The 286,240-nt window shown below is 53.4% G+C and overlaps 1 protein-coding gene across 5 annotated transcripts; it reads right to left on the bottom strand.

Annotated features, from left to right (window-relative positions):
- Positions 1-65,036: 65,036 nt before the first annotated feature.
- Positions 65,037-285,155, bottom strand: LINGO1 (leucine rich repeat and Ig domain containing 1). 5 transcript variants are annotated; one of them, XM_044932817.2, is made up of 6 exons: positions 284,044-285,155; positions 259,071-259,173; positions 197,878-197,921; positions 149,426-149,593; positions 134,722-134,819; positions 65,037-67,922 (listed from the first exon to the last, which is right to left on the bottom strand). In XM_044932817.2, the coding sequence occupies exon 6, from the start codon at positions 67,908-67,910 to the stop codon at positions 66,066-66,068; it is 1,845 nt and encodes a 614-aa protein (XP_044788752.1). In that variant the 5' UTR covers positions 67,911-67,922; positions 134,722-134,819; positions 149,426-149,593; positions 197,878-197,921; positions 259,071-259,173; positions 284,044-285,155; the 3' UTR covers positions 65,037-66,065. The 5 variants fall into 5 exon arrangements, with proteins under 5 accessions (XP_044788752.1, XP_044788753.1, XP_044788754.1 ...); XM_044932818.2 differs by lacking the exons at positions 197,878-197,921; positions 259,071-259,173; positions 284,044-285,155 and adding an exon at positions 178,604-178,618; XM_044932819.2 differs by lacking the exons at positions 197,878-197,921; positions 259,071-259,173; positions 284,044-285,155 and adding an exon at positions 149,751-149,897.
- Between the last annotated feature and the right edge of the window lie 1,085 nt (positions 285,156-286,240).

The raw sequence follows: 286,240 nt of genomic DNA, 5'->3' as shown, positions 1-286,240 counted from the left end.
AAAGATTGAGGGCAGGAGAAGGGGGGTGACAAAGGATGAGATGGTTGGATGGCATCATCAGCTCAATGGACATGCATTTGAGCAAACTCTGGGATACAGTGAAGGACAGGGAAGCCTGATGTGCTGCAGTCCATGGGATTGCCAAGAGTCAGACATGACTTAGCGACTAAACACCAACAACCTTACAGAATCCCCCAGCAGTCCTATATATCACCATTTCACAAGTGAGAAAACAGGCTCGGAGAGGTCAAGCACCTTGCCCAAGGTCACATAGCAAGGAACTGACAGGGCTGGGATTTAAACTCAGGCTTGCTTGGTTCCAAGGTCTGTATGGCCTGGCCTTGTGGCTGATACTGGCTGTAAGGGATCGCATTCATCTGGGATTCAGACCAGCAGTAGGAACACCAGAGGACGTCCTGTGGCTCCTTAGGGTGAGCAGGGAACCCCGTAGGGAGTCTGTGTGGACTCAGGGGAGAGGAGCAGTATTCCTGTTTTCTCTGGGGTGGCTCCCAAGGTCAGGAGACATCATCACACCTCATTTAGAAGCAGGCGCAGAGCCACAAAGCACAGAGATTACCCAGGTAATCCAGCCTGATTACCAGACCTAGAGGAACTTCATTTGGATGCTAAAGGAGGCAGACCTGGGACCCAGGCCTGTGGCACAGTCAATGAACGCCATGCCCACTGACCTGGTATGGGCAGGAAATGCCCCCTCGGAGGCCCCTATTAAAGTGAAGAGGCATAGGCAGGCAAGGGAGTGGTGGGTGGGTGGGCACACAAGGGCCCACTGAGTATCCTCAGAGCAGGTGGGAAAGACGCCCCTGGATTCAGGGACAGGAACTTGGCAGAACCTTCCATCTGTACCCCTGTCTATGAGACCCTCGGTCTTGTTCACTGGCAGGAGGGACTTGTCGAAGAGTGGAATGGGAGGCTGAGGGTGCCCAGGGGGAGGATGGAGGGGCTGCTGTCGCCTGCAGCACCCCTGCTGCCAGGGTTTCTTGCTCTGACCCTGGGTCTGGCCAGGGCCGGGGGTGGGGCTAGGCATTCAGTCAGTGCCTGAAACATAAGAAGGTCTGTCTGGGGCCACAAATCCCATGAGCCCAGGCAAGCAGGCCCGCAAAGCTGTTGTGACAGCGGTGTTTAAATTACGTGGCTGCTGCGGAGCCGGGCGGGCTGGTTTCCCAAAAGGGGATTTGTGGCCTCCCTGCCTCATTTGCTGCCCAGTCGGCCTGGGCACTACCACCCCCCACCCCCACTACCTGCCTGTCTGCAGAGGCCGGTTCTCAGAGCCCAGGAGCTCCTGCCTCACGGGGGAGCCAGCACGGCCTGCCATGCAATCTGGGCCTCTAGAGCTGGAGTTCTAGGGCCACACCACTGCCTGCCTTATCCTCAGAAAAGGGGCCCAAGGCCCTGAGAGGGCATGAGGTCATGTGAGTCCTGGCCCAGACTCTGAGTGCCAGAGGACTCACCCACACCTCCTCCCTCAGGATTCAGCTCAGCCCTGCTGCCCTTTGCTGGCTGTAGCCGAGCCCCTTACCTTGCTCCTTCCACCTGCCTTGTTCACTGATCTCCTCCTAGGCCACTCCTTTCCGGGTCCTCCTCCTCTCCTGGAGTCTTTTATCAGCGAAGACATAGCACGAGTAGGGGGCTGGCCATGCCTTGCCTCCTTCTCACATACAGATGCCTGTACACACACACACGTGTCAATGTGTGTGTGGAGTAGCAACATAAATGTGTCAACAGTTCAACTCACTGTAGGATAAAATACTGTGCTTGGAGCATTTCATCTGCAGAATCCCCTGACCTGGACGTTGTCAGATGCTGACAAGGGGAACAAATAAAGCATCAATGATAACAATAAAGAAACGATATACAAACATAAAACATACAGGCTGGAGTCCCAAAGCATCCTCTGACCAACCTGTTCCTTGGAGTCGTCTGACTTAGGACCACCCCCGCCCCCCGCCCCAGCTGCTCAAGCGATCTCAGCCAATGAGGATCCAGAAGGGCCGACACACCCCTCCTGGACACCACCTTGGGTTCACAGCTAGTCTGTGGACAAGCCAGAGAGCCAGACCCATCTCATCTCCTGTGCTCATTCCAGGGACCCTCCTAAGTCACATTTGTCATTGAAAAAGTGAATTGTGGATGGCCAACGACCTAGCCTCAAATAATAAAATCAAACCCAGTTCATAGATGTCCCTGAGCAAAAGCATGTGGTAACTGGGAACTGCCACCCTTCTCAGGAGGGTCATCTACTTGGGCCACACCTGCAGGGCAACCGCAGGGTCCCAGACAGCACCTGGGAACATCCATCAGGAGCAGCCCAATCCGCCTCTGCTCTGAAAGGGCTCCTACTGCCTTGACTCTGAGGCCTTGGTGGTGGGGGGGCAAGAGTGGGGTTGTCAGGTTTTTAGCAGGATTCTCTCCTGAAGGCCTAGGATGTCAGGAAGGCCAGGAGGGCGTCCCTCTCCTCAGCTTGGTCCCAGGCGCCCAGGCCAGAGTTCCAGCCAGCCTTTCCAAACCTCTTCCCTCCACTGCGCGCGTGTGCAAGCTTAAGGCTTACAGCTGTCATTGTAACCTGCGCTTTCCCGCCTGCTAGCCTTGGCTCAAGCTGTTACCTCCTCCTGGAGGAGCCTCACTCTCCATCTCTGCCTTTTCCGATCCTCTCCAGCCCCCGAGGACTGCATCTGCACCCTGGAGAGGATCTGGATTCAGGGATCCTGGGTTTTCCCTTCAGTTGAAAGAAGCCTGGTCTGCGATGAGTACAAACAGAAGATCCATCTGCCTGGCTGGATCCTCACTGGTCTGTGAAATGGAAATAATATCCCTGTTCATCTCCCTGCCCCACCATCCCCCATGCTCTGCCCCTGTCCACTGTGCTTCTTGGGCCTTGAAAAGAGGAGTCAGCATAGGAGGGCAGGGTGGCCTGAAGCAGAGAGGTGCACTGGAATGGGAGGGGCTGCTGACTCAGGACCAGCTGGGGAGCAAACCAGAGGAGGTAGAGTGGAGCAGGGCGAGGGGTCTCTCTTGGCCTTACGGCTCATGAATGGGGAGGGGCTTGTAGGCAAAAGCGAGGAGGTGCAGGCCCTGCAGTTTGTACCTGAAGGGCAGCCAGGGCTGTGTGTGTATGTGGTGTGTGCGGTGTGTCTGTGTGTGTGTGCGAAGAGCGTGTGCTGCTGCTCTATGTGTGACATGCATATATGAGCATGCACGTGTGCCATGTGTATTTCTGCGTATATGTGTGAGCCTGCACACTTGTCTATATGCGTGTGGTATGTTCGTGTGGCCCTCGGGCCTGGACTGCATCCCAGGGGTCCCATCCTGAGCTGTCAGGGGTCCCATCCCCTTTCCTCCACCTGCTCCGGTAGCTTCTAAGACTTTGTAAGTTTCTTCACCAGTTATTCATTCACTGGCACCTGGCCCTGGCCTGCTTTGCCTGGTTCACAGCAAGAAGACAAACAAAGCCTTACACTGCAGGTACCCGGCTAAGGAGGAAGAAGAGCCAGGCCCTGACTTTGAGGGTCTCCCTGTCTTGGGGGTGGGAGGCCAGCAGATACTACATACACATTCATACACTCAAGCATGAGGTGGGGTCCAGTGGGGGTCTTGGGCAAGGGCAAGGGGCAGCCCTTGGGGCATGAGACCACAAGGCCAGAGCATGCTGGGAACCTCCATTCAGATCAAGAGGCCAGGCAGAGGTGGAGGTCTTGGGTCCAGGACTGAGGCGGGGGCAGAGCTGGGCAGATGCAGAGAGAAGGGAGATGGAGGAGCTCTGAGGAGAGAGAGGAGGTATGGGGGTGCGGGGAGTGGGGGGAGAGATGCTGGAAGGGCCCTGGGGCAGTGGAGCCAGGGAGGAGGGGCTGCTGCTGGCTTCTGCTGGCCTGGCCAAGTTGGCTGATCTGGACATCAAAGCCCAGAGTGTGTTCTGAGGATGCTGGTTGCTCCCTCCCACGGAGAGACAGATGTCCCTTTGATGGTGAGAAGAAAGGATGTTGTACAGAGAGGGTGGAGGAGGGGGACAGGGGTGAAAGAATCTCCTCCCTGTGGCCACGTCTCCTCCCTGTGGCCACCCAGGGAATGGGAGAGACCACACAGTGTCACATCCTCCATCTCCAGCGCCCTGCAAAGCCAACCCACCACTGGGGTCTTCATCTGTCCAGGGAATGGGCAGAGGTCCAGAGGGCAGGGTCTGATAACGAGTTGTTCTTGTTGCTGTTGTTCTTTTTCAGTCACTAAGTTGTGTCTGACTCTTTGTGACCCCATGGACTGCAGCACGCCAAGCTTCCCTGTCCTTCACTATCTCCCTGAGTTTGCTCAAACTCATGCCCATTGAGTCAGTGATGCCATCCAACCAAATAACGAGTTGACCACTGGCTGCTTCCTGGCACCTTAACCCCCATGAAGGGCTGAGTGGGAGTGGGCCAGTCTTGCAACAGAGGGACAGCTGTGTCCTGCAGGAGAAGGGCAGGCTCTGTGCCCACTGGCCACTTCACACCTCTCTGCAGCCACCTTAGACATCTCACCTGGGCCATCGTGTGTGTGCATGCATGTCTATTGGTCATGAGAGGTTCTGTGCTATGTGCAAGGCCTGCCCCTCCAGCCCCAGCTGGCCCTTTCATTCCAGGAAGAGCTAGGCACGCTCCCTTTACAGTCCCTGGACATCTCTGAGTCCCACCTCTGCTCTTGGCTCACCGTTTCCCAGCCTGGCATGCTGTCTGCACCACCGTTAGGTCATAGGATGCCTTTGTAAGAAATAGCAGCAGGCTCCCTTCATCCAGATGCTTTCTTGTCATCTGTCGGAATGTTGTCATAGTAAAGATACACATCTATGATGGACTGGAGCTGCAAGGTGAGGACCCTGAACATTCCCTGCCCTCCTCTTGGTGGCCCCAATGCACTATGTTCCTCCAGGAACCCCCAGGCCCCCAGAGCTTGTGGTGTGGAGCAGGTCTTGATGAGAGCAGTGGTGGCCTTGGGCATCCCTTCTGAGAGCCAGGTTTGGGGAACTCCTCCTGAGAGAGCCAGCCTTCTCCCCTCCACTGTCACATCCCAGAGAGGGCACACTTTAGGGGGCAGCCCCATCTCCACCAGTGCCTGACAGGCCCTGCGTTACAGGCGGCAAATGGAGCGCAGCTGGATCCAGGGTAGATTTCAGTCCAGGTGGGGAGCATATCCTCCTGGCCAGCATCTATCTGAACAAGAGGGCTTGGCTCATGGTCCCAGCTCCAGGACCATCAGGAAACATCTTCAATGTAGCAACTGGTTCTGAAGAACCCAAGGCTTCTCTATGTGTGCTCAGTCAGGTGTGACTCTTTGCCACCCTATGGGCTGCAATATGCCAGGCTCCTCTGTCCATGGGATTTCCCAGGCAAGAAGACTGTAGCTGGTTGCCATTTCCTCCTCCAGGGATCTTTCCAACCCAGGGATCAAATCCACATCTCCTGCATCTCCTGCATTGACAGGTGGATTCTTTACCACTGAGCCACTATGGGTTCTCTATGACTTCCTTAATCTAGATTCTCTAGAAAGGCCCCTTTAATATGGAACACCAGCTTCCCCAGTCACGCCACCCACCAGTCTGTGGGTGTTTGCCAGTCACCACAAAGGGAATAACTTTCCTCTGCCCAGGCAGGACCATAAGCTTGGACAGATTCTGGGGTTTCTCACCTGTACTCACAGTCCTCTTACATTCTTTGCTCAACACCATAGCCTACAACCCCCTAACTTCCCACCAAGGGGATGCCCACCACATCCTTCTGCCCACACCTCCCATGGGAAGGCACATCCTGTGCCCAGGGCCTGATCCTTATTGGTGCCAAGGTGCTACTGTGTGGGTCTATAGGGACCTACGGACCTCTTAACCCCAGCTGTGCCCAGCCTTGGTACTGGCTCCTGGGACTCCCGGCTTTGTGCCATTAGCGCCTCCAGCCTCTGCCCACAGCCTCTCCTCTCCATGCTTATAAGGCTGAGCTGTTCCAAAGACCCCTGGCTGCCCTCGCTCTTCCTCCTAGAAACAGATGCTTGCAGACTGCAGCGTCCACACCTGCTAACCAGACATGCCTGGACCCCCGGGGCAGAGACGCGGCAGTGCCTCTGTGTTCACATCTGGGGAGGTTCACGCCGTCTACTACTTGGGCCCAGGCTCCATCAGCAACCTGGTGGAAAAAACCCAGTCAGCCCCAGTGGACTTGGCTTTGACTCCTTGAGAAGGAAAATGGGAAATAAAACAGAGGTGAGGAAGATAACGGAAAAATAAATTTCCAAGCCTTGTATGTGACGGTGACATCCCAACAGCCGCTGTTGACGTGGAAAAATAAAAGTTGCCGGCTTGTTTTTTTGCCCTCTCTTTCTAAATGATTTGACGTTTTATTCCCCCCCACCACCCCACCATCAAACTCTCTATTCTCTGCTAATGGCAGAATAATAAAAAATTATACCTCATAGCATGTGAGTGAGAGGCCGAGATGGGAGCCCAGGAGAGGGAGGAAGGAGAGGAAGAAAAAGGTTATTATAAATGTGTCAGCCTTGTTTATGGCCCTTTATCAGCAAGGGAGAGACGAGGAGGGAGAGACACCGTCAGCGCACACTTTAAAGCGGCCTGCCAGCTTGGTTGGGGAGTGTAAATAATTTTTATTTTCAGCTGCATTTAGATATTTTAAAATATACACCCGCCAGCCAGCCATTGTGGGGAGCCAGCCGTGCTGCTGGGGAGAAGTGGGGTGGGGTGGCTTGCCTTTCAGCCCCTTTGATGGGCCCATGCTTGACAATTAGGGCTTTCAGAAGCAAGTGTTCACTGATAAGGACTCCCTTCCCAAGGAGCCAGCAGAGATAGTGAGGCCAGCCTCGGTGGCTGCCAAACTCCCCAGCTGGCTGGCTGGGGCCCATCTGATGGAGCAGGACTGGGGAAGCTCGCTCAGCCAGCTGGTGTCCTTCCCTAAAAGGTCAGCAAAGACACAGGCTGCCTGGGTCAGCGCCCCACCCTCCAGGCACCACTGGATGCCACATCTGCATTGCAGGCTTGAGACCACGTAGCTTCAGCCCTTCAGGTTTCATTCATGCTGTTTTTCACTGGTCAATATTTATTGAGCACCCACTGTATGCCAGGATCATAAGGGTTCAAGGACAGGGGGACTTGAAGATCATCTCACCTAATTGGTCCTCTTATCCCTCCTACTAGGTGGCCTCCCAGGAGCAGTCCTCATGACTGCTCATGCTGGCCCAGTGCATTCTGGGATTGAAATGGGCCGTGCCAAGGCGGTGTGGTCCAGGGTTGAGAACACAGACTCCATAACTGAGTCATGGCTGAGATCTTGGGCAGATGACTGCCAAGGGCTGAGCCTCCATTGCTTCTCCTGCAAAATGGAAATAATAGTGGTCCCAACCTCACATGGCACCCCACTCCAGTACTCTTGCCTGGAAAATCCCATGGACGGAGGAGCCTGGAGGGCTGCAGTCCATGGGGTCGCTGAGGGTCGGACACGACTGAGCGACTTCACTTTCACTTTTCACTTTCATGCACTGGAGAAGGAAATGGCAACCCACTCCAGTGTTCTTGCCTGGAGAATCCCAGGGACAGGGGAGCCTGGTGGGCTGCCGTCTATGGAGTCACACAGAGTTGGACACGACTGAAGTGACTGAGCAGAGCAACCTCACATGGTTATGGAGATAATGCACATAAAGACTTTTCTGTCTGACACACAGGGAGCACACTCTAAAATAAATACTGTCTCTCATCACTGGTTGTGCGAATTCAATCCCACCAATAACCCCTAAATGTCCAGGGTGCTAGCATAGAAGCCAGGATTGGGGGGAGGCTGCAAAGAGCTGAGCTCTGTCTTCCAGAATCTCATGGGCCGGGCCAGACAGAGGGCCTGTGTGTTTGGGGAAGGCTCATCAGGACAGGCTCTGGCAGAAGGGTCCTAGAAGTAGGAATAGGATTGAAGTGGGGAAGAATAGGGAAGAGCCTGGCCTGGCTGGAGAGGAAGGGATGGTCAATGCCCTGATGGCCTGATGTCCTCCCCAGGCTTGTTCCCAGGACTTCCCAGGTGGCGCTAGTGGTAAAGAACCTGCCTGCCAATGCAGGAGACATGAGAGACACGCGTTCAATCCTTGGGTAGGGAAGATCCCCTGGAGGAGGGCGTGGCAACCCACTCCAGTATTCTTGCCTGGAAAAATTCCATACAGAGGAGTCTGGCAGGCTACAGTCCATGGGGTTGCAAAGAGTCAGACACAAGTGAAGTGACAGCATGCACCAGGCTGGTTCCTAAACCAGCTCTGAGAGGGGATTTGGCACACATACCGCATGAGAGTTGTGTCCCAGGTATGTGGCCTGCACATTACTGTCCCCTGTGTCTTAGGGCTTCTAACTTCAGTGCCCACTGAACTCCACTTCTCTCTGGTGGACGTGGGAGATGCCTTCCATGCCCTCTGTGTCCCTCTAGACCCTTGGGCCTGGGCAGGCTCACAGAACCAAAGCCCCCAGGCCTGTGACTGCTAGACACAGGAGAGCAAGCCTCTTGAGCCCTCCCGGTTAAGTTCCTTCTTCTGGCTGGAAGGACAGGTGACATTCAGGTCAAATGGCAACTGGATGCTTAGCCTTGAGTATGGATTTAAACAAGAGGGCTGAACTGGGCAGGAGCAGACCCAGCTTTGTACTAGACCTGGAATGAGGGTTGAGAGGAAACCACAGAGCATGAGAGAGGGATCGGCAGAGGGACAGAATGGAGAGGGAGCAGACGGGGGCTCTATACTTGCCTCTCACCTCTTGTCATCCCTTCAGTCAACCTTTACATGTCATGAACACCCTACTGCCTGCTCTGAGCCTCAGGCTTAAAGCACTAAGAGCCCCAGAGGGAGAAAGATGTGTAAACAGGCAAGGACAAACCAGTATGAAATCGTGGTCTCTGGTGGTACAAAGGTGCGGAGAAGAGGTGGGCATGTAGGAAGGAGCAGGAGAGACTGAGTGGGCTTCAGAGGTAGACGCGGGAGTTTTCCAAGCAGACTAGTGGTGAGGGCACTGCATGTAGAGGGTGCAGCTTGAACAAAGGCCTGAGAACATACATTGCAGCCGCGTGGGTCACTGGGGAAAATACAAGGTAATTACGAAGGCCTGGGTTTATGTTTCCCAAAAGCGTCCTGAGGAATCTTAGTCCTGGGAGACTTTGATCAATGTTACTTGAAACAGGAGTTCCCCTGGTGGGTTGTATTTGGGAAATGTTAGACTAAACAATGAAGAGAACAGGGTATAAGATCAATATACAAAAACCAATTGTAGTCCTATACATAGCAGTGAAAAATGAAATTAAGAAAGCAGTTTCATTTACAATAGCATCAAAAAGAATAATATACTTAGGAATAAACTTAACCAAGGAGGTATGAGATTTGTACCCTCAAAACTACAACATATTTCTGAAAGAAATTAAAGACTGAAGTAAACAGGAAGACATCCAATGTTCATGGATTGGGAGCCTGAATATTATTCAGGTTGCAGTACTCCTTAAATTGATGTATAGATTCAATAAATCCGTATCAAAATCTCAGTTAGCTTTTTTTTTTTTTCTGCAGAAATTGGACCAACTGATCCTAAAATTTACATGAAAATGCCAAGGACTGCTGGTGGGAGTACAAAATCAGCCACTTCGGAAGACAGTTTGGCAGTTTCTTACAAAACTAAGCATAGTCTTACCATACGATCCAGCAACTATGTTCCCTGGTATTTACTCTGAGGAGCTGAAAATTTATACCCACATGGAAACTTTCCATGTGTTTATATGGTTTATATCATGTACGGTTTATATCAGCTTTATTCATAATTGCCAAAATTTGTAATCAACCAAGATGTTAGTCAGTAGGTAAATGGACGATAAACAAACCATGGTACATTCAGATAATGGAATATTATTCAAGGCTAAAAAAAAATGAGCTATCAAGCTATGAAAAGACATGGAGGAAATTAAAATGAATATTACTGGGTGAAAGAAGCCAATCTAAAAAAGCTACATACTGTATAACTCCAACTATATGACAGTTGTTGTTCAGTCGCCCAGTCACATCCGACTCTTCATGGACTGCAGCACGCCAGGCCTCCCTGTCCCTCACCATCTCCTGAAATTTGCCCAAGTTCATGTCCATTGCATCAGTGATGCCATCCAGCCATCTCATCCTCTGACGCCCTCTTCTCCTTCTGCCCTCAATCTTTCCCAGCATCAGGGACTTTTCCCATGAGCCAGTCCTAACATGGCAATTAGGAAAAGGCAAAAATATGGAGACAACAGGGCTTCCCTGGTGGCTCAGACAGTAAAGAATCTGCCTGCAATGTGGGAGACCTGGGTTCGATCCCTGGGTTGGGAAGATCCCCTGGAGGGGGACATGGCAACCCACTCTGCTATTCTTGCCTGGAGAATCCCCATGAACAGAGGAGCCTGGCGGGCTACAGTCCATGAGGTTGTCAAGAGTCATACCGAATGAATAAACACGTGGAGACAACAACAACAAATATCAATGAATTTTAGCGGTTGGAGGGAGGAAGGGATGAGTAGGTGAAGCACAGAGGATTTCAGAGTAGTGAACCTCTCTGTACGATGCTGTAATGGTGGATACAGGTCATTATACCTTTATCTAAACCTATAGAATGTAAAACAGCAAGAGTAAACCCTAATGTAAACTGTGGGCTCTGATTGATGATGATGCATCAGTGTAGGTTCCTCAGTTGTAGCAACTGTACTTCTCTGATGTGAGATGTTGATCACGGGGGGAGGCTGTGCATATGTGAGTGCAGGAGTTATATAGGAAATTTCTATTTTTCTGTGAATCTAAAATTGCTCTAAAATTTGTCTGTTAAAATACATCTATTTTCAAAATGCAAGGGACCTAGAATAGCTAAAATAATCTTGATAAAGAACAAAGTTGGCAGACTCATACATCCCAATGTCAAAATTCACTATAAAGCTAGAGTAATCAATACATTGGGGTGCTGTCATAAGAACAGATGTATAGATTAATGGAATAGAAATGAGAGCTCAAAAACAAAGCCTCGCACTTATAGTCAGTAGATTTTCAACAAAGGAACCAAGACAACTCAATGGGGGAAATAATAGTCTTTTTAAGAAATGATGCTGGGACAACTGAAATATCCATACACAAAAGAATGAAGTTGGACCTTTTACTTGTACTATACATAAAAATTACTCTCAATACAGATTAAAGACCTTAATATAAGGCTTGAGATTGGGAAAGGCCAGGCTGCTGGGGCTAGAGGCAGGGGAGTGGGATTACCACCTGGTCAGGCTCTGTTATAGAAGTCTTAGAAGACTTCTTAGTCTAAAGAAGTCTTAGAAGTCTATAGAAGTCTTAGAAGACTCAGAAGTCTTCTACAATAATCATTATTATTTATTTTGCCCTGAAATTCAGAGACTGACAAATGTCAGTAACAGACCTTGTAGTGAAGGGTCTGTAAATGTTCTCCATCTCTCTTCCAATTTATCTGCCTTGAAAGTTGGTGGGAGTAGACATTGGTAAAACCTTTTGGAGGGTAACTTTGCAGTTACTAATGCCCTCCCTGAAAAATGTGAGAACCCTACCACCATTTGGCATTTGCAGAAAATACCAGCCCGACGGAGCAGAGAGAAGGAGGTACAAAGGCGTCATCACAGAATTGCTTGTAACAGCCTCTTTGGTAGACCAATTACAAAAACGGCCCCAATGCCCCATACTTCCCTGTATCCTTTTCCAAAGTCACTTTGCAGCTCTTTCCAGCAAGAGATGGAATTGATTTCTCAACCCCTTGAATCTGGACTGGCCTCTGACTAGATTTGGCCAATGGAATATGGAGGAAGTGACCATGTGCCAGTTCCAAGTGCTGGCCTCAGGAGCCCTTGTGTGCTCCCACTTGTTCTCTTGGACATCTGCCTCCAACATGAGGACAAGTCTAGCCTAGTTTCCTGCAGGATGAGAGACCACATGGAAGAGAAGAAAATCATCTCAGACGAGGCCATCCTGGAGCAGCCAGCCCCCTCCAGCTGACTGCAGATGCCCGAGTGGACTCTTGGGAATCAGCCTAGCCTGGCCCAGACCAGGGCTGCCCAGCTGACTCAGACTCATGAGCACAGCTCAGCTTTGGGGTTGTCAGGAGGCCATTATTTACAGTACTAAAGAACAGATACAGCCCCAAACTGGAGGCCACCCAGATGCCCATTGATGCGAGGCTGGAAGTATAAATGGTGGTTTGGCCTTACAATGGACACCCTGTGGCCATTAAGAAATGAGGTCGATCCATACATACTGACCTGGATGATGTCCATGATATATTGGTGAGGGAAAAAAGCAAGTGACTGGTCAATATTTATGCCACGACCCCATTTTTGTTTTGTTTTGTTTTTAGTCTGTGTGTAAAATACATAGAATAGATTCACCTGGGGGAAAAATCAGCAGTGATACACAGCAAACTGTTCATAAGGGTTACCTCTAAGGGAGACAGGGAGGAGTTTTATATTTTTGTTTTCTTTCTTGCATTTTTTTTTTAAAGTGAAGATTACTTGGGGGAAAAAAAAATACACACCAAAAGTTGGTGTTTTCAGCGACTGAGTTTGTTGAAATTGAGGCCCAACTGTTTGTTGAAATTGAGGATTCTCCAGCTTCTCCTCTTCTGCCCCAGCCCAAGCCCACCCCCTCCTCCAGCAAACTCACACCCCTGCATATCCCTCCATCACTCGGTCACTCACCACTGACCTCTCACCCCCTAAGGTATTTACCTTCAGATAGGAGAGCAGGAAGATCCTTAGGGGATTAAGACCCACCTTTGTGATACAGAGGGGAACTTGGTACCATAGAGGCGGCTGGGACACAGGGGAGGCCTCCGAGGCAACAGCTGAGCTGAGGGAAGACACAGGTGTCCTGAGGGCCCGTCCACCTCAAGGAGCCTGGAGTAATCCCTAGCCCAGACCTCTGCTGGGTCCCAGTTCCCTCAGAGGAAGCCTCGAGGATCAGGGACAAGCTTCGTCCTTCTTGGGAGATGGAGGAGGACTGTGAGGGAGGGGAAAAGGGACAGAGCCCAAGAGAAGGAGGGATGGGTGGGGGTGGGCATGAGTGCCAGCCGCAGCCCAGAGCCTCCGGCAGGCAGCAGCCAGATAATAAGCAAGAATAATAGAGGAAAGAGAGCGAAATGTCACACAGGCTCTGGTGCCATTAGCCACCAGAGAAGGGAAATATCACATAATTAGGCCAGGCCTTTGTTTGCTTTTGTGCAGGGGGAATAAGAGGGGGCCCTGGTTATTGGGGGGGCACTGTGCCTCTGGGGATGGATCTGTTTACCTGGGGTGTGGGGTGGGGCAAGGGAAAGTGGATTCTGGGACCCTCAGGCTTCCCACTCCCTGGTCCCTGAGCCTGACATGCTCAGAGGGTATTTGGAAGGGGGCCAGGGAAGGGATAAGACTGGTTCCACCTCGAAACTGAAACATGGAGCTCAGAGGCTTCCTTGCTAAACTGTGTTTGCTGCTGTTTGTTTATATTTCCCTCGTTATTACCCAAGTCACAGAAACACCCGGGTAATAGCTGCAAAATTACACACTCGCAGCTAATTCGAGTACGACTCTTGGCATAGCAGCCACGTTTTAAGGAGAAATAAACAAGGCTTGAAATAAAAGTCAGCAGGAATACAAATCTGCAGCAACGAGGCCCACTCCCCCCCTTCCCATGCAACAACTACCACATATAGCCCTCTTTCCACACATGCACACACCTCTACCCAGGCCAGCCTTCCCCATTCCCTTCAGCATGACTTGAAGGGGCTCTTATCACTGCTCCCCCCACTCTAATCCAGGTTAGGCCAGGTCCTTCGTTCGTCAGACCCAGGCTCCTCCTCTGCCTGATTCCCTTCATTTGAGGGTGCCCACTCTCCTGCTTCCCTGGCTAAGGAGGTTCTAACCACCTGCTCACCATTTACTCATCCAACACATGTTTCTTGAGCATATACTTGTGCCAGGCATGGATGGTGCTCTAGTGGTGAGAAAATACAGATGCAGTGCATGGGACAGATATTAGACAACTCGATGCATGGATAAGTGTGTAGTAACAGGCTGGGCTAACCACTCTAAAGGAAAAGCACAGTGTGCAATGGGAGTGGAGACTTGCTTCAGATTGTGGGTTCAGGAAGGGTTTCTTTTAGGGAAAAGGAAAGGCCTGTTTGAATTGAGGCCCAGAAGTGAGAGTTTTCTGAGTACTGAGTGGGGAGGAGAGCATTCTAGGTGGAGGGAACAGCATGGGCAAAGGCCCTGAGGCAGGAAGCCAGTGTGGCTGGTGAGCAGGGAGCTGGGGGGATGTAATATGAACTGGCCTGGGCACAGGTGTCGCAGGCCACCTTAGGGACTTGGAAAGAGTTATAAGATTCTAAGGAAAGAGGAAATGAGCTTGCAATCTTGAAATATCTCCCTGCTTGGCTAGGGTGGGGAAGTAAGTTGGAGGGGTGGTTGAAGACTTCCTAGTAAGGGATGACGGTGGTTTGAGAAGGGGCTGTGGCATTAAGGACAGATAGGGAAGAAGGGGTTAAGGGGATCCCAAAGGCAGACAGTGCTTGGATTTCCAGGGGAAGGGAAAAGGAGTCAAAGGGAGCTGGTGGATGGAGTTCATTTCCCGAAATGAGGAGTCTGCAAGAGGCATGGGTCTGGGACGTGTCTGGAGTGCATAGAGATAACACTCAAGACCACTGGGGAGCCAAATGGTCCACGGAGAGAGAAAAGAGAGGAGAGAAGGTGTGTGCACACACGTGTGACTCTCAGCTCAGACTCTGCCAGACTGCCCCTCCCCCCATCACTAATAACAAGGATAAAAGTTCCAACCACAATTTGTGGAGAGAATTAAACAAGAAGGAGTCTCAGCCCAGCTGCATCAGAGGCAGCCCCACCTTACCCTCTACCTCCTTTAGGATCTGCTCCAACCAAGTGTCTGTGAGCTGGGAAATTTGTTGGGAGAGGGAGTGTAGGAACCCGGGAGAACCCATGGAGTTCAGCCCAGAGATGAGAGAGGTGACAGGTGAGAGCAGGAGGGTAGAGAGGGAGAAGGTGGTTGGCTGGGGTGGGCGAGGAGGACAGAAAAGACAGAAGGCAGGTCGGGACTGGGCCGGGCAGCAAGGGGGTCTCTATCTCTGCCAGGCAGGCCCAGGCTGCAGGAACTAAGTTGTGCAGAACGATGTCCTAAGGAGGCCCTCTGACTCCGGCTCACACCCACACGCTCACACCATGGAGTGTAAGGGAGTGTGAGCATATGACTGTGCTGGAGGCAATGTCACCAGGCCCCTCCCCTCCCCTGTCCCCCTCTTCCTGAGAAACCTGGGGGGCAGGGCAGGGAACCCAAGTTGGGAGGTGGGAGACCCTGGCTTGCCAGAGCCCCCAACCCTGCCTGGTCTCTGGCCTCCCTGTGAGGGGTTGATGGAGGTCTGTCTGGCCGTTTAGCCTCAGACCACCCTGGGCCCAACCCCAGTCCCCTGTGACTCCAAGTTCTGCTGTCCCTCTCTGCTTGTCCATGTATGTGTGTGCGTGTGTGTGCGTGTGTGTGTGCGCATGTGTGTGGTGGGGGGACAAATACACTCAGGTGCACATATTTTGCTTGTCCCTGTGTGTACTTGTAAAACATGCTTGCACACCTGTGTGCACATGCGTGTGAATGTCCAGATGCATCAGTGTGAGGAAAGGGAGGGGACCCCAGCTGAAGTGGTGAGTGGCAGCTTCCTGAGGCCTGGCTCAGCCTTCCTCAGCAGCGAATTCTCCTCCACCCCACTGCCAGGCCCTCGGTCTTTGTGCTCCTGCAGCAGGAATTGTACTCACTGTACCCCTGGGGGCTTCTCTGGGGCCTCGGACTGACTGAGAACTGCCCTGAAAGAGGTGGGAACTCTCCTCATTTTTGTCAGGCTGGTGGGCTCTGCTGGGGCAGAGGCCTGAGGGTCTAGAATCTGCTGGGGGGAAGCAGCTGGCCTGAGGCTGCCGAGGGAACTCTCTGCTTCAGGAACACCTAGTTGGACTCAAGGGTCACTGGACAAGGTCTGTCTCCAGCCTCCTTGACTCTGGGCAGAACTCTGGGAAGGAGAAGCTATAGCCAGGTGACCACCCCCGCATAGCCAAGGATACAAGGGTAAAGGAGATTTTGCCATACATTGTTGAATAAAGTTTGGCTTACAGGCCATAAATTGTCTAGGTTTGAGGTCCATCCCTGTCACTGATGTGCCCTGTGACACTGGACAACACCCTCCTCTCGGGTCTCAGTTTGTGCATCTGTAAAATCAGTAGGAGTGGATGCTAGAGGACTGGATGGCCCTTGAGGGCCTGTTCAGCTCCCATGCTTTATTGCATGATTGAGGCAGCAACCCTTGGCCACTGAAGACCAGCTCAGGGGCGTGAGTTGGGGGTAGGAAGTCCAGAGAGCACGGCCCCAGGACGCTTTCGGTCACAAGTGCGCTTGTACCACCCTGTATTGCTCGCGTCTGCAGTACAGAGAGCGTCTCCCTAAACATTCAGGCTCATTTAAGAATTTCATCCTCACCTGAGCTCTGTGCCTTCTGGAGCTGGCTGGCCCACAGGGTGACAGAAGCTGAACAATCGCAAGCCTAGAGCTGATGGAGAAGCCCATGTGACAGCTGGTTCTCCCCCTGCCCCCAGCCAACTGCCCCTAGGGAGGTCCATGTTTGTACCTTCTGATCTTCTCTACCGGGCTTCCCTGGTGGCTCAGATGGTAAAGAATCTGCCTGCAATGCAGGAGGTCCAAGTTCCATCTCTAGGTTGGGAAGATACCCTGGAGAAGGGAATGACTACACACTCCAGTATTCTTGCCTGGAGAATTCCAAGGACAGAGGAGCCCAGAGGGCCACAGTCCATGGGGTCCCAAAGAGTTGGACACGACTGCACAATTACACTTTCATTTTCTTTACTGCATCTATTCAGGACTAGGGAAATAATGGCCCCAGGAGCAGCTTAACATTTTAATTTATTAATTTAAAAAAAAGCATTCATATGTTTCAAAAATAAAAAAGTAAAAGTTATAACATAGGGTAAAAACCTTCCCTCCCTCCTGCTGCTCGGCAGGCCTGGCTTTTAGTTTCCCGTGTGTCCTTTCAGGGTTTCATTTACTTTCAGAAGCAAATACAAACACAAGCATCTTCTGAATGGATGACTAAGAGATCCGGGGGGCTTTCGTGCAATGCCAAGAGCTGGGCCTCCCATCCCTGACCAGCCTCAGACCCGAGGATGCGACCATCCCAGGATGATAATCAATCGGACACTTTCAAATATTTATGAAACACTGATGGATTTTCTCAGTCTGGAGTTGTAGCTTTCATGGAATTGGGCTTTATTAGCCAGAAAGTCAATATTTTCCCTGGGCCATGGCCCAGCTGCATGTGCTCCTGTCGTGCCCCTGGTCCTATGGGTCTCGCTGCTTCTGCCGTGTCAGCTTCTTGCCGGGGGCTCTCAACTTCCCTGCCACTGAAAGCTGGTAGGGAAGGACATACAAAGGCCAAACCCCAGGGATGAGCCTCTGTGCAGAGACTGACTCTGGGGCTTGTGCTGGGCAAGAAATTTTCCCTCCCCGAGCCTCAGTTACCCTGTCTGAAAGGCGAGAAGACTGGTCAGTTATTGAGCTTCACGGCTGCTTGGTGCTCAAGGGGACCCTGCAGGGTTCCCCAGACAGGGGCTCCCTAAGTGCAGAGCTAGGTCTTCTCTTCCTGCTTTATCTCTCCCAGTGTCCCCAGGCACAGGACAAAGCTCAAGCTCGGGCTCTTTCCTTCTCAAAGTATGACAGACTCAAGGCTCCATTATTCTGCGAAGAGGATGTTTCCATGGGCTCTAAAGAGACCACAACTCTTGGGCCTCACCACAGCTTGTCCCGGGTTCATGACTTCCTCCCTGCGTGGCTGGAAAATGTAAAGCTGGTGGGATCTGAGTTGGATCAGTGGTGAGGGATGGCCACAGAGCAGGGCTGATGGGAAGTTGTGAAAAGACAGCTGATGTTTCTCAGACTCTGAGGTCAAAACCAGGGGCAGCAGAGAGAGCTAATGAGCTTGGCTGTGATGAGTGGGTGAGGGGAGCAGGACTGCTGGGGTGCCAGAGTGGAGCCAGGTAGGGGCCCATCTGGTGCCAGGGAAGCTAAGGCAGGGCCTCCTTACCCTGCCCAGCCTTTTGAAATATGTGTGTGTGTGTGTGTGTGTGTGTTAATTTTATAGTCTTGTGTTAGTCGCTCAGTCATGTCCCACTTTTTTTGACTGCATGGACTATAGCCCACCAGGCTCCTCTGTCTATGGAATTTTTTAGGTAAGAATACTGGAGGGGTAGCCATTCCCTTCTCCAGGGGACCTTCCTGACCTAGGGATCGAACCTGGGTCTCCCACATTGCAGGCAGATTCTTTACTTTCTGAGCCACTAGGGAAGCTGAAAGGGTTAGTCACTCAGTCATGCCCGACTCTTTGTGACCCCATGGGCTGCAGCCTGCCAGGTTCCCCTGTCCATGGAATTCTCCAGGCAAGAATACTGGAGTGGGTTGCCATGCCCTCCTCCAGGGAATCTTCCTGACCCAAGGGTCAAACCCAAGTCTCCTACATTACAGGCAGATTCTTTACCATCTGAGCCACCCCAGATGCTCTTATGATCTTAAAAATATTTAAACATGTATTCTAGTGATAGGAATACATGAATACATTTTCACCACAAAAACTCACAGTGTGCAAGCATATCACACAGGAGGCTTCTTTCCTACAGAGCGTCCTCTACTGTTCACCATTGGTAACAGTGTGACATGTAGCTTGCAGGCCTTCCCTTACATATTATACTTACACACAAAATACCTACATGTGCACAGATAAGAGGCTGTTTTACAACATAACTAGGATCCTACTAGATGCATCTTATCCTGGAATTTACCTTTTTCCCCCGTAAGCTTGGGAGATCTCAACTGCTTCCAGTATTTCTTACAAAGGATGGGTCTTAGCTGGCCTAGCAACTCCCCTATATATGGGCATTCGGGTTGTTTCTGATTTTTCACTATTACAAAGAGGGATGCTGGGAATATCCTTGATGATCCTGCTCTCGTGGCCTGGTTGAGACCTTCTCTCAGTCCCGAGGTACATGGGGTGCACTCAGCCAAAGGAAAATGTCTGATCCATAATGGCCCCTGAGTAGGAAGGGCCGAAGGCATGCTCCCTCTGCTGGGAGAAGCTCAATGCTGAGCCCAGGAACAGAGGCCTGTAGGATGGCATTTCAGGCAGTGAGACGGCAGTGGTGGGGTTAAGAATGCTGCCCGTTACAGAGTACCCATCCTCTCTTGTTCTCACCCAAGACAGTCCCAGAAGGGGAAACACGAAGACGCTGTGGGAGGAGGCTGGAGTGGAGAGGTCACTGATAGCTGCAAAGCAAAATTCTCAGAAGGGAGCTTGGGCTTGACCGGGACTTGATGAGACCACCATTCAAGGTCACGAGCCAGGGTACGGAGCTGGGAGTTTACTTTCTCTGAATGGTTGCTGTATGCGAGGCTCTGTGCTAGGAAATTTGGATGCTTGTTGCTGTTCAGTCAGTAAGTTGTGTCTGACACTTTGCGACCCCATGGACTGCAGCACACCAGGCTTCCCTGTCCTTCACTATCTCCTGGAGTTTGCTCACACTCATGCTTATTGAGTCAGTGATGCCATCCAGCCATCTCATCCTCTGTCACCCACTCCTCCTCCTTCCCTCAATCTTTCCCAGCATCAGGGTCTATTTTAGTTCACTCCTGTGTGGTAGCAGGGATTTCATTTACAGACACAGATACTGCAGCTCAGGTGAGGTGGCTTGCCCCAGGCCACACAGCCACTTTCCCTGACTGTACAGCACAAGTCCATCCATCTTCCCTGGCTGCCTCCCTTTGGCCTTTGGGCTCCCCCACCAGATGATGCCAGGTCTGGCCCCACAGGTCTCCGGCCACCTGGGCCTTGCAGGTAAGTGGTCAGTGGCGACAGATGGACTAGGGCCTCTCCTGAGAAGAGCAGGGTCACCAGAGGGCTCGCAAAGCTGCCTGGGCTCATCCCATCATGGCATCACGCGGCTGAGAAGCAGGCCCTAGAATCTGCACAGGCACCTGGGGAGTCAGGCAGAGCTCGGGTTTGCTCAGGCTGTGGGTCCGAGGCTAGGTTTGGGGTCAAAGGGCAAGCAGCATGGCTGGAGATTTGTTGGCTGGGGATGAAAAGCTAGGGCCTTCCTTACTTGTCCCTTCCTATCTCTGTGTTAGGGCAGGATTTAGAGCTTTCTTCAGATTCTCAGAAGCATCTGCAGTTCCCAAAGAGGTTCGAACTTTGTGGATTAAGACATAGTCTCTACAGAGCACCTGGAGCACAGGAAGAAGTCTGGGAATCCCAGTTAGGACCCCATCTCTACTGTGACTCAGCGTCCCCATCTGTCTTACCCTGAGCTGGACCTGAGCATCCCTAAGGGCCTTCCTGGCACCTCCAGCTGGACTCCACTCTCCATCCTGGAGAAAGCAAAGCATTCTGGGAGGCTTAAGTAGGGATGGTCTTTGAGAATCTCTGGGGTCCAGGGGACAAAGAACTGGAGAGCTGGCTCATGCCTTGGGGAGCAGGAGGTGAGGAGACAAATAAGAGAATACAAGGATAAATTTCTCTGTCTCTTTTTTTTTTTTCCTCCAGTGGTTCTGGGCAGGGAGGGAGGGTCCAACATGAAGAACTGGGTATCTGTGTGTTGAGTGCTGGAAAAGCTCTTCAGGCTGGGGGGGTGCCCATCTCTGTGCCTGACCACAGGGGGATGTGCCCTGGTGGGAACGGAAGAGGGGAGCCCTGCTGTCCCCCTCAGAGAGCTCTTACCAGCCCTGGCAGATACATTGCAGGCAGAGCCACAGAGTTTGGACTCTGGGGCTTCTGGGCTTCTGGAAGCAGCCCAAGGCCTGGATCCATCAATGAATGAGGCCCTGACATTGGCAGATGGCTTTAGCATCACACAAGCAGGGCAGACTTCCTGGAGGAGAAGGGAGACAGCATTGAGCAGGTCTCCTAAGTGTGCGTCCTGGAGCCAGACACACCTGGGTAACCCTCTTACCTCATCGTTTACCAGATGTACATCCATGAACAACTGACTTTGCCTTCATGCACCATAGTACCCTAATCTCTGAAATGGGAATAATAATAAATTCTAACCCAGAGAGTTGTTGCGAGGATCCCAATTTCTTATAACAATGCCTGACACAAAGCAACTGCTCAACAAAGATAAGTCATTTTTGTGATTATTTTCTCAATGTGATTAGAAGATAGGAAGAATAGGAAAAGATGAAGATGCAGGCAGTCCAGGCGGCTGCCAGGGTGGGGCTAGGAAACCCAGGTCTGGAATAATCTCCAAGGAGTTTCTGCCTCTCAGGGAATAAGGGGGCCCAGCACAGATTTACAAGCAGTTGGATCATCTAGTGTTTGAAGTCCAGCATCCCCACTGTGGGGACTTTGCCAGCTTCTAGCCCCAAGTTCTGTGATGACTGACCGCATCCCAAAGACCCAGAGCACAAACAGTAGAATCTTAGTACTGTGACAGTTAAGGAAAATATTTGAAGTCTGAGGTGGGGTAGGAAGTAAATAGACAGCTGCCTACCTTGACCGTGGCCAACCAACTCTTCTGGGAGGTGGTGGGTGCGTGGATCAGACTACTGAGTCAATCAATAGCTTCTCGAGGGACAGGGCAGGTCCCTTTCCTAGTCTGGACCTCTGTTTCCTCATCCGTATAACGGGAAGGGAGTGGCTGGACCAGGTGACCAGAAAGACCCAGCCACCATGGTTATCTCTGAGCTAACAGTCCAGGCCAGAAGCCAGATGCAGAGGGTAGGGTCGAGGGCCGACCCTGGGGGGGGTCCCCCAGAGGGGAAGTGGGCAGGAAGCTGGGGTAAGGCAGATCCTGTCCCCTCCCTTCTGGCTGCCTGGCAGGTGACAGCTCCTCTGCTCAGCTCCCTGAACGAGACTGAGGCTGACGGACCGAGAAGGCTCCAGAGCCAGGCTGTCAGCAAGTGCCCCTGCCACCTTTGTGTGGCTAATTTGCATAAAATTTGCACATATCTGCATAATTTAGGAAGCAGCCAGCACTCGTCTTGGGCAGTCCAACTCACTGTGATTTTATGAGCTTTGAAGTAGCCCTTTCTTCTCCTGCCCGCTCCCCCTTCTCCTTCCCTTTTCTCCGAGTCTGGGCTGTCAGATCCTGTTGCCTCTGCCCACTTTTCCAGGGCTGGAGGATGGGCCTCCCAGGCCGGCTTGGGTCTCCAGAGAGAGCCCCTCTGCAGCTGCTGAGTGTTGTCTGTAAGCCTGACACTGGCTCCAGCCCAACCCTCCAAGAAATCTTCACAAAGGATATTTAGGGACCTTGAAACAGCTCTAGGTCGTTCACAAAGAATAAGTCAGGGCAAGGTAACCAAATCTTTTTTCCTGACAGGGCACTAGGCACAGGGTGCCTATAGGTGCCTACAAAGCTCTGCACCTGATGTTGGTGAGGCCAAGATGGTACCCTGAGGCTGGAATACAGGGCATGGTCTACAACTGGCTGATCAAACAGTCAACCCTGACAGCTCCTGGATTACTGACTCAAGGATTGCTGTCAGCCCAGATGGATGTCACTACAGCTGTGCCACAGGGCTCTGTCCCTCTCCTTTCAACATTTTTATTCTTGAATTAGCCAAGACTCTTTTGCGTACAAATAACATTAACTCAGCTTTCCTGGTAGCTTAGCGGTTGAGAATCCACCTGGCAATGCAGGAGACACGAGTTCCATCCTGGGGTCAGGAAGATCCCCGGGAGTAGGAAATGGCAACCCATTCCAGTGTTCTTGCTTGGGAAATCCCACGGACAGAGGAGCCTGACAGACCGTAGTCCATGGGGTTGCAAAAGACTCCAACATGACTTAGCAACTAAACAACAACAACATTAACTCAATTCCAACTGGTTAAGCAAAAGAAAAAAAAATAGAGAAGGAATTTATTGGCTAATGTAACCAAGAAATTCAGGGGTATGGACTTCAGGCATAGCTGGAGCCAGAAGCTCAAATACTATCATGAGAAAATTGTTTCTCTCTCCTTGGTGTTGGCTTAAACTGTCCGTTTTGCTTTTAAAGCTCCTGGAAGCTCCAGTGTGATAGATACCCTCCAAGCTCTAAGTTCCAGAGAATCAGAGTTTCTTCCTATCAGTTTCAATTAAAGTCTAGAATGCAGCCTCACTGGTTTAACTTGAGTCATGTGTCCAAGGCTGAACCAATCTCAGTGATCAGAAGCATGTGGCCCTCTCATTGGCCACACAAAGGTCATGTGGGCAACTGGGGCTGCAGAAGGGTCAGCCCTACTCTAAGGATTGAGAGTGGGAAGGGGGATGTTCCTCCAGGGAAAATCAGAGACCGTTTCCAGAAGATATGTGGGGTACTGGATATGATTCCAACTGGGCAACTAGCACTTTCTATGGATAAGTCTGTTTTTGCCAACCTGACATACAAGGAGCTGGAAACTGGGGAGGGGGAGGTTTGTGAAGACTCACTGAGACTATGGATGTAAGTTTCCTCACCTCTATGAGCTTAGGAAGAACTTGGGCAGGATTTGAACTGTGGTGTTGGACAAGACTCTTGAGAGTCCCTTGGACTGCAAGGAGATCCAACCAGTCCATCCTAAAGGAGATCAGTCCTGGGTGTTCTTTGGAAGGAATGATGCTAAAGCTGAAACTCCAGTACTTTGGCCACCTCATGCGAAGAGTTGACTCATTGGAAAAGACTCTGATGCTGGGAGGGATTGGAGGAAGGAGGAGAAGGGGATGACAGAGGATGAGATGGCTGGATGGCATCACCGACCCGATGGACATGAGTTTGGGTAGACTCCAGGAGTTGATGATGGACAGAGAGGCCTGGTGTGCTGCAAATCATGGGGTCTCAAAGAGTCGGACACGACTGAGCGACTGAACTGAACTGACTACTGGTTCCTGGGTACTTGGTGGGGAAGCCATGACACCCAGTGACTGCAGAGCCCTGAGTCACCTGGCCTCTGAAAAACAAAGACGTGCACTTTGTAGGGCAAAAGGGACCGCAGCAGCCATCTGGATAAGGAACAGGGAGGCGTCGCTATTTAGCTCTGATAGAAAGTGGGCGGGATGACCCTGGACTTCCTTTCCACAAATGCTAATGGAGCCTTGGCCCTTTAAAGCTAAGGAGGCTTTGAGGTAGGGAGTAATTACAGACACAAGAAATCTCCATTTTAAGGCAGTCCCTCATCAACTGCAGGCTGTTCATCCCATCCTGAGGCCAGAAATGCTGAATCTGCCCTCCACCTCAGACCAGCTCAGCACTTTGCCTGCTCACTTGGGTCCCAGGGCTGCCCAGTCCAGGGTGGAGGCTGGAGCTCAGACCTGCGGCTCTCAGCCCTACCTACACATTGTGCTGCCCGGGCCATTGCGGTGGGGTGGATGCTGCCAGCTTTGCCTGGGGCCTGGCAGAGCTCAGCCTCTTCCTCATGGGGCCGCTGCCCCAGGGAAAGGCCAACAACTGCCAAGCCCTCAAGAGGAGCCAGGCCCTGGATTAAGCGCTTTTACTCGTTTAATCCTCAACAACCCATGAGAAGGATATGGTTTATCACCATAAGCTTCCTCCTTGTTTTAGGACCAAGGAGCCTGAGATCCAGAGAAGTTAAAAACTTGCTTAAGGTGGTACATCCAGCAAACAGCAGTGGGATTTAAGCCTCAAAGACCTGGGTTCTCTAGGTTGTACTGTGTTCCTGCCTCTTTCTGTACAATGGGCACACAATCACATGTGTCCCATGCTGCCAGAAGTAGGCTGCTGCTGCTGCTGCTAAGTCGCTTCAGTCGTGTCTGACTCTGTGCGACCCAGAGTCAGCCCACCAGACGGCAGCCCACCAGGCTTCCCCGTCCCTGGGATTCTCCAGGCAAGAACACTGGAGTGGGTTGCCATTTCCTTCTCCAACGCATGAAAGTGAACAGTGAAAGTGAAGTCGCTCAGTCGTGTCCAACTGTAGCGACCCCATGGACTGCAGCCTACCAGGCTCCTCCGTCCATGGGATTTTCCAGGCAAGAGTACTGGCGTGGGGTGCCATAGGGAAGAACAAACCAGATTTTAATTTATTTATTATATTATTTTTTTTTATTGGAGTATAATTGGGCTTCCCTGGTGGCTCAGATGGTAAAGAATCTGCCTGCACTGTGGGACACCTGGGTTTGTTCGATGCCTGGGTTGGAAAGATCCCCTGGAGAAGGGAATGACTACCCACTCCAGTATTCTGGCCTGGAGAATTCCATGGACACAGGTGCCTGGTGGGCTACAGTCCATGGGGTCGCAAAGAGTCAGATACGATTAAAGGACTTTCACTCCACTTTTTGTAATTGCTTTACAATGTTGTATTAATTTCTGCTATACAGTGAAGTGAATCAGCTATATGTATACTTACATCCCCTCTCTCTTGGACCTTCCATTCCCCCATCCCCACCTCTAGGTCATCACAGAGCACCGGGCTGAGCTCCCTGTGCTACACGCTGCTTCCCGCTAGCTGTCTATTTTACACACAGCATGTGTCAATCCCAGTCTCCCAGTTCACCCTACCTACCCTTTCCCCCCATGTCCACATGCCCATTCTCTATGTCTGTGTCTCTGTTCCTACCCTGCAAATAGGTTCATATGTACCATCTTTCTAGATTCCACATATATGGATTAATATATGATATCTGTCTCTTTCTTTCTGACTTAACTTCAGTCTGTATAATAGGCTCTGGTTCCAGCCTCCTCTCTCCAAATGACCCAATTTCATTCCCTTATATGGCTGAGTAGTATTCCATTGTATATATGTACCACATCTTCTTTATCCATTCATCTGTCATTGGACGTTTAGGTTGTATCCATATCCTGGTTATTGTAAACAGTGCTGCAAAGAATATCAGGGTACATGTGTCATTTTGAATTATAGTTTTCTCAGGGTATACGCCCAGTAATGCGATTGCTGGGTCATATGGTACTTCTATTTTTTTTTTAAGGAATCTTCATACTGTTCTCCACAGTGGCTGTATGAATTTACATTCCCACCAGGAGTGCAAGAGGGTTTCCTTCCCCCCACAGCCTCTCCAGCATTTATTGTTTGTAGGGTTTTTTTTTGATGATTTCCATTCTGACCGGTGTGATGTTATACCTCATTGTAGTTTTGATTTGCATTTCTCTAATAATTAGTGATGTTCGGCATCTTTTCAAGTGCCTGTTTGACATACAAACAAGATTTTAGAAGACAGGGCTTGAGAAGCACCCTTCTAAGATAGATCTTTGTCCTCACTACCAAGGCAGAAGAGGGGGAGCTGGGCGGGGGAGCAGGCGGCTGCAGCCCCAGGACAACTGCATGGAAGGAATGTGTGGAGGAAGATGGCATCAGCTGTGTCTACCACTGTGAAGAGGAAGCGGCGGGGGAGGAGAGTCAGGATGAGGCTTTAGGGGTGGAGACTGGGGCCTTAGCTGAGCAGCGAAGGTGGGCGGAGGGCAGCTGGCCAGGCCTCAGGGAACTGGCTCACACAAACCACTTGTGGAGGATTTTATCAGCAAGTAGAGGAAGGAAGGAGGAGGATGGGAATAGAGCTAGGAGAGGGCTTTTGATGCAGAGGAAACAGGGCATGTCTGGGTCAGAGCCAGGGCATTGGGAGGGAGACAACCACCTCATCTCCCAGTTCCAGAGTCCCCTGCAGGACTGGTGTCATGCCCATTCTACAGAGGAGGAAAGAGGCTCAGAGAAGCAAGGCCACCGATGTTGCTCCCAGCTGGGGTGTTGGGACTGGAGTGCATACAGACTCAGCTGGCTGCTGCTCCCTGCCACACACCTACTTGCTATGGCTTGGGATGCATAGATGGATGCCTTGTTTTTTTTACATTGTCATACTGTTTTCCAGAGCTTGCACATCAGCCCACCTTTGGAAGTCTCAGGGGCTCCCAGGACAGGAGGGAAGATCACCTGGGATCATCATAGCCTCACATGTGAACAGCATTCTCTCCCATCAGCTCAGTTCAGTCACTCATTCGTGTCTGACTCTTCGCGACCCCATGAATCGCAGCACTCCAGGCCTCCCTGTCCATCACCAATTCCCAGAGTTCACTCAAACTCATGTCCGTTGAGTCGGTGATGCCATCCAGCCATCTCATCGTCTGTCGACCCCTTCTCCTCCTGCCCTCAATCCCTCCCAGCATCAGGGTCTTTTCCAATGAGTCAACTCTTCACATGAGGTGGCCAAAGTACTGGAGTTTCAGCTTTAGCATCAGTCCTTCCAACGAACACCCAGGACTGATCTCCTTTAGGATGGACTGGTTGGATCTCCTTGCAGTCCAAGGGACTCTCAAGAGTCTTCTCCAACACCACAGTTCAAAAGCATCAATTTTCGGCTCTCAGCTTTCTTCACAGTCCAACTCTCACATCCATACATGACCACTGGAAAAACCATAGCCTTGACTAGACAGACCTTTGTTGGCAAAGTAATCTCTCCCATAGCCTCTGCCTTTCCCCAGAGGAAGAGCCAGGCCCAGGTTCAGGAACTTTCAGTCACTGCTGTCTTCAAGATGACAAGCTGCTTCTTGAGGTGGTGAACTTCCCATTCCTCAGGGTGTGCAAGCCAGAGCTGGATGCTGTCTGGGCCTGGGCTATTACGGTTGAGATTGCTGCCCTGCATTAAGATATCCTGGCCCACCTCCAATGTCCTTCCCATCTCTTAGCGAGGAAAGTCCCCTACCTGATGGAGGAATTTCTGGCAGGCCAGAGGACAGAAGTGTGGGTGTTGGTGGGCCCTCCCAGAGCCCCTCCAACTTCACTGTAGAGGGAGTTGCCTCCTCTGTTTCTGTGTGTGCTTGTCTCTGGCTCAAGGGTCCCTGGACACAGGCTGGGCAGATCCCCATAGAAACAACTATTACACCTGTAGATGCCCATGGCAGCAACCCAGAGCAAGAGAGGGAGAAGCCAGGGCCAAGGGGCCGGGGCAGTGAGCCGGCCTCCCCCGTTTGTGCCCCACAGCAGAGCCACATGAGCTCATTTGTGAACTGCCTCATGTGGAGTGGGTCTCCCTGGGAAGCCACTAATCCCATCTCACGCCTCCTGTCTCCTGGGGGGCAGTTTCCTGAGGATCAGCGCTGCCCGCAGGAGACATGTGGGGCACTTCCTGACTTCACTGACGTTTCTGATTCCAGGCCCTGAGCGGCTGTGCGACTTTCCTTCCAAGTCCTCGGTTCCACAGATGCCAGCTTGCAGGGCCAACTGGTGGTTACCCGGCAACGCAACAAATATTTGGGCCAGCCAGCCTGGTCCGTGCCCCCCATCCTGGGTTTAGTGAGACCTTAGAAGGCAGGCAACCCCATGGGCTTTGCCTATTTTTTAAAATATCTGGGCACCAAGTAAAAATAACTCTGCTTGGCAAAGCCCTTTCTGCTGACCCCTTCTCCAGGGATTTCCATTTGGGGACCTGGGCAAGTAGGTGTGGGGACGGGCAGAGATAAGGAAGGGATGGGTGAGAAAGCAGCAGGCAGCCGTGGATAGAGGAAGCCAGGGCTTTGGGGCTGAGAAGGCCTGGGTTTACACCTGGCTCCAGAAATGTTGGCAGGTAGGAAAGACTGGACCCCTCCCCCTCAGATCTGCTCTGCTCCAGAGAGCTACCCATCTCATCCCTGGCCTACAGCACCCTCACCTGATCTGACCTGGCTCAATCTGGCTCCACCCAGTGGGTCTATACTGCACCCCCCTCAGGCACCCCATCTCTCTCTGGGATGCCTCATTAGTCCTCTTGGCCCCTCCCATTCAGCCTCCACCCAAGAGGCAGAGATTTGCACTAAAATAATCATCTGATTCCCTCATTAGGTCCTGCTGAGAACCTCTCCCGAGAGCCCCTTAGCTAGTACCCAGGAGAGCCCCTTAGCTGGTACCCAGGCCCTGCCTGGTTCCCCTGCCTCCCTTCCCTCCCCTGCAAACATTTCAGCTCTGGTCATTTGCCATTGTCTAAACCAGGCTTCCTTGGTCCTTCAGGCCCTGGTTGGGGCTGGTCTTGGGCACTACCCCACCCACACTTCCCCACCCTTCCCCACCCTCTGGGCGTCTGCCTTCTTGAGGATGTACAGACTGGATGAGCTCCCCTGGCATTCCTGGTCTGACACCTGTCAGTACACTCTGAGCAGAGGTTTCTTCTTTACTGACCTGTCTCACACCACCTCTGCACCCTGACCACCCCTCCGCCCCCACCGCCCAGCCCTGGTGCTGTCCACCCTGCATGGGGCAGGGACTTGGTTGAACCAAGGCAGGGTCCTTGGGGCAGGCCCCTGTGGGCCCATAAAGTGAATTTGTGCCCTAAAAAGAGACTTCCTTCCTCTGGTGGACACAACCCCACACGGAGCTGCTGGGCTCGACGAGCGGAACACAGGCTGGACTTCAGTCCTCCTTCCTCCCCGGCACTGCGACCCCGAACTCGACTTTGTCCAGGCCACCTCCCCCAGGGCTGGCACTGCCCCCAGCATAGCACTCAGAGGAAGCAGGCTGAGTTAAGCTGGAGCGGGCCTCGTCCCTCTCAGGGGGCCCCAGGTCTCCAGGCCTCTGCCCTGCGCTGGCCATGGCTCCCATAGGTGGGTTATGTCCTCTTCTCTGTCGTGGGTGCTTTCTGCTGCATCTGCTGTAGTGAGGCTCTCCCCTCGGTGGGGCTCCCAACCCGGCATCTTGCCAGCATCTGCCTGGCACTCTGGCCATTTGTGTAGATGTTCATTCTCATATATTGAATCCACGGCATTCCTCTTCTTGTTGATATCGTACAAACAAAAACCACAGTTTTAACTGACAGTCTGGGTGTCCAGGATACGAAGGGCGCTGGGAATGTGAAGCTAGAGCGCAAGGCAGGGAGAGGCGGCCCTGAGGCAGAGGGGCCTGCAGAGGGGCTGGGGCTCCCTCGGCCTCCCCCATCCCCATCTTTCCTTGTCATAGGCTGCACTTCCTTCTGGGCATTTTCTGAGGAGAGTCGGTGACTCTGGCTCATCTCTCTCTTGTGTGAGGAGCAGGTATCCCACCCACTGTGTCCAGGAAGAGAGATGACAAGCCCCCTACTCACCCCCTCACACATCTGACGTACTCACCATGGCTCCCACCACACCAGAGAGAAAGCCCATGTCTCCACGTGACCTACACGGGCTTACTGACTTGGCCCCATCCCCTCTCTGACCTCACATTTTCCTCTCTCCCCCTCAACTCACTCTGCCTCCACTGTGCTGGGTCCTTTGATGCCCCTCCCCTTGCCAGACACACTCCCACCTCAGGGCCTTTGTACTTACTGTTCCCTGGATCTCACAGTCTCCTAGCTCAGGACCCACATGACTCTCTCCCCCACCTCCTTTGCCTCTCTATCCAAGGGCCACCTTCTCAGCAAGGCCTTCCCTGACCACTTGTTTAAACCACAACCCCTCCCCAGAACCCCCAAGTTCCTGATTATTTTTCCCATAGCACCTATCATCATCGGAAATACAATATATTTTTCTTTCTTATTTTGTTGGGTGTGAGTCTCCCCTCTTGGAGAAGAAAATGGAAACCCACTCCAGTATTCTTGCCTGGAGAATTCCACGGACACAGGAGCCTGGTGGGCTGCAGTCATGGGGTCACAAAGAGTCAGACACAACTGAGTGGCTAAGACTAGACTAGTCTCCCCTCTAGAATGTAAACCCCAAAAGGTCAGTCACTTTTCACCGCTCCATCCCCGGTGCCTGTCAAAGGGTAATTAGCATGAATGAGAATTTGTAGAATGAATGAAAGAGTGAATAGACAACAGCAGCAATAAGGAGGAGCAGCTGCCTTGGCTGGGCAACCTCTTGGGCTGAACTTTCGCATCCATTCTCTCCTTGAATTCCCCCAGCACCCCTCCACCTCCTAAGTGAGAGAACTGAGTCTCAGGAGGTTAAGACTCCCCTGAGGTCACTCAGACAGTAGGTGACCAGGACAGGCTAAGGTGGACCCTGCAGGCCAGCATGTGCCCACTACACCAAGTAGGGGGCCGCCCCACACCTGCCATCTGGAAGCTCACTTGACTTTGGCCTTGGAATCCCAATGTCCCTGCAGACTCTGACATACCCAGCATTCCCAGGGCCAGAGCCTTGGGCTGGGGAGGTGGGGTAGGGGAGAGGGTGTGTGAGCATCCATCTTCTGTCCCTGCAGCCTGTGGTGTGGTCCTCTCCTCTCTGCCTCAGGCTGGGGAGGGGGGCTAGGGGAGAGGGTGTGTGAGCATCCATCTTCTGTCCCTGCAGCCTCCTTTCTGCCTGCCGCAAAGTCTCAGGCCATTGGACATCCTCCCATGGCTGGCCCACATCAATGTTCCCCCTTGCAGCTTCCCACGAGCACGGAAAAGGCACAGCTTTTAATATCCCTTTTGCCCCGCCTGACTCCCGCCGGTCATTTCAGCGGCACATGAAATATATTCCAACTCAGCCTCTTTCTAAATCTACTTGTCGCTCTCTCTTCTCATATTAGCACCCCCTCTCCTCCAGCCCCTCGTTCTCTGCCATCCTCTGCCATTGCCTCCTCCAGCAAAGCCCCCAGGGAATGTTGTATATGAAATTATTTTGTGAAATCCAATAAAAATTTTAATCAGGTCAACATCATTACAGGAAAAGGAAATGATGGATCTTCCCTGGTACAGAAAAAATGAAGAGAAGAAAAATATCCACCAAGCCACCCATACACCAATGCCTGCCTTTGTGTATACTCGCAACCGTGTGTGTGCACCCCCACCGATGTACGTGGCACCCTGTGCTTGCACACATGTGTGCATTCTCACAAGCCTTGTGTGCATCATTGGCAAGTCCTTGGCACCCTGTAGGCCTCAGTTTTGCCATCTGTACAATGGGGACTTGATTACTGAACTCAAATCTCTACCAGCTTGGGAACTCTGTAATCTGGTGCCTGCTCACAGCTATGCCCATGGTCACACCTCGGCCTGGAGGTGGAGGTGGCGGCCTCGGCCCACAGTGCTGATAGATGCCATCTCAGAGCGCAGAGAATTGAGTGGAATACCCCAGCCTCCAGCTCCAGGCCCACTCCTAACATTTGTGGGGTCTGAGGCAGTGGTAAAAATGGAAGCCCGTGTACTATATGTCTAGATATTTACATTATAAATCAAGCTAACTGTTAAATAAAACATGTTTTAGGCTCCTACCTTGACAAATACTCCTTCAGGGAACCTGAAAGGCCAGGTTCAAGTATAGAATTCTTGGGAGGAGCTGGCCCCCAGCCTCCGGCCCTGGCCTGCACCTCACTCTGCCCTCTGCCCTTGCCTCACATATGTGGGGACAGACATCCCAAGCTGCAAGGCCTAGCTTTGTTTGCACCCCATTCCCTGAACACAGCCCCCTGGACTTTCCTCAGGCCTTAAGCATGACCATCAGTGGCATGGTGCCCTCTTAGAAGGTGGGGGTCCCCGGAAGAAGCCCCTCATGATAGGAAGTTCAGGCCAGAGCACTCTAAGGTGCAAGGCTCACAACAGGAGTCCCTCTTACCTGGGTTTGGGGTGACGCTGACCCACCTCCCTGCCATGGGGAAGAACGTGTCAGGGGAAGCACACTGATTGAAACCGGCCACCCTGGCCAGGCGCCATAGTAACCATTTGCATGAGCTGTTTTACAGCAGGAGGTCCTGGTAAGGAACACGGAACTAATAAGCCTCCACCAATCAGAAGAGTTTGGGAAAGGTCAAAAGGAGACACCACATGTCCAACCACCTCCCAGAATCCTTCTCACTGGCATCCATCTTGGCTGAACAAGGCGTGCACCCCCAGGAAGGACTCTGAGTCAGAATGACTGGCTAAAGACAACCTGGGAACTAATTCCATCACCATAAAACCCGAGACTGCGAGCCATGTGACAGAGCTATTCTCCTGGGTTCCCTTACCCTGCTGCTCTCTACCCGGGTGCCCTTTCCCAATAAAATCTCTTGCTTTGTCAGCACATGTGTCTCCTCGGACAATTCATTTCCAAGTGTTAGACAAGAGCCCAGTGTCAGGCCCTGGAAGGGGTCCCCCTTCCTGCAACACATGGACAGAGCAGCAGGAGTCACTCCTTGCATCATGACAAGGCCTATGGGTTCAGCTGACAGTCCACCCTCAAGCCCCTCTCCCCACCCTTCTCTCTCGGGCTGGTCCACAGCATTTAAGGGGTGCTTGCCAGGGAGGCCCCAGGCACACAGATATGCCCCAGAGTCGGGCTGAAGGTTCTCTGCACCTGCCCCATGAGTGTGATGAGCTTCCTCACTCAGGGATGCGGGTGGGGACACCCAGCCGGGAGCACTCACCCTGGGGAGATGTCAGGCTTTCTGAGCGGGAGGGTCAGAGCAGATGCACATGTGGGAGGAGCCCTGGGGAGAGGCACTTTCGGAGCCCTGTTCCAAGGATGCCGCAAGCCGCCAGAAACTCTCAGTGTCTATGAGTCTGGAAGACAAGTCCATTAACCCACTGGTGCCCATGGTCCCACCGCAAGGAGGGGAGTCTGGATTCATTTTCCCTCACCCATAAAACAGGGAAGTGACCCTGGCCACTCTGGGGTTCCTGGAATAATTACAGGGGGCTGTGTCTCTGATGGGGATAGAGTAGGAACAAAGGAGACCCCCTCCCACCCCCACCATTCTCTCTCTGCCTTCTCCAGCCCTGCCCCCAACCGAATCCAGGAAGCTGCTCTGCCCTTCTGACATTTACAGACGACTGTCCCTCCTCTCCTTCCTGCTGACATCTGAGCCTCCACCTGGGCCAGCAGGCCGGGTTGGAGGCAGGGCTGGGAGGGAAGCTGCTTAGCCTCTCCTCAGGGGTTCCTAGGGACAGAAGTTTAGACCCTAGCCCTCCCCCAGGCCAATGGTGAGACAGAGCCAGAAAGACTGGGCGGAGGCTCCCCCTCCACGGAGCCTCTCTTCTCACCCATGGCCTCTCTTCTCCAGGAACTCCTCCCAGTGTCCCAGGCAGGAGGCACTGACCCTTGCAGATCCACCAGAATTTCTCTCGCTTCTTGCCGGATGTTTATTCTGTAATCAGGGGCCTAGGATTGCTCAATACGCTGCACAGCCAACTTCCCCCTCTTTCTTGGCCTTCCCCGGCCTGGCCCTGTGGGGGCGTGAGAGGTGGATAATATTCCAGCTCCTTATCTTCACAGGCTTCCCAGGTGGCGCTAGTGGTAAAGAACCCGTCTGTCAATGCAGGAGATGTTAGAGATGCGAGCTCGATCCCTGGGTAAAGAAGATTCCCTGGAGAAAGGCATGGCAACCCACCCCAGTATGCTTGCCTGGAGACTCCCACGGACAGAGGAGCCTGGCGGGCTACAGCCCATGGGGTCACACAGAGTCGGACACGACTGAAGCGACTTAGCGTGCACACCCTTACAATAAGGCATCACTGCAGTGTGCTTCTTGCAGTCCCTGTCAAGTCCCCAGGTCCCTAGGCAGACTACACTCCCCGATGCCCACATCAGTCCCCCACACTGGCACTGATCTCCTTCTCTGTTCCATCCCACTGCCCTTCTCTTCCTCCTCCCTTCCTGGGATCAGCTTGGACTCAAATGCCTGTCTCAGTGACTGCTTCTGGGGAAACCAGCCTATGACAGTCATGGATGCAGTGAGTGCCAGCTGGGACTGGATCCCCGGGGGAGAAAGGACAAAAGCAAAGCTCATGTTCTGATCTTACTCCTTACTGCAGGGCTCCCCACTTCCCCCAGGAGACAGTCTGTATTCCTGGGCGGGGGCCCCTCTGGCTTCCACGTCCTCCTCGGCCACATCAGTGGGCTCTCAAGGCTTCCAGTTCCCTCCTCAGTTGTCCACTAGGCCGTGAGTCCTGGGAGGGCAGGGACTGGGGCCTGGCACCAGTGTGGCATCCATAAGATGCTCAGGACCAGCTCTTGAGGGAGTGAGGGTGCTGGCCATGCTCTGGGAGCTCAGAACAAGGGCTTAGTCACTTCCTGGAGGATCTGGCTGGGATGGAGGGAACGTCTTCCCCACTACCAGCCCAAGGAAGCTGCTTCCTGCAGGCTGCCATGAGAACATGTGAATCATGGAAACAATGATGTCTGGCTTACCGTGATTATTGGGGCATTTGTGCAATTCGTCCTTTGCAATTTCGGGGAAGAGGACTTTGTGCCAGAAGGAAGCCACCTAGCTCCATAACGAGGCAGTCTTGGGGTCTGCCAGGTCATACCCTCCAAGTGGCAGGAGCCTTGGGAAGTGGATTCAGGTGTGGAGGACATGAGGCGCAGGCTGGGAGAGAAAGAATGTGGCCTGAAGGAGCTGCTAGGTGAGCAGGAAGAGGCCGGGGCCGGTGGGGCCAGGGCCAGTCACCATGCAGCCTCCACGTTGAGTCTGTGATTGTTTTCAGGTGTAGAAGTGAAGATGCCAGATATGTCCTATTATTAAGTCTGGTGTGACGCCAGGATAAGGTCTTGATCACTCGAATATGAGGGGCCTGAATGAAATGCCTGGGCTTCCCAGGTGGCGCTGGTGGTAAAGAACCTGCCTGTCAGTGCAGGAGACACAGGAAACATGGTTCAGTCCCTGGGTCTGGGAGATTCCCTCGAGGAGGACATGGCAACCCACTCCAGTTTTCTTGCCTGGAAAATTCCGCGGACAGAGGAGCCTGGTGGGCTACAGTCCACGGGGTCACAGAGAGTTGGACATGACTTAGCAACTGAGCACACAATAAAATACCATTTTGAAAGGAGCACAAAGTTTGAAGTGTGGCTTCAGAACCTGACTCTGCTACTTACTGGCTTGTGACCTTGGCCTTAGTTTTCTCATCTGTAAAATGGGACTAGTGAACATCCCATTCTCCTTTTCATGGCTGGTGAAAGGATAAGAGTCCTTTTTTCATTTGACAAAATTTACGGAGCCCTTTCTAGGAACTGAGGATACAATAGTGAACAAAATACAAAAATCCCTGCCTTGGGAATTTCCTAACAGTCCAGTGGTTAAGGCTATGCACTTCAGCTTCAGAGTCCATGGGTTCTATCCCTGATCAGGGAACTAAGAAAAAAAAGTCCCTTCCTTTATGAAGTTTGTGCTCTGAAGGGGGAGAGGCAAGAAAGGAGGGAACACAGTTGATAAACCAGAAAAAAAAAGAAAAGGAGACAGTCTGTGAGATACTGATAAATGCTAAGGAGAAAAATAAATCAGGGGAAAAGAACAGAAAGTATCAGCGGCTGTGTGGGTGGTGGGCCTACAATTTTGGGGTAGCCAGGGAGGACCATGCTGAGAAGGTGACATTGGAGCAAGATCTGAAGGAGGTAACAAGGCAGTCGTATACATTCTGGGAAAAGTAAATCAGACCTAGGGAAGAGTGAGTGCTCAAGCCTCCTAGGCAGCTGGGATGGAGGGAGCTGTTGGAGGGCTGGTTGGAGGAGTCGTGAAGGATCACATCATCATGGTAGGGTCTTGGTGGTCTGTGTGTGGGCTAGCAAAGAATTTCCAGACACAGAGTATTGCAGAGAGGAGTGAGTTAAGAACAAAGAGCAAAGATAACATGGCCGCTGCAAGCACAGTGGGCCGACCACCCAGCAGACCCAGGAGAGCCTTTGGTTAGAACAGCAGGCTGGCTCAAGGGAGAGCCGACCCCTTTCGTGGGTCAGTAGCCAATTTTTACAGTCTCAAGACAAAGAACAGTCCTGCTGGAAAGGTGGCATTAGGTGATTGGTTAGAGTGGGTACGTGTGTGCTTGGTCACTCAGTATGGTCAGAGCTACTAGACTGCATCCCCCGGACTGCAGCCCGCCAGGCTCCTCTGTCCATGGGATTTCCCAGGCAAGAACACTGGAGCGGGTTGCCATTTCCTCCTCCGGGGGATCTTCCCCACTCAAGGATCGAACCCGCATCTCCTGTGTCTCCTGCATTGACAGGGGGATTCTTTACCACTGAGCCACCTGGGAAGCCCTAGGGTGTGTATTTTTACCTAGTATGGGGTCAGGGAGCTGGCCAGTAAGAATCAGGGTGGGTCTTGGCAATGGTTACTATGGAGCTCAGTCAATTCCAGAGATGACCTTGGTTCTGGCTCCAGGTCTGTTGCCTTGGTACAGGCCTCGCACCTGTGACCTTGGTGTGGGACTCCAAGGTAGGAACCTCGGCTTTTGCTTGGGTAAAGGGGAAGGCTCTGGCGAGAGGAACGACAGGACCTGCCCCGTGTTTTAACAAATCCTGCTGTTGTGGGCGGGTCCCCTGGCTGCTGAGGGCAAAAGAGGCAAGAGTAGAAGCAGGGATTCCATCAGGAGACTGCTGAAATAGTCTCGGTCCAGGGTTCGGACCTGGTGAATCTATGCAGAGGGACCCGGTGATGACTGGTGGGGGGGAGAGGATTTTGTGTCACACAGGACATGTCATCGTGTCATCAAATTGTCGCTGGATAAGAAGGCCATTCTACTTTCAGTGAGTTTCAAAAGCCTTCTGGAAACACCTGGAAACCCTTCAGGTGGTACTGATATGCCTTCAACACCTCTAGCTTTTGGCAATCTCCTCCTTTTAAACCCAAAATGACAGGCCGCAGACTCAAGGACTCCTGCCTTTTATGTCTAGCTTTTTTTTCCCTCATCATTTTCGTTTTTATCATTTTCATGGCATTTGGTTTCACACTTACCTTCTGTTTATGAAAACTGAGACTGAATTTTCTCTTAAGTTACTAATAGAAAGGTTTCTTTTAAAACAAACTTATCCAAGTAAAATGTAAGTTGGCCTAAAGAATATTAGGACAATAGCAGAGATAGTATAAAAGTTCAGCAGCAGTTGTATGGTGAGTCTGAATGGCTGCCGCTGGGGAATCTCAGAGCTGGTAAAGAGCTGGTTTCCAGCTGTGAACTGATGTGCTAAGGCCCTAGGGTTCTGAGCAAAGCTTTGTACCTCCTGGTGTCTCCCAGACCTCTCCTGGCCCCCAAATCCCAACAGTGCGTCCACTGACCAGCCCTGTTCTCTCAACCCTTCTTCTACCATGTTTTGGTCAGGAAAGTGGAGCAAGGCCACAAGTTAAGAGCTGAGAGGCAGGGTGCCCCACGGGGCAGGGCTGGGTCAGAAAACAGGGGTGGAATCCTCCCATCGTCCCTTGGCAACCCCCTCCAAGGAGGGGTCCAGAGAGACTGAGGGGAAGGCATTGGTGTGAGCCTCACTGGCCCTGAGGGAGGAGGTTAGGGAAGACTTTAATCACCATGCCCGTCACGCCCCCGAGCCAGTCGCCAGCTCTCGCCTGTCCCCAGGGAGCTGAACCATCGTCACATTTTCTTAGCCTTCTCTTCAATCTCAACTTGCCCTTTCTCCACACGCGGCCTGTAGATCATCCTTAAAGGTTGGCAGCAACTGGCTTGGAGAGAGGAAGGAGGGGAGCAGCCTGTGGGGACGCCCCCAGGAAGGAGGTTTATTTTGGCCCCAGCGCAGCCGTCTTGTGGCTCCAATGAAGGAGGATGGGTCTGCACCATCATACACTCAGCCTTGGGGCTGGCTGAAACCTGCTCGCCTGCCCAGAAAAGGTATGGTCCAGGCCAGGCCAGCTTAGCGGGCGGCTGGTCATTTCAAGCGGTGTCGTAGTCACATCTGATCGCACAGCCCACTCGTCCATTCTGCACACGGTGCCCACCGGGCTCCCATCCTGCTCACAGATTTAACTTCATATCCAGCATACTGAGCACCTCCTATGCTCTGAGCAAGATTCTGGGTGCTTCCAAAGATAGCATCCTTTCCAAAATCTCTTCTATGATTTCAAGGCTGTTTTGGCATCTCCACTGGGGTTTTGGCTAGAGAAGCTCAAAGTGGCCTGGCCAGACCCTTCTGCCCACCTACCTTTGCTGTCCCAGCTGCAATTCCTGGGCACAGCCCCCAGCCGCCCTCATGGGCAAAGCTGTGTTCAGGCTGTGGTCCTGGGTCCCCTGACCGAGTCTACCAGGGATGTCCACGTCCAAGCAGGACCAGATGATACATCCAGCCTGTCCATCCATCTTTACTAGGAGCATAAGCCTCCCAGTTATCTGCCCAGGTCCATTCCCTTTGGCTCTTCTCCACCTGGGTGAGCTCCCTCCACACCTTTCCCTCCAGCCAGGACCCATTCTAGCCCTGGTTCTGCCACGAACTCACTACATTAATTGAGGGTGTGGAGGTGACACTGGACAGACATGCCAGCTCAGAAACCCCAGGGTTGGCTGGACTGGCCTCGCCCGCCTTGCTCCTTTATCTAAACTCTCCTCTGGCCTCAGTAGCCCCGCCTCTCTAAAGCCCCCCTGATGCTTCATCAGTTCGTAATGCTCCCTGTTACTCTGGAACTGGGGCCATCTCAGCTGGCTTAGTTCCAGATGGCTCCCTGCAGGGCTTCTTATCCAGCTTTTCAGGAGGAGGAAACAGTCCCTTCATGGACCCAGATTAGGAGCCTGGGTTGGTGGGGAGCAGAGGGTCAGAGAAGCTGTCCTGCCAGCCGTGCCCCCTTCTCTCTTAGGGAGCTGGGTGCCTGGGTTGCCAGTTTCTTCTGAGGCCCAATTGAAGGTCCTCACCGCCCCTAAGGCCTCTTCCTCTGGGAAAGCAGTGAGACAGTCTGTCCAGTTGCTGGGGTTAGGGTTAGGTTCTAACCCCCAGCAACTGGGGTTCTCTGGAGCGGCCCTGCCTGGATAAGAGGAATGGCAAGAACCACCCCCAGGGCCTTCCTAAGGAACGAGCGCACCAAGGACCTAAGATCAGAGGCCAGGAGGGTAGGCAGCGGGATGTAGGCTGGGGGCGGGGAGGCAGCCATCCCAGCTGAAGGAAGTCTGGGAGCTGGGTTACGAGCAGGAGCAGAGCTTTACCAGAACATTCCACATCTGCAGGGTCAAGGATCCAGACATTCACAGAAGTGTGTGTTAAAGACACGTGAAAGAAATAGGTCCCAGTTATGGTCCATCTAGAGGAAAACTCTGGGATGGCACACATATGTGCTTGAGTGCCGAGTCACTTCAGTCGTGTCCGACTCTTGGTGACCCTATAGATTGTAGCCCACCAGGCTCCTCTGTCCATGGGGTTCTCCAGGCAAGAATACTGGAGTGGGTTGCCATTTCCTCCTCCAGGGGATCTTCGCGACCCAGGGATCGAACCTGCACCTCTTACATGCCCTGCATTGGCAAGTGGTTTCTTTACCACTAGTGCCACCTGGGAAGCCTGGCATGGAGCAGGGCAAATTACCTCAGACAAATTCTGCCACACTTAGGGCAGGGTGAGGGCGGGGAGATAGACACAGGAAGCTCCTTAGTCCAACTCAGTTATGAGTTCTTCCAACAAGCCAATTCTAAGGGACCCATGTTCTTCTAGACTTTCATTCCAAGCATCTTTGCAACACCCAAACTGGAAGAATCTAAGATATATGACAATTCTAAGGAGTGAAAGATTCCAAGAACAGAGTCCAAGAGTCCAGGATGCGGAGCTCCCCAACTTTGGAGGCCTCGTTGACCCTTCCTCCCTGACACGTGCCTGGGAACCATTCTCCCTGGCTCAAGTGAGAAGTTGGGCTGTTACCACAGATGCTTACGGTGCTGGCTGTGAACTCCCAACACCTCTGAAGACCCAGCGCTGATTAGTTTGGACAATACAGCCTCCGCTTTCTCAGGCACAGGGCCACTGAGCTGGGCCTGGCCTGCTGGAGATGTGGCCATGGGCTGTCCTCTCTAAGGGGAACTATGGCAGTGGTGTAATTGCCACGGGGAATGAGGAGAGGCTCCACTGAGCAAGTGACGAGTCTCTTCCTGCCTGCCGAGGGGGAAGGGGCAGGAGAGAGAGGCTGGGCTCTAGGGAGCAGCTACTTTCTGCTGGCTGGCCCTGGGGCTCCCCACCTCTCTGGGGAGACAGACTCTGGTTTAGCTCTCTTTTGTCCACCCCCTGGGAGACCCCAGGTCTTGGAGTAGTAGCTGCTGAGGATACAGAAAGAGGAGGGAGCAAAGGATGGAGTTGTGGCTGGAGTCTGGCTTCTCTTGTCTAGTAACACTCCTCCACCTCCCTTACCTGCCTGGACTCCCAAGGTCCACTTTCCCAGGGTCTGACCCCTCTCTTTCCCCAGATAATCCCTAAAGGAGGGAGGATGTATTTGTTACCCAATATTCCTCCCTGAGGTTTTTCTCCCACAGCTCCCCTTGCTTGAGTGAGCTCAAGGTACCCTCAAAGTAGGAATCCCATCTTCCCTTTCTCATAGCATTTTTTTTTTTTTTTTTTGGCCGTGCTGCATGTTACATAGGATCCTAGTTCCCTGACCAGGGATCAAACCTGTGCCCCCTGCATTGGAAGCACAGAGCTTTAGCCACTGGATGGCCAGGAAAGTCCCTCTCATAGCATTTTACCAGGTCACAGGGTGTGACTGTCCATGGCGACACCATCTAGCCCAGGGGCCATCAGCCATGTGACCACTTCACCCTTGAGATGCAGCTGGTCTAAATTGAGTTGGGCTGTAAGCAGAAACTGCATATCAGATTTCAGAAACTTGGAACTGTAAAAGAGGGTAAAATAGCTCAATAATTTGTAATACTGATTGCACATTGAAATGATAATACATTAGACACACTGGGTTAAATATATTCTAAAATTCATTTCACCCAATTCTTGTTCTTTAATGTGGCTACTAGAAATTTTAAATTTCATATGTGCCTTAACTATGGCTCTTGACTATGGTGTTATATGTCTGTCGGCCAATGCTGGTCCAAGGACAGGTCTCTGGACGTCCCTGAACGCAGAGTAGTCTGTGCAAGAGGACTGGGGACTCCAAGGTGTTGAGTGTGACAGGCCCAGAAGGAGTTTCAGCCTCTCACCTAAGAGCAAACTCTGGGCTTGTGGAACAGCTGTTTCAGCAGGTGTGGGGTCTGCCCAGGAGGGGCCCAGAGGTCCTGCCACTGCTGGTGATGAGTCCGTGCTCCTCAAGGAAGCTCTTAGCAGCCAGGTCCCGACAACAAGGCCCTTAGTGCTTAAGGCTCTGGAGCGAGCGTTGTGGGTTCAAATCCTCTCTCTGCCACGAATTAGCTGCTGACACTGGTGCTCTGTGCCTGGAGTCCCTCACCTTAAAACGGAGGCGGGTTTCTGTTTCATTAACTTTTACTGAAGTATAGTATAGGCAAAAGGAGAAGAGGACGGCAGAGGATGAGATGGTTTGATAATACCACTGACTCAATGGACATGAACCTGGGGAGATAGTGAGGGATAGGGAGGCTTGGCGTGCTGCAGTCCATGGGATCACAGAGTCAGACACGACTTAGCAAGTGAACAACAACAGCAGAGTTGATCAACAATGTTGTGTTAGTTTCAGGTCTACAGCAAAATGAGTCAGTTATACATATGCATGCATCCACTCTTTCTTAAGATTCTTTTCCCATGTGTGTCATTACAGTGTATTGATTAGAGTTCCCGGCACTATATAGGAGGTTCTTATTATCGTGGGACTGTTTTGAGGATGAAATGGGCTGACGCACATAAGGACATCAGGATAGTATCCAGCACATAGTAGGTGCTCAGCACACAGCAGCCAAGGGTGTCAGAGCCCGGGTCTGGGTCACTCGGAAGACAGAGGAGACAGGAGATGGGTGGCTGGGGAAGGCCAAGCTTGAGACCCGGGTCTGTTAAGGCCTCCCCGTCCTCAGTCTCCCTGCTGTGAGGCGAGGGTAACCAGGACCCTGATGGCCCAGGGGGTGACAGAGGGCAGTGTTATGCAATCCCTTGCCCTTCAGATGTCCCACCATCTCTCCCGGAAAGCATGTGGGAAGGCTGCCGAGCGGCTGGGGAAGGTGACCTTGAGGCCTGGCAGGGTGGGAGCGGGCCAGGTTGGTAAGGGGCTCACAGCTGGAGGACTCAGGAGCCTCAGCTCCACCAGCCCCTCGGAAAGCCGGGCCTTAGCACCGCTGGAAATTCTTAAGCTGGGATTTCAGTTTAATTACATATTGATTAAATGGAACAAAGGCGCAGAGGCTCCAGGGACCAGGCTCAGTGAGTGCCTGATGGAATTTCAATCCTGCTTTCTTCCTGCCTCCCACTCTCTTAGAGGCTCAGAGCGCTCTCCGCTGAGGAGGCCTGGCCTTACATGAGCTCCGCGGGCATCAAAGATCCTGCCATGACAGAGGGCAGCAGGTGGCCCTCGGCTACCCTGCGCTTCCCTGCCCTAGCTCCCAACACTCCCATCTACCCACCACCCCCAAACCCAACTCAGGTCCCAAGAAGTCCTGTCCAAGGTCATGCCCAAGGTCTGAGGAAGCAGATCTGGCATTTGAACCTGGGTTTTTCCCTGGAAGGTCTTGGTGACATGCGGACCCACTCTGTAGCCAGGCTCACCACAGCTCTGCACTGAGAGGTGCCCAAAGACAGTCCTATTCAAGAATCACTCTCTGCAATTAGAGAAAGCCCACACACAGCAATGAAGACCCAGTACAGCCACAAATAAATAAATTATTCTTTAAAAAAAGAAGACGTATTTACTGAGCACCTTTGGCATAGTCTTCCCATAGACACGGCATCTGGCTGGAGGCTTAGAGGACAAGTAGCCAGATGAAGGTAGGGAGGCCAAGAATGGGAAAAGCATTCCAAGCAGAAGGAGCAGCCTATGTGAGGACTAATAGGCAAAAGTAGCACTTTGGTGGGCCAGAGCTGGCTGAACCACAGGGTGTGGGGTAGGGCATGGCGGGATAACCTGGAGGCTTGAGCTGGACCCATCTCGCGAGGCCTAGAGTAGATGATGGGGCCTGACAGCACCTTCCCCATTCTTGCGCTGGCAATGCGGTTTGAGACACTGAACTCAGCTCAAGGGAATGGAGTTGTCATTTGATTTACTTACCAATGATTGGCTCTGGGAGGACTGTGTGACCAGTTCTGGTCAATGAAGAGTTAAGGCAAGGCCCACCTACCCCTAGACTTCAGGTTTTGTGAGCCAGCACATTTCTTTATTGGAGAAGGAAATGGCAACCCGCTCCAATATTCTTGCCTGGGAAATCTCATGGACATAGGAGCCTGGTGGGCCAGTGGGCTACAGTCCATGGGATCACAAGAGTCAGACACGACTGAGTAATTAAACCATCACATTTCTTTATGTTTAAGTCAGTACTAGTTTGATATTTTGTCATTAATAGTAAAAAGCATATTTTGGTATAAACCACCATAAGGACTCTGGACTTTACCTTAAGAGTGATGGGGAGCCACTGAAGAATGTTAACATGGAAATATTTTCTTTTTAAAAATATCACTCAGGGTACAAAGTCAAGAAGAGGAGGAAGAGTGAAATCAGAGAACCCAGCTGGGAAGAACAGGCTGTTTAGGGCGCCAATGAGCTTCCCATCAGCATAGTGAGTGAGCAGGAGCTGGACTGCCATCTGTCGAGGCCAAGAGTTGGGCATGATGATACCTCTTAGTTCTTGTCTGCTGATAAGATTTGACAGTTCTACTGACGGCCTCCTACTTCCTGCTTCCCTGAGAATTACAAGAGCCTTGGTGTGAGTAAAATTTCCAGGCTTAGGAGCAGCCCAGTTACTTGAAGGACTCCTAACCTGCCCTTCCTCTCCAACTTCCCTGCTTTATTTTCCTCCATGGCACTTTTCACCTGTAAATATGTGGAGTATTTTCCTTATTTACCTAGTTCATTGTCTATTTCTCCTATAGAACTTCATGCTATCCAATCTGGTGGCCACACATGGCTGTTTAATCACTTGAGATGCAGGGTCTAAATTGAGATATGCTATCAGTATAAACTACAGACCAGAGGTTGAAAGCTTAGTATGAAAAAGAATGTAGAGTATCTAATCAATTAAACAAATATTAATTACTTATTGAAATTATAACGTTACGGATGTTGGTGTTGTTTAGTGACTAAATCAAGTCCCAACTCTTTTATGACCCTATGGACTGTGGCCCACCAGGCTCCTCTGTCCATGGGATTCTCCAGGCAAGAATACTCGAGTGGGTTGCCATTTCCTTCTCCAGGGGATCTTCCCAATCCAGGGATCGAATCTGAGTCTCCTGCATTGCAGGCAGTTTCTTTACCACTGAACCACCAGGGAAGTCTGATATAATGGATATATTTGCTTAAATAACTACACTATTAAAATAAATTTCACCTGTTTCATTTTTCTTTTTAAAATGCAGCTACTAAAAGTTTTTACTTACACATGTGATGCACATTATTTTTCTACTGGACAGTGTTACACCAGACCAAGGACTGGCAAACTATGGCCCGTGGGCCAAATTCAGGCAGTAACCTGTCTTTGTGTAGCTCATGAGCCAAGAATGTTACATTCTTAGAGGATTGTAAGAAAGCAAACAAAGACAAGTATGCAACAGAGGCTGTATGTGGCCCACAAAGCATAAAATATTTACTTCTAGCCGTTTACAGAAAATGTTTACACTAGACTATAAGATTGACATAGGCAGGAACTTCTATCAGCTTTGCTTCACTGTGTCCCCAGTGCCCACAACAATAGGAGCACTGCCTGGCACACGGTTGGTGTTCAACAAGCATTTGGTGAATGAATGAATGGATGAATGAATGAATCAATCAATATGTTGCCAAACCTTACACCACCGCCTTTTGTTCCTACCCTGGATGCTGCTCGCCAACTGGCCTGGCTGCCCCCAAGGGCAGAGATGTGCCTTTTCCTATATAACCCACTACACAGCTGAACATGGGGCCGTAGGTTGGGGGTGAGGGCAGGAAGGACACATGCGGAGCAGTGCGCTGCTTCGTCCACCCTTGTAGCGGTCAACACAACCCTGTCCACTCCTGCTGCCAAGAGTTTTGAGGGCGGGAGAGGTGGATGAGACTCCCCTACCTCTTAAATCAAAGAAGTCCAGATTCCTCTACGGGACAAGCTCTTGCAGGAGAGAGGGGATCAGCTTCGGCCTGGGGCGGCTGGGGTTGGGGTTATGCCTTCTTCCGGGTTCGATTCTTCTCCAGGGAGCCTGTCAGAGGCAGGCAAGGTGACCCAGAGCCCACAGAAGTAGGCCCAGCAGAAATGAGGTTCTGCCCGCCCCAGGCAGGATGCTGTGGCTTTGACAGATCAGAAACCAGAACCTGGCCATGAAAGGACTTTCATGCTTCAGATAAAACTGAGTTTGGATGGATTTGTTTTTGGCTCATTTGTGCTTACCTTTTATATTCCTTATGATAAAATTGCTCCTGACCATCTCCATCCACCCAGCACATGCAGTGAGAAAGGGGCAAGGATATTGGTGGCTCTCCTTGCCCATATATAACCCAGAGAGAAAAAAGAAAGTGGTGTGTGGCCCTTGCTGAGGCAGCAGAGACAGTGACCTGATGTCCCCAAGAGATGCTCAAGCCGTTCCTCAGAGCAGGTAGGCTCGCTTGTGCGGGAAATAGCACTGTTTCATGGAAAGTGTGGACTTTGAAATCAGACCCACTTCCCAGCAGGGCGTAGCTTCATTTTCCTGGGCCTCCGTTTCCCACTCTGTAGACTGGCTGATGGTGCAGGCTGCTGTGAGCACCAGAGGAGGGGTTGAACAGAGTGCCTGGCGTACAGAAGGCCCTCAGTGAACAGCAGTCACAACTGATCCTCCTCATTTAGGAAACAATTCCATCACCAGGAGCTGTTTAGACTGCTCTTACCTGCATGATGTGGCCAAGAAGGCCTCTGGCCTGGAGAGGCCCTAGTGCAGCTCATGTTGGAGCCAGGGGAGAGGAGGGGGTCAGTAACTACCAGAGTGAGAACCAGTCTCCCGTCTGCAGGCCTCCCCCCACCGCACCCTCTCTCCCACCCACAGCACCCTCTCTCCCACCCACCACCTTTGTCCAGGCTCAGAGCTCCTGGGATGTGGAAGCAAGAACTTGGCAGCTTCTGGCTTTCCTTCCTTCTCTCCCTCCCTCCTTCCTTTACTTGTTACATGGGCTGTAATTAAGGAGGGAAAATCTGTGAAATTTAAATGACTCTGAAGGGGCAGAATAGAGACTGGCAGGGGTGGGGGGTGGGGGGAAGGAATTGGAGGAAGGTTGTGCCCTTTCTGTTTCTTGAACGCCCTTTGAAGAAAGGATGCTGGAGGAAGTACTGGGAGCCACCCCTTGTTGCCTCTTCTGGAAAACCAACTGAAGGTGTACAAAGCCCTGGGCCAGACAGCGCTGACTAGGCCTTACTCAAGAGGATGGTAGCCTGGTGGAGGAGACAGACACCTACACAGATAACTATACCGCAGATGACAGCCGGAACCTGCACCCCCGTCCAGACCTCTGTTCTCTTCTTGACTTGCTGAGGAACAAGCCCTCTAGGACAATGCCTCATGGGGAAAGTGGGGCTCCTTTTAAATTTGTCCAAAATGTAACCTCCCTTTTGGGTGGTTCCTTTAGGTGGCCTCAGAGAGAGACCACCCAACGCAGCCCGGCGTGGGGATGGTCAGGTAAGACTTCCTGGAGGCAGTAACATTGGCACAGGGCTTTGAGGGCTGCTCAGGAGTTTAGCACCCTGGCACAGGGCTAGGGGGAAAGTAGAGTTGAATTTTTAGTCAGAGGGAGCAGCCTGTGTAAAGGCTGGTGACAGGTTGGTGCCCAGTGTGTGAAGAGAATAAGGGATGTGTGCCAGTTGTACATGCTCCCTTTGTGGCTCAGACAGTAAAGAATCTGCCTGCAATGCGGAAGACGAGGGTTCAGTCCCTGGGTTGGGAAGATCCCCTGGAGAAGGGGATGACTACCCACCCCAGTATTCTTGCCCGGAGAATCCCATGAACAGAGGAGCGTGGCAGGCTACAGTCCATGGGGTCGCAAAGAGTGAGACACAACTGGGCGACTCATACACACACACACACACACACACACAAATCGGGGCTGGAGGCAGGCAGGGAGTTCAGGCAGCCTCAAACGCTGTCCTCAGGAGCTTGGGAATCTTGGTCTGTGGTTGACAGAAGTCATCTGAGGGGGCATCTATGCCCCAATTTATGGGTGAAGGTCGTGACTGAAGCGCTGAGATGTGAAGACCTTGCCCAATGTCCCCAAACTGTGATCTGGACCTGGAGGGCAGGCGCCGACCTCTGCTTGCCTCTGATAACAGTGTTAATGACTCTAATTCACTTTAGTCCATTAACGAGTCTTTATTGAGCAGAAGCAGGCGCCAGGAGTGTGCGGGTGTGAGCTGCCACGTGGGCCTCAGAGCCCTGCTCCCAGAGAAGATGGCCATGTGAGCCTCCCTAGACAGCCATCTAGAAGGCCAAGAAGTCTCCTCCTGCCCCCTGTCACCACCCTGGGGCTGCAATGATCCTCCTGGCCAATGAAGCCTCCATTCAGGGAGTGGATGGTAGACAAGGAGGCAGGCTATCACTGTAATAGCTTGGGACCTAGCCTCAGCCTGCTCCTTCTTAGGCGCCAACCTAGAGCTTAAGAATGTGGTGGGGGTGCATGTGGTAGGACTGGGTCAGGTGAGGCAAGGGTTTCTTCCCACCTGACGGAAGGGTACAGAAGCAGCCACAGCAGCAGCCAGAGGAAGAAGGGAGTCATCGTGGCACCCAGAATGAGTCCCCTGGCCAGCTGCCCTCTTCAGCTCCCAGTGTGCGCTGGCAAGACGAAAGGTGGGGCTATTGGTGGGCTCCCTGAAAGAGGTCTAGGAACTCAGGCTGATGGCAGGGTCCTAGAGTACAGGAGGACCCTACCCTTTAGCTTAGCCTGTAATAGGAATGAATTATGCATATGCATGAGACCTCATGATTATGAATATTAGGAAGAAGCCTAAATGTTTCCAGGGACTGGCTCAGTTAGGCTTGGGACAAAGCAGAGGTCTCTGGTTTCCACCATCCCTGTAGAACTAGGGCCCTAGAATTAGGGCTGTGGCTGACAGCTGTCAGAGCAGCTGGAGCAAGAACCCCAGTTGCTGTCTTGGCTATACTCCTGTTTTTCCCTATGATGCAGAGCAAACCACTGCCCTGCCTTGGACCTCAGCTATCCCATCTGCAGAATGGGCATGCATGCTAAGTAGCTTCAGTCGTGTCCGACTCTTTGCAACCCTATGGACCTTAGCCCACCAGGCTCCTCTGCCCATGGGATTTTCCAGGCAAGAATACTGGAGTGGGTTGCCATTTCCTCCTCCAGGGGATCTTCCTGACTCAGGGATCGAACCATCTCCTGTATTGGCAGGCAAGTTCTTTGCCACTAGCGCCACCTGGGAAGCCCTGCAGAGTGGGAATAAGTCTCGATTCAAACTCCTCCAGGGGTTGTGCTGAAGGTCAAATCCAAGGAATAGCCATCATGTGGACTGGATTCCCTTGGAAGTTTAAGATGGGTCTTTAAGAGTCAGAGGATGCTCAAGACTCTCAGTCAAGATCCCAGAGAAGCAGTGCTGCATATTAACTCCTTTCACAGGCTTGAAAACAGTGGCCCAGAAAAGTGGAGAGATTTGACCAAGATTACACTTGTAGGTTTCTAAGCCCTGTGGCCTTGCCCTGGTCAACTTTAGGACCCTGCACAGGGCTGCTCTCCCCAGCCTAGGCACTTATGCTGTTTCCTGTCACTCCATCAGGGCTTTCTGAGCCATTTGTTTTTATTGTCTGTATGTTGGGTGGCCTGCAAGAAGGACTGGCGTCTGCCTGTGAGTATAAAACTGACAAGAGGCGCTGGCGGAGTGTGGAAACTGTCAGCAGAGCAGCCGCCTGTGAAATTAACATGATATCAAAAGCGTCAATGTTTATTTACTGGAAATATCTGGACAGGATGCAAAACAGGCCTGCAGCTGCTGCCTCAAGGGTGAGGATGAGGGTCACCCGGCTTGTCCCTTCTCGCCAGCTACCAGGCCCTGCTGGCAGAATCAGCTGACGCCCTGGTTGAAACTCCCATCCTCTTCTTGACTTGCTGAGGAGCACGCTCTCAGGGAGATGGTGCAGCTTCATTTAAGGTTATCCAAAAGTGATCTCCCTCCTGTCCCAGGATTCCAGAGATGGTGCGTCTTGGATCTGGTGAATGAGGGTGGGTCATTGTTCCCACAGCAACCTGCCCCAAGCCCCAGCTGATTGGGCCAGGTTGAGGTCACCTGACTAAAATGTGGCCAATCACAGCGTGTCTCATGGGAATTTGAAATCGGGGCACAGAGATTAGGTTAGCAGCAGGGAACTGAGACTGGAGATTGTGTTGGCTCCAGGCAAGGGCTACCATCACGGAGTGGGTGGTCAAGCTCAGCTAAGAGCAAGCTGATGAGTGAGGGGAAAGTTTGGTTACCGGGAATGAGGAAGAGAAAAGAGCAATATATGGAGGCGAACAGAGATGAGAGACCTCCTAGCTCCTGGTAGAGATAGACACAGACATGTGGTTTTCAGCTCAGAGTAGGGAAGCCTGTCATTTCATTGTGCATTTGTGCTTCTTCCCATTTCTCTGTAACCCGACATTCAAAGTATACTTTTGGGGGGAAAGGGCCGAAATCTACTGAAACAGGCCCTAAGACAAGATTGAGCCTTGGACTTGTGACAAGAAACACACCCTCAGGTAAAGTGTGGGATTAGCTAAGAAAGCATGAAGGGGAGATCAGTAGTCCACAGCATGTGGTAGCAAAGCTGCTAATTATTATAGTTATCGGGATCCAGACGTGGGGACCACTGAGAGCCAGGCTCAAGGGACCACAGAGAAAAGCAGAATCAAGAACACTCCCTCTAGCTTGCCTCTGCTTCTCTCGGCATCCTCTGTGTCTTGGACATATGGCTCCTGGTAGCTCCCAGCCTCACATTTCCGAGCCTCAACTCCAGAGAAAAACCAATATTGGCATTCTCTAGTTCTCAAATTCAAATATCCTAAGGAAGGGTTCTGATTAGCCACACTCGGGGCAAATGCCAAATTCTTGTCCACTCACACCAGCAAGGAGCTGTGGGTTGGGTACAGATTGGCCCAGCTTGTGTTGATACCCTCTGCTAAGCTGGGCCATGTCCAGGGTGTGGGTCCATAAGAAGACAGCAGTTCCTAGTCACACCACATGGTTGGGGGTGTAGGCACCTCACACAAAGCAGACAGAACAATTGAAATCCACTCCATTCTTTGAGCACAGAAATCTGGGGCATCAGTGTTAGCAGAGAGGTCTGGAGACCCCTCCTCCCATGGGCCTCAGTTCTTGGTAAGGACACAAAGAAGAATCTGAGGTCTTACCTGTTGCAAGAAAGTTTACTGAAGACAAGGAAAGAAAGAACAGAGAGAACACTTCAAGAGAGAGATGGGCCAGGCCAGGGGAGAAAATGGCCCTGGAGGGCCTGGGTATAGAGTTTTTTGGTCATTTGCATAATCCAGGGAGTCATTGATTGACAACTGCAGGTTATATAACAAGATGCTCTACTGTGCATGTCCTTCCCATAATTCAGTCTCAGATGTATGTATTCATGTAATATCTATGAGCAGTTAATGAGTTCAGTGGCCACCAAAGGTTACTTTAGTACACGATAGTGTGAAGTGTGAGCATGTGCTACAGGGAAAGTCCTGCCAGTCGGCCAGTGGGGAATTCTTGCAGCTCTCCATCTATTTTGGAGTACTGATGGGGGCACATTTGGGGCAAGGCTGGTAAATTGCTTGGCGGGATTAGGTGGCCATTGGATGTTTAGCTGAAGGGGCTCTCACTGCTGTCTTCTAACTTCCTGCCAAACATCAGGCCTGCTCCCATCACCTACTTCTCTCCAGGGGACACAGGTTGGCATCAACTGATGACAAATGTGCAGCGTGGGACTTAAAGCCTTTTTCTACTTCCCTTTTGCTACATGGAAGTTTTCATTGCACTTAAGCTGATTTCCATGCCCTCCCCCCACCATGATGACATGTCAGGAGCATGCATAGGTGGTATATTACCATTCAGCCCAGTGTTCCCAACTTGACTGGTGACAAGAATCAACAGAGCACCATCCCAGACATTTGGATTCAGTATGGCTTGACTGGGTCTGGGAATCAGAATTCTGACTTTGTCTTATCTGGAGGATGACTTGGGAAGCACTGATTTAGGCCATGCAGGGTAAACATCTCACCTGGTCTAAAATGAGACCAAAGTAGAGGGATAGATGACACCACGGTGTGGACCCACCCTGGGAAGTCTTGTGAGTGGTGGTCTGCACGCTGGCTGCACATGAGAATCCCCTGGGGAACTCGAGAATCATATTACTCAGGCAGCACCCAGACCAATGAAGTCAGGATCTCTGAGAGCAGGATGTGTTTCTTCTTTCTTTCTTTTTTTTTTTTTAAGTATTTATTTATTTATTTGGCTGCATTGGGACTTAGTCATGGCTCATGGGATTTTCACTTCAGTATACAGTCTTTTCTCCAGCTGGACGTGGGCTCCAGAGGATGTGGATATAGTCGCCCCTGTGGAACGTGGGATCTTAGTTCCCCGACCAGGGATTGAACACGTTGGAAGGCAAATTCTTAACCACTGGGCCGCCAAGGAAGTCCCTGAGAGTGGGAGTTAAATAGCAGTTTAGTTGCTTTTAGTTTTTAAAGGTCCCCTGGTGATTTCAGTGTGCAGCCAGGGTTGAGAACCACACTGATCTAGAGAAAGTCACCATTTCACTGCACTCACACTCTTACTTACAGACCCCACCCCGCCCATAGCCTAAAAGAGGTGGCCTTCCCTATCTTCTGGCCCCGCCTCAGCTGATTGGACCAATAGTGGACACCGCATGTAATCCTGGCCCATCATAGTTTCTCTTGGGAATTTAGAATTGAACACAAAGGCTGAGTGAGTGGCTGTGGAGAGCTGAGGTTGCCCTCTTAAGGGAGCTGTGCTCAGTCAGACACCCCCTGGTTGGGTAGCAGAGCAAGGAGCGGGTGACCTGAGCCACTGTGCAGCCTGAGGCTGAGCCAAGAGGAAAGAGAAGCGGTTTCCTGTGATGAATTTCCCTTACGGCAACTCCCTTATTAGACTCCCTTATGGCAATCCTGATGGCAACCCCCTTGTTAAAGAGCATCTTTAAATGGACTTCTGTTCATTGCACTCAAACTGGATACCCCAGCCCAAGAGCCCTCCACCCCACTGCAGCCCCCATGGATCCACCCTGGAGGCCCAGGGAGGGGCAGCAGCTGGCGCCTACTGGGCACATGCCACAAGCAGGTACTTTCCGCGGGTTTTGTCTCCAAGCTTCCCAGCACCCCTGTAAAGTGGGAATGATTATCATTGTTCTAAGGGGAAGTGGGTGTTGTGCCCCAGCCTACCTGACTGATTAGTGTGGAGAGGAGACATAAAACTGGGTGTGCCAAACCACTTCCAATGCATCTTGCCGGAAGCCAGTTACACAGAGCAGGGCAGAGTGGAGGTCTTGCTGCAATAGGGAGTGCGGGGGCTGCTACTTGCCCTCCACCAGAGCAGGGACAAAGCATGAGAGGAGGGGGGCTGACCACTTGGAAACAATGCCACTGGGCCTTAGGCGTGCAGGGACGCACAGAGGACACTCACGGTAGCTGAAGCTGTGGCTGCTCTCATCACCACTGTGGCTGTCACACAGGCTGCAGAGTGCTTTGTGAACCAGCTCACTCCTACCCCATCCCGTGTGAGTCCTCATAATGTCTGATCCCTGTTGCTCTGATCACAATTTTAAAATATGTATTATTTGAGTGATTGGCTGGCTGGAGTCTGCTCCCCCATCAGATTCTAAGCTAGGCAGGAACTTTCCTCCGAACATTCCTGGTGCCTAGCCCAGTGCCTGGTGAGAGGAGGTGCTCAATGAATATGTTAAGAATGCGGAAGAGAGACAGTGCTCAACAGCAAGAATTATGACTCCATTTTCTAGATGGGGTGTGTGAAACCCAGAGAGGGGAAACCAAGTGGTCAGGATCAGACAGGAAGCAATGGATGGCTAAGCTGGGCGAGGACCTGACCCAGAGCAGGGAGGGAGGCCCAAGAAGACACAGCAGAAGTGAGATTTCAGAATGGCTGTAGGCATGAACAATTCTGGACAAATGAGTGTGGGACAGATGCCAAGAAGGGCCCCTTGGGACTCCTGGGCACGAGACCTTTTTGTCCCCCATTCTTTGTAGGCAAGACTCCAGCAGCTTCCATGACCTTCTCTGAGTTCCAAAGGGAAGAGCAGTTGCTAATCAAGTGAGGAGCAGCAACAAAACCACCTGAAGCAGAGGCTCATCAACATTAGGTGACAGACTGTCCAGGATCCTTATTGTTGTCGTTCAGTTGCTCAGTCGTGTCCAACTCTCTGCAACCCCATGGACTGCAGCACACCAGGCTTCCCTGTCCTTCACCATCTCCTGGAGTTTGCTCAGACTCATGTCCATTGAGTCAGTGAGGCCATCCAACCATCTGTTGCCCCTTCTCCTCCTTCTTTCAATCTTGCCCAGCATCAGAGTCTTTTCCATTGAGTTGGCCCTTCACATCAGGGGCCAAAGGATTGGAACTTCAGCTTCAGCATCAGTCCTTCCAATGAATATTCAGGACTGATTCCCTTTAGGATTGATTGGTTTGATCTCCTTCCAGTCCAAGGGACTCTCAAGAGTCTTCTCCAGCATCACAGTTCAAAAGCATCAATTCTTTGGTGCTCAGTCTTCTTTATGGTCCAACTCTCATATCCATACATGACTACTGGAAAACCTGGGACCCTGCATACATCCTAATCCTATCAGCAACCCCACCCTATTGAAACTGCAGAAAAAAGAAGAATGCAAGACTGTTACTGCCTTGATCCTTATCACATACTCCTGCTTGACTATATAACTTTTCCTGACTCACCAAGGAGAGGGGTATAAGTCTTGAGGTGTGAGTCTACTGTGTTCCCCCTTTGCCTGTCAAAGTAATAAAGCTACTTTTTCCTTCTCCTCCATAATCTGTTCCCGTGTTCCTATTTGGCATCGGTGCACAGAGAGCCAAGATTTTGGCAACAAGATATAAAAGTGATGGTGGGGTCCTGAGTGAAGCCCCTTCCTTTGACAGAGACCTCTCTGATGGGGAACCACCCCTTCCAGCAGGTGGAATGAGCAGCTCTCTCCAAGGCTGAGAACCATAGGCCTGACCCAGAGCAAGCAGGAGGTGGGCCACAAGCTGGAGAAGGTGAAAGGCCTGCAGAACCTCACTACAAGGCCCATTAGAAAATGTGCTTTTTTTTTTTTTTAATGTGGACCATTTTAAAGTCTTTATTGAATTTGTTACAATATTGCTTCTGTTTTTTAATGCTTTTTGGTTTTTTGGCTGCATGTGATATCTAAGCTCCCCAACCAGGGATCAAACCCACCACCTCTGCACTGGAAGGCGAACTCTTAATCACTGGACCACCAGGGAAGTACCTATCCTTGTTTTTAATGTTCCTAAATAGAGAGAAAGAGGGAGAGAGTTGAGCTTGTCTGTACAACAGGGAAAGACAACTATGATTGGTTGTCACCATGGGCTCTTAATTTCTATCCTGATGGAACAAGTCTCCCTCTTGGGCAGGGCACCCAGTATTGGAATGGGTCTGGCTGTGTGTCAGGGACAAGCCCTGCATAGCTCACCACCTGTGAGTCTCCTGGTTCACGGCCCCATGCTTGTTCTGAATGTCCTGAATGAAGGTTGGGGGCTGGAAGCTGAGTCGAGAAGGTGCCAATATATATATTGGGGAGTCCATAAGAATAATAACAGTAGAAGCAAACACTCACTGGTCACTCGCTCCATGCCAGACACCATTTGAAGTGCTTTGCAGGCATGATCTAATTCAATCCTCACAAGTTACATGGGCAACCTGCCCAAAGGCACACAGCTGGTATGTGGCAGAGCCAAGATTTAGACCCAGGTCGTCTGGCGCCAGATCTCATGCTCTTAACATCCTACACTTGCCACTGTGACCAGCCTTCACCTCTAGGTATGCTTTGTGTTTCAATGTGATTCAAATATCCAAGGTATGATTTTGCCTAATCCCAGTGCTAGCAGGCCCTAGGCCAGGGGATTGATTCAGAACTGGGGATTCAGCAATGGTGATGAGCGAAGGACTGTTTGGGGAAGTGACCTATATGAGCCAAAGGTTGCCAGGAAAAAAAAAGTGGGCGTGTGTGTGTTTGTGCGGGCGCGAGCATACATGATTAGGGAAGGGTGGGGGGATAGGGAGCTTCTTAAGCAGTGGGAAGAACATTTGGGTAGGTCTGGAGGGGAAGGAACTTGTGCATTTCAGGAAAAGGAGGTCAATGCAAGCTTTTGGGAACCCTCTGGAGCGAGGAAACCATACTGGGTCCTAAAAGCTCCCCCAGAGTCTTTGAGCCAGGTCCCTTCACAAACCTCCCGGGCTGAGTCCCACAAGGCACTTCTGGCCAGGATGCCGGCCTGCCGCTCCTATCCAGGTGGCCAAGCACCACTGCGGTTTCTCTTGGGCTCAGTATCTGGGTGCCTCTGAGGAGCCCCTACCATTCCTGCCCTCAGTCGAGTCGTGCCTTCTAACCCTGTAACGAAGAGGGTCCGAAGAGGGTCCGGGCACAAGGGTCCGAAGTGGGGGGTGGGGATAAAGGGAGGGTCCCGCGGCCAAGCTCCTCGCGGACGGCCCCTCCCAGTCCTAAGCTGGTCGCCTAGGAGACAGCTCCCGGTGCGCTCTCATTGGCCGGCCCGGCTCCGAGGGTGGGAGCTAGGCTCTGGGCTGCTTTCCGCACGTGCACGTGTGTGCGCGGGCTCACGTGTGTGTGCAGGGTGCGGGAGCCTTGAGCACCGAGCGGGTCTGGGTGCCCTGTGATCCCAGGAAGGAGGGAAGCGGCGGGAGGGGGGCGTGGACCCTTGGGAGGACCCAGATGGTCAGAGCTTGGTTGGTGGAGGCTTGGCCAGGGTGCACCTGTGAGCTGCGGGAGGGGGCTGTCCTGTAGATCTGTGCGTTCGTGTGAGTGCCTGGGTGAGAGGAGCCAGTGTGGTATACCAGTGTGAACAGCTATTATCTGTACCAGAGTGTACACTGAGGGTGTCTGCTTGCTTCAGGGGAAAGGCTTGTGTGTGGACACGTAAATTGCTGCCTGTGTAGGACAGTGTATGGGTCTGTATAAATGTGAGCTCTGCCGTGTGCATGTGTGCCCACTGGAGTGCGTGTGCGTGTGTGCACGTGTGTGGCAGAGAAGTGTGCATCTCCCATGCCTCAAATCTTTCCTCCATAGGCTCTCAGACGTCGTGTCACTCTCGTGCTCAAGCGCCCACCGTAGCTCCCCACTGCCCCATGGCGCCCTACAGAACACCCACCGCAGCTTCCCCAGCCCGCACACTCAAGTCTGCCCTCCCTGCCCCAGGAACACGGAGAGTCACCAGGGTCAGGGCTTCTGTCCCTGGTGCAGGGAAGGCTTCAAGGGCAGCTGTGAAGTGTTCAAAGTAGATTTTTCTAAAACTAAGCCATGGGGGGCTGGAGCTGAGGGCCTTGGGACCCTCGAAAAGCTGGGACCTACCTTTTCTCTCCCCTGCTTGCTCTCTTTACAGGAATGGTAACCTTCCCTTACGTCCCCACTGCCTGTGGGACTCCGGACTCCACAGCTGTGGGGTGTTTACAGGTGTTATTCCCTCAGCCACCTCCCTGACCCATCCTCCCCTGCCTGCCAGTGTGTTTGGGAAACTTCCTTTTTTGGGAGGAGGGCTGGGGGCCAGCTAGGACCTGGGAGCCCATCATGGCCTCTTCAGCCTTCTGCCGCACCTCAGAACAACCTCCCATCTAGCCCACCCTTACAGCAGTCCTTTCTATCTCTGGGCAACTGCAGGAGCCCATCAACCTTGCCATGTCCCTATCCCTTCCAGCTGCCCTGCAGGACAAAGGAAACAGCTGTTCTCCTGGCTCCTGGCCAGCCAGGTGCCAGCCAGTGGCCGACCAGGCAGCCCTGCCTGGCACTTCGGGTGGCAGAGACTTCCACCAGTCCTTCTGTGGTCTGCCTATACTCTCTGGCAGAGGGTCTTGTCCCACTCCTCCTGGGCTGTCCTGCCTAGATGAGCTCTGGGGGCCCATCTGGTCCAACCCTAGCTGTGCAGAAAGGAAGGTGACGCAGAGGGACAGGGGCGCTCCCCAAGTGGCAAGAGACTGGTAAGCTCCCCAAGGAGGACTTAAGGTGATCTCCAGAGTATGTGTGGGGAATGGGTGCTCTGATGGCTGGGCCTCTGGGGACCTTGGCTGTCCCAGCTCCAGACTGAGAGGCACCTGAGGAAGGCTGGGGGGACTGGGTAAGTGGGCCTGAGGTGGCCAGGGTCAGGGCAAGTTGAGGGGCCGGCAGGCCCCATGGGCCTCTGTTCCAGGTGACTGCGCAGTCAGTATGGCGCATGGCCAGGGGGATTTATGGGCCCAGGCGCAGGGCTAGGCCATAAATGTCGTTGTGCTAGAGGGCTGTAACTCTGCTTCGCCTCAGCAGCAGTGTGGGGGCAGGGAAGTGAGACAGGGGACACCGCTGAGTTCTGGGGGGAACCCTGAAGCTGGAAAGGAGTGGGGAGACCCGGCTGGTATTGTCCTCTCTCAGGCACTTGGGAGGGTCGGCCCAGGGACCAGTGCAAGGCCACACCAAGCAGTGTCTTCCCCTCCTGGTGCTGGGCACTGGACAGAGCCCAGCAGACAGACACACAGAAAGCCTCACTCTAACCCGGCTCCATGCTGCTCGGGGCAGTCGCACACCCCTTCCCAGCTTGGGCTACTCCCTGTGCCCTTGGCATGACCCGAAAGAGGCTCCAGAGCTGGCAGGCGATGGAAAGGGAGAGGGTTTACTGTGCCTGTGTCTCTCCTCTTTACGACGCTGTATTTTTTTAATGAGCTATGTAAATCTCTGCTGGTTGGAGAGCGAAAGTTACGGCCTCCAGCTGCCCCCCTCCTCTGGTGCTGGGTGCCCCTGGGGCCAGCCTGACCTTGTGCTTCCCATGGGAAAGCTTTCTGGATGCTACGGTGGTTGCCACCCTCCAGCTCAGCTGAGTCAGAGCTGGTGCTACTACTGACTCATTTTGTGACCTTGGACCTGTCACTCCCCATCTCTGAACCTCAGTTTGCTCATCTGCAAAATGGGAGCACACACTGTGCCTTGTGAGGTGCCACGTCTTAGCTGTGCAACTCTGCACAATGGCTAAGGCTCTCTGAGACTCATGTTTCTCATCATCAAACAGGGAGATAGTCATGCTGATCACTGCTCTGGGCTCAGCTCTGGACACTAGGAGTGGAGGACCATTGAGAGGGTCAGCAGTCCTCTCGCCTGCCTGGCTTTCTCTTTCCTCTGCTTCCAGCTTTATCTCCAGCTTTTTCCCCCTCCTCTGTTCCCCCGGAGCACCCTGTCACTCCATCCCCAGGCCTGGCTGTCTCCATCGTGGTGTGTCTCAGCCCAGACTGGGAGTGAGGGGGTAGAGCCAGGGTGGAGCTGGTGGGAGGTAAAGGGACAGCCATGCTCTGTTCCGGCTGGGGTCACGTCCAGGGCATGACTTGGCACAGGGGTTGGGATGTGAAGGAACTGGGAGAGGAGGGGGCTCGGGCTGAGACCCTGGAGCATCCCTCAGTCTCCATGGCCCTCAAGTCCTCAGCCTAGCCTTCCCAGACCCAGAAATCACCTGGCCTGGGCTGGAGTATAGAATGAGCCATAATAGGTTTATGAGGAGTCTGTAAATCCCTTTAAAGGCTAAGCAATCAGTTCCCTGAGGCAGTCAGAGCCAGGGCTTAGCTACATGGCCACTGATCTCAGACTTCTGCCCTGTAGTCCCCAGTTGCCTGGCAGGTACCAGGGCCAAATTGCTGGGCCTTGTGTATCATGCTCTCATCTCAGGAGCCCACAGAGATGTCTAGCTGACTGGGAGCCAGGAGGCAGAACTGATCAGGAGAAGCTTTGATCGTGACCCCCACCCATGTACTCACCCACCTGTGCCAAAGCACACTCTCCCTCACAAATCATTCCTATCCCACAAAGGAAAGGGGCTGGAGGAGGCGATGGGACCATACCCACTTCACAGATGAGAAGCCTGAGTCTAGAGTGGCTCAAAGTAGAGACCTGCTTTCTTTTGCCATGAAGTACTTGTGCCCTTGAGTACTTGAGTATGAATCCCGGCTTTGTCACCTACCTGGTGGTAAACCCCAGGACCGCTTTTCCTCCTTGAGCCTCAGTGTTCTCATCCAAAAGGCAGCACATGGGAACATCCTCATGAAAGGATAAAATAAGAAATGTGGGTAAAGTGTCTGACCTGGTGCCTGGCACAAGCCTTGAGAAACAACAGCTCTTACTATGATTGCTGTATTACCACTGGTGTCCCCGCCACCTGCTTCTGTTTGAAAGCACAACGCACCAGGGGCAGCAAACGTAGGCTCAAGTCCTGGCTCCTACTTACCAGCTGTAGATCCATCTATAGGTCTGTAGCCATCACTAAGCCCCCTGTGCTCAGTTGCTTCAGTCCTGTCCGACTCTTTGTGATCCTATGGACTGTAGCACGCCAAGCTCCTCTGTCCATGGGATTCTCTATGGACACCGGAGTGGGTTGCCATGCCCTCTTCCAGGAGATCTTCCCGATCCAGCGATCAAACCTGCATCTCCTGTGTCTCCTGCCTTGCAGGCAGATTCTTTACTGCTGAACTACCCAGGGAAGCCCCCTAAGTCCCCTGCTCCTGGGTAAACTTGTAGAGAGATCTGTGCACTAGTGAGCGGTTCCTGAAAGGGAAAAGGCACCTTTTTCCATGGGAGGTTCCTGGGGAGGATGACTTCCATCGGTGGCTACATCGACCCTCGCATCCAGCATGCCCTTTCACCATGTGACTCTGCAGCACCTCCCACCCCTGAATCTAGGTGGGCCTTGCCTTAACCAATGGAATGCAGTAAAGGTGAAGCTGTGGGACTTCTGGCCTAGGCCTCAAGAGACCCGGCACCTTCCATTTAGCCCTCCTGGAGCACTGAGCTACCACAAGGAAGTCCGGCTAGCCTACTGGAGAGGCCGTGTGGAAAGAGAGAAGCCTGCCAGCCTCCGGTCCTCCTAGCCTCCCCAGCTGAGACAACAGACATGGCCAGAAACCACCCTGGATCTTTCAGCCCCAGTGGGGGTTTCCTAGCTAACACCAGGCAGAGCAGAGATGAGCGGTCCTGACCAAACCTGCCCAGCTTATGAAGCTGGGAACAAATGAATGGTTGCTTGGTTTTGGAGAGCAACAACAGATAACTGATACAGTCCTTTAGCGCTTTCTGTACAGTTTTTACCCAGATTCGGTCTGGATGGGTGGAGCTCCCTGGCAGCAGTTGATTGGACAGCAGATGAGCACCTGACTCAGAGGCCACTGAGGCATTGGCTGGCCACTGACCAATCAGATTTTTTTTCCTCTGGAGCCATGAATGAAGAGATCAGAGATTCTAGCAAGGAAGATTATGAAGGCAGCTGAAGCTGGATTTTGGAATGGGAGCTGAGGATGACTTTCAGCCCTGTGCAGGCTATCATGTCATCAGGGGACACCAAATGAGGGAGAGCTTCAGTAAAGCTGATAGACGGTGGAAGCAGGTTCTGTGAAGGCCCCAATAAATCACTTCACTCCAGTTGGTCTGCTCTGACCTTGTTCCTGGGACCTCGCGACCCATGACTTCAGGCCCTGAGTTCTGGGCTCAAGGTCCCCTGGGCCTCTTTAATAGCTGCCCAGGGTCTATACTGCTCCTCTGGCCACTCTTTTTCTATCCTGGGAAGTCAGGGGTGAGAGCTTAGAGTCTGCTACCACCCTCCTCACATGGGGCCCTAAGCCTCCAGTGGCAGATCAGAGGCTATGACCAGGTTTGGTTTCTACCCCAACCCCACTGGAGTTCCAGCTCTTTGGAATCCCCATTGTGTTCCCCACACAGTAGTTCAACCACCACTTCTCTGCCTGTCCATAATGACATCATGCTGATACAAGTGGTCACTACTGTAGACCACACAGGTGCCACACCTGAGATGGTGCTTGAACCAAGGTCTGCCTGACTCCAAAGTCCATGCCCCAAACACCACTCTGCCGCATGATTCTAGGCAGGTTATTTTCCATCTCTGAGGGGTACACTGGGGTTGGGATTGGTGGGGGGCATAGCGTTTGCTGCTCCCTCAAATACTCACCCTGCTTAATGCTCTCCTTGGCCCAGTCCACTTGCTTGTCCAAGGGGAGGCTCCCAGTCTTACCACCTCTTCTCTTTATGGTATGCTGTCTCTTGCTGGAAGCTGTCTCTGGTCTTGGTCTTCTGGGAAGCAGGCTAAACTCTCAGGATTCAGTATCTTCCCTTTTCCCCAGTAGCTTGGACCCAGGGTGAAACGTGAGGAGAGCAGTGAGTATCCTATAGGACTTGATGAGAAAGGACACTCTGAGCCCACAACCCCACTGGGTCTGAGGCAGACTAGGACCATGCAGTGAGTGGTATCCATTCCTACTCTTTCTCTGTTGGAGGCTGTCAGGTCATGGAGAAAGTAACCCCTCCAGCCTGACATTCCATGCTATTCCACCTAAAATCTCAGGATTTTCAGCAGTTGAGTTCAGTCTTCTTTAGGTGAAGGTCCCATGGTTCGGAGAGGGCCATGCCTAAACCTAGGTTGCCGAGCTCCCAGCGTGGACTTCTACCAGTGTCCAGGTTCCTTTGCTTGGACCAACCCAGTCCCTCAACCCAGGGTGCTCACATTCCCCTGAACTGACTCTCTCCCCCATCTGAAAACAACCTCACAATTTTCCCATGTCCTGAATTTCCTCAGGGGTCCGGTTCCTTCCCAATAGCCAAGACATTAGCCCTGCTCTTACCAGAACCTCATGAGGCCCCAGGGATCCCGGAACCCCAGATGGGTTAAGTAACCATCACCTGGCTGCCTTCTGCGTGAGGATAGTGTCTACCAGGGAATCAGGGCTGGGGTGACGGAGAGCCTGCACTCTGGTCTCTCTCTGGAGATGGATAAGGTTCCTGGGTTCTTGAGCCTCATGTGAGACCACTGGCCTCTTGTTGCATACATGCTGCCCACCACGTTCAACGACTCCTCTCCCTCCCCTTGGCCTCCCCAAAGTTGTCTCCTGCCAGATGGGGGTTGCCAGGCCTGGTCCTGAGAAGCCCTGAGCCAGGCTTAGAAGTCTGCAGCTCTAGAACTTCCAGCACTGGTCCTGTTACTGAGAAGCTGTGTGACTTTGGCCAAGCTCCCACTTTCTCTGGTCCTGGCTCATCAGCAGAGTTGGACTCAACAGTAATGATTATCCCCACCATTGGCAGCGGGTTTACTGAGTGCCAGGCACTACATAGGTGGCGCTAGTGGTAAAGAACCAACCAGCCAATGCAGGAGATGCAGGAGACCCAGGTTTGATCCCTGGGTTGGGAAGATCCCCTGGAGGAGGGCATGGCAACCCACTCCAGTAGTCTTGCCTGGAGATTTCCCATGGACAAATGAGCCTGGCAGGCTAGAGTCCATGGGGTTCCAAAGAGTTGGACACGACTGAAGCAACCTACCACAGCACAGGCACTACATCACTCAACAAATATACCTATGCTCCCTCATTTCACCTCCTAATGACCTGCATAAGATTGTCTTTATGCTACAGATGAGAAGACCAAGAGGCTCAGAGGGGTTAAGAAACAATCCAAACAGCTAGTAAGTGCTAGAATAGGACCTCAAACTCAGATCTGACCTCAAACCTCAGAGTCTTATCATCACTAGTCTAGGCTGCCCCAGGTCCCCCAAGAACCAGCCACCTTTTCCGCACCAACATCCTAGGATCCTATATATAGAGAGGATCCTATGTCTTCTCAGGGATAAAACCACAGTTCAGAGGGCTTGAGGCTTCCCCAGAGCCAGGGACAGTCTAGGGTGGTGGTTGGGAGATGTGGACAGTATACAAAGACCACACCGGCTGGGAGCCTGGAGCAGAGCCGGCTTTTGGGAATGTCTGTAAATTGAATGAATGAGTGACCAAGTGTTGACTCCATGCCAGACTCTGCTCACCCTGCCATCCCACCAGAGGCTTGGTTTACAAGTTGCTAGGCATGCCCTTGGGCTTCCCTGGTGGCTCAGATGATAAAGAATATGCCTGCAATGCAGGAGACCTGGGTTCAATCCCTGGGTTGGGAAGATGCCCTGGAGAAGGGAATGGCTACCCACTCCAGTGTTCTTGCCTGGAGAATTCCATGGACAGAGGAGCCTGACAGGCCCCAGTCCATGGGGTTGTAGAGTCGGACACGGCTGAACAACTTTCACCTTCACTTTCACCAGGCATGCTGCCACCTAGTTCATGCCAGCTTGGTGGTGGGGCGGGGGGTGAACCCAGGAGCTCTGACTGGAGGAGCTGCATTCTAGAAGTGTCTTGTTGTAGAAGGCTGACTTGTCTATTGCTTCCCCTCACCCCCAAGTTCAGCTAAGCCTGTGCCTATGGGTTCCTGCGTTGCTGGATTCTCCCCTAGTCCGAGGGTTAATCGGCAGCAGGGTCACCCTGAGCCTACCGTGGGGTGGAATCCAAGGAGTACCTGAGGAGAAAGGGGAAACTTGGAGGGACGAAGGCAATCATCTCTGAACCTGGGGCCCCTCCCTGTCCAACAGAGGTCAAGGGGTGAGCATGTGGTCTGCAGGAGGAGCTACTGCCCCAGATTCTCGAGCCCATGGATTCTGGGAAAGTTACAAGGTGACCTGCCTGGCTCTTCACACTTCTGTCTCCAAGAACATCCCTTTCCAGAGATGAGGTTGGAGCACCTTGGTTTGGTGTGAATGAACGGGGCAATTCTGACTCTCCTGGTCAGCTCACATGCAGGTGGATCCCAATCCCAAACTGGGAACCCTTCAAAGCCCAGGGTAAGCTCAGAGTAAAGCCTGGTGGAAGATGAGGCAAGACTTGGGTGGTGACCTGGGTCCAGGCAGTCCTTAGGACAGCCCTAGAACTGCCTTCTCCAGCCTCAAAGCCTGGGTGCTTTACACGGGAAGTGGTATAAGCAGGCATTTGATAAATGCTTATGGAAAGAAGGCTTGGAAAGAGATGGTGTTCCCAGTCCCTGGATAGGTCCAGGTCAGTTGCAAGGGGCTTCTGGGGACCCGACACCAGAGTGGGTGGAAGTGATGATGCTCATGGGCTTAGTACTCCCCTGGGGGTCTAGAGCCCCAGCCATCCAGGCAAAGCTTGTGGTCACTGCTGGGCAGCCGTCCTGGGAAAATCCTCTGGAAGTCCATGGAGGTGGCCCACCCCTGGCATGCCCCCAACCCTGACCCCATGGAGATTGCTTAGAAGCCCTGCCCCCCATAATAATGAGATAATAATAATGACCATAATGAGAACAGTCACCCACACATGTGCACAGCGCTTTACAGGTTACAAAGTGTTTCACATACATCATCTCATCAATTCCTCACAACAGCCCTGTGAGGTAGGCAGGGCGGGGAGTAGCGTTTCCATTTATACAGATGTGGAGGCTGAGGCCCAGAGAGGGTTGATGACCTGTTTGAGGCCACATAGCAAGTTGGCAATAGAGCTGGGACCAGAGTTAGGCCTCGGCGCCCGGCTCTCTCCACTGACTGTGCTATCCTCCAGAGGACCCCAGCCCCTGTCCAGAGTCTCAGCCACACCCGAGCCAGGCCCCCCTGCCCCCTGGCAGTAGTGCTGCCTGGCAGCTCAGCAGACAGGCCCTCATCCCCACTGGGCAGCCCTGTCCCCTCCATCCGCTCTCTGCAAACAGCCAGCCCAGAGCTGGGCCCAGATCCACCACCCAACCTGCTCCTGGTGACCGCCCTGGCAGGGTGGGCAGGCAGGCGGGTGGGGCTGGAACCTCCTTCCCTGTTTTCCTGAGTGATCCCTCCCCACAGGGGAAGAGAAGAGAAAGGAGGAAGAGGAGGAGGAGGAAGAGAAAAAACAAGAAAGTGAGTTGGAAGAGGGCCCTGGAGCAATCAGGACGTCAAAAGTTTGCATTCCGACTAGCTATAGGAAATAGCTTTTTTTTTCTCTTTTTATTATTTCAAGTTTTCATAAAAATCCATAATTATTGAAACCCAAGTTACAGAGGAAGTTCGTAACTTTTTTATTGAACTATTGACTGTGCCGCATGTTGGTTCGTCAGCTTCTGACTCCAGTCTGTCAACGAGTGCCCCTGTGTAGGTGGGGTCCCCAGGCCTGGAATTCTGAGGTCCTGGTAGGAAGAGGGCAGGCGGTGAGGGCCGGCGGGGGCAGCAGGGGACGGGGTGGGAGGGAGAAAAAGTGTGTGTGCAGAGGGGTCGGGAGGAGGTGGGACGGACTGGGGAGCCCGCGGAGGGCGGCCAGGCCCCTCCCCCTGCCCAGCGCGCCCGGGGGTCCCTGCCCCCCGCCCAGTCCTCAGATCATCTTCATGTTGAACTTGCGAGGCGCGTCGGCGGAGCTGATGCCTGCGTCCGACTTGCGGGGCACGTACTCAATCTCGATGTTGTGCTTTGTGTTGCCCTTGCCCCGGCTCCAGAGAAACAGCAGCACCAGACAGAAGAGGACGACGCCCAGGAAGGAGATGAAGCCCATGGTGGTGGCGATGATGAGGGTCTTGATGTCGAAGGGGAAAGGCACGGTGGCGCGGGTGCTGTTGGCCTCTCCCTCGCCCGGCTGGTTGGAGATGAAGGCGAAGGTCTTGTTGGGCTGATGGGGCCAATCCGGCGAGTAGCTGCGCACATGCAGGTGGGCAGGCATGGAGTCGTTGCCGCCCGCGTTGGCCGCGATGCACAGGTACGTGCCGTTGTCCTGTACCTGGGCGTAGCGCACCTCCAGCGTGCCGTCGGGGAAGACCGTGAGCCGCCCGTTGCTCTTGGCCGAGACCAGGTGCTTGCGTGGCGAGAGCCAGAGGATGGCGGGCGGCGGGTCCCCATCCGCCCGGCACACGAACTGCACCGTGTGGCCCTCGTCCACGAACACCTGCTGGGCCTTGCGGTCCCGGATGCGGGCGCGGCGGCAGGTGAAGTAATTGGGCAGGAGCACGTCGGGGAAGTCCTTGAACTCCTTGCCCTGGACGAACTCGGGCGTGGCACACGTAGGCTGCTGCCGGTTGAAGTTGAGCCGCCAGCGGCGCCGGAACACCCACAGGAGCCTGCAGTCGCAGGCCAGCGGGTTGGAGTCCAAGATGAGGGTCTCCAGGTTGCCCACCGAGTGGAAAGCCGACTCCTCCAGCGTGGTCAGCTGATTGCCGGAGACGTTGAGCACGCGCAGGTAGTTGAGGCCACGGAAGGCGTAGGGCTCCACCACGGCCAGCTGCCCGCCCACCAGCTGGATCTCCTGCAGCCTGAGCAGCTCATGCAACATGGAGCCCTCGATGGTGCTGATGGGGTTGTAGGAGAGGTTGAGGAAGCGGAGATAGACCAGGTGGCGCACGGCCAGGTAGGGCACAGCGGTCAGGTTGCAGTGCGTGATGGACAGGGACGTCAGGTTGAGGCCGTAGAGACAGTTGGGAGTCATGGTGTCCAGGTAGGGCCAGTGCGAGATCTCCAACACCTTGAGGCGGTACAGCCTCTTGAAGGAATAGTCCCTGATAGCATTGATGTTGAGGTGCCGCAGCCGCAGGACGATGAGACCGTGCAGGTGGGACAGCGCCTCGGTGGGGATGGAGGTCAGATTGCATTTCTCCAGCGTCAGCTGCTCCAGGCTATTGAGGCCGCTGAAGGCTCGGTGGGAGATGTAGACGAGGTCGTTGTCGCCAACCTCCAGCGACTTGAGGTTGTACAGGTCCTGGAACATGTAGTCCAGCAGGATGACGATCTTGTTCTCGCTGATGTCCAGCTTGGTCAGGTTACTGAGGCCGGTGAATACACCCAGGGGGATGAGCTTCAGGCGGTTGCTGCGGAGCCCCAGCGTCCGGAGGTTGAAGAGGTTGTTGAAGGCGCCGGGCTCCACGGCGCTCACGATGTTCTCGTTGAGCTCCAGCTCCTCCAAGTGCGGGAAGCTGGCAAACTCGTCCTGGTTGAGCGTTTTGATGCGGTTCTTGCCCAGGTCCAGCAGGCGGGTCTCGGTGGGGATGCCTTCCGGCACCGCCACGAAGCGCTTCCGGTGGCAGAGCACTGCGCGGTCCTGGGCGGAGCACTCGCAGCGGGGCGGGCAGCCCGTGGCCGAGCCTGACAGCACCGAGCCCAGCACCAGCAGGAGGATGGGCTGCCAGCAGGCCAGGAGGGGGCTGGGCATGCTCCTCGCGCCCCCCGCCAGCATCCTCTCGCTCACCTGCGGCCAGGAGCAAGCACAGGACAGAGGAGGTGGTTAGAGGACAGTGTTCGTTGGTCCCCTGCCCGGAGCCCTGTGTGCCCCTGTGCCCTCCTGCCCCGTCAGGATGTCCCTGACCCAGAGAGAGAGGCAGGGGTCCAGAGTGGCATATGACACCTGTCGGGGTTGTCAACACAGTGAGGTCCAGATACCCAGGCCAGGGGAACTCCTGCTGATTCCTCCTTGCCCCTTACCCTGCCCAGAGCCCTTCTAAAGGACTGTCCTACATCCCTGGGATCCAGTGGCTTCATGGAAGGGGTGAGGTCACTTCTGGTGATCCTGGAATTGGCACCCTAGGCTGTATCCACCTCCTTTTCATTTTACATTTATAGGCAATGGGACTCCCAGCGTGCATCCCACCCCCCACCTGGCACCCTGAGCTTCAGCTTCCCCTGGTGCTCATCAGGGATAAAGCTAGACCTGCTGAGCTGCCCTCAGGGCTCAGAGAGGGGATCAAAGGGCCTCTAAGAATGGCCAACAGAGCCGCACATCTGGGACCCAGTTGGGAAAGGGCTTTTGAGGTTACTGGGGTCCACCCTCTTGGCCTTCAGCCTGAGCATTTCCAGGCACAGAGACCATGACCCCCTCCCTATCAACAATGTGCTGACCCTGAAGCCAAGAACCCTGGGCAAACAGCATACCCAGTGGTTCCTGCCAGTGTCTACGAGTCTGCTCCCCATGGGGTTTCTGGATCAGTGGAGGGCACCCCCTTTCAGAAAGCCAGGGCCCAGCCCTGAGGCCTCCCCATGGAACCTCTGCAACTCTCACAGTCCTCCAGGTCCCCATGGTGACCCACCCAGGCTCCTGAGCTCAGAATCCTGCTCTTCTTTCCTCCAGGAATGCCCCTCCCCTCACCTGTGGAAACCCCATTTTCAAGGCCTAACTCAGAGTCCACTGCTCTGAGAAGCTTTTTCTGATGCCCAGTTGGAAGTGTACTTCCCTCCAAAGAACACCCCCCACCCCCAACCAGGCTTCATCTGTCTCTCTCTCCAGGTTCCAATCACTGTCTTCCGAGTACCAGGGTCCTGTCTGATGGGGGAGCAGTCAGACCCCCAGGGCCCAGAAAGGCACAGGCAGCCCCACATTGTAGCACTGGGGATGGGAGGCTTCTTACAGTTGGGTCCTGAGGAATGTGGGGACTTGGGTGGTAATGACTAGGGAGATCCGCTTGAGGACAGGCTGCAGGTGGTGTGAGTGAGGGGTGTGCGGGAACTCACCCCCCAGACACAATTACTCTCTCCTCGTGAGTTCAGAGGCCATTTGCTCCCACTTTTGCCCAAAATGCTCTTCCCTCCTCCAATGTTCCACCCCATGGGAAATTGGCCCAGTGGAGTACTTAGGGGGTTGGGAGGACTAGTCTGGACTCCCTGAACAATAGAGGTTAGACCAGATGGTCTCTGGGGTCCGAGCCGAAGCCCTTTTGTTCATGGGGTGAAGATCCATCCCACCCAGCCTGGCACCCTTGGGGCTCTGCTGGCATCCACACAGCCCACACCCATGACCCGGAGGGGGCCTCACTGCAGGAAGGGGATGCTCAGGCAGGGAGGATCCCATCGCTCTGCCCCAGCTCAGGGCCCTCTCCCGTCCCTCCAAGCTCCTCCCCACGCCTGCCCACAGCCTCCACTTCTAAAGCTATAGGTTCTGTCACCCACACTTCAACACTTAAGGCAGCTGGGGCTTGGAGAGCTTGCGGCTGCCCCAGGACACCCAGCCAGCTGAGGAGGTAGACTGGGGACCAGGACTCTGCTCTGTCAGACTTCAGTGACACCACCCACTTCCCAGTGCTCCAGGGTCTCCCAGGACTGACAGGAGCTCCCTGGTTGTTGATCGACTAAGTGACTGATTAGCCAGAGAGGGTTCCTGGTGTCACTGACATGTTATGAAATCTGCAAGGTTTTGTTATTCTCAAGGGCTTTGTCCACCACCCCCACTTCCCTCATCCCCTCTCATTCTCTCTCCAGAGTTTTCTGCGGTTTGGCCTCTCCCACCCACTCCCATCAGGCCATTTTCCACAGTCACACACGCTCCAATGACCCACCAGAAAAGCAAACATCCTGGCAGACGATCAATAAGTAATTGGGACGGCAGCTGGGGCTGGCGTGGTGTGAGCCTGGGGACCGGGAGAGGTAAATAGGACTTTTAGCACCCGGCTCAGGCTGGGCTGGTGGGTGGGGTGGGGGCTGCTGGAGAGGATGCCAAAGAATGAGAATTGGGGCAGTGAGTGCACAGGGTCCGTTGAGATGTTGGTAAGACCCTCATACAGACAAGAATCTGGCATTGAAGACCCCACCGCCTTGTCTCAACCTATGCATGTCCCTCTTCTTCCACTATTCCCCCCGGTGAAGCCACCCAGGCATCCCAGCTTCATCCTGTGCATTCCTGCCTCTAAGCCAGCTTCCTTTGGAGATCTCTCCCAGCCTCGCAGCCCCAGCAGCCTTTGTGACATCCACCCCCAAAGGCCACCTCCTCCATGAAGCCATCCTTGATCTACTCAATCAAAAATCATGTCTTGCCCACAACTCTGAAGCACCTTATATTTATTAGTAATGACATTATGTAACTGATGTATAACACATCTCATTCTAAAAATGATTTGAGCCAATGGCCAGCAAAATGATATTACATGATAAGAAGATAAAGCTAAAGGAGGCAAGCCAGTCAAGAAAGAATGCCACAAAATCCTGTGTAATGGTAAAAGGTTGGAGCTTCCTAGTGACCTGGGCAAAGAGGGAAATATGCTCCAAAGCTTCAGCACTTGACACCTCTCCTGTGTCATATGTTTAATTCTGGGTCAAACCCTCATGGGTGCATTTGTCCCACCTGCTAAGACAGTAAGGTGCGTGTGGGCAGATGGTGTGTCTGCAGCCTCAGGCCAAGGTGTGGCACAGAAAAGATTCCACTGAATGTTCTCTGGAAGGAAGTGTGTGTGCATGAGAGAGTTTTTGCAGGGGTTGAAGTCACTCTGATGAGGCTGACCCTGGAGTGAGTCCACTGAGCAAAGAGACACCTGGGGGATTCAAATATGTTGATAAAAAGCTGGTCAGCATTGCTCTGGGTGGCAGGCCCAGCAGTTACACCCACAAAGCAATGGACAGTTCCAGAAAGACAAATCCTCCGAATTGCCTCTTCCCTCACCTTTTATGTGTGACTGTCCTGGAAGATGGGGACACTGAGGCCTAGAGGGGCTAAGATGGCTTCCCACGCTGGCACAGCACACTGGGCCTGGTCTCCCCATCTAACACCCCTGAGGGGCCCCTGTCGTCAAGGGATGCTGACAGGCTGGTGTCTGAGGGGGTCACCAAACCTGCTGAGTGAGCAACACGCTGCTCCCGCCTGCCCTGGCACCATCAATCCCGCTGGTTATTCCTGCAGTGGCCCAGGAGAAGTGTTTTATACATTTTAATCAGTGTTTTATTTTGGATCCTTGCCCCCTGAAGGGCTTCCCACAAGGGTAAGAGTTTAAAAATTGGCCCAATAAATACAAAGGAAATGAACATGGAAGGCTGGCAGGTGGGCAGGCAGAGGAGAGCCGTGCCCGGGCCACAGCACACAGAGCCCACAGCAGCCTCTGTGTCCTCCCAACCCCAGAGCGGTAGCGGCGGCCGCGCCATCAGACCTGTGCTGCAGAGGGCCGCCTGCCACTCACGTCGGGGGCAGATGTGCCCCGGCTCTCTTGCTCCCCACACCAGCCACTCCACTGAGTGTCCTGGAGGACTCCTCCCCTCTCTGCCTTTTCCCCAGCTGTGCAGCACGGGGGTGGGGGGCGAGGGGTGGATGCCAGGGTTCCCTCACAGAAGTTGGATCTTCTCCAGCTAGAAAGTCAACAACATCTTCAAACCCATGTAGGGAATGAAGAGCGGTAGGGCCTCAGACCCCAAAATGCAGCTCTATAGGGGCTGGAAGGATCTATCTGAGGGTGGCATCCCTAGCTGGGGCCTCCCATTGGGGCTGTTCCCCTGGGGCTCCCTGCTAGCTCAGCTGGTAAAGAATCCACCTGCAGTGCAGGAGACCCCCGTTTGATTCCTGGGTGGGGAAGATCCCCTGGAGGAGGGCATGGCAACCCACTCTAGTATTCTTGCCTGGAGAATCTGCATGGACAAAGGAGACTGGCGGGCTACAGTCCATGGGGTCGCAGAGAGTCAAACACAAGTGAGCGACTAAGCACACATCCTGGGGCTTAGGGCTGGAGGGAGCAGCTGATGGAGACTGAAGAGGCATGGGATGACCCATGGGTGGGCTTGGAAAACCCCTGAGGGAGGTCAGGGGTCATTCTGTCTCCTAAGGCAGCATCTGAGGCCCCTGGGGGTGTGCGCATGCCACGACCACACACCCAGCCCGACCCATGGAAAATGATCAGACGCCAGCACTTAGGGAAGGGGTGGGACTAGCAGCTGCAGGCCATCTGCTACAGGCCAGGTTTAGGCTTTATCCACACCGTCTTAGAAACCCTCAACCAGCATTCAAAGAGATATTTCTTGTCCATTTTACAAATGAGAAAGGTGGAGGCTTCCAAAAGGGAATACATCTGACTCGAACTCGGCTCCAAAGCCAGGCGGCAGCAGAGCCTCCTGTTCCTGCGGGTCAGGCTGCCTGTGCCAAGTTACCATGTGAAACAGGACTTCTTTCAGACACACAGGCCAGGCCAGAGCCAGAGGAGGAGGGGCGTGTCCCAGCACTGCAAGGCTGAGGGAAGGCACTACAACTTAGATAGCTGATACAGGTCCATCTGTGTCCATGCGTCGTGTGCTTAGTCACTCAGTTGCGTTAGACCCTTTGCAACTCCATAGACTGTAGCCCGCCGGGCTCCTCTGGCCCTGGGATATCCCAGGCAAGAATACTGGAGTGGGGATCTTCCCGACCCAGGGATCGAATCTGGGTCTCCTGCATTTTACCCACTAACCCAGTGGGGTATGACCTTGTCCCTTAAATCAGACAACTTTCAGAAAATGGTATGTTGAACACACTGAATTTTTTCAGTGTTTCCCCACCATACCATTCTCCTTTGCCTGCTGCCACTGTCTATGCTAGAATCTCACCTAATTTGGGGTCGACTGCAGCACAGGAGGGAAGGTTCAGTTATTTTTGGTTTACGGTATCAATATTTCATGGTGTTCCCACTCAGTGTTCCTCAGGGACCGCAGGGAAATCCCCAGCACACACAGACATGAGAACCCTCACCATGGAAGCACCCACTGCCTCCCCAGGATGCGTGGCCCCCTGGGTCCTCAGCCTGGCTGTGTGACCCGGGGCAGCTGTGACAGGTTGCTCCCTCACTGCAGAATGAGGCTGTTTTGTACCATCTTGTCACCCTGCGTTTCTCAGGCTGGGTCTGCAGCGGGAGGGAGGAGGGAGACAGACCTGGGACAGGAGACTGAGGGCTTCAAAGAGTCTGCCTCAGGCCCCGCTCAGCTCTACTCCCCTTTCCTGCGTGCGTGCTAAGTCATGTCCGACTCAGTGCAACTTCATGGACTGTAGCCCACCAGGCTCCTCTGTCCACATATTGTCCAGACAAGAGTACTGGAATGGGTTGCCATGCCCTCCTCCAGGGGATCTTCCCCACCTGGGGATTGAACCTGCATTTCTTACATCTGCAACATTAGCAGGCAGGTTCTTCCCTGGTGGCTCAGACAGTAAAGCGTCTGCCTACAATGCGGGAGACCCAGGTTTGATCCCTGGATTGGGAAGATCTCCTGGAGAAGGAAATGGCAACCCACTCCAGTACTCTTGCCTGGAGAATTCCATGGACGGAGGAGCCTGGTAGGCTACAGTCCATGGGGTTGCAAAGAGTTGGACACGACTGAGCGACTTCAATGTCAATGTCAATGTCAATGTCTTTACCACTAGCGCCACGTGGTCAAAAGTCCTGGGCCATGAGCACATCCTGTTCCCACCACCACACCTTGAGGTGGGTCAGTTACTCAGAAAGGGACTTATGCAGGGTAACCGAAGGTTGGAGGCAGGTCAAGGTCTAGCTTCTTTGTGACTTGCCCTGTCCCCAAATCCCTGCCTCTCTGAAGTCCCTTCTTTGCTTTCAGCTCCAGGACAGAGTAGCTGGATCCATGTCATGAAATGATAGAGCATGTTTGTGGTAAGTGTGCCCGTTCAGAGGCAGCCATGACCACGTGGCGGAAAGTAGGGTAATGTGGGGCTGGAGTGAGGCCCGTCTGGAAAGCCCGTGAGGGCCGCACCATCCTGGAGCCTTGTCCCACAGCAGTGGTAAACCATCTGCCTATGCCTGGAGGTCTCCCGCTCAGCCTTCAGATTCCAGCTCAGGGGTGTTTCATGCCATGCCGCTCTTTGCAAGTCCCCAGGAAGAAGGGATCACCTCCAGGAGGAGGGGGTCCCTCTGGATCTTGGGTGCCCCCACACCAGACCCTGCTGGTGTGCTGACCTCTGTCCCTTTCTCCCTCTGCTGGAGCTTCTGCTGCCCCCCCCCCCCACTTCTGGGTCCCCCAGATGGACAGTCCACAGTGCTGGGCTGAGGCTGATACAGCTCAGGAGTGCCAGGCCCAGCTTCAAGGGACAGAGGGCCTCCTGCCCCCACCACAGCTGCTGGGCCAGCTTCCCAGGACAGCTCCCAACTCCTGGTCTCAGCTCTTTATAGAGGCCTCAGGGAGGAGGTGTCAGGCTGAAACCCAGACACATTTCCACCAGCCAAGTTGGGGGCAGAAAGGGTGGCATTTTCAGCCAAGAGAACGGTGAGGGCAAAGATGTGCAGGGTGGAGGCGACTGATGTCCTGGAAACTTTGAGAGCATCTGAGGGCTCCTAATTGCTTCTCTCCTACCCCAAATCCTGACCCAGGTCCCAGGACTCCTTTTAAAGATCCTCCATTCTGCCTTTCCAGGGCTAATCCCTGCTGAGGTGTGAATGGCTGATAATGGCTTAAGGTGTGAGCTGCTAATGGGAGGAACTTGGTCTTCCCTGGCCAGTCTAATCCTGCAGGGCTCTGCTGAGAGCCGGGGGAGAGCAAGGGTTGCCTCCCGGCACAGGGGGGTGGGGACACAGGAAACTCTGAGAGGAGGGGTGAGCACCCAGGCTGAGCTCTGGCAGGAGAAATCGGGACCGACTAAGGCTGGCAGGCAGGCAGGCAGCTGAACCTCAGCTGTGCATCCGTCCATCTGTCTCCTCTGGGGCTGGTCAGCCCACCCTTTCCCTCTCCCTCTCCTCTTTCAGCTGCCACCCCCCTGGGAGAGAAAAATCAACCTGAAAGAAAATTGAGGTCACGTCCTTTGTCATGTATAATTCTTTATTTTCCTCTAGCTGTTGGTTCCAGCAGAGTTGCTGGGCTCCCAGGATGTGTGTGTGTGTGCATGTGTGTGTGTGCGCGCGCACGCACGTGTGTGTGCGTGCGCGCGTGCGCATGTGTGTGTATGTGCTTGTGTGCGTGTGTGTGTGCGCACGCACATGTGTGTGTGTGCAGGCACCTGGATGGCCTGTGTGGGTGTCTGGGCCTCTAGTCCCTCCTCCCGCCACTGCCACCAGCCCCATCTCCCAGGTACGCTCCCAAAGGTGCTCACCTGGCCTCTCAGCCACGGCTGGGCTGGAGGGTGCTGCCTGGGCACAGTGTGGCTGCCCGCCCATTTGCTAGGGCAGCTGCCCCTGTATGGCCCTGGGCAAACATTGTGCCACCTAAGGGAGGGACGCTCCTGCCCACCCCATCGCCTACCCCTCCAAGCACAGCTGGTCTCGAGAGCTGCCAGCCTTCCGGCCAGCTCGCAACCCCAGGCCATTTGCGGGATAAATTATGAATTTTAATTGTCAGAGCATCTTAGTGTTTAAAGGCTTCTATATATAGGCTTTGCCATCCTGGAGCTGCTGGCTGGGTGGGGAGGATACAGGGTGAGGCAGGGCCACTTCTGGGTGGGCAAACAGTACTGGGCTCACAGGTCCCTAGCCGGGTCTCTGGCCAGGGCACCCTACCCTACCATGTGGTCTTGGGTGAGTCCTGGACCACTCCGGACTCTGCCTGTCCTTCCACAGGGTTGTTCCGAGGTGAGAGAGCTGGCCTGGGGGAGGCAGGAGGGAACCACTGATTCTGGGAAGCGTCCGTGTTGTCTGCTGCGGGCCTGCCTGAGTGGACAGCACTCCTGGTTGGCCCGGTGCTATCCCAGAATTGAGGAGGGGCAGGCAAGCACCCATGTGGCAGCCTGATGGGGCTCAAGGAAAGTGCAGGTCATGCACCCCCAAACCTCCCTTCCCATCTCTCTTCAGGCCTGGATGCCCACTCAGACCTTCAGGGACAGGAAGGTGCCCGAGAAGGACTTGGGCCCCCTCCACCGCCCAGGCCAGGGGCCCCTTGGGAGGTGCTTAGCAGACACGCCTGCCTCACCTCCCCTCAACGCCGCCCCTCTCCTCCAAGCCGGCTTTGTGGGGCACCCAGGGCCCTCTCCCAGTGCTCCAGTCTTGGAGGCTCTTCTACCTTGGGAACTTCTCAGGCTGGCGCATTTCAGGCATTGGAGGTCTGAAAATCAGCCAGTCCCTCCCCGGGAGGGTCACCAGCCTTGGGTTTGAGAGAGTGGGCAGGTCACAGCCTGAGAAACCCAGGGTGGAGACGGGGGAGTGGAGGGAAATGGTGGATCTAATTGTGGGGTCTAAGGTCATAGACCTCATAAAAATGATGATGATGATGATGATGACGACTAGAAAAACCCTAAGAGAGGGCTTGTGGTGTGCTGGGCGTTATTCCAAGTACTTTACCTATGAAAATTAATTTCCCCTCACCACAACCTGCTGAGGTAGGTCCTATTATTGTTCCCATTGCACAGATGGAAAAGACAGAAGCCCAAGGAAGCTGTGTAACTCGCTCAAGGTCACAAAGAGGTTCTGTTGGTCCTGACCATTCTCATATACTGCCTTTCTCCAAATCAGGTTCAGGGCTGCTGAGCTACACATTCGCAGGCAAGTGGCTTTATGTCTTGGGGCCCTAAACTCCTCATTTAGAAAAGGGAAGGGCAGTTTGAAACTGCTCTCACAGGGCTGGGGGCAGAAAATTTGAGAAGGAAGGGAAGAGACATTTATATGCAGCACATCAACTAAATGCTTTGCAGACTGACCCACCTACCCTCACCACATACCCTATGATGGAAGTACCATTAGCCCCATTTTACTGATGAGGAAACTGAGGCTCCAGGCCATTAATTCACCTGGCAAAGGTCTCTGAGCTTGTCTAACTCAAGAGGCATGACAACTCTAGAGACCATCACTCAAGTGAGGAAACTGAGGCCTGAGAGCATCAGTGACTTGTCCAAGGTCCCATAGCACCTCGGGGTTGGGATTAGGGAAGAGGCCCGGCATCCTGACAGCGGCCACCTTCTCTCCCCAACACCTTAGCCTCTCCATTCATGGTGTGGCCAGGTCAGGGACAGATGAAGGTTTGCGTTTATTCTGCCCTGGAAAAGACTTAAAAATCACCCCCCAGTACATCACAAACCAAGGTCCAGTGAGGTATTTATAACATGGGACAGGCAAACTATAAATAAAAACCCTTGCCTTGTCTTGGCACTGACTGTTCAAAGCCCTCTCTGTTCAAATGAATCTTGGCCAACCTCTTGCCAAAGTCTATTTTCCCAACCCAGTATACATACTAATTTCAGTATCAAGTTCTGCCCAGTCACAACTGATGCCATCACCTGGCTGTGTGTTCACGAGAAGCCCAAACTTGGGAGGGCCCGGGCATCTCTGCAAATCTCTCAGGTTGCAAAGCAGAGGGTGCAAAAGGCCCAGAGCAGGCCCATAAGGCGGAGCCAAGACCCCGCGTGGAGTCACAGAGGAGGCCCATTCAGTTCAGTGCGTGAGCACTAGGTTGCTTCAGTCATGTCTGACTCATTGTGACCCTATGGACTGTAGCCCACCAGGTTCCTCTGTCCATGGGGATTCTCCAGAAAAGAACACTGGAGTGGGTTGCCATGCCCTCGTCCAGGGGATCTTCCCAATCCAGAAATCGAACCCCTGTCTCCTGTGGCTTTTGCATCGCAGGCAGATTCTCTACCTCTGAGCCACCAGGGAAGCCGCATTCAGCTCAGTACAACGAATCAAATGGAAGATCAGAAGGCTCAGCCTGGAAGATGTGCCTCGAGAGATAATGAGTGAGCAGACTGTCATGAGAGGTATGCAAGCAGAGACTGTGGACCAGAGACACTGTAGGAAGTCTTCTCTGCTGGGCCCACAGCTCAGCAGCCCCTCTTAGCTCTGAGATACCCCCACCTTACACCCTAGTCAAGAGAGCTGACATGGCCAGGTCCCCAGCCTCATCTGCAGCCCCATGCTGGACCAGATAGAGGGAGCCTGCTGCCCGGGCCCCCACCCACTCCACTCCCAGAGCCATGAGCAGGTTCCCTGCAGAGGGAAGCAGAGGAGGTGGTAGAGAGAGATTAATTCCCCGAAATGGGAAAAAATAGAAAAACACACACACACCACACACCCTAATAACATGTAATAAGAGGTTGGAGATGAGGAACAATGCCCTGGTAATGTCACCCTGGCGGCAATCAATTTGGGTGTCACATGAAATAGGCATAATTATTCCGCCAGCCCCGTCGCTCGTCTCTAACCAGCTCCAGGGGCCCGGGCCCAGGCGGGGAAAGCGGTGCGGAATCAATTGTTGGTGCACCAGGCTGGTAGAGGGAGCCGCTCCAAATTAGCTTGCCGGACCGCGGGGCTCAGCCCCTGAGGGCAGGCAGGGGCTTGGGGGCCTTGCAAATGCCCAGGAGCCACCTTGTTCAGCCATCCCTCACTCGCTCAGTGGGCAGGGGCAATCAGGGAGGACTTTCCAAGGAGGTGGGAACGGAGGAACACAGATACATGAGTTCATTCCTTGGGTCACCAAACTCTTACTGAGCACTCAGCCAGGCCAAGCCCCACACCAGGTGCCAGGGGTTTATCAGGGGGCTCTGCATTGTTAAAATGATGAAGCAAACTCTCCCTCTACCTCCCAAGCTGGGACCACCCTGCCCATCCGGTGGGTGAACACAGTGCCGCTAGGATTCCTTTGGCTCTAAATCTGTAGGGACTTGAGCGCTCCCTGTTCCTCCTTCATTCTCACCCACTGGGGAGAACTCCCTGACTGTTCTTCCCCATCCCTGAGCTTGGGGTTTGTATGGACAACATCTCAATACCTGGGAAAACTGAGGTGCACAGGGAATGACTGCTTAGTGAGCATCCATTACACACTGGCGGTTGCCTATCTCAACCCCCATTTCATACACTAGAAACTGTGAATTTCAGAAATGCAAATCAAGGCCGCAACATAAAATCATTCTACACTCATTCAGTCAGTCAAATTCAAGATGTCTGGGACGTCCCTGTAAGAAGGCCTGTGCTCTGCAACAAGAGAAGCGCCACAGTGAGAAGCCCTCGCACCGCAACGAAGAGTAGCCCCCACTCACCACAACCAGAGAAAAGCCTGCACAAAAGCAATGAAGACCCGGCGCAGCCAAAAATAAATAAAAGATTTTTTTTAAGATGTCTGGCCATATCGAGTGTGGGTGAGTGTGGGGAATAATGGGGATACTCATCTCCTGCTGGGGGAGGCATTAATGGCCCAACCAATTTGGGAAGCACTGTGGCACATTTCCTAGTGAAGCTGACAGTGAACACGACGTATAGTCCAGCAATTCTGCTCCGAGCTGTGTGCCCCAAGAGATGCTCTGCATGTTGTCTCAGGGAAGGGACCAGAAAGTTCACCGTGGTATTGTTTGTAAGAGCAAAAAGGGAAACAGCCCACATGTCCGTTAATAGAAGAAGGATAATATACTGAAGAATAAATGCAAACAACAGAACATTATGCACCAGTGAAAATGAATGAACTACACCTATCATTATTTGCAACAATATAGATGAAGCTTAGGCCATACAACATTGAAGAAAAAAGCAAATTCCAGAGGATGGCACAGTTTCCTGTCCCTTTTACAGAGTTCAAAAATAACTAAAATGGAACAATTTCTCTATATTAAACTATGATTTTTAAAAGGCAAGGGAATACTAAATAGATCATTTAGGGTAGTGGTTGCCAAGGGATGAGGGAGAAGAAACACACAGTAGATGTATATTGCTATTAAAGTGGTAGTGTTCAGGTTGGGAGGAGGGTCATGATATTCATTATATTAGTAGTAGTAGTAATACTAAATATATTAACTAATTAACAGGCCATGCCTGCACCAGTGAGCAAGAGTCCCAGACCAGAGGTCAGGAAGAAGGCATTCTAGACTGAGCCCCATGCTTGTAAGCTGGGGATTTGGGGGAAAGTCATTCTGCCTCTCTGGCCCTCCGTTTTTCCTTAGCTATAAAATCAAATCTCTGTACCACCTACAAGGCTAAGACAGAGAGTACATCACTGATACTAGGAGTAACAGCAGTTCTGGAGAATTTACTGTGTACTCTTCTAAATGCTTTGCACATACGAACACACACAGTTTTCATAATGGCCCTCTGTTATCCTCACTTTATGGATAAGGAGGCCAAGGCCCAAAAGATGAAGTATCAATAACTTTCCCAGAGTCACAGAGGTAGGCAGTGGGAAAGCTGAGATTTGAACCCAGGCATCTGCTTCCAGGGACCAAACTCAACAGCCTCACTCATGATAAAATGACATTGAAGGAACTGAAGGCACACGAGGAGAGGACTGTTGTCAGAACAGCTCTACTGGGTCCACAGAGCCCAAGGATAGTCACTCAACACAGAAACAAAGGGCAGCATGCTTCAAATGCATTTGGAAATGAACTTGCCTTCCCACACTCTTTCTACCAAAAAACAGTCCCTGGTTCTAGAATCCTGCTCTTTATGTCTCTGCCAAATCTTCTATTGCCTCAAGAGATACCCAGCCCCTCTGTCTTCCTAGAGGACCCCTGACTGCCGCAGTCCCCCAGGAACAAATCCCATCCTTCTCTGAGTACCCATGTGTACTACTGAATACCCTGCCGGGGCCTCCCTGGCCATGCCTGGGGCACCCTTGACGTCCCCCACCTCTGCCATCACAGGCTGAAGATACTGTGTCTCCTCCAGGTGGTTTTGGCCACCAGAACCAGCTGCTCCCTGGTGCCTCCCAGAATCTTCCCTATCCTAGAGGCCAGGCAGGGGAGCCCTGGGGCTGGGTACAGGATTGCCTGGAGTGTTCAAGGCAATCCATGGGGGCCATGGGAGGGTCTAGTCCAGAGCAGAACAGGCATCTCAACCGGGATGTGCAGAATAAATGTATAGATGAATTGGTACAATATTAGATGCAAACCAAGTACTGTGGGTGACTGGGGGAAGAGGGTCAGTGATGGGGAGCAGTCAGGGAGGCTTCCTAGAGGAGGAGCCAGGAGAAGAGAAGACCTTCTAGGTAGAAATGCTGAAGCAAGCCAGGTGATGGGGGGATATGTAAAGGGACTGGTGAGAATGGGACAGAGAGCCATCAGTAGGTAGCCATCAGGAGGCGGGAGGTCCCTGAGGAGAGCTAAACTAAGAGACCCCAGCCAGCAAAACCAAGGCTCTGGCTCTGAAGCCACACACCTATGGCCTCCCTGGCCCTTCTCTAGCCCCGTAGGACCCACTTCCTCAACCCCATGTCTGACACACTGCCTCACACTTCCTCGGGACCCTGTGCAAATCACTGCACTGTCTCATTTCTCAGCAGGAATGAATTTCCCCACCCTCCAGACCCTGCTCACCATTTGCTTCGGTGGCACCCAGAGAGCAGACCAGATGAACCATCACTGGTACCAGGCATCCTGTCTGGCTTTATGCTGAACAATGACCCACCCTCAGAAGACTTTTTTTTTTTTTTGGTATCCCGCTGGAATTTGGGTCTTAGAAAATAATATCTAGTATAGGAAAAATGGGTGCTCAGAGGCAGGGGATGGAGAAACTGATCCCTAGGATCAAAGAAGATTACTGCAAGGGTAGGGTGGTCTCTCTATTGCCCTCGGCCCACAGACTATGATGCCTTGGCCCTGAGCACCCAGCCATCCCCCCAAACCTGGCCCCTTGCACTGGGAACCCACTCTAACTCCAGGCACGGGGGAGTACTGCCGCCTTGACCAAGCCCTACCCAAAGCCCACCTTACACTTAAACTGGCAGGGAGTGGGAGAGGGGGCGGAGACAACAAGAATACCACAAGGGGCCCGCCCTCGCCTTTGCTAAGCCTCCTTCCAGGAGGGGCCGCTGGGTGCTGCCCAGCGCCCCTCTCTGGGTTCCGAGGAGTTCCTGGCCTCTCCCTCCTGCTCCCTAATCCCTGTCTCCCACCTCAGGCCATGGGGAGAAGGCAGGAAGGGCAGGCAAGCTGTCCCAGCAGACTGGGTACTGGTGCCTTCCCAGAGGTGTGAGCACTCAGCCCCTCCTGGCCACACAAGGACAAAGGGTCTGGGAGCAGCTGACCCTCCCTTCCCGCACAGCACTCCTCGCTGGGTGTGGGGAAGCCTGGATGCCCGGGCTTATTGCTCCCTGGGCATGGGAGGCACCGGTGCTGAAGCCATCGGCATAATGACCAGCAGGGCTGAGCCGGAGCCATGGGCCAGGCAGGACTGCGCACCCTCCGGCCCCGAGAGCACAGGAGGGCTGAGGAAGGGCTGGCTGGCAGAGAAGGGGCTTGCCCAGATGGTACTGCCCCCACCTCAGGGCTTCCTGCCCTTCCACCCCTCCAAGGCAGAGCTGCTGCCAACCTCCCAGATGCCCCAACTCCCCTACCCCGACCCCAGGACCTCTGAGAACAAAGAGGAGATGCCGGTACAACCAGGGCTAGATGGAGCTGGGCTGAGACTCAGGGCAAGAGACAGGAGGGGACTGCCCACTGGGCCTGGCCCCACCCCTCCTCTACGCGGGATCCGCCTGGAGGTGCCAGGGGAGTAGGAAGCCCACAGCCCACCTTACAGAGGTGGGGGGAGAGAAGGAGGCCCCTTCCTTCTCAGCCGGGTCCTACCTGCCACCAGCTGTGCTTCAGAATGAAAAGTGGGGCAGGGGGGGAGTGAGAAGCTGGGGCTGAAGACAAAGGGGAGGCTCCTCAATGGTTCCTGGGTCCCCCTCAACCCCAACTCCCTCTTCTCCATTCCTCTAACCCCCGGTCTCCCCTCTCCTCCCCCTCACTGGGCAGGAGCTGGAAAGGGGCTGCTCCTAACCATTAGGGGAGAAGGAGGCGCCCAGCCCGGTACCCGTGAAGAAACCTGGTCCCTGACCTGCATCCACCGGCATCCACAGGGGTGCCTGGAGCAGGTTCGGGCTGCCTGGGGGTGTCTGGGGTCTATGGTAAGAGGCAGTCACCCAATGCTGAGCAGGGGGCTTACCTGCCAGGACGCCCAGTGCTCAGGATGGGAGGACGGTCAGAGGACGACCAGAACGGGGACCCCTCCCCGGCTCCGGGGTCCCAGCTAGCCAACCTGGAATCTGTTGCGGTGGGAGGAGCGGGAAAGCTTCATTTCTGAGGCTTCAGGGGGGCGGTCAGATTTGAGACCCCGAAGCGGGTCTGGGAGACGCCAGGGTGCCCCACAGACCCAAGAGGGCACAGCCCGGGCCGACGGCGGCCCCCAGGGGCGCTCGCCGCGGGGCTGTCTACTCGGGGCTGGGCCTCGGCCGCCGGGCTCACCTGCATTTCGGGCGCGCCGTCCGTCCGCTCGGCTCGGTCACCAATCGCATGTCTTCCTCGCCGGGCCCCAGCCCCTGCCCAGCCCCCTCCTCCGTCTCCTCCTCCTTGCCCGACACCTCCGCCCGGCAGTCCGCGCGCCCTCGCGGGGCTAGCCGTCCGTCTGTCTGCCCCACGCGGGCGGGAGCCAAGCCGGGGCCGGGCAAGGGCCCGGGAGTGGGGTGGCGGGAGGCCGCGGCCCCCGCGGGAGGAAGGGCGGGTGAGCTCAGAACGCGCGACGCGGGCTCTACGAGTCTAGTTCTGCACCCCGGGCTGGCCTGGAGCCGCCGCCGCCGCCGCCACCTCTGCCGCTGGGGCCGGGGTCGAGGCCGGGCGCGCTCCGCAGCGGGGCCGGGGCCAGGGCTGAGGCCGGCGGGCAGCGGCCGCGCATGCTGCTAGGAGCCCCGCGTCTGAAGAGGAGCCGGAGCGGCGCGGGTGGGGACTCCGCGCGCTCCGGGACCGGGACCACGACCCGCTGCCGCCGCCGCCTGCGCTGTCGCCGGCCGCCCGCTCCGGCTCCCGCGCCGGCTCCCGCCCGGGCTCCGCGCTCTGCCGCGGCGCGGGGAGGGAGCGCGAGCAGCGAGGAGCGAGCCAGGGAGGGAGGAGGGACCGAGGGAGGGAGAGAGAGAGCGAGCGGCGGGAGCCGGGCGGGGGAGGAGAAGGCGCGGCCGCAAAACCTAGGGAGGGGGGAGGTAAGGTGGGGAGCTCGGCTCCTTTCAGAGAAGGGGGCGGAGAGCGAGGAGCGCCCCGACCACCGCCCTGCTTGGATGGGGCAGCGAAACTGGCAAGGGGGAGCGAGCTAGGGACGCGTCAGCCTTGGGCTGGGGAACGGGGGTTGGGGGGGCGGGGGGGGGGCGGGAGCGGGCAGCGTCTCCGTGCTCCAGCCCAGCATACGGCCGCGCCCCTCCCGGTCCAGGCCAGCGGGGCCCCGGGGAGTCCCATCTGTGGTCCTCTTGGGTGTGTGTGCGCACCCTCGCGTGTGGCTACTTGCGTGTACTTGGGAGCGCGTGAGTGTGTTCACACGTGTTCACTGGGGTCATTGCACACTGCCATGGGGAACCGACCCACGCACGTGAACCCGCAAGGTTCCCCCCGACCAGGGTTGTTTGGAGGACGGCGTGGGAAGGGTCAGGCCAGGAGCCTCAGTCCTGCCTGCGCCTTGTCCCCTCTTCTCGGAATTGTCTGCGCATCCCCGGAGAGCCTACATCCTGGCGGCCGGGAAGCTCCGGGAGACCCGGGAGAAGGCGCGCTAGCCCCGCGGCTCTACCAGGAGCTAGGTCTCGCGCCCTCTTTTGCAGCCTGGGTCCCCGCCCAGCCTGTCTTCCTGTCCAGCAGAGGGCAGCAGACCGCTGGGCCGCGGGCACTGCACCCAGAGACCAGCAGAGGGCAACGCAGAGCCTCAGGCTTGTCTTGGCTGTTCCCCGTACTGCTCCCCAAAGGTCCAGGGGATCCTGAGTTGAGGCGCATTCTCGAATAGGCCCAAGGAATGGGACCACTCCTCAAAGATCCAGGTCCTCCTCGACCGGCAGATACAGAGAATCGGCTGGTGGAGGTGTCTAGGCAAAGCCTGTAGAGTGGGCTACGACCCTTGGGACCTCACCTCCTTCCCCATAGATCCTGACATTCACTGCAGTTACCTGTCTAGCACGGTAGGGCCACCAGTGTCCCCCTACTCCCAGCACCATCTTGCTTCTCCACTGTTCAGCCTCACACACAACCCAGAGAGTTGCACAGACCTGTTCTAGCTAAACAGAGTTTGGGTCCTTCTCAGGCTCACGGCCACACCACAGCTCTGAACAGTCCTGTCTGGAGAACGATCTGCTGTATTCCGTGTCCATCCACATCCTAGGCCTAGCTGAAGCCCCTCCTAGCAAGTGAGGACGCTGTGCTGTGCACTCTGCATTCATCCTCCAACAACCCTGGGAGGAGGCGCTGTGGTTCCCCCTGTGACATAAAGAAGGAAACCCAGGCTCAGAGAGGTTCTGTCATTTCCGTGCAGACGAACAGCTAGTAAAGCCCGGAAAGGGAATCTGAATCGCCTTCCGGGGCTCCGAGTAAACCAGCAGGGGGCAGGCTCGGCAGAGGGACCTACAAAAGGCGGGAGGGGAAGAGAGGAAGCGACACAGGAGTCGCCGCCTTCCCTTCAACAGCCCAGCAGGCGACTCCCCGGCCCCTCGACTCTGTGCCGCCTGGACCCCCGTCCCAGGCTCCCCAGTTCCCCCACCCCGGCTGTTTGTGAGTTACCCGCGAGCTCCCGCCTCCCGCGCCGCCTCCTCCCACCAGCCCGACAGGAATAGACGCGCTCTAGCTCCTGCGTAAAGGCTCTGCCAGGCACCCGGCGGGCGCTCAGACCCGCTGCGGGGCGGGGGCGGGGGCGGGGGCTATTCCTGGTGCGGCGACTGACGCAGACACCGCGCGGCCAAGGCTTCTATCCGCCCCCGACTCACCTGCTCCCCGCCTCAGTGATCTCGACGGGGAAATGGGGGAGAGCCCACCGCTCCCGCCCCCACCCCGCAGGTACTGGCTGAGGAAGTTGGTGTCCTGGGATGAGGTCTTCTGGGGCCCACAATTGTCCCTCTAAACCTTGGAGGCAGCAGGGACGAAGAAAGTGCTGTGTATCTCCGAGAAATTGCCCCCAGAGTCTTAGTTCTCCACGTGAACAGTATCCAAGCCATTTACCCCTCTGTTTCGCTCAAAGAACTGACCCCTCCTAGCACTCCTTATCTTACTTCACCAGTGGAAATGATGAGGAAGGGGAGGCTCTGTGGGGAAGTATTTAGAAAAAGACATTTTTGAAGGTCTAGCCTGGACCTGGTGAGAGTACACACCCCTGGCTTTGTCACCAGAGACCCTATGGGGTAGGGGGACTGTCACTGGGAACAGGTATCTTTCCACTCCTATCTCGTGGGGTGATCCCCAACACAGTCCTCTTAAGGACACCAAGACCAGGAAGAATGTGGATTAGGAAGGCCCAGTCCAAGGCCCAGAGACCATGCCCTGTAGCTTTAGCTGAACAGTGTTCACCCACACCTCCAAGCCTTGGTCCTTACTGGTCCACCTGCTTGGCATGTCCTATCCCTGGTTCCCACCTGCATTGCAAGACCAAACTAAGACCATTTGCTTCTATTCCTCTCCTCCTCTGGCTGAAATGCCCTTAGAGGCATGAGTCCAGTCTCCTCCCTCTCTGTCCTCAGACTAGGAGCTCCCAAGAGCAGGCCTGAGACAGCACATCTTACGGGTGGGCACACAGCAGATCTCAGCTTCGGGGTGAAAACTCACCAAGTCCAAGTCACGCAGGAATTGATGGCTGGAAGGGGTCAGCCTGCTGATGCCTGAGTGCTCCCAGCAAAGTGGAGAAGCTGGGGATTTGTCAGGGGACTCAGGAGGAGGGGCGGGGCCTCTAACATTTATAGAGCTCCTACTGTGACCCAGGGTCTGCTGTACTTCATCTCACTTCAAGATGGAGATTGCTATCCCCATTGTACAGATGAAAAAACAGGCTCTGGGAGGGCTAGTCACTTGACCAGGTTTATTCTGTATAAGAAGTAGAGCTGGGCTTTGAAGCTTTGTGTGTGTGATGTCAGAGCACAAGCTCTGCTCTCCCCACTCTGGGAAGCTGAGCAGACAGGACCTAGTCCCCCGTGGCACAGGCAGGAATGGGTGGCACATATTGGCCTGCCAGCACGCCTGCTTTGTGCTGGTCCTGCCCACTTGCATCCCAGCAGCTCTCAGGGTTTTACGATGATGATTATTTCTGAAGGCACTTGAAATTAATGACAGCTCTAAAATGGCTGGGACAGTGGAGTCATTGCTGAGACCTCTAATTAGTAAGAAAAACGGAGGAGACCAGGAGCTGGGGAGGCAGGTGGGGGCTGGGCAAGTGGCACTGGGCATGAAGCAGGGCTGGGGAAGTGGTTTGGAGCCAGCTCCTAGCCGGAGGTCCCTGTGGAGCAGGTGGACACTGTATCCCATTTGAGGCCACAAATTTGATTCTGAGCACTCATTCATTTGCTGTGTCACCTTGGAGGGAGTCATCGCCCTCTCTGGGTGCACGTCTCCCCAATTATGCAATAAGGAGTTGACCTGGGGGGGTCTCTTAAGTTTGAAGGGTTCTATGGGGAGAGTGGAATGAAGCCGTAAGAGGGGGCTCCTTGAAAGACGACCCTGAGTCCCTGGAAGGCTGAAGCCCAGAAGGTAGGGGGCCCTGTAGCCTCCAGGAGCCACCTAGAAAGCCTTCCATGTTGGGGTTGCCGAGGCTGCTGGTGTAATGAAGTCCTGAAGACTCAGGCTGGAGAGAAGTGGATCAGGAAGTGGCAGAAAATCCATAGGTCAGAGCCCTGTGCTGCCGCAGCTATGGAGGGGGTGAGGGATGGGGTGACACCTGAGGGGGCTGGCAGGAAAGTTCTCTTTAGGAGGTAGGCCCGGAGCTGGGCCCAGGGTTAAGACCTTCCTGCTCTCTCTTCAGCCCTTCCCTAAGAGCCAGAAGGAACTCGGGGACTCCAGGGTCCCACCTAGACACGTAACAGAAGGTCTGGCTGAGGTACCTAAAAGGGAAAGGACTTACTCAAGGTCACTTGTCCAGGTGCGCCCTAGCTCTCTGTCCTGCCTGGGGCAGCTGGCACACAGGGACTTATTTATACAGTGGCTGGCTCGGTTGGATGAGGAGATGTGCTGGCTGACACGGAGGGACACCCACCATGGGTAGAGGCTAGGGCCAAGACTCCAAGGGCAGGAATGTGAAAAGCCCACCCTCCCTTCCTTGGGGCATCCTCTTATTTATCATTAACAGCTTTCTTAGATCCTTAGACCTGAGACCCATTTCCTTGAATCCTTTCACCCACTCCCCTTCCAAGGCAGGGCACTATGTAGCCCCCTCCTTCCAGAAGCCTGCTCTGAGCCCTGCTGTCTCCTTCTCTGAGCTGGCCTTTGTATCCTTGGGCACCTCTCTAAGCCTCAGTCCCTCTTCTGTAAGACTGGGCGGATCAGTAGGACCATTTCATGGGCTGGTGTGAGGATCTCATGACAATATGCAGATACCCAAATCCGCAGATGTCCAAGTCCCTTACAGCTGGCCTTCTGAGTCTGTGGATGCAACCTGTGGATACGGAGGACTGAATGTACACCCTGTACTTGCCGCTGGGCCTGGCACTCAATAGGTGGTTGATAAACTTAGGTACTTTTGATAGTTATTATACATACTGTTATGGCTGTGCTTGCCTCCTGACCCTGCAGCACATCCTCTGTAAAGACAGGGGTCTACCTTCCTCCCGACCCTTCAGCCCATCCTCTGTAAAGACTGGTCTACCCTAAGGTTCCTTTCACATTCCCATCAGGAGAAGCCTGGGCCGAGTTCCTTATTCTCTGAGAATCAGGAACACCCTGAAAGCAGAGATTGATCTTGTGTCTCCTCCAGTTTCCTCAGAGAGCCTGAAGCCCAGATTCCAGAGAGTCTGGGGTGTGCAAATTACACTCAACTGAAATCCATTCATCAGGAAGAAGCCATGGGTTCCTCTGGAGAAGGGGGCCAAGGCATGGAGCCGGGTGGGCATGGATACTCTTGAATCCCCAATTCTCACCTCCCCTCATCTCAGGGGCCTCCATCACCCACGCCTCCTTTGGAAATATTCCAACATCGGCAACATTCACTTATCTAGAAACAATGTGGGCAGCAGCCTCCACTAGTTGGAATTGCACTGAGAATTGGGGGAGGCCAAAGCCTCTCGGGGAGCCCACAGCAGCCCACGGCAGGAGCCCACGGCAGAGATGAGGTCCTGGGACTGCCCCTCCTCAGTCTGCTGAGCTTGGCGCCTGGCTGCTGCATCCATAATGACTGAGATGCAGGAAATCTGTCTGGGGCCAGTCAGTGAAGGGGCTCGTCAGTCCACCCTGAAGTCCCTCCAGGGGAATAACTCATGTTCCTGACCTTGAAGTTAGCTCTCCTTGAGAACACAGGGAAGCCGTGCACTCCATTAAACACACACACACGATATCCAAATGATTAAATTGAGAGCAAAAACAAAAAGCAAATATAAAAAGTAGTTTGTATAAAGGGACACTCCCTGGCTCTTTGGGAATCTAGGCTCCAGGCTTGGCAAAGCGACTTTTCCCAAGAGCCTGGGCTTGGCTGTCCCTGCGGATCATGTCAGGGGGAACTCGAGCTAATGTGTGTAAACAGACAGCACTATTAGCAAATCCATTTATTAAGCACTTGTCTTGAGTTCTGTTGTGCAGGAGACTTGTTTATTAACTTAAGTCGGAACCTGTTATTAACTTAAGCCAAAGGCAGCATGGCAGCTCGGAAGACATCCAGCCCCAGAGCCAGGCAGCCTTGAGTTCTGGTCCTGGCTCTGTCTCTAATTGCTGTGTGATCCTGGGCAAGTCACTTCGCTTCTCTGAGCCTCAGCTGCCCTGTGATAGGCAGCTCCTAATGTCCCCCAGTGGTCCCTGTATTCTGGTATTCCCCAGTCCTTGTGCAGTCTCCTCCCCTTGATTGTGGGCTGGACTAACTGACCCACTTCTAGTGAACAGAATATGGCCGAAGGGATGGGATGTCACTTCTGAGATTAGGTTACAGAAAGACTGTGGCTTCCATCTTGGGTACCCTCTCTCCATCACTTGCTTATTCACTAAAAAAGGCCAGCTGCCATGTTATAGCCATCCTGCTGAGAAGTGTAAATGGAAAGAAACTGATGTCTCTAACCTAACACTCCAGGAGGGCCTGAGACTTGCCAATAGCCACACAAGTAAGCTTGAAAGCAGACCCTCCCCAAGTCCAACCTTGAGATGACTGATGCTCTGGCGGACACCTTGACTGTATCCTTGTGAGAGACCTTGAGCCAGAGGTGCCCAACTAAGGCTCACCTGGATTCTTGACCTACAGACACTGTGAGAAAATAAATTATTTGTTGTTTTAAACCTCTTTGTTTTGGAATGATTTGTTATGCAGCAAGTGGAGATAACTAATACATGCTTCATCTGTCAAGTGGGCATACAAATTCCTTCCTCCCAATATGGCTGGGGGCATTGAGATAATGCAAGAAAAGTGCCTGCTGCCAATCAAGGTGAAGGATGACACAGCAACTAGGTGGTTATCTAATACAGTTGAGGAGATGCACGTTCTGTGACCCAACAATCCCCTCCTGGGTATACAGCCTGGAGAAGCACTTCCACGGAAGACAAGCACAAGAATGATCCTAAGGGCAGTGTTTGTAATAGTGAAAAATCGGGACTCCCCTGAAGGCCCATTACAGGTAGCAGGCATGAACAGAGTGTGGTATACCATGAGTGGAATACTATGCAGCGTTCAAAGTGGACAAGCTAGAGCCACACGTGTCAGCATGGGTACTCTCACAAACACAATGTTGAGGAAAGAAATCAAAGATGGTACCACTTATAGAAGGTTTAAAAACAAGCCCCAAACCCTGTAAGTGATGTACGGATATCTATATATATTTTTAAAAGCATAAACACACACATAAGGATGATCAAGTCTGACTCCAGGGGAGTGTTACCTCCAGGGAGAAAGGCAGGGGAGGTGTAGAGTTGGCCTGAACCCCATACTGACCACTTACCATGAGCACAGTGGATCTAAGTCACTCACTGAATCCTTTCCACAACCCCATGGGGGTCCATTCTATTATTCTTTCATCTTACAGAGGGGAACACTGAGGCACAAGGTCCTCAGGGAGATTTTCCTGGAGTCCAGTGGGACACCAGGACTTGGTTCCTCACTTTGTCACTAAACGGAGGGAGGCCACATTACCTCTCAGGCCTCAGTCTGTTCTGTAGCTTGGGAGAGACTTGCCCTCTGCCTCCCCCTTCCTAGGTGTGGATTGAGATGCTGGGAAAGTCTTGATTAGTCAATCTGAAATATTTGCAGAAGCCCCCATGAACCAAGTCTGGGGCTGGCTAGGAGAGACTAAAAACAAGGAGGTGTGGATAAGATGGGGCTTCCCAGGTGGCACAGTGGTAAAGAAGCCACCTGCCAATGCAGGAGATGCAGGTTTGATTCCTGGGTCAGGAAGATTCCCTGGAGTATGAAATGGCAACCCACTCCAGTATCCTTGCCTGGAAAATTCCATAAGCAGAGGCCCCCCTAGCAGACCACAGTCCATGGAGTTGCAAAGAGTCGGATGTGACTAAGCACACATGTATGCACATGGACAAAAGGAGGTGTGAAGAATATGGTTCCATTCAACACAATTCAGTTCCGTTCAATTTTGCACAGACTTCATTCACAGACAATTGTTGAAGTTAAGGAATATTGCTTGAACACCTACAATATGCTGGGCCCTATATTAGGTGCTTTCCTAAATTAGCTCATGCACGCCTCAACCACAACCCAGGAAGGTAGGAACTATGGTAGGAACTATCATCCCCATATAATCAAGGGGGTGAGCAACTTCCCCAGATCACACAGTACAACTGGGATTGTCAGGATTTGCCCTCCCTCCACCCTTGACCTGCCCTCTGTTTGGTGTTAGGGGCATAGATGGGAAGGGTCCAGGCCTCATTGCCCTCTGGGGATCCTGGCCCCGACCAGGAAGGTCTGGAGGAGTTGGGAGGAGAGAGAGATGTGTGTGGCTGGAGCAATCAGGACAGGTTTCCTGGAGCAGAGGGGGGAGGGGCAGTTGCTTCAATGGGCTCATTAATGGTGAAGCAGGTGAAGGCATTCATCCGTCCATTCTCCCATTCATATCCTCAGTAGATGCCACAGCTTTCTCCGTGCACCAGAGCCCATGATCTCCCGCACAAGACGGCACAGTGCCATCTAGACTGAGGTGAGGGACGCATGGGGTGTCGTGCACACACAGAGCAGGGGCCAGGGAGGCAGGATAGATTAACCAGGAGGTGGTGATAGCTGAGCTGAATTCCAAAAAGTAAGGGGTCAACCAGCAGACAGAAGGTGGGGGATGGGACTCCAACAGAGAACACCAGGGGCAAAGGCAAGGCCCTGGGACAGTGGGGAGAGACAGCCGACCCCATGGAAGCCAACAATGACCAAGGCGGTTCCAGCTCAGCTGAGAAGGGGCTGGGGGGCTGAGGCCACCACCATCTCTCTACCAGGTAGGGACAGGGTCCGCGTGCTGGGTTCTCTAACCAGCCGGGTCCCCACACCAGCTCAGCCCTATTGGGCAGGCAGGGCCCCTCTCCAGAGGGATTAAGAGCAGGCGAGTACGAACCATAACGGCGCATGTAATTATGTGCAAAAATGAAGGAGAGCGTCTTAATAATTGATGGTGGGAGAGAGTAAATATCAGCAGAGGAACCCGGCTGTATCGCCACCCCGTCCCGTCTGGCTGGGACCCAGGACAGCGCCTGGCCGCTAATATGCCCATAAATTATTGAAGTTATAAAGAAGAAAGCAGGTGTCATGTCGCACCCATAAACAGCTTGTTAGCTAAGACTAACGAAGGGGCAGCCTGCCGCTTGGCATTGTGTGGGCTCCCCCCACGGCCTCCCTGATTGCAGAGGGAAGATGGATGGCGGTGGGTGTGGAGAGAGAGGAGGAGAGACTGGCCGCCCCCTCCCTGCCCCCATCCAGCATCGTGACCCACTGTGGAGTCAGGTGGTCCTGGGAAAGAGAGGAGGCCCACAGATGTAAAGAGCCCCAAATGGGCTGTGAACTCCCCTCACTGCAATATACAAGCAGAGGCTGGACCAAATGTCCAGAGGACACAGAGGAGCCAGAAGAACTCTGAGGTTCTGCCCAGTCGGACGCACTGAGGCTGACTGGGGTTACTGGGAAGAACCGGATGCTGGGGCCAGACACGCAGGGTGCACATCACAGGAGAGCCACTTGCCAGCTGTGTGACCTTGGACAAATCACCCACCCTCTCTGGGCCACTTCCCATTCACACTACCTGGGTCTAGCCACGCCTGTCTTGGAGGATTGTGGGGAGGATCCTAGGAGCATATGTATGTGATACTCTGGGTGTGCATAGGAGCCCCCTCTACCTCCCTCGTCCACCCCCACCCTCACAGGGGCTTCTAATTAGATCAGGCCTAATGAGGCTTCCCTCTGCCAGGCTCTGTTTATGCTTCATTTAAGGCCTGCAGGACATTAGGAGGAAGAGAGAGACAGCTGAGGAGGGGAAAGGAGTCCAGCTGCCAGGGCTTGGCCACCCCAGGCTCCACAACACACAGGGCATCCCCACCCCAGGGAACAGAGGAATAAGATGGGGGATACTCCAGGGCCAGAGAGAGAGAGACCTCGGTGGGGGGGAGGGCGGAGTGGGAGGGTAGGAGGGAGGTTGGGAAGGCAAGCATTTTGGCTCCTGGATGATAAAGAGCTTGAACCTCACTGTCTCTCAGGCTGGGAGGTCTGTGGTCTCTAGAATGCTTCCCTCCAGGGGGTGCAGCCAGTCAGCCTGAATGGGGCACTTGGGTGCCCACGTTGTGGTCAGCTCTGCGAAGGGCCACACAAGACAAGAGGGCCTCCTTCCTGGGCCTAGGGAGGGTGCCCAGGAGAGGCAGCCAGATCCCCCTCCATAACCTGTGTGAGACCACACAGGGAGCTAAGGGCAGGCCTGACACCTGGGCTTGGCTTCCAGCAGCAGAAATACCCCCAGGAGAGCATTCCTTCTGTCTGTGGTTTCCTTCTTCCGGGCGAAAGAAAGGAATCCTGAGAGTTTCTATCAGTTATGCTTTGGGCTGGGCCTCTCCTCCAGGGGTCCCCTCTGCACCCCTTATCTGGTACACGACTGCTCTGTCCCACCATGGCCTTCTTTGCAGATGCACAGAGAGGCATCGTCACTGCCCAAGGTCACACAGCAAGTCAATGCTGATGCCTAGAGCCAGGCCCTCCTGCCCCTTCCCACACCTGCTGGGCTCAGCCCTGGAGGAAATGGGAGGCTTGCACTGTCACACTGGGTGCTGGGCACTGTGCTGTGACTGTTGGGATGTGAACACTCTGACAGCCATTGTGGTGTGGGGTTCCCAGGAGCACTCCTCTGCCTGAGGACTCCCAGGCACCTGCTTATCTACCTACCACCTGCCCAGTGGGATGACAGCCAGTTGGCCTGGACAGAGAGGAATGGAGGCATTTTGGAGGGACGGCTCTTGGGGCTGGGTGCTCACTCAGAACCTAAGGACACCTCCCCCTACCCCTGCCCAAAGAGGGAACATCTTTTGTCCAGGATCACAAAAGTCAGATGTGGGGGAGCTGGAACATGTCTATCTGGTTTCAAAGTCTGCACCAAACTAAATAGGCAGAGCATATAGAAGGTGCATAGGGTGGTTACAGGCTGGTGTGCACTTATGTGGGGGGGTGGGTTGATCAGGTCAGCCCCTCATGGCTCCCGGAGATCCACACTGGTCCCTCCTTGACCGCTAGAGGGTCCATCACTCTATCTCTGTCTCTCCCTCCATCTCTCTGGCTTACTCTCCTTCTCTTAGAGGGTCAGGGAGAAAAAGGCAGGCCAGACTCCTGGGCCAGTGACAGGTGGACCTGACCATGCCCCCTGGATGGCGCTGGGAGCTGAGGAGTGGAGAGTAGGGAGGTTGCCTGGTCTGGATCGGTGGGGGAGAATAGGGCTGTCCAGGGGGTCAGGGGAAACACAGGGCCCTGGGGGTAGGACTGAGGGCTGGGCAACCCTTGAAGGTGAGAAGGACCCTCTCTCCTCCCTTAGCTAGGTCAGACCTTGATAAGGACTGCTGGACTATCAGCAATCGTCAGGTTACACGGAGGGGAAGAGAAGCTCATTGGGGAAGGCTGGAGGGTGGACACATAGGGAGGACAGGAGCCTCAGGTCCACGGCACCTCCTTGGGTCTCTCCTGGTGACGCAGCTGCACCCCCTTTCCTGCCATTCTTGAGTGTGCTGTCCACCAGTCATAGCACTGACGTCAGGGAGGCTGGGCCCATGGGAGGACGCACCCCAAGCTCCATGGTTGAGTGTTTCCATCCCAAGAGGAGCCACAGCTCTGGCCCGAGGCAGCTAGGACCAGAGGAAGATCACAGGTAGGGATGTGAGAAACCCAGGCATCCTTTCTGAGAGTCTGGACCACCCCCGGCAAGACCCCTGGGACTTTTGCCCTCTTGTCTCCTCTCCCTCTAGTATGAGATTGGGCAAGGGGATGATGTATCTGCAAACAGGGATATGGGTGAGTGTGATGAGTGGGATAACCTTCTGGAACAAGGAACCCTCTGGGCAGAGCACTTAGGCAAGTCCCTTCACCTGCTCCAAAGTATCGTGAGGATTAAATGACATAATGCATTCAGAGCCCTGGAATAGGACCCAGTGCCACAATTGGCCTTCAAGAGAGTGCACTGCTGTGATCATGAGTCTAGTTGGTGCGGCGATGTCTGCTCTGTGTGTGTATCCAGTTTTTTGTGCTATGGTCTTATCATCATCATTATTATAACAGTGCTGTGTTGCAAATCTGTTTGTGTCACTGTTGAATGTTCAGTCATGTATGTCAGGGTTAAGTGACCTGAACAGGACTTTTCTGCATCTCCCTATTTTCAAAGCCCCGTCAGTCCACAGATGGAAAACCCAGGTCCCCATTCAGGGTTTCCGGCTGTGCTGGAGAGGAGCAGAAACTGTGGTCTACACCTAGATCGTGCCCGCCCTCTCAGTCCCCTCTCTGCCCATGTTGTCCTAGAAGCCCACCTCCCCCAACTGGCTGACCAGAGCCTGAAGGGCGGGTGAGTGAGGGGCACACCCTGGTCCCAGGAGTTCCAAAGGCAGACCTAAGTATCTATCTGCCCCTTGCAGGCCTGCTACCTAATGTGGCATTTCTATAACCAGGGAAATGAGGGTGGCACTGATAGAAGTATGAACGACACCAGGAGGGCAAGAAAGAACCCAGCACAGGAGAGGGACCCCAAAGCACAGCTGAAGCCTGGTTGACTTCTCACTGGTCACTCCTGAAGCTGGTGGACACAATGCTGGACAGTACCCTCAATTCCTTCAGCAACGTGTACAGAGGGCACTACTGTGCCCATTTCACAGATGGGGAAACTGAGGCTCAGAAACAGGAAGTGACTTGTCCTAGTCAGTGGAGCCAGGAATAGCAGCCAGGTCTGGCCCTGCTGACAGTCACAGAGGTTTGGGAATGGAAGGAGGACACTCCAGTTGGAATCTTTTCCAAGGGGTAAATTATGTGGCTCAGGTGGCAGCCTGAGGTGGAGACATCTAGAAGGCCCCAGACAAAGGGGGGCCCCCACACTGAACCAAAGCATGGGCTCATACACTCAGATGCAGTGTGTTCACACCACGTGCTGGGGTGTGAAAACCAGCCATAAATACCTGCATTGTCGTGGTGCTCATCAAGCAAGTGGGAAGAGAGGCCTGGTGTGCCCTCAGGAAATTTCCCAGTGACTCACAGACTTGTGGACCCCCGCTCTTGGCACACCCAGACACTCCTTGCATAAGCACATCCCCTAAAACTGGCTAGTCGGGGAGCCTCCTTTCCCTCCCCCCACCCACTTCCCAACTCAGGGGACTGAGGGGTCCACAGTAGGCTGAGCAGAGGGCTGACCCCGAGGCCTGCTCTGTCTCACTGCCTCTCTCCCCAGAGGCAGCCCAAGCAGCAGGTGGGGGTGGTGCTCATCACCACGCATCCTGCCAGTGCCCAGCGCTCTCTCCCCACCCTTGAACTTGGCAGGGACAGCTCCACATTTAGTTAACATGCTGGAGGAGTGTGTTGGGGTGGAGGGGTACCTGCACAGCTCATGGCTAAAGATAAATGCCAGCGAGCGTCTGAAGTGTGGGAAGTGCTGTGAACAATTTCAGGCCCTCCCATCCCCCAGTAGGTTGGTCCCTCCAGCTGCCTCCCTGGCTTTGCCCACACCTGCACTCACTACACAGCTTCCCGGTCCCCCTAGAGAGCAGGCTCCAGACCCACTTTAGAAAGGCCAGCAGCCCTCCCTTAGCCATCAATTAGCTCTGGGAAATGGAGAGTGAAGAGAATAGTTCAACATTTTGCTGCTAACTCTCCCCTCGTGGTGGACATTATTCTGTTCTCCTCAGTGGATCCCAGGAGCACAGGATCCCAAAGGCCCCCCAGACACTTCCTCTGCTGCAGGAGCCAGGAGGCCCCAGAAGAGCCTCAGCATGGCTGATGCACGAGTGCCTGAGCAAGCCTCAGTTTCCCCATCTGCAGACTGGGGATACTGCCAAGCCTGCCTGCTTCATGGAGGGGACAGTGACACCAGAAGGGCCTTGGGGGTGTGACGGGGCAGACACCCACCTCCTGGAGGGGCAAACGCACCTACGCCCCACCCCCGTAGTCAGTTAAGGCACAGCTGGTTCCTGTCTCTGCTTTAGCTACACGTCAGGGAAGCATGTGTGAACTAGGGACCCCACCCAAACACACGGCCCCCACCACTATTCCAGCACATGCCAGTGTGCCGGCGGACCCAGGTGTGTACACGATGGCACGCCCCCACCTCCACCCCTGGCATACATGCTGGCAAACTCTGGTTCTGTCCCCATGAGTCGTCCTGCTTCCAGCGCCCTGCTGTCATGGCAACCAAGAGAGCTGAGTCGGGGGCAGGGATGAGGAAACAGGAGCCTGGGGGAGCAGACTGGGCTGCAACTCACAATCCACTGAGAGGTCAAGGACTCCTTCCCGCCTCTCACCTCTCTCTCGGTGCTCCCAATACAGGTCACACAGCTCTGAACACGTGGAGCCCAGGCAGGAACCTGCAGTTTCCCCCACACCGCGGTGGACCAGAGCAGAGTTCCCAATACAGGACACACAGCTGTGAGCACATGGAGCCCAGGCAGGAACCTGCAGTTTCCCCCACACCCTGGTGGACCAGAGCAGAGCCCAGCCGGCTGTCTCTTCTGGAAACAGACCAGTAAAACCCACATTCAGGGCAGGGTCTGAGGGTCAGCCCCTGGCTCAGATATCTCCCTATGCTGAGCCTGCCATGACCCTTCTCCGTCTCCATCCCCACTGCCTGCGGTTCAAGCATCGGGTGTCCTCCCTGGGGTCTCTGACTTGTCTCTGTCCTCAGGGGCACCCAGGAAGGGCAGGGACTTTGACAGTCACAAGAGATGGGGCTGGGATTGGCAGGCAGCCAGGTACGATGTGCTCCTCTAAATGAGGCCCCAAAGAGAGGCAGGCCCCACCACAGACGGTGGAGAAAAATAGAAATGCCTAATACTTCCTGAGCGTTTACTCTGTGCCAGGTACCAGGGCCCTCCTGTAATCTAGGCATTCACTTATTTCCCACTCTCAACAGCTCCATGAGGAAGGTGCTCCTAGAGTGTCTCCGTCTTACAGGTGAAGACACAGAGGCACAGAGAAGCACAGTAATTTACCCAAGGTCGTAGGGAAGGAAGTGGCACCCGGGCACATTCCAGCATAGAGTGTGAAGACTGGGGAAGGCTCTCAGCTGGTTGGGTATATGGTGGGGGACCTAGAATTCATTTGTCTAACTGCATATTTTACAGGTACTAATGCTGAAACTGGGAGGAAGGTTTCTCTTATAGCCTCCCTGGTGGGAGTCTAGGGCCAGGTGGGTGCCTGGCTGAGAATCAAAGCCCCTGGAGCCTCCCAGACCAGGCCTCTACTATGCCCCCTGTGCTGTCTTGCCCCTCACAGAAGGCACTAGGAAGCCAGAGCTGAAAGGGTCCCAGTTTGCTGCCAGGGCACAAGCCAGTGGAGAGGCAGGCCCAGCTCACAAGAGAGTCTGACACAAGATGAGCAGTGATCAGAGCAGGAAGGGATGAGAGAAGAACCCCAGGGAAGGGAGGAAATCCCAGGGGTCTCCCTGGAGGAGGCAGTCTTTCAGAAGTGGTAGGATCCTGAAATTCAGAGAATGGGACAGACATTCTAGGAGGAAGGAACAGTAGGTGCGAAGGCGTGAAGGTTGGACAGGGTGTACACAAGGCCCATGGAGTAGCCACAACTGCCCAGAATGGGGTCAGAGTCAGAATATGGTCAGAGGCTGAGTAGGAGCCTGGGAATTCTTCTCCAAGTCCTCCCTCCTCAGCACTGAGGGCAATGTTTAACTCATTGATGAGATGTGTCCTTTTCTAAAAGGCCAAGGGGCCCAAGGGGCTCCCTGAAATTGAGCAGGAAGACTGGCAAAAAAATCCCGGTGTTAAAGATCAGAGACGGCTTCTTCCATCAGAGCCTGTGCTGGGGCGATGACAGCCTCGCTGAAGGCCGTTCCAGGCAGCCTGAGACAGGCACTGGCCAAGCCTCGGTCCCCTCTCTGCTGCCATGCCCCAAGCCCTCTCTCCTTTGTCTGTTTCGCCTACCACTCCCTTCCATCCCCCCTCCCTCCCCTCTTTCCTTGTGTCTTTCTATCATTGTTCCTTTATTTTATTTTCAGCCCTCAGCACTTTTCCTGAAAAAGAACAGCTGGGCTGCTGGAGTCACAGAGGAAATATTTTTTTGACTACTTTGCAGATTCCCCTTCTCTATGAAAACTGACGCCACCATTGCTAACTGACAGGTGGACGCTGAGATATTTATTTCCTTGTCTCCTTCTTTCCTTTCCCTCTCTGGGCTCTGTTCCGGGGTATATGGGAAAGACAGGGCAGTCACACAGCAGTGGGAGGAAAAGGGTAGTAAGGGGTAGAACTTTGGCATCAGGTGGGCAACTGGGGCCCTCAGTAGCATCATTAATCCCATTTTACAGATGGGGAGACTGAGCCCCAGGACCACCCAGATACAACAGTAATTACAGTACTGACACTAAACACAGAGCTGGCATTTAAGGAGCACTTGCTGCGTGCCAGGTACTGTGGTAGACCTTTCGCATGCAATGAACCAATGAGGCAGATATATTACCGAGCCCATTTTACAGAGGGGAAAACTGAGGCTCACAGGGAAGTCACTAGGTCAAGGCCACAGAGCTGGATCGGTAGAGTGGACTATCCCCCCATACAACCATGCCCATGTTCATTCTGCCAGCTGCAACCCCCTGCTGCCCTCCAGATGGCTGGTAATGGGAGAATCAAGATTTGAAACCACATTTGTCTATGTTCTCATTCCAAAGCTGGACTCTACTCCATGCTGATTGCTGTTGCCAAGAAAACATTAGACAGCAGTTCTAATCAGAGAATGACCTGGCCTGATCCTGACCCCAATCTGATTCCTGAGGCTAAGGGGTACGGACCTCCAGACCAAGCCTGGCTCAGCCTCTGACCTGCCCTCTCTGGACCTCAGAGACCCTGCTAAGCGGGGGAGACTGGACAGGCTGAGCCCCAGGTAGCAACACAGGAACTAGGGCCGAGGGCCCCCAGGACCATGCTGAGCAATGCATGCCTCCTTCCCAAGGGTCCCTTTGCTCATCCTCTTCTCCAGGGCTGGAGAACACAGGCAGGACCCTGCTCCTCTGGGATTCTAAGCTGCTCCCTGTGGCCAAAAGACTCAAGGAAGGGACAACAGGAACCCTGGCCTGGGCCGCAAACCTGCTGGTACACACCCCAGTAGCCATCAGAATCTTGCACACACACACCCAGGGCACCCCTGTAAGGCCAGGAGGCCTTCAGCTCTGCATGTGTTATTGTGGGTCCTGATCTGTGTACCCTCAAGTCCAAACTTAGGGACAGTGCCTTTAAGACACATCCAAGGAATGACGATCAGTCCTGCAAGCTAAGAAAGGCTGTTTGGATCAGAGCTGGCAGTAATATAGGAGAGCAGCCTGTGTTATCTGCAAACCCGCAGCCCTCCTTGGCCGTCCAACATAAATGTGTTTAAATAGCAACACAGATGTACATGTCAATGGGAATGTTCTAAGCTAACGTGTGGCTGGTGTAAATGTTCATGACTTCAGAGTAAACATGATAGGTGGCAATGCTGTGTTCAATGTACACATCCAGTCTTTGGTAAGAGAGAGGGCTTCGTGAAAAAAATGTCTAGTTGACGTGAGATGCACGTGTGGGACTAATGGTAATGCATGTGTTCACATAGATGGAAAGTTAAGGCAGATGGGGCTGTCTATCAGAGATGGAAATCATGGTAAGAAAGGGTGGTACAGTGAGAGCAAAGCCCCAGGGGCACAATGTGGAAAGGAGAGAAGGATTCCAAGTGGGGACGAGGGTGCAGAGAGAGGCTGGGGCAATGGACTGTAGCCCTGGGGTCGGGGTGGACAGCCTGCTCAGCTGAGGTCCAGACTGGCCGGGGAGGGTCTCCAGCGGAAAAACAGAAGCCAAGGGAGCCAGAGTGCACTGAGGGGACCTTGGAATCCGTGTGCCCAGGTGGACCCTGGACCCGGCCTGGGCTCCCACAGGCTGCCCCTCAGAGAAGAGCAATTTCCAAGACTGCTCATGACCAGGCAAGCGAGACCCTACTAAACGGAGAGTGGGGAGGATAAAAGGGGGGCATCCTTCCACCACGACCCCAACTCTATCATCCCAGGGGGTCGATGACAGAAAAGTAAAACTAGACTGTCAAGAAGCCTTAGTTCCAGCCCTAGTCAACCGCCAGGTAACACTGGTCAATGGACCTACGATCCCAAGTCTCGGTCTTCTCACGTGAAAAATGGAGGTTGACAATTTATTTAAAATATCCAAAACAGGCAAATCTACAAAGCCAGAAATTAGATTAGCTATTGGTGAGAGACAGGGGTGTCAAGGGGAGTCAACGGATTTGTGGTTTCTTTTGGTGGGGGGGGCGTGGTCAAAGATGTTCTAAATTTAGTTTGTGGTGATGGTTGCCCAACTGTATGCAATTCTAAAAGATATTTAATTGTATACTTTAGATGGGTGAATTTTATAATATATGAATTATGTCTCCATAATTTACACCCAGTAATTCACACACGGTAGTAAAGAATCCGCCTGCCAATGCAGGAGATGCAAGAGACATGGGTTCAATCCCTGGGTCAGGAAGATCCCCTGAAGAAGGAAACGGCAACCCAGTTCAGTATTTTTCCCTGAAAAAATCCCATGGACAGTGGAGCCTGGTGGGCTACAGTCCATGGGGTGGTGAAGAGTCGAACATGACTGAACACACACACAAAGATAGTTTAAAATTGCATAAATAAATAAATGGACAAATTATTTCTAAAAACAATGTTATACATTGAAGATATTTTGTAATAAATATACTAAAGAAAAAGAAAAACAATGGAGAGTGTGATCATACCACCTGTGTGGTTCCCACATGAGATAGGATGAGAAAGGGCTTTGCCAACTGTAGAGTGATGCGCAATGTGAGGTGGAGGAGTCCTGGTCCCTGGGGCTTTCCTGTTGATTGACAAGCACCAGGGAGGCCAGTTTAATGTCTCCATGGTGTGTAAGCATGTGCACAGCATGTACATGCACGTGTGTTTGTACGTCTTTAAGGCCTGAGGCTCTCTGAGACTCTGCCACGGGGTTTTGAAGTGAGGGGGAAGAGAAGGAAGTGAAATTTCAGGATAATCTTAAAAGCGGAAAAAAAAAATTATTACGTGTCAAAAGGAGTGGAGAGGCTTAAATGGCTCCCAGGTGGGACACAGAATGAAACAGTCTTTGCTTTTATTTTTCAATTGTCTCCACGCAGGGAAGACAGGCAGAGGGTCGTCATAGCAACCCTGGGCATCCGGCAGGGGGCGGCCTGGACTCCGCAGGTTTGTCTGGGTTGAACAGGGTGAGTCAGCTCAGCAGACCCTGGAGGATGGGGCTGGGTCCAGCCCTGTACCTGTGTCCTGGAGGCCACCAGTTCCTCTTCTTCTGGGGTTGAGCACAATGGGAAAAGGACAGACAGGAGTTGCCTCATGGTGGGGCCAGTCCAGGTTCAGCCTGGGAGCTGAATCTGAAGGTGGAGAAGTCTCAGGATGGGGATGGGATGAGATGGGTGGCTGAAGGCTTGCCGGGGCAGTAAAGGAATCCTATGTGATAGTTACAGAGGGGAGAGGCCATGCATGGCCAACAGATGATTGAACAGGATTGGAATAAGTGTTGGAGGGTCCACCCTGGGTGCTGGAATGGACAGGGCATGGTGTGGAAGCTGGTGGCTCTCCCAACCACTCCTGAGCCTGTGTTAATGGAGAAGTTATCATTTTAGAGGCTACATCTAGAGTGAATTTGACTCCAAAGGTAAGGGTCAGACAAGAGAGAAATGGGGAGAAGAAAAATCCTGATTGGAGGGACTTCCCTGGTAGTCCAGTGGATAACTCTGAACTCCTAATGCAGGGGGCCTGGGTTTGATCCCTGGTCAGAGAACTAGATCCCACATATACAGCAACTAAGACCCAGTGCAGCTAGATAAATTTTTTTCATTAAAAATGAAAAAAAAAATCCTGATTGGAAAAATAAAGTAGCTATGGAAGATTCACGCATCTGGGTACATACAGAGGCCACTTTTAATGGAAATTTGAATTGGGGGAAAGAAAGAGTCCTACATTTGTGAAAAATAGCTGGGAGTTCACTGTCCCTTTCACTGTGTATTCCTAGCACTGACATTCAAGAAACACTTTTTGAATAAATGAATGAATGGCAGAGGTCTGACTGAATGGTGTTCAGAGCATTACATGCGAGCTCTAAGGAGGCAGCTGACACCTCCTCTCTGATCATTTGCAGGTTGGTATTGAAAGTTAAGCAGCAAAAGAAACCAAGCTGACCTAAAAATGCAAATGAGGAGGTTGCTGGCCCAGGAAACCAGAGGAATCTGAGCATCACGTGGCCCAGGGCACACCCAGAGCGTCTGGCAACCTAAACTGGGGAAAAGTGGTCACTGTTCCTCTTAACGCCAAATGATAAAAACCCGCATTTGTATCAAGTGTGATTGATAAGAGTCCATTCCTACCAAGAAAGTACCACATTGTGCCAGGTGTTCAGGCTTCCTTAGGTCCTGCTTGGACTTAATAAACCACGATTCTGATACACGTGCCAACCTCACAGTCTGACATCCTGGAAGTTACACTTGCCAAACAGCTTCAAATGAAGAGCAAACACATAGGCAGTGGGAAGTCTTTGATGGGTAAGTAACTCCAGCTGGTGAAATGTAGATTCTGGGGCATGGTCAGGGTGGACCCCTTCACCCATCGACTTTTGCTGCAGTCTTGTTTCAAAGGAAAGAGGCTTTGCAATAGTTTGGGGCTTGGGATCTTTGGATCTCTGGGTTTGGTCAAGCCCTCAGGGACTCTCGACTGAAGGCTGAGCAAGGGTAGCCTTGGGAGAGAGTCATTGGGAGACCAACAAGCCTTGAGAGACCTTTCAAGTCCAAGAAGTCAAGAAATGCCTCAGAACAAGACACCTAGAACCCATTTCCCATTCACGACAGAACCCTGCTCCCTCTACTCACCAAGGAACCATTCCCCTGGTGAAGGCCCACATGGCTTCTGAAAAGCAGGCAGTATATACATCGTGGGGTCAAAGGGCATGAGCACACCTCACGGACCAACCAGCTTTGGCCAAAACTTTTGTTTTCTCTGTGAATCAGGGAATCAGTGGGACAAACCATCCTTCAAAAAGCCACTGTGAGGACTGAATAGGACAATGAATACTCAAGAGCTTCATTCACAGTAATATGAACTAAAGAATTACTAGTATTCTTGTTGCTGTTATTGATTCACTGGGTAGAAGGGGGTCCCTTCCCACAGTCCCTGGAGATTCAGAAACCTGTCTGGGCCTTCCAGCAGCATCCCTGCTCTGAACTATGGAATCTTGGCTGACAGCTCTTCTGTCTTCCTGATCAGCCCCAACATCTCTTGCCTGTGGCAGCAGCTGGGGAAATTGTGTGTGTGTTTGTTGCTAGAACATGGGGAAATCACGTTTCTCCATGCAAATATATACTCCAGGTGACATCTGTCACTCACATCCACACCAGACGCACCCCACCTCTAAGCCATGTTCCTGCTGTTCTCTACTTAGAACCTGCTCCAGCTGAGTGATTTGAGGTCCAGCTCCCATGCCTCTTTCATCAGGGAGTCCTGGATTTCTCCCAGCCCAGCAGTGGTCAATGCCAGGATCTGGGAGGAGAGGACAAGAAATCAGGCTCAATCCATAGCCTGTCTGGTTTGTGCCATGACTGGTAACCAATGAGCCTCCCTGGGGGGAGTGTGCCTCTGTCACACCACCTGGTCTTTGCCCGCTTACCTGCCTGTCTCTCCCTCTGACTGTGAGCTGCTGCAGGGGAGGGCAGGGTCTGACTTGCTCGGTGAATATAGGGTGAGGAGAAGGGGAAGGAAAAGCCACCTGTTTCCCCAGTATAGGGGGAAATGCTGGTTGGTAGAGAAGCTCTCAGAAACCGGATGTCAGAGGTAGGGGTTGGGACCTAAGTCAATCCCTTCATTGGAGGAGACTGAGCCAAAATGAGAAAGGGACTTGCCTAAGGTCACACAGCCTTATGTGGCTGTGACTTATGTGACTTAGGACTCAAGCCCAAGTCCTAAGTCACTCTGTATGCATACTGTCCCCTCCTTGCCCCAGGCCTTGGACTCTAGGGCCTCCAGCCAGGGAGGGCGGCACCTTCCTGTGTAATGAGGGAAGGTGCTGAGTGAGAGGAGGGGTCCTTGGCTTGGTGGGCCACCCAGACCACCCCAGGCCTTCTCCATGTCAAATGCAACATTTGTTGAACAGAATTGAATTTACTGTTCGATTGTAGGAGATGTAATTTGATCTAGGTCCTATGAAGCCCTTAATAAAGTCAAGGTATTACTGTTATCTCCTGATTTTTTTTTTTTTAATGTGTTAAGAGGCACTGGACAACAGGTGCTCAGCTGGGAGCGAGGGAGTCTGTCTGCTTGTCCTGGATCTGGTGTCACCACGCCATATGCCCTGGAGAAGACACCCCTCTGCTCTGTCCCAGAAGCAAAGGTCTTCATCTTCAAGGCAGGGACTGTCCGTCAGCCCTGATGACATGAGAGGAGATGGCCAGGAAAGGAAAGGGGGTTGATTCCCTAGGAGTTGGAAGTGCAGAGGAAGACAGCTAACACTAACTAGGCACCTTCTGTTTGCCAGGGTCTCCATCCCCTGTAGCATATTGTATGCTCCTGGCATCTTTGGGGGGCAGGGTCATCAGTAAGGAATGTTTGCTAAGATCTCAGTTTTCTTCTTTCAGGCATGTAGTAAGGCATTGGACTTCCCTGTTGCCTTTGAAGTCGGACACGGCCATGTGACTTGCTTTGACCAATGAACTGTTAGTGGAAATTACCCATGTGGCTTTAGAGGGAGCGTCAGAGCCAGTGCCCCAACTGGGCCATGCCTCTTGCCATTGCTATGGTATCGTGGGCACACATGTTGAAATGGGGAAAGCTCCTTCAGCCTGGTGTCCTGAGTGACAGTTAAGAACGGACTCTCTCGCCCCCAGTTCCAGTTGCACAAGAAATGCAACTAAGATATCTTAAGTCTCTGAGATTTTTAAGGCTGTTTGTTATTGCAGCAAAACCTACCTAGCCTGACTGATACAGTGCTGCTCTGGACCAGTTTTCTAGATGAGGAAACAGAGGCTTAGTGAGGTTCAGTAACTTGCTGGGGAACCAGAGTGAGTAAGTAGTTCACTCAGTCTCTATATACCTGATGCCAAGACCACACTCTTCCTAAGCTGGGGTTCTGCGTCTGCCAGGCTGGCTAGGGATGGTCAGGCTCCAGTCAGTGGGGATGGAGGCCCACTGCTCAGCATCCACGTCTCCTCATTTTCCACTCCACTGAGTGTAGTGTCCCTGTAACCCCTCTGAGTGGCCCGTTGGAATGGCCAGATTAGGGTCTTTCAGTCTGTGAGGGCTGGTGGAGGTCAGAAGCAAGAAGTTTGGGGAGGTCATGGATACAGTCCAGAGTTAGGCAGACCTGGATTCTAATCCTGGTTCTGCTACCCTAGCTGGGCGAACTTGGGCAAGATATTCTCCTTCTCTGAGCCTCAATCTTCTCAAATGTCAAGTGGGAATAATGCTACTTCCCTAGATACTGTAAGAATGAAATGAGATGCAAAGATCTTGTCACGTGGTAGGACCTGCTCCTTGGGCTCCATTATTACTGGAGGCAACATACAGGGCTGAGGCCACTTCACCCTCTATCCCTGCCCTTCCTACCTCCTCAACAGGAATAAAGGCAGGCTTCCCTGCTCTGATTTCTCTTGTTATTGTTGTTGTTGTTCAGTCTCTCACTCGTGTCTGACTCCATGGACTGCAGCAGGCAGGCTTCCCTGTCCTTCACTATCTCCCAGAGTTTGCTTAAAGTCATGTCTATTGTCCTGTTTCCTCTAGACACATCCTAAAGGAAGTTTGCTCCATCATCTTACAGGGCCCTTCTCAGCCCCTGGGGGAGTGAAGGAGAACTCTGTGACTGCATTTACAAAGGGGAGAGGCTTTCCCAGCATCACACAGCAGAAGGTGCTGGTGGAGCTGGCGTCACTGTGCTGGCCTCCTTGTTCAGTAGCCCCATTTTCCAAAGGTCTGGAGGGGGCTTCCCAAGAAGGAAGCCTGGCTGCCCAGACATGCCAGGCAGGGCTTCCAGGAAGAGGAGTTGGGGGAGAGCTGCAGATTCAGTGGAGGCCGTGGTCCTACTTTAGAACTGCCCATGTGGCCCCGTTCTACCATAGCCCCAACCTCTTCTTCAAGTTGCCATCCCAGCCTCTTCTTTAAATGAATCAATTCTAAAGGAAATCAACCCTGAATATTCATTGGAAGGACTGATGCTGAAGCTCCAATACTTTGGCTCCCTGATGTGAAGAGCCGACTCATTGGAAAAGACCCTACTGCTGAGAAAGATTGAAGGAAGGAGGAGAATGGGATGACAGAGGATGAGATGCTTGGATGGCATCACCAACTCAATGGACATGAGCTTGAGCAAGCTCCAAGAGATAGTGAAGGACAGGGAAGCCTAGTGTGCTACAGTCCATGGGGTCACAAAGAGTTGGACATGACTGAGCGGCTGAACAACAACATAGCCTCTTCCTGCCAGCCCACTCTTCTTGATCCAGAGAGCCCCTCTATACAGTGCTGCTTCTCCACAGCATGGCCACATTGGGTCATGCCTCTGCTTGGGGCAGTCATTCCTCCAGGGTCGGGACCATATGAACTCATCCTTGTGTCCCCAGAGAATGCCAGGGATCATGTCCAGAATGACCACATTGGCAGCTGCCTTTAATGAGATCTGCTGTAGCCCCTGGGCTATGTGCACATCACACAAATCCTACAGGGGAGGGATTATGAGCCCATTTTACAGAATGAGGAAACTGAGGCTCAAGAAGGCTCACTCGGCAGAGGTACTACAGGTAAGAAGAGATGGATCTGGATTTACAGCCAGGTCCCCAAAGCCTGTATTAACACACTCACCCCTCACTCCCTGACCAGATGGGTGGGTGGAAACCATCCTCTCCTTTCAGCTCCCCCAACCCTCCCAAGCCTCATCTCCCACCTCCTGCCTCTGCACCATTTCCTGTTCTCCAGGCAGCCCTCCACACCTGCCCGGGCAGTGTGGAGTCCACCACCACCCAAGGAGTCTGTGATGCACTCAGGTTAGACGGATGCCTGCCCCTGACCAGGAGTGGGGCCCGAGTCTTCTGCCCGTGTCTGCCCCAGTGTACCTGTCCACAGGGGAAGGCTCAGCAGACAGGGATAAGGGTGAAGAACCCAGAAAGGGCCAAAGAGTTGACCTGAAACCTTGAGCCGGGCACAGGGTTGCATGTTTTAAGGACAAGGTTTACCCAAGGCCTGCACAGGGGGTCAGAGGGCACACAAGGCCTCCTGTGGCCCCGGGATGAGCTCTGCAGGACACAGACCCTGATCAACCATCCGCAGGAGCTCCCACCCTCTTGCTGCTGCCTCTGTCTTACTCCATCTCTCCCTCCTTGCCTTTCCCACCCCCTTCCCCTGCCCTTTTTCCCTTCCTAAAAAACACAGAAAAAAATGGGATTCAGAAGCCTACACCGCCTGCAAAGTATGGTTCAGCCTCCCCAAAAGAGGAAATGCCAGCGTGCGGGTTCTCATGGCAACCCCAGCTCCTCCCCGCCCAGCCGCCCTGTGCCCATATGGTGAGATGTGCACGGCGCTGACTCAGCCGGGCCTTGGGGTCCCGGGCCTAGGCCTCAGTGTGGTCAGTTTTGGTTTATTCGGCTGCCTTGGTCACAACCTACCCTCCTGAGCAAACAAGACCACCTCCTATAGGGACTCTTTGGGGGTACTAAGCCCTACCCAGGATGCAGGCAGGTGGGGGCAATGTTCAGGAGCTGCTTCGGCCCCGAGAATGGGAATTCTGTGATCTGATGCAGCCTTTGAATTCTGTCTTTCAACCTTCAAGGCAGAACAGAGTGGGCTGGTCAAACAGGGTCAGAGAGAGCTCCCCTGCCTCCCCTTCCCTCTGCCTTTGCTCCCCATGCCCTGGACGTTAGGATTTCCATGTCAGGTGTGGAGGGATGCAGGAAGCAGGATGACCTGGAGAGGGTTTCCTTGGTCCTAGCAGCCGTGCTCCAGCTACTTGCCCCCACCCCATCCCAAACCACAGCACGCCTGCTGGTCTCGGAGCTGTGGAATGAGGAACCAAGGCTTGGGCCCTTGCCATGGCTAAGCTGCCCCAGGGCGCTGTCTGCTCATGTGTCTAGCTGTTCCCCATGCCCAGAGCAGTCCTATCAGCCTCCTGTGTGGACTCCTAGTTTTCCAGGCCAGTTGGCATTTTCATGGCTAATGAAACGGAAGCTAGTGCCAGGCAGGCTTGGGGACAGCAGGGCTGGCGGCTGAGAAGCAAACCTTCCAGGGCCTGGCACCCACGCTGCTTCCTTTTCCAGGGCCCTGCAGGACTAGACAAGCACAGCAGGGCGGCGCAGGGATGTCTAGGTCCCTGGTACTGCCTGGATCCCCACCTGACTCGGAGCAGCTTTCCAGACCTCTGTCAGCCCTAGGTCACCTTCAAAGATCCACCCTGAGTGGGTTAGGTGCAGTGGGAGTCGAGTGGGGGACCCAGGCCCCAAACCTGAGGGGAGTGAAGATTGGGACCCGCTTAGTCTGGCTTCATGTATATGGTTCCCTCTGCCACTGTGCGGCCATCCTCCCGGAAGCTCTAAACCCAAAACTTGCCTGTCTTGGTCCTTCCTGCATCTTCTCATCTCTAATCTCTCTCCCTATGTCACACACATGTCTACGAGTGTCAGAGTCAGGACACCCAAAGGGGGCGCAGCTGACCCTCAGGCGCACACAGGTGGGGCCTAGAGAGGATCGGAAACCGCACAAGTTCACACAGCAAGTCTGAGGTCAAGTTAGCCCTGAAATAGGGCTCCTGGCTCCCTGCTCAGGGTCTCTTGGAGTATCAAGCTGCTTTCTCTGATTCTCCCACTCGGCTGATGGGAGCAAAGGGAGGAGGGAAGGATGGATGGATGGATGGATGGGTGGATGGATGGATAGATAGATGAGTAGATGGATGGGGGGGCTGTGGGGAGTCGGGAGCAGGGATCCAGGAACAGATGGGCTTTGAGGCTCCTCCGCAGGGGCTTGGGGGAGGGGGAGGAGGCCTAGAGAATCTGGAACTGTTACAAAGTTGCGAGTTAAAACATTCTTCACACTCCCGCCTCCTTTACTGTTCTGATGCACCAAGACGTGACAAAAATGTGTCAGATTTTTTAAAAACCACACACATACACAAATGCCAGTCCCCATCTCTGCCGCCCGCCCAAGCTTGGGCCATCTGTTCCCCGGGGGTGGGAGGGGAGTGGAGCTTGGCAGTCGGTGTCAGCATTCTGGTCACCCCCAACCCTGGGTCTGGACCAACAGCCTGGCCCAGAAATGGCCCTCCGGTAATGGCGGGACGTCTAGGAAGGTGAGGGCTCAGACACTTGGCTCGTCCCCAGCCATGCTGGCCCACCCTACTGCCAGACCACTGTCACCTCTGCCCACCCTGGGGTCCAGTGCACGCACAGCCCCTCACTGAGCTGGGCACTGCCCCTTCTCTCCAATTTGCTGTGTTTGTGTGTACAAGGTCTGGGAGACCCCCTCATGATGTATATAAGAAACTGAGGCCAGAGAGGAGGAGAAGCTTGCCCAGGTCCAAGTGCATCCCCTCATTCATTCATTCAACGAATGAGTGTCTTCCAACAGAAGGGTGGCGAGGACAAGAAAACAGGTGGGCTTCGTGGCAACGGCTGGAGGGGAATCAGTGAGATCAACCATCGTGATGTGTCTGGGACTGTCCTGCTTTTGGCACTAAAACTTCTGCATCCTGGAAATGCCTCGGTCCCAGGTAAACCGGGATGACTGGTCACCTGATGGGCACTTTAAGATGGGCATACGTGCATGCGTGCATGCTCAGTCATGTCTGACTCTTTGTGACCCCCATGGACTGGGGCTCCTCCGCCAGGCTCCTCTGTCCATGGGATTTCCCAGGCAAGAATACTAGAGTGGGTTGTCATTTCCATCTCTAGGGGATCTTCCCCACCCAGAGATCAAATCTGTGTCTCGTGTCTCTTGCAGTGGCAGGTAGATTCTTTACCACTAGCGCCACCTGGGAAGCGCTGGGCACGTATGCGCTGAGTCCAAACATGGGGACTCGATGTGAGGGTCTGAGACTCTGAGAAAGAAGGGGCAGGCTCTAGGGGTGGGGGAGTAAGTAGGCCCTGGAAGGGAGTAGGGGTTTTACTTGGTCACAGAGTCAAATTTTACTGTGGTCATAGAGTCAAATTAGGGAGCAGTTGGTGCACAGGTTATAGCCTGTACAGAATTTTTTTTTTTAATTCATCAAAGGAGACTTCCCTGGTGGTCTAATGGTTAAGAATCTGCCTGCCAATGCAGGGAACACGGGTTCAATCCCTGGTCCAGGAAGATCCCACATGTGAGGGGGGGGGAACTAAGCCTGTGCACCTAATGCCTGTGCTCTGCAACAAGAGAGGCCGCTGCAGTGACAAGCCTGCGCACCTCAACGAGGTGTAGCTCCCACCTAGAGAACGCCTGCGTGCTGCAACGAAGACCCAGCGCAGCCAAAAATAAATAAATGTTTAAAAAATTCATCAAAGCTGGAGACACCAGCTCGGGTATGTGAAGCTGGCAGAGACTAGATCTTGCCAGGCCTCTGAAGCTTCCCGAGGGAGTGGGGACTTTAGCCAAAGAGCATCAGGGAGCCACTGAAGGGAATGAAAAAGTGAAAAAATGTGTTAGTTGCTCAGTCGTGTCCGACTCTACGTGACCCCATGGACTGTACCAGGTTCCTCTGTCCATGGAATTCTCCAGGCAAGAATACTGACGTGGTTAGCTGTTCCCTTCTCCAGGGGATCTTCCTAACCCAGGGATCAAACTCAAGTCTCTTGCATTGCAAGGTGGATTCTTTACTGTCTGAGCCACCACAGAAGGGTATAATGTGGGCTTACTGTGGTCAGATTTCCAAGTAAGAAACCCAAAGGCCACAAGTTGGTCAAGCCTCTGTGGAGGGCCCCAGAACACCATCCATTGCTCTACCCACCCCCAAATATAGGAGAGTCTGGTCATCCTTCAGGGCCCAGCCCAAATGCCACCTCCTCTGAGAAGTCTTCCCTGATTGCTGAGAGAAGCAGGGGCAATCATGCCCTACTCTGGTCTCCTTCAACCTGAGGATCCGCAAGTCTGGGTCCCAAGGGAGCCCTCATCACAGTGGCTACCCTGCCAGCTCCCACACTTTGTCACACTGGATCCTCAAAGCCATCTGACCAGATCCATTTCCAGGTGTGGCCACGGAGGCTCAGAGAGGGGAAGTGGCTTGTTTAAGACCATACAGCATTTGATGGTTGAGGTCAGTTCAGAACCATGTCACTTCTGTCTAAATTCAGAGCCCCTGGGGCCCTGCCCACAGCAGTGTTGTTGGCAGGGGGCCGGGGGAGAGGAGGGAAACAGAGGATGATCGGCTGTCTTCCCCTGGAGGAAAACATGAGTGGTCATCACCAGGGTAAGCTGGATAGAATGGGCTGTGGGGCGTAGTAGCTGGGTATATGGGAAAACCTGGCCACGGCTGGGAGATTTATAATGGAAGTCTCCCAGATCAATTACTGAATTACCAGGCAATCTGACCTTGAAAGCTTGCAGGCAAGAAAGGCTGGAGTAAGGTGAGGAGGTAGCCTGGGAGTAAGAGCTCAGCCTCCTCCAATAGGGGAGGGCGTGCCTGGGAGAAACAGGAGACCGCCTGGTAGAGAGGGAGAGGGGTAAGGACTGAAATGCCACCACCATCTCACACTCGTCTGTTGTAAGTGGTGAGGTCCCTGTCAGAATGCGATCAGCTCTCCTCGCCCCTCACTGCAGAGCTCATCAGGGCATCCTTCTAGATAGGAGAAGTCCTCACAGTAAGTTTCTCTTCTCAGAGCCTCTGTCCCCCCACCTACAGAATGGGGATCCTGTCCCAGCTCCACTCACCTTATAGGGTTTGTCTGAAGCTCATGTTAAAAAGCCCAGCTTATAGATGGGCTCTGGGGCACGTGCAGCCTACAATAGGGTCAAGAGTGGAGCCATGGGAGACGTGGAGGGGTTCAGAGACCATAAAGGACATTGCATTTGGCTTCTCAGGGGGCCCATGTGATGATCCTAGGCACCAAGGGCCCTTCTAAGGGGTGCTCTGAGGTTCCTGGGGGAAGGCTGCCAATCCTGGAGCACCAGCCTCCCAGCATCTCCTGGGAGAACCCTGAGCCCCCAGGGAGCAACGGAGACTCTCTTGCCCTTGCAAGGTGACCCCAGGTGAATACCTGACACAGTTTGCAGGGCAGACAACTGGACTCTCTTCTGTGTACTGAGTGGGAGGTAATCCCTGTACAATGGAGATGCACTGGTACTTCTCTGTACAACTGGATGGGGGTTTGGAGGCGGGAGAGGTTTGCTCCCACTCCCTCATTCTCCTCCTCCCCTCAATACTGTTCCCTTATCTTCCTACCAACAAGAAATTCATTTGGGTCTGTAGATTAATTATTAATAAATGGCTTTATACTGCTTTTTAATACTCATACAGTGTTAACAATAGTGCCTGACCCACAGTAAAAGTTGAGTGTTAGTGATTATTATTGCTATTATTATTAATACAATTATTATAATGCTCTTCTGTTCAAATCCAAATACCATAAGCAGGATAAACTGCTATCAGTCACTCACACCTTAGTATGAATTAGTTAAAAAACCATCTTGCTTTCCTGCTCACCCATTTAAGATCAGCTTCTCTTGGGATGAGGGTAAATTTGAAGCTTGTTGGGAGGGGGGCACATAATAAGAAACACCTGGGCCTTGAGCATCAGATTTCAAGGTGAAGATGCCCAGGTCTTCCTAGCCTGGCTAGGGGGAAAAAATTGAGAGTGAGGGGTGAAAAGCCCTCAGGGGCTGAAGAGTCTGCCCCCTAGTTCTCAACTAAACAGGGCATCTGGTCTGGGAGCAGGAAGACTCGCAGAGGAAGGGGTGAAATGCTGCCCAGAGCACAAGTCTCTTCCCAAAACAGGCAGGGCGGAAGATGTGGGGCTCTGAGCTGTGCCCAAGCCTGGCTGCCTGCTTACCACCACTCTGGGCACTGCAGGGGGGGATTGGGGAGATGGGGATGGGTTGGGGGGGTGATTACAGGCAAACAGAGTGGAAAATGAAGCCCTTCAGATGGCAAATGAGTTGAATAGAAATGAGACGGGCAGAGGCTGTGATAAGAATGGCAATGCTGGGCAAAGGTGAGCTGATTCTCAAACAGGCCCGGCTAGGAAAACAGAGGGTGGGGGAGGTGATCAGCTTCACCCCTTGCCCTGAGGGGTGGCCAGGCTGCAGGGGCCAGGGTGCATACCCCAACACTCACCTAGAACCAAGAAGGCATAGGGACCCACAAGTGGTGGGGTGAAGTTAAAACATGAGTGACTGTGGTCAGACTTGCAGAGGAAGTTCTTGGCCAGCAAAAGGCACCAACTGGGGAGTCCAGTGTCCTAAAGACAAGTGTCTGCCTCTCTCAGAGGAGCTGGTCCCAGCTCTGCCTCAAGGCATGAAGCAAAGCCCGCTTTGCTGAGAGTGTTAACCTGTGGGAGACCCCTCACCACGGGCAGGTCTCTGTCCCCTATGGGCAGGCACTGCCCCTCCTTATCCATAGGTCTTGGGAAGGCTTCCTTTGGGCCTCAGTGTGTGCATCTGTGAAATGGGGATAGCAGTGTTCACCCTGCCAGGCCGTACGAGACTCCGAATGAGACACAGTGCAGGTCACTGTCCGTTCCCAGCTGGGCCTCCATCCCTGAGGGCAGGGTGGAGACAAGCCCTTCCCTGGCCCAGGGACTTAGACATCGTTTGCCAGGTGAGCTGCTGGTCACATCTTCACACCTCTCTAGATCCTGCACCCCCTCCCTGGCTGACTTCCCCACCCTCTGCTTCTTTCTTCCTCCTGCCCTTTCTGAAGTGGGCTGAGCAAGCTGGCACAGGGCAGCCCTCATCACACCCGGGCATGAGTTGGCCCTCTACCTTCACTGGGGCTCAATTTCCATCTGTACATGCTGACCCAGAGGTTCCTGTAGACACTCCAAGGGCTAATGGCTCTGGACAGGGAGAGGTTGTCCCAGATTCTGCCTCAGTCTTCATGGGTCATTTTGACCCGGGACACGGCACGCTGCCCAGCTCTCCTCCCAGCCGGATCCTGCTTGGGCCTCTGAATGGAGGTGAGAGGAAGAAGGCCACGGAGGACCAGGAGCTACTTCCAGCATGATAACTATTAACCAGGCTGGCAGATTGAATTATACCTTTTCCAGTTCCTTACCCTATTGATCCGAGAGGACTCACATGTGTGAGCAGGCGTGTGCACCTAGCTCGCGGGGCTCTGGGGGCTCCAGTGCACGCGCTGAGTCAGTCAGCTTTGCAAACAGATGGTGTGCTGCCAGCTCGGGCCCTCCAGGAGGGAGCTGAGCTTGCCCCCAGCGCCCCACCCTGAGGGGTCCTGAGCATGTGCTTGCGGCCTGGCCTGGCCAGGGCCACAGGGAGAAAGGGAAGGATGGGCTCTGGCGTGGAAAGAAAGGAAGAGAGATGGGACTGGCTGGGGCCCTTGGGAATGAAGGAGGAGGAAACTCCTCTCACAGTTTCTCAAGGAGGGAGCAAGTTGTCCAGGAGCCTAGATGAGGCCACAGGGACCCCAGTCTGAGAGAAAAAAAAAACAGTCCTGCTCTGGGGCCCATCTGAAGAGGCCGTGCATGACCCTGCTCTCACCTCTACCTCTCAACACCCCCTGCACTCCATCCTCTCTTTCCTGACCCTCCTTAACTCCTCTTACAGCCAGGCCAGTGTTCTCCTGAGTCCCCCTGCTTGGGGGTCTTCACTCCACAAGGGGCTGGTGAGTCAAGGGAGGCCGACCACCCTCTCCGTGGCCTCAAACACAACTCCTGGAGCTCCTAAAGATGGATGGTCTCTGGTTCCATATTTCAAAAGAGGTTCTAAGTCCATGAAGCAACTCCTGAGCCGTCCTGTGCACACACATCCAATACAACCACACCAGTGACACCGGCATTTCAACAGCCAGCCCCCACATGGCACACATGTGTGCATGTGCGCTCAATGGCTTCAGTCATGTCCGACTCTTTCAAACCCCATGGACTGTAGGTTCATTTGTCCATGGGATTCTCCAGGCAAGAATACTGCAGTGGGTTGCCATGCCCTCCTCCAGGGGATCTTTCCAACCCAGGGATGGAACCCGCATCTCTTATGTCTCCTGCATTGGCAGGTGGGTTCTTTAACACTAGCACCACCTGGGAAGCTCACATGGGACACACATGTACACTCTGAAAAAGACAAGCAGTGTAGCAGGCTCTGAGCCTGGAGGCTCTCGGATGAGCTGAAGCCCTTGCAGGCAGGCCGCTTGCTCTCTCCCCACACCTGGTAGGTTAGGAACTGGCCTCAGCGGGAAGCTGGGGGTGGCTGGGGTCCCTTCTTCCACCTGACAGCCCTTTCGAGTGTCTCACCTGTGTATGCATCACATCTGGAGGCTACGGCTGACTCAGTGGCATTAGGAAGTCCTTCCTCCATCTACCTAAATCAAATCAATTGTCTATCCTTTCACTCAACAGATATTCTTGGGCAGGCACTGAGGACCCAGTGGTCATGCCCTGGCAGAAGGAAGGAAAAATCTCCCGGGTCATCTGAGAACTGTGTGCTGGGTGCAGTAAGGAGGAAGTGGCCTTGGTGTCTCCAGGGGTGGAGCGGGGAGAAGGTGTCCCGAGTCCCTGGGTGACTTACACCACGGCAATTCCCCAGGATCCAGTTTTCCCAGCTGAACAGGAAATCCCCCTCCATCACTCTGCACTTAGTCCCAAGAATGTCTCTCTGAGCTCAAAGGGTGTGGCAACTTAGGTCCTGTCTCAGACATTGACTAGCTGAGTCCATCCTGAAATGGCAGTAATATTCTTGGCTGTTTCTCTGTCCACTTTCTCTTGGAAACTCCTTTCTACCCCTGAGGCATCCTACTCAGACTCCAGATCCTGCAGATTGCCCCAAATTCTACCACTAGGGTCCCTCCTGTGTCAGGCATTCTCTACATGGGGTTGCGTGCCCCCTCAGTTGTGTCTGACTCTTTGTGACACCCCGGACTGTAGCCTGCCAGGGTCCCCTGTCCATGGAATTCTCCATGCAAGACTCCATTGCGTGGTTGCCATTCCCTTCTCCAGGGGAGCTTCCCAACCCAGGGATTGAACCCAAGTTTCTTGTGTCTCCTGCACTGGCAGGTGGATTCTTTACCACTAGTTACCTCGGAAGCCCCCTACATGGAGTTGCTATTAGATGAGCCCCAGCTCCAGCCAGGCCTCCCCGAACCACTCCTCCCCTCATCCCCAGACCCCAGGGGCTGAAGCTGGAGAGTCAGTGGGAGATGGGAGAGCTTCTGCCACCCTCCATGCAATCAGCAGAGGCTGGCAAAAATGAACTGTGAGTCCCGGGGCCTGGCCGGGGAAACACGGAGGCTAGAACATGAGGTCACCTGGCAGGGAGGCTCAGGGAAGGCCCACAGGGCCTCTGGGGCAGGACTGAGACAGGCCTCGGCCTTCAGACCACAGTCTGAGTTTGCAGCGCTGAGCATCTGCTGGGGAAGGTGGGGAGATGACACGGAGCTCTCCCTAGGAGACTGACCCAGATTTCTCTCCCTCTCGCTCTGCCACACAGGAACACCGGGTATGAGCGTGTGTGTGTGTGTGTATGTGTGTGTGTGTGTGTGTGTGTGGTGTGTGTGTGTGTGTGTGTGTATTATTCTCAGCTCTGGCAGGTGGAGGGGTGGGAAGGGAGGAAGCTTGTTGAAAGCTCTGGGAAATAAGAGAGAAATCCTCCCCAAATCCCTTGCTCTGTCACTAATAGCTAAAATATGCTCTTGACAACAAGGTGAAAGGCCCAGAAGACACCGGCCTGACCTTCCCCAGGGAGCTGCTGGCGCCCCAGGCCCGGCTGTTGAGGGAGAGCCCAGGCCTTGGGTGGTCAGAGCTGAGCCTCCACGCCACCCTCTGGCCTTCCTTTCTGGGCGGTGTCCCACAGGTCCCACGGATGCTGCCCTGGAAGGCAGTGAGCTCCTCGTCATGGGGGCTGTACAAGCGGCAGCGGGCAGGTACCTACCTGTCAGGAGCCCATGACAGGCGCTTAGAGATGGGTGGGGAGGGAGCAAACACAAAAAAGAGCTGGATGGCCCCTCCCAGTCTGAGCTGTCCCCTTGATGCCACGCCTACCCACAGTGCCTGTCCCCAAGGGATTGGACCTTAGTATCTGGGGGCAAGCCTTGTGAGGGGGAGGGCCTTGTGAAGGGGCGGGCCTTGTGAGGGGAAGGGCCTTGTGAGGGGAAGGGCCTTGTGAGGGGGAGGGCCTTGTGAGGGGGAGGGCCTTGTGAAGGGGCGGGCCTTGTGAGGGGGAGGGCCTTGTGAAGGGGCGGGCCTTGTGAGGGGGAGGGCCTTGTGAAGGGGCGGGCCTTGTGAGGGGGAGGGCCTTGTGAAGGGGCGGGCCTTGTGAGGGGAAGGGCCTTGTGAGGGGGAGGGCCTTGTGAGGGGGAGGGCCTTGTGAGGGGGCGGGCCTTGTGAGGGGGAGGGCAGAGCTGCCCCCAGGCCCCCCAGACCCAGCCCCCGCGTGTTGGGGAGCTTTCTGGCTCGGGAATGAGGATGAGGGTCGTGGGGGGCTGCTGGTTGTGGCCAGGGGCACTGGTGCACACATACACAGAATTATCCTGCCAGTGTCACACTCCTTCAGACACACACACATGATGTACACAGAGACCTGAGTGTACACACAGAAGCAGGCTGTACACTCAAGCATGAGCTGGTAAGCCCGTAGACCCACCAAGGATATGTTTGGTTCCCTCCTGGCTATGCTGGGCCCCCTGAGGCCTGTGAGAGAAATTTCCCCCAGAGACTACTAGGGGCTCAAGCTAAATCCTTGAAACCCTTTCCATGGTAAGACTTGAGACAGAGGCCTCCTCCTTGGCCACATTCTAGGCTCCCTACCTGACCTCTGACCTCCACAGGCCCTGCATCACCTCCTCTCCAGCCAGGCCTTCTCTGTGCCAAACAAGGAGGCCACCCTGGCTCCATCCTGAACCCTGATAGCTGGGGTGTCTGTCCTCCTCTCCAGCCAGGCCTTCTCTGCACCAAACAAGGCTCCATCCTGAGGGCCACCCTGGCTCCATCCTGAACCCTGAGAGCTGGGGTGTCTGTCCTTGCCAAGAACCCCAACATCCCGCTGAAGCGTGTTGTTGCTGTTCAGTCGCTCAGTCATGTCCAATTCTTTGCCACCCCATAGACTGCAGCACTCCGTCCTTCACCATCTCCCAGAGTTTCCTCAAACTCATGTTCATTGAGTCAGTGATGCTGAAGGGTGAGAGAAACGCTATGCTCACCTACTGCTTGTTTGAAACCCTGGGTGTGGCCTGCCACTGTCGGGCCTCAGTCTCCCTTCTGCCCATTAGGACTGACCAGCCTGAAGGGGCTGCTGGGAGGACTGGAGATGTACAAGGGTGGATGCCTCCATGGTCATGGGCACCCTCCAGGCCAGCCGCAGCCCAGAGCACCTAGTTCCTGAGCCCGAGGCGACCTCCCAGCATGGTCAGGGGATCCTTTGTCCTCCTACACACCCTCCATCCCCTCACCACGCCTGTGTGTACCACCATCCCTGGATGCTGACCTGTCCACACCTCACCCTGCACCAGGAAGGAAAGGAGAAACGCTGAGCCTCCCTGAGGCTGGGACCATTTGCAGAAGCCCTGGCCTCCGTCCTCACATGCCCTGCCGTACATCTCCCCAGCATCTGCAGGGGGGACAGCGTGCACCCCTCCTTCCGACAGCGAGCCCTCCCTGTCTCCACAGCCAGGCCCACCGGGTATTTTGTAATTGAACTCCTCACCTTTTCCTGAATCTGCCCTGCTCTCTCAGACTCACAGCCTCCACACAGGCTGTTCCTTTGCTGTGATGACCTTCCCTCTCTGTCAGTCTGAAACACTTCCCTCTCCTTAATGAATCTTTTCAAATGTTTCCTCCTCTGTGCAGCCTTCATGCCTCAATGTTATACCCCCATGACACTCTGGCACTGCCTCCATGGGGCAAGTTTCACCTTGCACTGGTCAGATGTGCCTAAGCTCTTGTCCTGACCAGGCTGTGGGCACCCCAGGGCATGGCTGGGACCTGCACTCAGCATGTTTAAGGCCCTCCAAAGGGCCTGGCACTCAGGACCCAGGACCCAGCAATTATTTATTGAATAAATGAATGGACAATGCGAGCATGTGGACATCCTTGCCAAGGCCCAGCATAAGCTGAGACACAGCTTTGAAGGTCTCTTTCGAGGGGGGCAGATTACTTTAGAGAGTCTTGCAGTCAGACGCTGGTCTCTCATTCAGCAGACACCACCAGCAGGGCATACGATATAGGAAGCTCCATCCTCAGAGAGTGCACAGTGCCCTTGGGAGCACCAGAGAGCCTTGGAGGGGAGCCATCTGCACGACGCAGAGTTCAGAAGAGCATGTTGTTGCCACCACTACCCTCGTTTGCCGACTATGAGCACCTGCTGCAGGACCAAGGAAGCTATGGCCCCTGCCTGCCCTAGGAGCTCACGAAGTAGAGATGCAGGTAGAGGAAATGACTTGATGGGCTAAAACTCGAAGCAGGAGAGGGTGGCTTGGGAGCCACGCATCCTGGTTCACGCTGTCCACCACTTAGCAAGCCGTGATCTTGGGCAGCTAGCTTAATTGCCTTGCATCTCAGTTTTCCTCATCTGTAAAATGGGGATGCTATGTGTATTTATTCCATAGGGTTCCTATAAGGATCAAATGCTTACAAGCTGCTTTTAACAGTGCCTGGAACAGAATAAGTACCCAAGGAACAAGAACAGCCACTATTATTTGTTTCATCATTAGTTAGATGGCAACTCGCTCCAGTACTCTTGCCTGGAAAATCCCATGGACGGAGAAGCCTGGTAGGCTACAGTCCATGGGGTCGCAAAGAGACGGACACGACCGAGCAACTTCACTTTCCCTTTTCACTTTCATTAGTTAGAAGCAGCCCCAGACTAGGGCTTCCCAGGTAGCGCAGTAGCAAAGAATCTGCCTGCCAGTGCAAGAGACACATGACATGTGAGTTCAATCCCTGGGTCAGGAAGATCCCCTGGAATAGGAAATGGCAACCCACTCCAGTATTCTTGCCTGAAAACTGCCATGGACAGAGGAGCCTGGTGAGCTACAGTCCATGGGGTCACAAGAGTTGGACACGACTGAGCATGCATGCAGACTAGGCATGCAGAGAATGGGCAGGCTGGCAGCAATGGAGTTGGAGAGGTGTCTAGGGCTGAGGAAATCAATCTGTTCAGAGGATGTTTGGTGTGGCTTTTTCTGCTCAAGGAAGCAAAGGATCTAAAGAGATCTGGGCAGAGGGACCCTGAGGGAGGTAAAGAAGGGATGGTATCAGCGGATGGATAAGGAGGTTCCTAGGCGTCTGGGAGTCCTCATGTCAGCCCTTGTGTGACATACATAGATGAGAGGAAGTGTGCCAGGCCCTGCAGGAAGGGGTGGTGCACGCCTTGCCTAGGAGGCCAGCGTAAACAGGGAGATGCAGATCTGAGTGTGGCAAGACTCGGGGTTGTAGTAGGGGGCATTTTTCAACCTGGAAAAGGGCAGAGGGCTGAGGAGCTGGTCTCCCACCTCTGGCTACCTGGGAAGTCCTCCTGGAGGCTTCCTGAGCTGTGAAGACATTAGGCTGAAGCTACAGGTAAAGGGTTCACATACAGGGAGGAGAAGCTGGTGATCTTGCTTGAAGCCCAGGTTCACTGTGCAACTTCAGGCATGTTTTTTAGCCTCTCTGGACCTCAGTTTCCTCATCTGCCAAATGGATACATTAATTTCCCAGAAGGTGTAAGCCACTATATCCTCCTAGCCATCCTGGTAGGACAGGGAGGGGCGAGGGGCCATGGGGTGAAGGGGGCAACCTGGAAAATGAACTGTCTTGGGATACATAGGATAAGGAGTACTCTAACAGTCTGTGCTCAAGGAGAACAAGTGCCTGGGGAGGAGAGAAGAGCTGTCGACCTTCTGCTCAGCCCCTCCCTTCTCCTTCTCCCTACCTAAGACCCCCCACACAACATCAGCCATGTCAGTGTGACATTAACTGGCTGACATTAATAAGCCGGAGCTCCTCCACTTGCCTGCCAGACTGAGCCTCAGCCGTGGAAGAATTGCTAATTACAGCCACAATACGGAAATATCAATGTTGGACATCAATATTATTGCCTCTTGCATCCCTTCCTGTTGATTTGAGATATCCAGGGCTGACAACATTGAATGATGACAGAGGGGAGGAGAACTCCATGTGGAGAAGGGAACACCCTCCAGTTTGATTCATTCATGAAACCAGGGCCCGTTTCCTCTGAGCAGGGTCTCCTTTACCAAGGACCAGGGCCAAAGCTGCAGGTAAAGGGTTCATACAAAAGGAGGAGAAGCTAATGATCTTGCTTGAAGCCTGGGTTCACTAAGCAACTTTAGGTATGTCCTTTTGCCTCTCCAGACCTCAGTTCCTTCATCTGCCAAATGGGTACAATAATTCTAATCCTGCCTACCTTGTGCAATATGGAGGAGTGACTGAAGTGCAAAAGCAAGGCTTTAGAAGGGTGACCTTCAGTGCAAATACAGAGGCTTCACGGGCCAGAGGAGACAAGTGAGACAAGGGTTAGAGGCTCAGGGGCCCTAACAAAGAGACAGACGTGTCCCAGTTCAACGAACTCTCAGAAGCAAAGGTGCTCCCCTGTGGCCCCACTCAGAACTCCAAACAAACAATAAGCCAGAGAAAAGAGAGGCAAAGCTTGACTCATGTGCAGCACACCAGCTGCCACCTCTGAGCCTGAGCTTGGGAGGACTTCAATGCTTTCAGTGCAAACCCAAGAGCCTGAAGACTCCCAAGGTGGGTCACAGACAGAAGTCACACGCAGGGTGGACTTCCACCCACCAAGAGGGTCTCCTAGGTAGCCAGCCCGAGAAAACAGGGCACAGCAGAGAAGCACCTTCAGGAACAATCCAAACAGTGGTGTGAAACGCACTGTCCGTGCCAGGGTGCATCTCGGACACAGGCATGCGTAAGCACACACACTCAGAACACACATGCACGACCAGGTTCACCAATGAATGCACAGAGGCTAAACAAGCGAACACACTCCATGCACACCACAGACACACATGCACGCAGCCTGTCTTAGGCGCAACGCCAAGCTTCTTCCTAGTCCATGGAAACCTCTCCCTGTAGAGAAGGAAATAAAAAGCCCCATGCGGCCTTCCAGGCTCATGTGGCCTCTCAAGCTGTGGCCCAGCCAAGCAGCAGCAATTAGGTGGCTGGGAAGCGAAGCCCAGCATGGCCTGAATATTTCACGGGAGATTTTGCTTCAGAGAAAATCCCTTCTTTGCTCCATGCATGTCAGGGTATAATTACCCATTAGGTAGTGGAGCAGAAACCTGGGAAGATGTGCGTGCAGCTCTGAATCTGGGCCCCTCGCTCTGCCTTGCCTGCGGGCCTGGTTCCAGCCTGGTGGGGCCCAGCCCCACCTCTCACCGCCCCTGAGGAATGCCATTTGGGACACAGGGTGTCCTGGCTCAGGGTCACCTCTCTCCTAAGTTCTCAGCCTCTGTCCCTAGTTCAGAAAGGGACAGATCCTTTTGCCCACGCACTCCCCACCCCCGGCTCTCTCTGTAGGGGCTTAAGACTGTCTGGCTTATCTCACCCCCTCATCTTTCCCCTTCTCCTCTCAGTCCATCAAACTGTTTGCAGCTCCCTGAACAAACAGAAAAGACAGAAAGGAAAACGAAAACAGAGAAACAGAGAAGAATGAGAAAGAGAAGATGGAGGGGAGGTACACACTAGAGGAAGAAGAGAGGGCCCTTCCACTGCTCCCTTGGAGTTCTCATCCATCCCCTACCTCACTAAGGCTCAGCCAACAGAGTGGAGAAAGGGGAGGGGGCTTCAAAACTCCAGACTTTTGCTTCCCACAGGGAGCACTCTTCCTCACTCCTTTTCCCAAAAAAACAAAAGGTCCACTCAGCTTAAACTAAACTCAGGTGGCATCTCCTCCAGGAAGCCCTCCAGACTCCTCCCCAGGTGAGGAGGCTTCCCTGGCTCCTACAGCCCCCTGTGTCTCTCCATCACTGTCCTGTAGCAAGGGCTGGAAGCTTAGATGCCTACAGGGACCAGAGGGGAAATGACAGTGAGTAAAGGGGTGTAAGTCATGCAGTCAGGAGCTGGGTTAAGACTTGAGAAGGGGAGAGCACGCAGCCTGCCTAAGGCATCAACACCAGGTCACTTTATGGCCCAGTGATTCCACTCCTGACAGAAACCCAAGAGAATGGAAAACATGTTCCCACAAAGTCTATGACACAAATGTCCACAGTGCCCGTATTCCTAATTGCCCTCAGGTGGAAATATCTAAACGTCCATGAGCGAATGAATAAACAAAATACAGAATATCTGCAGACTGGAATATTATTGGGCCATAAAAAGGGTTGAAATACCGACACGCGCTACAACATGGATCAACTGAAAACATTCAGTTATGGGCAAGAAGCTAGTCACAGAAAGCCATCTCTTGTATGATTCTATTTATATCAAATGTCCAGAATAGGCAAATCCATAGAGACAGACAGAAGCTTAGTGGTTGCCAGGGCTTGCGGGGTGGAGACAGGAGGAGTGACTGCTAATGGGTACAGGGTTTCCTTTTGGGGTGAGGAAAATGCTCCGGAATTAGTGATGATGGTTGCATAATCTTGTGACTATACTAAAAAAGACTGAATTGTACACTTTAAAGTGGCCCGTTTTATGGTATGCGAATTATATCTCAATGAGAAAAAACAAATGTTTTAAAATGGAACAAAACCTATCCATCAGCCACATCCCTGGCTGGGGCCTCCAGTTTTCAACTTCTAGTTTATACATCTGTCTCCTCTGCAAGAATGGGGAGTCGGCCCTACCTGAGGCCAGCCCCTCAGTGGTCCCCAGAGCTGGAATCCCACAGGCAGGCACTTCAGCCACAACAGTGACCACGGCAGCATGTGAACGCAGGCCACATTCATATTTCGCACAACCTCCCTCAGAGGGCCCTGGTCCAGTCACTCAGGCAAGGACCACTGAGGCACAGGTTCAGGGTCGACTGAAGTAGGGTCACACGACAAGCTGGAGACAGAACTTTGAAGCCAAGCCTCCCAAGCCATTGCAGGATGACCAGGGCCGCTGGTAACCAGCCTCTGGTGGACAGAGGAAGTTGGACACAAAAGCATGGGCATTTCTGCCACTGCATCCTGCCCAGGCCTCAGATTCAAGTCTAGCCGCCAGATCTGGGCACTGTGGTGAGCCCTTTGCTCCTCTCTCCTCTGTCAGCACCACCCCCCAGGAGCCCACAGTTACTTCCCACAAGTCCTAGGCATGGCCAGCACCGTGACCTAGATGTCCAGCCCTCAGAGGCCTGGACACGTAGGTTCCCAGGGGCAGAAGCTGAGCCTCTTGTAGAATGGCCTTCTGGTGTAGGATGACCAACAATCCCCGGACTGAGAAGTGCTAAACTGGACAGTCCTGGGCAAAATGGGACGGATGGCCACAGTGCCTGAGAGGTCCATCTCCTTTCTTAGTCCCAGGGCGGGTCACAGAGCATAGGGGCTCCTTTCTTCAGAAGCCTTTCACCCCTTCCTCTCACGCTCACTTTCTCCTCATCTTGGCCATCCTCCCTTCCAGAACCATCCATCAGCAGAAAGGAGCCCTCTCTCTCAGCTTCCCCTTCAGGTCCCTCAAGGGCAGCAGGTTCCTGGCACTAGCCCCATGAGCCCCTGTGTTTGTGAAGACACCCTGGGAGCCACTGGGTGGACAAGAGGAGAGGCCGGGGTGAGACCGTTTACTCCTCCTTCAGTCACGGCCTCCCTGTAAATTGTCAGCTCCCAGAGGGCAGGAACCTACCTCTTGTTCAGTTCAGATGTGCCTAGTCTAGATGACTAGGTGCCCATTTGCTGAATGAACGACTGGGTCTATTTTCCATTCCAAGCATTCCTACAGTAGGTTTGAACTGCTAAAGAAGGCTTCAGGTGGCCATGAAGGCCTCCTCCCTCTGACCCCTCATACCTCCCAGCCACCCCTTAACTCACTGACAGTCCCCACGCCTGGCACCTCCAGAGACCCCCAGTCTTCGCTCCCATAGGGCACCATCCTGGAGTCTCTCTCAGGCCTGTTCTTGGGCACCAAGCTCAGTGAAGTCTGACTTCATCACTATCTGCCCCCTTCCGTGAGGCTCTCTCCCCAGCTGAGCCCTGGAACACCTTAGGGAGGGTGTGCAGGTGAGAAGGAGGGAAGAGCTAGGGATCAGCCCAACTGCAGGTTGCCCAGGACCTGGGTCATCCTCGAGATGGAAGGGTGTCCAGGTGTCTCAGGGTCTGTCTGGCAGCACCTGGGTGCGAGGCCAGGGCTAGCAGAGGAGAGGAGGGGAGGGGAGGGAGAGGAGGGGAGAGAAGGGACAAGACAGGGAGGAATAGGGAGGATGAGGGAGGAGCTACTCTCAGCCCCAGAGTCCCAGGAAGGTCGAGTCAAAGTCCAACACAGTGATGAACGGGTGGGACAGCTGGTCACACTTAGACACAAATATCCCCCAAAGATGCAGATCACCACCCCGCAGTTCAGAGTGAAGTAAAGGGGGAGAGAAGGTCCTCCTAACCCTGTTCAGACAGTGACCTTGAGCCTGGTCACACACCGTGTGCCCGCGCTGTTCACACAAGGAGCCCCAACCGTCCTCCCACACGAAGCCCAGGCCCTGGTCCCATAACTCTCCTCACGCTCTGAGCCTGAAGCCTGCTCACACGCTGAGCCTCAACGGCCCTCGCACACAGGGATCCCCCACCCTCCTCACACAAGGGGCACCAATCCTGGTCACACACTGAGCGTCAGCCCTCCTCTCACACTGAGCCCCGACATTCTTCAAGTGGAGAAACCAGACAATGGCCACAAATGGAGCCCTGACTCAGGTCACACACTGAACTGTGGCTTTCCTCATGCATGGAGTCCTGATCCTGGTCACACAGGGATCCCCCACCCTCCTCACACAAGGAGCACCAACCCTGGTCACACGCCGAGCACGGCCACTCACTACAAGCTAACCCCTGAGCCTCCTCACACATGGAGCCCTGACCTTGATCACAAACTGCACTCTGACCCTGGTCACACTCCAAGCTGACCATCATCACGTGCTGAAGCCTCTACACAAACGGAGTCCCAGCCCTCCTTACGCAAGGAGCACCAACCCTGGTCACACATGGAGCCCCGACACTAGTTACAAATTGAGCCCTGACCCTCCTTACACATGGAGCCCGGACCTTGTCACACATGGAGCCCTGACCCGCAGGGCAGACTGATGCTCAAAGATATGGAGGAGGTTCCAGCAGCATCAGCCTTTCACCTCCCCCATTCCTCAGGCCTGGGTGACAGACACGGTTTCTGGGTGTCTGAGACAGAGCTCAGCTCTGAGTGACTGTTGGCAGCTGGTGCCCAAGGTGGCTCATGGTGGCTGATTTCTTGATCTTCTCAAGACCAAGACTGAGCAGGTGACAAGCTCCTCTGTGTCCAGGACACAGCATGTGTCTAGAAGACACCAGGTCCTCTAGGAGCCCCAGCCCCAGGCTTCCATGGCGAAGCTGCCATGCCCATCCCTTCCCCTCCCCAGCCCAGCAGAGCTTGCTCCCTTGCTCCTCCCCATCCCTTCCCCTCTCCACAAGGATCCAGCTCTACCTCCCTCTCTTCCAGGAAAAAGCTGTGAATTTCTAGGTACCTGTCCCCTCTGCCTTCCCCCTCCCCCCTTCCCTCTCCCCCCTTCCCCCTTCCCCCTCCCCCCTTCCCCTCTCCTTAGTGAAGTTGCTCAGTCGTGTCCGACTCCTTGCAACCCCATGGACTGTAGCCTGCTAGGCTTCTCAGTCCATGGAATTTTCCAGGCAAGAGTACTGGAGTGGGTTGCCATTTCCTTCTCCAGGGGATCTTCCCAACCCAGGGATCGAACCCGGGTCTCTTGCACTGCAGGCAGACGCTTTACCATCTGAGCCACCTCTTCCAGGAAAAAGCTGTGAATTTCTAGGTACCTGTCCCCTCCGCCTTCCCCCTTCCCCTATCCTGGCCTTCCCCAGCCTACATACACATGCAACAGGCCCCCATTCAGTGTCCTCAGCTGACTGTCAGTTAATCCCTGCAGAGGTGTTAGCTGATAATTAAGACGTTAGCTGAGAACTTAACATGTGATTCCGTGCCAAGAGTATTTTGGTTTTAACAGGTTGCTCTTTGAAATGGGAAAACCTTCAAGACCCAGCCAAATGGCAGACGGGGGATGCCGAGGGGGTTGGGGGGGGAGGATATTTTGTGCCTGGAGCCCTTCCAGCCTTCCTGAAACCCACTCTGTCTCACCTCCCCTGTCATGGGGTGGACAGAACTCAGGCATTGGAGCTGCCTCCCAGGCTTTCTCCACCTCCTTCGAGTTGATGCCACTGGACACGTGATGAAACCTCACTGAACCTCAGTTGCCTCATCTATAGATGGGTTTATAGAATACCAGCCTTGCACACAGGAGGCCCTCCACCCTTCAGAGCTCCCACCATCTCCAACTTCCCTTCGCTTCTTCCTTCCACACCTCTCACCTCCTCACACTCTACCCCTAATCAACGGCCAAGTCTATTCTCTGAACCCCCTACCATCTTTCCCCAGGCCATGATCAATGGAATCAAACTGCAAGGCCTGGACAGACATGAGATTGTGGGGACATTTTTCAGATGATGGGAAAGGAGCTTCAGAGCAAGGAGAAAGGACAGCTCACTCAGTAAACAGTGTCCAAACAACCGGCTAGTCATTTGGAGGGAAACTGCTTAGATAGCTATCCTCAAACCACACCCATAGAAACATTCTGAATGAACCAGAAATTTAAATATTTTTAAATATTATGCGTGCTGCATGCTCAGTCGCTTCAGTCGTAACTGACTCTTTGCAACCCTGTGGACTGTAGCCTGCCATGAGAGCTCTGTCCATGAGATCCTCCAGGCAAGAATACTTGAGTGGGTTGCCATCTCCTCCTCCAGGGGATCTTCCCGACCCAGGGATCAAACATGCATCTCTTACATCTCCTGCATTGGCAGGTGGGTTCTTTACCACTAGCGCCACCTGAGAAGCCCCTTATATATCATAAAGAAGTAGAAAACAACATAAGACAACTTTTCAAAACTTTTTGGTGGGTAATGCCAGAAACTCTAAAGGAAAATAGTGATGGACTTGACCGCAGGACCATTTCAAACTTTTAAGGGGTTTTTAAAAAAGCTCTATAAATTGAAATGACCAAAAAACAGCCACAAAACTGTGAAAAAAAAATTGCAACATATGGCAGGTAAAGGGTTAAATCTCTCATCCTCTTATAAATCAATTTGCTCTTGCAGGTCAATAAGATGCATTTCACACACTCTCCCACCAAACAAGGTTGCCTGTGACCTCCCCACGGCTAATGCATGATCAATGCTCAGTCTGCATTGTACTTGACCTCATGCTTGAAACATGCCTTGCCCTTGGCTTCCAGGAGAGCATACCTGGCTTTCTTCCACCTCACTCATTGCACCTTCCCAGTCATCTTTTCGGTACCTCCTCAGCTCCCTCACTTCAGACCAAAGGAGGCTCCAGGACCTTCTCTGAGTCCTTCTCTTTTGTACCTCTGTGTTGTGTTTAGTCGCTCGGTTGTGTCCTACTCTTTGCGACCCCATGGACTGCAGCCTGCCAGGCTTCTCTGCCATGGGGATTCTCCAGGCAGGAATACCAGAGTGGGTTTCCATGCCCCCCTCCAAGGGATCTTCCCAACCCAGGGATCGAATCTGGTCTCCCACATTGCAGGTGGATTCTTTACCATCTGAGCCACCAGGGATGCCCAAGAATACTGGAGTGGGCAGTCTATCGCTTCTCCAGAGGATCTTCCCAACCCAGGAATCAAACCAGGGTCTCCTGCACTGCAGGCAGATTCTTTACCAGCTGAGCTACGAGGGAAGCCATTTGCACCTATACTTACTCCCTTCATGCTCTTATCCAATTTCATAGCTTTATGCTGACGACCATGTATTTGTATCTCCAGTTCAGACCTGGGCCCTGAACTTCACCCTCATGTCCGTTTCTACTTAGATGTCTACTAGCATCTCATACTCTACCTCTCCACAGCCAGGGCCCACCTGGGCGGTGTACCAAGCCCCACACTCAGCAAGGTCCCAGGCTTAGTTTAATGCTCTACTCTCAGAACTTTGAAATTCTTAATATTATTTTTTAAACAAAAAGCCATACACTTCATTTAGCTCTGGCTCCCATACATCATGTAGCCGGTCCCGTCCATAGCCGAGCTCCTCTCCTCCCCTACATCAAACCCACTGTTAATCAACTCACTCTGCTCTGTGGATGGCAGCAGTCCCATCCTTCTCCTACTTGGGCCAAAACCTTTGGAATCACTGTTATGGATTCAATGTTTGTGTCTCCCAAAATTCGTATGTTGGAACCCCAACTCCGAATGTGATGGCGTTTGGAGGTGGGATGTGACGTGGGTTAGATGAGGTCATGAAGGTGGGGCCCTCATGATGGGATTGGTAACCTTATAAGAAGAGGAAGAGACACCAGGGCTCAGTCTCTCCGTGTGCACACAAAAAAGTCACATGAGCATACAGCGAGATGGTAGTCATCTACAAGCCAAGTAGAGGGTCCTCGCCAAGAACTGTGTCTGCCAGCACCTTGATCTTGGACTTCCCAGTCTAAAGAAGTGTGAGAAATAAATGTGTGTTGTTTAAGCCACCCAGCCTATGGTATTTGATTATGGCAGCTTAAAATGACTAAGACAGTAATCTTTGGCTCTCTCTCTCTCTCACATACACACACACCACCTCATCCAATCTGCCAGCAAATCCTATTGGCTCTACCATTAACATGTACTCAGAATCTTTTCACTTCTCCCCACTTCCATCAAGACCCCCTAGTCCAAACCCCACCATCTCTTCCCTGGATCATCACAACCGTCTACCACCTGATCTGCCTGCGACCATTCTGGCCCCCTTCAGTAGCTGGAGTGATCTGGCTAAAATGAAATTCAGATTGTGTCATACCATTATTCAGAACCTTCCATGTCTCCCTGCTTTCCCCACTTCATTCCGAGGAAAAGCCCAGGCCTTAGGGTGCCCACCAGGCCCTGTGAGGTCTGGCTCTTGATCCCTCTCTGGTCGCACACTCCACTCTCTCCCTCCCTCACCCTGTTCCAGCCACACTGGCCTTCTCCCCGAGCCCTGAACAGGTCAGGCCTACCCCTAACTCAGGGACCCAGACATCTGTGTGACTCATTCTCTTGCCTCCTACAGGTCTTTTCTTTACTGCCGTCTCCCAGCGAGGCCTTCCTGACTGCCATAACCAAGTGTCCCAACACTTCTCATCCCCACCCTGCTCGCTTTTCTTCTCATTAGCACTTAGCACTCATACACACACTAGATTTCACTTGATTATCTGTTTTTCCTTGGCTGTCTCTCCTTCACAAGAGCTTAAGTTCCACGGAGCAGGAATTTTGTTTTGTTAATTTCGTTCACTGTTAGGTCCCTAAACAAAACAGTATCCAACACGTGGTAGATGCTCAATTAATGCTTACTGAATAAAGGGACAGATGAATAGACGAATAAGCTGAGGATCTGACATGAATAAGCACTTGATAAACAGGCAAACAAACTGAAATGGCCAAAGAACACACATGAATATGCCCAATCTCACTGGTGATCAAAGAAATGTAAAATCAATCAGTTTTATCTACCAGGTTGGCCTGGATTTAAGGGAGTGATAATGTCAGGCTGGCAAGGGTGAAGGGACAAGGCCTCTTGTACGTGACAAGTCAGCACAAGTTTCTGGAGGTTGATCTGGCCTGTGGGTCAAACCTGGAAATGTGCGTGCCCTCTGACCCAGGCAGTCCACTTCCAGAAACACCCCTAAAGGACCCGTAGCACAAGTGCACACATATGTAGGAACTGGGAGGTTCCCTGAGTGAAGTTTATAAATAACCAAACACCAGAAACAATCTAAATGGCCCTGGACAGGATTAATAATTGATAACATAACTTAAAGACTATCCATACAATGGGCGTAAAAGGCAGGGAAGAACACTAGAATGATCTATACAATAATATTAAGTGAGAAATCAAGAGACAGGGCAGTATAACTAGTGTGATAGTTTTTCCTTTTAAAATATGTTTCTAAGCACATAGAAACAAATCTGGAAGGATATGATATATGGAACTAGTTAGCAGGGGCTAGCCTTGGCAAGGAAGAGATTTTGGGAAGAGCGTGAACTGCATGCTTTAGATACTTCTACAGGGACTTCCCTGGTGGTCCAGTGGCTAAGACTTTGCCTTCCAATTCAGGGGATGTGGGTTTGATCCCTGGTCAGGGAGCTAAGATCCCCATGCCTCACAGCCATAAAGTAGAAAGAATACTGTAACAAATTCAATAAAGACTTTAAAAATGGTCCACATTAAAAAAATCTTAAAAAATAATCTATCTACATTGTTAGATCAATAGGTAGATATAGGGAACATATGACCTTAATAGTTGGAAAAATTACTCCACCTGAGGAGAAAACACATCCCTTGTCTCCCCAGTGCTGAAGGATGCAGAAATAGGACATTCTAAGCCCTCATTATCTGGCCCTGCCTCATCCCTGTTATCCCACCCACCTCCATCCCCACACCCCAGCACTCTGGGTTCCAAGCTCACGAAACAATTTTCTATTCCTGGTTCCTCTCACAGCTCCACACCTGTCTCACAGCTCCATTCACAGGCACAAAGGCCCAGCCGACCCCACGCAGTGACCTCCTCAGCCTGAATTCTGCTGTCAGAGAGCCAGAAGGGGGAAAACAAGGACCCCAAGAGCACCCTTCAGAGCCAGCCCTGCAGCCTCTAGCGGGAACCCCAGGTCTCTGCCCCAGGGATGGCTTGCAGGATCTATTTACTGTGGCCTGAGCAGGCTTGACCGCCCCTGGCTCCAGGGCCCCCTCTGTAGGCCATGGACACAGCTGCTCTGGGGGTGCCAACATGGGCCCAGCAAAGTGGGGACTGAACAGAGGAAGAGGGGGCTGGGGTTTCAGCTCCCATTAACATTGCCACATTGAATCAATAGAATCATAGGTCCCATGCAATATTTGGGACATACTTATGCTGAAAAATGATCTGTTGTCTTTCTTAAGTTCACATTGAGCTGGACATCTTGTATTTTTTCTGGCAAGCCTAGCTCCCACCACATCCCAGCTCTTGACCCCAAGCAGAAAGCCTCTACTGGGACACCCAGGAGCAACCGAGAAATGTCCTCTCTCGGGCCCAACGCAGAGGGATTAAAAGTGAGCAGGGCTGTTCTCGGTGCCCGAAACAGCGCCTCTGCCCTGGGGGTGTCCTGTAGACAGCAGGGACCTTCCAGAGTAAGAGCCCCCACTCACAGAAGCACACACACCAGGCGAGTGAAGACGGCAGGTCCGGCAGGGAAAAGCCAGTGACAGCAATGGAGGAGAAACCTCATAGGCAAAAGCTCCCACCGCTGAAAGAACTTGGCAGGTGTGTACCACGAAGGATCCTTAACCAGCTGCAGACAGCGATATGTGGGAGCCACACGGGGGCCTCTCCGTGTCTCGGGGACGAGGCCTGGTTTGCAGGGGTTGCTGCTGAGGTGGCCCGCCTCTTGGAGGTCTGGAACTCCTCCCCAGGAGGCCCTGCGGGGGCCTGGGGGCTTCAAACCCCACGCCATGTGCCCACCCCTCCCCCCCCAATCGTCCAAACAGGGGCTCATCCACCCAGTGCCCGAGGACCCTACTCTTAGAGTCCTCCCACCCAGTGCAGAGACACAACGAGGGAGAGCCCACCTCCATCTCCCCCTACCTGGGTCAGACGGCTCCTGGGGGCAAACAGCCGGGCCTCTGGGGGCCGGAGGCGTGGCAGGGGGAGCGGCGGCCCGTCCGTCTCGGTCCCAGCATGCACTGCGGGAAAGAGCAGGGAGGTGAGCGCGGACAAAGCCTGGGCCTCTGCAACTCGGGGGTGCCCAGCTCAGCATGCGCCCCCCGCCCCCGAGCAGATCCTGACCCTCTGCCCCCGGGGGCTCAGCGCTGCCTCCCACTTCAGCGAGGGGCCTTCTGCCACCTGTCTCCCTGCTATCTCCTGGCTCCCTCGATTAGCCCCCCAGGTCTGGCATTTGAGGCCTTGTCCAAACCCCTCACTTCTCATCATCTCACACTGTCTTCGATAGGTCAGGCCCACCTCGGCAGGTTTTGTTCACCACACACACATACACACACACAGACAGTTCTACCTCATTCTCTCTGAGATTCCCTCTGCTGCCCACCAACCCTTTCCCCTGCCTGCTGGAAGCTTCAACTACGTGTCCCCACCCCCAGCACCTCACCCCAGCATGGCTGGCCTCTGTCCCACCACTGCACACAATACCCTCTGCCAGGATCCCCACTGCCCAGGCCAGTCCTCCTGCCCCAGCTGCTGGGCCTCTGGCCAACTGACCTCTCCCTCCTGTAGGAGGCTCCTGACCCACACTCCCCTCATTTTCACCACTCCTCCTCACACATGGCCCCCAGCTGCCATGTTCCCTCCTTCCCTCCTTTCTCCTCCCTGGACCACTTACCCACACCTGTGTTTCAGTAACCCTCTGTCCATGCCCCCCAGGGGATCCCATCATGCCTGGAGGAGAGTCGAGGCCCCTGACCTGTCTCCCGCCCTCTCCTCCCTCCCTCAGCTCCAGCTGCAAGGCCCGCCCTGCAGCACACCCCACTCCAGCTCCACACAGGCCTGGCTCCTCCTCAGCCAGGTTCAGCTCAAGGCACCTCCTCAGAGAGCCTTCCCTGACCACCCTGCACAGGAACCGCTCCTTCCCCGAGTCACACTACTCTGAGTGACTGACGTGTCATTCGGTGTTCCCTGTCTCAACAATCCCACGGCGAGCTTTATTTCCAGTCAGGTTAATTGAGGTATAATTTACTTGCAGTAAAATTTACCCTTTTTTAGATAAAGAATTCTAGTGAGGATGTGGAGAAAGGGGAATCCTTATGCACTGTTGGTGGGAATGGAAATTGGTGCAGCCGATGGAAAACATTACGGAGGGTCCTCAAAAAATTAAAAATAGAACTGCCATGTGATTCAGCAATTCCACTTCTGGGTATATAGCCAAAGGAAATGAAAACACTATCTCAAAAAGATAGACGCACTTCTGTGTTCACTGCAGCATTATTTACAGCAGCCAGCACGTGGAGACAACATAAGTGTCCATCAGTGAATGAATGAATGAAGACGGTATGAGATATATACATATACATCTATATGATAAAATTATTCAGTCAGAAAAAATAAGGAAATCCATTTGTGACAACACGGATGGACCTTGAAGGCATTATGCTAAGTGAAATAACTCAAAGACAAATACTGTATTGCAGAATCTAAAAAAATAGAAATAAAAAACTAAACTCTTAGGAAAAGAGATCAGACTTATGGTTACCAGAGTCAGAGGGTTGGTGGAGAAGGAATTGCAGGAAGGTGGTCAAAAGTGGTAAAGAGCTTGCCTGCCAATGGAAAAGACTTAAGAGACTCTGGCTCGATCCCTGGGTTGGGAAGATCCCCTGGAGGAAATGGCAACCCACTCCAGTATTCTTGCCTGGAGAACCCCATGGACAGGGGAGGCTGGTGGGCTACAGTCCATGGGGTCACACAAAGTCGGACACGCCTAAAGCAACTTAGCATGGCACAGCAGGGTCAAAAGGTACAAATGTCCAGTTACAAGATAAGTACGTGCCAGGGATAAGCACAGCATGATGACTATAGTTAGCAGTCTGTTACACACGAAAGTTACTAAGAAAGTAGATCCTCAGAGTTCTTATTACAAGAAGAAAACCTTTTTTATTCTTTCTTTTCTTTCTATATATCTATATGACATGATGGATATTGGGTGGTAATCATTTCACAATATATGTAAAGTAAACCATCATACCATACACCTTAAATGTCTACAGTGATGTATATTGATTATTTCTAAATAAAACTGGAACAAACTTTACACTTTTTAGTGCACAGTTCTGAGCTTTGATAGCTGTATATAGCACATAACCACTACTGCAATTAAGATAAAGAACAATTCTATTAACCATCCATATCTGAAAGTCTCCATGAGTTGTCCCCTTTGTAGTCAACTCCCCCTATCCCTGCCTCTCATAACCACTGACCTGTTTTCTGTCTCTATAGTTGTGCCTTTTCCAAAATCTCATACAAATGGAATCATCCATATGTAACCTTCTGAGTCTGGCCTTGTTCATTTATCAAATAATGCATTTGAGATTTACCTGTGTTGTTTCTTGTACCAGAATTTCATTCTTTTTTATTGCTGAGTAGTATTCAGTTGTTTATCCATTCACCAGCTGAAGGACATTTGGATTTTTTCCAATTTGGGGTGATTATGAATAAAACCACTATAAATATTCACATACAAGCGTTTCATGAACATAAGTTGTTATTTCTCTTGGGAAAATACCTAGCAGTAGGATTCCTCGGTCATACAGTAAGCATATTTTTAACTTTATAAAAAATAGCCAGACTTTTTTCCAAAGTGACTGTGCCATTTTTCATTCCCACTGGCAACATACGAGAGTGTCAGTCACTCTGTACCCTCACCAGCAGTTACCATTGTCAACTTTGTAAAAGTCAATGTTAGAGATAAGCAGTGGTATCTCATTTTTTTTGGGGGGGGGGTGGCTATCAAATCCAAGTTTATTGGGGGCATTTGTAGAATTGCTTTAACTCTCATTGTAATTTTGATTTGCATTTCCCTACTGACTCATGAAGATGAGTGATTTTTTTTTTAATGTACCTGACTTTTGTTTTAGTCCTATCACTATCTGAAAGTACATCTTGATTTAATTCTTTCTGTTTATTTTCCATTTCTCCCATCATATGTGAGAGCAGGGACTGTGAGATCTACTCCTGCAATACCTGGAACGGTACCTGGTACTGGATAATGGTGATGATGCTGATGCATTTACAAAGTCCTGATCATACACCCAGCACCATTCTGAATGCTTGACAAATACTAACTCATTTAATCCTGACAACCGCCCTAAGAGAGACAGATGCTATCCCCACTTTAAAGAGGAGAAAACAGAGGTAGACAGAAGTAATTAACTCAGAGCTAACAAGGCGCTGAGCAGAGCTTCAGTCTCCGGTGTGCTGGAGTCAAGAGTCTGGAGTCATGATCAATACAAGAACATGGCCCATAGCAGTCACATTTGCTGAAGGAATGAAAATGTGGAAGAAAGACAGCTCAGTCCAGCGTGCCATAGACTGAATATCTGTGTCCCTTTCAAAATTCATAGTTGAACCCTAATCCCCAATGTGATGGTGTCTGGAGGTGCAGCTTTGGGGAGGTGATTAGGTCATGAGAGTGGAGCTCTCATGAACAGGATTAGTGCCCTTATAGAAGAGACCCCCGAGAGGTCTCTCGCCCCTTGTGCCATATGGACACACGGTGAGAAGAGGGCATCTATGAGCCAGGAAGCTGGCCCTCACCAGACGCTGAGTCTGCCAGCACCTTGATCTTGGACTTCCAGCCTGCAGACTGTAAGACATCAACTACAGTTGTTTATAAGCCACCCAGTTTCTCTGGTATTTTGTTACGTAGCCCAAACAAAGACACATAGGCTTCTAGATGCTACCTCTCGGATATTTCCCCTCCAAAGCTGAATTCATTCTCACTGTCGATTCTACTTCTCCTCCTAAAAAATTCATTTTATGTTGGTATTGCAAGCAACCGATTGGGACAAGTGGGGTGAGGTTGAGTCAAACCTAGAGCCTGGTGGTGAAGGGCCCAGGCCTGCCAAGGGGGTGATTCCTTTACAGGGACTCTTCCTCAAAGCTTTTCCCACAGCTCCCTCCCACACACTCGGGGCCTCCCCAGGTGGAGAGAATGAACAGGAAGTCATGGCCTCGGCAATTCAGAAACCCTCGCTCTGAGAACATCCCATAACATAAAACCCTTTGTCCAGACTTCACTTCTCACTGCTCACTGAATGTCTGGCACATTTCCTCCATGCCCTCTCCTCAACAAAATGTCCCCACATTTCCTCAGCCCATTTGCAGGGAGTTGAGACCATATGGGAAGTTCCAGCCAGTGGGCTGCGAACAAAAATGATGCGTCACCTCTGCGCCAATGCATTTAGGAGCCTGTGTGCACCTCTACCATTTTCCCTCCTTTGCCACTGTGGCCAAAGAAGGCCGTGAGTTCCAGGGGGCATCTACCACACGGTTGAGCTTCAGCCTGGGTCCCCTTGTGACTAAATGGACCAGCTCCTGCCACCCTCTCCACTTCCCACATCGGTCATGTAATGTGAATTCATATGGTAAAAGAAGAAGGGAGCCTTGTCACATTGAATCAGGGGTCCCCAGCCTCCAGGATCTAATGCCTGGTGATCTGAGTTGGAGCTGATGGAATAGCAACAGAAAGAAAGTGCACAGTACGTGTAATGTGCTTGGATCATCCTCAAGCCTTCCTCCACCCTCACCCCGGTGGGAAAATTGTTTTCCATGAAACTGGTCCCTGGTGCCAGAAAGGTTGGGGACTATGGCATTAAATCACTGAGAGGTCAGAGAGAGCTTATTAGTGCAGCACTTCACCACCCTCCCTACATCCCCACCAGCCACATGGGGGCATATGGTTTAAGAACGGATTTGGATGACTTTCTGGGTGACAGAACAATAGGAGCCCCAAAATAACTAGGATTCCCGTGAGAGATATGACTTCAGTTCCCAAGTTGAAGGGTTCCCTGTGTTTACAAGGGAAAGGGGGGCAGTTCCTGGCCCTTCCACAGGATCCACTAGCAGGACAGTCCCCACCTGGAGAAGGGAGGTGGGAGCCGAGTCAGCTGGGAGCATCTTTACGACAGTGAGGGCCTTGGCCCACGTTCGAGGACTTAAACTTGACTTTAGAATAAAGGCTGGTACATCTTGAGTTTTATCACTAACTCAGGCCTGGGACCAGCTCCCAGAAAGGCCCCTGAACTCCAAGTTGATTTGTCCTGAATGGACAATTTGGGATGGGGGAGAGCGCAGGAAAACTCAACCAGGGCCTTGAAGCCACAAGCAACAATGCGCCGCAAGTTTAACTGTAGATTTATGTTTTGAACTTATTGGAACTCTACTTTGGCAATTATCACCTTAAATAGTGTGTACTCCTATGGGACAACACAGGGAACGGGGGAGGAGGCAGCCCTTCAGGATGACAGCAGGAGGCTGGTAGAGGACCTGGGGGGAAATCCCTTAGTTTATATAGGGTCCCTGTGACTTCTGGCCTTTTCCAAGAAGTGAGATTTGGCTGCCGTAAAATACACTGCCTCTGCTACTCACACTCACCCCAAACTGGTGCAATGCAGCTTCTCTAAGGCCAGTAAAAAGACTCTTCTTGAGAATGAGCGCTGGGTGCTGGTGTCAGTACTTGAATGTGTGCGTCCAAAGGCCCGTAGTTTTGACCTGACGCCAGGGTAGATGAAAACCGCAGCACCGCGTGGCACCTACGGAGATGCTGGGGTGGGCTGGGGGGCACTTGGGTCAGGGGCAGGGGTGGGGTTGTTTAAAGTGAAGAAGCCCCGGGAGCAAAGACAGGCTCTGTGGAACCTGGGGACCTGGGGACTGGGGGCTTCCAAAGGAGCGGTCGTGAAGAATCCTCTCTTGGAGGCTTTCGGGTTGGGGGCCTGCAGTTTTTGGTGTAGCTGGTCTCTGGGAAAAACTTAAGCGAGTTTTGCCATCCTTTTGGTTAAGAATAAAAGGGTGTGACTGATACAGTATAACTGAAAACTAAACCCTACAAAGAAACAGGCAAGAACTGCTCCATTCTTTACCACAAGCGTTTATTTACTTGGGGGCTTATTTTGATGATGAGAAATTCATAATGATAAGTTCGGTGATTTCGGTGAGCTTTTTGGCTTAGGAGAAAATTTAAATTGGGTGCAGACCCGAGGTTTTAACCCAGTTTGCATACTTTGCCCCCAGCCTGATGGCCACAGGATTTGCTTAGACATGCTAGCGCTAAGGAACCATGCCCAGAATGTGCTGTGCTTTCTCCTTTTGTTTCCTGGAGGCAAGTTTCCTGACCAATGATGCTGAGAATTACTCATCCTGGGGTCAGGGCTCCAGCAATGGCTTGTGGTGAGAGCAGAGATTTGGCTGACGCGGGGTCAGCTCAGCGCCCTGGCTCGAAAGTACACTCGGACATCCCCACTCAGGGACGAAGGGGTTTCAGGCTTGGACGTTATGGTCTGGTACCCAGGGACCCAGGCAATGTTGGGATGGATGCACTGGCTCATGGAAAATGCCTGACTAGAACTGCTTGGGGGAGGATTCCCTGAGCACAACATGAATCGTTTTCCCCTGAATGGTTTTTGCTGACTGACTGGGCTTTAATTCACTGTCTGCTAAGGGTTTGGGGGCTGAAAACAGAGGATGAAGTTTCAAAGGCAAATAAGAGACGTTCATGTGAGGGATGGAGGGACAGCTGGCACACAGGAGAGAGATGGCAGGCAGAGGGAGGGTGGGGCTGGGAGAGGGTAAAGGGCACGGACTCCCCATCTCGTCACCGTCGCCGCAGTCAGCCTCCCCGAGAGCTCAGCCCTCGCTGTGCTAGGTACTTCCCACTCGCTGACACATTCAGTGCCCACCAGCACCCCAGGAGATGCAGACTGTCACTGTCTGCGTTTCTTTTATTAATTTTAAAAAATATTTATTTATTTGGCTGCACCAGGTCTTAGTTGCAGCATGTGGGGTCTCCAATCTTTATTGTGACATGCGGTATCTTTAGTTGAAGCATGTGGGATCTAGTTCCCTGACCAGGGATCGAACCTGGGCCCCCCTGCATTGGGAGTATGGAGTCTTAGCCACTGGATCACCAGAAAGTCCCACTGCCTGCATCTTCAGGATGGGGAAACCAAGGCACAGAGAGGGGTAGTAACTTGCCTTATTTGGAATGGGGCTATGTTTCAAACCCAGGCAGTCAGGCTGTAGCACTCATCCTAAGAGTCCCTGATGAAGCTGGGTTGGTCAGGTTAGACTTGAATGAAAGGCTCCTCAGTGCCACTGACAGGAATTCTATCTGTGTGTGGTCAGATCCAAGTTGTCCAAAAAATCCACTTTCTGCCACTAGCTCTGTGACCTTAAGTGAATTACTTACACTGAGACTGGCTCCTTACCTATGAAGTGTATTTCATATGACAGTAGAGATTACACAGCACGTGTGAGTGTGTGTGTGTGTGTGTGTGTGTGTGTGTGTATACATTTTGCCTTGTACAGTACTTGGTAGAGAACAAAAACTCCACAAAAAGCAAACACCACCCCCCTACTGCCTGCCATGGAGCCAGAGCACAGATATGCCCATCTTCAGAGCTTCCAACCATGTACATGGGCATGCATGTACTCACATGTACACATGTATACATGTGTGTATACTCGTGTGCACATGTGTCCCTGTCGTGTGTATACTTGTGTGCACATGTGTCCCTGTCATGTGTGTACTCATTGCACATGTGCCCCTGTCATGTGTGTACTCGTGTGTACATGTGCCCATCATGTGTATACTCATGTGCCCATGTGCCCCTGTCATGTGTGTACTCGTGTGCACATGTCCCTGCCAAGGGGAGCACTCACGTGCATGTGCACACATTTCCCTTCCTCTCCCATCCTTAACTCAGGCTGGTGGTGGCATCAGCCACGTGTTCCCCAGCCAAATACCCAGACATCACTCGTGAGTCCCTTCTTCCCCTCTTCACCCTCACGTTCCCTCACCATGGTCAGCCAATGCCTGAATATCTCTCAATCGCATCTTCTCCCAGTTCTCCCTCACCCGCACCCCAGCAGCGTGCAGTCCCCACTCCACTCACCCTCCACACAGTGGCAACCAGAATGACCTTTCCCAGTCGCAAATTTTACCTCACCTGCACGCCACTTAAAACCCTCCCAGGAAGCCTAACCAAGCAGGATGTAAAACTGCTGCTGCTGCTGCTGCTGCTACTAAGTCGCTTCAGTCGTGTCCGACTCTGTGCGACCCCATAGGCGGCAGCCCACCAGGCTCCCCCGTCCCTGGGATTCTCCAGGCAAGAATACTGGAGTGGGTTGCCATTTCCTTCTCCAATGCATGAAAGTGAAAACTGAAAGTGCAGTCGCTCAGTCCTGTCTGATTCCTAGTGACCCCATGGACTGCAGCCTACCAGGCTCCTCTGTCCATGGGATTTTCCAGGCAAGAGTACTGGAGTGGGTTGCCATTGTCTTCTCTGAAAACTTCTGAGTTTCACATAAAGCCCTAAAGAGAAGCCTGACAGACTTGCCTGAATAAAGATCTAAAGCTTCTCTATGGTCGGAGATACCATAAACAAAGTTAAAAAGATAAATGGCAGACTAGGGGAAATATTTCTAACACACATAACAGACAAAAGTTTTAAAATCCCTAATATACTAAAAGCTCCTTCATACCCATAAGAAAAAGGCAAAAAGAAAAGAAAAATAGGCAGCGGATATGAACAGTCAATTCAAGAGAAGAAAATACAAATGGCCAATAACCACATGAAAAGCTGCTCAGCCTCGCTGGGGAGAAAGAAAGTGTGTTGAAACCACAGTGAGATGTTTTCCTGGACTGGCGAAAATTAAAAAGCTTGATAATGTTCAGTGCGGAGGGCAACTGGGGAAATGGCCCTCCGCAGATATCAAGGGTGGGAGCAAAAACTAGTCCAACCTTTTGGAAGAGCAATGTGACAGTACCTATTAAAATTTAATAAGCATACCCTGCACCAGGGCAACTCCGCGCCTAGAAGCCTATCCTACAGAAAGGCTTACACGTGTCAGCCAAGATATATATACGAGGATGTTCACTGAAGCATTATTTGCAAGAGTGAAAAATTGAAGGCAACCTAAATATCCATCAACCCAGGCCTAGTTACATAAATTTCGTTATGGCCAAACAATGGAATATTAGGCAACGATTAAAAAGAACACGGGAGATCTGTATTCCGTGACATTGACAGATGCCCACAGCACACTGGGAAATGAAAAATGGAAGTTGTAGAATAATGCATATAATATGATTCATTCCTTTTCTTTTTTTAAAGATAACACACAGTAAATATGTTTATAAAGGCACAGAAAAAGTTCTAGAAGGAAGCACACCAGATCAACAACAGTGGGACCTTGGCAGAATGAGATTTAAGGGCAAAGAAGGATATTTCTTAACAGGACGCACTTCTGTATTGTTTCAGTTTTTACATGAGCAGATATTGTTTCTGTGGTTAAGAAAGAAAAAGAAAAAAAATGCCCCATCCACAGGCACTCAGTGGCTGTGAGACAAAGTCCAAATTCCCCAGGTAGCAGCTGAAGTCCGGGACACCGCCCTTGTGCGCCGCCAGCCCCGGGTCTCCCACACTCCCTTTCAGGTCCCCAAACCAAGCCTTGGTCCCTGCAGTTCCGTCTTCCCGCAGCGTCCTTTCCTGCCTTCCACGTTTCATCTTTCAGGTGGCTCCTCACGTATCGCCACCTTCTGGAAACTCTCCCTGAACACTCCCCCACACCCTGCTTCCACTCTCCCGGCAACGGTGACAGCCAGCATCCAAGGAGCATGTGTGTGTCTATGTCAGGGCTGTGCTGTATGCTTTACTCCGTATCGACTCCTTCGATCCTCACAGCAACCCTAGGAAGGTCTGTCATCACCTTATTTAATGCATGAGGAATCTGAGGCACAGAGGGGTTAACCAACTTGCTCAAAGTCACACCGCCAGCAATCAACAGAGCCAGTGAGTGGCAGTGCCAGGCAGAGCATGCGTGAGGCCCTCTGCCAGCACTCAGCACCCAGGACCTATACCTTCCAGGCTCCCAGACTTGCCTAGGAGTCCCGAGTTGGTAGGTGGGTGAGGTGGGGGTTTGCCTTGTTCCTGCCCCCAGAACCTGGGTGGGTAAGCGTACACAGGGAAGTCTGCTGGGGCGACAAGCCAACTCCCAACATCAACCATCCAGTGCTAAAGGAAGCAGCTGGTCTCCCCAGTGGGGAGAGCTGGGACCAGCTCAGCTGGAGGCCAGCTGACCTGGGACTGCTGAGGAATGGCATGGTTTGTGGAGGTGCAGCCCCTCCCGGGGCAAGGACCCAAGCGACTCCCTGCATACCTACTGTGAGCCAGGCCCTTAGGGGTCACGGGCCAGGGAAGCCAGGGGCCAGGAGACTGCTATGCCCTCCACGTGCTGTGAGTCAGACACATGGAAGCCAGGAGCCAGAGAGGGGGACAGTGGGATGATGGTGCTCAGAGGAGCAGGGGCCTGGCTTCTGATCAGGACAAAGCAAACGGGGGTCTCTGTGAAGTGGCATCTGGGCCCAGCCCCAAAAGATGAAGGGGGATCTGGGCAGATGGAGCGGGGAAGGGAACTCCAGGGGGCTGGAACAGCTTAAGCAAGGGCTGGAGGTGGGCAAGTGTGGAGCGCTCTGGGGAAGAGTCACTGGTTTTGGCTGGAAAACAAGATAAGTAGGGAAGCAGCAGTGGATGTGGGGGTGCGAGATGCTGGGGCCCTTGGAGGGAGCAGCTGCCCACAGCAAGGAGGGGACAATCTGAAGCACGTGGACTGCCTAGGACCGGAACCTGTCAGGCAGATCCACCTCCACTGTCAGCTCGTGACAGTGGCCTAGTTCCCCACCTCGGTGCCCTCACCTATAGAAAATCATGCAACTTCCAGGACTGGTGAGAGAATTAAACTAGACAGTGGTTTGCAGCACCTTGAACCTGGGGAGGCAGGGGAACATGTCTGGTGGGGGCACCGTGCTGGAGGAGACAGAGCGGCTCGCTGGGGGCATCGGCCTTTGTGATGAGAACTGGTGTGGGCATATGCCCCTCAAGGCCCCCCAGCCCAGCAAAAGTACTCAAATACTAGCCTTGTGTTTAAAGCACAAACTCCAGACGATGTGATTTCAGACTCTCTTCTTTCTTAAAGACATGTGAGAGGCAGAGCCTCATGATGTTGAGCAGGTCTCTACCCATCTCGGGGCCTCAATCTCCCCATGTAGGGGGTAGGTGACAGGTTGGGTGGTTTCTCTAGGCCTGCTTATTCAGAAGGGGCTGAGCCGTGGAAGGAGGGAAATGGGCCAGGGGTGATGGCAAGGAGGTGTGGAAACCCAGAGAGATGGGATTCAGAGAGAGGAGGGTCAGGGATGAAGGAAGCAGAAGACGCTCCTTCCTGGGCTAGTCCCCTAACCAGCCAAGGGCCTCCTCACACCACCTACTCCAAGGCCCACAGCCCGTCAGAGCCCAGGGTGTATTCACTCAGTTGGGGGTGGAGAAGCTGGAAGAAGTGGAGCTCCATCCTCCCAGGGCAAGTTCACTCCTGGGAACAGCAGAAACAGCGATGGGTGGGCCAGGAGGCGGGTAAGACGGGGGGTCATGCCCCACTGGGCTACTTCAGGCTGAGTGCCACTAGGCAAGTCCCTGCATGGTTCCATTTCCTCTTCTATGAGATGAATAAATATGCTTTCCTTGCAAGTAACATTATTACCGGGGCCCAGTGCACCAGCAACCTGCCTTATAGGTGAGCCCTTTGGTTCACCAGGAGCTGAGCAGGACCTGGGGGAGTCTCAGCCAGCTCTGGGAGTGGGCGAGAATCACTCACCCCCAGGAACCCCCATGACCCCCATGGGTGCCATCCTCCTCATCGCTCACAGGGACCCCATCTTAGCCTCCCCACTGGCCCACCTACAGCACTGCCCCCGCCCACCTGCTGCCAGAAGAACTCTCTAAGTGAGGCCCACCTCGACTCTAATCACTCGGCTGCCACTGTTTGCTTGTCACTTCCCCCACCAGCCCCGTGGGCAGGAACTACATCTGATTCATCTTGGCCGTTGCAGAGTGTGGGGTCTGGCACGAGAGTCCTGCCCACAGGCAGCAGAGCTCGCAGTGGGGATGAACAAGCAGGACCATTCACCCCTCCCACCCCAGCACCTGTTGCTCTATTGAATATTCATGACAGTGCTGGGTTCCACGTGGGGCTGGGGGCAGAGCTCAGTCTTCTGGGATCAGGGCTCAGCACGGGGCTGGGATCAGGATTCAGTCTGTCCGGGATCAGGGCTCAGTGGGGCTGGGGTCAAAGTTCAGTCTTCTGGGATCAGGGCTCAGCACGGGGCTGGGATCAGGATTCAGTCTGTCCAGGATCAGGGCTCAGTGGGGCTGGGGTCAGTGTTCAGTCTTCTGGGATCAGGGCTCAGTGCGGGGCTGGGATCAGGGTACAGTGAAGGAACTTTTCTGCCCTCTACCATGAAGGGCTCAGGACTTCTCCCAGCCTTACCCCCTGCTTTGAAAATAACTTCTCCTGCCCCTGGAGTTCTGGGGCCTGTCTTGAGTCCCCACCCTGCCCACGCTCTACCCAGGCAAGGCCTGACCTATGCTCCACTCCAGGCAGCCATGGAGTGGAGGCAACCCATACTCACTGTGCCCAGCCACCACCTGACTCCTGCAGAAGGGGTTCAAGGCGGGAAGTGCTTCCTTGCATCCCTAACTGGCCCTCAGAAACACAGCAAGGACAGTCAGCCTTCTGGCCTGAATGCGTTCCCAAGCCAAGGAGAAGTTGTTTTGGGTTAGCTCAGGTTTTTCTATTAGCCACCCCACTGTCCCCACTCTATTAGCCTAGATGATCCAGTGCCAGTGGAGGTAAATCCAGGTCTGGCTGAACATGCAGGCAAAGGTGTTGGCTGGTACGTGGCAATGAGATGTGCCACCCAAACAGTTCCTCCTATCACAGTGCCTGAAATCCTCCGTTGTGGTCCTTGCTTGAAGTCAGTCTTGTTGACCCTCCTCTGAAACCTCCATCCAGAATCAGTTTTTAGCTGGGCGTGGGGACTGCCAGATCCCTCGGCCCAGGGTGACTCATGTCTAACCCAGGTTTGGCACTCACAGGGCTCAGAAATGGGAGCTGAATCAGGGACTGACCTGAGTGCATGTCAGAGTTTGGCAGGAGGCTGCCCGCGCCCCTCAGCACTCCCACCCACCCAGCCAAACCCTCCACTCCCTCTGCCTGCTACTCCCAAGCAGAGGGTCAAGTTGGTTTGCTGGAAAGACACATGGTTCTCATTTTAATTAATTAAAGAAAAATCTAATCACTGCATTAAACTTCTCATTACTCCACTTGAATACCCGTTAAGTAAATTTAATTACCAGAGGATTGGGTTTCCCAGCCTCTTTCATTAGCTTCTGATAAGATGGGGGAGTTGGGAGGGAAGGGGATGGGAAGCAGAACAATGCCATTCTCAACCCACAGAGGGCAAGGTGGACAGTATACTGGGGCTACTGTGGTCAGGCTTTGGTGTCTCCCTGAGGACAGGCTTGGCCCTGGGCGTGGGGAGACCCTCCTCCCAACTACCTCTAGAAAGGAAAAGGCCTAGAATTTGGATACAGTCAGTGCTGAATGCTTCATTTACAGCCACTCTTGGTTATTTATACCCCACCTCCTTCTAAAAGAGTTTGAGGTTGCTAAGAACAGCACAAGCTGAAAAATAACAGAAGAAATCAGAACAAGGGAAAGATGTGCAAGAGAAGAAGAGGAAGCCAAAGCCAAGGCTGCTGAGCAGCTACATGCCACAGCATGCCGAGCACTTATCAGAAAGGGGCCACAAACCAGCTATGAGCTTCCTAGCAGCCAAGACAAAGACAGCAACACATTTCGGCACTAAGGTCATAACCAACAGAGTATTCACAAGGAAATGCACACCAAACCTTGGTCTTTCCATCTATAAAAAGGGCGGAGCTTGAGCATGAACTAAAGGAAATGACCATTGGCGGAAGCAGTCAGCTAAGGTTTCCTAGAGCAGGAGAGATCTAAACTAGGCCTTGAAAAAGAGGATGGGACAGACTCCATCTTTAGTAATCATTTATTATTTGTCTTCCCCAGTCAGAGGCATCTCCTTTCTGCCAGCAGGACTCTGAACTTCCTTTGAGCTTCTCAAAGGAAGCTTCTCTCTCATTCCTGGTCACATGGTTAAGGAAGGACAGACCCTTACCCCAGCCCACCCTCATTTCCTGTGTATCCAATTAAAGGATCACGATTATCTTAACCCTGTCAATAGGGCCCAAGAGATTTACAGTCACCTGGGACTACAAATCCCAAGTCCCAACTCCAGGACTTTTATTTGTTCTGTCAGAAAAGCAGGTTTTGTCTCTAGCCGAGACCCCAGATTTCAGCCTGGTAGCCAGTAGCCCCGGAACCTGCTGGGACATCTTAGGATTACATCATGTGAAAAGCTACTAGGAGTGCAGCCATCGCCAAAAAAAGAGAAGCAGAGAATTACAGACAGAAAACAGTCCTGGTCACATTGTTGAAGCGACTGGATCAAGCCCTGCCTGAAGCCCAGCTTACCCCCAGACATTTCAGTTACATGAGTTGATAATCTCATTTTATTGGAATAAGATTTTTGTTACTTGCAACCAAAGGGATCCTCACAGACACAGTGTTCAGAAAGATATCCTTCCAGTTCCAGAGATGTAGAAGGCTCAAGCATTCCCAGGAGCCAGGGAATGGGCAGGGTGGGTATGACACCTACCGTGACTGCCACTGTGCCCCACTGAGTCCTGAAGCTTGAGGAGTCACTTCGGTGCAGGCTGGGGTGAGGAATAGGCTGGGGAGTGGGTCCAGGAGCTGGGCAGGGACAGAGCCCCGAAATGCTGGCAGGAGGCAGGCTCAGTGCAACCAGGACATGGCTGTGGAGTCCCTAGAAAAGAGGAAAAGCAAGAATGAGCAGTATGGTTCACATGGGGGACATCGGGGCACAGGGCATCAGGCAGACAGTGGTCACACCTTTACCAAGGTGAGGCCAGAGTCAGCCAAGTCTGTCTTCACTTCCTCACCCCTTGTATGTTGCCACTTACCCCTTTACTGCGCCCTCACCCGGAGTACCTCCAGGCTGCAGAAGCGCATCTGTAGGAGCCCTTCCCTCTGAAGAGAAGGGAGGGTGGGGGAGGGGCGTGCAGGCATGGCTGGAGTCCAGGTGCTGTTGCCAGAGTGTATGTGCCTGGTGGCAGGTGGAGGGCAGGGGAGCGTCCCCCTCAAGACTGTGGGCTCATTTCTCACAGTTCCTCTCCCAGTGAGTGACCAGAACCGGGCCCAGGGCCTGAGGCAGCCAGAACAGGACAAAGGTGAGTGAGGCAGCTATCTTCTTTGATCGCTGGTCTGGACTTCTAAGTGGCTTCCCTGGTGGCTCAGATGATAAAGAATCTGCCTGCAATGCAGGAGACCCAGGTTCAATCCCTGGGTCAGGAAGATCCCCTGGAGAAGGGAATGGTAACTTACTCCAGTATTCTATGGGCTTCCCAGGTAGCATTAGTGGTAAAAAACCCACCGGCCAATGCAGGAGACATAAGACACAAGGGTTCAATCCCTGGGTCAGGAAGATCCCCTGGAAGACGGCATGGCAATCTACTCCAGTATTCTTGCCTGGAGTATCCCATGGACAGAGGAGCCTGGTGGGCTACAGTCCATGGGGTCACAAAGAGTCAGACATTGCGAGTCTGATTGAAGAGTCAGATTGAAGCGACTTGGCACACGGGACTTCTAAAAGAATTCTAGAGAGGACAATGCTCAACCTAAGGGAATGAATACTGGTGTTCCAGGCATGGGCAGAGAACAATGTAGCGCCTCTGAGTGCCTTCCCATCTGAAGAAGCAGAAACCATCTACTCTGCCTTCACACCGGCCTCCTTTGGGCACTGATCCAGCTTGGGGGGGCCACCTCTCAAGGGGGTGATAAACACAGTCTTCTCCAGCTTCTCTGAGGCCAAGTGGCACCTTTGGGGAGGGACAAAGGGTGGAGATATTTCAGACTCAGGACACTGCCTGCAGTCCTGGCCGTTGGAAAGTCACTAAGCCCCTTTACCCCTTCATGAGTCCTCTGATCTAAGGGATACTGGCTTGTTTCTTGGCTCCATAAAAAAGGCACAACAACTGAGATCCTGTGTCACAGACACTCAGCTGGCTGGGTCTCCAGAAACGTCTCTAGGCCGGTGCAGTGGAATTGAGCTTTCTGCAACGATGGGTGTGTTCGATACCTGTGCTGCCTGATATGATAGCTGCCGGCCACACGTGCATGTTGAAATGTGGATACTGACACTAAGAATCTGAGTTTTCTTTCCTTTTATTCATTTATGCTATGCTATGCTAAGCGCCTTTGACTGTGTGGATCACAATAAACTGTGGAAAATTCTGAAAGAGATGGGAATACCAGACCACCTGATCTGCCTCTTGAGAAATTTGTATGCAGGTCAGGAAGCAACAGTTAGAACTGGACATGGAACAACAGACTGGTTCCAAATAGGAAAAGGAGTTCGTCAAGGCTGTATATTGTCACCCTGTTTAGTTAACTTATATGCAGAGTACATCATGAGAAACGCTGGACTGGAAGAAACACAAGCTGGAATCAAGATTGCCAGGAGAAATATCAATAACCTCAGATATGCAGATGACACCACCCTTATGGCAGAAAGTGAAGAGGAACTCAAAAGCCTCTTGATGAAAGTGAAAGTGGAGAGTGAAAAAGTTGGCTTAAAGCTCAACATTCAGAAAACAAAGATCATGGCATCCGGTCCCATCACTTCATGGGAAATAGATGGGGAAACAGTGGAAACAGTGTCAGACTTTATTTTTCTGGGCTCCAAAATCACTACAGATGGGGACTGCAGCCATGAAATTAAAAGACGCTTACTCCTTGGAAGGAAAGTTATGACCAACCTAGATAGCATATTCAAAAGCAGAGACATTACTTTGCCAACAAAGGTTCGTCTAGTCAAGGCTATGGTTTTTCCTGTGGTCATGTATGGATGTGAGAGTTGGACTGTGAAGAAGGCTGAGAGCCAAAGAATTGATGCTTGTGAACTGTGGTGTTGGAGAAGACTCTTGAGAGTCCCTTGGACTGCAAGGAGATCCAACCAGTCCATTCTGAAGGAGATCAGCCCTGGGATTTCTTTGGAAGGAATGATGCTAAAGCTGAAACTCCAGTACTTTGGCCACCTCATGCGAAGAGTTGACTCATTGGAAAAGACTCTGATGGTGGGAGGGATTGGGGGCAGGAGGAGAAGGGGACGACAGAGGATGAGATGGCTGGATGGCATCACTGACTCTATGGACGTGAGTCTGAGTGAACTCCGGGAGTTGGTGATGGACAGAGAGGCCTGGCGTGCTGCAATTCATGGGGTCGCAAAGAGTCAGACATGACTGAGCGACTGATCTGATCTGATGCTAAGTCACTTCAGTCGTGTCCGACTCTGTGTGACCCCATAGACGGTAGCCTACCAGGCTCCCCCGTCCCTGGGATTCTCTAGGCAAGAACACTGGAGTGGGTTGCCATTTCCTTCTCCAATGCATGAAAGTGAAAAATGAAAGTGAAGTCGCTCAGTCGTGTCCGACTCTTAGCGATCCCGTGGACTGTAGCCTACCAGGCTCCTCCGTCCATGGGATTTTCTAGGCAAGAGTACTGGAGTGGGGAGCCATTGCCTTCTCCGTTATTCATTTATATTTAAATCTAAATAGTCACACGTGGCTAGCTGCTACCATATTCGATAGTACATCTCTGGACCAACCCTTGCCTAGCCCCTGGCCCCAGTGCTATGCATGCTCAGTGGTGTTGGACTCTTTGTGACCCCGTGGACTATAGCCCACCCAGCTCTTCTGTCCATGGAATTTTCCAGGTAAGAATACAGGAGTGGGTTGCCATTTCCTAACCCAGGGGATCTTCCCAACCCAGGGGTAGAACCCGCGTCTCCTGCGGCTCCTGCATTGCAGGCAGAGTCTTTCCCTCTGAGCCATTGAGGAAGCCCCCCTGGTCACAGTACCCAGAGAAAACTGAGGTCCAGAGAGGAGACAGGATTTGCCCAAGGTCACATAGAGAGTGGCAAAGGCAAAATCTAGAACCTAACTCTTCGGACTCCTAGCCCCAACTCTCGATAGCGCCTACTGCCCTTCCCGTGTTGGGCTCATGTTCTCCCATCCTGATCAGCCCCATCACACAGAGTCTTGCTATCCCACAAACCATGCTACTGCTCCCAGGACAGGGAATCAGGCCACCTTTGAAGGGATCATCTCTCCCAGCCACTGCTGCTGGCCCATCCCTCAGGCCCCTAGTCAAGCAGCCCCAAAGGATATAGCTGGGGAAATCATTCATCAGAGAGGAAGTGCTCTGGGCACAGAGCTGTTCACTGCAGGGTTATTAATAACAGCAAAATGCTGGAGGCTGCCTAAACATCCCACAATAGAGATGTTGCAGTGCATCATGACACCGCTGTTTGATGGAATATTATACAACCACTAAAAATGATAAACACAGAGGCTAGTAGCCGCACAGAGCAATGTTTACCTAACAATATTGAACAAGAAACAGAAAATGGATGAGGGTGGGGTGGGGTTGCAGTGGTGTACAGCACCCTGTGCTCACTGAGCCCACTTATATCTGTTATCCCAGCCTGCACTGCAGCATAATGACATCCAGAGTTCATACCCATTCCAGAGATGGAGGAGATGAGGCTTCAATAAGCCAACCATAGCCCTGGTGACACGGGGAGGGAGGGCTCGAATAGGGCTTGAACTCTTGATTTCTGACTCTAAGGACAGACTTCCACAGCTGTTTCTTTGTGCCATGATGGGGACGTTAACTTTTGTCCTCTCCTTTTTATTTATTAACTCATCTTATTTAACAGATACATTCTAAGTGCCTTACAAACGTGGGCTCATGTGATCTCTACAATAGCTGTAAGAGGGAGCAGTTGATACTCATTTTTTTTGATCAGGAAACTAGGGCACAGAGGTCAAGGGTCACTTCTACTTCCCACATGTTCTACAACCCTTCAGCGTTGTCTTCACAGGAGGAGGGCAAGGTGACAGGGAGGGAAGAGCTGCTGACTTGGAGCAGCAGAAACACAGGTGTATGTGTGCAAGCACACGTGTGTATGTGCGTGTGTGGCCTCCCTTTCTAATTGCATGGAAATTCTTTCTTGTAGCAATTGAAAGAAAAACGTTCCAGAAATAAAATATTGTACCAAAAATTCTTTACAAAACAAGCACAAACACAAAGATGAAAACCTATTCAAAATTAAAGCTACTGATACATCCAAGAGACTGTGAATGCAATCCAGCCCCTGGCAGCCAAGCTCATGTCTCCAGGCTTTCCTGCCAGTTTCCTGACCCCGGACTCTTCCCTCCTGCCTGGGTGAGATCCTCAGCTCAGAGGGCAGCGAGGAGTGGCCCTGTGTGCGAGTGGACTTCAATAAACACCTCCGGAGCCCTCGGCACAACACAGCAGGCCAGCAGGCAGACTTCAGAGCCCGAGCTGCTGCGGCATACTGTCGCTGGCCAGGGCTGACCTCGAAAGGCCAAGTCATCCAGGCCTCTGCCTCCAGCCCCAGGCAGCCCCGCTCCACAAGTGGAACAACCGAGGCCACCCAAAGGTAAAAGACCTCATCAGAGGCCACACTGCTTCTGAACAGGGGCACGTGTGTGTCCACGTGCCTACGCGTGCATACAACCCACACGTACATGTGTCTCCCGTGTTTGCTAAGTCACTTCAGTCGTGTCCTACTCTTTGCGACCCTGTGGACTGTAGCCCTCCAGGCTTCTCTGCCCATGGATTCTCCAGGCAAGAACACTGGAGTGGGTTGCCATGCCCTCCTCCAGGGCATTTTCCCCACCCAGGGACCGAACCCTTTTCTCCTAAGTCTCCTGCATTGGCAGGCGGGTTCTTTACCACTAGCACCACCTGGGAAGCCCTGTGTGTCTCTCATGTGTGCGCATAATTAAAATATTCGCTGATATTCAGCTTATACACATACTACACACAATGATGATTATGTTACTAACTGCTACCATATCCACAGTGGTGTTTCTATTTCTCCTTTACATTTTTCTGTTATTTTTCATTCTGTCACCAGATACTTACGAGCACTTACTATGTACCAACTATATTATAGGTGCTGGAGATTAATTGGGGTGCCCCTCACAGGGATGGGGGTACAGACGATAAACAAATAAAGAAACAAGATAGTTCCAAAGAGTGACAAGTGCGATGAAGATAAGCCTGGGCACGTGAGAGAGAGCGCCTGGGATGGGGCTCAAGGGTCCCTCGAGTGGGACGATCCGAGGAGGCCTTTCTGCAGAGGCCACATCTGAATTTACATCTGGACAATAAGAACTCAGTCAACCTAGAGCAGCAAGAATGGGGGAGCCTGGTGGGCTTCCATCTATGGGGTTGCACAGAGTCGGACACGACTGAAGCGACTTAGCAGCAGCAACCTAGAGCAGCAGAAAAGGGCAATGAACAGAGTGGGGAAGGAGACTGGTGTTTCTGAGGAGCAACAAGCTGTTTGGCTCCTAGAATGAGACGGGCAGAGGTGGGGCAACTGTGGAAAGGAGGCCACAGAGGGAGGCTGGGCCCTGAAGGCCAAGGTAAAGCTTCGGCCTTCATCCCTAGCGCAATGAAGAGTCACCTGGGAAGTGCTGGGACGTCTTGCTAGTTGTGAAAAGTTCCTCTGGGCTGCCAACTAGAGACTGGATTGAAGGGGAGCGGGCCCAGGAGTAGGGGACCCGTGGGCTGGCTCTGGCAGTTGCCCAAGACAGGGAGATGTGCCTTGAGCCAGGGTGAGGGAGGGACTAGACAGATTGAGGCTATATGCTGCTGCAAACACGGCTCATCAGCAGTTGGTTGATGAGTTGGATGTGAGGAGGTGGGGGTAAGAAAAAGGAATCAAGGATGACTCCTAGATCTTCTACCACGGACACAAACTGCTTTTACCACCAGACCCCCCACGAAAAAATTTTAAATAACCGTTAAAAAATAACAGCAGATGAGCCACCATGAAGACCGCCACCCCACACACACTGAGTCTCACACACCCCAGGGTGCATCTTTCTTTCCAAACCCCTGCTGTGTTCTCTGGTCCTGCATGTGGCACACAGGTCAGGAAAGAGATTGGGTCCCACCCTCAGGCTGGCAGGAGACAAGATTATCCAAAAAGACAGGACAGGGCAGGACGGGGGAGGGTGTAGAGGGGCTGGTCCAGAGCAGGTTTTAAAGAACATGCTGACTGAACCTGAGAAGTTCTAGCATGGGGCATGGGACTGGGGAGGCAGGGCACAGCATCTGGGAAAAGCATGAGTTTGAGGGTAAGACCATCCTGGGTTTAAGTCTCCGCTTCACCCCCGGCCCACTATGGGACCCTGAGTTAGTTCCTTTGCTTCTCAAGTCTCAGATCCCACAATCCTCCCATTCAACGTTGTGATGAAGACTCAGTGAAGTGATATATGTCAAGAACTGACATTTATAAATATTAGCACCTTTCCCCTTTTGTTTAAAAAGGGGCTAAAAAAATCAATTTAAGCTTAGACAGGTAAACTTACATCTATCCCAATCAAGATTCTGGAAGTGCTGCCGAGAATGCAAGGAAAGACAATGGTAAGTGTCAGAATCTCATGACCAAAGAGTCTTGTGGGATAACTGCATGTCCTCTCTTGGCTGCTCAAAAGAGTGACACGCACTCCAGCCAGCCAAAAGTGAGGCCCTCATACATCCTTGTCGATGAGACAGAAAACCATGGGCTGGGCTTCTCAGCGGTTAGCTATATAACCACGTCCAAGAATGTGGGATAGTGAGGAGGACTGGCCCCTGGGATGGAATCTCACTGGCATCAGCAGGGTTGGTCCTTGGCCCTTCCTGGACCAACTTTTTTTGCCAGAGACTAGAGACTAGGATGTGGGCTTCCCCAGTGGCTCAGTTAGTAAAGAATCTGCCTGCAAGGCCGGAGACCCGGGTTTGAGCCCAGGGTCAGGAAGATCCTCTGGAGAAGCGCATGGCAACCCACTCCAGAATTCTTGTCTGGAGAATCCCATGAACAGAGGAGCCTGGTGGACTACAGTCCAACTCACAAAGAGCCGGACATGACTGAGCGACTTTCAACTTCAGAGACTAGGATGGAGCTTCGAAGGGTAGCCTGGAAGGGTCAATTAAGTAGTCAGGATCCCCTGTTCAAAGCCCTCCACTTAGCCAGGAAGGGGCCAAAGTGGACAAGAGAGGGTTACTAGGCCCTGGCTGAGTTCTGTGAGTAGCTCCAAGAACGGCCAGGGAGTTGTGGCCTCTGTGGATCCTGGTGGCCAGGACTCTCGGGGGCTGGGTAAGCCAATCACTCCAACTCTGGAGATGGTGCAGCCATGCTCCATCATCAGTGTACCTGTCGAGATGGTTTTGGATAAAGTGAGGTCTGTGCACAGGGGCTTGACAGGAAGAGGTGGGCCTGAACCCCATGTTCCCCGGGGAAGCCTCGAGCGCCTGGTCAGGACTTTAGGTCCCTGGCTTTGGCATTTATGGGCCCAAAGAGCAGTGCTAGGCCCAGTGAGAAAAGATTCCAGGAAGAGAGATCTCTCTTTAGCACGAAGAGTAGTGACCTCTCTGTCCCTGGGGGCATGCAAGCAGAGGTCTGGAGAACATATATGCTAGGTAGGGATTTGCACTAAATGTGGGGGTCGCTTTCAGCCATGGGGTTCTTTAATTCTATTCACATGTGAATCAGTACTAGATTATGTGGATCAAAGAAGGTGTTATAGAGAGTGAAGGGAAGGCAAGATAATGCCCAGAATAATAGTTATTATTATTATTACTACTACATTATGGATCACCAAACATTCCCATCTATTCTCGAACTCGATCTTCTGCCCATCCCAGAGGCACAAAGGATGATTAACCCCATTTAGCAGACGTGGAAACTGAGGCCCAGAGAGGGAATGGCACTAGCCTGAGGTCCAACAGCACGTCAGTCCAGACTGAGGGGCCTTCCCCTCCTGAATTCCAGTGGTCATCCCCCCACTCCTGCTGCAGAGGAGGGAGCAGGAATCTCCCTTCCAACCAGGGCTCCTCTCCATTTGCCAAGACTCCCCATCCCTGAAGGTTAGAGGCTCTCTTTGTGCACCCCCACAAAAGACCTTGGAATGGAGTCCCAGGCCAGAAGGTGTCTCCTCCCAGGTTACACGTGTCCTGCTCCCCGCCCCTTTCCTCTCACTCCCCTATGGTCCTGGCACAGCCCCTTAGGTTGGTTCCTTCAGACCAGATTGAGGACCAGACACTAGGCTTTGCCCAGGAAATGAACTCAAGGGGAACTGTCCCTCCTGCTCAGCCTTATTCTTCACCTCACACCTACACAGGCAGCTTGAGACGGGAGAACCAGAGCCCACCTTACCAGGTATCCCTCCAGAACACCTTCCCTTTTCCAAGCCAGAGGGTCAGAGAGAGGGCATCTGGGCAGGAGATGTGACAGTGTCAGTGAGTGGGGAGACTGGGACCACCGAGGCAGGAAAGCTGCCACCTTCTGTACCACCCCATGCCACATCATACATCGAACCCCAGGATACTCTTGTGAGCCAAGGAGTAGCATCTCACTTTACAGGTGATGGAATGAAGGCTCAGAGAGATTAAGAATTTGCTCAAATTCAAAATACTAAATTGAACAGAAACAGCCTGTAAGTTCTAGAGCCAGGATTTGAATCCAGGACTGGCTGATTCTAAATACCCTGTGCTTTACCAGGCTCCCTGCTGCCTCCACAGAAGTGCAAGGAAGCTCAAATAGGCAGCCTGGTGAGCAGATGAAAGGGGGGCAGTGGTGGCAGAGAGAGAAGACAAGACAAAGACAAGACAGAGATCAGCAGGGACAGACGAACTGACAAGCGGACCCTGCAGGGGCCAGAAGGAGGCAACTACAGAAGCCCCAATCTTGATCAATGAAAAGCCCCCAGGTGCCACCTCTGCAGCCATCTGCTGCTCCAATTTAGCTACTAGTCTTCCCTAGGTCCTCCGCAGGATGCCCAGGTCCAAGGAGCAGAAGAAAACTCCCATTCTGGGAGCACCCCATCAGTGAGGGTGTCAGGTCAGATCCCTGGGTCAAGGAGGTGGGCAGAGAAAGAAAGGGGCCAGTCTGTCCCTGGGCAAGGCCCTCAGCCCAGCTTCTGTTTGCCCATGCCAGGCTGGAGGGTCCACCTGCCCCGACCGCCCAGCAGGTACAGCATTCCTGCCGGCCCCACGTGTCTGGAGGAGCATTCTGGGCTAGCCAGGTGTTCCCAGGTCCCGCTGGCAGCCGAGCACAATTGGTCTGTCCCCAGAGCATGCAGGGTTTAGCAACAGTCTTTCAACTGAATATTTAAGAAGAAAATTACCCCTCCTGTTTTTCTTTTTCCTTAAGAGAGAGAGAAAGGGAGGGAGCAGGAAGCCAGCAAAGGAGGGAGAGGGAAGGAGGGTGGGAGAAACCTACCGCATCACTGCAGTCAAGGTCACAGGCATCGTTGTGGGGCAGTCGCGGGCAAGGAGCCTTTAATCTGGGAGTTCAGGCCAAGGAAACTAAACGCTGGAAGCTGGAGTACATTACTGCCCTGAATGATCTGTCGGCTTCTATTAGGCTAAATATCTCTGGATAATAGGGAATTATCCTCTGAAAAGGCAAACTGCCGGCCTCTCCAGGGAGGGGGGCGCGGTGGGAACCTCTCATCGTGAGGGCTCTCCCACGGCGGTGGGGGAAGGAAGGAACAGGCCCAGCTAGGAAAGCCGCCCCCACCCCACACCCCCTCCCGGGAAAGTCACAGTCACCAGCTATGCGAAGCTTGTGGCAGGTGCCAGCACCCCGCCCTCTCCTCCCCAGACTCTCCCTCCACTAAGGAGTCTGAAAAGATGCTAGACGTGGGGTCGAGGCCAGACAATGCCTCCATGACAGCAGGTGACCCTGGGTGAGTCCCTGAGTCCCTCTGAACCTCTGTTTCCCCGTCTGCTAGATGGAGCTAATAATACTCACCCGAAGGCTGTGCTGTGGGGAGGATGACTGGCGCCCAGCCCAGCACAAAATGGGCACCCAGGACAATTCTGCTCACGCCGTTCTGCCCACTGGTGAGGACCTCCTCTTCCTCCCCTCTGCCTCATCCTCACTGGCCCCCCCCGGGGCATCACCCCCTCCACCCCATTCTGTCCACTGTGAGGACCTCTTCATCCCCTCCCTCTCATCCTCACTGGCCCTCGCAGGGCATCACTCCCTCCGCCCCATTCTGCCCACTGTGAGGACCTCCTCTTCATCCCCTCCTTCTCATCCTCACTGCCCCCCGTGGGGCACCACTCCCTCCGCCCCATTCTGCCCACTGTGAGGACCTCCTCTTCATCCCCTCCTTCTCATCCTCACTGCCCACCGTGGGGCACCACTCCCTCCACCCCATTCTGCCCACTGTGAGGACCTCTTCATCCCCTCCTTCTCATCCTCACCGCCCACCGTGGGGCATCACCCCCTCTGCCCCATTCTGTCCACTGTGAGGACCTCTTCATCCCCTCCTTCTCATTCTCACTGGCCCCCGCAGGGCATCACCCCCTCCACCCCATTCTGCCCACTGTGAGGACTTCTTCATCCCCTCCTTCTCATCCTCACTGCCCCCCGTGGGGCACCACTCCCTCCGCCCCATTCTGCCCACTGTGAGGACCTCCTCTTCATCCCCTCCTTCTCATCCTCACTGCCCACCATGGGGCACCACTCCCTCCACCCCATTCTGCCCACTGTGAGGACCTCTTCATCCCCTCCTTCTCATCCTCACCGCCCACCGTGGGGCATCACCCCCTCTGCCCCATTCTGTCCACTGTGAGGACCTCTTCATCCCCTCCTTCTCATTCTCACTGGCCCCCGCAGGGCATCACCCCCTCCACCCCATTCTGCCCACTGTGAGGACTTCTTCATCCCCTCCTTCTCATCCTCACTGGCCCCCGCGGGACATCACTCCCTCCGCCAAGAAACCCTCCCTGACCCCCACCTTGGGTATCTCCTACAGCCAGAACCCCACCTCCTGGGGTTCTGGGCTGTGCCAGCTTCCAGTGGTGGTTAACATGAGAGCCCTTCACCTTCAGGGGTCCCTCTGAACTGGACAGTATTTCCGCCTTCCCATCCTCCCCAAGCCCTCTCACCCGCATGACTGGCACTCAGGACTCTGCTCAGATGTGCAGACTAGGGCTGTAGGAAGCCAGGACCAGGCATGGAATGGGTCCATGGAAGGGCATCACTCATGGAAACACATTCAGCACCAGGGAAGCTGAGCCAGGAAGCCAGAAATTCCAGAACATGAGTCTGCAATGGCAGCCAGACCATCTGTAGGCTGGCCAGGGCACAAGGCAGGGCTGGGCCAGGTCAGAGAAGCATAGCGGTGGGACTTAGTACTGGGTTCCTGGCACAGTACTGAGGCCCCGGAGGTGCTCAGGCCAGGAAGGGTCTTAGGTGTCAAGAGGGGTATGGCTGACCTGTGCGGGGAGAGGAAAGGGTCAAATGAGTAGCTGGGTGTGGAGCAGCGACATCCTTCTGAACATCATGGGTGCTCATGTCCAAACAACACTGTCCAACTTTGTCAGTTCAGTTCAGTTCAGTTGCTTAGTTGTGTCCGACTCTTTGTGACCCCATGGCCTGCAGCATGCCAGGCCCCCCTGTCCATCACCAACTCCCAGAGTTTATGAGTTGGTGAAACATGAGTTTCTGCCCATGAGTTTCACCAACTCATGTCCATTGAGTCGGTGATGCCATCCAACCATCTCATCCTCTGTCATCCCCTTCTCCTCTTGCCTTCAATCTTTCCCAGCATCCAACTTTGTAAAGTCCTTTAAATCCACTAGTTCCTTTGATCTGCACAGCCTTCAGGTGAGGGGACAGATTGTGCAAGCATGCTAAGTTGCATTGAACTCTTTGCGACACTGTGGACTGTAGCCCGCCAGGCTCCTCTGTCCATGGCATTCTCCAGGCAAGAATACTGGAGTGGGTTGCCATGCTCTCCTCCAGGGGATCTTCCCGACCCAGGGATTGAACCCACGTCTCTTACATCTCCTGCTCTGGCCGGCGGGTTCTTTATCACTAGTGCCACCTGGGAAGCCTGAGGGGACAGTTCAGGGATTACTGTTAGCAGTTCCTTAGTTCATTCATTCAACAAGAACTTGCGGAATGCCTGCTTTGTTCTAAGCATTGTTACGCCTCACTCAACAGAGGGGAAACTGAGGCCCAGAAGTGCTGCCCAGGAAGTTCCATGGCCCCATGGAGCGGGCGGAAGTCCAGGTTGCTGTCAGTCTCCATTAGTGAGAGGGGCCACAGGGCCTCTGCTATAGCCCCAGAGACTGCAGGAGTGATCGGGGATGCCCATGGGCTGGGAGACCCAGATAGCTTCCAGAGATGGGGAAGGAAGTGGGCCAGATGCCAGACAGGAGCTGTGGAGAGGGGAAGCCCAATGGTGGGTGAAGGGGGATCATGGGCGGGAGCAGGGAGGGGCCTCAGTCTGGAGTGAAAGCACCTCTTCCTTCGAGGCGGGGTGGGAAGCCAGAAAGTGTGAGGGGAAGAAGGGAAGTTCACGGTGGAGGGTGCTGATCTCTGTGGGTAAAGGCTGGGGACAAGGCGGCAGAGGCACAGGTCAGGAATGACCAGGCCATCAGCCCCACCCGAGGAGAGCAAGCAGCATGCAGGCAGGGCCAGAGGGTGGGGGTCAGGGGTCAGAGTGGGCCCATCAGGAGGACCTGGAGCCTGGCTGGGTCCCCTAAGATGTCTGAGCTCTAGGGGAGGGGCAGAGGGCAGGGAACCCCAGCAGGGAGAAGCAGGCCCCATGACCGCCCTAATGGGTGCCCCACCCAGTAGCCTCAGGCTGCCCTGTGCCCCTAGGGGACTGAGAACCTCCCTGGGTGTGGGCTCCCAAGGGCCCAGGCATGGGAAAAGACCAGAGCAGGCTACATGCCTCCGGATTCTCCCTGCCACTGAAGGGAGCCCCTGAGTCAGCTCAGGAATGGCTCTTCCCTCTCAGTTCCTCAAGCCAGCCCATCCACTCTGAGCTGTCGCCAGCAGGCTCCCCACTGCCCTGGGCCCTCCTCTCCTCATGGGTAAACTGAGGCGGACCTCACCTCTCAGTGACCAGTCAGGTCAGGAGAGCCCTGCCCAGTGCCCGGATGCACACACATAGGTGCGCACAGATGACTGGCCCTCCTGTCCCCGGCGGTGGAGCCTCTCTAGTCCTCACAGCATCCGCAGTGCCTTGCACGCACTTTTGCTCAGTTCACTTTTATTGCACTTTACAGCTAACCAGCTGGTAGCGGTGAAAGGAGGTCAGAATTCTGCCCACTGGACGCAGTGGGGAAGGGGCCGAGAGAAAGCAGGACAGCACGGGAGGACGTGGCAACGCCCCGCGGAGCAGATGTGAGGATGCCCCAGAGGCCGAGGTCGCTGGGGCGGCAGAGGCCCCTGCTCTCACCACACGCATTAGCACTCCTTAATAATTCAGCAGGCGGGGGCGGGGGGGGGGGGTGGCCAGGGGAGGGGAGTGAGGGCGGCGGGGAGGGGGTCCACCCAAGGGGAGGGTCCCAGGGCAAATGGGCCTCGCGGGCCCCAGGCCTCCTCATGGCCCCCAAGCCTTGTGAGCTGCTCCTCCAACTCACCCTGCCCACCTCAGAAGCCAGGCCCCGCCCAACCAACAAGAGCATTGGAGAGAAACTGACACAAGTCAGAAGGAAGGAAGAGCCACTTCTGGGAGGAGGGGCAGAACCTGGAAGGCTTCACAAAGGAAGTGGCTTTTCAACTGCTCCGGGTCTCACCTGGCTTTTCTGTGAAATAGGACTGTATACTCCTCCTCCTCTTCTTATTGCCATAACTACTACTACTAATAATAATGCCTTAAGTATCTGGGGTGCTCACTTGGTGCTAGGCCCAAGTGTGAACACTTTGTTCCCAGACAGATTGAGGTGGAGCTGAGGCCAAGCCCACCCCCTCCTAGCCTCCCTTTGGCTGGACCAGCTGGTGGAGGGTTGACTGAGGTCTGAGCCTTGCGCCAGCTGGAGGGAGGTTGGTAGGCAAGATGCCAAGGTCTGCGAGTTGCCCCATGTTGTCAGCGTAACTCCAAGTGAGTTGGGTGGGGGGAGGGGGTGGGGGAGGGAAACTTCCAGAGCCAGGTCAGATGCAGCAAGGTCAGAGGTTATGCAATGACCATGGTGGCAGCTGAGTTTGGCCCTCCCAGTGTTTAAAACACTGGTGATGAGTACGGCCTATACCTGCCACTTCAGCCTAACCATCTCCCACAGGACCAATCTCACCTACATGCCAGCTTCCAGAAGTTCTCTGTTCTGAAGAGGCAGGGCAGGTAAACTGCACAATGATGCTAGGCAGTAGGTATTATTGTTCCCACTTGATGAGGAAACAGGTTCCGGGAGATTATGTCCCTTGCCCAAGGTCACAGATGGGAATGGCCAAGCTGGTACTCACACCTAGGACTATTTCTAACAAACAAGGAGATGCCAAAGGCTAAAAGGCTCATGGGGCTGAAGTTGGAAGGTGTCTCAAGCACAATCAGTAGGCGTGGGAGAGGTCTTTGGGGGGTGAAGTCTTCCTGGCTCCCCTCCCAGTGGCTTCAAGCTGTCCACAACCAGGACTCAGATGGTCTGGCAGTTTGAGAAGATGAGGAGCTGAGAGGCAGGGGACGGTAAAGGAGACCTCTCATGGTGGCTTCCAGCAGCCCTCTGCCTCACCCCAACCCTGCCTGAAACATCCATCTCCCTGGTGACCTGATGTTGCCAAAAGGGCTTGAGAAGGACTTTTTTATGAGGCTGGGGTAGGGGGCAAAGGGTGTGGTTAAAGAGAGATGAAACTCAGCCCAAAGATAGAACAAGACCACCTGTGGACTAAAGCTAGTAGCAGAGGATGGGAAGGGATGGTCAGGAAGGCCCAAGGGAATAGGTCTCACAGTGCCTAGACTCCCACTATTAGAGCATAATTCCTTTGAGTTCCCAGAGGTGTTTGGTTTCCATAAGGCTTTGAACCATCTAAGAATACCGGCAGTGGGGGGTAGGGCTCTGAGGTTATGGCCCCCCTCCTCTATTGATATACTGTGTTTCTTGGCACACATGTCTTTCCCACTCTACTCCCCAGCTGCCCCATTTGTAAGATGCCCAGGCCTGAAGGCTGGGGGACACAGAAAGGGAGTGGAAACACCCTAGACCAGCAACCCCTCCCAATGCCTGTACCAACTAGACGCAGGCTTCATGCTCAACATAATCCTCTGTGGTCTTTCTTTAACCTCTCAACAAGGCTATGACATAGATATCGGTACTCCCATTGTCTAGGGGAGCAAACTGAGGCTCACACAAGAGAAAGGACCCTCCGAGCCTCCAGGAAGAGCTTCAGACAGGTCCTACGAGTGCTGTTTTGTTCAGCACGCTGGACAGCTCCTAGCCACTGCCTTCCTTCTGGGCCACCACCTGCCACCCCGACCTCTCACACACACACACACACTCTTAGATATGCCTGCTTTTCCCAACTCCCTCATCCTATATAAACTTCTCCTAGCTTTCCCTTACTGCTCCAGCTGCATTGATCTCTCCTGAGCTCCTGGCATGGCTGTGATCTGTGCACACAGCATTGGGCCCTAGGTCAGTAGTTCTTGCTCCCTTTTACTTCTCTGACTTAAATCTCATTCTCTCAGCAGCAACCTGAGGGCAAGGAACTATCTCCCTCTCTCCTTTCTCTACCACGGTCTGGGCACACAGGGTGGACTTGTGGAAATCCACTGACTTTGGATCGGATGTGGGTGAGAATTGGCTGGTAAACTCTAGGCTCATCATTTTACTTCATTTATTGAGTTTCAGGTTCCCCAGCTGAGAAAAGAGCTGATCCTGTCCATCTCACAAACCTACTGTGGTTTACACAGAGTGCAGAGAAGCCATGCGAGGAGCTGCTACCCCCCTGACAGTGTGACTACCTGCTGACACCCTCTTAAATAGCCTCCTGGGACCTCATTCAAGTTATGGACCACGTCCCCCCATGAAATATTCCAAGTGATTCACAAATACGTGGATTCGTATCACTGAGAAAAGTCTGAGCCTAGCAGACAGGTCAGGGAAGCCCAAAATCAAACAGCTGGTACCGTGCTTGGAGTTCCACTATTAGAACTGATGCCTTTGTGGGCTCATGAGTGTTCAATTGCCATAGTGGCTTTGAGCCTGAAAGCAGAAACACCTAGGAATATTGGCAGTGGAGGTGGGGTCCTGGGGTTCTGGTCCCTCTTCTCTACTAACATACTGTTACTTAGTACAAGTGTCTTCTCCTCTCTGGCTTGCAGCATGAAGTATCCAGGCATCCAGGAGGTGAGATGGCCCTCTCTGCACCACTTCCTGGAAGGACAGGAGAAAATGCCTGTAGGAGTGATGTCAGAGGTGCTGGGAAGGACCTTCTGAAGCTCTCAAATCCAGGACCATGATGCCCAAATGCCTCCACTGGGATTGCCACACTCCTTTATCCTCCAACAAAGACCAAAGTCAAACTCTTGGTCTTTAGGGGACCCAGCAGACAGATGCTACCCATTCCTAGGCCCAATGAGGACAGGCCTGCCAGCATGCCTTGGACCTTGGAGAAGGGTCCCCTCATTTATCCTCAGGCCCAACTGACTTATCCAGGGAGCTTCAACCTGAGAAAGGCTGAACTTACACCCCCAATCTAGATGGAAAAGAGAATAAGATTCCATGGGAGGCCTGGGCAGGAAGAGCTCTGCTGAGGCCCCTTCTCTGGACCAGGAAGGGATGCTGAGGGAAAGAGGGGAAAGAACAAAGAGTTCTATCCTGGCTCCACCACTTAACTAGCTGGCTGACTCCAGGATGTTGCTTTACCTCTTTGAGTTCCACTTTTCTAATCTACAAAGTGGCAGAATAATCACACCATATAGTGTCCAGTAGTGGCAAGTTCTGGAGGAACCGTGATCAGATTCCTGGCCAGGGTTTTGGGTTTTCTCATATCAAAGCCCAGAGTGGGTGACATCAGCTATGGACAAATAAATAACATGTCCCATGGGGAAGATGAGCACTGAAAGCTCAGAGGAAGTATGGATAAGGTGGGTACCAAACCCACCCCAGCAGGGTTCTTCCTAGAGAATCAATCTGAGTCCTGACCCTGGACACACGCTGGGCCCAACCCTGGTTACGCTGAACCTTGAACCAGAAACCAGCCACTGCAGGCAGTCACCACCAGAGACCAGTGTCATAGTTGGCCCTAGGGAGGGCTATCAGACTCCCATTTTCCTGTAGAAAAGCTGCTGATAATCTTCCATCGAATAAATTGGCTCATCCCCAGTGGGGAGGGGGCAGGGGCCTGTGGGCACAGTGTGTGTCCTTGGCCTTTTGCCCCTCTGTTCACACCCTCCTCACCCCTTTGCCCTATACCACTGGCTTCTGTCTAAAGATGCACCCCACACACCTCAGACCTGCTTCCATCACCCTGGCCATGTTTTCTAGGCCCCCTGACCAGTTTTGTCCCCTGACCATAGCCCCACAACCCAAGCCCTTGGTATGTTTTGCCACTCTGACCTCAGATGGTGGAGATCCTGGGATGGTTGTGGGGAAAGGCCCCTGGTCTTATCCACTCACTGGGCTCCCTGTCCAGGTGGGGAAGCTGAGGTCACTGGGGGTGAATGGCAACCCCGGGATTTCCATCCTGGTCCAGCACTTTTTTACCTGGCCTCTGGCTGCCAAAGGCCTTCCCTTCTCTCAGTGGCCCCCCACCCAGCCATCAGAGGAGGAGCCCCAGCAGATGGGGGTCAGGCAAACCCCAAGCCCCCTCCCACATCCAGGCGGGCAGCAGGAGGTGGCGAAGCATCACGGAGCCACCCTGTCCTGGGCTCCTCTGTCCTCAGAAAGCCCCAACTCAAGGTTAATTTTGGACATCTTCTCAGGCTGAACAATTGAAGAACTTTTCCAGATCCTCCCTGGCATAATGGGGCCACAGGGGTGAGTTGCCCCCACCCTTCCCAGGGCAGCTGAGGCCTCCTGGCCCACAAGACTACAGTGTGACACTAGACGGGAGTGTGCATCTGAACGCAGACCTGGCCCCGGGGGAAGACCAAGGTGGCAGTGCGGGAGACGACCTGCCCACCCAGGCTGACTCATCCTTTTGGGTAAAGCACTGCCCTTCTCAAACACAAGACTAGGCAAGGGTGGGGGTCCCTTCTAGAGGTGATGGCTCTGGGTTCCTATCCTGGCTCTGAGTACTACCAGCTGTGTGGCTTTCTGAGTTTCAGATCATTCATCTGTAAAATGGCGATGATAAGATGTCAGTCACCTGGCTGGTACCACGATGATCCTGACATCCTTGCCATCTCCCTCAGGGTGTCCCACAAACCCCTCATCCTTCATCTTCCTCCAAGTATGCTCCCCCTGCTCTTGAGCTATTGCTTCTGTGAATGTCTCCACCATCCACCCAGCTGTGCATTCCAGAAACGTGGGAGCCCCTGCAACTCCTCCCCGACTCTCACCCCATCCCAGCCAGCACGAGTGCTCAACGTATCTCCAGTCCAAACTCCTCTCTGCACCTCCATCCCAGGCAAGCCCATCACTGTCTGCTGGGCTTCACCCTTTGCCCTTGTGCCTCTCCCCTCTGCTCCCCATCTGCTGGCAGCCAGTAAATTAGATTATGTCCTTTTCCTGCTTAAAACCCTCCAGCAGCTTCCACTTTCTCTTAGAACAAAACCTGCCCACCCTCCTGGCCATGGTCCACAGACTCTGCCTGACCCACCCCTGCCCACCTGCCCTGACACACCTCCTCCAGCTTTCTTTTTCCTACCCCATAAGTTTCCTCCCAGCTTCTCAACACACCAAGGTGTGGGGCCCCAGCTCCCACCAGCATGGAATGCTCTTCCCCGCTCCTTGCACACAGCCCCCTCCTCTTCATCTGTCCAATTAAGGGATGAGACACCTCCTAAAGAAGCCCTCCCAGATTACCCTGTCTCAGGGAGCCTGGAGCCTTCCCCACCTCTGCATTCTCTATCATTCTCTTGTACCACTTGTCACAATTTGCAATTATACATCTATGTGTTTGTTTACTTGTTTATTATCTGTCCCCCCCCCCAACAAAAGCTGTGAGCTTCACAAGGGAAGGGGCCAGAGCTGCCTTGCTCAGCCCTGTATACCCAGAGTCTGGGCCTAGTTAGATGCCCGATAAATAGGAATCCCCCCTGAGGCCCATCACCCCAGAGCCAATCAGAGAGTCCACCCTCCCAGCTTCCTCAGCCAGTTCCAAAAGCCATATCTGGAGTCTCAGAAGAGGACTTGGCAGGCACAGACACCCAGAAAGGCAGGATTCTGCCTCCCTGGCTGGTGCCCATGGCTGCAGCTATGCCAAGACACCATGCAGATACCCTGCAGGGAACAGCGCAGTGAGGGACACAGCAGGGCAGGACCTGCGGCTGTTGAGACTGTGCCAGGGGCTGGGCATTCTCACGGCAAACCATCTCAGCAGGCAGCAAGCAGTGGGCGGGCATGTGCCCACATCTGATGCTCCAGGATAGACAGAGATGAAAAAATAATCCAAGCTCGCCCCTCTGACTGTGCCTTCTCAGTGTTGGGCTCTGGCAGGTCCCTGAGCCTGGCCCCACCCACAGCAGCCTCAGGCAGGTCAGCCCTCCACGGGGCACACAGCCCATAGCACCCAGGCTCAGGACAACTTGACCTGGGTTCAAGGAGAGCAGTGGCTACGTATGATTGGGTCTCACACACAGGGTTCTCAGAACTCAAATCATGGAATTAGATCAATGTGACCTCTCCTGGAAGTGCTGGCAGGGCAGGGGGTAAACGGCATCTGTGCCCAGCATCGGGGATCCAGGCATCTCCCTGATCCCTTCAACATCCTCCTACATGGGTCCTCCCCCAAATTCAGATTCCTGTCTTTCTGCCAGCAGGCCATCCAGTCACACTTTCGCATCTGCCTTCTTCATCATCTCTCTTTCCAGATCTCATCTTGATAAAGTCCCACTTCACAAAGGAAGCACTCCTGGACCCCCTGGGCCCAGGGAGCTCCTACAGAGGCAGCCCTCTGCTCCTATCACTGCTCCTGCAGGTGAAGGTCGGCACCCCTGGGAGACAGGGTGGAGACCTGGTGAGCAAGGTGGAGGGCCGGCAGCAAGCAGGGCCAAGCGTGTGCTGTGAGTCCAGCTCTTCCTGCTCCTTAGCCAGTTGTGCCCTTCTGAAAGGAGGGGGATGGGCAGGCAGGATCGCCCCCAGGATGCGCTGATCTGATGAAGGAGACTTGGCTACAAGGTCCAACCCTCCTGTCAGTCAATCATTGAGCAAACCTACACTAGGCTCTGGGCACTTCTTGGATGCTGGGGATATCAAAGTGAATAAACCCAGCTCTGGGTGACTACTGGCAGAGAGGACCACACAGTAACATTCCCGCACGCTTGCCTGTTCAGGGCCCCCGAGGTCCTGGGTGGTGCACCGGCGCGTGGAGGGAGCACTCCGTGGTTGGCAGTCCAGGATGCTGAGGGAGCCGCCTAGCCCAGACGGGGAGGGCTTAGGGATCCTGGAGACAGACTCCCTGGAGGAGAGTGTCTGTGCTGAGATGCAGAGTGTGACAGAGGCTAGGCAAGTGGTGCAGGAGGGGCTCGGGCAACTGTCACTAAACCCCAGGAGCCCTGTCCTGGCACTCAGGGGCCTCCACACACAGACTGCCCCCCAACTCCTGATTGCCAGGCCTATGGGGGGAGGGAATTTGGCCTCTTCAAAGCTATCCTAACACCGGCGCAGCAGCCCCCCTCCCCAGAGAACCACTGCGCCAGGCTCCACGGACGCCACTGACATTTCCGCATGCCGCCATCTCCCGGCCGTGGCCCACCTAACTAGTCAGTGGGGACCAAGGCGGTCCCAGGAGACTCCCAGAAAGCTGAGAACTGAAAAGTTCAGGCTGACACAAAAGCTCTATGTGGGTGGGCATCTCCAGTGAAGGGCACCCTGATGGTCTCTCCTCCCCTCCCACTGCAGCTCCTCCAACATGGTGCCGACCTCAGGGCAGGGTGAGGCTGGACGAGTGGCCTAGGCTGGGCCCAAAGCTCTGGCCTGGGCACGGCTGGAGCGGGGACCAGGAAAGGGGAAGAAAGCATCCCTGAAACAACCCCTCAACGTGCACACACACCTCCCGGGCTGGAGGTGTATGAGAGAGGAGAGCCACCCCCACCAGGACCACTGAGCGATGCGCAGAGCCACTCTTTAAGTCAGCAGGGCGGCCACTCTGTCTGGCATTAAGCAGAGGAGAGAGAGAAAAGTCCCCACGCAGCCTCTTCTGTGAAGGGAAGCAGTGAGGATTCACTCCCCACTACACACCAATGCCAGGCATCCACATGGGCAGCCATGCCCATCTCACCACACCCTTAAGCAGAAACAGTGCTGACCATTCTGCAGGTGAAGAAATTTAGCTCAGAAAGGTCATGTGACTTGCCCACCATCACACAGCCAGGAAGAGAGGGGCTTAAAATCAGGTCAACATCAGCAGAAGGGGTTTTAGCCAGACACAGAAGAAATCCCCCAAGGGCTGGAGAAAACTTCATCCCAGAAGGCTGGAGCCCCTTCTCAGGAGGCTGCTGAGGAGGACTGGGTGAATGGCTGAGGGCAGGGTCCTGCCCTGCTATTGACCCTGAGGGTCCCATTCCACTGTGATTTTCTTGGACCACCAGGAAGGTTCCATCAACCTCCTGGAGGGTAGGCTCGAGAAAAGCTGGGAAGCTCCTGAAAATGGCTGGGGGAGGCTCTGAGGACAAGGTACCTATCCAAAGCTGCTTCCCCCAGCCCTGGCCACTCTGCAGCTCTGCTCTCTCCATGGGAGGCTCTGACCCCCTGAGGCCACCAACGGAGACAAGGGTGCCCAGATCCCAGAAGAAAAGGGACCAGAAAGGATGAAACGGGGGAAAGGAAAAGCTCACCCCTAGTGGCCAAACCAGCCAGCGGTGAACCCTGCCGGGCGGTTCTGACAGCGCTGGGCACCAGCTCATCCAGAACCTCCTTCTTGTGTGACATAATTACAGTTCTCCCTGTGTAATGAGACGGTTTTTAAAGGCCATTCAAAAGAAATTTCCTATAATGAGGTGAAGGGGTTTATAGTATTATACATCAAAGCGGCTGCTAATTGGTGGGACCTGGGCTGTGTCCTGGAGTGCAGCAATGGGAGTTCCATGTCTAAAGACGAGGAGAGCAGGGGGAGGGATGCCAAACCCTGGGAGGCAAGACGGACCCTTTCCCAGAAACATGTCTGCAACACCAACAGGTGTCCTGGAAGAGCAGACAAGAGCCCGGAAGGCTGACAGAGCTGCGGCTGGACAGGGGAGAATCTCTGGGGTATGGTCACAGGGGTGGGTTCAGGAGAAGGAAAATGAAGGTCCTGGTTGAATTGTGTCCCAGATTCATGTCAACCTGGAACCTCAGAACATAGCTAAGATGAGGTCATGCTTTATTACGGTAGGATCTTGCCCACTGACTGGTGTCTTTATGAGAGGAGGGAATTTTGGACACAGACCCACAAACAGGAAGAATGCCCTGTGAAGATGGATGTAGAGAGTGGAATGATTTTTCTACAAGCCAAGCAATGCCAAACAACCATGAAAAGCTGGAAGAAACAAGAAATTTCCATCCCTAGAAACTCCAGAGGGAGCAGAGCCCTGCCAACACCTTGATTTCAGACTTCTAGCCTCTCAGTTCAGTTCAGTAGCTCAGTCATGTCCGACTCTTTGCGACCCCATGAACTGCAGCACGCCAGGCCTCTCTGTCCATCACCAACTCCCGGAGCCCACACAAACCCATGTCCATTGAGTCGGTGATGCCATCCAACCATCTCATCCTCTGTCGTCCCCTCCTCCTTCTGCCCTCAATCTTTCCCAGCACCAGAGTCTTTTCAAATGAGTCAGCTCTTCGCATCAGGTGGCCAAAGTATTGGAGTTTCAGCTTCAACATCAGTCCTTCCAATGAACACCCAGGACTGATCTGCTTTAGGATGGACTGGTTGGATCTCCTTGTAGTCCAAGGGACTCTCAAGAGTCTTCCCCAACACCACAGTTCAAAAGCATCAATTCTTTGGCACTCAGCTTTCTTTATAGTCCAATTCTCAGAACTCAGAAAATAAGTTTCTGTTGTTTTAATCCACTAGGTTTATGGTACTTTGTTATGGCAGCCCTAGGAAATTAATATAAATGACCATTCTAATAACTGCAACTATCCAGCGATTTAAAAGGCAGCCTCAAAAGGTGATGAGCACCCAGCCTCTAGATGTGTACAAGCAAAGCCAGGAGTATCCCCATCTCCCACTGCACTCTGAACAGATGCTGGGGCAGGTTCATACTTAGTCCCGCATCTGACTTCACTGTATGAAGTCCAGAGTGCTGGAGGAAAGAGCTATCATTCCCGTCCCTAGATTTGGAAACTGAGGCTGAGAGAAGGTAAACAACCTGCTCAAAAGCACAAGGTAGCCAGTCAGTGCCGACGACAGGTCTGGAATCCTGGAGTCCCCAGTGCCAGTCCTGGGCTCTTTCAGGCTCATGACCCTGAGTCTTCCTTCTGTGCCTCCCCTGCCTCTAGATTCAACTGCAGTTCAACATCCTGAAAGGCAGAGAAAAACCCATGGTTTCCCAGGACCCAGGTGTTCCAGACTGAAAATGGAACACTGCTGAAAGCCTAGCCCAACTCTAAACAGAGGCTTCCAAGCAACAGTGGCTGCCCACTGCGTCCTGGTACAGTCACCAGCCCCTCACAGCATCTGGCTCAAGGAGGTGCTACCCTGGCCCACAGACCCTTACTGAACACCTACTATATGCAAGGCCCTTGGCACAGTGTGGGGTGGGGGTGAAAACCAGGGAAGGCGGGATATTGCATCCCCTTGGGGACCCAGAGTTCATGCGGATCAGACCACCCAGCAAGATCTCACAGGGTGTCCCCAGACCAAGTGTGACCTCGGGGTAGACATCCTAGGCCCTCTCCTGGGGCCTCCGGAGAAGGCAGCTGAAGGATGGGAAGCGAGAGTGTGGCGTTCTCCAGCTCCTCCCAGGCTCCAAGCGCCTGCAGACTGCACCACACTCCCACCTGCGCCTGGCACTTGGCTTGGCTCCGTTACCCCAGGAGCTAGAGAACGGCGCGGAGGCCCCCAGCTCTGGCACCAAATGGAGCGTGAGCACAGCCAAGCTCACCAGCCTGGGTGGCCCGCTCTAAATGCTGGCTAATTGGCACTGCACGGCGGAGGGATGGAAGGAGTGGGCTTTGAAGTCACCTGGTGTGACTTGTCCAGCAGGAACAATGGGCCACCCAGCCCAGTGAAGAGTCTCGGCTCTTTCTAATTAGGCGTCGCTTTGAACACAGAGGCCTCAGATTAATGAGGTTTACGGTGCTCAGTTTCACGGCGTGGCGGGCTGCCGCTGTTCTCTGATCGCAGTTTGATGCCAAAACCTTGTTCTCTAAATCAAAGCTTCTCCCAAAACTCTGCTTTCTGACGTGCCTCGGGTTTCTGCAGGGTGTCTCTGCCAGGGAGCTAAGAGCCTTCACCTCCATCGCATCACTCCCAGCGCTGGCTTCTGTTTCGCTGAAGAAGACTTCACAGGGCCATGACACCCCCCACAGCCCACCCGGGAGGGTCAAGGAGTGGCCAAGGCTAGCCCCGTTTTGCACCGCTGGCTGGCCCAGCGCACCCCCAGGGGCCAAGAGCCCCCACTCTGGCCTGCAGGCCCCTCTGCCTCAGCTCTTGGCGGCTTCAGGCGTGCTGGGCCACAGAGAATCCACTGGCCAATTTCCCACTGTTGGCATCTGTTCACAAGCCTTAGGGACATCTGGTTCACCAGTCTTGGAGAAGATTGAGACATCGTGGGAGTCGGCCTGCAAGGCCTCACCCTCCGCCTCTTCTGCTCTAGCAGAAGCCTCCTCCCCACCCTTGCTCTGGGCTTTTGCTCACAGCTCCTCTCCTCTCTCTCCCTGGGAAGGCCCCCTCTCTCTAAACTCATAGCACCCTTCAAATCCCAGCCCTGCCCCTTGCTCCTCCTTCACCACCACAGTCACCAGACCTTTCTTTCCCCTTCTGAGATCCTCCAGCCCCACATCCCTGTCACCTGGAGCAAGCATTTCTTGCTGTGTATTCCATTGTTTAATGCTACTTCCTTGGCTCATGATTTTGTCCTGCCTCCCCTGTGACACTGTGGCATGGGGACTGGAACAGTGTCTATGTCACCTCGGTGTCCCTCCCACAGGAAAGACTGGCTGATAATACAGAGCCTACCCTCCCTGGGTGCTCCAGAATGCACCTAGAGAAAAGATGCCATCCTGCCTCAGTTTCCCCATCTGCCAAATGGGAACCAGGCCCTCACCCTGCTTCCTTCTAGGGCTGCTGGAGCATCCAGGCTGACCCTGACAGAACCATGTGTTTGGGGGAAGCGAGGCAGTGCAGTGGGTAGGGTATGCCTGGAGCAGGGGGGCAGGATCTGGCAGGGATGCTAGGGACCCCAAGGGTTCCCCTTGCTGGACAAGCAAGTTTCTCGCTCTGAGCCTCAGTTTCCCTAAATATTAACAAGGTTGGCTCCAGGACTCACAGGATGCACGTATGAACTCACTCAATCCTCATGACCACCTGTGGAATATATACTGTTATTAGCTCCATTTCACAAATGAAGCAAGGCCCAGGGAGGTTTAAAAAGCAGCTTATTGGTGGGAGGAGGCAGAAGAACTCAATTCTAGGCAGCATGCTAGCTCCTGAACCTGCCTTCTTCACCACCGCACTAACTTTCAAGGAGGCTTCAGCCAAGCTTCCACAGAACCCATCATTTCTGAACTTGCTTAACCTCTCAGGCCTCTGTTTTCCCATCTGGGGGATAGGTATACAGTGACATTTATAGATGGCTTCTGCTAGGCCGTCTATCTGCGGGCTGAAGTGCTCCCCACTCCTCTGAGCCCCTTCAAGACCTCAGCTCCAAACCTTTCCCACCTAGAATTTTCCTGCCCCTTGGATGCTTACCCTGTCAGACTGCCTCCACCATCTCCTCCTTCCACCTTCCTGGCCACTTCTCCTCATCCGCTGAGAGGCTCCCATCTTCCTCTGAGCCTCAGCCCTTGTTACCCTCTAGGTGACCTCCCCACGCTAGGGATGACCAACGCTGGGGTTCCCTGTTCCCAGATCTCCTGTCTCCAGTGACCTTTGGCCTCCACGTCTGCCAGCTCCCATCCTGGGCCACAGCCAGGCCCTTGTCTCCAACACAGTTTCCAGTCAAGCCTCCTTGCCCAGCCCACCTGTGCCTCTCCTTAGCCCTCTTGCCACCACTCTCTCATCACCCTGAGATCTTCACACCTCCCTCTTTCTCTCACTGCTCTTCTGTCCTCACCCTCTTTGTCTAGTTTGAGCTCCATGATCCATCAGTATAATAAATCCCTCAAACGCATTGCCTGCCTCTCTCCTTTGGCAGTACTTTCATGAAACCCGTATCTGGAGAAATCCAACTAGCACCTTCTGGGCACCTAACACTGAAAAGTCAAATGTGCTTGGAGAAAATGAGCCTGCCATGCACACCGTCCCCTCTGTGAGCTCAAAATCTCAGACCTCGAGTGGTCCCAGCACTGCCCAGCAGTCCCAGCTCGGTCATGGGCTGGCTCACTTCCTGCTCTCCAACATGACCATGTCTCCCCGTCCCTACTTGCCCCGTACCTCCCAGCTCTGTCTGACCTGTCATAAAGCACCAGATGTGAACTCCCTCCCTGCCCACTGCAGATTCCAGAAGCCCACTTTCTTCTGCCTGTATCCCCTCTTCCTGCCTGTGGAGGGGCCATGCTGCCTGTCAAGGGTCCATTGTTCCTCCTGGGCTCTGAGCCCATCACTTCTGGTCCCAGGGATTTGGCTCCCACCACTACAATGTCTCCTGGCATCACCCATCTTATCATCTATTGGATCCACCATCCTCCCCCATCAGCAGTCATGTTCTGCTATCTCTTGTCCTTTAAAAACCCCTTTCTTAATTATGCTGAGGTTTTTAAAAATTCAATCTCAGACGATTCTGTAGTGTATGATTCCATTTATATAACACTCACAAAGTAACAAAACTACAGAGACGGAGGATAAAGTAGTGGGAGCTGCAGGGGAGGGACCGTGGGGAGGGGTGGGGTAGCCTCATGGTGATGGAACAGTCTGAATCTTGACTGTGAGGGTGGCTATCAAACTACACATGCAGTGCAATTACACACTGAACTGTAATGTGTAACGTTACAACGTGTAACTGATCAGTTACACAATTAACATGTAACTGATGCACGCACGTACACTCACATACACATACGACTGGGAAATCTGAATGAGATCTATGACTTGACCAATGTCAGTGACCTGGTTTGATATTTGCTGTGTATTAGAGCTACACAGAACATTACCACTGAGGGCAGTCCGGTGGAGGGGTATCCGGGACTCACCTAAACATTCTTTGAATTTTCCTGTGACTCTCCCCTCTCCAGCCCCCACTCCATCCACTGTTTTTCCCTCTTCACAACATTTCTAGGAAGAGCCAACTACGCTCTTTCTCCCTTCTCCCTCCAGCCATCTTCAACCTACTTGAAGTTGGATGCATTCACCCCTTCATGACACTTCTCTCTTCCCATCCTGGCCTCCTATTGTCAAAAGCAATAGTGTCTCCATCTTACCCACCCTCACAGCATCCTCAACCATGGCTGTTTTCGTCCTTCTGTTTGGAACCCCCTCTTGGCTTCTGGGGCTTCCCTCGTGGCTCAGCTGGTAAAGAATTCTCCTGCAATGCGGGAGACCTGGGTTCAATCCCTGGGTTGGGAAGATCCCCTGGAAAAGGGAAAGGCTACCCACTCCAGTATCCTGGCCTGGAGAATTCCATGGACTAGATAGTCCATGGGGTCGCAAAGAGTTGGACACGACTGAGCGACTTTTATTTGGCTTCTGAGATGCCACCATCCTGGCTTTCCTTGCTCTCCCAGAATGTGCCCTGTCAGCCTCTTATGCTGACTCTTTCACCTCCACCCACTCTCCATGCAGGAGCCTAGGCCCCAGACCTGGGTCCTCTCTCTCCACCATCCAGATCTCTTCCTGGGCGATCTGTGCCTTTGTCCACAAACTCCACCTACAGCCATTGGCCCCCGATCTCCACCCCCTGCTCAGTCTCTCCCTGATCTCCAGCCCTGTGGACCCAGCTATCAGTGGACATTTCTGCTTCTGGAGGTAATCAAAACGAAACTCCCATCTGACTCCCGATCTCAAACCTCATCTGGTCCTCCCCATCTCAGAAAATGGCCACAGTGGCTCAAGTCACGAATCAAGGAGACCCCTTGCTTCCATCATGTCTTTCTCCCAGTTATATTTTTTTTTTGGGGGGGGGCACCACATGTTTTGTCAGATCTTAGTTCCCCAACCAGGGATTGAACTGGGGTCCTCTGCAGTGAGAGTATGGAGTCCTTAACCACTGGACCAGGGAATTCTCCCAACTCTTAGTTCTGCCTCCACGATGAGTCTAAAATCATCTTCCTCTCTCCATCTAAACGGCTACCACCTTGGCCCAAGCCTCCATCACTTCTCTGCCTTACCCTCCTACAGCAGCCAGAAAGCTCTTTAAAAATCATAAATCAGATCTGTCACTCTCCGGCTTAACCCATCAGGAGCTAGCTGGTCATCACCCCTTGGAAAACATCGCAGTTCCTCCGCATAGCCAGGGTACCAGGCCAACACCCTCATGTGAGATCCCCTCCCTCCTACCACACAGATGCCTCTTTCATACTCGGGGCCTCACACAGGTGCAGCCTCACCTGAGAGGGGCCTGGGCCCCACCCCACAGGTGTCCCTATTCACCCCATCACTGCACCATCAGCGATTTCAGATCCCCCGTGTGCTGTTATATTGTTCGTGTCTTCTTTTCCCGCCAGCCAGAGGGAGTTTGTGCATCAGTACCTGGTGCATAGTAGGCACTCAGTCGTGCTTGTCAAGTGAATGAGCGAGAGCTCCCCGGTCTCTGCGCCCCCGGCAGCATCCTCTCTCCCCTGATGAGGCTGGCTCGCCTGTGCATGGGGGAAGGTGCACGTGCCTATAAATATCCACATGATCCACTCTCCCCAAAACAGTAACTGACACCCCGATGACTCGACGACAGGATAATTCCCCCACATCTTGCTGGAAGCTGCTTCCAGCGGTAAAAGTTTGCTGTTTTATGGCCCTGAGAAGACATCAGCTATAATGGGCTAAAATTATAACCCGGTACACTCATCTGTTTAAATACTCTTGGAAACTGAACACTCCAGCCTGAGCACTATTCCAGGTTGCCCTGGATGCCACTGAGGGGCCTGGCTGTGTGGGACACACAACGCCCAGGGCGGGGTACAAGCCTGTTCTACAGGGCGACCGTGGCCACAGGTGGAAGGCCGTGGTGCCGTGTACCACATCCGGTACGCTGCAGGCACTCACTGAAGGGCACTTCCCATTACTTTCCCACGTCCGTGGGACACAGGGAGGAAATGGTGCAGCCTGCTCTGCGTGGGCCCACCAGGCAGGGCGGGGCTCAAGGGGTGCAGGGTGCATGAGGGATGACGTAGAGCAACTGGAGTTGGGCTGAGGCTGAACACCGCGGTTAACACCGCGGTTAGAGTGAGTGGAACCCTGTGACGAGGGCATGAACTGTCCTGAAAGGCAGTGACCTCCTGTCACCGCCGGTGTCCAGCGGAGTAGGACATTGTAGGGAGATGGTGTGGACCGGCTGCTTTTCTCCAGTCTTGCAGCGTTGGAACTGGGGCCACAAGTGGACTAGCGCTTCAGGATTAAACAGACACCTATTCAAATCCCACCTCTGCCGCAGTTCGGGTGACCTGGGGCGAGTCACATTTCAGGGCTCAGACGCAGTTTCCTCATCTCCACAGAGAGATAACATGTACAAGATCTCTGCAGGTCGTTGGTGCCTACTAAATGTCCTTCCCTGCCTGGCCTCCCTAGAATCAATGTAAGCACAGCCATCTGGGCCCTGGGACTCTCCAAATATTCTTCCTGCCCTGGCCCAATAGGTGCTCAGGTCCACCCATGTATCTGGACCCCTAGTATCTACCTGGACCCCAGCACTGGCACCACCTCCTCCAGGAAGCCGCCCCAGGCTGCTTTGATAGGTGCCGGGCTCCTCCCCCCTTGCAGGCTGTGGTACACACTGGGTGGTGGAGGCGGGTGGGTCTGGGCACATGTGCCTACTGCATCGCTGGTATCTCATGGTCAGTGGGTTGGGGGAGGAGAGTGTGTTCTGTGTGTGTGTGTTCAACAATTATGACAGCAAACATTTATCAATACACTGCACTTAGTATGTACCAGGCACTTTATAGGCAACTAACCCATTTAATCTGTACAACAAAGTTATGAGGGAAGCACTATTTTATCTCTGTTTTACAGATTGGGGAACTGAAGCTCAGAGAGGTTCAGTGACCTATCCAAGGTCACACAGCACTAAATGACAAAGCCAGAATTGCACCCAGGCAGAGTCGGTGTGCCTAACCTCCGCCTGTACCATTCAGCCTCGCAATGCAGATGTGGGGTCCCCGCTGTAGGTGCTCTCACAAGTCCTGAGAGGGTCAGAAGCCATCCCAGGTGAACAGTGGTGGGGCCTCATGACCCTGGAGGCCAGGACACATACATAAATACTCTCACACAGACTTCCATACGGATGCAGGCATTAGTGAACACGTGCACACTCATGCACACAAAGGCGTGAAGAGCCATCCCTACCAGTCCCATTGCCCAGGAGTCTCTCATCTCTCCTCTCCCCAAGTCACCATGGGTGGGGCAGTCACAGGGGGAGTCGCAGACACTGCCCACCCCTGGTGTCAAGTCTATCCTAGATATTAAAACCAAATCCTGCTTGGTCCCTATGGTGGGATTTATTTATATTGGTGGAACCTGGGGACTCACAGAGGGTTGACACTCCTTTTAGGTCACACAGCAAGTCAGGACAAAACTAGACTAGTGCCCAAGCCTAGAAAGCTCCCAACGAATGCTTTTTCACACCATCCCGGGGTCCCCTCCACAATCTCTGATTCCAGACATCTCTGTTTCTGCTTGCTTTGAACAGGACAGAAATAATAGAAATGAAGAGAAGACAGAAGAGAAAGAGAGGAAACAGAGGCCAGAAGCAGACCTGGGAGAGGAGAGGAGAGGAGGGGAGCAGCAGGAATGGCTGAGCAGCGAGCTGCAGGGGGCCAGGCTCAGCTCGCCACCCTCCTCGCCCGCCTGCCTGAAGCTGCCTGCTTCCAAGAGGAGCGCAGCGAGGCGGGGGTTAACTCTCTGCTGTGGAGCAGAAAATGAGGTTCCAGTTATTAGTTGATTTATTGCTCTGTCCTCAATCTGCGCTCAGGTCCTGGAAGGAAATGTTCCACTCGAAAGCATTAAGCGTCTTCAAAGAGCAGAGGCATTAAAAATTGAAATCATAAAATAGACACGTAAATACAGTGGAGGTGAGAGGGGGGCAGCCCCCTAGGCAGGCTGAGGTGGGGGTTGCAGGCCCAGGTCCCAGCAGGCCTGTGGGGCCACCACACTCAGGCAGGAGCCAGCTGTGTCTACAGAGGCGAGGGGGTGTTCCTGCCCAGAAGGGGCACCCCCCCATGGCTCACAGTGCCTGAGACCCCTCCATTAGCATACCACATCCTGGGTGGGGGGCAGAGAAATCATCCTATCTTTGAAAACACATTCCCTCTTGGGAAGGGGACAGCCCCAGGATAATAGGGGGAGAGACAGGAGAGGGGAGGCAGGACTGAGCTGATTTCTACCATAGCCAGTGTGTTGGCAAAGGCAGGGGCAGCCCTGGGAGGCTGGGGCAATCGCAGCTCCTCTGACAGCAGGCTGCCCTGTGGGAAGGGAACCCCAGCAGACAGGCCCCCAGACAGGCCCTCTTCAGTGTCGCTCAGACCCCACTGCACATCCAGGGCTTGGCTGGGCCATGTGGGGACCAGCCTACCCCAGTCATGGCTGGGTCTCGGCGGGAATGGCCACGGAGGGTCCCTACTCTGTCCTCAGCCCTCCTCTGGGCAGCGGAGTCACGGGCCAGGTTATATAGCCCATGCTCTTTTCACAGAAGGGCAAGGGGGCCGGAGAGCTGCCAGCAGGGTCTGAGCCCCGCCTAGAAGGACAGTATCTCCAGTGTCCCCAGTGGGCTGGCTCCCGGCGCGGTCCACAAACACGTGTACACATGGGCCACTGGGGCGGATTCTGCCACTGACAGCCTTTGTGATCCTGCTCACAGAGGAATGAGAGGGGGCCTTTGATGGCAGAAATCTGAGTTCTGGGCTGGGGTCCTCCACAGACGTGCTATGTGACTCTGAGCCTGGCCTTGCTGTCTCTCAGCCTTGATTCCTCACCTCTGCTCTCCTGGTCCCATCTCACTCCCTTCCAGCTCAGCTCCCCTGGGGGTGAGAGGCAGGTGTCACCCCCACCTCCCCCTCTTCCTTCTCGTCCTCTGTCCCTTCTTCACTTCACCTCTCATCCTTGCACATCAACAGCCACCGCCATCTCATTCGGGACCCTCCCCCTGCCCCTTACCCTCCAGCTCACCCCCCTTCCATACTCTCCCCACTCCCACCCACCAAGGCCAGGATGGGGGTCACCCCTCAGCTCACCCTCAATTCTAGAACCACTCCTGGTCCAAGCACCTCTTTCCCCAATATGTAATTTTTCTTAATTGGGAGCTCATCAATTATCCCTATGTTTTCCAGAGGAAATAAACAGCAATTAGAGAAATAAGTGGTGTTTTTATTCTCCGGGATACTCAGCAGCACGGGCCCCCCATCATCCCCACCTAATGGCCAGCCCAGCCGCCTGCAAGGTCCACTCTCCCGCCCTCTCCCCACATCCATCCCCACATGTGTGTGAGCAAAGGGCCTGCCACCGGGCCACCCGGCAGCAGGTTGCCTCTTGGAATCTGCGTGAAGAACCATAAATCGCTGAGAAAGGGCCTCTTTCCCCGTGCAACAGAAGGTTAGAGTGTTTAAAGAGAGCAGTGGAACTGTTTTTATTAATCAGAACTGCTATAAAGAAAGCATTTTAATTAACATAATTATCCCGATTGAGAAAAGCAGTCCTTACTCCATAGATACTTTTCAGACTAAAGATGCAAGCTGTCACAATCAGTCATAATTAAGTAAAGCGAGCCTTTTTTTTTTCTTTCCCTCTCGCTCCCTTCCCCTCTTGGGCAACCGCTCCTCCCTAGGTTAGATCTCAAAGTAGAGACAAGGCAGATGTCACGCCTTCCACGGGTTCATACTCTCACATCCCGGCTGCCTCTGGAGTTGCATTTCAGAGAGGGTGCGCCCCTGGTCAATGGGCCCTGCACCATGACCCCCTCTCATGCCTGACCTCAGAAGGTTCTCCCCACCTCCTCGGGAAGGAAGGAGACAGACCCATCTCCAGAGGCATCCACCTCAACTCCCTGCTGGATGACAAGTCCTAGAGCACTGTTCCTCCCTGACACTTGCGGGGACTTTCCTGGGCCAGCTGACCCAGAAGGAATAATGGAGGAGGACAGCCAGCCAGTGGGCACCCCTGGTCCAAGCCACCTGGATGCTCAACCTTCACCTCCTACCTCTCCCATCTATTCTTGACTCAAATTCAGGCCATTTAGCCACATAACAGCTAGAAATCTGTTCATACCACAAGTCTAAGTGTATAACTCTCCTCATTCCAACTTAAACCCCTTCTTGGGGACTTCCCTGGTGGTCAGTGGCTAAGATTTCAAGCTCCCAATGCAGGGGGCCCAGGTTTGATTCCTGGTCAGGGGAACTAGATCCAGCATGCCACACAAAGAACTAAGATCTAAGACCCAGTGCAGCCAAATAAATAAACTATAAATATTTTTTAAAAAATCTTCGTGGACCTCACAGAGGCCTGGCCCAGCCCGCTTCAGCCACACCTCCCACCATGCCTCCCCAGTGTTTCCTCATCCTTCTCAGTTCACATGCCATGCCCTCTGCTTGTTGCCCTCATCCCTCCAGCCACCACCGCCCACGCTCTCAGCTTTCCTGTTCATCCCGCAGTGCCTAGCTCATGCATCACCCCCTCGGTGAAGCCCTCCTTGACCTCCAGACCTGATCCATCCCCTCTTAAACCCTCTCACATCACTGCATCCCCGCCCCTTGCTAGTGTGTGCACGGTGGCCTTACAACAGTGCTGTGATTCTTTATTTAACTTTAGTTTCCTCCGTTCAACTATAAAGTTCAGAAAGCAGCCAGACACTTTATTGTTTTGCTTTGTTTGACAGTATTCCTGTTTGTTCACTGTTGTGTCCCCAGTGCCCATGACGGTGCTTGGCTTGTGGTAGGTACTTAAGAAATACTCATGGAAGGAAAGAAGGAAGAGAAGGAGGAGGGAGGAGAAGAAAGTCCTGGCTCAGGGCACGCTCCGGTAGACCGTCACAGCCCCTGTGTCAGATGAGGGCATTTCACGGAGGAGGTAAGGACTGCTGAGGGCATTTTGAGGAGGTAAGGGGTCACCCCAACAAACTATGAAATGTCCTACTTCCCTCATCCCATCTCAGCATCATTGCCACGCTGTGCTGTGTGCTAGTCACTCAGTCGTGTCTAATTCTTTGTGACCCCATGGACTGTAGCCTGCCAGGTTCTTCTGTCCATGGGATTCTCCAGGTAAGAATACCAGAGTGGGTTGCCATGCCCTCCTCCAGGGGATCTTCCAAATCCAGGGTCGAACCCAGGTCTCCCTCATTGCAGGTGGATTCTTTACCATCTAAGCCACCAGGGAAGCCCTTCAATACTGGAGTGGGTAGCCTGTCCCTTTTCCAGGGGAATCGTCCTGACCCAGGAATTGAACTGGGGTCTCCAACATTACAGGAGGATTCTTTACCAGTTGAGCTACCAGGGAAGCCCGTCAGCATCATTACTCTCCCCATTTTACAGAACTCGACACTAAGGCCTAGAGAGGCAGGATCAAGGTTGTAGTGAACCAGTGCAAGAGTCTGGGCCTGTCTCGGGCTCTGAGAATGTCTGTTTTGAGGTGGGACAACAAGGGAGGAGAGAAATACAGAAGTACCCACTGTGGGTATAGTATTCTCCTTGGGCTTGGGGGATTGAGAACTGCTAGGAGCACGTCTTAGGATGTGTGACTTTGGACTTCTCAGCCCATCTGAGCCTTAGCTTCTCCATCTGTGAAATGGGCAGTCTGGAGCAGGTACCATCCTCTGCCTTCTACCCATGACCCCTACTCCCACTCAGCTGACATCTAACACCCTCAAAGCTTCAGACCCACCCTCCCCCTTCCCCTGAAGAGCCGGAGATACTGACAAACACACCTGCTCACCCAGGACGTGCCACCCTCCGTGGCCACCCAGGGAGGGTGACGCTGGGAGCCTGCTGCTACCCGAACCAACACCTGCAGTGTGACACGTGCGTAGGTGACACCACGGGCATATCTTACCCAGACATGCTGCCGTTTTCTCCCTGAAAAGGTGCTTATTTTTTAGTACCTCTTAAATAGGAGACGCAAAGTGTATTGTCAGCGCTTTTTAAATGGCTCGTTAATGCCCCCGTAAAGCTCAGCGCTGGCCAGAGGAAACAGCTCACTCCTGGCCCTGGTGTGGCCTGAACTCCCTTGCAGTCTGTGCTCTGAGTAGCACCCATGCTGAGCCCTGCGCTGGACTCTGGCATTGCCAGGAACTAGACAGTTCCCAACAAAAATATGCCCAGATCCCTACTAGGGCCACAAGATTCAGTAACCCTTTGGGAATGGCTGGGAGCAGACTTGGGCCCTGCCTGGTAGAAAAACAGTGGAATGAGCATGGGCTTTGTAGTCAGGTGTCCTGGGTTCAAGTTCCTTCTTGGTCACTTACCAGCTGTGTGACCTAAATCCAGTTACCAAATCTCTCTGAGCCCCAAGTTTCCTCACCTATAAAATGGCAATGCTAACTCCTGCCTCAGGGCTTTTTTGAAGAGCAAATCAGGTAATAAAAACCAAGTGCCGACTAACATTAGATTTTCAAGGTATGGTAATGGCTTCCCTGGTGGCTCAGATGGTAAGGAATCTGCCTGCAATGCGGGAGACCCGGGCTTGATTCCTGGGTGGAGAAGATCCCCTGGAGAAAAGAACAGCTACCCACTCCAGTATTCTTGCCTGGAAAATCCCACGGACAGAGGAGCCTGGCAGGCTACAGTCCATGGGGTCGCAGAGTCAGACACGACTAAGTGACTAATACTTTCACTTTCTTTCAATGGCATTATGGTTATGTTTTTTAAAGAGTCCTTACCTTTTAGAGATATACCCTGAAACATTTATGGATAAAATTATACGATGTCAAAATAACCCAGTGGTGGCGGGGAGTGGGTGGGTACAGAGGAAACCAGTCTGGTCCTGAGTCCCCACTCCCTGATGAGTATGTGGGGTTCAGTAGTCCCTCCACTTTCAGATAGGCTGACATTTTCACACCAAACCATCACATAGGCATCCAGCCAGCACGTGTTCATTAAACCCAGGGGCATGCTCTCCCAGCCACTGAAGCCTTGGACCCCTTGCACAGCAAGGACCAGCAAGACAACATAAAACACCAGGAAGGAGCGTGGGGTGGGAGCTGAACCTTCATAGGGGTACCCCCAGAGGCTCCTGCCATCCACAGAAGGGGAGACAGGGAGGTGAGGGGCCCCAGTAATCCAGAGACTTGGGATACCCTGGGAGTCAAGCAGCCTCTGTTTAAGGGACCCAGGGACCATGGCTTTCCCCCTCTGAGCTCCAGATTCCTATCATCATAAGGGGGTGGTAATACCCCACCCCACTTGACCTGTCTGACCTGCCCAGGGTAGCAGGAGCCCAGCTTGAGGCAGGCGCTTAATCTCCCTTGGACTGGCCCCGCCTTCCTCAGTAAATTTAAATAAGGCCGCCTTCAGCTCCTGAAGCCTGGGGTGGGCAGGCCAGCTTCCTACTGGGCACAGGGATGCAGACCTGATAAGAACCATCCCGCTCTCAGGAAGCACCCAGGGATAATGTCATTTTGTAAACTACACAGTACGCAGCAAAGCCTCAGGAAATGGGGCTGAGATGACTCTAGGACTGGGGGAAAAAGGGACTTGGCGCAGGAAAAAGGCAATAGTAATACAGTAGGCATGTACCTATGTGAGAGTTGGATCATAAAGAAGGCTGAGTGCTAAAGAATTGATGCTTTCAAACTGTGGTGCTGGAGAAGACTCTTGAGAGTCCCTTGGACTGCAAGAAGAGCAAACCAACCTGATTTCCTAAAGGAAATCAACCCTAAATGTTCATTGGAAGGACTGATGCTGAGGCTGAAGCTCCAATACTTCTGCCACCTGACCTGAAGAGCCGACTCATTGAAAAAGACCCTGACGCTGGGAAAGATTGAAAGCAGGAAGAGAAGGGGATGACAGAGGATGAGATGGTTGGATGGCATCACCCGCTCCATGAACATGAGTTTGAGCAAACTAGGAGATTGTGAAGGACAAGGAAACCTGGTGGGCTGCAGTCCATGGGGTGGCAAACAGTCCCACAGGACTTAGCGACTGAACAACTCCAACAAGAACAACAGCAGCAACAACAACAATAGGGCCTGACTCACTGCACCGGGTCACAGGCTTCACCTGCGCCTCTCCCCACCCCCGCCCAGGTTCCCGGTACCATGGTACCATTCTCCCCGCTGGAGCTGAGGACATCGAGGTGCGGAAGGAGATGTTACAGCAAGAGAGGGCCGAGCCAGGCCCAGACCTGCCACCCAAGCCCAAGGGCCAACAGGGCGAGAAGCCGCTGGGGACACGCGATCACCCCAAGGGGCCATCAGCGGAAAGTGCCCAGGCCGGGAGCCTGTGGCCCCACTGAAGCCAGCCCGCTCCAGGCCTCCGTCTCTTCACCTGTGAAATGGGGGCAGGTGCCCAGCCCCACCTAGCGTGCACGAGGGGAAGGCGGCACGGGTTGGAGAGGAGGCCGTATCTCGAAGGTTCCTGAGGGAGCCGAGGCGGCTGTGAGGTAAGTCGGGGCGCGGGGGTGGGAGGCGAGAGAACGAGACGGATCTCTCTCAGGCTCGGGCGCTGTGATATTTTCCCCGGGTTATATTTTTAGATGGACTACTTTCTGGCCCCTCCCCCTGCCTCAGTAGGAGGAAGAACACCGAAATAGCTGGGTGTGCGTGTCTGAGCAGCTATATATAGTGGGCACACACCCTCACCCAGGGCTTCTCCCACTCACTGCCCCCAGAGCCGGAGCCAGGCGGGGACGGTGCCCTCCTCTTACCCAGGGGCCACGGAGTCTGCTCGACTGCCCTGGCTCCCTCCAGGCACACCCCTCACCCCAATACATGCCTGTGCACACATACACACAGCCAGACACACGTCCCCAGTGGCTGCTGGCTTGGACCCGTCTCAGGGGGTCGTTGGAGAAGGCCCAGAGCAACCGGCAAGCCCCCTCCCAGGTAGGGTGGGTTGGGTGAGGAGAGTAAGGAGATGATTTCCAAAAACCTAATTCTAATTCTCTCGGCCTGGGGTTTGCTGGTCTACACACTGCCATCAGGCTCCTTTCTTGGACTTGTCAAATCTTCAGACTCTGTCACTTAGCATCCTTAGTAGAAGATATATCTGAAGTCAAACATTCCCCCAAACACGCCCATCTAAGTTCTCAAGTTTGGATGGGGAAACTGAGAGCTGAAGCTGACCAGCCAGTCAGAGCCACTTGCAAGCTTCAAGCTCACCTCTCTGAACTCAGCTGCACCATCAGTGAAGTGGGGCTGAGGCAGGCTGGCTCCCACCTCATGGGCTACTGTGAGGAGTGAATGGAGTGAGGCATATGAAGCCACCGTTCTATAATGAGAAAGGGCCATGAGCGCCCAAGGGCCGGGAAGAAACCCACAGTCTCCCTTGGCCAGAGGCCCAGTGGGCCAGGCTCCAGCCTCATGACCAGGGACTGGTCCATTTCCACCCCACATCCTAGCCTGGCAGGTCTCCACCCAGCCCACAGCAGGTGCTTCCCAGATGGCATGTGGACCCACTTACCACCTACCCTAGGAGAGCCTGAGATGGCACTCTGGCCTCCTCTCTGTCCTCCCACTGGTCACATAAGCCATGGTAGAGGGTCAGGGTAGGAAGACTCACCCTCATGACCACCCCCCTCCAGATAGTGGGGCTCCTCCCCAGTGTCTGAAGCTGATTTGGGTGCACCCAGTCCAGAGGCAGGCCTCACTGGACTTAACTGATTTCTTGTGCCAGGACCTAAGCAGGACAAAGAGCCCTGGATGGGGAATTCAGTGACTGGAGTCTGAGTCCTGGATCAGCCCTGTGATCTTGGGGGTATCAGATTCCCCATCTACACAGGGCAGGGAGTGGACTCGTGGTCTTTGGGAACCTTGGGATCACAGTCCACTCTGAGCACAACTGACTCCCCACAGAGAGACTTGCAGCCATCATCTTGCTGAACCCTCAAAATTCCCCTAAGGGAAGGAAACAACGGTCATTTTTCAGATAAAGAAACCGAGGCCCAGGGAGGGGAAAAGGCCTGCCTGGGTCACACAGAAAGCTGGTGGCTCCATGGGCGGCCTTATCAGAGGTGGAGCCTGCATCACCAAGCCTGGGGAGGCCAGGACACCTGGGATGCCTGTGCTGAACCACTGGCTAGCAAAATTCCCGACCATGTGCCAACGAGAGGCGGTGTGTGAGCCGGCTCCAGCAGGATGGCACTGCTACAATGTGTGTGAAACCCTGTCCCCTTTCTATACCCATCCTCTAGTCATTGTGCCCAGGTTCAGAACTTCATTCTTCTATCTCTAAGATTCCATTTGGTTTGGTGGGTTTTTAGCCCAGAGCTTCCATCAGCTGAGGATCCAAAGTGAGAACTGCCTCTTGCTGGCAAATGTGGGACTGTGTGCCTTCATCTAAGTCATCAGAGGATTGGGGCAGAATGAGGCCAAGGCCCTAAATGCCCCCCCCACCCGGGGACCTTCTTCCCACAAACCAATATCTGCTGTGGACTCCTTGTGTCTCTGATCCTGTCCATTTCTCCTGAGTATACTGCACCCATATCTGTCCCATCACAGAGCCCCAGAATTCAACCAGAGGCCCCAGCAGCCCTGGAGATGGGTGGGGAAGAAGCCTGCATCCCTGAAGGGACCCACACCACCCCAGTGGGGCCGTGGGTACCTGCCCTGCCTAACTGGGCCTGGGTACAGCAGAGCCCAAAGAGGTGAGGAGGAGGGACTCATGGCCAGGGCAACAGCCATCCCCCAGGTAGAAAGGACGTGGGTCTGATGGACCTGGATATATAGATATTGCACAAGAAAGAATTAGCTTGCAGAAACTTAATTCATCCTGCATTAAGTTTCTGGATGGAAAGTGAAAGTGTTAGTTGCTCAGTCATGTCCAACACTTTGTGACTCCACAGAACATAGCCCATCAGGCTCCTCTGTCCATGGGATTCTCCAGGCAAGAATACTGAAGTGGGTAGCCATTCCCTTCTCCAGGGGGAATGACCCAAGGACCAAGCCCAGGACTCCTGCATTTCAGGTGATTCTTTACCACCTGAGCCACCTGGATATCCACATACCAAAAAAAAAAAAAAATGAGGTTGGACCCTTAAGGTACACCATATACAAAAATTAACTCAAAATGAATTAAAAATCTAAATGTAAGCCCTGAAACTATGAAACTCTAAGAGGAAAACATAAGGGGAAAGCTGTATGACATTGGACCTGGCAATGATTTCTTGAATATAACACCAAATGCACAGGCAACAGAAGCGAAAATAGACATATGATGCTACATCAAACTTAAAAACTTCTGCATGTCAAAGGAAGCAAAGTGAAAGGGCAGCCTACTGAACAGGAGAAAACACTTGCATATTACATATCTGGTAAGGGGTTAATATCTAAAGAATTCCCAGAACTCAACATCAAAAACCAAATAATCCAATCAAAAAGTGAGCAAAGGACTTGAATAGACATTTCTCCAAAGAAGATGCACAAATGGGGGGAAAATGAGGGGGCCCTTCAGACTGAGCCTCTTCAGAGATGACTCCTGGGGTCAAGGCTGTTTCTCCTCCCTCAGACTAGGCCCACTGCCCCTCTACCCCTGGCTGCCCCATCCCATCCCAGTCCAGCCAGGCCTGGTGGGGATAGATTCTACCACAGTGCAAGCGTTTCAGGCAGCTGCCTTGTCCCGCCACCAGCAGTATGATTAATGCTCAACCTGCCGGGAGCCCATTCATCACAGCCACGCCACAGCCCCACAAGCCCAGGCCAGGTGGGCTGCACTGGGGCCTGCCTGAGTCCTGACCCTCAGAGTCTTCCTAGCTTCCTGCCAGGCCAGAGACCAAAGCCTCACTGAGGGCCAGGGCCTGAGCGATGGCCATGTCTGGAGCTGGGCTTTCTACAGCCCTCACCACCTCACTCCTGCCCCTTCCTTTCAGCCTCCAGGGAGGCACGTCCAGCGGTGGCTCTAGGGGATCAGACGGAGCTAATAGGAGCCTATCTTGTCTACTCCCTCCCAGCTACGTGGCCTTGCAGGCCTCATCTTCTCTGAGGCCCTGTTTCTTCATGGGTAATATGAGTGTCACGTTACTCTACCAGTCCACTGGCTGGGTCAAATGCTTGGAACATAATGGAAGTGTAATAAACAGTGGGCCCCACCCCTTTCTCTTGAATCCAGAGCGCCTGAGTTCAAATCCCCATTTGGCCACTTATGAGTAGTGTTACATTGGGCAAGTTACTTAACCTTTCTGTTTTCATTTCTTCTTCTGTGAAACGGCCTCATGGGTTGTGGTGAGGATTAAATAAATAAAGATTTGTAAAATGCCTAGAACAGCGCCAGGCACATAGCGGGCACTTAGAAAGCATCACTCTGTAATTGGTATGCTGATGGTGTCCTATTTCACAGGCTGCCTCACGGGGCTGGACGTGGCTGAGTATAAGCAAGATTCTGCAAACTGGAGATCCCATCTTCTGTGACTGCTGAACATCCCTTCCCTTTAAACTTCCTTCCCTGCCCCACTTTATGGAGACTTCCATCCCTTAGGAGCCCAGGAAGCACTGGGAAGGTGGCAGGGAAGACTCCGTCCTGCCTCTGAGCAGCTCAGGAGCCACTGATGAGGTGGGCATAGGGCAACCCCAAAAGGCTGAGCTGGGCTCAGGGCTGAGAGCCAGGAATCCAGGCACAGGGAACTGTGGCTGGTACTCAGGCGAGGGGGAGACACTGGAAGTTCTTGAGGCAGGCAGGCACAGGTGGCCTCAGACCCAGTGTGTCCACTATCTAATGCGCCCAGAGCCTTTTCTTCCTATTGCATCCTATTTTTCCTGCCCTGGATTATGTCTCTTAGTATGCTTGGAAGCCTTCTCAAATATTTGATAGAATAAAGTAGGTATAAATATATAATAGGTAACACGTAAATTGGGGAAAAAAAAAAACCACCTTTCTCCCACCACACCCACAGCTCCTCCTCAGGTCATGGGAAACTCAGGGCCTGAAGTTTGGGGGTGGGGACTGGGGGTGGAAGTTGTGGCAGGCTCCAGCCCTGCCCCTCTTACCTCTGGTCTCTAGTTGCACACAGGAGCTGGGAGGGTCCTGTTCTCATCCTAGAACATTCCACAGCCCTGCTAATAACAACATTGATATCTATGAGTGGAATTTGTTGAGTGCCTACTATGTGAAAAGCCTCACTCTTGGTGGGCCCATGAACACTCCAGCTGATCCTCCAACAGCTCGGCACGGTGGGTTGTAGTATCATTCTCCCTTCTCCAGCTGAGATAACTGAGGTGCAGGGGGCTCAGGTAACATGTCAACAGTCACACAGCTGGTAAATACCAGAGCTGGGATGCACAGCAGGCTTTCTGATGCCACAGCCCAGGTTCTTAACAATTACCCATACTAAAAAGGACGTGTCACTGCAGCGCTATTTACAATAGCCAGAACATAGAAGCAGCCTAAATGTCCATCGATAGAGGAATGGATAAAGATGTGGTGCATATACAGCTGAATATTACTCAGCCAGGAAAAAAAAAAAAATGAAACCGTCATTTGCAGAGATGTGGATGGGCCTCGAGTCTGTCATACATAGTGAAGTAAGTCAGAAAGAGAAAAACAAACATTACATATTAACACATATAGGTGGAATCTAGACAAATGGTATAGATGATCTTATTTGCAAAGCAGAAATAGAGACACAGACATAGAGAACGAATGTATAGACACCAAGGGGGAAGGGATGGTGGGATGAATTGGGAGACTGGGATTGACATAGATACACGGTTATGTGTAAAATAGATAACTAATGGGAACCTACTGTATAGCACAGGGAGCTCAACTGAGTGCTCTGTGACCTAAATGGAAAGGAAGTCCAAAAACAAGGGGATGTATACATTGTCGTTGTTCAGTCGCTCAGCTGTGTCTGCCTCTTTGTGACCCCATGGACGGTATACATATAGATCGCATACAAATCCCTTATGACCCCATGGATACATGTATACATATGGCTGATTCACTTTGTTGTACAGCAGAAACTGACGCAGAGTGTAAAGCAACTGTACTCCAAAAAATATTTTAAAAATAAAATGGGATAAATGAATAATAAAAAGGATTTGTGAATTCCCTGGTTGCCTAGTGGTTACGATTCAGTGTTTTCACTGCCATGGCCCAGGTTAAATTCCTGGTTGGGAAACTGAAATCCCACAAACCATGCAGTGGGGCAAAAAAAAAAAAAAAAGGCTGAAAAAGGACATGAGACTGGGTGGGGTGCCGGGGGCTCAGCAAGACATTCCTGAGACCAGGAGTCCAGCCCCAGCCCCCATCCACCCGTGCAGGGGCTGACCCTGCATCGCTGACTTTCTGTGTCTGCACGGAACCAGGCTCTCTCCTCCCCTCCAGCTGTGTTAACAGGCATGAGCCTGGGGAGGGCGGCTAGGTTAGGATGCATTCACTCCACAAGTAGCAGGGCAGGAAGTGAGCAGGCACTGTGAGGTAGCAAGCCGGGAGATAAAGGCCTGACTTTTCACCAGAGTGGCCTGAGCCCCTTCTGAGCCTCAGCTTCCACATCTATAAGAACAGTCAGAACCTGCTGGCAGGCTAGTTGAGGTGGTGCATATCAGAGGCCTCCCTGGCGCCTGGCCCACAGGGCTGGGCAGGATCCTGACTCCCTAAGCTTTACAGGCTCTCCCAGGACTGCCCACTGAGATAAACCAGAGCTGGGCCCCACCAGGTCAGAACCCTACCCCACAACTGCCTAGTCACTACACCTTCTTTGCCTCAATTTCTTAAGCAGTAGAATGGGTATAATAGAATTATCACTAACCCGAGCCTGGCATACAACATCTCAGCCAGTAATTATTTTAATTATCCTGGGGCACCTCTAGTCCATGCTAGAAATCTCCCTCTTTCTGGTTGGGGGATTGGACAGAGTCATGTGCAGAACATGATTAGGTGCCAGGCACCAGGCTCCAGTGTGGAAGCCACCCCCCGGATGCCAATTCCGCAGGAGGTGGCAGAGGGCCACCCGGCTGCCCCAGTCTCCCAGGAGCATCCAGCTGAACAGGGAGGACATGGACACATAGTCACACATGCACACCCAGGACCACGCATGACCACGGCCCAGAACAGCCAGAGCCTGGCACTGCAACCCCACTGGTTCCTGGTGCCCTGCAGGCCCCCCAGGACATAGGCCACAGTGGGGTTCAACCCCACCTCTGCCTCTTCTGTGACTTGGATCAACTCGCCCTCCCTATATGGGCCTCCGTTTTGCATATGGAAACAGAGCTGGTGATAGCCCTCTCCTCTATGAGGGCTGAACGAGGTTAGTGTGTGAAAACTGTGCTAGATGCCCGGCAGGTGGCATGCGCCAGTTCTTTCTCTTCCCCTCTCTCCTCCCTGCCTCCCACCTCCACCTGCCCTGCCTTTCAGGCCAGCCCCAGCATTATAGCCGCTGCCTCCCTGCACCCCGTTTAAAGCAGCCTCTCTATCTCCTCGCAACTCGATGTCACCCCTCTGTGCCCCACCTCCACCCTAGCGGCTGAAAGCACCAATCACCAAAGCAGGGACAAGCTCCCTTAAACCCAGCAGTGCCCCCGGCAGCCTTCAGTAATTGATACCCAGAGGAGGACAGCAGAGCCGCCTTCCCACCCCCACAACTGCAGGGGCCGGAGCACAGAGACCCAAATACCACTGGCTTCAGCTGCAGCTGACTCAGCTGCCCACCCACGCGTAAGAGTAACCAGCCACCAATCCTGGCAATCACAGTAGCTCCATGGATGGGGCCCTTGCCACGTGCCAGGCCATGTTTAAAAGCTTCTCACGCATCATCTTATCCAACATCCTCACGAGGAAGTGGCTGTTGCGCCCGTGGTACAGATGAGGAAACTGAAGAACAGAGAAATTAGGAAACTTGCTCAAAGTCACACAGCTCACAAATGGTGACACTATGAACCCAGATGATCTGGCTTCGAACTTGGGCTCTTACTTTTCTGCTAAGTCCATCCCCAAGCACCATAGAAATGCCCACGACTGAAGGCCTGGTGGGGAGAGGGCCATGGGGTCTCCCTTCTGTGCTGAGCTAACAGAGGTGAAAACGAAGGAAACAGAGACACTCTGACTTCTTAAAGCTGAAAATTACATCCCCAGGAATAGGATGTCAATTAGGGCACAGGCCTGACCCCCAGCCCCATCAGTCCCCTGTTTTAGAAATGAGGGCAGTCACAGCTTGGGTCCACATCTTGGACCCACACCAAAAGTCAAGCCAGTGAATTCTGGCAGGTGTGATGGAGAGGGGGTGGGTGTATGGCAAGCCCACCTAGCCAGGCCAGAGCCTTTCCCTAGGCCTCCTGGGTTCTGCTGGGTGGACCCAGGCCCCTTCTGGAGCAGCCCTCACCTTTCTGGTCCCCTCCGATGCCCACGTGTGGCTTCACGTGGGGCAGAGCACTGACTAAGGCTGGCCACCACCCATGCCCAGCCTTGAGTGCAGATGGAGCCCATGCCCTGGTGTGACCCGTGGCTACCCCTTCTGCCCCTGGACAGATGCTGCTGTAACCGTGGCTCCCAGATTTGCATAATGCCTCTCTGCCAGGCTCCCCATGCGCCCCTCCCCATGTGGGCACTGTTCCAGCACAGGTTTCTTCTCTTCCAAAATTCCTCAGGCCATCCCATGAGTCATAAATAATCAAACGTGCATCAACTGCCAGTTCCAGGTGTGCTGATGACATCCCTTCAGACTTCTGTGGTCAGCCCTGTGGATCTGAACCTGCCCCTTCCCAGTTCTACCCCTAAGCAGCATCCCTGTAGCTGAAGCCCTTGTCTGAAACAAGCGCCTGGCTTGCTCTCACTCAACCGAGTGGGGTTGGAGCCCACTCAGCCACCCAGGGGATAGCGAACTGCAGAGAGCAGCTAAGGGCAGGGACTGTGAGGTAGCTTGTAAGAGGGGCACACTCTGAGCAGCGGGGCTTCGTGTGCAGACACAGAGGAGAGGAAAGGGGTGTGCCACAGAGAGGCAGCCCAAGAGACCAGTCAAGTGGCTTCATTGTTGCAGCCCTGCTGATTGTGACCCCCTGGTCCAGACGGGAGTTCAGCTCCCACGCCACATGTCATGGCTTCTCTGGAGGGCAGGCCCCAGCTCCTGGGGACCTGGCCAGGAGGCATGGGGGCCAAGAGTGTGGGCTCCAACCATTCCTCTCCCCTTGGGAGGCCCCAAACTGGGAGGCAATGTGTGGAGTAGTTGGGGGTGATGTGCAGACTGTAGAACTTGGAGAGAGAACCTGAGCCAGATCCTATCTTGGCCAACAGGGCCCCGTCCCCACCTCCTAGCCTTGGCATTTCCACCTCTAGGAAGGGAACAAACTGCTCCTGCTCACAAGTTGTTGTTAAGATTAATGAGCTAATTAAAGTGTGAAAAATGTTTCTTGTAGACTTGAAAGAGGTGGCCAATCATGGCAAATTAATAACAATTAACACCCCTCCTCCAGGCAGTCTGCCTGGACTGGGTTCACTGGGCCGAGTTTTTCCTCACAAGAATGGCAGGAAGTCTGTGCTGGCCTTTGCAGGGGTGTCCGAGTTCTCCTCTGTTCCCCAGAGTCCTGCAGACTCTTCCCAATAACCAGACCCACCCCTTGCCTGACCCTAGGCTCTGTGCTCACAGAACTCAATCCATGAGGCAAGAATAACTGATGTGACTTTTAACATTTCCTGAGCATCAAGTGTGTTCTAGGCTCTGTAGCAAGCCTTCTCTATACAATACAATGCCCTGAAGGATGCGCTGTGAGGGGCCCCTTTCACAGATGGGGAAATGCCGAAGAGTCACAGAGACAAGGGGGGAAGCCAGGATTCCAAATGGTTATCCCAGTGAACCCCCGCCCTGTGCGTGCAGCAAGGCTAGACTGTCAGATGAGGGTGGAAGACCAGGGAACCCTACCCTCAAGCCCCTCACTGCTCCCCACTGGTTGCTGCTATTGCTGTGAAAGGCTTGGGGGGGGATGGTGCCACCTCCCCCACTTCACACTCCTCCACTCCCTCCCTTGCATGGAGGCGAGACTGACTCAGCAGACACCCTGGGGCCCCTGACACCAAATTAGAGCCAGAGCCCTCCTAGAAATCGTCCACTCAGCAAAGCCTCCTTGGAGCTGAAGTCTGAGGAGACACGAGAAACTGGAGGGAGGGGAGGGAAAGTGTCTGCCCTGCCTGGAGACCTGCTGGGGCCTGTCCATGCAGCCCCTCATCAAACAGCATTCTCCAGGCCCCAGAATACTGTCCCCCAAGTGCCTATTCATTGCAGAGCACAGCCAGGCCCCCAAAGCCTGAGCTTGACCACCCAGAGCACCCACAGCCTAACTCATGCCCTGGCTTGTCCCCCACAGGCAGGCCCACAGCTCTGCCCCCTGCTCAGTGAGGGACCTCCAGGGTCCCTGAGCCCCAGTCCTGACTGGTTCCTAGGCCAGAAGCTCCCAAACCCCAGCAGCTGCTCCCCAGCATCAGTAAGCCTCACCCCATCCGACCTAGGAACCACTCTCCTCTTTTCTTCCCTGAGAGCTGATCCCAAACCCCTTCTGCATTCTGCAACTCAGAAGTACCCCCAGGGTCATGGCTGGAGGAGGGCAGGGGCTCTGGGAGACGGAAGAGGAGAAAGAAAGAAAGAAAAGATGGCAGAGAGCGCCAAGCAGAGGGAGATGAGGCCCCTGGAACCTGCCCCGCACACATTTCACCCTCCGGTCTTCTCCTCACCCACCACCCCAGACGTCCACTGCTTACCTCTAGGGGGTGCAAGCAGGCTCAGGGACTCTTCAGAGGGACACCTGCAGAGAGACAGCAGAGAAGGGGTGAGAGCACAGTCAGATGGAGACCTGCAGACTCTTCACCCATAGGACCCATCTGGCGATCAACCCCACCAAGCCTCTGCCCACAGCCCAGGACAGAGGGAGCAGGAGACTGGGCACCCCAGGGGTGCCAGACTCACCTCACAGAGTTAAGAACACCCTTTTCCGTAAGTCAAGCACCCTGCTGCAGCCCTGGGGAGGGGCCTCAGGAGAGACGGAGTTATCCCAGGGGGTTCCTGCTGCAGGCCCGAGCTGCATGTGGGCCCTGAGGGACGCGCACATAAGCAGAGAGCGGCTGTCCCCTCCTACCTGTACCTGTGGGTTCTCTGGCCCCTGGACACACAGGATTGAGCCTCAGATTCTCCCTCCTGGGGTCAGATGTGGTGGCCAGAGGGAGCACCCAAGCCCTTTCTTTCACCTCTAAGTGGGACCTTGACCTGGTCATCTCAGCTTTGTCACCCCACAACCCTGGGCAGGCCCACTCCCCTCACTGGGCCTTGACTTCCCCATCAATACCAGTCGGTGAATCAGAGTTGCCTGGAGGGCTTGTCAAAACGCAATGTGCTGGGCCCCACCCCCAGAGTTTCTGATTTCAGCAGGTCCAGGATGGGGCCCGAGAATCAGCATTTCCAAGAAGCTCCCAGATGATGCTGATGCTGCCATTTGGGGATCACACTTTGAAAACTGCTCGTCTAGTTGTGTTTGGCCTGCAAAGTGCAGAGTGCACACCCTCAAGGAGTTCACAGGCTAACCGAGGAGACCACACGTATGTGTACACACCGCTGACTCAAGGAATGTGGAAATGTAGCTTATAGATCACAGCAGGAAATGTGGCTTATGGATCTACTAGGTTTGGGCTATGGGCCAGTGCAGTCATGTAAGGCTCCCTGGAGGAGAGAAAGGCCTAATTTACCTTTTGTTACATATTGTAGTCTTATTCCTATACAAGTAATACAAGCATACCTGGTTTTTTTGCACTTCATAATTATTGTTTTTACAAATTAAAGGTTTGTGCCAACCCTGCATTGAGTGAGTCTATCAGCACCATTTTTCCAACAGCATTTGCTTGCTTCATGCCTCTGTGTCACTTTTTGGTAATTCTTGCAATAGTTGAAACCCTCCACTAGCAAAAAAAGATTATGACTCACTGAAGGCTCAGATGATGGTTAAAAATTTTTTAGCAATGAACTATTTTTTAATTAAGGTATGTACCTGGTTTTTTTCAGCCATAATGCTATTACTTAATAGACTGTAATATAGTGTAAACATAACTTTTATGTACACTGGGAGACCAAAAACTTCATGTGACTCACTTTTCTGCAATATTAATTTTATCGTGGGGGTCTAGAACCAAACCCACAGTATCTCTGAGGTGTGCCTGCATGAAAGCTTTCTCTTGTTAAAGAGCTTCAGATACAGATGCTGCTGTTGTTTAGTCGCTCAGTCATGTCCGACTCTTTGCTACCCCATGGACTGTAGCCCACCAGGCTCCTCTGTCCATGGGATTTCCCAGGCAAGAATACTGGAGTGGGTTACCATTTCCTTCTCTAGGGGATCTTCCCTACCCAGGGATTGAACCTACATCTCATGCATTGCAGGAGGATTCTTTACCGCTGAGCCACCAAGGAAGCCCTTCAAATACAGATACCTATGGGGTAAACATATTCTCACTCACAACCACATCTCCAGAGGTCCTGACTGCCCATCTGGTGTGAAATTTTCACTAAGCATTTGCACAGACATACTGAGAGGTGCACAAGTGTTTATATATAGAACAAACCCGCAGTTACACACCAGGAAAGGCTCTGTGCTGGTGTATAATCAGGTTCCTCACTTAATAGATTTTGGAGAACTTTCCCCATCTATATATAAAGATAATAATAATGATCACTGCTTGTATTCACTGAGCACCTACTATGGGCCAGATACTGGGTTGAGCAATATATGTATTAACCCATTTAATTATCCTAACACTCCCCTCCCCAAGATGGGTGCTGCCGCTGCTGCTGCTGCCGCTGCCGCCAAGTCGCTTCAGTCATGTCCGACTCCGTGCAACCCCATAGATGGCAGCCCACCAGGCGCCCCAGTCCCTGGGATTCTCCAGGCAAGAACACTGGAGTGGGTTGCCATTGCCTTCTCCAATGCATGAAAGTGAAAAGTGAAAGTGAAGTCGCTCAGCCTTGTCCGACTCTTAGCGACCCCATGGACTGCAGCCCACCAGGCTCCTCCGTTCGTGGGATTTTCCAGGCAAGAGTACTGGAGTGGGGTGCCATTGCCTTCTCCGAGATGGGTGCTACTGTTAGCCTAATTTGTAGAGGAGAAAACCAAACTGCAGAGTAACCTGCCCAAGAACGTCCAGCCTAGGGAGTGGCTGAGCACACGAACACCAGTGTCCGTGCTCCAAACGGAGCCCCACCCCACCCTCCATGTTCAGTGCTACATGGAGGAACTCCACTCAGGGGCAAACTCTCACCTACTTAATCAGACCTCCCAGGATGAGTGATTAGGGGGTTCCAATCTTTTATTTCCATAGCTAGGAAAAAGCCTGTCTCTTTATACACATGCATTCCTAAAAAGTAGGTCAAAAGGTGTACACATCTTACTTTTTTCTTGTTGGGGGAGCATTTCTTAGTTCCCCAATCAGGGATCAAATCCGCGCTCCCTGCAGTGGAAGTGTGGAGTCTTAACCCCTGGACCACAGGGGTGAGATCTCAGGGTATACACATTTTAAATTTGGATACACTGCCAAATTGTCCTCCAAAAATGTCTATGCCAACGCCAGGCTGACTGTTTCCCCAGGGGAGTGCCTACTGAAGAACAATTCCCATTTATTGAGTACACACTAGTTGCCAGATCCAGTGACATCTGGGTTGTCATTTCTATTTTGCAGATGTGGAACAGAGGCTCTGAGAGGTTAACTTTCTTGCCAAAGGTCACACATCTGATAAAGAACATATCGATTTTCTTTGATATAATGGAGGAAGAGAGAGAGGGAGGAAAAAAAAGAGGGCAAGAGGGAGAGAGGTTCCTCAACCCACATGACCCACAAGCCCTTCCATCTTTCTGCTCCCTTTTATAGCAAAGGTCTCGAGCAGTCCCTACTCAGCATCTCAGCCTCCACTCCCTCACTTCCAGCTCTCCCTCACTCTCCTCCAGTTGTGCTTCCACTCTGTCACTCCACAAAACTGCTCTTCTCAAGGTCCCCAGAAACCTCCGTTTTTCCAAACCCGGCTGTCACCCTGATGCAGCTAACTGCTTCCTCCGACAGGAAACACTTTATCTCTGAGCTCCCAGGATTCAGCCTCTCCTGGTTGTGCTCCCAGGCTTTCCTCCCTTCTCACCCAAACTGCCTCCAAACATCCAAAGCCCCGGGGCTGGCAGGGCTCTCTGCTCTCTCCTGTCTACATTCCCTGCTCTCACCTGGTCTCTGTAGCTTTAAATCCAGCCACGCCCCCAGTCTCTCCAGCCCCAGCTCTCTCCTGAGCACCAGCTGCGTGTATCCACAGGCCTATTTGTCATCTCCACTTGCTCATCTAAGAGACCTGTCCAAAACAGAACTCTTAATTTTTATCCCCAAAATTACATCTCCCTCAAGCCTTGACTCCTCTCTGCCTCACCCCACACCCAAGCCATCAACACACCAGGTCAGTACAACCCCGGAAACACATCCCAAACCTACCTGCTTCCCCTGTTCCTCTGCTCTTGCCCTCATCAGCCCTTGCCTGGATAACTGCAGCAGCCTCTTGCCTCTCTGGGCTCCCTGATCCCACCCTGGTCCCAAACTATCACAGCAACCACATAATGGTACAGACAGAATCCTTCGCTCTCCAGCCATAGGCAAGGGGTTTCCATGGCAGAGAGAATCAAGTCCAGAATGTTCAAAGTCTGCCCACCACGGCTCAGAATTCACCTTGAACCACAATCTGGCCCCCTCCCACACCAGCCAGCTTCGGGGACTCTGTCATCGCTGCTCCTTCTGCCCAGAATGCTATTTCCCCAGACCTTCTTATCATTCTGTTCAAATGGGACCTCCTTTATCTTCCCTGGTCACCTCCAGCCACCCCAACCTCTCCCATCATTCATGGACTTTATCCCTGCTGCTGCTGTTTAGTCGCTTCAGTCATGTCTGACTCTTTGCAACCCCATGGACTGCAGCCTGCCAGGCTCCTCTGTCCATGGGATTCTCCAGGCAAGAATACTGCAGTGGGTTGCCATGCCCTCCTCCAGGGGATCTTCCCAACCCAGGGATCAAACTGAGGTTTCCTGCATTGCAGGCAGATTCTTTACCGCTGAGCCTCCAGGGAAGCCCCAGACTTTATCCCTATCTAACATTATCTTGTGATTTACTCCTTGTTGTTCATGCATCTCCTCATCATAAGATGAACCCAGTAAGGCAGGAAGGGACCATATCCATCTTACTCACCTCTACATCCACCTCTTACCATGTGCGGTACTCGACACAGAGCACTCAGTAGATATCTGATGAATGAATGAATGAGTGGGCAGAGGCAGCTCTATCTGACTCCAAAGCCTGTGCTTCTGTTTCCTACACAGCCTGCTCCCATATGAAGCAGGAAGGAGCCAGAAGGTAGACCCGGCAGGGCAGGACCCTCTGAGCAAAGGCAGGGAGGTGGGCGCAAAGCTGAGACAAAGCCAGCTGGAGTGGCGGATGCACGCTGGAGAGCAGCAGGGCCTGGGGCCTCCCTGGCATGCCAAGCCCAGCAGCCCCTGCCCCCGGGGGGAACTGAGGCCCTCACACCTGCCAACCTGTCCCATTCAGGAGGGAGCCTTGGGGGGGCGGCCGGCAACCGAGCGCGACTGGTGGGGGGCCAGGATGGCTGCCAACAGCTGGCGCTGCTGCCAGGCAGCCAAGTAATCGTGTTAGCCAGCGGAAATTGGTCCAGGGAGTTTTTTTCCTTCGCCTCCCGTTTTCTTTCTCTTCTCTTCCCCCTCGGAGCTGCAAGACTCGGAAGATTGATCTTTGCCTGAAACGGAGGAGATAACTCGATATAATGAACTCCACTGTCCCTCTTGCTGTTTGGAGCTTTTAAAAAATTTAAAAGGGCTGGGGACAAAAAAGCTCATCCTCAGGGTTCTCTGGGGCTGCTCATCCTCCCCTGGAAGCCCCTGCCTCTGTTCATGCCCCTCTCCCAATTCTCCATCTGCCTCCTTCCCCCTTCTTTTTCCCTTGGGATGCCTTGATGGAACAAAGGTTAAAAATATCCCCTTTCTCTCGCAGGTTTTAAAAATAATTTCTTTGAGGTCAGGACTGGATTGGCCAATGGCCCTGCCTCCCACAGCCCCACCCCCATGGCCGCCCCCACTCCCCAGAGTCACCAGCCAGCCTGGGGGTGACAAGTTGGCTCAGACCACCTCTTCGCAAAGCATTTCCAAAGGGAGCCTCGAGGCCCAGACCTCCCACTGAGGCGCTGCCAGAGACGACTTTTGTTCCAGCAAAGGGCTCTTTAAAGAGCCGCCTAAAGACGCACAAAAGAAGCCCAGCTCCAGCTGGGACCCAGGTTTTGCCCCACCTCACTGGAGGTCCATGGCTCTGCATCCCCAGTCAACCCCACCCTCCTGCCTGGGAGTCTTGGCTCTGTGCTGCAACATATGTCCACACAGTCAATCAACATTTATTGAGCACCTACTCTGTGCCGAGCATTGGACTGGCAGCTGGGGACCCGAGGGACAACCAATCCCTTCTGATTCCTGCCCTCAGTGGCCCGAAAGCCTGGTGAGCAATCAGTGGTCACACTGGTTGGGGCGGGGCAGGGCGGGGGCACTCTGAGAGCATAGACAGAGGTCAGGGGAGGCTTGCCTGAGATAGCATCCTTAGAGCAGAAATCTAAGGACAAGTAGAAGACCACAGAGCAGAGGGTGTGGGTGGAGGGTTCCAGGCATTATCAGGAGGGTCTGCTCTCAGACCCAATGTTGGGGGTGGGGGGTGGCTTCTTCCCTGGGCTCTCTACCTGCAAAGGGAGGCCAGATCCCATAATTCCTTACCTGACATTCAAGTCCCTTTCTAAACTGGACTCTGACCCCAAGACTCCCCTCATCTCCAGCCTCCTCCTTCAAAGTGAAAGTGAAGTCGCTCAGTCGTGTCCGACTCTTTGCGACCCCATGGACTGTAGCCTACCAGGCTCCTCTGTCCATGGGATTTTCCAGGCAACAGTCCTGGAGTGGATTGCCATTTCTTTCTCCAGGGGATCTTCCCAACCCAGGGATCGAACCCGGGTCTCCCACATTGTAGACAGACGCTTTACCATTTGAGCCACCAGGGAAGTCCAAATATTTATTTGAGTCGCTGTTTGGGGGGCAGGGTGGGGATGGCGGGAAGAATACTGGAGTGGGTTGCCATTCCCTTCTCCAGGAGATCTCCCCGACCCAGGGATTGAACCTGGGTCTCCCACATTGTAGGCAGACGCTTTACCATCTGAACCACCAGGGAAGTACTCAAATGTTGCCTCATCAGCCCCTGGGCAGGAATTTCTGCTCCCTCAGAGCTCCTACACCAGTGCCTCCCCACCCTGCCTACTGGATTCTGCAGGCCCCCTGTTCACATGAGTCATGCTGAGCAGTCTCTGTGTAGCCAGAGCCCCATACATAGCCGGCAGTGTGTGGCCAGTAGAAGGGAGCAACTGGGACACCATCAGAAGGTTCCGGCTCAGATCAGTGATGGCGGAAGGCATCAGAGAGAGCTTCCTGAAGAGGTGGATCAGGGCTCTGAATAAAGAAGGATGTGGACAATAGAAGCTGGGGCATGGCGGGTGGCAAGGATCCAGGGCAGCAGAGACAGAGCAGCTCAGGAAAGGCCCGAGGAGGCAGGCACCCCAAAGCCTAGGCTGATCACTAAGCTGTAGCCCGTAAGAAGTCACAATGGAAAAGGGGAAACTGAGGCTCAGAGAGCAGCTGCTTCTACAAAGCAACAGAGGCAGGTGGGATGCTGTCCAAAGGTCCTTAAGCAGTCATGGTCCACCAGCACCCATTTCTAGTACTGTGCGTGCTAAGTCGCTTCAGTCATGTCCGACTCTTTGAGACTCTATGAGCTGCATCCCAGCAGGCTCCTCTGGCCATGGGCTCCTCCAGGCAAGAATACTGGAGTGGGTTGCCATTTCCTTCTTCAGGGGATCTTCCCGACCCAGGGATCGAACCCATGTCTCTTAAGTCTCCTGCATTGACAGGTGGGTTCCTTACCACTAGCGCCACCTGAGATGCCTCAACCCCTATTAGAAGAGCTCACAGACCAGTAGGCAGGCAGGTACCACACCACGTGGCCCGTGGATGGGGGATGGGAGCCTGGAGAGTCCAAACCTGAGCTAGGGAGGAAAGAGACAGCCGAAGTGGTTCTCTGAGGAGATGTTAGCTGGGTCAGGAAAGGCACTGCAGGCAGCAGGTCATCCCGGGCGAGGGAAGAATCTCCAGCAGGTCTGTTTGACCCACCCAGGGTTTCTGGCTTGGCCAGGCTCCTGGGAACACAGTCAGCCCACTCCAGCCTGAACCTTGGAAAAAACATCCCCTTCCCCACCTACCATATTGCCCTGAGAGGCTGTTCTGAAAAAACCCTGGCCAGTCTCAGGCTTTCTGTCCTTCACTTTGGGGCCCTGAGATCCCAGCCTCCTGGGCCCAGGGACACAGTAGAGGTGAAGAGCTCTTACCCAAGAAGGCCCCTGAAACTGCATGCTCCTCCCGCATCTCCCAGGCGGCCCCGGAAACCAAGCCTGGCCACCCAAGAGGGGCAGGCCACAGCTCCCACAGATGGTAGTGTGGCCAGCCTCTCTCCCCAGGGCCCACCCTTGCCAGGAAGAAACGGAACAGCCCAGCCTGACCTTGTGGTTCTGCAGGCAAGTGGCTTCCCGCCTCAGCTTCTCCAGCACAGCCCCCTGGGGCTGCGGGCTCTGCGGGCATCAGGGCCGGCTGGAGGCATAGGAAGCTCGGTGTAACCAGCCCAGCCTGCTGCTAGGACCTGAAGCCTGGTCTCCACACAGACCAGGGAAGCCTCGCCCAGAACGTCCAAACACAAGGCTTCAAGACCTCAGCTGAACCCAGAGAGGAGCAGGGCTGAGAGGAATCAGGGTTCAGACAGAGGGGGAGAGAGTCTGGTGGGAGGAAGGGGAGAGAGAGGCTTGGGCCATACTCAGTGGGCAGAGCCTGAATGCCAGGTGGATGGAAATACTGGGCATCACCATCTGTGCCCAGTAGCTCATAGGCTGATCCAAGCAGAGGAGTGGGGCTCAGCCAGTTACTGGCAAATGTGAGGCCAAAACAGAGAGGCTGCTCCAGGGATGCTGACTGACCTGTCTGAGCCTCCCAGGCCCAGCTCTGGTCAGGCCAGAAAACCTGCCGTTGGGCATGTGTGGAGCTGAACATTTTTTCCTAAGCCTCTGAGGGGTGAGAAGGCCCAGGCTGGTCCCCCGACCACAGGCTCCCGGCCAGTCCAGCCAGAGTTGCCCCTGCCCATCACTGCACCCACTCCCCGGGGCCCCTGGGGAACAGAGTCACAGCAAACAGGCTTGAGGAGGCACCATGGGGTAGGGGGCCGGGGCCTGACATAGCAGCTCACCTTCCCTCTCAGCAGCCCTCCGAGGCGGGTGTGGGCATCCCCATTTCAGAGAGAAGAACAAGGCTGAGTTGAGGACACAGCATCTTGCTCCCAGTCCAACAATGAGAGACAACCAGGTGATGCACAGAATCATAACTTTTATCCAGCCCATCAGAGAGCTGAGGTCACGAGGCAAGCAGGGGAACCAAACTGCAGAGGTTGACAGGTCGCTCCAAGGAGCGTGAGACACACACACGGTTTCACCCGGGGCAGAGAGGGGAGGAAAGGACGCTGCCAATACAGCAGGTGAGCAGAAGACAGCTACAGGTGGGCGAAGTCTCAGGGGCTGAGTGTGGGTCAGTATATGACCATGCAGATCCCACAGTCCCAGGCACAACGGAGGTTGGCCTTCCCCACCAGCCTGTTTTCATGGGCTCCCACAACACTCATGAGAAGGGCGGGCCACAGTGGGAGATGGAAGAAAGACCCCTCAGTGCACAGACAGGACACCTAGGCCACCTCTCCTTGGTGACCTGGCTGTCCCTGGAACCTCCCCAACCTCTCTGCCAGCCTCCCTGGCTAGGAGGGGTCTCATTGGGGAATTTGGGCAACCCCTAATCCTCTCTGGGCTCCTTCTCTCATCATTTGCACCCACGACCATCACCTTCACCAGGGCCCACAGGGTAGTGAGAGAGGGCTAGTGGGGAGCCCAGGAACTGGGGAGCAGACAGACAGCACCTTTCACATCTTCTCTGTGAAAGGGGGCACATGACCCCAATACCCCAAGGTGGAGTTGAGGGGCTGAAAGGGCACAGATGACGGGGTGCGGGCAGAGCCGAGGCTTCCTGGGTCAGGCCTGTGCCCTGTGCCCTGCCTAAGGAGCCCCAGCCTAAAATGTGTTGGCAGGGTCTTCTCCAATCCTTCTGCAGACAGGCTACTCCAGGCACAGGGTGGGAGATGATTCTCTTTTCTCTCTCCCTTCAGATAGCCAAATTATAGTTCAATATAAAAGCAGAGGCAAAGGCATCAACTTCAGGAGTTACTCTCTTTGTAACAAGTAAGTGGGGAGGACAGAGGGAGGCAGGAGGGAGACTGAAGATTTGCGGTGACTGTAGGTGGGGGGCAGAGTAGAAGAAAAAAAACCCCAGGCTGCTGCTGGGGGAGGGAAGCAGCAAGGCAGGGGGCCAGCTGGAGGGGGTGCTTCTGTGAGCCTGGGGGTGGGGGTCGTTCCCTCCCAACCAAGCAGGAAAGGTGGGATCTGAGGAGCTCAGGCGGTGAGCACTGTAGGCTCCAGGAGCAGGTGGGGGCCCACTCTGCTTCTATTTATGCAGCCAGACAATCAGCAAGTATTTCTTGAGCACCTGTTATGCACCAGGCCCTGAGGGTCCTCAGTGAGTAAGACAGACAATGTCCTTGAAAGGGAAGTGAATGTGTTGTCGACTGGCTGGTCCAACACCTCCTGGGAGATCTCAACACTGGGTGCACACCAGACACGTCTGTGAGACACCAGGAAAGCCCAGAGTAGAGTGAGAGCAGAGGTTTGGAATTAAACAGGCCTTGGTCTGAATCCTGGACCTTCATCATGAGCCATGTCCACGGGCAAGTCCCCCACTCTCTCTGAGCCTCAGTAACAAAAACAATGGCAGCTAACTTTTATTTAAGTTACAACGTGCTCAGGTTTGTTCTATGACTTTACACGCATGCGTGCATGTGTATGCTCAGTCGTTTCAGTCGTGTCTGACTCTTTGTGACACAATGGACCAGTAGCCCACCAGGCTCCTCTGTCCATGGGGATTCTCCATGCAAGAATACTGCTGTGGGTTGCCATGCCTTCCTCAAGGGGATCTTCCTAGAGATTAAACCTGCATCTCTTATGTCTTGTGCATTGGCAGGTGGGTTCTTTACCACTAGCGCCACCTGGGAAGCCCCTTTACATGTATAAACTCATTTAATCAGTACAATAACACTACGAAGTAGGTACTGTCATTATCCCCCTTTTCTTGGAGGAAACTAAGACACAGAGAAGTTGTGCAGATACTGTGTGAATGGAGACCAATGTAGGGTCACCTAATGGTTCCTGAGACACCTGAGGACATAGGGTACCTGAGTTTGAAAGAGCAGATTATAAGAACTGGGTCAGGATAAGTCAGTCAGTAACTCTCCTGGGGATCCTTCATAAGGAACATGAGTGTGAGTGAGGGACCTCCTCCACTTCATGCCGTGGTCTCCCATCCCTCACCCAACCCCAAGGCTGAAAGCACCTACTTGTCTCTCCACCTATCCAACTCCTGCTCAGCTCTTTTCTCCCGTCCAGAGTCAGTACTGCTACCGCCTCCAAGAAGCCAGCCCAGATTGCCCAGCATCCTTTGGAGCACCTTGAACCTGCAGTCTAGTTGAGGACTAAAGCAGACCTAGAGGGTAGAACTGCCCCTGGGCCATGAGGAAAGGGCCATCAGGTGTAGCAGCACGGCCGGTGGGGAGGCGAGCCCTGCCTGGAGGATAACAAGGCACCCTACCCTGCAGGAAACTCAGGCAAGACGCCGCGCTCGCTGGCAGCAAAGCCAACGTGATGGATGACACCATTCAGTAAGAAATAAATCCTGAGACCCGCGCGCCAGGTGAACTGGGGGGTGTATCCGTCTTAGAGATGCTTAATGAATGTGCCAGCCGCAGTGGATGGCAGCACATACATCTGCCTCCCACCCCTCTCCAGCTCCTTGTGCTCTGGGACCACCCTCATCCCCAACCCTCAGGCTCAGCCCTTTCCCTAAGCTCTCCTAGAATCAGGGATGGAGGGTACAGGAGAGGTGCAGAGATTAGCTGGTCCAGACCAAAACTCCCATTGCACAGACTGAAAAACTGAGGCTCAGAGAGAGCAGCAACTCACCCAAGATCACATATGAAGCCAAATGCAGAACCTAGACTAGAACCCAGGCCTCCAGCCAAAGCCCATGTGGCCACTCCCTTAGACTCTACTCTCCAGGGGCCTCTCCAAACCCTCCCTGCCTTTAAGTTCTGCTGAGTTTGCCCCCATCCCCAGGCGCAGGGCTCCTCCAGAACACTAATCCTGGATCCTTCTGTTCCTCTGTTCCCCTCTCTAGCTGCAACAAGATGGCCACACCGTGGCAGGCGCCCAGGGCTCGTGATCGCTCCCAGTGGGACTGAGTGGTTCACAGTGAGTCCAGGTCGGAGAACAGGCAGGTCCTAAAGGTCCGGATTCATGACCAGGTAAGATCCATCCCTGGAGACTCCTCCCAAGCACCAGACCTTCAGGTTCCCTCCCCAGGTTAATCACTCCTGCTGTGCGCCTGTTAATTATTCTTGGGCTGGTGACCCCTTACTTCCTAGAAGAACAGAGGTCAGCCTGGCCCTGGCTGCAGCAGAATGTCTGCTAATTCCCAGGCCGGGCTTTCACCAAACTGATGGGCAAGTGTGCTCGGAACAAATCCCTCAATCAAATTAACGAGATGCTGACCTGCCATGAACAGAGCAGAGGGAACCTCAGGGAAGCGGGTGGGGGCAGAGAAGGGCCGGAGAACGAGCTGCATGCGATGACACAGGAACCAGGCAAGCCCCCACCCCAGCATCTTCCCGCAGCTGCCACCACGCCTGAATGTCACCATTAAAGGGAAACATCGTTCCTTTGGGGTTCAGAGGCATAAAAGTCTCCTATTAAAGTGAAAATATCTTGGAGAGAAATCACACCCTCAGTCATTATCCACCTCCACGCGTCAGCGCAGAAAGTGGGCAGAAGGAGGGGGAAGCATGGGGGAACCTACTGTGTGCCTGATGTTGGAGATGACCCTGAGACTCGGGGGCCAAGTGGCTGGTCAGAGGTCACTCAGCCTATGGGTGAGGGTTTGAACCCAGAGCCAAGCTTCCTCCTTCCATATGATCCAGAGAGGGGCTGTGGTTGCCTCCCTGAGCCTCCCCCTCGCAAGATGAGCTGCTGCCCAGCACCATCAGCCCTGTGGGGCTTCAGGGCAGAGCTCCACTGGGCCCCTGGGGGTGGGAAAACTCGGAATCAAATCCTAGGACAGGCACTCTGAGTTCTCCTAGTGAGGCAGTACTTTCCACAGTATCCCACCCTCTGGACATCCCCTCCCCTCACCCCTGGGGCCACCAGTTTGCCACTGAGGAAAAGGAACTGTCCTTGGAATCAGATGACCTAAATGCTAATCATATCTCTTAACCTTCCTGGACCTCAGTCTCCCTATCCATAAAATGGAGCGAGTCACACCCTCTTTGCAACATCACTGTAGGGATTCCCTGGAAGAAGATCTGAAAGAAGCCCAGGCCCTAGGGGGAGCCCCTCTGCCTCCACGTGGAGCCACCCACCTGGATTCCTGCAGAGCCCTGGAAGTCCTGGAACCCTGAAATGGCTGCCTCTAGAGGAGGGCTCAGGCCCAGTCAGCAGAGCCAGGAGGGCTGGGACCCTGCCACAGCCGCAGTCCAATTCCTGCAGTGGTCCTGGAGGGAGGTCTGGGCCCACCATCACCTGCCTGGCCCAGTACAGGGTTCTTCTGAGGCCCCTGCCTTTCCTGACCACAGGAAGCCCTGCCAAGAAACAAGCATAACACCATCCCCTGGGTGAGGCTCCGGTGAGCACCCCTCCACAACCCTGTCGCTCTCTGGTCAAGTCTCCCTGCAGCTCTTCCTCCCACCCAGTTCTCCCACACCTGGCCTCACGGCCCAGAGGCAAAAAAAGGCTCAGTGACGGCTGCTGGCTGCAGCTGAACAGGGCCCGCAGCAGGGAAGGGTCTCTAACTCCAGACATATGCCAGCCAGGCAGGGGTCCCTCCTTAGGAATGGCTCGTCTCTGTCCCTTCCCACAGTCACTTCATAGGCCTCCTTGTTGCTGCCTAGTGAGGCCACTTCAGTGCCCCGGAGGTTCTCCCACAAGACCACCATCAACCCACCCCATTTCCCAGGCCTCCCCGCCATCACCAAGGGGTCTTCTGAAAAAAAGGGGCAGGACCCCAGCCACTTATTGGCTCTTGAGTTAATTAATCACTTTCTCTCTGCTAATGAGTTGAGGGCTGTCTGGGAGCAGTCAGAGAGGTTGAAACACAGAAAAATAACTAGCTTGGGGGTTGTTGAGGAGAGTAAGGAAGAGACAGGAACAGCATTAAGTAAGCACCAAGCTGTGGGGCAGGCTTGCTCTATTTCATTTAATCCTCCAAATAGCCCCTCGTATTATGCCGTCTTTACAGATGGAGAAAGTGAGTCTCTCTGAGCTGAAGGTGCATGGCTTAACTTTGATTTGAACCTGGATCTATTGATACCTGACTCTCCATTGCTCCTTGACCCTCACCCACCCCAGGTGCTGAATTGACATCATCAGATGGACTAACTGCCCTGGTGACAGAGTTGGTGCTGTTTCCCAGATCCTCCTTGGGACAACCTTGCTAGTCACCCCTTCCTCCCTGCCCTCAGGGTCAACAGCTGGCCTAGCCAACCTGTGGTGGGAGGACGCCTGCTGCCTCCTGTGCGGCAGACTCCCTCTCCCCTCTCTCTGCAGTCTCACTGGCAAATGAGTAAGAAGAATAGAATTACAGTTGGGCTACATGAGACACAGAATTAGCGGGATTAAATAAAAATAGCTATTAAAAGTGCCTTATAATTAAATTCATTTTCCAGTTATTTGTTTTACACACACACACCCGCCAACACTCGTGCACACACGCACATTCTCCAGGCCGCAGCTCCACACTGAGTGGGTGTCAGGTCCCCAGCTGCCAACCAGCCTCCTCCTCACTGCCGCCTCTTCTTTGGAGTTCCGGGGCTTGCCCCTCTTCCTCACCCGTCTCCCTGGCCCTGCTTCCAGTCCATCCAAGGAAACTACCGCTTACCACTATTCCCACGTGCTGAGCCTACTATGAGCCAGACACCTAACACCATTCGCCTCCTTTGTTCCAGCCAAAGACATATTTTTCATTCAATAAATACCTGTTGAAAGCCAAGTACTTAACATGCATGATCTCACTTAATCCAAACAATGACACTCATTCCTTCATTAATCAAATATTAGTTGAACACCTACTACATGGCAGGACTGGGTAAGTGCTGGTAATATTTCAGCCAACAAGACCAGACCCTCTGTTCTTGTGGAGCCCATCCTGAAGAAAGCCCAGAGCCAGAGACCAGGCCAGGTGATGGGGAAGGGGCAGATGCCACCTGAGTCGGGCCAGGAGGAGGTTAGGTGGGATGGGGATGCACCGAGAGGGGCGATTCTTCCCACTGAGAACTCCTCGAGGGTGGGAGGGTGTCCCACCATCCTGTGTCCAGGGAAAGAGGCAGAGCACAAAGTGGGAACATCATTATGATTGTCAGCCTGAACTGACTTACCAGGTGTGAGCTCGTCTGTACCACTTCTCAAGTTATACTTCTAAGTGCTTTTAGGATTACCATTATTACTACGAGTACTGCTGTTAGGGCTCTCATCACACCTGTGGAGCTGATCAGTCATGAATATGTAAGAACTTAGAGAAAGCCTCATAGAGATGGGACAAATTATAAGACCTCTAATAGTAGGGGTGGTGAAGATGCCCTGGGAGAAGTACAGTGAAAGTCTATGTACAGAGGATCACACAGGGAAGGAAGATTTCCAGCTGATCCCTGGAGGACTTCTAGGGGGAGGGAGCAATTCTTTTGGCCTCCCCATCCCAGACCCCTCCCCTCTGCCCACTTGGTCTGATCTTTAACTCCTTCCCCTGGGGCTGTGGGAGGACCCCAGCCCCAGGCCTGGACTCTAAATGTGTTATTGCTATTTAGCTGCAAAGTCATTTCCAACTCTGTGACCCCATGAACTATATATAGCCTTCCAGGCTCCTTTGTCCATGGGGTTTCCCAGGCAACAATACTGGAGTGGGTTGCCATTTCCTTCTCCAGGGCATCTTCCCGACCCAGGAATCGAACCCGCATCTCCTGCATTGGCAGGCAGATTCTTTACCTCTGAGACACTGGGGAAGCCCACTCTAAGGGAGAGGGCACTTCAAAACCTTCAGCCTTTGAATTCAGCCAGTTAACCAGCACCACTGTCTCCTAAGCCCTGGGAAAAGTACAAGAAGACCTCATCTTTCAAGCAATCAGATAGCTGGGAGGAGGGTACACATGTCCAGGATGAACAAGGTCTAAGACAACACCAAAGCAAGGGCATGGCCCCAGGCGGTGAACTGTGAGGCCACCAACACTCCCTAAGTCCCTGCTGTGCATCCAGTATTCTCCATCTTTTCCCTGAGGCGGAACAGCCACCCTCTCACACCACGGCGCAACCCTGGGCCCTTCTTCAGAGGAATCGACTCAAAACCCAGAGAGGTCAGCAGTGACTTGCCCAAGGTCACAAGACCTGCAAGTGGCAGAGCTGGGGTTGGATGGACCCCAGATCCATCTGATCCAAGGCCTTTCCTTCCCCGACACTGACCCTGACCAGGAAGGCCCTGCTGGGGGACCCAAAGGCCAAAGAGACAGCATTCCTGGAAAATGTCCTCTGTGTGGGCCCTGCCTGCCTGGCCCCTCTTGTCCTACCCTCTGTCCTCAAGGTAGACAGCCCACCCTCCTGACCCCCCGCAGAGCCCCCACACTCAGTCAGCCCCAGGAGCCCAACAGTAAAGAATTTGTCCTCGAAGGAGGCAGCTGAGCTAATTAGCAGACTCCATCCTTTCCTCAGCGAGAACATTACTTCATTATCCGAAGCCAAACACAGCCCCACGGTGTCCGGCAAACACGTTCAGGCAGCTGGCAGAAGCAGTGCGAATCGATGGGCAGCAAGAGGCCTGCTCTGGCCCAGCCTCCCCACAGGGCTCTGGGACTCTGTCCCATCTTTCTGACAAATGCCAGGGAAGAGAAAGGCGCCTGTGTTGGATGGGAAAGATTACAGCTGAGCAGTAAGGCACAAAGACCCCACAGACAACCTGGGTCTATTGTCACTTCCAGATGAAATCGGCCAACCCCAGGTGAAGGAGGGGAGGACGGGGGCGGGGTGGGATGCTGGGAGCAGGCCAGGCACTGGAGAGCCAAATGGCAATCCCACAGTGTCCATGGTGATGGACAGCCTTCCCTTGTGTCCACAGGACAGAGACCAGCCCCCCAGTGGGGGCACAGCCTACTTTCCTAGACTCATCGCTGCCCCCGCCCTACTCCATTGCATGGGCACCTCACCACCCCCCCCCCCCCACACACACACACAGGTGGCCTCAGGCCTGCCTCCTGTTCAGTAACCACACTGTTTCCCCCTCTTTTCTGCCTCTCCAGACTTGGTGCCATCTCTTTCAGGGGCCTTTCTGACTGTTCCACCCTGCAGGGACCTGGTCTGCCTCATGTCTAGAGCACTTTTCATAGGCCCCATAATCAGGCACCTGATTCTTTGCCTGCCGTGCCCAGCTCTCATTGTTGTGGTCGTCATTGGTGATTTGTGGGTCCTCTTGTGGAGAGAACAGAGATCCGGCTGCCTCCAGCTCTCCTCCGTCATTGAACTTGCTATAGAGACAGGCACACAGTTTCTGCTTGATAAGTGTTTGTTGACTGAGTACTGGGAAGGCCTTCTAAAGCCTCTAATGTGCTGCAACTGGGAACATGTGGAGAGTTCAGAGACCAGCGTTGTAGTCAGCTCTCATGCTAAGCTTCTGTCTGCTCTTGGAGAAGTCACTGGCATTCTCTTGGCCTTAGTGCCCTGACCTGACAAAGCAGGTTTTTGTCAGAACGACCAGTGGGATGAGTTCAGCTGGGAGGAGATGGTGGGCCCCAAGGATGAGCTGGGTGCTGTTTGTGGTGCTGAATCTGGGCAAGGCCCTCTCTGAAGCTGGTGGGTACAAAAACTGAACAAAGCCAGAGAGACAGAGGACTGGAGGTGGCGATAGGAGGGTGGGGGTGGGGGTGTGGAGAAGGAAGGCACAGCTGAGAGACAATTTATTTGGACTGCTGGTTCTGGGCATTGCCCGGGTCTGTCAGCATGGGGGCCACATGCTCAGGCTGGGGGAGGAGATTCAGCTTCAGCCACTGGGGGACCAGCTGTCTAGCCAAGGACCCAGAGTCACACTGAGAACACAGTCTGATGGAGGAGAGGCTGGAAGCACACACACACCACGTGTGCATGCAGCAGCACACACATCACAGCCTGTGTGAACAACGCAAGCTTCACGGGCATGAAATTCCCAGCCCAGAGTGCCCTCCCAGGCCCTGCCACACTTGGTCCTCCCACAGCCAAGGAGGCCCAGGGCACCCTTGTGGACCCATTTAAAGGAAGAGGCAAGTCAGGCTCGGCTCCTGGATCCTTCTCACTTCCAGAGAGTGAGAGGCTACTCCTGGGTCCCCTCCTCCTCCAACTGTGCCAGGTGCCTCTCTTCGTGAGGGATGAGACAAAGAAGGCATTTGCTGTGGAAGAGCAGGCAGCAGGCCCGGAGCTGGGGGAGAACACGCGAGCAGGGAGGGAGGGAGGAAGGGAGGGAGGCAGGGAAGGAAGATAGATTCCACTGCTGTTGAGGAGCAGATCTTGGCAGGGCTCTGTGCTGGCCCAGCCACCGTCCGCTTTGGAATAATTTCTCCGGCAGAAACTCCATAATTATGGGTAATAACAATCACTCTGATTTGCGTGTATTGAACACCTTTCAGCCCAAGATCTCCAAGTGCTTTGCCAACACTAATTAATTCATTAGGCATGCCCGCCTCCCTGGGACAGGGCGACATGACGCCCCACCCAGTGCAGCACAGCTGGCTCGGGTACTCAGCCGGTGGGTGGCAGTCCCAGCAGGGGCACATGTTGGGTATCCTGCGGGGAGAGGCTCTGAGGAGGAGGAGATGGAAGAACAGCCCATCTGGCCCCATATCCTGGCTCAGTTGCCCCCTTAGAGGTTGGATCCACACCCCGAGACAGAGTCTCCCTGCCCCCAGCCTCCCTGCCCCCAGCCTGTTAGAGGGCCAGGTGCAGAGAGTGGGCGGAGCCTCACCTGAGCCCTCACTCCCTGGGGACCTTAGGAAACTCACAAGCTTCCAGGAAACAGTTTCTTCACCTGTAAGAAAGGGGCCCGGGGTCTCCAGCTCCCAAGGTGGCTGTGGAGCTCACAGCATGTAGGTGGAAAGAATTTAGACCTGAGCAGGGCTTTGCAAATGAAGGGTGCTGTTTCTCCCTCCGTCAGCCCACTCTATGGAAAATGGGACCAGCTGGCCAAAGATGGATGTATAAACCCTCCTTACTGGCTCAGACCCTCCTAGGACTATACGTGGGCACTCAGTCCCTTTCAGAAGCAAGTAGATGCCCCTCTCTCCAAGGGGCGCCCAGTCCTACCCCCAGTCCCACACTGGTCTCAGTGCCAGAGGCCCATGGATCTGACTGGGAAGGAAGTGGTTCCCTGAAGGCCAGGCTCAGAATTGGGGCCAAAAGAGAACTCAAGGGTCAGCAGGCTATAGCCCTGAAGCAAGGCACTCCCCAAATTCAAAGAGAGTGGCCAGATCAAGTCATCTCCTCCAGGTTCTGACAGTGTAGACAAGAAAACCGAGGCACAGAAAGGGGAGGAATACAAGCTTTGAAGTCCCACCTGGAATCGAAGCCTTGCACCACCAATTCTTGAGCAAGTCCCTACCTCCCTGAGCCTCCATCTCCTTATCTGGAAGATAAAATGTAAAATACCCTTGGCTAACAGTGCTGCCTACACTGTAGGTATTAATACTTAGCAAATGGAGCCAATGTCATTAATTACACTGCACTTATGTTGTCTATTTAACAGCTTCCCTGAGGTCACAAAGGAAAGTCCATGACTGGATCCCTGGTTTCATGTCACAACTCTTTACAGAGCACCTACTATGTGCCAGGCACCCTGCCATTTACCTCTCCAGCTCCCTTCCTTTGTAAGCACCCTCTGCCCAGCTGGTTGGCTTCCTCCCTGGGGAGGCAAAGTCTCAACTACAAGGAACACGCACGTCCACATTCGTGCAGAAGAGCTAGGACAGACCATTCGCTCTTCCTGCTACTGGCCGCCCCCTGCCCAGCTAAGCCCACTTTCTTCCTTGATGGGTTCTGATCTCTACCTGGTTGTTGTTGTTCAATTTCTCAGTCATGTCTGACTCTTTGTGATCCCATGAACTGCAACACACCAGGCTTCCCCGTCCTTCCCCATCTCCCAGAGCTTGCTCACGCTCATGTCCATTGAGTTGATGGTGCCATCCAGCCATCTCATCCTCTGTCATCCCCTTCTCCTCCTGCCTTCAATCTTTCCCAGCATCAGGGTCTTTTCCAATGAGGCAGCTCTTCACATCAGGTGGCCAAAGTATTGGAGCTTCAGCTTCCACATCAGTCCTTCTAATGAATATGCAGGGTTGATTTCCTTTAGGATTGACTGGTTGGATCTCCTTGCAGACCAAGGGACTCTCAAGAGTCCCCCAGCACCACAGTTCAAAAGCATCAGTTCTTCAGCGCTCAACCTCGTTTATGGTCCAGCTCTCACATCCATGCATGACTACTGGAAAAACCATAGCTTTGACTAGATGGATCTTTGTTGGCAAAGTGATGTCTCTGCTTTTTAATATGCTATGTAGGTTGGTCATAGCTTTTCTTCCAAGGAGCAAGCATCTTTTAATTTCATGGCTGCAGTCACCATCTGCAGTGATTTTGGAGCCCAAGAAAATAAAATCTGTCTGTTTCCACTTTTTTCCTCATCTATTTGCCACGAAGTGATGGGACCAGATGCCATGATCTTAGTTTTTTGAATGCTGAGTTTTAAACCAGATTTTTCACTCTCTTCTTTCACTTTCATCAAGAGGCTCTTTAGTTCCTCTTCAATTTCTGCCATTAGGGTGGTATATCATCTGCATATTTAAGGTTATTGATATTTCTCCCAGCCATCTTGATTCCACCTTGAGCTTCATCCAGCCCAGCATTTCACATGATGTACTCTGCATATAAGTTAAATAAGCAGGGTGACGATATACAGTTTTGACATACTCCTTTCTCGATTTGGAACCAGTCTGTTGTTTCATGTCTGGTTCTAACTGTTGCTTCTTAACCTGCATACAGGTTTCTCAGGAGGCAGGTAAGGTGGTCTGGTGTTCCCATCTCTTTAAGAATTTCCCACAGTTTGTTGTGATCCACACAATCAAAGGCTTTAGCATAGTCAGTGAAGCAGATGTTTTTCCAGAATTCCCTCACGTTTTTTGTGATCCAATGGATGTTGGCAATTTGATCTCTGATTCCTTTGCCTTTTCTAAGTCAGGCTTATATATCTGGAAGTTCTAGGTTCACTTACTGTTGAAGCCTAGCTTGAAGGATTTTGAGCATGACCTTGCTAGCGTGTGAAATGACTGCATTTGTGGGGTAGTTTGAACATTCTTTGGCATTGCCCTTCTTTGGGATAGGAATGGAAACTGACCTTTTCCAGTCCTGTGACCACTGCTGAGTTTTCCAAATTTGCTGGCATATTGAGTGCAGCACTTTAACAGCATCATCTTTTAGGATTTGAAATAGCTCAGCTGAAATTCCATCACCTCCACTAGCTTTGTTTGTAGTGATGCTTCCTAAGGCCCACTTGACTTCACAGTCCAGGATGTCTGGCTCTAGGTGATCACACCATCATGGTTATCTGGGTCATGAAGATCTTTTTGGTATAGTTCTTCTGTGTATTCTTGCCCCCTCTTCTTAACCTCTTCTGCTTCTGTTAGGTACATACTGTTTCTGTCCTTCATTGTGCCCATCTTTGCACGAAATGTTTGCATTTCATGCCAAGATCTCTACAGGGAGACCCCTTCATATGGTGACAGAAGATGACCCCTCGTGTGCAAAGACAGCTTTACAGTTACAGAGTGCACAGTCCCACTGGGGGCTGTGAGGCGCTCAGACACTTGATACCCACACTTGCAAACCCAGTCCCACATGTATAGAGCACTAACAGTGATGCAGTCACACACACAATCACACAAAATACACGGTGACACACAGCCATGGACACACACTCTCACACAGAGCCACACAATACATATACCAACACACAATGACAACCACACACCCATGAACACACACTATGAAGGGGAGGTCAAGCCAAGGCATTGCCCCGGGCTCAGCACAGCTGATTGGTGAGTCAGTATGACCATGTCCCTCCATCTGGGCATCTGCCTGGCTTTCCCCTCCCTCTTCTGCACATTTTGATCACAGTCTTAAGAGCACTTGTGTCAACATGCTAACTTGAAAGACGATCGCCAAAGTGCCACTCTAAGTGAATGTGCTCGGGCACTCCTCTATTTCCACCCACACATCTTCCCCACAGGGGACTGGACGCCTCCACATGTGTGCATGCACACCCAGGGCTCCACTACCTCTCACACACATGCATCCAGGCTCACATATGCTGACATCAGGGACACTTTGGAGCCCAGCTTGAGGGAATGGCCCCATTTCTGTTATGCAGGTCTCCCCACACATCCCTGCAGCCCCTACACTGGGGAGTGAGCCAGAAACCCCAGGAGTCCCACCATCCTTGAATAAGATGAGCTGCTCAGGCCCCGGCTGCCTGCCTCCTTGGCCAAGCAACCCTCCCTTCCCCCTCCCCCACCAGTGTCCCTGTCTCAGGGTCACCTCCTCCAGGAGGCCTCCAAGGTTCCCAGGAATCATCTTGGTTTGATGTTTGAGATGATGTCTTTGAGAAGGGTCTTTTCAGGCAGTCTGCCCCTGGTCTTGGCTCTGGGCTGACACGACAGGAGGTCCAAGCCACCGGAACAAGAATGTTTGTGAACCACTCTTGTAGGACGGTAGGACGCTCCCCCTGGCTTGGGGTCCCACCTTGCATCCCCAGAATGGGTTCATCAGGCATTGACCATGTGCTCATCAAGCATTGACCATGTGCAAGGGATTGACTCCAGGGACAAGGCATCACAGGGGAGGGGGGTCTAGTCATCCAGAGCAAATCTGAGGTGGGGATGGGAGCACCCATTGGCATAGGCTGCGTCCCCATAGACCTTAAAGAGGTCACTTTCCATCTTGGTGCCTCAGTTTCTTCATCCATCAATGGGAATATTGTGAAGACCAAATCAAGGTACTTATGATCTAAAAACGCCATGCAGGTGTGAGGGTCTCGGTGTTTTCCTGCAGGGTATCCTCAGGGAAGTCTTCTATTCCCCTGACCACACAGGGCCTCCAGTGGACCCTGAACCACAGAGAGGTCCGATCAAGTCTTCAGAGGAGAAGAAAGACTGGAGAGAGGATAAGGAGAGCCAGCAAGGGGTGAGAGGCTGCCCTAAGGGACAGAGAGAAGGAAAGGACCCTGAAGGAAAACACCGAGACCCTCACACCTGCATGGCGTTTTTAGATCATAAGTACCTTGACTTGGTCTTCACAATATTCCCATTGATGGATGAAGAAACTGAGGCACCAAGATGGAAAGTGACCTCTTTAAGGTCTATGAAGAGGAGAAGAAAGGCAGCCATAGGTATCTATGAGCAAGAGCTGCCTGGAAATGCCCAGAACCCCCCACCCTGGCACAGGCCTCAGGGCACAGGGCCCCTGGTAAGAAGCCCAACCTTCAGCTCGTTAGCCAAGACCTGCTCATTAATCACCACGGGCTGCCTCTCCTTGCCTTGGCTGTGTCAGGCCATAATAATATATGAAGAACATTCATTTATTCACCATCTTCCCACTCAGGGAAAGATATATGACATTGTAGGAATGGATTTATCCTGACACCCAGCTTTCAGCAAAGTGAGGCTAATTTAAACATTTAAGTCAACAGCTCACCCCTCCCATTGTCTCCCAATTTCTTTTTTAATGGTGGGAGGTGAAGAAGGGGAAGGAGGTTGAAAATGCACAAGCCTGCGTGGTTGGAGGATTAAAGGCGATGGAGGGAGAGGAAAGGGAATCTCGGCCAGCTTTCCCTCTGGCCTCTCTCCCACCACCCATCCTGGCCCCACCTCTGAAAAATAAAAAACCAGGGCAACAAGTGGGTGTGGAGGAGCGAGCACCAAACTTGGGGTCCAGAGTCCTGCTCCATCTCTAACTCACTGCACCCTGATAAGCCCATCTCCAGCCTCTATGCCCTTGTCTGTAGAGCAGCAGGTTGAACAAACTAGACTCTGCCTAGGTCATCTCCAGCTTCTGGAGCTGGGTTCCTTTGTCCACTTCTGGGCATCTCCTCACCCCTGTGGTCCACCTGCATGCTCCTGGGATACAGAGGGGAAGCAGGACTAGGCCCTGCCTAGAGATCCATCAGGAAGGGCCAAGACGACTGCTGTGCTAGGGATAGTCAGCTGAACCTGAGGGAGTTCAGAGCAGGCTGAGCAGTCAGGGCGCACTTCATGGAAGGGGCAAGGCTTACATTCAGGACAAGGGAGCAGCCAGGTCTCCATCTGTTTAAGAGCACCGCCTCCAGGGGTAGATGTGTACGTGTGCTAGGTCACTTCAGTCATGTCCGACTATGCGACCCTATGGACTGTAACCCACCAGGATCCTCTGTTCATGGGACTCTCCAGGCAAGAATACTGGAGTGGGTTGCCATGCCCTCCTCCAGGGGATCTTCCCAATCCAGGGACTGAACCTACATCTCTGATGTCTCCTGCATTGGCAGGCAGCTTCTTTACCACTAGCACCACCTGGGAAGCCCCCGAGGCTAGATGCTTGGACTCAAATCCCTCCTCCGTGGCTTTAGCAGGCTGCTGACCCTCTCAATGCCTCAGTTTTCTCATCTGAAACCTAATGACAAGAGTGCCTACCCCACAGCATTCTTGAGAGGATCAGATGGGGCCACCATCCATGGGAAACCCCTGGTACCATGCTCAGCACAGAGGAAGTGCCGAAGCAACACCATCATCAGGGGTGGGCCAAGAGGAGAGGAAGAAACAGCTGGGTGAGGTCAGTCTGGCCCGAGTCTCCCCACTTCAGCTCAGGCCCATCTGGGCATGGTATCCCAGGGTAGGGCGAGCTCCACTCAGCCCATCCAGAGCCCAGGAGGCCCCTGACCATGGCAGCAAGATTTCTCTTTGCTCCCGGTTGAGACCAAACCCCCCCACCCTCCACGATCAGCAACTAAAACCAGGGCCCTCTCTTAATAGCAGGGCAGTGGAATAAGCAGCAGGGTACCCAGGGGGCAGGCATGTGGCATGAGTAAATGCACTGCCCTCATGTGAAGGGAACCCCTTTCCGGTTCCCCCCAGGCCCCAGCCAGGCTGCTTCGCTGGCTGCGTGTGCATGTGTGTGTGTGTGCATGTACAAGCACACATGTAGGCACACACTAACTTTCCCATAGTTCCCTCTCCCTTCACTGGCCTCTGACCTGAGGTTCCGAGCCACCAGCTCCCCCCAGAGAATCCTTGGACCTGAGACTGGGCTGGTGTAGAGGTGAGGTGCTCACCACAAAGTCCCCGTCCAGATGGAAGGCTGGAGGGCGGCTGGGAAGAAGAACAAGGACCCTCAAAGCCTGCTAATCCCCCACTGCCAGGGCCCACTCGGCTCAAATGGGCCCAGGGGTTGTGGCCAAGTCACTCTCAGAAACTCGGTTTCCTCACCTGAGAAAAATGGAGCTGATTAACACCAACTCCACAGCGGGCTGTAAGGCTAAGCGAGGTCATATGTTGAGACGCCCAACCCTGGGCCGGGCACACAGTGGGTGCTCAGTCGCTGAGCACCCCCCACTGCCCCTCCCCACATTTCGAGGGTGCTGTGAAAGCCGAGAGCAGCTTTCCTCTCACACTCCCCACCCCCCCACCCCCCGCCCAGAACAGGGGACCCCGTTAGACAGTGACGGATGGGAGCCAGCAACTGAGGGAAAAGGTGTCAGCTTATGTGGGGGTGTCTGCCTCTCTGCAAGTCTCGCTCTAATTGAGTGTCCTATTAAAACACGCTGATTGGTAACACAGCCACTTTATTTATTTATTATTTTTTTTCACAGCCACTTTAATAAAAGAGTTCCTGTGTTATTTTTACAAGTCACCACTGAACAAACATGCCAAATCCTCCTCCCTGGCCACACCCACAGGGAGCCTGGCATCTGAGCCACTTGTCATAAGCGGGATGCCATTGCTCACCTGGTGTCATAAGCGGGATGCCACTGCTCAGCAGTGTCCATGCCCCCCACGGCCTGGAGGGTGGCCATGCCCAAAAAAGTGACAACCAGAACCACCTCCCCCGTGCCCCCCGCACCGGCCCCTGGCAGGCTTGAGTGACAATTTTAACAAGGCCGCTTATTTTCCCTCCTCGAAAGGAAGCCTGGCGGTGACTCACGCCTGTTTCCCACAGCAGCCTACTTCGGTGTTGTCGTTGCTCAAACACACCCGACGGCTCCCGCCCCTGTGGGGGCTGGAGGGCACCCGGGGGTGGGGGAGGTGGCATTTAACAGCCCAGGCTGGGTGTGGAAATGTTCGAGGAGGCGAAGTGAGCCTCCCCACTGAGGGTGAGCTCAGCCCCGCCCTGCGATTCCAGCCCGTTGGGCCTGGGTGCCCATCTATAAAAGCAGAGGTTGGACCATACACAGGGCTTGCAAACTGGGCAACAGAATGCTTTGTTTGGACTGCTCAGTGGGTTTTAAAAAATTAGAGTCTGTTGCCAACTTTTATAAATCACATAGAAATCTGGATTTCTCGTTCTTCTCCGAAAAACCTGATCTGGCCATCAATACCCTGCATTTCCACGTAGCAACAGTCAGGGCAGCTGACAGTGGCTTTCCGGTTCCCCCCAGGCCCCAGCCAGCCTGCTTCGCTCACCATTCCCTGCCTGGCTCCTGGAACCTTTGAGTGTGAGATCCCTGGGCCTCCAGTTCTGAGGTTCGGAATCTCTACATCTGTATGAGCCCCCTGTGCTCTGCCTGGAGCTGGAAGAAATGAGGCACAGAAGGAAAAAGGAGTTAACAGGACTCACAGCCAGACCCAGACTGGGGATACAATCCAGGAACACACAAACCACAGAATTTATTGTGAAAAGTTTTCTTTTGTGTTGCTATTAATAAGTATCCATGGGTTAATTCACACCATTCTATGAAACCAGACATTTGCTCTAGTGTATGGGACTGGATGGTGCTGGGACCTGCCACCCAACTGTGAGGGACCAGCCATGACAGCCCAGTGCAGACTCAGGATCACCATGATCAAAGGCTAGAACGACTTGCTGATAGCACAGAAAGGGGGATGGACATTCTCTTTTTTTTGCAAATTTGGGGACATAAGAACCAGTTGTAATTGTGCAAATACACAGAATGAAATATTTTCCACTATGGTTGTGCTCTTTCCAGTTAAAAATGCCTCAGCTCTAGAAATACCACTAATCTGGGCCAGGTCAGATGTAGGACACTCCAGGTAAACAATCTGTCACAGGAATTAGGGGCTGGAAGGAGAGATTCTAACAGAAGGAGTTCTCAGGAGGAAGGGCACCAAGGGCTTGGGGGAGCCAGGCATGAAACTGGCCTCAGGCATGAAGCCAAGTCCCCTCACGGCTGCCTGTAGCCCCAGGCCCAAGAATTCCCCTAGGGGAGTGATGTCAGAGGAGACGACCCAAGGAGTTCTTTGAGGCCCTGTCACATGCTTCCGTCCTTGACTCATGGCTTCTTTGAGCATCAGTCTTCCTATCTATAAAGTGGACGTGAATGATGGAGTGAGGCTCGGCTGTGCGATGGTGTTCAGGCAACAGGCCTCTGCTTCCATCTCCCTTGTTCTCCCAAGAAAGGGCCCAAAAGCCAACTGCTATGCTACCGTGCTATGCTACTAACTCCTGGCTGTGTGACCCGAGGCCAGACCCTGACCTCTGGCCTCGTGTCTTCCATCTGTAAAATGGAGCTTTACACCCTCTTGGGTATTTTGAGCCCTAGAACTTGAAGAGAAGAACCTGTCCTGAAATAACCTGGGCAGACTTTGCTGAAGCCAGAACAGCCTGTGGCTTCCCGGTACTTGGGGGTGGAAGAGGACCCAAGGAACAGGCTGGGCAGGCGCTGGGTGGTTCCTGCTGGGTGCAGGCAGAGCAGGTTGAGGGGCGGGTGGAAGGCAGTGACATGACAGTGAGTGCAAGCCACTCTTTTAGGACCCTGGCTGTGGTGATTAACCTTGGAGGGGACGTGGGGCAATGGCATACACCAAGCACATCATAGGCTCAAAGACCCAAGTGTAAGGCAAGGTACAGTCTCACAGCCCCAGAGAAGCAGGCCTTAAGCTAGCCTCCTCCAGGAAGCCTACCCTGATCACCTTCCTTTCTGGGTCAGGACCTCACTCCCCTCAGGCCCACATTAACTCCTGATGAGGCCCTCAGGGTCCAGATGGAGGAAGGTAACCACCTCATGCGAAGAGTTAACTCATTGGAAAAGACTCTGATGCTGGGAGGGATTGGGGGCAGGAGGAGAAGGAGACGATGGAGGATGAGATGGCTGGATGGCATCACTGACTCGATGGACGTGAGTCTGAGTGAACTCCGGGAGTAGGTGATGGACAGGGAGGCCTGGCGTGCTGCGATTCATGGGGTCGCAAAGAGTCGGACACGACTGAGCGACTGAACTGAACTGAACCTGCCCAAGGCTGCACAAGCCCCCAGCCTCCTGTACTTCCCAGGCAGGAGATCTGGACTGGAATCTTGGGAAGCATGATCAGAGAGGGAGAGCACCTTGGGGAAGCCACACAGCAGATGAGGCTTCAAACCACCAGGTCTTTGCCCAAGCAGGGCCCTCCACCCAAACTCAGGTCTCTTGTCCACTTGGTGAACACTTTTCCACTTCACACACTCAGTCCACATGTCCCCTCCTCCTCGAAGCCTTCCCTTGACACACCACCCAGGGGACACACCACTTCCTCCACTGGCCCACCCACCTGCCAAGCAGTCCCCTCCCACTCTACGTCTGCCCCAGGGCCCTCCCTGTGACATCTACTCACAAGGCCGCCTCCCCCAGGGCTGCCAGCTCCCCGCAGGAGGATTGGGTCTGACTGTTCTCTATCATCCCAGTACCAGCTTCAGGACGCTGCTTGGCACACAGTAGGTGCTTAAGGAACAAATGGAGGACCAAAGGTGAGAAGGCAGGAAAGAACTGCCCTGGAAAGAGAGGTGCCTGCCCACCCCCGCCCCCAGGCAGGCAGGCAGGCAGGCATGCCCCGCCCCACCCCGCCCTCGCCCAGTTGGCAAAAGCTGCAGAATTAAGCACAAGTTATAATTAAGACGGGATGTTTGAAGAGAAACATAATCTCCGTTTCCGTGGGATCCATGGGCACAACAGTAATTAACGTCTCATTAACATTCGCCTAATTAAGCAGTTTATGAAAGTGTATGGATTTGCATACTGCCACGCCAGGCAAAATTAACCCCTCAGGTCCTGGGTGGGGCTGGGAGGCAGAGAGGGCTGGGTGAGGCCTGGGGAGGAGGCGGGGTGGAATGCCACCTGTCAGCAGAGGCTGAGGGAGGGGAGGGTCTTCGCCTGCCCTCCTAGCTACCGCCCCCAGCCCCACCTCACACGCCCCTCCACCGGTCTGAGGGCGGAAGTTTACTCCTCCCGTCTCCCCACTCCCTGGGCCAACATAATCTTCTCAAAAAGGATCTTTTTAAAAAGGAAAAGTAGGTCATCGGTTTCCTGCCCCACTACTAACCAACCCTGAGAGTCTCCCTGGGAGCCCACTGCTCAGCCAAGCTCCTGGGTCTCCACCCTTCCCTGAGGCTCTCTGCAGGGAACAGACCTACCACCTAAGAAAACCTTTTTAGCTTCAGGTGCTATTATCTGCCTCACTCAGCACCCCCAGCTCCCTGAGGGCTGTGTGAGTGTCACCCCATTTAATCCCAAAGAAGAGGGGCTCAGGGAGGTGTCGGTTCAGTTCAGTTCAGTTGCTCGGTTGTGTCTGACTCTTTGTAACCCCAGGCACTGCGGTACACCAGGCCTCCCTGTCCATCACCAACTCCCGGAGTTTACTCAGACTCAAGTCCATCGAGTCGGTGATGACATCCAGCCATCTCATCCTCTGTCGTCCACTTTTCTTCCTGCCTTCACTCTTTCCCAGAATCAGGGTCTTTTCCAATGAGTCAGTTCTTTGCATCAGGTGGCCAAAGTATTGGAGTTTCAGCTTCAGCATCAGTCCTTCCAATGAACACCCAGGACTGATTTCCTTTAGGATGGACTGGTTGGACCTCCTTGCAGTCCAAGGGACTCTCAAGAGTCTTCTCCAACACCACAGTTCAAAAGCATCAATTCTTTGGCGCTCAGCTTTCTTTATGGTCCAACTCTCACATCCATACATGACTACTGGAAAACCCATAGCTTTGACTAGACAGATCTTTGTTGGCAGAGTAATATCTCTGCTTTTTAATATGTTGTCTAGATTGGTCATAGCTTTTCTTCCAAGGAGCAAGTGTCTTTTAATTTCATGGCTGCAGTCACCATCTGCAGTGATTTTGGAGTCCAAGAAAATAAAGTCTCTCACTGTTTCCATTTGCCGTTCATTTGCCATGAAGTGATGGGACCAGATGCCATGATCTTAGTTTTTTGAATGCTGAGTTTTAAGCCAGCTTTTTCACTCTCCTCTTTCACTTTCATCAAGAGACTCTTCAGTTCCTCTTCACTTTCTGCCATAAGGGTGGTGTCATCCGTATATCTGAGGTTATTGATATTTGTCCCGGCAATTTTGATTCCAGCTTGTGCTTCACCCAGCCTGGCATTTCACATCATGTACTCTGCATAGAAGTTAAAAAGCAGGGAGGTGTAGACCCTGCCCAAGATCACAGTGCTGGCAGTGGCAGGCTCCTGGGCCCCAAACCCTTCCCACTTCCTCGGGGGCTCCATGGGGTGGGGGGTGGGGACACAAACACTCCCCACCAGCAGTAACAACACAAACTATTCATTTGCAGCCCAGCCTTGGGAAAAGGCAGGCTGCTCCTTCTCACCGCCTCTGGATACCTCTTAACCAGTCTCCTGCAGGCGTCTTCAACTCCCAGCCCAGCTACCGCAGCTGGAGTCACGCGTGATGTAGCCATGGCAGGAGGCCTCAGTTCTCCAAAGGAGACAGAGAAAGTAGGCTTTTAGGACAGTGTCAAAGATCAAGTAAAGCATTTCTCTCTGGAGCACTAAGAAGCCTTGAGCACTGAACACATTTTGGTGTTCATTAATTATTTTCTTCTTTTAAAATTTCTGGCCACACCGGGTAGCACATGAGACCTTAGTTCCCAGACCAGGGATCAAACCCGAACCCCCTGCATTGGAAGGCAGAGTCTTAACCCCTGGACCACCAGAGAAGCCCCAATTATCCTCTTACTCTTTGATCTCCACTCGTACCGCAATGACATCCACCATTCAGGACATCTGTCAACTCTCTCCATTCTGAGGACAGATCCAGACAACTCTTCTCAGTGAAAATTTAATTTAACAAGATTTATCATGATCTTTAAAAAAAAAAAAACCTCATTCCCAACAAGCTATAAAAAGCCTAAGCCATAAAGGTGAGAGATTTGACTTTGTTACAGTTTAAAGCACCTGGGCAACCAAAGACTCACAGAGGGAAAAGGCAAGCCAGAGACAGGCCAGAGGAGCATGCCTGCAGCACAGACAGCCAACAACAAAAAAAAGTTTCCAGGCTATATAAAGAATTCTGCAAATCAATACAGAAAAAGACAAATTGCCCACTTTTTGTAAAAGCCAAAACATACGAGTAGGCAACTGGCGGATGAGGAGACCCAAAGGGCCAAGCACATGGCAAGACTTGCCTCAGGGCAGCAGAGTTCCCAGCAGTGCCAAGTAAAAGGAGATATAACACTGTACCCATTAAGTTGGTGGGCATCTAATAAGTGCCAAGTGTTGCTGGGGCTGTGAGACAACAGGACTGGTAGAGGACAACATTGCTGGTAGAAGCAGATGTTGCTACAAGCATTTGGTGAAACACTGCAGTCTTATCTTGTAAAGCTGAAGTTGCATGTAGCCTCAGTTCAGTTCAGTTCAGTTGCTCAGTCGTGTCCAACTCTGCGACCCCATGAATCGCAGCACACCAGGCCTCCCTGTCCATCACCAACTCCCAGAGTTCACTCAAACTCACGTCCATCGAGTCGGTGACGCCATCCAGCCATCTTATCCTCTGTCATCCCCTTCTCCTCCTGCCCCCAATCCCTCCCAGCATCAGAGTCTTTTCCAATGAGTCAACTCTTCACATGAGGTGGCCAAAGTACTGGAGTTTCAGCTTTAGCATCATTCCTTCCAAAGAAATCCCAGGGCTGATCTCCTTCAGGATGGACTGGTTGGATCTCCTTGCAGTCCAAGGGACTCTCAAGAGTCTTCTCCAACACCACAGGTCAAAAGCATCAATTCTTCGGCGCTCAGCTTTCTTCACAGTCCAACTCTCACATCCATACATGACCACTGGAAAAACCATAGCCTTGACTAGACGGACCTTTGTTGGCAAAGTAATGTCTCTGCTTTTGAATATGCTGTCTAGGTTGGTCATAACTTTCCTTCCAAGGAGTAAGCATCTTTTTATTTCATGGCCGCAATCACCATCTGCAGTGATTTTGGAGCCTAAAAAATAAAGTCTGCCACTGTTTCCACTGTTTCCCCATCTATTTCCCACGAAGTGATGGGACCAGATGCCATGATCTTAGTTTTCTGAATGTTGAGCTTTAAGCCAACTTTTTCACTGTCCTCTTTCACTTTCATCAAGAGGCTTTTTAGTTCCTCTTCACTTTCTGCCATAATGGTGGTGTCATCTGCATATCTGAGGTTATCGATATTTCTCCCGGCAATCTTGATTCCAGCTTGTGTTTCTTCCAGCCCAGCGTTTCTCATGATGTACTCTGCACAGAAGTTAAATAAGCAGGGTGGCAATATACAGCCTTGACATACTCCTTTTCCTATTTGGAACCAGTCTGTTGTTCCATGTCCAGTTTTAACTGTTGCTTCCTGACCTGCACATAGGTTTCTCAAGAGGCAGGTCAGGTGGTCTGGTATTCCCTTCTCTTTCACAATTTTCCACAGTTTATTGTGATCCACACAGTCAAAGGCTTTGGCATAGTCAATAAAGCAGAAATAGATGTTTTTCTGGAACTCTCTTGCTTTTTCCATGATCCAGCGGATGTTGGCAATTTGATCTCTGGTTTCTCTGCCTTTTCTAAAACCAGCTTGAACACCTGGAAGTTCACAGTTCACGTATTGCTGAAGCCTGGCTTGGAGAATTTTGAGCATTACTTTACTAGCATGTGAGATGAGTGCAATTGTGCAGTAGTTTGAGCATTCTTTGGCATTGCCTTTCCTTGCCAGGTCCAATGCTGTAAAGAACAATATTGCATAGGAACCTGGAATGTTAGGTCCATGAATCAAGGCAAATTGGAAGTGGTCAAACAGGAGATGGCAAGAGTGAACGTCCACATTCTAGGAATCAGCGAACTCAAATGGACTGGAATGGGTGAATTTAACTCAGATGGCCATTATATCTACTACTGCGGGCAGGAATCCGTTAGAAGAAATGGAGTAGCCATCATGGTCAACAAAAGAGTCCAAAATGCAGTACTTGGATGCAATCTCAAAAACAACAGAATGATCTCTGTTCGTTTCCAAACCAAACCATTCAATATCACAGTAATCCAAGTCTATGCCCCAACCAGTAATGCTGAAGAAGCTGAAGTTGAATGGTTCTATGAAGACCTACAAGACCTTTTAGAACTAACACCCAAAAAAGATGTCCTTTTCATTATAGGGAACCGGAATGCAAAAGTAGGAAGTCAAGAAACACCAGGAGTAACAGGCAAATTTGGCCTTGGAATACAGAATGAAGCAGCGCAAAGGCTAATAGAGTTTCGCCAAGAGAACGCACTGGTCATAGCATATAGCCCACCACCAAGCAATTCTACTTCAAGAAAAACGCCCACACACATACACAACAGGAGGATGTACGATGCTCGTGCCAGGCTTGTTTGAAAGAGTGAAAGATCTTTTCGACCCCATAGACTGTAGCCCACCAGGCTCCTCTGTCCATGGAATTCTCCAGGCAAGAATACTGGAGTGAGTAGCCATTCCTATCTCCAGTGGATCTTCCCAACCCAGGGATTGAACCTGGGTCTCCTGCACTGCAGGCCGATTCTTTACCATTCTGAGCCACCAGGGAAGCCCAGAGTGAAAGGGGCAATGCTCTAAATGTCCACCAGCAGGAGAATGGATCCTCTGTGGGATGTACAGATTAACTACTGTAGGTTGAACACATGCATTCACCATCACTCTTTTCCAAAACCCCATTACAACAATAAAGGATCTTTTTTGTACCTAAATCCACAAGGACAAAGATTGGAAGAGGAGAAAACAGCAACATAATTTTGGAAGTTGGAAAACAGATGGGTGAGCGGTAATTGATTTGGCAGAGCTGAGAAAGAGAGTCCCCATCCTATTACCTGGCAGAGCCCACCAAAGGCGCAGTAACTAGTGGCCCCAGGCAGCCCTGGACATGGGTACGAAAGACTGGTTGGAAACAAGAAGCAGGTAGACCCCATGGAGCTCCCAGCTCTGCCCAGAGAAGACTGGGAGACACCAGGCCATGGGGCTGGTGGCAGGGAACCCTTACTAAACACTGAAGGAGTAGGTGAAGTTTCTGTGCTGGATTTCAGGTCTCGACTCCAGCCTTCCTCCCTGACTCACTTCCAGGAGGCCCTGCCATCAGGGCTTCCAGTGAACCAGCACAGTGAAGCCACAGTTGGTGAGTCTGCCCCCACACGAGGGACAGCAATCAGTCTTTATTGTCCCAGTGCTAAATAAGAGCTACCAAACAAGCATCATCAGACATTTGAACATCAGCTCCATCAGCTCGAGGACTTTTGACCATTTTGTTCAGGGTTCCAGAATGAAGCTGGTGCAGAGCAGTGACTCCATAAATTTTGCCAAGTGAATTAACTAAGGAAATATCTAATAGGAAAGACCAAGTCCCAAACAGGTAAAAAAAAAAAAAAAAAAAAAAAAACAGAGAGAGTAAAAGAAAGCTAACTTGAAGGAAATCAGCAATGCAGATAGAAGGAAACTTTAAAAAGAGAGAGAACTATTATTATCCTAAGAAATAAAATATCCACAAAACAAGAGTTGGATGCAACATATTTTAAAGAGAACATTCAGCAAATAAAAAAGAATCTTTGAAATTTAAAATTTATAGAGCAGAAATCAAAAATTCTATTAGAGAACTTCCCTGGTGGTCCAGCAATTAAGAATCAACCTGTCAATGCAGGGGACACAGGTTTGATCCCTGATCTCCAGACCAAGATCCTACGCACCACAGGGAAACTAAGCCCGCACACCGCAGCTACTGAGCACATGTGCCCTAGAGCTTGTGGTCCGCAGCAAGAGGAGACACACCAGTGAGAAGCCTGTGCACAACTAGAGAATAGTCCCACTAGCCACAACTAGAGAAAGCCCATGTGAAGCAACAGACACCCAGCACTGCCAAAAATAAGTAAATAAATACATATTTAAAAAAAAAAAACACTTTATTAGAAGGGTAGAATGATAACACAGAAGAGGTCTCCCAGAAACAGGGACAGAAAGGTAAAACAATGTGTCCAAGGAAGGAAAAGATGAGGAAGTTAGGGGTCCCTCTGAGAAGCACAACATGTGGCTGGGTGGAGTTCCAGAAAGAGAGAACAGAGAAAACAGAGGTCAGGCATAAAGGAGTAAATCAAAAACTTTTCTAGAACTGAAGAACACAAGCTTCCAGCTTAAAACATCAGACCCTCACCTAGGCCCAGCACAGTGAGTTCTCAGAACACAGAGGAAAAGAGAAGGCCCTACAGGCTTCCAGAAAGAAAATCCCAGGTAGGATGCTCAGAATGGACGTCAGAGCAGCCATGGAAACCTCAACACCAGCACCGTAAGCAACGTTAAAGCAATGACTTCAAAGGAAGGGCCCCCATTAAAATTCTGGGGATAAAGATCTCCATCTGGAATTCTATACCCAGTCAGACTATCAATCAAGATTTAGGCAGAAGAAGAGTTTTCAGATGTGCAAGGTCTCAAAACATATACTTCCCACCCACCTTTTCTGGAAGCTATTGGAGGACGCGTTCACCAAAATGAGAGTGTTAACTAAGAAGGGAAGCAAGAGATCCAGTCCGAGAGAGGTGAAAGGAACCTGAGTTATGGAGAAGGGCATCCGGGTGTGCCCAAAGCACAACAGGCATCTCACTAAACCCAACTGGAGCAGGTCAGAAGGCTCAAGGAGAAATGTTTCCAAAAGGATGAAATTGATAGAGGACTTTATGTGTTTTACTTATATTGAAAGGAGATTTACCCAACTGAGGGAGAGTTGGGAATTGAAAAAGTGGTAAGTATTTTAAAGAATAAAACCCTAATCCCTCCCACCCCTCCAACCCTGCAAGAAGATAGTTTTAAAACTCCAGGGAAAACAGAGCTGTCAAGAAAGAAAAAGTAATCAGAGTATTCTGTGTGGCTCAGGTGGGAAGCTCAGCCGACCGAATATGTGGTGACTGGGGTGGAAGCAGGGGGATGGTGGTCAAATGGAGCTAAATCCTCAGCTAGGTAAACTCACTAGGTGATGCCTGAAGCTAAACCAAGGAACAGCCACACAAGCCATTCTATAGAAGTAGGGGCATCAACACACACAACCCATGAACGGGTTGGAAGAGTTTGCTCCAGAGGTGTGGCAGTGGTTCAGGGAAGGGCAGACGACTACAGGGTTTATCACAGAGTAATACCCGTGGCCTCACCCGCTGCCAGGGGGCCACCTCTGGCCCTCGGCCCGAGCCCTGCCCCAGCCTGTGATCGTTCACTGTCCCGTGCACCCTACCTTCCTGCACCCCAGCCTCCTGGACCCCTCCTGCCTCCATCCCTGCTGGATTTCAACACCTGTCCCCCCACCCTCCCTCAAAGAGGCGGAAGCAGGTTCCCAGGGGTACCAACTTCCTCTATCTCCTCCTCTTCTCCCAGGCTGGGGGCTCGTTGAGCGTGGGGGTCTGCCCAAGCCAGCAGTCCACTGAGTTTTTCTTTCTACCTTTCATTTAACAAGTAGTTATTGAGCCCCTCTCTGTCCCAGGCTCTGGGGACAGAGCTGTGAACAGGGTAGCAGCACATTAAACAAATAGAGCAATAAATACAAACGGTGGGGAAAGCCACGGAGGAGGAGAAGCGGGTCTGTGGAAGGAGAACTCATGTCTTCATGGCGACAGTGAGGAGCAGGCTGCTCAGGGACAGGGACACAAGTGTCCTATGTAGACGGAAGGAGGGAAGGAGTAGGTGGGGGAAGGGGACTCTACCCCCATCCCATCTCCCCAGCCCTGTCTCATCCCACCTCCTTTGCTCCCCACCCTGTTCCAGCCAAGACTGGGGCCAGTCTTGTCAGAGGACACCAGGAGACAGAGAGATTCATAGCCCCGCCTTTTAATGGAAATTGATACCCACTTCACCAGCGTGATCTACACCCTCGATTCATTCCTCACTCAGGTCAGATAGAGCACCGCAGCCAAGCAGGGAGGGCAGGGCAGCGGCGTGTGGGCACCGGTTTCCTCTGCCAGAGAATTCTCTCTGCCGGCTTCAGCATCACTGCAGGTGTCTTCCTGCCCTGTCCCTCCTCCACAAACCCTGCTTTCATCCAGGCCTCTCCTGCTCAAGATCCTTCCATAGCTCCCAGTGCTCTTAGGGACAGTTTATGGTCTCTGACCCAGGCCAGGCTCAGGGCCACGGAGCTGAGTGAGGGGCTGATGACCACTCAGCATCATCCTGGCAGGAACAGAGGAGGCTGTCCATGGCAGAGTGGGGCTCAGAGAAGGAAGTCCCCCACTCCCCCAACCCCAGCTGCCATAAACTCAGCAAAGGCCTCCAGAGGGACCACACTAAAGCCAGCCTTGGGATGAGCAGAAACCCGGCAAGAGCTCCAAGAGAGGCCAAAACCCCGTGTGGCCCATTTGCACCTCCAGGGCTTCACTCTCGCTGGACCACTTGCCAAAGGGTCCGCCCTCCCTTCTACCCAGTTACCACTTCAAGTCCCCCCGAGGCTGCTCTTTCAAGCAGGCTTCTGTGACCTCTCGGGCTCCCCCATGACTTGGGCCTCTCTCCTTCCTCTCCCTAGCCCACAGCACATGTTTGGGGCTATCTGTTGGCCAACAAAATGGCCAGAGTCAGCAAGCGGTCAAGGAGGGGTACCTTCCCATTGGAAAAATCCCTCTCCTACCTCACCGTACCCCAGCTTGGACTGGACAACATCAAAGCCAACTACAGCCATGGAGGGAGGCAGGGGATTGCCACAGAGGGAGAATGAGAAGCCAGGTCCTCAGCCCCTTCCCCACCCCTGGTGGGCAGCGACCACATCTGACAGTGCTGGACCACTGTTGCCCACTTGCCTTGTGCCCCCCTCTCCACCTCACACCATGAGCAGAGATGGTCCCTGGGAAGAGGGGGCCAGGGAGGAGCTGAAATAGCTACAGCACCTCCTATGTGCCAGGCACCTCACATAAAGCCTGCCTTTCCTTACGTGCTCACTCAGCACTAAATGTGCAACACACATGAGCTCATTTAATTCCAAGACCCTGATGGGCCCTATTTTCCAGGTGGAGACATTGAAGTCCACAGAGGTTAGTGATTTGTGCCCACAATCACACTCTGATTAATGGTGGGGCTGGGATCTGGGGTCACATATGGGGAGCTGAGTTCCTCCCAGGGACCTTCTGAGATAGGACTCTCTGGGATGGAGGGACAAGCAACTTGGGGCCTGCATCCCAGGAAGCAAACAAGCCGTGGTGCTCCTCAGCTGGAGTGGGCATGACCAGAGGGGCTGGTCATTGCTGCCATCTATCACTCCCCAAAGATGGGGAAACTGGGGCTCTCAGAGGTCACACACCCAGGATGGGTAGATTCAGATCCAAGCCTGACCTCAGACCCAGGAACTCTTCCCTAGGAACAAGTCACCCTCCTCACCTGGGCAGGAGGCAGCAGGCCCTTTCTGAGCCCCTAGACTGGCCAGGGACACAGGAGGCTGGAGCTCCCCGTCTGGCCCAGCAGACGGGGCCAGAGAGAGCCCAGACACCTGCCACCTTCCACCCCCTGCTTTGGCCAGTCAGGGGAGTGGGCACTGAAGAAAGGAGCTGGTCCCAATTTTAGGCTCCCAGGTGAGGACTGTGACCCTTCCCTGGGCTCAAGTCACCCAGAGAGCTGAACCTCATCCCACCCGCAACACAGCCACCTCCTCACCTGCAGACACCTGGTGAGTGAGACAAGGTCAGAGAGAGGATGAGGCCAAATAGAGGTGGGATGGCAGAATCACAGCCCTGGGGGAGGAGAAACCCCCTTCCAGAGTTGGGCCAGGGGCTCCTAGGACCCCATCCAACCTCTTGACAGTCAAGACCCTGGACCTCCACAAGTCTATGATTCCAAGATCTCGTGCTTCTGGGAACCTTACATCTGCCACCACTCTTGAGCACCAACTAACTGCAACACCATGCCTGCCTGCTCAGTTGCTCAGTTGTGTCCAACTCTTTGCGACCCCTTGGACTATAGGCCACCAGGTTCCTCTGTCCATGGGATTCTTCAGGCAAGCATACTGGAGTGGGTTGCCATTTCCTCCTCCAGGGGATCTTCCTGACCCAGGGATTGAACCTGCATCTCCTGCATTTCCTGCATCGCGGGCAGATTCTTTTTGGCTATATTTACCCCCTCCACCATCCCAGCAGGAGGAGGATTTTAACCCACTTTTTCCACTGGAAATGGGAACCTGTCCAAGGTCACCAGTGATGAAAGGCAGGCGGGGTCTGACTCCAGGGCACTGAGTGGAGTCACTGTGTACTTAGCCCACAGCCCATGAACCCTCACAAATCCCACTGTCCCATATGAGGCAGGAGGGGAAGGCAGGGGGTCTGCAATAGATCCTCTGACCTAGAAAACAAAGAGTCATGATTTCTTAGCCCTGGGCTTCTCCACTGAGAGCTCTCAGAGGATAGAAAGGAAGCCCCAACCCTGCTCCACCCTCTAAGACCTTCTCCAGGCTCTAAAGACAAGAGCTAAGACCTCTGAGGAGGAGCTGAGGGGCTCGGTCTCAGGGCCCCAGAAGCTGGGCCAGGAGCCTTGGATTGCGGCCCAACAGGTACAAGGGGCTGGCAGGGAGCCCAGAAGGCACAGCCACCCTTCTACCTGCCTGTGAACAGGATACTGTTGGGCCCATTCCACAGATGCAATAACTCAGGAAAGAAGATTATGGGCTCAACTCTGCATCCTGGTTACAGGGTACCTGCTCCCATCCCAGCTCTGGCCCTGAAAAGCTGTGGAGGTCGGGCAGGCTGCCTGCCCTCTCTGGCCTTGAGTTTCTCTCTGTGCAGTAAACTGGATCATCCCCTCCAGCCAGGCTCCGGGGTCTGGTGCTAGCATCCTCAGAGTAACCCCATACTCAGATTCAGGGGCCACTGGAAAGATGGGCTGCCCACCTCCACTGCGGGCCCTGCCTCCAGACCTGAAAAAATCACCATTCATCCTCTGTGCAGAAAGAGGAGACTAGATCAGTTTGACCCCAGGTGCCCTGGAGAAGGCAATGGCAACCCACTCCAGTGTTCTTGCCTGGAGAATCCCAGGGATGGAGAAGCCTGGTAGGCTGCCATTTATAGGGTCACACAGAGTCAGACACGACTGAAGTGACTTAGCAGCAACAGCTGCCCAGTAGCCAGGAGGCTCTGCTAGCTTCTCCTACCTGCCCTCACTGTCCATGGGAGTGACCTGGGCAGATAGCCCCACTCTGGCTGCACTCCCTCACCCCTCGAGTCAGACAGCAAGATGGAGTAGTAACAGTATGGAGTTTGGTGTCAGACAGCCCAGGTTCAAAGATCACTCACCAACCCCTCAAATTCCAGAGCAGTTTGGGGCAAGTCTTTTAACTTCTCTCGACCTCCAAGTCCTGATCCATAAATGGAGCCCACAAGCATGCCCCTTAGAAGCAGAGACAGATTTCCTTTTCTTGGGCTGTAAAATCACTGTGGATGGTGACTGAAGTCATGAAATTAGCAGATGACTGCTTCTTGGCAGGAAAGCTATGACAAATCTAGACAGTGTGTTAAAAAGCAAAGACATCACTTTGCCGACAAAGGTCCATATAGTCAAGGCTATGGCCTCTCCAGTAGTCATGTACAGGTGTGAGAGCTGGACAAAAAAGAAAGCAGAGTGCTGAAGAATTGATGCTTTCAAACTGTGGTGCTGGAGAAGACTCTTGAGAGTCCCTTGGAAAGCAAGGAGATCAAACCAGTCAATCTTAAAGGAAGTCAACCCTGAATATTCTTTGGAAGGAGTGATGCTGAAGCTGAAGCTCCAATACTTCGGCCACCTGATGTGAAGAGCCGACTCGTTGGAAAAAGACCCTGATGCTGGGAAAGATTAAGGGCAAGAGGAGAAGCGGGCAACAGAGGATGAAATGGTTGGATGACGTCACCAATCCGACAGACATGAATTTGGGCAAGCTCCGGGAGATGGTGAGGGACAGGGAAGCCTGGCGGGCTGAAGTCCATGGGGTTGCAAAGAGTCGGACACAACTTGGCGACTGAACAACAAAGCAAGCCCCTAACAGGAGAGGATGCATGTGAACAGGGGAACCAGTGAGACAGGATTGAGAGACTCGGCCCAGGCCTCCCACAACAGTCAGCCTGCCCCAGGTCCTGTCAACCTGACACCTCGGCTTCCATGTTCAATGCCTAAAACCCACTGATGAAGAGGAAAACCTGCCGTTTAAAATAAAGTGGAATTTGCCTCTCATTAAAATGAAGTTTGTCACTTCTATCATAAATTGTCCCTCTCAGCTGCAGAAAAGGTCCATTAACACATTATTTTTCCTTCTCCAAATGAGATGAGAGTGGGTAGGATTGAAAATCCCTGTGGACAGTAAAAAAGCCAGAAAAGCCCTCTCTCCTACCACCTCCAGCTGCCCCCCAAAAGCCAAAAAACTCATTGCAATTATCTGTCTGGGAGCAAGCTAGGGGAGTGCTGTAGCGTGGTTCGTTAAGTTGCTAATTAGCAGGAACCAGCTTTGACTGTAGGGGTTGGGGGCCAGAGGAGTAGGTTTCAGTCTCTCCCTCCCCTCCTGCTAGCCCCCAAACTTATACCCACTCAGTCTCACCTGGTTCCTGCGCATTTGCTCTCAGAGCCCAGGTCTCTGCAGTAACCCTCTTCCTTTAAGGCCTCAGTCTCCACATCTGAGCTATAGACTCATCCCTGTGACTACTGAGGACTCATGGAGCCCTGGACACCGTCCCTGGGAAGCTCTGGCACAGACAGAATGACAGAGTATGCAGGGGGCAGGCTGGTGGGGGCAAGGGGTTGCTTGGAGCTCTGAGCACTTCCAGTTCCGATGTTATAACAATGATGACCTACGTTTAATGAGCACGTACTACATGCAGGCCTTGACAGAATGGACTCTTAATCTTGGCACAAGAGCCCCAAGAGGTCATCCTGCCCAATGTCTTTTACAGGTGAGGAGGCTAGTCATAGCAAAGTTGAGTGACAGCTACTAGGTGAGATCTGAAAAGAGGCAAGCCAAACTGAGCCTGGTCCCCGCCCACCCACCACCCATGGAGCCTCTGCATCTTAGTCCCTGACTCCATGCAGAAGGATGTGCAGTTCTCCAGCTCCTTCCGGTACAAATGGCCGTAGGAGACTGAGCTACTACTGTACCTTGATACACAGGGTAAAGGCGCTTGTTTGGGGTCACACAGACCAGGTGAGTGAGGATTTTAATAATATGGTCTCCTACCTTGCACTCCCACTCCTGGGCATATATCCAGAGAAAAACATGGTCCAAAAGGATTCGGGCATCCCAGAGTTCACTGTAGCACCATTTACAGAAGCAAAGACATGGAAGCAACCTAAACATCCATCAACAGACGAATGGATAAAGATGTGATATATACAATGGAATACTACTCAGTCATGAAAAAGAATGCCATTTGCTGCAACATGGATGGACCGAGAGATTGTCATACTGAGTGAAGTAAGTCGGACAAAGAAAGAGAAATATCGTATGATATCGCCTATATACAGAATCTTAAAAGAAATTATACAAATGAACTTATTTACAAAACAGAAAGAGGCTCAAAGACTTAGAGAACAAACTTATGGTTACCAAGGGTGAAGGATAGGGAGAAGAGATAGTTAAGGAGCTTGACATCAACATGTACGCACTTTATATTTATATTTATATTATATTATATATATTATATTATATTTAAAATGGACAACCAACAAGGACCTACTGTACAGCACATGGGTTCTGCTCAATGTTACGTGGCAGCCTGGATGGGAGGGGCGTTTGGGGAAGAATGGACACATGTATGTATGACTGAGTCAGTTTGCTATGCACAATACTGTTAATCAGCTATGCATGCTAAATTGCTTCAGTCATGTCATTGCAACCTTATGGACTGTAACCCGCCAGGCTCCTCTGTCCGTAGGATTCTCCAGGCAAGAATACTGGAGTGGGATGCCATGCCCTCCTCCAGGGGATCTACCCGACCCAGGGATCAAACCAGAGTCTCTTACTTCTCCCACACTGGCAGGCGGATTCTTTACCACTAGCACCACCTGAGAAGCCCTAATTGGCTATGTTGCTGTGCTGTGTCGCTCAGTCATGTCCAACTCTTTGCCACCCCATAGCTATAGCCCATCAGGCTACTCTGTCCATGGGGAAATCTCCAGGCAAGAATACTGGAGTGGGTTGCCATCCTCCAGGGGATCTTCCCAACCCAGGGATTGAACCCAGGTCCCCCACATTGCAGGTGGATTCTTTACCATCTGAGCCACCAGGGAAGCCCAAGAATACTGGAGTGGGTAGCCTATCCCTTCTCCAGGGGGACTTCCGACCTAAGAATCAAACCAGAGTCTCCTGCATTGTTGGCAGATTCTTTACCAGCTGAGCTACCAGGGAAGACCCTAGTTGGCTAACTCCAATATAAAAGATTATTAAAAAAAAAAAAAATATGGGCTTCTGCCCCCACATCATAGTCCTGGAAACTCACTTGCAGCCACGCAGTCCCCCAAAAGCCCTCCCCTCCATTACACTCACCCAGGAACCTGCCTGAGGCACACCTGCTCTCCCTGGGCTCAGAGACCCTGTCTGTCCTGCCTACACAGTTGTATCTAGGCCCCATCAGCCCTCCCTTAAATTCTGAGAGCACCCCTCAGGTTCCTGCCAGCCCTCAGGCACAATATCCCTGCTCAAACCCACACCTCCATGGCTCCAAGGGGGTCACTGGGTCGTGAGTTCTGGGAGCATCTCCAACCCCACCCGGAGCCCCGTCCACCGGGAGCAGCTCTGCTTACTGCCCCAGCAGATCTGAGGGCTGTAAGCTGGCCCACACCCTTTCTTGGGTAGGGTGGGCGAGAGGAGCTGGAGGCTGTGGAGGTGCAGTCTGGGAGGTGGTGAGAGTGTGCAGGGAGGGTGCCTCCATTTCCCAGAAAGTTTTCTTGGTTCCTCACATGGGCAGGGAAGTGTGGGCCTTCACTCCCCTGAAACTATGGCTATGCCCAGCAGGTCTTTCCCCCGTCCTCATGCCCACTCTGTCCCCAGCCAAGCCCTCCAGCCCCCTGCCCAGCTCACCCAGGGCCTGCTGTCCCTCAAGCACCTTCCAGTTTAGATGGCACCTCAGAATCAAGGAGCAGCTGCTACCCGATTCCATTCACACCCCTGCGGATGCCAGAGATTGGGGGGCCTCCTGCGGGAGCCCAGCTCCAACCGTCCTCACCTAGTGCACACACACATCCACACACACACACTCATACACACAGTCCCAGGAGCCAAAGGGTGAGCACCCGCCACACACGCAGTCCATCTGCAACCCGTTCAGGCCTCTGGTATTGGTAATGAGAACAGCAGGCCAACAGGTCAGGGGGCTGATGGCACTCAGCAGTGGCAGATGAAAGGAAATTTCCTGACCCAGGCTGAGCCCTGACTCTGGTCACAAGCATCACCAATGGGCGCTCCTGGGATCCGAGCCTCCCCCTTGCCCTGGGTCCAGCTGTCTGCAGAGGAAAGTGGCCAAGAGGGGCTAACATCAGTGCCTGGCATCAGGCCCTAAGCTTCTTCCTCAGCAGCTCCCAGCCCACAGCCTCAGTGCTCCTTGTCCCTGCCCAGAGAGGCCAAGGGCTCCATCTGAAGTCACAGAGCAAGTCAGAGACAAGCTGGCACTAGAACTCGGGCCTCCCATCACCTGGGCCTGGGACTCAGATGCAGTGTATGCTGTGAGGGAGGCAAAGCCATAGGCCCGACAGTCATCTCAGGGGCCATCTTATCTCCTAGAACCCAGGATGACTGTGCCTCGGGCCTAGAAGGACAAGCCTCAAACCCAACCCTTTCTCCATCAGGAATTCCTTCTTCAGTCTCCTTGGCCATGGCCCTTAAGCCCCTGCTTGCACACTTCTGATGAGAGCAAACTCACTACCACCCAAAGTAGCCTGTCCATCTAAAGCTCTAACTGCTATCCCTCTCCCTGACCTGGGGGCAGGGGGCAGTCCATGGCTATTGCAGGTCAGGGTCTGGGGAAAAGGCTCTGGCCCCTCAGAGATTTCTGGACAGTCAGTGCAGAGCCTACCATCTTCTAGGTTCCAGTCCCTCCTTACTTTCCACTTCCTGTTAGAGTCCCTGTGGGCCCAGGTGGAGACCTAGGCTGGAGCACCAATGGCTGGGTGGCTGAAGACTAGTTCCTCACTCTCTCTGAAACAAGACAATTTAAGTAAATCCTTGGCCCCAGAAGCTCTGGCAGCGGGGATCCACCACACTCAGCCCTGAACAGGACCCTCCGTACTAGACACGACGGAGCCTCCCGTCATCTCCTCCTTCACACCAGACTCCCTGCTTCTTGTGATAAGCCCTCCCACAGCCTGAGCCAAGGCTCTCTAGCACTCTGCCCTATGTCTGTGCCCCTCCAGGCCTAGAACAACAATTGTGCGGCTGGTCTTCTGAGTGCCCATTGCTAACAAGTAAGGGAAAGCCCCTGACTCTGAAAATATCTCCCTGCCAGCTTGGCCTGGCTCTGAGGTTGGTCCTGGGCCAGAAGCCAGAGGCTGGAGGGTCTCCCCCAAACCCTGGGCAGCAGCAGGCACCCATTGTCCCCCTGGGCACCCAGTTCCAAGCCCCTATCCGTCCATCAGCATCCCCGCCATGCCCTCATTAGTACAGCCGGCTGTCCCCGAGCCCCAGGCTTGCTGAGTTACAGCCCATCCATCCCTCCCAATGTCCTTGCCACTGCCACCACGGGCCCATATTACGGCATGCACATCTGTCAGCCTGTGGCCGCCACTACCGCCACTGTTTCCAGGGAGACAGTCTCCATTTATGACATTATCAAAAAGTCTGGCCCCTCCCTCCCCCTCCCAACCCTTACCCCTGCCTCCCTTTATGGGGATGAAGATTTCGTCTGTAAATATCACCACGTCTTCTCTGCAGATTCTAACGGGGCCTGACTACGTAGGTGCTGCGGAGGAAGCTGCAACCACAGCACACAGCCTCAGCCTGCTAGTAGGTGCACCAAGGCCTCACTCTGGCTGCCCTGGCCAGCCTCCCTGCCCCACCCAAGACCATCAGAGAGGACCCAGCCCACTGCTCATCCCTGTACCCCCTGCTGCCATATAAGCCCTGAGGCAGAATCTGCTCACAGTGGAGGCAGGCTGGGGATGGGTCACCAACCCAGGGCTTTGGCTGCAAGGAGGGTAGAGACCTAGCCCCGGGAAGCCCTCAGCTTGGAGGCCCCAACATAGTGGGCCCTTTACCCATCAGCTACCAAATCCTTCTCCCAGCAGCCCTGCAAGCAGCAGGTGTTAACAGGACAGAATCAAGCATCTAAAATCACACAGCTGGTCCACGGGGGAGCTGAGATTGGAACCCAGAACCGGGGACTGAAAAGCTCCTTCCACCACAGTCCTGACTCCCCCACCCCCACCATGGCCTAAGGGTTACGATCTGACATATTCTAAGCATTTTACATGTTTACATGTATTAATAATAAGTTAAGCTAAGACAGTAAAAGAATCTGCCTGCAATGTAGGAGACCTGGGTTTGATCTGGATAAGGAAGATCCCCTGAAGAAGAGAATGGCAATCCACTACAGTATTCTTGCCTCGAGAATTCTATGGACAGAGGAGCCTAGCAGGCTACAGTCCATGGGGCCACAAAGAGACAGGACTAAGCAACTAGTTGGACTTGACTGAGTGACTAACACTTTCACTTTCAAGCCTCACAATGACCCTATGAGGCCAGCACCACCAATATACCCATTTTCCAGACAGGACACTGAGGCAGAGCCAAGGCCACATGGCTTACAGGTGGAGGAGTCAGGATGCAAAGCCAGGCAAGCTGGCCCCAGAGCCCAGTTCTTAAGGCCTCTGCTCAGAGGAGCGATCTAGGCTAGCCAGGTGAGGGGTTCCCACCACCTTGGAGAGACTCAGTCCCTTCCCTGCATCCTCACCACGGAGATGGGCCTTGTCACCTTTCTCTGAGATAACACAGAGGAACAAAGCCCAGGCACTGGGCCTAACACATTGCACGGATTCACCCCAGCCCTTCCCAACCCCCAGTCCAGTCTTAGTCACAGAGGGATCATGAGGAGCAAATGTTCAAGATTTACTCAACTATCAAGGGCCGGGAAAGTGGTACATGAAAATATTATCATCATTACTGACTTGAGATCATCACAGTGGAGATTTGACCCCATCACTGTGGGTTTCTGACCTCACACCCCACAGGAGGGGATACACAGGACCATGGAACACTGAGGGTGCTTCACAGACTCTCTAGGCCTGTTACAACTGTATTCATTTCCAAGCCTGCTGTCACAAATCACCACAAACTTGATGAATTAGAAATTTATCCTCACACTGTGCTGGAGGTCAGAATTCTAAAACTAGTTCCACTGGGTCAAAGTGAAGGTGTCAGCAGGGCTGGTCCTCTCCGAAGGCTGTAGGGGAGAATCCATACCTGGCCTCTTCCAGCTGCTGGGGCCACTGGCATTCCTTGGCTTGTGGCCACATCACTCCAATCTCTGCCTGTGTAGTCACACAGTCTTCCCCTCTCTGTAGTCAAACTTCTTTCTCCCTCCCCATTATAAGGACATTAGTGATTGCATTTGGGACCCACCCAGACAATGCAGAATGATCTCTCCATCTAAAAATCTTTAATTTAATCACATATGCAAAGTCTTTTTCCATATAAGCTAACTTCCACAGGTTTTAGGGATTAGGTCATGGACATCTTTGGGAGCCATCATTTAGCCTAAAACAGTCACCAGCTACCAACTCGACACCCCTCCTAGGCAATTAGCAGGTACATCAAACCTCACATGACCACAAGTTGAGTGCTTTGTTTTACCCCGAGCCTGATCCTGCCCACGTCCCCATTTCAAAAGTAGTTATACTCCCATATGCCCAGCTATTGAGGCCAAAAACCATGGGATCAACTCTTTTTTTTTTCTTTTTTTAATATTTATTTATTTGGCCACACTAGGTCTTAGTTGCAGTCCTCGGAATCTTTGACCTTGACTGTAGTATTCGGGATCTTTAGTTGCAGCATGTGGGATCTAGTTTCCTGACTGTGAATTGGCATTGGGAGCATGGAGTCCCAGCCACTGGACCACCAGGGAAGTCCCAACGGGGTCAACTCTTAGTTTCCCCCCTTCTCTGCCTCAGCATAGCTGATCCACCATCTGCAAGTCTCACTGGATTTCCCTTCAAAATCGATCCAGGATCTGACCACTTCTCACTGTTTGCACAGCTGCCACTTGGCTCAAGACACAACCCATCTCTCCTAGATTACTGAAGCAGCCTCCTCCCTGGGCACCCGCCTCCACAGTGTCCTCAACACAGCAGCCAGAGGGACCCTGAAAACCCACGTCACACTGTCAAAATGCTGCAGTGGCTTCCATCTCACTCAGAGCAAAAGCCTTACAATAGTCTCCAGGTTCTGGCCCCATTTGCTCTCAGACATCAATTCCCATACCCCTCTCTCCCTCTCCTGCCGCTTCTGCCACTCAGGCTTCCTCCCTGTCCCTCTTATAGGCCAGGCAAGGGCTGGGGGTCCTTGTTCCCTCAGCCTTGATTGCTCTTCCCAAGTATCCACGCAGCTCCCTCACCTTCTTCAGGTCTTTACCAAAAATCATCTTCTCAATGGGGCACCCTCACCACTAACATTTCCTTTTTCCCTCCTCCCTGATTTGTTTTTTTTCCCCTTGACTTTATCACGATCTAATGCAATACGTGTTTTGCTTATGCAGCTTGTATAATGTCTGTCTCCTCTGCTAGAATGTAAGTTCTGTGGAGACAGCCTCCTAGGTCCTAAAAAGTGCCTCGACAAGTTCAGTTCAGTTCAGTCCCTCGGTCATGTCTGACTCTTTGCAACCCCGTGGATTGCAGCACGCCAGGCTTTCCTGTCCATCACCAACTCCCAGAGCTTGTTCAAACTCATGTCCATCAAGTCGGTGATGCCATCCAACCATCTCATCCTCTTGTCGTCCACTTCTATTCCTGCCTTCAATCTTTCCCAGCATCAGGGTCTTTTCCAATGAGTCAGTTCTTCGCATCAGGGGTCCGAAGTATTGGAGACAAGTAGGTGCTCAATAAATATTCCTATCAATTGACTCCACAGACAATTATGGCACCAGGCACTGGGGAGGTACCAAGTGGTGAACAAGACACATCCCTTGACGAGGACCATCCAGGGCATCAAATACAGTGACAGGGAAGCGCAGAGTGCCATGGAAGTTCAGAAGGAGAGACTAACTAGGAGTTCATTGGCTAGATGAGGAGGCAGCAGGTACAAAAACAAAGAACAGAAGACCTGTTGATGGAACAAGGGAGAAGGCAGGAAATACGCCTAAGGGGTCAAGCGAGGACCAGTTCAAAGAGCCCTGGAGAGCAATGCAAGAGGGTTGAACTTCTCCCTATGAGCAGTGGCAGGGACTGAAGGGAAGGACATCGCAGGTGTGGGTGTCTGGGGGCTCCCCTGCTGCGGATGACTGGCAAGCAGCCTAGATGTGGGGAGAGGCTGGGGTGCAGGGCCCACCAACCAGGCCAGGGGAAGGAGCAGGAAATTTCCTCAACTTGTGGCCCCAAGCAGGAAGTGGCTCAAGACACAGTGACATTCTGGGGCCCCCAGTATGCCCAGGACTGTGCTGGGGGAAGACCTTGGGGAAAATTAAAGCCAACAGTTTACAACAGATGCTGGACTGTACAGCTCTAATGGAGCCAGGAAACAGGAGAGCAGGGTGGCATCACAGACTGAATTGTGTCCCCCAAAGCTCGTGTGTTGAAACCCTAGCCCCCAGCATGAGTGTACTCAGAGTAAGGAAATAATTAAGGTTAGAGAAAGTCATAGAGTAAAGCCTTAATCCAATGCCTGGAGAATCCCATGGACTGTGGCCTGCCAGGCTCCTCTGTCCATGGGATAGCAAGAGTCGATAGGACTTGATAGGACTTAGCGACTAAACGACCACCACCTTAAAGGAAAAGACACCAGGAACCCCTCCCTCCCGTCTCTCCCCCTCTCCAGGCTCCCTCCTCACTCCCTCTGCCTTGTGAGTACACAGTGAGAAGGCAGCCACTGCAAGCCAGGAAGAGAGCTCTCACCAGAACCTGACCATGCTGGCATCCTGATCTCAGACTTTCAGCCTCAGAACCAGAAGAAAATACATTTCTGTGGTTTAAGCCAGCCAGTCTACATCATAGCCACCCAGTCTTTTGTTAGAGTCATCAAGCAGACTAAGACAAATAGCAAAGTCAAGGAGAGCTTCCTGGAGGAGACAAGATTTGGGGCCACCCTAGGGCTTGAAGACAAGTCAGATCCTGGCTGGCTGGACCTGGGGTCACACAGTGGACACCAGCCAAGGCCCTCCTTCATCGGGTCTGCAAAGTCTCAACAGCTTCTTCGGGGTTTCATTCCTCTGCCGAGGAGCACAGAGATAGCTGTGGGATTGATGGAACTTTGCAGCTTCCATAAAGTACAACCAGACCCCTCAAGACGGGGTTAGGAGGTCAGAATATTAAGGTTCCTAAGCACTGGATCCCCACATCCCTATTCTGCTCCCGTCAAAGGTAACTCAGCCTGGTCTGGGCCAACCAGGAGTCAACATGCCAGGGCCTCCCCCAACTCAGGCTCCCACCCCTATGGGGGCTACCTACAAGTGGAGACCTGGGTTGGGCTCTGAATGACAGGATATGCAGAGAGAGAGAGAGAAGAGCTACAGATGAATATAGAGAAGGTCTACAAATGAATATACATTTTTATAAGACATGCTTAATTAAAGTAGATTAAAATTAATTTGCTTTAAGAAAATTAGAAGTGCCCTAGAGGATTTCAGAAGCAGGACAAAGTCCCTGAATCCAGAGGCTCCACAGAAGGGCCTGGAAGTGGGGAAGAAGGAGGGGCACGCACGCCTTTCCCTGGTGGCTTAGATGGTAAAGAATCTACCTGCCAATTCAGGAGACTCAGGAGACATTGGTTCGATCCCTGGATCAGGAAGATCCCCTGGAGAAGGGAATGGCAACCCACTCCAGCATTCTTACCTGGAGAATCCCATGGACAGAGAAGCCTGGTGGGTTATAGCCCATAGGGTCACAAAGAGTCAGACACAGCTCAGTAACTAACACTTACTTAACCATTCTCTGCACAAGGAATCCTCAGAAGGATGTGCCTCCCACTTACACAGCCCTCTGTACACCTCAAGATGTGGTCCGTGGGATAGCAGGCCCATTCAGCCCCATTATAATCAGGAGAAACTGAAGCCCAGAAAGGGCAGTGACTTGCCCAAGGTCACACAGCACACCTGTGGCAGGGCTCAATGGGGAGCTGGTCCCTTCTGCCAGCCCTGGATGTTTTATTCAGCATCCCAAAAGCCCCCCCACCCCACACACAAGCCACCCCCTGACTGAGCTACTGACCCCCAGGATCCTCTCATCTGCAGGGCAGGGACTTTGGCTCAGTGACAGTCTGGCTCCTCTGAGGCCTGGCACAAGGAAGGTGGAAGGAAGCAGCCTGGGGGTTGGGGACAGGAGGCAGAAAGGGAAAGGACCTGAAATCAACAAGCGTTCCAGAATTTTAAGCAGTTTTTGGAGGAAAACGAGGAGCAGGTTCAGCTGTAGCAATTTGCTCCAGGGGAAAATTATGTTCCCGTGCTCTATTATACAGAACAGAAGGAACATTTGGTGGGTTGAATACTCGTTAATTTATTTCTCTGTTTGTTAATGGGCCTGACGCACGCGCATGCTCCTGTACACACACATACCCCCAGGCGTCAGCAGGAGATGGCGCTGGGCTCCCCGAGTTTTCCTGCCACCCTCCTTTGAAGTATCACTGTGATTCTTACACCCTCTTCTCAACGTGGATGCCAGGGGTCTAGAGGGAGGCAGTGTACAGTTCAGAGACGGAGGTGAGGTAAGAGCCCCTCAGTTTCCTCATCTGAAAAATGGACTTGGCAAATGGGATGATCCAATGTATTGGGGCAAAGCCTTTGACCTTGGAACAAGTGTAATAAGACACGTGAAGTCATTTCGAGAGTCTAGAGACATGCAGGAGGTCCCAACAGAGCCCGAGGAAATGATGCTCCAGTGAAAGGCTCCTTGACACCTCACACCCAGGAAGTCCAAATGAGGACCATCACACTTTTGCTTGGCCCACAATCCCATCTTAGAAAACAAGGCCACTCAGGCCAGACTGACTTCCCCCAACCCAGACTCAGTCTTCCTACCGCAGGGCCCATCTCCAGCATCTACCCCCTCCACCCACTTCTCACCATCCAGAAGCTACCCTCCTCCCCGCTGTGACCCCCTGGGTCTCCTCCAGATCCAGCACCGGCACCAGTCTCCCCACCAGGCTCCCTGCTTTCCCTGCCACTGGCTCCAATCCATTCTCTCCCCATGGGGGCCAGAACGGAATCTGAAAAGCACAAATCAGATCCCTTCACTCTCCTGCTTTAGCGCTCTCAGAGCTCCCCCCACCCCCACTCCGAATAAAACTCGCCTCTGCTGGGGCTCCCCTCTCCCTCCTTCCCCATCCACCAGCGTGCTATCTTCCTCCTGGTCTGCAAACACATCCAGCTCCTTCCCATCTCCAGGCTTTGGTCTAGTCGTTCAGCCACCCTAGAATGCCGTTTCTTCTCAGACTTGAGATCACCTCTTCAGAAAGTCCTGCCTGGATCCCTTCCCCTCCAAAGTCACTCAGCCCACCCCAGCCCTCCCTGCTTCTTGGCCCTGTTTACTTCCCTCCCAGTTTCATCACAGTCTGGCGCTATTCAAATGATTTGAGGTTTGGGACTTTGCTGTTGGTCCAGTGGTTAAGAATCCACCTGCCAATGCAGAGGACACAGGTTTGATCCCTGGTCCCGGAAGATTCCACATGCTGCAAGGCAAACACCCTAGAGCCCAGGCTCTGCACCAAGCGAAACCACTGCAACAAGGAGGCCGTGCGCTGCAATGGAGAGTAGCCCTCACTCGCTGCAACTAGAGAAAGCCTGTGCACAGCAACAGAGATCCAGCACAGCCGACACATTTTTTAAAAAAGAGAGAGGATTCCCTCTGCCTAATGACAAGTGATGTGAGGTTTGGCTCACTGCCCCTCCCACAAGAATGGAAACTACGTGAGTGCAGGTGGAGTCTGTGTAACTCCCCTCTATCTGCAGAGCCTAGAAATAACACCCAGCACTTAGGAGGTATTTTATAAACACATGAATGAATGGATAAATGAATGAATGAAGAGACAGGGAAGCTCTAAGCCAGAGGGGTTAGTGAGAAGCGGGCCAGGGATCCCTGATCCCAGTGTCATCTGCCCCAGGCCCTGAAGGGTCTCAGCACCTCTTCTACTATGAAAAGGGAACAGGCAAGGATGAGATGTATGGAGCGGCACCTATGATCTAGGACCTTTTATCTAAACAATTGCATAATGCAGTTACAGATCTGAGACTAAGGCCTGAGTCCTGGCACTGCCACTCTGTGCATCTCACTTGACCTCTCTGAGCCTCAGTTTTCTCATCTGTGTAATGGGGATAATAACAGGACCCATCTCCCAGGACTGTTCTGTGGGTGAATAAGATCTTGTTTTCAAAAATATGAGATGATGAAGATGATACAAAGACCCCATCTCTTGTAAGTGAGGAAGCAGGAAAGGTTGTGGGAGTTGTCTGGGTCCCACACTGGAAAGGGGAAGCTAGGACTAAATGCAGACTTGTGTGACTCAGAATCCAAGCTCGTGCCCGTGTGCTGGTGAGCCCCGGGCTGGGAGTGGGGAGTGGCGCACAGGGGGCCTGTCTGCCATCTGTGCGTCAGTGGTCGTGTTCCCTTGTTCCGCAGGTGAAGTGACTTAGGCGCCCCCCCACAACCCGGTTCCCGCAGGTTCAGCACAGAGATACTTTAGGAGGCGGGGAGCACTGGTCAAGGAGAACAACTCAGCTCCCACTTCCCCTCCCACCATGCCTGAGGCTAGGGAGCTGGGGAAGAGGCAGTGGCCCAAGCCCCAGACAGGTAAACTGAGGCAGCCTAAGAGCAAGTCTATGCAGAGACTCCCCAGGGTGGTCTAAGGTGGAGGAACGGGCAGGTCTGAGACTCAGGAAGTCTGAGAAGAGGAGGCGGCCCCCACAGCAGGGGAGGAGGAATACCACTTAGCAAGCACACCCTTGTCCACCCCCCAACACACACGCGTGCATACGCGCACACCGCAGCCAAGGGCACAGAGCAGGGGGAGGCGGCAGGACTCCGAAGACCCTGGGGTCGGGTATCTAAGGACAGATTCGGGGAGCACCCACTCCCACTCAGACAAGCTTCTGGGGTTGGAAGGTCATCAGTGAAGATCTAGAGACCTAGAGGTAAGGTCGCCCTGCTGAGATCCTGCTTAGGTCCAGCAAGTGAGGGACATGGCAGCCAGAGCCAAGGTGCCTTCAGAGGGCGGCTCGTGCACATTAAGAATTATTCCTCTCACCAGCAAACAATTTGTTACAATATCCATAGCGTGCTTTTCCCAGCTGGGTGCCCTCCCATACATCCTGGATTAATCCCAGAAGTCACTCCATTCATTAAGGACATGCCTGAGTGTGCCTCCTCTTTTATCAGGGAAATTTTTCATTGTTTTGAAGCACTCATAGGTTTTAATTTGGGGGTGAGATTTTAAAGCCTCCTTCAGTGGTGAAGACATATGAGGCAGCTTGTGGCTGGAAAGATTACCTCTGACCTCCAACCTGAAAGGGGCCAGAAGAGGCCAACAGACCCTCTAGAGGAGGGGAACAGAGAACCTCCTCTCCAAAGAGCCAGAGACTGAAGGCCTCAGTGTGGCATGAGACACACCCTTGACCTCTCTGAGCCTCCCCAAGAGAGGCAAAGTCGAGGAGGACTGCATATTTCAGTGACCCTCTACTGAGCACACTCAGGAGAGTCTGGGAGATGCTCGCCTTTAAATCCTGCAGACCTGGGGGGTAGTGGGGCCACATTGAAGGCTAAAAGTTGGGAGTTCCGATCTTAAACGACCTGGGACAGGTGAATCATTATCCTCTCTGACTAGGATGAGCTCAGTGCCACCCTAGGCTGCTGTGCAAGCCCAAGTTCAGAGTGGGTCTAACTGAGGGCCTGGCACATAGTGGGTACTCGGTAAGAGTGACTCTCCTGGTTGGGCCTTCCCGGAGGTCCAGTAGTTAAGACTCCAAGATTCCAACACAAGGAGCGCAGGTTCAATCTCTGGTTGGCAAACTAAGATCCCACATGCTGCATGGGGCGGCCAAACTGAAAAAAAGAGTGGCTCTCCTGGCCTTCCCAGCCCACCACAGATCCCTTCCACTTCTCCGGCTTTCAGTCTCTTGGCCCTCAAGAAGTCAGACCCCCTGGTTCCTTAATCCAGGCTGCCCTCAGGGTGACACCACCTCCAGCCAGAGCCTCTCCACAGGCCTTGCCAGCCGGGCTAGCTGCCACCAGCCCCCTCCCAGGCCTTGCACAAGGCTGCCATGCTTCCCACCAGAGGTCTGGGGAGTCCTGTCTGTGCACAATGAACCCATGCCCCCGCTCGCCCACAGGCACCATGCCAGGCCCTGTGCTGGGATCCAGGCTGCAGGCCTGCTGTCCCCCTGCCCTGAATCAGGAGACAACTGTCCCACTCCCACTTCCTAGTCCCCCACCCCCACCAGGGGTCCAGGGCTGGGGCTTCTCTAGGCTCTGAGTGCAACCCCCCACCCTTCCAACCCCAACCCTAACCCCATTACCACCCCCTTCCTGGTTTTTGCTCACACTATTCCTAACCAGCCATACCCTCTCTACATTCCTCCTTGTCCCACCTCCTTCCCCAAATTCTCCTCAACACTAAGCTCCAGCCTCTTCCAGGAAGCCCTCCCTGACTTCTCCAACCCTTATGTCCTTCCCTTTCTCGGACTCCCAGCATTTCTCCTCAGTCCCACTAACTTCACGCTGCTACCCAAAAGCAGGAACCATGTCACCTACTCGTTTTGGGGCCACCAAGCCCAGTACCACTGAGTACTCAGGAAGGATGAGATCATTAAATGATTCAGAGAGAAGGGGATAGAAGTCTCCCACTGATGAAGTAGACACCTCTGTGAAGAGCCATCATTATGCCCATTGTGCTGATGGAGAAACTGAGGTTAAGAGAAGAGAAGCACTTACCCAAGCAGCAGGGCTGGGATGTGAACCAGCCCCAGCAAATGGTGCTGTTAAGACACAGTCCAGGGAATTCCCTGGCAGCCCAGTGGTTAGGATGCTGTGCTTTCACTTGGGGTTCGATTTCTGCCTGATCAGGGAAATTAGATCCCACAAGCAGCGTGGCTTGGACAAAAAAAAACACAGTCCACAAATCCACATTCCACTGACATGACCCGCAAGCCCTGCAGTTCACACACGCTACCTCGTGTGACCCTCCGCTCCACTGGAACCTGTGCCACCTGGAGGCACAGTTATGGCTAGGCACAGATAGCCCGAGAGGTGGGGTCACTTCTCAAGGCCACACACACAGCCGCAGCTCTGGAGCTCGAATCCAAAGCCTCTCAGTTCCCAACCTGGTCAGAGTGCCTGACCCTGACTCCTGTGACACGGTCTGTAGACGAGCCTGCCCACCGTGGTGCCCTCCCTCCCCAGGCTGTGGGTGGCCCTGCCTGTCCCCAGCCTGCACATTGCCTGCTCCCAATTATCGGCCGAAACCCGGCACTCCGGGGAGCACCCACACGGTCAGCTGGCCTTCTGGAGAGGCCTGGCTCTCACGGTTCCGGGTGTTGACACAGACAGCCTCGCTGCGATGGCTCCCGAAAAGTAGGACACGTAGGGGGAGGGCAGGGAAGCAGGTGTGGGTAGAAACCCTCCCACCACCCTCCTCACCGCCTGGACTGAGGGCCCACCAGGGAAGGGTCTCCTCGAATGACCCTGACAACTCCCGGAGGCAGACCCTGTGGGGCCTGGAGCAAAAGGCCTGGACTGGCCCACTGAGGGGAGAGGCTTGCCCCATGTCTCCTCCAGCTCGTCTTAGCTCAGTCACCTGGAGAGCCCCGGGGGGCCATGGGAAGAGAAGCCTCTTTTAGCAAAAACCCCTCTCTGCATCTAGGGGTCACTTCACTACTCCCTTATCTGTAAGTGGGGCTCAGGTAATAGAGGCTTTCACATTCCAGACACTCGGGGAGGCTAGGTTGGCTTATCTTGGCAGGATCCGAGGAGGCAGCTCTCCTGGGCCACCCAGCAGACTCTCAGCTCCAAGCAGGACAGACCCAGTCTCCCAGGAAATCGGCCAGGTAGCACCGAGCCCAGAGGCCAGGCTGGAAGGCAGGTGGACACGCCCACCCAACAGCTATAAAACCACACCCAGCATGTCACCAGGGAGCCTAGGGTCTCAGAAGCCAAGAGGTACTGCCCTCTATGCAGACTATGTGCTCCTGAGCACAAGCTCAGGCCATGTTCACGGTTACAAACTGTCATCACCGCATCCCAGCCTCCTCCCAGTTCCATCCTGGCCTGAGAGACAATGACAGAGGGTTCCCATAGAAGGCACCAGGATGTAGGGTTCAGGCTGGAGCCAGAAGGGCTTAAAGGCTAAAGGGTGGAAGTTAAGACAGTTCCCTGCTCTTTGCCCTTCCCATGCCAACCTCCCCCTCCCCCGACTGTTGAGCAGGAAGGAGGTGCAGCCCACCCCATCACACACAGCCATCATTCTCAAGGCTGTGGGCGCCCATCTTCAGTGTCCCCCACTCTCTTGTCTGCAGCTCAGGCTCCATTCTGTCTCTCTCCAAGCCCAGCTCAAGCACTTTTATTATTCAGAAGAGCCTCTTGATTGAAAAGGCCTCTGAGGCATCTCACAAATAAGAATCCTTTAATTGGGAAGTTGTTAACTTCTCAAAGAAGAATTTTAATTTTGCTTCCCCACCACCTCCTCTCCCCTGAAACCTATGAAAACTATGGACTAGAAACAAAGACAGACAAAGCCAAACACCCCAGGGCACCCCATCCCCAACAGTGCCAGCATCCAAGGCGGCAGAGACAGAAGTGGCAGCTGCCCCTTGCCAGTTTGCACAGACACCACAGACCCCCACCTAAGAAGTATGAAGGCCTGTGGGAAGGCCTCGGACCTTTCCCTTTGGGCGTGCCTGCTCCATCCCCCACTCACCACCCACACAAAGGGTGGCAGATGGCTGAGGGGTTCAAGGATGACAGGGCACCCAGACGGAGGGGTGGACCACGTCTATTGGCTTCCCAGAGCCTGACTCTTGATGCACATCTCCCCACCACCCTCTCTTTTATCCTCCGTCACACTGTACTACAGCAGACGACTACAATTAACTGAGCATTTACTATGTGCCAGACGTTGCTCTAAGCTCTTACGTGTACCAACCAACTTAATCTACACAAAGTCAATGCTGTTACATTCCACGTTTACTGAGGAAGAGACTGAGGCCCGGAGAGTGTAAGTAAATAGCCTGAATTTGCATCATTAGTGAGAGGCAGAGCCGGGACTGGATTCCAGGCAATCTGACCCCAGAGTGGGCATAATCCAATGGGCCACCTTCATCCGCCGGCCCCCCTCCATGGCCTGTGCGCTCCTCAAGGATCAGGGCCATGACCAGCTCAACTCTGGGTCCCCTACCAAACAGCCCCAAACAGCCGCACTTAGGAAATGTCTGCGATGTGAATGATGAAAAGGAACAAAAGGAGTGGTTAAGAATCCGCCCTTCAGCTATGCCCATGCGCAGAAACTAGAGAGGAGCCTGGAAGCTGCAAGCAAAGATTATCCCAGGAGCCACACCCATGGGTCATCTGCCCAGCATGTGAGCATTACTGGGTGAACACACGTGCACAGGGAGGGGCAGGCTGGGAGGGGCCACCTGATGGGCCCAGAGGTCAGGGAGGCTTTCTGGAAGAGACACCTACCCCCGGCCTCCTTCCATGGCTCTCCAAAGTCATGGGTCACCTCCCACTCTCCCCCTAGGTAGGGGCAGAAGGGAGGCCTGTGTGACCAGTAGCACTGATTCAGGAGTCAGTAAGTGTCCAGAGCGGGGGTGTGTGCCTCTCCTGCAAGGAGACTGGGCAGAGCTGGCCACAGAGAGAGAGGCTTGATTTAAATGCCATCAACCCCACCAGGAAGTGAGAAGTCAAGGGCTATGGGCATCTGGGACCCCCAACTTCACCTGCCCTTCCCCTACCCCATCAACCCACCCCCTCCCCTCAGACCACAGGAGCGCTGGAGGAACAGGTGGGAGGAGGCAGGAGACAGCAAAGAAAGACCTGGGCTCCCTCCAGGGTTTGGCTGAGTCAAGTCTCAACTCCTCAGCAGGCCTCAAAGGCTTCCGGTGACCAGCCTGCACCGCCCCCCCATCCACCTCCTGGGCACCTCATTCCACAAATACTCCAAAGTCTCCACCTCTATACCTCTGCTTAGCCTGGGCCCTCCCCCTCTTCTCCCAAATCTTTTCCACCCATCACAGCTCCACATACATCATCTTGTTCACGCAGCATTATTTATGACACACCAAGGAAAACAATCAAACCCCACCACAGAGAATTGGTTAAACACGCAACGGCACACACAGGCTGGAACATTACGCTGCCATTAAAAATCACATTCCAGAGTGGTATTTAATGGTGGGGAAATTATCTTGGCATAGTATTAAATGCAAAAGGCAAGTTAGAAAACAGTAAGTACAGTTTGATCCCAATTATGATATAAATACATATTTTGTAAAAGACTGACGGGCAAAACACCCAAGTGCTCACATTTTCTATGGAGAACACACAGGCTTCTTTATTTATCGGAAAAATAGAACATTTTAAATGAATCCTACAGCCTTCGAGGCTCAGCTCGGGCACCCCTCCTCCAGGGCCCTCCAGCCCCCCAGCTGAGAAGGCGGCCTCCACTCTGCGTTAGTTCCCCGACTCCCTGCACACTGAGCTTCCCGTGCTCACGCTGTTGCCTGAGCAGTTGGGGGGGCAGTGGGGGGTGGTGGAGGGGGCTGCAGTGCTCCCCCCACCACGAGGGTAGGGGCAGGGCCCAGCCACCACCTCCCTGCCGCCCCTGCCCCCAGCCCTCCCATCACCCCAGGCTGCCTTGCAGAGAATCCTGACCACCTGCTCTCTCCCCATCTCCCAGCAGCAATTACAGGTTAAACTGGAGGGCTAATTAGCTGCTCATTCCACCCAGGGCTGACTGATTAGCAGGAATATCTTGATGGAGGTAACTGGACTCCAAAACGAGGAGGGCCCGGGAAGGAGATCCTGCCGTCTGCTCCCTGTCAAACCCTGCAGCTTCCTGAAGGGGAGGACGGCGTCGGCTGAGCCTCAGCCATATCACAACTGTTCACCCAACCCTTCAGGAGAAGGGGCCGCTAGGTCTCCTTCCTCTGAAAAACTGGGTTAACGTTCCAGCCCAACCTACTGCCCCAGCCCTCCACCAGCATGCCTTCTGTTTAGCAGACCTTCTCATGGGTCACGGAGGCCTGTCAAGAACAAAGCATTAGCCCAGAAAAAGAGTGGAAGTCACTTGTTCAAGGTCACAGGCAAGTCTAGCGAGGCAACAACCCAGGTCCCCCCCCTCCCCCCACATCAACACCCTCTTCGGGACTTGCTGTGGCTTTTCCACATTCCCTCATATGGGACCAGAGTGGGGGGGCCTGTCACCTCCCACGTGCTGGGTGTCCTGCTCCTCATGATAGAGTCCAAGAGGCCATCTGCTCTGCTCGCACAGACAGCCAAGGTCACCTGGCTGCCAGTGCCTGTCACACGCACACACCTGGGGCTGAGCCTCTCCTGCCTTGAAGGTGTCAGGACTCACACATTTACTCTGGCTCGGAGCCCCGTGAAATTCCCCACGTCGGAGCCAGTGCCAGCCTCCTGACAGTTCCCTGGACCCTGACTGTCTCAGTCCACACGTTCCCACTCCTGCCTGACCTGCAGTCATGCACACGTCTGGTCAACAGTGTGACAGGACCAAGGACAGAGCCCTTCAGCTCACCACGAGAGACCTCCCACGCCACATGGGAACCCGACAGCCAGCGCGTCCAGGAAACCGTGTCGCTCAGAAGAATGCCCCAGGCTTCTGAGCTGGCTGCCGGTGCCCTGCCACAGCCGGGACTAGTGGGACGCCCATGGCCACAGCAGCCCTCCTGGACTTGAGTTCAGGCCGAGGTGGGAGATGGGAACCCCCCGCGATGGCCTCCCCACAGCCTCTTCCTCAGGGACACCACATCCACCCCCCATGGCCCACCCGCACCTCCCAGGCCCAGAGCAGCGTCTTACCTCAGGTCAGGTGGGCTTCTAGGGAGTGTAACTGGGAGGGGGCCTGGCGATCTCTCTCTTTGCCTGTGGGCTCGGGGGCCTCAGGGCCTGTGAGGGCAGGAGGCTGCGGGAGAAAAAGTCAAACCATCAATCAGCCAGAGCGGGGGCAGCACGGGACGGTTCTGGGGGGCAGTGGGGGGCCACGCACACAGAGGGTCTGATCCCACTAGGCTGGGCAATTAACACTCATACATCTCACACCCAGACTCTCTCTCCCTCTTGTTGACACACTCACATACACACTCGCATGTGTTCTCACTCCTTTGCACACTTGTGCTTATATACACACACACACGTTTTCACCTGTACATATTGCACTTAGTCTCTGACACACTTACATATCACTGGCACTTACACCCACACGCACTCCCGCTCACTGGCACTCACATACCCGCACAGGCCACCAGCTCTGGCAGTGGGGCTCTGGGAGTGGCGGGGTTCCTGGCAGCAGGCAGAGAGGCGGGTGTCTGCATATGCCTCCCCTACCCACCGGCTCTGTGACCTGGGGAAAGTCAAGTCTCTGAGCCTCACTCCTCTCATCCATAAAATGGGGATACCGTCTCTCCAGCCAGGGCTGCTGGGAAGATAAAAGGAGACAAGAGATGCACGAGCTGGGCCATGTAGGTGCCCAGCCGGTATCAGGGACTGCCTTCCTTCCCAGCCTGGCTTCAGGAGGCAGGCCCAGGTTGGTCCCTGAGAGCGGGTGCTGCAGAGCCCCAGGGGTGCCTCTCCGTGGGCCTGAGCCCCAGCTTCCTGGTTCCCAAGGATGCCCTCTCCCTCCCTTCCTTCCCCTGCCTCTCCCGGTTTACTCCTTCACCAAACATTATCCCAGGGCAGCTCGGGTCCCAGTCCCCACACCCTCCATCAGTGGGGACGACACTAGGGAGTCGTATCCTCTTGGTGAGGCCCCAAGACACAGGCCTGGGGCTGCAAGTCCAAGGAGAAAGGTCGGCTCCCAGCTCTCTCAGTCACTGCCTGCGTGGCCCTGGGTCCAGCTCCCTCCCAGCCTCAGTTTCCTCAACCTCTCAGTTGTTGTTCAGTCACTAAGACATATCCGACTCTGTGACCCCATGAACTGCAGCACGCCAGGCCTCCCTGTCCCTCACTATCTCCCGGAGTTTGCCCGAGTTCATGTCCATTGAATCAGTGATGCTCTCTAACCATCTCATCCTCTAAGAAAAAGACCCAAGTCCCTTTCTGAGCTATTGCCAAGAGGTTCCAATCCAATCAGTGTTTCTCAAAGTGTGGGACACGTGCCACAGGGGTGCATAAGGGGATTCTAGGTGGTATGCAAACAACTTTATTTTCATAGGTGTTTATTTTTCCAATGACAAGCATATCACAGCTGTGATTTTATGGATGTGTGGCGTGGGGAGCACTGGGTAATCCACCTTCAAATGTGAGTCAACACAAAGACAAGGACTAAGACAATGCAAGCGCGGGTGGCGCCCAGAGGCGGCTATACCTGCAATGCTGACAGGGACGCGCGGACGGCCAGCACGTCACAGGGCCTGGCTGCCCGCAGCCCTCATGAGGGTCAGCAGTTCCCTTCTTCTCTGGCGGGCCAGGCCAGCCTCCCCTTGTCCTCTTAATTCCCCCTATGGCACCGTACAACACAGGCCTGGACCCCCGGGGGACTCACAAGGCCTTCCTGACAGGATGGATGGAAGCGTGGATGAATGCAACTCGGAGGTGGTTATCATAACGTGAGCAGAAGATGGCAAAGGCCTCTGAGTCCCTTCCAAAGTCAACATTCCATCAAGCCTAAGATGCAAAAGTGGAATTCCTAGCTACATGGTAGGTGAATATGGAGGAACCCTCTAGAGGCAACTCTTCTTGTTTCCTGGGCTGCAAACTTCTCCAAGGAGGAGGCGGAGAAATGGGCACTGAGCAGGTTCCAGGGTCCACCTGGGCTTTCCCATCCTGACAACAGAACCACGGCAGTGTGAACCCAGTAAGAGAGGGCCTGCCTAGCGCCACAGGTCACCAGCCCCAAATTACACTCCCTGCTGCCAGCAGATCCCAAGGGTGCCTCCCAGTGGCTGCTGACCCTGGAGGACAGGACCAGACAGAGGGATGCTAGCCCGGCTCAGAGGGGTGGCCAGAGTCTGGGCCATTCCTCAGGCCTGGGTCCTCCAAGCCAGGCCTATCCAGGCAGGGTACCCTGCGTGGCTGCCCAAGCTGGCTCCCAGTAGATTGGCACAAGTCAGCAAGGCCCAGGCCAGCCCAGGCAGCCCCGTCCCGGGCAGGCCTCCAGACCACCTGGCTGGCAGCCCTGAGTCCAGCTCCACCTGAGCTGGCAGGGCAAACCATGCCCACAGCTCTGCTCCGAGTACCCAGCTGCCACGTTCCACGATAATGAATGGGCCTCCCGCTCCCTTCTCCCCAAACCTTCCGGAAGCTCCCACTCTCCTCGGTGGCATCACAAGGAGTTGCTATGGAAATGGGACCACAGGCAGAGTGTGACAATGATTTGGGGCAGGGGAGGACATGCAGGGGGAGCCGGAAGCTCTGCTGGACATGGGGGGGGGGGGGGGGGGCTGCCTGTGTGCCAAGTCCTAGAAAGAACGTGAGATCCCAGCTGCAGGCCTCAGAGCCACGGAGGGTAATGGGGACTATGGCAGAGGTTGGGGGGGGTGGGTGCTTCTGACCTGCCCACCTGGCTCCTTGGCCCTTCAGTGGAGCCTGGGGAGCCCTGGAAATCAGATGCCTGTGTGTCCAACAAAACTAACATATGCCCTGAGGAACATGAGCGTTTCATGGAAACAGCTACTTTGGGGGGACTAGAACCCAATAAGTGCTCAGCAAACACTGTGATCAAAGAGAATGATACTGGTGTGTGTATATGCACATATGTGTGTGTGTGTAAGAGAGAGACAGAGACATGTGGCTGTACTGGTCAACCCAGTCACAGAATCACAGAGTTTGAAAGGCCCACACCCATTGTACAGATAGGAGACTGAGGCCCAGTGAAGGCCAGGGTCAACCCAGCAATTCAGCCAAAATGTTAGGCCCAGAACTCAGGTCTCCTCTTCCCCAGACCTAAACCCTCTACCCAATATCCCTGGGTTTTCTTTCATTCATTCATTCTGTTTTTGCTGAGCAGTTACTCTGTGCTTGGTGACTGGGATATAGAGATGTGAAGGATATTACCTGCGCCTGCCAGAAGCTCAGAGAGGAAACAAGCTGCCATGGTCAGAGGGAGGCGGGTGGGACAGAGGTTCAAGGGACTGCAGGAGCCCAGGGAAGGTTATGATGGGGGTTTGAGTTACATGCTTCCGAGCCAGGCATCAAAGAGACCTCGGGCTGTGCCCAGCTTGTCTCCCAACTGCTCCCTCAGTGCAAGCCCCTTACAGCTCCCACACAGCGGCCTCCTGTGTGGGACAGTAGCGAGCCCACCTGGGGCCCTCACCTCCAGGAGGTCATTAGCACATCCAATCCCCAGAAATGAGCAACCATGAGAAAAGCACATTATTACACAGGAGGAGTTCAAAGAAAGCTGGTGCCCTGACTGCCCTCCTCCTGCCCCAGGCTCAGCCTCCTCTTGCATTGTCCACTCTTTCCTTGTTCATTCTTGCTTTCCTGGGCACCTTGCATGAGCTGGGCATAACTCTGGGCCTGGGTGGAGCAGAGCACAAGTGAGCCCTAGACACCAGCCACCACACTCGTAGATTTCAAGTCCCCATCTGTCAGCACACGCAGATTCTCTACTGCAGGGGGGTTTTGGGAGGGGGTAGTACTGAGAGGGCAAGAGGGGACACCTTCTAGAGTTTGGCTTGAAAGACCCATCAACTTTGCTGTATCCCCCATGGGCCACGCCTCCCAGCAGCTGGTACACACTCCCATGACCAATTCCAAACAGGTGGAAACTGAGACCCTGAGAGGTGACCAGGTGGACCCCGGTCGCTCAGTGCTGAGGAGGAAGGACATGGCAAGACAGAGGACAGTGAGGACAGAAGGGAGGGGCCAGGGCTGGGGCTGTGGGAAGGGAGGAAGGAGGAGATATCTGGGAAGGCCTCCTGGTGGAGGAGGGATGGGGCTTAGCTCAGAGCCTGCCCTCGGCCTCCCAACAGGAAAAGACTTTCTCCAAGAGAGAGAAATGCACCAGGGGTTGTCCTGCCAGCCCATGTGACAGGGGGTGGGCTGGCAGGTAGAGGATGAGAGGGGCACGTTCCTTAACAGCCATCATCCTGTCCCAACCCACTGAGGGCTGCCCCAGTGCCATCTCACATCCCAATTCCCTCTGCTCAGTGGGGAACCAGCTGGGGAAGGGAAAACAGTAGAGACATAGAAATGGGGTGGGGGCAGACACCCAAAGAAATGGAGGTCTAAAGAAAGAGCAACTGTGACCCCAATGCCAGAGGGCAGAGGGGAGACAGAGAGATGAAATGCATGGGCAGAAGGGGCCATCCCTCCCTTCCCCAGAGCCAGAGCTCCAGCTGCCAGGAGGAGCCTATAAACCAGGGCTTTGCAAAGACATCTCAGCAATAAAATTCTTATTTGAAATGAAATCTTATGCAGTGGGGGAAGCCTTCTATGCCAGACATTAAATCCAGAAGCCATAAAGTGAAAAATTTGATAAATCCAACTACATAAACATGTAAAAACATCTGTACAGCAAACACACTATAAACCAAGTTAAAAGGCAGTGGGAGAAAATACCACTAATATACAAAGAGCCCCTACAAATCAATAAGAAAAAGGACAAAAGAAGAGGGAAATTGGCAGTGAATTAGAAACCCACAGAGGAAGAACTAAAATTGGCCAATAAACATATGAAAAGATGTTCTATCTCACTAGCAATCAGGGAAATGCAAATGAAAACGACATGATATCATTTTTTTGCCCATCAGACTGGGAAAAATTAAAATGATTGATAACAACCAGTGCTGGCAAGGATGTGGAGAAATGAGCACTCATGGACCAGCAAAGGGAGGAGGATTTGGCTCAACCTTTGTAAGGGTAATTTGGAAAGACTGAATAACATTTTAAAACCCACACACCCTACAACCTAGAAATCTCACTTCTAGGAGCTTCTCCTACAGAATTGATAGCATAGGCACTCATATATAAATATTCAAGGATGCTCATAGCAGCATTGCTGCTGAGAGTAAGAAAGAAATGGCCTAAATGTTTATCAGTAAGGGAATGTTTAAACAAAACACAGCACATCCATACTATGGAACACTCCGCAGCCACGCAGCCATTTGACAGAAGGAGGAACATCTATGTATAACAATATGAAAAAAAATCAAGCTGTACAATGCTATTTCAGAATGAGCCCATTTTTATAAATAGCAGATTGTTCGTTTATGCCCCAAGAGGCTGGAAGACAATATGCAGACAGTACAGGGATCACTTCTTAGCAGGGGCACAGGGGGGCTTTCACAGTCTCCATTGCCTACAAATGTGTCGTTGAATTTTCAATAGAGTTCACTTAATCCTTTCAATCCTGCTAAGACTCCAGTATAAAAGGCAGACCTGAGCAGACTGGCTGTGGTTGAAAGGGGAGGGGCCTACGTAGCCCCACCCCCAGACCTCTGGTGTGGGGTGGGAGTAGGGCTACCTAGGACCAGTTTGAGGACCTCAGCTGGAGAATGTGAAGCCCATACCTCCACTGCCCCAAACCAAGGCCCATGGGGAGCCCTCCCTGGCCAGATGGCACTCACTGGCAGCAAAGCTGTTTGCAATGAGGCCTCTGTGGCCACTGGGTGTCTCCAACCTGGACTGATTTCTCTGGGATGCAGTCACAGTCCATAGCTGTGCAGGAGGGGTCGAGGGGCCCTTGTGCCCAGGTCCCCCCACCCCCTCAAGCCCTCTGCTGAGGACACAGCTCTGAGGCCAGCCTGGGGTAGGGTCCAGCATCTCTGCCCAGGGCAAGGGGGCCCAACAAGCAGTACAGACAGGTCGTGCTAAAGCCAAGGCCACTGGCTCCTCAGCAGGGCAGTGGCCCTCATGGGCTGGGATGGGAGTTTCCCCTAGGTGACCAGAAAGCCCTGGAACATCATGAGCTTGAGAACCCTAGTCTAAGACTCAGGGGCGTCCAGGGAGTGAGGACAAGGTGGGAGGGGCCTTTGCAGGTCCAGCCCTGGGCTCTCACAGGGCTCTTGTGCTAGGGAAGGAGGGAGGGAACAAAGAGAAGACAAAGCAACAGGGAAGCTGTGGTGCTTCTCTCTGTGCGGAGAGAGGCTGGGCGAGCCCGCGCTGCAAGCAGAGGGCTCTGGTGTGTGCCCGTGTGTGGTGCTCAGAGAGGGGCTTGTGTGGGTCTGCAGAGGAGAACTATGGACAGGGTGTTGTGTATCGTCATGTCTATATCTAGAGTCAGTGAGTATGTGTGTGTGTGTGTTAGGGTGTAAGGACAGCCAGCAGGCTTGTAGAAAGGCTCGGGCGAGGGCGGGGAGTGAAAAGTGAAAGTGTTAGTCACTCAGTTGTGTCCGACTCTTTGTGACCCCATGGACTGTATGTAGCCCACCAGGCTCCTCTGTCCATGGGATTCTCCAGGCAAGAATCCTGGAGTGGGTTGCCATTTCCTTCTCCAGGGGATATTTCTGACCCAGGGATTGAACCCGGATCTCCTGCCTTGCAGGCAGACTCTTTACCGACTGAGCCACGAGGGAAGATGGAGAGGCCAGGAGCAGGTGGCAAATTCCGGAAACCCATCTCCAACTGGCCCTCAGCCTGAAATGCCTCCCAATACTATCCTCCCCATGATCTTGTTGGCTTAAAGCTCAACATTCAGAAAACGAAGATCATGGCATCCGGTCCCATCACTTCATGGGAAATAGATGGGAAAACAGTGGAAACAGTGGCAGACTTTATTTTTTGGGGCTCCAAAATCACTGCAGATGGTGACTGCAGCCATGAAATTAAAAGACGCTTACTCCTTGGAAGGAAAGTTATGACCAACCTAGATAGCATATTCAAAAGCAGAGACTACTTTGCCAACAAAGGTCCATCTAGTCAAGGCTATGGTTTTTCCAGTGGTCATGTATGGATGTGAGAGTTGGACTGTGAAGAAGGCTGAGTGCCGAAGAATTGATGCTTTTGAAGTGTGGTGTTGGAGAAGACTCTTGAGAGTCCCTTGGACTGCAAGGAGATCCAACCAGTCCATTCTGAAGGAGATCAGTCCTGGGATTTCTTTGGAAGGAATGATGCTAAAGCTGAAACTCCAGTACTTTGGCCACCTCGTGCGAAGAGTTGACTCATTGGAAAAGACTTTGATGCTGGGAGGGATTGGGGGCAGGAGAAGAAGGGGACAACAGAGGATGAGATGGCTGGATGGCATCACTGACTCGATGGACGTGAGTCTGAGTGAACTCCGGGAGTTGGTGATGGACAGGGAGGCCTGGCGTGCTGCAATTCATGGGGTCGCAAAGAGTCAGACACGACTGAGCGACTGAACTGAACTGAACTATCCTCCCCTCCAGTCAGAGGAGATGTCAAGGACCAAAGTTTGTGGGAAGAATGAGAGGGTTATCACAAAGCTTAGCCCCCAGGCAGGCACAGGGTGGAGACTCAGATACCTGGCCTCCCATCCTAAGGCAACACTACGGGTCACATTAACCATGTCCCCTGGAATCGATGACAGCAGAGATTCTCAGCAGAGTCCCCAGAGAAGGGGAATTTAGGAGGTCTGTGAGCACAGAAACTGCACGAAACTCTATGTGAGTTTATGCATGTGGTGTGGGGCGGGAGAGCATGTCTGTTTCAGGTCTGGGGCCATGGCTTTCATCAGATTCCCCAAGGGACCCACAGACCAAAAAGACTCAGGACCATCAAGCAGGAAGGGAGCAAGGCTGGGCCCCTGAAGGACAGAGGTCTCAGGGGCTCAGTGTCCACCTGTTCATTCATGGCTGGCAGGGCAGCACGATTTGGAGGGCAGGGGCTAGGGCAGGTTCTGCAGCTCTAGGCCCCAAGCAGGACACTGCCCCCCTCCAAGAGTCCCAGGGTGTAGATGCTGGTTCGAGCAGGGATGAGAGTTGTCCAAGATGAGCAAGGCTGCCCTGGCAGGAGGGGAGCACAGGCTGATGGGGACAGAGATCAGGGTGAGCAAGTGGTGACCCTGAGCCTTACTCTCAGACTCTCTGGGCCTCTGTGTACCCATCTTACCCCCCAGGCTACACAAGGTAGACCCTGGGAGTCCATTCTGAGCACATGAAAGGAAGGCCCAGGCCATGCAAAGGTAAGGCTCGGGCTTAGCACTGAGTGTGCTATGCCATGCTATGTCACTTCAGCTGTGTCTGACTCTATGCGACCCTATGTACTGTAGCCATCCAGGCTCCTCTATCCATGGGATCCTCCAGGCAAGAATACTGGAGTGGGTCGCCATGCCCTCCTCCAGGGGATCTTCCTGACCCAGGGACTGAACCCATGTCTCATGTCTCCTGCATTGGCAGGCAGGTTCTTTACCACTAGCACCCCCTGGGAAGCAGCACTGAGTGTACACTCCTGCATTTGGGAGTCTTCCCACCTGTTGTTGGCCTGAGCCCCTCTTCCCTCCTGGGATAGGGGGCAGGCTGGCCTGGCCGCCCCACACTGCTAACTAGGTCTGCAGAGCCCAAGCCCTTCTTGGGTGTCACCACCTCCCACATGACAGCGACTCCAGAAAGGAGAGGAATAAGAGGTTTCACTGCAGTCCTTGACTGGAGTCAAGGGAACCTAGGGGCTGCACAGAAGCCCTGAGCAGGGCTGGCAGGCCAGGGCATATGAGCTCAGGGGAGCCCCCTGAACTGTCTCTGATCCCTCCAGGGTCCTCTGTCAGCCTGACATGGGGAAACTGAGGCACAGAGTGAGCCCTCTGCCCTGGGTCACACAGGGAGTTGGTGGCAGATCAGGGCCAGGATCCCAGGCCTCCCGCCCCTGGCTGTGTTTACTTTGGGCACAAATGCAGCTCACCCTACTCAGGGGACTCAGTGCCCATCTCAGCACCCCTACCTGCCAGAAAGAGGCAGCTGGCACTGGGGACCCAACACACTGAGTCACATGCAGGCCTGCAGGGCCTCTGGATCCAGACACCCCGAGTCTCTGTTTCCTCCTCTCTAAAACAGAGGTCCAGGACTTCCCTGGTGGTCCACTGATTAAGGATCTGCCTGCCAATGTCAGAGACACCAGTTTCATCCCTTTTTCTGGGAAGATTCCACATGCCACAGGGCAACTAAGCCCATGCGCCACAACTACTGAAGCCCGAGCTCTAGAGCCCACAAACCACAAGAGAAGCACCACAATGAGAAGCCTAGAGAAAGCCCACATGCAGCAATGAAGACCCAGTACAGCCAAAAATAAATAAATGAATAACATAAAGCAGCTATTATTTTAAAAATAAACAAAAATAAGACAGGTGCAAAAACTCCTGTTGTGAGGATCAGCAGAACAACAGGATGCTTAGAGCATCACAGGAGCCCTTTCCACCGCCCCCACCCCCAGGTCTGGGCCTCAGTTTCCCCACTTCTAAATGGGAAGCTTGCTCTGAGTGATTTCCCAGGCTCTCGAGCCTCTGAAACTCCTGGGAAACTTTCCTGGGTGCCCAGCCCATGCCAGTATCTGTGGGGAGACAGGCAGAAGCAGAGACTAGAGCCTGCCCTCGTGGAGTTCCCTGCAAGCTAGGGAGTGACAAGTGTGGCTGCGGAACAGAGGCTACTCAGCAGAACTGGGTGTGAAAGCAGCCACAGCCAGGCTCCCGAGCGCACAGCCACACTGCCACACTCTCCACCTCGCCCCATCGCTTCATCCCCAGCCTGTCCCACTCATTACCTGCCTGGCCCCTTTAGGCACTAGGTTTATACCCTTGCTCCAGGGGCCATGAGAACCTTGAATATTGAAAACTCAGTATGAGGCCTGGCAGTGACAAAGGAAGGCTTCCTAGAGGAGACAGGACAAAGAGGGTCAAGTTCTCACAGCGTGCGTGTGTTCTCAGTCACTTCAGTCGTGTCCGACTCTTAGCGACCCCGTGGACTGTAGCCTGCCAGGTTCTCTGTCCATGAGGATTCTCCAGGCAAGAATACTGGAGTGGGTTGCCATGCCCTCTTGGGAATCTTCTTGACCCAGGGATCGAACCTGTGTCTCTTGTGCCTCTTGCACTACAGGCGGATTCTTTACCGCTGAGCCACCAGAGAAGCCTGGTTCTCACAGCAGGCCTCGAATATCCAGATGAGGAATCCAGACCCTAGGAGCCACTGGAAGTTTCATACAGGTCCCCTTGGCCTGAGCAGAGATGCTGGATCCCACCCCAGGCTGGCCTCAGAGCTGGGACCCCTGCAAGGGACTCAAGGGGGTGGGGGGAACCTGGGCACAAGGTGCCCACTGCCCCTCCTCCACAGCCATGGACTATAACTCCATCCCAGAGAAATCAGTCCTCGTCTGAGAAGCCCAGCGGCCACCGAGGCCTCATTGCCATCAGTGAGTGCCGTCTGGCCAGGGAGGGCTCCCCAACAGATTAAGAGCAGTGCCAGCCCCGACTCATTCATATTCCGGTCTGGCTGCCGGCTTCAATATGGCTGAGAGACGCGAGGGCAGAGGCAGCCCTCCGAGAATGCCCAGCGATGATTCCTCTCTGATTCCAATTTATTTTCTATCATTAATGCTTTTGAAAAGCCCCACATGCTCTGCAAACAGGGAAGGAGCATGGGGCTGGGGAGGGGAGGAGAGGAAAGGGCTGGGGGCAGAGGGGGGCATGACAGAGGTGGTACGGGCAGCAGGCCAGGGGCCCTGAGACCTAGGTTGAGATTTCCACCCTGTCTCTACCTGCCTGGAGACCTGGGGACAGACCTGGCCTCTCCCGGGCTGTGGGGAACAGCCCCCTGCTCTGCCCACCTCGGGGGACACTTTCCAAGATCTCCTGAGGGGTCAGAGGTGAGCAGGCTTTATACACTGTGAAGGGCTGTACACCTTGAGGAACCGAAAGCAAAGCAAGCCTGACTGACCGTGGCAACAGAGGCCTATGAACTGGACCCCTGCCTCCCCAGCTATACTGGCGGTCCCCAACCCAAGGGTCCAGGAAAGGCCTTGACTGCTTCTGACCAAAGCACAAGCAGAGGAGACAAGCACCAGGATTTGGACACCCCTACCCCTCACCCGACTCCCATCCCCTGCCTTTTCTGTCTCAGACTCACACTCTAGCCTCCCTTCCCCCACAGACTCACCAAGGATCAGCCTCCCAACCAGCATCCCTCCTCCCCTACTACCACCTGCGTGGAGCCTGGGGTAGGGTTGGGGGATCATTCCCACACGTCCTCTGCTCAGAACCTTCCAGAGGTCCCCATCACCTAAGCCCAAACTCCCCACGTGCATGCAAAGCTCTCCCAGGCAATTCAGGCCCCTGTGGGCAGCCCCAAGGCCTCCCTGGCCTGACCCCACCCTCAGCTCCAGCACTGACCACCCCTGGTCTTTGCACACGCTATTTCCAGTCTGAAACTCTCTCCTCCTCGGCTCCAGTTCACCTGTCAAACTCCTACCCCTTCTTCAAGATGCAGCCCAAGTTCCCCCTGTGCAACTTTTCCCAACTCCCCTGGCCGGCCCTGCTCTGTGCTTCTAAGCATGCCGTGTCCACCTTCTACGACTCAGCAATACGGTCATTATGTGTGTTTGGCAGCTCCCCTCTATTCAGTAAGCCCTGGTAGCCAGGGGCTGCGTCTGATTCATCCAGCGCATTCCTAGTGCTTGGCAAAGTTCCTGGCTCACAGAGACCCACTGATCCAGTCAGCGGTCTTAACAGAGCACCTACTGGGTGTCAGACTCTGAGCTGGGTGCTGGGGATGCAGCAGCAGAGACAGAGTTGGTCCTTGCCCTCAAGCTCTTTCAGAGGATGTGCTCAGGGAATGTCCGTTGAATGAATGAACATACTACCACCTTGTAAACAGAGAAACTGAGGCTCAGAGAGGCAAAATGCCCTGCCCGAGGGCACTTTTGCCTCCCTGCCCACATCTCTTTCTACTCTGTTTCTCCCCTAGAACCTTAGCAGCAGTGAGGAGGAATTCAAAACGTAAGATTAGAGTCAAAAAAAAAAAAAAAAGGAAGACAAGAATGTAGTGGATTTTCCCCCCTTTCTCCATAATGTAAAGAAAATTGCTTTTGCCAACTATCACAGCTTAAAAGCAATTAGAGTTTTTGGAGGGACTCTGGGCACGAGCAGAAGAGACAGACAGAGCGAGCGCCCCACGCAGAATTTCTCCAGCATTCGTTTGTACCGAGCAAAATGGGGGTAGGGGGTTTGGGGGGAAGGGGATGTGTTAAAAGCAGTAATTTCCAGCAGCAGAGATGGTGGAGATAAAATATTTACAGCCTCCAAGGGAGGGGCCTGGGAGGGCCAGAGACCACCCCCTCCGCACTCCTACTCCTCATTCTGGAGGCAGGAAAAGGGAGGATAAAGAATGGGAGACAAGGAAAGCACCTCCCCGCCACTCCTGCGCTGATGGACTCTTGAGACAAGGAGGGGAGAAGCCCCAGATGCCCCGGCTCTCTCACCACTCCCCCACCAGGCAGGACCCACAGCCACCACCCATCCCCCAGCCATCAGAGATCCACCCCTCCAATCGTCAGCCCTGGCTCTGCTCAAAATCTGGAGAACATCACCACTCCAGGCTGGCATTCGAGGCGTGCACAGTCAGGCCCCTCTCCAGGCTCATCCCCAGATGCTCCCAATGGGGCACACGGCCCTGACTGTTTTCTGAGAAGCCTCGCTCGGTCCCACCTCCAGGCTTTACCCTGAGAAGGGAGTATAAGGAGTGTGCACGCCTCCCCTCTGGGGGAGGTAAGGCAGGTCTGAGGGTGCAGACTCAGAGCAGATGACTGAGCCAAGGACACACAGCTCTAGGCTACACACCTGACTTCCAGAAATGCCTCTTCCACTGAACAGCCTCTTCCCCACCTGGACCCTTCACTTGACCCTTGGCCTCTTGCCTCCAAATACAGAGCAGCCACCAACAGCATCTTCCTGAATTCTAACTTCCTCCTTCCTAGTTGCAGCACAGACTCTCCTCGTGTTGCACACAAATGACACAGCCTCCACTAGAAGCAGATGTTCCTAGGTTTGAATGCCAACCCCTCCACTAACTGTGTGACCTTTCCATGTCCCTTGATCTCTCTAAACCTCAGTTTTCTCATCTGTTAAATGGGAACAGTAGTAGTGCAAATTTCATGGGGTTGTCTTTAGAGTTAAACGAGATAATATACGTAAAGTACCTGGCACTATGACTAGTAGGTGTGCAGTGAACTCACCTCTGCCCTACTTCAACTCAGTCCTCAAGGGTGACTCTCCAGGCCTCAAGTGGCCCATGCCCATGCACACAGGCTCCCATGCCACCTTGCCATTCCCTGATAAATGCACAGAAGGCACACACCAGCTGGGTGCAGAGGGCGGGAGGCACTGATGCGCTTTGCACACACACAGGCCTGATCCCTCCACACAGAGCCAGGGAGCCCTCGCTTTCTTGGCTTAGGAAGCATTCCTCCTTCCTAAGGACGGGGGAAGCCTCAGTTGGAACCCTGAGAACCTGCCCGGCCAGGTGGAAGGAGTGACCAGAGGCTCAGCCTTCCCTCTAGCCTGTGGCTATGGCCCAGCCCTCAGGAATCCTCACAGTCCTTCCTGACCCAGGACCCAGAGAACAGCATTTAGTGGCAAAGCCCAGAGCAGAAACCAGGACTCAAAGACTGCGAGATCCAGCAAAGCTAGGTAGTTTTGGTCTCAAATCCCAGACCCACCACTGAGTGGCCAAGTGACCTCCCTGAGCCTCAGTTTCCTCATCTGTAAAATGATGCCCATAATGGCCACTTTGCTGCGGTGAGCACTAAGCTCTTCCAGCACCCTGCCAAGGTTCCAGCACGCAGTCAGACAGCATGGGGACCTATGCTGGTTCTATCCTACCTGCCCCCCGGACTCTAGCACAGGGAGAGCAGAAGGAAGGCCTGGGGATGGGGCAACAAGGACCTGCCCTATGACCCTTGCCAGCCCACTGCCCACCCAGCAGGTGGCTAAAGGACCAGTCTACAGATGGGCCAGTGGCCACAGCCAATCCTCCCTACCCTTCTCACAGCAGAAGAGGTCCATTCCCTGCCTCACTTCATCCAGGAGAGGTTGTGACATGCCCCAGGTCCACAGCCCCCATCCAGCCACTTGGGGGAGGCTGGGTGTTTTCCTCTCCACCCCCAACTGCAGAGAATACACAGGCTTGTTGTAGGGTCTGGCCGTGCCGCAGGGCTGTGGACAAGGAATCAGAGGTGTTTTGACCTTTGTCTCTTACTCTCCTTCCAGTCACCTTCCTCCCAGGGGACTTTCCTGCTCACTGTTCCTACTTCTGTCCTCAAGAAATAAGCCCAACAGTAAGTGTGGCACAAACCAGGGTTCTCCTCATTGTGGGGGCAGAGATGGGAGCACAGGAAGACCGTCTCAGCCCTTGATGGCTGAGCCTCAGGACATCCCGCTGAAGCCTCCTCCCCAACCAGCACACCCACACTCCCCACTGGTAAATAAAAAGGTGTGTGTGTGCGTGTGTGTGTGTGTGCATGTGCGTGTACAGAAGGCAGGGCAGGTCCTAAGAACCTGGGGCCGACCCCAGGATGACTGACAGCCCTTTCCCAGCTGGGCCCACCTCTGCCCCTTTGAACCAGAGGGAGCACTGGTCTGTCTGAACCACAAGCCCTCAAGGCCCAGGAGCAGGGGATTCTGGGACTGAGAAACCAGACTCCTGACTTTTTGCCAAGGCTGTGTAATGCTCTTCTTTTTTTTAACATTTATTTTTATATATATTTATTTATTTGACAGCATCAGGTTTTAGTTGAGGCATGCAGAATCTTCTATCTTCGTTGCAGCATGCAAGGTCTTTAGTTGCAGCGGGTAGGATCTAGTTCCCTGACCAGAGATTAAACCCGGGCCCCCTGCATTGGGAGCTCCGAGTCTCAGCCACTGGACCATGCAAGTACAAAAGTGTTGTATTTGCAATGCTTCTCAATGTGACACTTGAGATGGGGTTGGCCACTCCCTGTGCCTCAGTTTCCCTATCTAAGCCTAAAAGAATGAGATCATCTCCGAGGCTGCCATCTAGTTCCAGTGTTCTCCAGTTCCATATCTGTGACCCCTGTGACCCTTACAGAATCAAGAGGTGCTCACAAGTCACCAAGGGCACTAAGGGCGGAAAAGGCATGTGTGGGTGCCAGGAGGGCAGAAGCACCCTGACCCCAAGGAGACAAGGAAGCCCGGGGAGGCCCATACCTGCCCTAGGCTGGCAGAGGACACCCGGCCTCCCTCCCCAAGGAGAAAACTGGGCCCAGGCAGGAGAGTTGGAGAAGGAAATGGCAACCCACTCCAGTGTTCTTGCCTGGAGAATCCCAGGGACGGGGGAGCCTTGTGGGCTTCCGTCTATGGGGTCGCACAGAGTCGGACACGACTGAAGCGACTTAGCAGGCGGGACAGTGAAGACAGCTCCTCCATGTGGCTAGAGGCAGCCAAAGCCCGCCCTCCTTTCTGCACCTGCCCCAGCTCACCCCTCCGTGCCTCGCTTCTCATCTCTGTTCTGAGGCTACCAAAGACTCAGCCCAGCCCAGATCTCAGGTGCAGCCCCCCACCTCCCCTACACACACCCTCAGTTCTCCCAAAGCCCCTGGCTATCCAGGCTGGGCCCCTAAGCACCGCCCCCGAACTCCAGGCAGCCCTCCCCTTGCCTTCCGTCCTGCCATCCAAAGTGGCTGGTGCGGGCAGCCCTACGCCTTGTGCCAGCAGAGGCTCCCTTGGCCCTGCATGGCCAGAGCCTGATAGCAGTCTCCTAAATTAAACAATAAACAAGAAGTTGTTTTAGATATTCCTGACGCTGCAGTTCCTGATTAATCCCTGTAGCAAACAAAAGGAAAAGAGCCCGGGCTATCCTAAAAGAGACTCACTTCCTGTTTCCAGATGGAACCTCCAGCCTGAGCCAGAGGAACCACCCTAGCAGCATCCTACCCCAGCCACCTGCCCAGCTCCAGGCCGCTTCCTGCCTCGCCTCGCCCCCACAGTCTCGGGCAATCCTGGGCTGACACCTGTAGGCAGCCTCCTAGATCCCACTCCTTCTCCCCTCCCTCTCTGCGCTGTGTGACCGTGGACAGGCCAGGCTGTCTTTCAGGCCTCAGTCTCCGCATCTGTCAAGCATCCTCACCTCTCAAGGAGAAAATGAATTATGTGACCACTTGAGGTGAGACAAGCATTTTCTTATATTTTTTGGAGATGGATGCTGAAATATTTAGGGGTGAAATGTCATGATGTCTATAATTTACTCTAAACTACTCCAGAAAGAAAAAGATAAAGCAAAATGTGGTAAAATGTCAACAACTGTTAAATCTAGGTGAGTGGGTATATGGGAGTTGCTACACTACTCCCTCTATCTTTCTGTACCTTTGAAAATGTTCCTAACAAAAAGTGGAAAAAAAACAACGCATTGGTCACATGAGCCAGAACCCCACAAATAATGCCTCCTGCTCCCGGCAGGCCTGAAAGGCAGCTAGGTCTCTTAAGTAGGTTAAACATGCCCCCTGCCATCCCCTTTATGTGGTTTCCCTAGAAATCGCTTTTGCACAAATTCCACTGAGTCCTAGCTCCACATTTAGAAGCCTGAGTACATTCAGAAGCCAGACACAGCACTTTAGTGAAGCAATTGTTTTCTTCTGACCAACCACCTTCCTCCCACCCACCACCTTTCTCCCACCCACTTCCTCCCTGCCCTTCTCCAAAATGACCCTGGATTAGAAATCTTTTCTTTTTTATATTCATTTTTATTTATTTATTTGGCTGCTCCAGGTCTTAGTTACAGCATGTGGGATCTAGTTCCCTGACCAGGGATTGAACCCCAGGCCTCCTGCATTGGGAGCTCAGAGTCTTAACCACTGGACCACCAGGGAAGCCCCCGGATTAGAGATCCTGATGCTGGCTCCATCCTCATATGACCACTACCCTCTCTGAGCCTCAGGTTGCTGCTCCCCTGCCCCACCCCCATCAACCACAAATAACGACAAGTCAGGGACTGCTTAGGCATCTCATTCAAAGGCACAGTGTTACCCCACAGAGACTGAAATCCCCACTTAACAGATGGGAAAGCTGAGACCCAGGCCAGGAGAGACTGGAAGCAGAACATGGAAGGGAGGTGAGAGTGAGTGAAAGCTCCCCTTCACCCCCTCCCTATCTCTCTACCCCAGCCCTGGCAGTGCGAATCTAAGAGAGGATCACCAGCACCTCCCTTTCTCTTGTTCCTGTTTACGAGCATCCTGGTCAGGAATAAATGACCATGATCGCAATCTCCCAGCCAGGCCCAGCTGACCCACACCAACGTTGGCCAGGCCCGCCTCCACCAATCGATAATGGAAGAGTTATCAGTACCCCAAATAATCAATTGTTAATTGCTAGATGCCATGCAATTCATCGGGGAGAGTTATGTGTGGCCAGTGACTGGGTATCACCCCCCTGGCCTGGCGGAGCCTCCCAGAGGAGAGAAGGCCTCATGCGTAGTGAGCATCTTAGCAGAAAAGCCGCCAGTAACTCGGAGCTTCTCAAAGAGATGTCCTGGGCTCAGCCGGAATCTCCAGACCCAAAGAGGAGGAGGAAGAGGCAGTGGCCACGGAGGCTCTGAGGGATGGGCCACATGCCTGGTCAGCCCATCTGGTCCCAGGTCCCTGGATCTGCCAGGTGCCCCGGATGAATAAGCCCAGTCCTTGCCACCAAGGCATTCCCAGGCCATGAGGACAGACCAACTGCCATGTATTGCAGGCCTTGCACACATTAGGCCTCACATACAGTAGGTGCACAGCAAGTGTTTGCAAAACGTAAAGTAGATACGCTGCTCTGAGTTCTGAGGAAGGAGAAGCTGCTCCCAGCTAGGGGGACCAGGAAAGTGAAAGGCAAAGTGAAGTCGCTCAGTCGTGTCCGACTCTTTGCGACCCCATGGACAGTAGCCTATCGGGCTCCTCCGTCCATGGGATTTTCCAGGCAAGAGTGCTGGAGTGGACTGCCATTTCCTTCTCCAGGGGAGTCTTCCCGACACAGGGATGGAACCCAGGTCTCCCACATTGCAGGCAGACGCTTTACCATCTGAGCCACCAGGGAAGCCCAGTGGTGGGACCAGGGGGCCAGGAGGGGTTTCTAAACACAGCATTTGGGCTGAGTGTGGAAAAGCGGGTGGGATCTATGGGCAGAGATGGAGGAAGGACTCAGGTTGGGGAGTGGTCAGTAGGGTGAACCCCTGGAGGAAGGAAAGCCACAGCGCGTGAGAAGGGGAGAATGAGTGGCATTGGGCTAGAGCCTAACTGCACAGAGGACTATGGAACGAGATGGCTGGGTGTGGGGAGAATCGGACTTTGCAAAACACTGAGGGGTCCAGACACCAGTCTGAGGAACAGGGAGCCCTTGGAGGATACTGAGTGGGAGTGTGACAACCAGCATGTGTTTGGAAGGACCGTTAAATGCCACGGAGTCCACAGTTGCTGCCAGGTTCCGCCCCACGAGGGCGGGGGCTAGTCTTACTCATCTCTGTCCCCAGAGCAGCCAGCATAGCCGGGCCCAGAGGAAGCACCCAACAAGAGAACTGCTGAGCGATCACAGGACCCGCAGATGTAGGACGGGGGATGCCTGGCCTCGCAGCTGTGGAAGATGATGTTTGTATCAAAACATGTATTTACAGTAGAGTCCCAAACACAGCGTTGGGAGGCAGGCAGGGAGGGGATTATCTTGCACTTACAAAGAGGGATGCTGAGGCTCAAAGAGGGACACACAGTGACCTGGCCAAAGCCACACAGCTGGGGGAGCCCAGTGTTCTCCGCGGAAGAGAGCCCCGAAGGCGGTGCCCTGCTTGCCTGGGCAGGGTCCAAGGGTGCCCAGGAGGTAAAGACTCCCTGCTCCACGCTCCCTGACACACACACACACCCATCCCCACCCCTACCCCACGTTGGACAGACATTTCATTGGAGAAATGCCCCAATCACTGCCTCACTGAGCATCCCCCACAGTAACCCCAGCTGGGATTGGCTATCTGTCACCATGGCAGCCTGTCCCTGCACCTGTATCAGAGACAGGGCTAGGCAGAGACTCTCTAGAATCCCCAAGCTCGGTCTAGACAGACTTCGTTGAAGACAGACCCACTTCTCCCCAGCCTCCACTCCCCCGAAGTTTGGGACACATATCAAGGCAGCAAGAGTCCTGGACCAGGAGTCCAAAGACAGGGTCAAGGCCAACTCACTGTGTGACTCTGGAGAATCGCTTGCAAGTTTCTTCATCTGTGAAATGGGACGGTGCTCTCTGCCTACTTTACAGCATGCCATGGGGACTAAATGAGGGATGGAGTATAAAAACTTACTTATAAAATTATAAATTGGGCTTCCTAGGTGGCATTACTGGTAAAGAACCTGCTGGCCAATGTAGGATATGCAGGAGACATGGGTTTGGTCCCTAGGTCAAGAAGATCCTCTGAAATGGCAACCCACTCCAGTATTCTTGCCTGGAAAATTCCATGGGCAGAGGAGCCTGGTGGGCCAACAGTCCATGGGGTCACAAAGAGTCGGACACAACCGAGCATGCACGTACCACATAAAATTATAAAGCAAATTTTTTCCTGAAAAATAAGGCTCCTCTTTACTTCAGCCTAGAGACTGAAACTCCAACAGAATTCACTTCTGTCTCCCAGCAGAGGGCAAAACACGACTGACACTTACTGAGATTCTTCAGTGTATCAAGCTAGTGCATGCTTTATATGTATTATTTCAAAGTATGCTAATGACACCCCAAGAAGGTAGGTTATCATTCTCACATAAGAGATGAGGAAACTGAGGCCAGAAAAGTGATTTGCCTGAGCCCATCCAGCTCAGAAGAGGCTGAGACAGAATTCAGACTCAGTTCCAGATGGTTCCCATGCCCAAGGCAAGCCCTTTTAATCACACCAGACTGAATTGAGGGGCCCATTTCCATACTCCAAAATCTCAAAACTACAGAATCAGTGATTAGGGTAAGGCTGCATGTCACATCTGAGCTGCGTGTCACACACATATACTCCACTCAAACCTGAGACCCCGACATCAGAGGTGCTGTGCCACCCCATGGCCTGTGGACCAGCAGGGCCAGAGGAGTGGCATGGGGAATGGGGGTGGGGTGTCTGGCACAGCTGGTCCTGAGTTAATTGGATCAGTCCTGGGCATGGAGCTGCCTGTCCGGCTGCCCTGGCAGATGGGTGCTGAGACTGGGCCACCTGCCAAGGCCCAGCTTCCATGTCCAAACCAACCTAGACACTGAGGTTCCACTTTGGCCTCCTCCCGCCCTGACCCTGGGGGTGGACAGTGCCCTCATAGATCCAGAAGGCCAGAGTGTTAACCGCTATCCCTCCTGGGTGGTGGGCTCCTCCCCTGATGTGGCCATATGGCTCCATACTCTCCCTGACAGCTGGATAGTTGAAGAAAGTGCCTGAGGAGGCCCTCTGTGAAGGCCCCGAAGCCCCGGGCACCCCACCCAACCCTGCCCTGCAGGCCACAGGCACAGCCAGGAAAACCCCCGGCTGGAGCCCCTGCCCCCAACTTGCTTTATGACCTTGTGTGAGTCACTGCCCTTCTCTGGGCCTCCAACTCTTCCTCCATCAAATAGCGATGCTGACCAGCCCTCTACCACTTCCCCCTGCATTCCACTTCCCAGGTCACTGACTTCCACCCAAATTCACTCCAGGTCTCCAGGAAGACATACTTACCCATTTTACAAACATAAAAACTGAGCCCCAAGAAACTTCAGGAACTTGCTCAAGTGCGCACAGGGGAAGGGCCAGTAATAAAGACACATTTATTGACACCAGGATGCCTGCTGACTCTGTATGCCCAGGAGGTGGGAATGGTGATGCCAGAGGCCCTGCCTCACTCTGATGGCCTGCATCACTCCACCTGACTCCCCACCCTGCCCAAATTTCTTCCTCCTCCATCGGAAGGGGAACCACGCACAGCCCCTTGGCCATCCCAGCGAAGGCTGGCAAGGCCCCTGGCCCTGCTCTTGTCCCCACCACCAGCCTGCACTCCCAAAGCAGCTCTAGGACGGCTGCCCTGCCTCTGGCTCTCCCAGCCAACACTCCCACGACCACCAGAGGGAGCGGTTTAAATTGCAAATCTGATCGCGTCCCTCCAGAACTTCACCCCTACAACCTCTGAATACGAAATCAGCCCACACTCCTCAGCTGGGCACTCAAGATCCTCCTCCGTCTTGTGCCAACCTGCTCTGTGCCTGCTGTGCCCCTGCAGGAGCCACTCCACTGCAAACACATTCCCCCCGTGCCTGGCGCCTCCCACCACCAAGCCTTTGCTAACACTATGCCATCTGCCTGGAAAGCCCTCACTCAGTCGCATCCTCCACTCATTCACTTATCCAGCACATTTCCTGAGCATCCACCAAGTGTCAGAAATATCTGAATAGGTCAGCCCTCCTGGGTCCATCTGAAACAACCCGTTGCCAGCCTCCCTTCCCTGTACCTTGCGGGGCCTAGCCCAGGCTGCCTTATACCCAGGGATGTGGGTCCATGTCTGTGACTCCTTTCAGAGCTCATCCAGGGATGGACCCAGTTTGTCATAAGTACCCTCAGTATGAGCTCCCAGGCCTCAAAGCAAGAGAGGCCCCCAATATGGAGTGATCCCCAAGTGGACAGTTCCAGGCAGTGAAGAGCAAGGCCAAGTGAGACACAGTTCCTGGGAGCAGATATTGAGGCCTTGGAAGCCCACAAAAGAGAATCTGATTGGCCAGGGTGGCCCCCAGTTCCCCACAAAGGAGGCCTGAGTGGTCAGGGGTAACTCTACCCCCTCAAGTTACCCCAAGGCCCAGGCCAATCAACGACTTCTCACTGTGCGCTTAGTCGCTGTCGTGTCTGACTCTTTGTGGACTGTAGCCCGCCAGGCTCCTCTGTCCGTGGGGATTCTCCAGGCAAGAATACTGGAGTGGGTTGCCATGCCCTCCTCCAGGAGATCTTCCCAACCCAGGGATCGAACCCAGGTCTCCGCATTGCAGGCGGATTCTTTACCAGCTGAGCTACCAGGGAAGCCCACTTATCACTGAGTTTGTTATAATTTAAAACACAAACACACCAGGGTCAGGGCCTGGATGGACAAGGAAATTAAGGAGGCCACGCAGAGCAGGACTCCTTCCCAGTCAGGAGGTTTAGAGCAGGGAGTGGTCATCTTCCTAAAGAAGGCAGCCAGTGGGGGCTGGGAGCACCTGACAGGGCTTTCACCCCTGACCCCCAGATCAGGGGCCAATGAGGTTCCATGTTCTCTCTCTCTCCTTGGCTTGAGGCCCCATATGGAGGACTCACCCTGCTGGAGTCAGTTGGGGATGGGGGATTGGGGTACGGGTCAAAGAACCAGGGCAGGGTTCAAGCAGGTCTTGATGGCAGGGGTGGGGCCAAGCAGACAGCTGGCTATGTTCCAGCCACTTGGGTACCAACCAGAGCATCAGTCAGGTCAACACAAAGGAGCAAATGTCCAGAGCTCAGGGAGCCACAGGGGGACAAAGGGGTAAAGAGGTGGGGGGCAAGGGGGTCGGGGGGGCAGGGGAATGACAGCTAAGAAAGACTGAGTCAGCTCAAGCTGGCAGAAAGGAAGGGGCAGAGGCAAAGAGAGGCTGCCCCAGAGTGAAGCCAGCAAAGTGGCTGAGGGAGCCACCACTGAACCCAGTAGACCACCCCCAGCACTCCCACCCCCAGATGAGCTTTGGTCACTTCTGGACAACAGCTCTTCCCCCCTGAGATCTTCAAGGGCCCGAGTGACCCTGGGGATAAGTCCAGGGCATCATCAGGACTGGGCTGGGGAGAATGGGCACAGACACCTGCCTGGAGCTGAGAGCTACTCTAGCTGCCTGTGCCTCAGGTGGGCCACTTGGGAAGGAAGTGGTCCCCATAACCATCAGGCCCTATCCCCACCCCCAGTGCACATTTGGACCTCTGTGTGGGGAGCCCATTCACCTGAGGGTGAGCTCTTTGGCCCAGAAAGGGACTCCATGGGAGAGACCTCAGAATAGTAGGAAGGGTTCCAGGATCCAAGCAGGAGGACGACTACAGGACCTAGAGTGTCAGGCTGGTGCTCTGATCCCCAGAATGACACTGACATCCCAGTGCCAAGGATTATAGGTTTGCAAACCATCAAGCAGAGACCAGGCGGACTATGGGGTCTGCCCAGATGAGGCTGGGATCAAACCAAGAGAATCAGGCTGACAGCGGCTGTGCCTATCTCCCCGACCATCTGGAGAGTGTGTTGGTCACAGCAGCAAGAGAGCTGCCCTGGGGAGACCCTCCAGCAGCAGATCCCCAGAGCCCTGCTGCCAGGTCAATAAAGAAGGCTTGAGGGCCCTCCCTGCGCCCTCCCACCTCAGCAAAGATCAGGGTTAAAGGATACCTTCACGGTGCAAGGGACTGACTGCCATTCCCCTAGCTCCATCTCTGCCTCAATATCCTCCTCTGAAACAGAGAGGAAACGTGCCCACGGCCCCTTCATTCTCACAAGGCAGCAGAGAGATCGCGGAGCAGCAGTGAAAGTGGAAGTAGGTCTAAGCCTACTTCCACTTGTAGATATTACCGTATCTACAAAAAACTTGTAGATATTACCATACTTGTAGATATTACCATACCCCTTAGACTCAGGGAGATACAGACTGGCCCAACATCACCACCCTCCACCCAGCATCGAGGCTGAGAACAAGACTTCTGACCCCACGGGCTCACACACTTGAGTGCCAGGGAGCGAGGCACATGGACAAGGGCGGCTGAGAAACTCAGCTGCTCCATCCCAGAATCCCAAGCTGAAAGGAAAGATGGGGAGCAATCAGAGAAGGCTTCCTAGAGGAGGAAGAATCTGCTTGGAAGCAGGGAGAATTCAGTAAAGTGGAGGGGCCTGCAGGGAGCCTGAACTCTTTCCCTTTCTTGGGCCTCTCCCTCCTGGGACACTGGCCTCCCGCACCTCTCAGGGCACCATCCTGGACTACCCGACCATTCTATCTTTTACTGAAGAGGCAGGGCTGGCACTGGGGGCAGAGGGGGTGGGGATAGGGGTTATTGGTAAGCTTCCTGAAGGACAGGAATGCCAGAAGATGGAGGTGAGGATGGGGGCACAGCACAATCAACCTCATCACAGAGTGAGGCAACAGGAGCATGGTTCCAAGAAAGCATGGGAAAGGGAGGGGGAGGGGCGGGGCGGCACCAGGCTGGGGGCCTAGTGATTCCCCTTCCAATCCCTAGGCTCTTGGGAGCTCCTTGGGGGCCAGGGCTGATGGGATGCACTTTCCTGGCAGTTCCCTTCTTCCAGCCGCCATCCCACGAAGCAGAAGGAGCAGGGTCACACACACACAGAGGCACGTCTCCCAACTCCCAAACCTCAAACCCGCATCCTCAGCCTGGGTGCAAAGATGACCTCGCGGCCGTGAGGCCGGGAAGCCATCGCCTCGCGGTCCCATCTGACCCTGGCAGGGTCACGGGAATCCAGCGCCCCCAGCGCCTCCAGAGCGACGCCGCGGGGCTGAACCGGTGTCCCCTAGAGCCAGCGGCTGCGCTGATAAAGTGGATGTTCCCCCTTGACCGGCCGGGCGGCACGGCACGCGGCCCATTCCTCCCTCGCGTTCTCTCCGAGAAAGGCCGGAGTTCCACCATTAAAGCGCCTCCATCCTCTGCCCCCACACGCAAAGTTGCTCCAAGTCGCCGGGATTCTGATGGCAGGTGATGGTTAGGCGGGGCCGCGCAGCGGGCGAGAGCGCGGTCACGAACCGGGGTGCTGAGCGCGCTCCCCTCCAGCTCCACGCGTGCACCCCCCTCACAACGGGCGCGCACCCAACACCCCACCTCCCACCCGCTGCCCCTGAGGCTCCCGCCCAATCAGAGGCCGCGCACGCGGCGCTGCCGGCGGGCAGACACCCCAGCTCCCCGGCCTGCGCCCCCGCGGCCCCAGCTCCGCCACAGCATCCCTCCTGTCCAGCCACACTCACCGTCCCGGGCGCGCAGTCGGCGCGCAGCTCCGCTCCGGGGCCGCATTCCCCCGCTGGGCTCCTCTCTGGTTCCCGCTCCGGCTCGGGTTCCCGCTACGCAGGGCTCGGCTCTGAGATGGTGGCCGCGGCAACGAGCGAGGCAGGGAGGGCGTGTGCGCGAGTGTGTGTATGTGTGTGTGTGTGTGTGTGTGTGCGCGCGCGCGCGCGCGGTGCGTGTGCGTGTGCACGGGAGGGCCCCGCGCTCCCCTGCGCGCCCCGCTCCTGCCTCCAGTTCTCCACACTGCGATGCCAGCAGAATCCCTAACGCGCGCTCCCAACTGCCTGGGCGCTCACACTCGTGCACACACGCGCACACCTGGGCGCGCACACACCCCCGCCGCCGCACAACCGGCTCCGCACTCCTGACTCTTGCCCTCCTGGGGCGCTCACAAAGGCCCCGGCCCGCCGGGAGCCCCCGGAGCGCGGCCCGCGGAGCCTGCGGAGTGACCCTGCGGTCCTACCGGGCTGGCCCCGCCTTAGACCCTCCGGTGTTCCCAGAGGGGCCCCCTCGGGCGTCCCTGCTCCTTCACCCTGCCGGCCCGGCCGCGGCCGTGCTCTCCGCCTGATTCCCGGCCCCGGCGCCCGACTCCGGCTTCTGGTGCTCCCACCCAGAGGCGCGGGCTCCCTGCTCCTCGCCTGCGCCGCCGCCCGCAGCCGCGTGCTCTCCCGCTCCTTTCTTTCCCTCTTTTCTGTTGCTGCCTCTCCTATCTCGTTTCCCTTCTCCCACCTGCACCCGCCCGGATCCCGGTCCTCCGTCTCTCCGGCTGCCTCTCCGTCTATCTTGCCGACGCCCTCTCCCGCGCCGCCGCCTCCTCTCCACCGGCCTGCGCTGCCCTCACATTCTCCGCATTACACTGGGGTGCCGCCCGCCACTCGCCGGGCCCAGGGTTCCGGCGCACAGTGGGCGGCGAGGGGACCCGCCGCGCCCGGGCCCCACCGCCCCCTCGGCTCTCCACCGGCTCCGCGCTCCGGCCTGGCGGGCGGCGACGTCCCGCGCTAGCCTCGGCTGTCGCTGACAGCTCCCATCTCGCCCGGGCTTAAAGAGATAGCGCACCGGGCTCGACCTGCCCCACCCGGGGGCGCAGAGGAGGGCGGCCTCGTGCGCCGGCACAGTCCGGGGCGGTGGTGCAGCCGGGGCCGTGCGGGCGGCGCCGGGTCCGCCGAGGTTGAGCCCAGCCCTCCGGGGCTGGAGGGTGAGTCAAGGAGACTGGCGGTCGGGCCGGACCGCGCCATCCAGGGGGCGCTCAGTGCTTGTTGGCTGCTAAGCCTAGGGGCACGCTGGAGGTGTGGGGCGGTGCAGGCTGGGCGCCCGGCACTGCGGGGCGGGGGGAAGGAGGGATCAGGGAAGCAGCTGTCCGGATCTGAGCACAGGATGAGGACACCTGTCATGCCGAGAGGACAGGGCTCACAGGATGGCCTCCCACTCTTGAGCTGTGTGACCTTGGGCAAATGCCTGCCTCTCTCTGACCTCAGTTTACACTTCCTTGGAAGGACATTGAGTTCCATCATCTCTGGGGGCTCTGATTTGGTAGTATCAATAGGTCCCTCCTCCCTGTAAGAGCAGGAAGTATGACGGAACTTTGCGGGGTGCAGGCGGTCTGGAAAAGCTCTTGAAGGAGTTGACATTGAAGCTAGGTATTGAAGGATGAGTAGGAGTTGACTGGGCAGAAAGAGCATCCCATTTCAATAGGATATGCAAAGACCTAGGTGTGGGAAGCAGGAAAGGATGCCAGGTATGATTCCTGGGTCGGGAAGATCCCCTGGAGAAGGGATAGGCTACCTATTTCAATATTCTTGGGCTTCCCTGGTGGCTCAGCTGGTAAAGAATCCACCTGCAATGCGGGAGACCTGGGTTTGATCCCTGGGTTGGGAAGATCCCTTGGAGAAGTACATGGCAACCCACTCTGGTATTCTTGCTTGGAGAATCCCCATAAACAGAGGAGCCTGGCAGGCTACAGTCCATGTGGTTATAAAGAGTCAGACAGGACTAAGTGGCTAAGCACAGCACAGCATATTGGGGGGTGTGGGGGGAGGAGGTGAACAGAAGCTATAATAGCCTTGAGTTGAGGAGTTTCAACTTTGTTCAGGGGTAATAGTAGGGATGACACAGTCTAGGGAGAAGCCCTGCTCATCCTTCAGCCATCACAGATGCATTGCT

The sequence above is a fragment of the Bubalus bubalis genome, chromosome 20, assembly GCF_019923935.1.
Source record: "Bubalus bubalis isolate 160015118507 breed Murrah chromosome 20, NDDB_SH_1, whole genome shotgun sequence".
NCBI lineage: Eukaryota > Metazoa > Chordata > Mammalia > Artiodactyla > Bovidae > Bubalus > Bubalus bubalis.
This window is presented reverse-complemented; position numbering and strand designations above follow the sequence as displayed.